At 37.0% G+C, this 247,590-nt stretch overlaps 2 protein-coding genes across 10 annotated transcripts; one reads left to right on the plus strand and one right to left on the minus strand.

Annotated features, from left to right (window-relative positions):
- Positions 1-99,393: 99,393 nt before the first annotated feature.
- On the plus strand, positions 99,394-166,275 carry UGP2 (UDP-glucose pyrophosphorylase 2). 3 transcript variants are annotated; one of them, XM_055328192.1, is made up of 10 exons: positions 99,394-99,610; positions 116,780-116,907; positions 117,725-117,832; positions 155,779-155,964; positions 157,176-157,309; positions 158,950-159,247; positions 160,291-160,488; positions 160,960-161,202; positions 163,996-164,100; positions 165,803-166,275. In XM_055328192.1, exons 2-10 carry the CDS (start codon positions 116,794-116,796, stop codon positions 165,908-165,910), a joined length of 1,494 nt encoding a protein of 497 aa, XP_055184167.1. In that variant the 5' UTR covers positions 99,394-99,610; positions 116,780-116,793; the 3' UTR covers positions 165,911-166,275. The 3 variants fall into 3 exon arrangements, with proteins under 3 accessions (XP_055184167.1, XP_055184166.1, XP_055184169.1); XM_055328191.1 differs by lacking the exon at positions 99,394-99,610 and adding an exon at positions 100,243-100,622; XM_055328194.1 differs by lacking the exon at positions 99,394-99,610 and adding an exon at positions 100,847-100,958.
- Positions 166,276-166,856: 581 nt separating this feature from the next.
- Positions 166,857-243,149, minus strand: VPS54 (VPS54 subunit of GARP complex). 7 transcript variants are annotated; one of them, XM_055328185.1, is made up of 24 exons: positions 243,010-243,149; positions 223,402-223,494; positions 221,939-222,094; positions 219,707-219,948; positions 215,305-215,383; positions 214,302-214,336; positions 212,206-212,337; positions 209,176-209,561; positions 202,041-202,167; positions 200,918-201,025; positions 198,743-198,798; positions 197,441-197,537; positions 193,787-194,127; positions 190,314-190,443; positions 189,507-189,688; positions 188,759-188,871; positions 184,980-185,043; positions 183,693-183,798; positions 182,668-182,755; positions 181,765-181,886; positions 181,561-181,641; positions 174,252-174,359; positions 172,236-172,330; positions 166,857-168,272 (listed from the first exon to the last, which is right to left on the minus strand). In XM_055328185.1, the coding sequence occupies exons 3-24, from the start codon at positions 222,072-222,074 to the stop codon at positions 168,167-168,169; spliced, it is 2,934 nt and encodes a 977-aa protein (XP_055184160.1). In that variant the 5' UTR covers positions 222,075-222,094; positions 223,402-223,494; positions 243,010-243,149; the 3' UTR covers positions 166,857-168,166. The 7 variants fall into 7 exon arrangements, 6 of the variants coding, with proteins under 6 accessions (XP_055184160.1, XP_055184161.1, XP_055184162.1 ...); XM_055328186.1 differs by having other exon boundaries at positions 223,402-223,438; positions 243,010-243,141; XM_055328187.1 differs by lacking the exon at positions 243,010-243,149 and adding an exon at positions 240,700-242,538 and having other exon boundaries at positions 223,402-223,438.
- Positions 243,150-247,590: the final 4,441 nt, after the last annotated feature.

Genomic DNA, 247,590 nt, shown 5'->3' on the forward strand with positions numbered 1-247,590 from the left:
AAGAAAGTGCAGGCCAAATCCAGAAACTTAGGAGGGAGATACAAAAAGAAATTGTTACTGAATTTACAGTTATAATAGCATCATTTAGGGAAAAAAGAAAAAAAGAGCATTTAAAATATATAAAAAATAACAAGATAAACAGGTAGGGATGCTAACAAAATAAAAGTGGGACATAAAGAGGATTGCAATAGCACTGAAAATGTAAATTATAGAATGGGCTCACAGTTTGAAAGGGAAGAAAAGGCAACAATTGGAGATCGAGTTTCATATTCCACCCCTCTGAGAGGAAACAGCAAATCCTGCCAGAGAAAGGTGATTTGTAAACATGGAAGTGGGATATCTTTTCACAAGATATGATGAAGGCTCATCAGTGAAATGTAAGGGTTGAGGATCTAAAGAGTATAATATAATAGGAAATTATCAAACACCTGTTAAAGGAGATATACATTTATAAAGGAATAAATAATAAAATCTGAGTATTGAAATAATCTTTTAGAGCTGACAGGAAATAAAAGAGTAAATATAATAAATACAGTTTTTATTAAGTATAAAACAGAAATAATTTGCAAAATGTTTTAACAAACAGTGGTTCTACAATAAAAATGATCAGGGTAGGATACCATTGCATGGGGTATAGCTGAATATTTTTGGAGCCACTTAGCGAAGATAAGGGGAAAGGAAGAGGTAAAATATAGTTTTAAAGAAAAAACATATAGTTTTAAAGAAAAAACAAACTTATTCAGAAGAAGGAGAAAAATGAAGGACAAATCACAATCTTGAAAACACTCAGAAAGGAGAAACATGAGGAACTACAGATATATAAAAAGTCAGAAGAATTGGACACATATGGGTAAAATATATTAGAAAGGGGAGAGTGAAGCAAATAGACCCAACAGAGGAATCCATAGTATTTATAAGACAGAGAATGTTCCTGTTTTCATCATGGATGAACAATTATAAATAGGTATAAAACATAAGTATGTTTAGAAATAAAATATGAGAATTAAATGAGTTAATGAGGATAAATGTGCTTGAACAATTACAAGCCAAAATACAAGTAAAAGGTTTTGTTTCACTGTAAGGTAGCAGTTGTGGGCTTTCATATTCAGCCCAGAAAGGAGGGAGAAACATTTAGCAGATCTCTTGCTCAGTTACCATAAAACCCAATGACCACTGAAAGCAAGTGTGCTAAAGACTGTGCCTCTCAATGACTACTGTCTCTTTACTCTTCAGTGCTGGCTAGATAAGACCTGGAAAACCCCCTTGTTGTATAATCTTCAACTGGTATTTTTAAAAATTGAGATATAATTCACATAACATTAACATTCAACCCTTTTTTAAAAGGGACTTCAATTCAGTGGTTCTTAGTATACTCACAAAGTTGGGCGATCATCACCACTCTCTACTTCCAAACATTTTCATCACCTCCTAAAGAAACCCCATATCCATCAGCAGTCCTCTTCTTTTCCCTTCCTTCAGCTGCTGGCAGACAATAATCTACCTTCTGCCTCCAAAGATTTGCCTGTTTTGGAAATTTCATACAGATGGAACCACAATAGGTGGCTTTGGTGTCTGGCTTCTTTTACTAAACATAAAGTTTTTAAGGTTCCTTCATGTTGTAGCATATGTATCAGCCCTTTTTCTTTTTTTAGAATTTATTTATTCATGAGAGATATGGAGAGACAGATGCAGAGACACAGGCAGAGGGAGAAGCAGGCTCCATGCAGGGAGCCTGATGTAGGACTCAATCCCAGGACTCCAGAATCACGCCCTGGGCTGAAGGCAGGTGCTCAGTCACTGAGCCACCCAAGCGTCCCAGTATGAGTCCTTTTAATGACTGAATAGTATTCCTTGTATAGGTATGCCACATTTGAAAAAAAATTTTTTGGTATACCACATTTTAACTATTCATTAATGGATAGACATTTGCAATTATTATTTTATTTTTATTTCCTCTAAGTTCTTCAAGTTTGTTGATATTTGGTAATTATTTTACATTCCAATAGATATATTTCAAGTATGCAATGTGGAATTCTTAAGATGAATTTCAAAATACAGAATTTGTCTACAAATTGACAATCACCCAAAGTATAGAAATAAATAAGGTGATTTATATATATACATATATGATATACATTATATATAATTATATAATAACTTATTATATTTTACATTATATATTTTATAGATATGTCATTTATATAAATATGTAATCACTTTAATTATATAATATATATATAATTTTTATATATAATGAGCACTGTTTGCGACTAGTCATCTGACTGCCCCCACTTAGGTGCAGATTTTCATTGAGTGGCTACTCTTTGTTCCCTCCTGCTCCAAAACCAAGGTCTTGATTTTTCTCAGTGGCCCATATGTAGCAGGGCTTCAAGTGAATTTTTCACCGCACCGGACTAAAGTTTTTATGTACCATCTGCAGAGTTAGTGTTGATCTTTCTCATAGAATTGCATCAGCTTTATCAAACATTTGAACATCACAGTACACAAATTCATGTGGACCTAAACCACCTCTGAAAGCTGACTACAGCACAATGCTTGAAGCAAGGAAGCTGGATATTAATTACTTGGTACACCCGTAGTTTAAGTTATTGTACCATTCTTGTTTTTCTTTTTTTCCTAATTTTTCTCACTAAAACCAGAGAAGCTAAGAAATTATGATACAGAGCTAGAGATAGATAGATACTTAGATAATAAATAAGTGAAGAAATATCACAATTTTAAAAAAATGCCCCATGAGTGGTTCTGATTGGATTGAAGGAGTCTGGATAAGTTTGAATTTCCATAACTCTGATATTATTTATTCATTGAACAAACCTTTGTGGAAAAACTACTGTGTGCCAGGTACGTGGGGGGTATAAATATGGAACAGATATTCTCTGACTTCATAAAACTGATTATCTAGTGAGGAAGATAAGATATGAACATAAATATCCACAATATAGAGTACAAAGTGATAACTGTTATGAAAGAGATGCAGATAAGTTGCCACAGGAGTTTAGAAATAAAAGAGTTTGCCTGCAGTTGAGAGAGAACAAGAAAAGTTGGGAGCAGAATCTTAGCCATAAATGTTAAATGTAGGTAGAATCTGAGCAGATGGAAGCAGAAAGCCGGAACCAGTAGGACAAAGGCATAGGGCCAGAACATCTATGGACATGTGAATAAAGAGCAGGAACCTTCAAAGTCTGTAGTAAAGGGAGTAATGAGCCACAAGGATGGGAAGCTAGGTTGAGTCAGACGTTACAGAGAGGACTTTGTACGCCAGAAGGAGTTCATCTTTTATATGGTGATAAACAGAGGGCTATTAAGGTTTTTGAGCAGGAAATTAATGGGAGAAGAGCGGTACTTGGGGTTAATCTGATAACCCATGTATAAAATCATTAAAAAGGGGAGGGAAGAGGCCAGGTATGAGTTGGAAGAAAGCATAAAGGAAAGAAACATTATGGAAATAGAATTGAATAAATGTTTCATCTTCCTGTTAGCAACTTGTATTTCAGGAAACTAAATTCTGTAAAGTGAATATAGAAACAACCCTTTGATTGACTGGTAACAATACTAGTCACTTATACTCAAAGGTACACAGACAATTACCCCTGCTCTCTATAAAGAAGAAATCTATAATGTCAATAACCTCTGAGAGTCTTCTCAAGGCAAAATTATCTTTCAAATACTTGATCCATCATTAGGATTCTGGAGGGATAGTTCTCTTAATCGAGGTTAAGGAATAAGGAGTTCTACTCATAAAACTCTGTGCTAGTCAAAGGACTCCATCCAATTTGCCTACCTCTGATTTGACCAGTAGTTAAACTGAGCCCCATTATGGGAACTGACTCATCCAGGGCAATATGCCTGATTAAGGCTTGCATCTACTGATCTCTGCTCCCACCTCCTACAATTCTACTGTGGATGCTCTGGGTTGGCTAAAACTGAAGTATCAAAAATAAGGTGACTCTTTTAGTTTGCTTGGGCTTAATAAGTTGGTTTCCAATAAATAACAATCAGAAAAAAAGTATAGCTCTACTAGAAAATTAAACATCTGCAGAGTATCGCTATCTAGTTGGAATTGCTGACATACCACATGCCTTGCTTGTTGTCTACATCATAAGACACCGAGTTAAATGCAGTATAGCAACGACTTGACTTTTTTTTGGAAAATTCTGGTTACTCAGGGGAAATTCCTTAGGTCTTACAGACACTTGTGGTCTCCAGACTCCCAAACATTTGTGGTGTGTGTGTGTGTGTGTATGTGTGTGTGTGTGTGTGTGTGTGTAGAATAACAAATATGTTTTTAATAGACTTTAATTTGGGACTTCAGAAAGTAACTGAAAATCTGCGGCCTGTAGTCATTACAGAAATGAAAGAAAAGGGCATCAATCTCTCAAAATTCTGGCAGGAAAGGAGTGGCTGTTTCCAATATCCTCTTTCCTTTGCAATAAGCTGTCCACTGGTGCCAGAGAACAGCTCATCAGCAATGCTGTTTCATTTTATAGGGATGTTTTGAGAGAGGGGGGAAAAATTAGGAATGTGTGATGTAATTTTTTAAACCTCATGTCCCAAAGCCTATAATAATCTTCTTGCTTTTTATTTTGAAAAAAGGAAACCAAATGTTCAAAATTTGATATTTGTGTCTACAGTGTTCACTGCAGGCATGTTAGGCATGTTACCTTAACTTTATCACAAGAAGCAACATATAGTTTCTTTAAATGTTGCCAAGACAGAAAAACAAAAAAACATCATAGATTCCCTTAAGAACTCATAGCACATAGCAACAACCACACATAGCAACAACCATAACTACAAAATCACATTTCCCTACCTCTGCTGGGGTTTCATCTTCTACATCCACTAGCTCAGGGTACCCAGGGATATCGTATGTGTGCTCCAAGAACAGTTCTCTCAGCTGCCAAATGGTGTTCACAACTCCTTGCCTGACATAAGCAGCTAGCTGCCACCAATCCTTCAAGCCATGTCATCACTGCCCACCCCAGGTACTGCCACCACGTTGCGGCTGCTGACATGTGCAACGAGGCCTCTGAGGCCCAAAGTCCAACCTCCAAGGCAGCAGAGAATGCTGGAGGTGCCAAATTATTCGTGCCACGGACAGGCTGCACTCCTCGTGTCCTAAGGAGATGAGCACAAAAACAACTCCTTTGGCCTTTACTAGATCTTATATTACAGCCACCCTGGAGTCACAGGGCTCAGGGACAGATTAGGGAGATGCTCAATAGCTATTTGTTGAAAGAATATGAATGAGTTCGCCAGGCTGGGCTGCAATCTGAGTGGCAGACACCATGATGCACTCAGACACGTTCAACCCTCTCTGTTGCCCTTAATGCAATTTCTGTACCTTGGTTCTTTCTCCCACTGGGATTAGTTCCTGGTGGCAACCTGACTTGTCTTATAAATGGAATTCCAGAAGGCATATCCCAGTCGGACTCCAGGCATGCCCAGATGGGTCTGAATCCTGAGGAGGATAAAATTTAGGTTCAACATACTATCCTTTATCTTAGAAAAAGGAAACACAGAATTGACATAGTTGTACAAATTCATTTGATTCTCATCAAGAATAAAATATAAATTGGTAGCCTATGGCTAAATCTGGCCAGAAGATCTTTTCTTTATTCTAATTCATCTAGAATTAGAATACATCTAGATCAGTGGTTCTCATACAGGAACATGGATCAGAACCAAGGTTGTTAAAATTCAGGTTACTGGGCTCCACCTCCAGAGTTTCTGACTCAGTAGATCTGGAGTGGAGCCTGATAGTTTGAATGTCTACCTATTTCTTGATCTGTCTGGTCTGAACTTACTGTGGTTCTCAGTTAGGGGTTAGGGACTCTATAATTTTTCCAGACTCCACCACCAGGCCCCACTGTATTTCATTTGGTCCACCTTATTCATTTGCATTACCTGCCTGGCCTTTGAGTTTGAAAGCTCTGTGAACCTTAATATTTCAGTTGAAACCTCTTTTCAGCCTGACTCACAGAGATGATTGTATTACTCATATTGTTTAACTTGTAGTACTTGGTGTCTCTATGGTCTTACAACAAAATGTTTCGTAAATGGTGTTTCTATTAGTCAGGTTCTATTATTATTAATTTGATATTATTATTATCATGGCTACTACTGACACTTGATCCTTCTTGAAATTAGCACCACCTCCTTCCCCATGCACATCGATTTGCTTGAGATCAACTAAATTCAGAAGTGGGAGATGAGAAAGGCTGGAATGCTTATGACAAATGAAAAGGCTATTTAGTTTTGTCTGTTTTTATTGTGTCACTTTTAGAAATAAATGACTATTTTCCAAACATATATGCATTTGCATTTTTTAATCTGTATCTTTGTTAAATATCAAATGACCCCCGAACATCAAATACTGATCATGGTCATTGCTATAAGCACAGTAATAAGTGAGGGCAATTTAAACCTGTTATAGAGAATAAACATTAATATTTTTTAATTTTTTATTTTTTTATACATTTTAATTTTTAACTTATTGAAATATAACATATAAACAGAAAGGTACATACATTGCTAACTGTGCAGCTCAGTGAATCTTCACAAACTGAACTCATGCATCTAACCAGCACCCAGAGCAAGAAATAAAGCATCACCACGCTCCAGAAACCCCCTCATGCGCCTTTCATAATTTTAACCCCAAGGGAACCACTCTCCTGACTTCTAACATCATAGTTTAATTTTTCCTATTTTTATAATTTATCAAATGGCCTATGTTGTGTGTGGCTGTTATGTTCACGAGATTCATTCATATTGTTGTATACAGTTGCCGTTTGTTCATTCTCATTTCTGTACAGTGTTCCATTATACAATACTACAATGTTTCCATTCCACTATTCATTAGCATTTGGGTCATTTACATTTTGAGGCTATTAAAAAAGTGCTTGCTACAACATTCTCGTATCTGTCTTTTGCTGCACGTATATATGCATTTCTGCCAAATGTATACCTAGGAGTAAAATGGCTGGGTTGTAGGGTATGTGTATCTTTAACTTTAGGAGATGCTACCAAACAGATTTCCAAAGTAGTTTTTAGCAATTCATATTTCCATTAGAAATATGTATGAAAATTTGAATTTCTCCACATTCCCACCAACACTCTGAATTTCACTTGTCATTTTAAAGAACCATAGGCCTGCCTAGATTTAAGTCATTGGTGTTCTTCATTTGGTTTGCATGAATCTCGAGTTCACTGTACAACTTCTATCACTTTCGAGGAATCAAGGCATAAATCTTTCTTTAATAAATGATGGGGCTTCACAACCAATTTGTAAATACATAACTTAAGTTAGTGAATTTGCTATCTAAGTGAATTTTCCTCCTGTCATGTATTATCTACTGTTTGTTTTTAAGCCACAAAGTATATTCTGTATGGGAAGATAGGATTATTATTCTCTGTATGCTGCTGTAATGTAAATGTAAATGTGAGGTATAACAAACAGTACTTCCCATGTACTGGCAGCTCTTTGTAAGGATTTTTCCAGAAGGTGATGCTCTTTCTTGAACCACAATTTCTATAAGTTCAAGACCTCGATCTAGGAAGTAAGAGATTTCTTGATATTGTCTGTCCACAGGGAAGAAAGTTGGTACTTTCTGGCCAAAGGTTAACTCTAAAGATCAGTAAAAAGTTTCTCATACCATGCAACCCCTCTTACTTTGCCGTAAGCTGATTCTTCAAAAACACTGAGACAAAGCACTAATAGGGATATCTTTGGTGGTGCCATCAAGGACTAGAGAACTAGTCTCAGTCCCCTAGGACCCTCTCTTTCTCCCTACCACCCCCACAGGTTGGTTTTCTCCCCAGAATCTCTGATAACCAAGTGTTATAAATACATTTTATTGAATTCTTCAACTGGGCAGGAAATGGCCTTAACAGAATCAAGGTTTATTATATTTCACTATACTTAATGTTTATTTCTTTTCTCTGTTTGCCTGCTTTGAGTGATTTCTGGCTTTGATACATTGCATCTTAAATTTTGTTAGCTCACCTGGGTAATTATAATATTTACATTTTTTCTTAATCTTTAAGGGCTTAATAGTATAACTTTTCTTTGTTTTTTCTTAAAGATTTTATTTATTTATTCATGAGAGACACAGAGAAAGAGGCAGAGACTTAGGCAGAGGGAGAAGCAGGCTCTGTGCAGGGAGCCTGATACGGGACTCGATCCTGGGACTCCAGGATCACACCCTGAGCTGAAGGCAGATGCTCAACCATTGAGTGCCCAGGCATGCCACTAGTGTAACTTTTCATTGCATATTTGTCATTTTTAACCAGAAACTAGGTAAGCAGAAAATCATTGTTTTGGATAATCTTATTAAAGAATAACAACTTCCAGGGCACCTGGGTGGTACAGTTGGTTAAACATCTGCCTTTGGTTCACATCGTAGTCCCAGGGTCCTGGGATGGAGCCCTGCTGAACAAGGAGCCTGCTTCTCCCTCTCCCTCTGCTGCTTCCCCTGCTTCTGCTCTCTCTCTGTCTGTTGAATAAATAAAAAAAAATTAAAAAAAAAACTTTTTTTAAAAAAGTAACAACTTCATTTTTTAAAAAAAAAGATACATACTGGGATCCCTGGGTGGCGCAGCGGTTTGGCGCCTGCCTTTGGCCCAGGGCGCGATCCTGGAGACCCGGGATCGAATCCCACGTCAGGCTCCCGGTGCATGGCGCCTGCTTCTCCCTCTGCCTGTGTCTCTGCCTCTCTCTCTGTATGACTATCGTAAATAAATAAAAAATAAATAAATAAAAAGATACATACTAAAAAAAAAAAGATACATACTCATTTAAAAAATTCAAGCAATTAAGAAAAGCACAACAAATAAAGCGATAAATACTTCTTACCACTCAGAAAAAAGCCATTACTAACCTTAGATGAATATTATTTCAGACATCTCTCTATGCCTATATACAGATGAAAGTTTAGACAAACAGAAAGATAAAAAAAATGATGCTATTAAAACTGGATCTTACGAGGTGCCTGCGTAGCTCAGTTGGTTAAGCGGGCTGCCTTCGGTTCAGATCATGATTCCAGGATCATGCCCCGCATCGGGCTTTCTGCTCAGTGGGGAATCTGCTTCTCCCTCTCCCTCTGCCTAGCACTCTCCCTGCTTGTGCTCTCTTTCCTTCTGTCAAATAAATAAAATCTTTAAAAAACCAAAACACCAGATCTTACAATCTGGCAGTCAATAAAAAATTATTAGAGTTACTTTTTATTTATTTATTTGTTTGTTTATTTCTTTATTTATTTATAGATTTTGTTTATTTATTCATGAGAGACAGGGAGAGAGAGAGGGAGGGAGGGAGGGAGGGAGAGGCAGAGACACAGGCAGAGGGAGAAGCAGGCTCCACGCAGGGAGCCCGATGTGGGACTCGATCCTGGTCTCCAGGATCAGGCCCTGGGTTGAAGGCGGCGCTAAACTGCTGAGCCACCTGGGCTGCCCTAGAGTTATTTAAACAAAAGAAAAGCAAGCCAAATAATATAGAATAACTATAGATAAATATTTCATCATATTTCAGGCATATTTTAGAGATTGTGATAACGTGTGCTCGAGCATGTCTCTGTCCTGATCTCTAACTCTTGGCCCAGAAGAATGTCTTGATTGCACATGCAGCAATATCAGCCTCCTCAATCCCTAATAGTTCATCTTATTAACATATGTATAACGTGTGTAACATATGTGTAATGTGTGTTTTTGTCAGTAGCCTGTGAAAAGATAAGATGGAAAGAGAAAGGGAAAGAAAGATAAGAAAGAAGGAAAGGGAGAGAGGGAAGGAGGGAGGAAAAGTTCTATTTCAATGTCTTTATTCTATTTTGTCATTTCAGTGGTCCTCAAAGTGCATGTAACTTGTAGATGATGCACACTAAGAATTATAGGGAGGACCAAGTGTTTTGTTAAACAGGTCCAGCCTTCCTGTGTCATGATGCAATAGCTCCAAAGGACCCGTAGGGTCACATCAGAGTTTATGGTGACCTGTCTGATCCAAATCCTTTCACTATTGACGTAGTTTGCACCAAAAGCCTAGTTTTGTTCAATTTATTTTATGCAGCCCTATTGTGATGAGGCTTTTATCTACAAAATTCTAATGAGATTATCTTTAGATTATCAACACAAAATTCCAGAGCAGTGGTAGCTAACAAAAAAGGCCCATACAAGATGACATAAAAACATTGTTGTATCATTTATTGTATGCTCTACACAGTGCCACGGACCATGACCTTGTGGAATGTCTGGATAATTACCAAGCAGCTTCAGGGAAGCTATACTCAGTCTTTGCATTAACCACACAGAACACAGTGTTATCAATTGCATCTCATTAACTGGACTCTAAAGAATTTAAGAATGCTATAATTGAAAACAAACTGAAAATTTAATAAGAAAGGCCAGGGTGACTGGGTGAATGAGAAAAGGGAACTAACATTTCCTAAGCTTTTATTTTTATGCTAAATAGGTTGTTTACATTCTTTGAATCTTCAAATAACCCCATGGAATTGGTATTGTTTGTAGCCTGTTACAGATGAGTACTCAGAGAGGTTGCTATTGAGAGGGCCTAGAATTTGCATCTCCATCTGTCCAACTCCAGTAGGTTTTCTCCTATGCTGTTCTCGCTTCCTGCAAGTTATATCCCAACAACATTTCGAGCTGTACACTAAATGGAGTTTGGTGGGAGGATGGTATGTGCAGCCTGTTACCTGGCTGCCCAATTTGATCATTCCTCGGAACACCAGACCCAACTACGTTAGTAAGATCGTCAATGTTCTTTCAGAGTCACACCTAACGCTGAATGGATTTGGTTACTGCTTGTCCTTGCCACCAGATACTGCCAGGGAAAGTGCAAGAACAGCTGCTGGAAAGACTTACTTAATTTCTTTGAATAGTTTGTGACATTATCTAAACTTTAAATTCTAGAGCAGTTTGTTGATACTGCAGTTGCTTTTTCCCTTAATATATCAAGATATACCTGGAAACAAGAGAAAAGGAGTTTTAGGAAATTATGTTGTTGGTACTGTGTAGACTTCTCAAATAATGTATATGAAATATAATCCCAGGTTATGAAGACTTGCATGACAGTTCACGGCATTAAGAGGGAGTGATGTTTGAAAGGTCATGTACTCAGTTGAGCAACTTGTTATCAAGTGATATTATTAGGGAAATTACATCGTAGCCCTTGTGATACTAAAAGCTTTTTTTTTTTAAATCATGAGCTGCTTAAAGGTAAACACTGTCTATGTGAATTTTTTATATTTCTTACAATTTTAATATCATGGAAAATTAAGTTAAACATTCATCACTGCTTATCACTCTTTGTGAGTCAAAAATTTCTTTCGAAAAAAAAATGCTTGGGTAGAAATCAGATAACTCAATGCAAAAAACAGAGGTAGTCTTGATTAAGTGTAATAAGCCACTTGATGGCAGGGACAACTGTAGATCATGTTCTGAAAAAAAAATCATTGATTTCTCTATTCTATCGGCACAATATGTTCCAGAAGGATGAATGACAGGGATACAGAGAGATAATAGAGAGAGAAAGTTATTTCTCATTTTATTCTAGAACTGGAGAAATGGAGACATAGAAGTGATCTGTTGAAGTTATAGTGCTCTTGGATGCATAACACTTTTATCTGCATTCACTTTCTCTCTAGACAGAACACCTACACTTTATTGATTAAGATTAAGGAGGCTGGGGCACCTGGGTGGCTCAGTTAGTTAGGTGTCCAACTCCTGATTTCGGCTCAGATCATGACCTCAGGGTTGTGAGATCAAGCCCTGTGTTGGGCTCACATGGAGCCTACTTAAAAAAAAAAAACAAAAACAAAACAAAACAAACAAAAAAAAAACGGATAAAGGAGTCTTCTTCCTAGTTTCTAATCTGTGCTCTAACCTGAAAGCTGTACTAGCCACATAGAACCTCCCTTCCTGCTCCTGGGCCTTCTTTTATGCTGGGCTGTGGTTGGAAATAGCACTTCATTCTTTTTTTGGTTTTAATTTGCTAAAATACTCAATTTACTAAAATTACTAAGACTTAGAACAAAACTATCTTAAAATTGCTGCCATCAAAGTGATTGGATACCATCGTGTGAATGACTATATTCTTTCATTGTTAGACTTTTCAGACTTCATTTAATGTTGAAAGAAATTAGTCAGACCAAATGGTGCACACAGGATCCATACTCACCCTAGAAGTCTCTCTCACATACTGAAGTAAATCATTAAGTTGTAATTGCTTTAAGAAAAAGAGAGAGAGAGAGAGAGAGAGAGAGAGAGAGAGAGAAACAAACTAAAAGAAAGCAGCTTATGTCCTAAAGAGAAATTAATTTACCACCTCATTATTTCCTAAGTATAGTTCTTCCAGTTTTTTTCCTCTTGAGAAATCTTCTGTATGATTCTCCCCTTTGGCTCCACAGCCTAAACAATCCAGAGAAAATCCTCTGATTATAGAAACTTCCCATGTGGTGAGATTTTAGGTCCCCCTTTCCCCTACCCACCCCCACATCCTGCACAAATAGTTTCACCATCTGTCTATAACACTTCCTGAAATTCCATCATTAAATATATGCCTTCAGTTAAATATGTAGCTGCTTATTTTAAAAATCATAATCGCTTCATTGAACATTCCCATAAACCTAACACAATTATTTCTATTGTTTTAACTATCTTTAATATTTTCAATGCTTCTGCAGATATTTTAAATCATATAGACAGTATGTGAATGCATGTTTGGTTCTGATTGTTCATTTGGTATTGTTTAATATATCCATATACCAATACAAGGAATATACTTATCACATTATTTTTAATGTCAATGTGCTCTACTTTGGTAATTTACAAAAACCAAGGAAATTGAATTATTTCAAGTTCTGCTTTCATAACTTTTTCTGCCTTAAACACTATTGTACACATTGGCTTGATTCTGACTTTTTAACATTATTTTCTTAAATAACTTTATTTTTAAAAATTTTTTTTAAAGATTTTATCTATTTATTCATGATAGACACACAGAGAGAAAGAGAGAGGCAGAGACAAAGGCAGAGGTAGAAGCAGGCTCCATGCAGGGAGCCCGACGTGGGACTCCATCCGGGGTCTCCAGGATCAATCATGCTCTGGGCTGAAGGCGGCGCTAAACCGCTGAGCCACCCGGGAATCCCTCTTAAATAACTTTAAATTTCTCAAAGTAAAAATCCTAAGTAAAAGAATGGCAGTACTTTAATATCTCATTTCACATTTCAAATATGATTAAACCCACTCCCCTGGAAGACTGTATATATTTACAATGCTAACAGGATATGAGTACCAGTCTCTCTCCAATGTTAGTTGATTAGTATCATTTTTTAATTAAAAATATATCCATCGTATTTATGTGTATGTTAAAACTCAAAATTGTTGATTTTGTATGTATTTTTCTTTAATAGGTAATGATTTTTCAACTGATATTTTATTATAGTCCTTTCATCTGGAAAGTCTGGAGACTGGATATTGATTTTATAGCTCTAATTAAGATCATACAGCAAAGAAGTAACAGAATTAAGATTTGAATTCAGGTGTATCTGACCTCAAATCACTCCACCATAAGAAGGAGGGATTGAGCTGGAGGGTTGGGGGGTAGGAAGTGGCTAATCATAAGTATAGGAATGTACTGTGTACATTCTATATATTAAATTATTTTTAATATTATGAGTTCTGGTTATGAAGTAGAACATTGTTAATATCTTAGAGCTCCATGTGAGTTCTAACCTACTGTCCAAGCTTTTGTGATTTCCTTCCTTTGCTTCTCTTTATAACTTCACTTTTTATGTATGCTTCCCTAAATTATATATCGGTTGGGTTTTATCTGCTTTCAAACATAATGCAAACGGAACCTACTGCCTGTATTCTTTATGACTTTTGTTTTTTTGGTCAACCTTAGAAGATTCATCTATATTGATACATATGGCTTAGTTTATTGATTTTTATTTCTGTCTAGTTGCAGTAGTTTTATATGCTGTTAACAGATCACCACAAATAGAGTGGTTTAAAACACCACACATTTATTATCTCAGTTTCCACAGGGTAAACATTCCACTTGTGACCTAAGTTAAGTGCTCTGCTCAGGGTCTCACAAGGCTGTTGCCCAGATGTCAGCCAGGCTGCATTCTCCTCTGTAGGCTTAACTGGGGGAAGGATCTGCTTCCAAGTGTTTTGGGGTTATTGGCAGAATCCATTTTCTTGAAGTTTTAAAACTCATGGCAGCTTGCTTTTTCAATGCCAGCAGGAGAGAAGAGTTTGCTGAAATACATATACATAGACATAGGAGTGCATGTGTGTATATACATACACCATACATACATACATACATACATGGAGACACACATACACACACACACGTACAAAACCATGGGAGTAATATCCCACTACTTTTGCCTATAATGTAACCTAATAAAAAGAATAACAGCCCATGACTTTTGTCAATTCTATTTGTTAGAAACAAGTCATAGGTTCTACCTGCGTTTAAGGAAATCATGGGGTGGGAGGGGGGCAATTTAGAATTGTGCTTACCACAATAGTAATTTAGTATTTATTATATGTATAAGCCACAGTTTCTTTATCCAATCTACCCTTGATGGATGTTTAGATTTTTTTTTCTAATTTTGGGCTGTAATGGTTAATTTTAACTTGGCTGAGCGATGGTGCCTAGATATTTGGATGTTTCTGTGGGGTGTTTTCAGATGAGATTTAAATTTACATTGGTGGACTTCGAATAAAGCAGAGTACCCTCCAGATCAGATTTAATCAGTTGAAAACCTGAATAAAACAAAAGGCTGACCTCCCCTGAGCAAGAGGGAACTCTCTGAGCAGACTGTCTTCCCACTGCATCTGCAACATGTACTCTTTCTGGTTTGCCAGCAGACTGCCTTTGGACTTGAACTCTTAATTCCTTCCTTAGTCTCTAGCCTGCTGGCCTTCCCCATCAGATTTTGGACTTACCAAGCCTCCAAAATGGCCTGAGCCAATTTCTTAAATAAATCTCTTTCTTCTCTCTCTCTCTCTCTCTCTCACTCTCTCTCTCAATGTTTTGTTGGTTTTGTTTCTCTGAAGAACCTTTGCTAATATAAGTGCTATTATTAACAATGCTTCTGCAAATGTTCTTCTGTGTATATCCTGATGAACATGAGGAGCAGTTACTGCAGCATATATCTAGGAGTGGAATGCCTGGGTTGTAAAGTATGCCTCTACTCATCTTTATGAGATAGTGCCAAACTATTTTTCAAAGTCTTTGTGCTCATTAATACTCCCACCAGCACAGCTGAGTTCCCATTAATGCAAATGCTCATCAACATATGGTATTGTCTATTTTTAAATTTCTGTCAGTCTGATGGGCATGAATTGGCATCTCATTGCATTTTATTGCTAACTGATTAGGTTGAACATGCTTTCATGAGTTTATAGGGCATTTAAGTTTCTTCTTTGGTGAAATGTTTGGTCAAGGCTCTTGCCCATTTATCTGCTGAATATTTTGTTATTTTTCTTACTGATTTGTAAGAGCTCTTATATATTCTAGATACAGATCTTAAATATCTTGTAGTTTGTGATTTGACTTTGTATTTTCTTTATGATGTGTTTTGATGATCAGAAGTTCTTATTTTTTTTTAGAGGGGCAAGGGGGAAGGCAGAGAAGAGAAGGAGAGAGAATCCTAAGCAAGCTCCACTCCCAGCACAGAGCCCCACGTGGGGCTCAGTTCCACAATCCTGAGATCATGACCTGAGTTGAAATCAAGAGTTGCACGCTTAACCCACTGAGCCACCCAATGGGTTAAAACACCCAGTGTTTTAATTCGCTATATTTGTGGTAAATTGTTAACAGCATATAAAACTACTGCAACTATACAGAAACAAAAATTAATAAACTAAGCTATATGTATCAATATAGATGAATCTTCTAAGTTCTTAATTTTATTTTTTTATTTTTTTTAAGTTCTTAATTTTAACGTAGTTTACATTTCAACTTTTTCCTCTCTGTTTCATTTTTTTGTTCTGTGTTTAAGAAATCCTCTGTATCCTGTCACCATGAAGATATTTTCCTATGTTATCTTTCAAAGGCTTTAACTTTGTTTCTGATTTTTTGGTCTTTGTTTCTTTCAGAAATGTATTTTTATTATTGTGTGGGATACAGAGTCAATGTAATATTTTCCCATATGGTTATCTTTATCCAATATTATTTATTGAAAAAATCCATCCTTTCCTGCCATTTGCAATACCTCTTCTGTCACATATTTACTATCTATACATGCCAGGATCTACTTCTGAGCTTTAATTCTACTTTATTGACCTATTTCTCTATCCAGCATCAAAACAATACTATCTTAAGAACTAATGCTTTATGTCTTGAAAACTGTAGGGCAAGTCCCCTAAACCTATTCATCTTCTTTAAGAGTGGCTTGGCTATTTTGGGTCCTTTGTATCTCCATATTAATTTTTAGAATATGACTTTAAAGCTCCACTTTTAAAAAGTCTATTGGAGGGGCACCTGGGTGGCTCAGTCAGTTAAGTATCTGAGTCTTGATTTTGGCTCAGATCGTGATCTCAGGGTTGTGTGATCATGTCCTGTGTCAGGCTGTGTCCTGGGCATGGAGCCGGCTTAAGATTCTCTCTCTTCCTCTCCCTCTGCCACTCCCCCACTCTCTCTCCCTCTCTTAAAAAAATCTATTGGAGATTTGAATGAGATTGCTTTGATCTTATAGATCATATTGGGGACAACAGATATCTTTACAATATAAAATCTTCTAGTCTGTTTTTTCATTTTTTTAAAAGATTTTATATATTTATTCATGAGAGACACATGAGAGAGAGAGAGAGAGAGGCAGAGACACAGGCAGAGGGAGAAGCAGGCTCCATGCAGGGAGCCTGATGTGGGGCTTGATCCCGGTACTCCAGGATCACAGCCTGGGCCAAAGGCAGGCACTAAACCGCTGAGCCATCCAGGGATCCCCTAATCTGTTTTTTCTTAAAAGTTTTGGTGTTAGATTAATACCTAGGTAATTCCTGGTTTTAAAAATATGTATGTGGTATACACACATATATATATATATGTATATACACAGAGATAACAGTAAATGGTGCTACTATACAGAAATATAATTTTTGTGTATTGAGTTGGTATCTGGAAACTTTTGTTAAATTCATAGTCATTAAAACTGTATTGGTTGTCCGTTATATGTCAGTAAAACTGGAAACATTTTATTGGTGGCTCATTTTGAATTTTTTACCTACAACATCATTTGAGAACAGTGATAGTATTCTCTCCCTTTCTAATTCTTATTTTTTTTAGATTTTATTTATATTATTTATTTATTCATGAGAGACACAGAGAGAGGCAGAGACATAGGCAGAGGGAGAAGCAGGCTCCCCTCAGGGAGCCTGATGCAGGACTCGACCCCAGGACTCCAGGATCACGCCCTGAGTTGAAGGCAGACGCTCAACAACTGAGCCATCCAGATGTCCCTCCCTTTCCAATTCTTATTCTGCTTATATTTTGTTCTTTTTTTTTCTTCAGTTACTAGTATGATGTTAAACAGAAGTGGGCATGTATGATGTTAAACAGAAGTGGGCATTCATGTCTTGTTCCCAATCTTAGAGAATATTATTTTAATAACTAACCATTAAATGTAATTTTTTTGAGTTTTATTTACTTTTAAATAAGGCTGGAAAAGCCTCTCCTATGCCTAGTTAGCTAGGAGTTTCTATCATAAATGAATGTCAAATTTTATCAAACACTTTTTTGCAACCATTGATGATCATACAAATTCTCTTCTTTAATTTGTTAATGTGGTGCATTGTACCAACGAACTTACTGGTATTAAACCAATCTTCAATTATCAGGATAAATCTCAGTTGGTCATAATATATTATCTTTTCTACCCATTGCTGGATATGTTTTAGAAATAGTTTATTCCTGGACACACTCCGAAGCTTATCTGTTTCTTTAGACATGGTAAACATTTTAATTTTATAGTTTGTGTCTGAAATATATGTGAACATATTTCTGGCAATATTTGTTTCTATTGTTTATCACTCTTAGTATTCTTTACTTGTGTGTTTTGCCACTTTTTTCTGGTTAGCTATTCATTTTATTTGAAATTTTACTTCTTGGAACTCTGAAATCTGAGACTATGGTAAGATTTGCCAGGTTGAATTTACATTTGATGCTGACCAGCCATATAGGGGCACTACAAATCTGGGACACTAATTTAGATTCTTAGCGTAAGGTTTTGGTAACATACAGTTCCTATGAATTTGTGCTACAAACCTGTGCGAGAGTCATCTTGTGATTCCAAATCCTTGGTGACATTTTTTTCCCTCTGCTCAATGCTAAGAGTGAAGACTATTCTCTTTGTAGACCCCAAGGACAGGAAAGGAGTAAGTTTATTTCTAGGTCATGCTTAAACTGAATGTTTAGAACTTTGATGTCTCAGCTTTATTGAGTTAGGGAGGAGCTTCTATCAAACTACTACCTTTGGAGAGCCCTGGTTTTTGTCTCTTGCTCTGTGGGTCTTTTGAGTCTATGATCACCAAAGTTCAAATTCATGCAATTTAGTCAATGCCTTGAAAGAGAAAATGGACTAAAATGCTACACTTGCTTCTCTGGGTTTCCTCCTTTTTGTCCCTGATCTTAGAATTCCTTACTTTCTTATAATTAATTGATATTTTAAATATTTAAAAATATATAATCTAGAAACTTTTTTTTGTTTTCTTAAAGAAGGACAAACCAGGTGCCTAGTTTGCCATATTACATGAAATAACTATGTTAAATGTTTAATATATTCCCATCCTATAGTTTCTGTTATCTTACCTTTGTGATTATTGTTTATAAACATGCTTTTTCAATGCAGATATCTTTTGGAGAGATAGTACTTTTAATTGTGAGCTTATCATGTGAAATAGTTTTTCAGATGTTTTTCTCTGTGACAATTCTGAAACAATGGGAGAAGTATATATTTTTAAGACAGAAGAGGTAAGAAAAGAGAAGTAACTTTGGAAAAACAGGCTGTGAGGGTACATTGCCTCTGGGCACTAGATGGTTAAGACACATAGAATGGATGAAAGATACAGTTCTTATTCTTTCTTTCTTCTTCTTCTTTTTTTTTTCTCACCTGATTGCAGTAGCTAGTACCTTTATTATAATGTTGAATAGGAGTTAGGAAGATGAGCTTCTACTCCTTGTTCCCAATTTTAAGGGGAAAACATCTAGTGTGTGATTTGTTAAGTGTTATATTAGCTGTGGGTTTTTTAGCTGGCTTTTATGAAATTGAGAAAGTTCCTTCTTATTCCTAGTTTGTGATAAGTGTTTTTATAAATGGGTAATAAATTTTGACCCATGCCTTTTCTGCATTAATTAGGATGATCTGGGCAGCCCTGGTGGCGCAGCAGTTTAGTGCCGCCTGCAGCCCAAGGTGTGATCCTGGAGACCCGGGATCGAGTCCCAGGTCGGGATCCCTGCATGGAGTCTGCTTCTCCCTCGGCCTGTGTGTGTGTCTCTGCATCTCTCTTTCTCTCTGTGTCTCTCATGAATAAATAAATAAAATCTTAAAAAAAAATAAGATGATCTAAGGGGTTTTTTCTCCTTCATTTTGTTAATGTGGTTATACTGATTGATTTTTGAGTGTTAAACCAACCTTACATTCTTGGACTATATCTTTTTTGGTCATGGTATGTTATTCCTGTTATATATTGCTGGATTCGATTAATAAATTTTTCAAGAATTTTTTAGGTCTGTATTCATGAGAGATATTGGTAGATAATTTTCTTTTCTTGTCATGTCTTTATGAAGTTTTAGGATTAGGATTAGGATGGTCTCATAAACAAGTAGGAAAGTCTTTCCTCTTCTCTATTTTTTGTAAGAAAGAGTTTGTATTAGATTAATGTTATTTATCCCATAATTGTTTGGTAGAAGTCACCAATGAAACCACCTGGATTGAGAGTTTTCTGTTTTGGAAAGTTTTTGACAATATATTTAATTTCTTTAACAGGTATAGGACTATCAGTATTTCTGTTTAATCTGTGTTGACTTTGATAAATTGCATTTTTCAAGAAATTTACCCATTTTATTTAAGTTGTCAGAATTTTGATACACATTTTTCATAATAATACCTTGTTATCGGGATCCCTGGGTGGCGCAGCGGTTTGGCGCCTGCCTTTGGCCCAGGGTGCGATCCTGGAGACCCGGGATCGAATCCCACATCGGGCTGCCGGTGCATGGAGCCTGCTTCTCCCTCTCCCTCTGCCTCTCTCTCTCTCTCTCTCTCTCTCTGTGACTATCATAAATAAATAAAAAGTAAAGAAAAAGAAAAATATTAAAAAAAAATACCTTGTTATCTTTTCAATGAAAGATTTGCAGTGATAATCTCCCTATTATTCTGATATTGGTGATTTATGTTGTATTTTTTTCCTTGATTTAAAAAAATTCACTTTTGTTGATATCTTCAAATTATCAGATTTTGGCTTTCTTACTTTTCTCTATTGTTTTTCTTTTTTTAGGTCTTTTCAAGGTTTTGCACTGAGAATACATTTCTTCACTCATGAATCAAATATATCAGTCTTATAAATAACTGAGAAGATCTCACCTCTCCTGTCTAGTTTCATGAAAGTAGGTAGTCTTAGATTAGATTTCCTAAAAGCAGAATCTGAGATAGGATTTGGGTGTATGTGGTTTATTGAGAGAGTATTCTTCAGAAAAAAAAAAAATCTGTAAGGGAGAGAGAGGAATGTGATAGGGAAGCAAAAAGAGCTGCCAAGTAAGGATATGGTATTACATAAGGTCTAGCCTTAGCCCAATCTACAGAGGGGAGAGTTCTGGATATAAACAGCACCATAGACCTGTCATTCCTTGTGACAACAGGGCTGGACTTTCATGCCATCATTTTATTTGGCCATTGATTGTGGGTTATCTATGGAGGGAGCATAATTTCCTAAATTGGCTCTTGTTGGTTGATGGCAATTCCCTAAAAGGGTCAGTTGTAAGCCATTACCAGCCACACTCACAGGAACTGAAGTCACAGGACTTCAAGCAAGTCAATCTGGGTGAGGTTATTAGTGCTAATACTTAATATATTGTATTGAGTGCATCTATGCCAGAGCTAGGCAAATAAAATAGGATTTGCAGGCAGGAAAAGTACTTTCAATATCTAATCATATAATTTTAAACCAATGAAATGGGGATCCCTGGGTGGCGCAGCGGTTTGGCGCCTGCCTTTGGCCCAGGGCGCGATCCTGGAGACCCGGGATCGAATCCCACATCGGGCTCCCGGTGCATGGAGCCTGCTTCTCCCTCTGCCTGTGTCTCTGCCTCTCTCTCTCTCTGTGTGACTATCATAAATAAATAAAAAAAAATTTAAACCAATGAAATGTTTTTGATAGTGTTTAAAGAACTATTCCATAGTGATCCTTGTGCAGCAGAATAATATCCTCATATATAAGTAACACTTAAAGAAAGAAATAGAATACAAAGTTGATGTATTAGTTGGGACATGCTGAACTATTGTAATATTTAGAACTACAAATTTAATGGCTCTAAATAAGTTCATTTCTCTCTATGTAGTCCAGATTGATGTTGGGGTGGAGAAACTAGAGAAGAAGTCTCTCCTCTATATAGTCATTCAGGAACCTGAGATGATTACAGCTCTGAACTCTTCAACATATGGTTTCCAAGATTGTGAGCATTGCCATTCAGCTGACTGGATGCATCTGTTATCTATTGCTGCAAAACAAACTTAGCAGCTTAAAACTACAATTTAATATTTATTATCTCATAGTCTGTGGGTCAGGAATTTGGAAGTGGCTTAGCTTAATAGTTCTGGATTGTCTTTGAGCCAGAGTTTGCAGTTAGATGCCTGTTGTAGTTACAGTCATATGGAGGCTTAACTATGGCTGAAGTATTTGCTTCCAATATGGCTCAATTAATGCCGGTTGTAGCCAGGAGGCTTTAGTTCCTTCCTACAGAGACCTCTCGATAGGGTTGTTTGAATGTCCTCATGACATGGCAGCTTGCTTCACTCAGAGAAAGTGATCTAAAGGGCAAGATGAGGAGGGCCCAGTTGACTCAGTGAATTGAGCTGTAGCTCTTGGTCTCAGGGTTGTGAGTTCAAATCCAACATTGGGTGTAGAGAACACTTTTAAAAAGGGAAGCAAGACGAAAGTTGCAATATCTTTTATGACTTAGACATGGAAATCACATTCTATCATTTCTGCAATATTCTGAGTTATATAGGTCAGTTATATTCAGTGAAGGAGGGGACTACATAAAGACATAAATACCAGGAGTCAGGAATCACTGGGTACCATCTTGCAGGCAGGCATCCTAGAGAAGCATGTGTGGGAGGTTTTTACAGGCCAAGACTACTCAAATTTCATTCAAGTGAACTTACTCACATGACTGTATCTAATAGCAGAAGGAGCAAGAACATGTTGTATAGCCGGCCAGACATGTATCTTTTTTTATAGTGGAAGAAGTGGGTGGGGCAGTATTTAGATGCACATCTGGCAGTTTCTGCTACAACTGGGAAAATGAATCAGGAAGAGAAAATATTCAAGAGATAAGTAACTAAAATAAAAGCAACAAAAGCTGATCTTAGCAAGTTTCCAACTATGTGTATCCATGCCAACATAATGTTTAAATTTTTTTTTCTGATTTCATGAAATTGTTCTTGCCAACAATATCTCACAGGCAAAACCTCTGAAATTCCAATAGGTTGTCTGAAAAGCCAACATCCTAATCTTGGCTTTAACAAATGTTTTCAATTTATTTTAAGTAAATGACAGTTTTAAGACCGTGCAAAAAATTACTAATGTCCATTAGTGAAACCCAAGACACATACACAATAAGGAAAATAGAATCTGTCTGCATACCCACTACCTAGAGAACTAGTAGCTTCAGAGCAAAATATCCTACTTCTTCTTTGAGAATCTCCCTTGGAGAAGGGTTTTCTATGCACTGATTTAGGTCACAGACCAGATAATTCTCATTGCATTCCCTGTATAAACAGTAAAACCTCAGATAGAAGATTAAGTGTTCAATCAAAAGGTGATTTCAACTAGCTTTGCTTAATGAGGAAGGAAGAATCTGTTTGTAACATGAACTGCAAATAGGGGAAATTTTTCTTCCTGCTTTGTACCAAACATTCTATTTTGGCTTTGAGTCACATCTTGCATCAATGAACTGGAATTCAGAATGTTAATGATTTGTCCTAAACACTTAACAACTTAGAACTAATTCTGCCCATATTTCCACAGAGGAATATATATATATATATATATATATATATATATATATGGGTTTTCTATGCACTGATTTAGGTCACAGACAAGATAATAATATGTATATATACATATATATATATATATATATCTTTTTTAAAGTAAGCTTGCTTGACTATACTGGTTAGAATGATAAAGGAGACTGTGTAAAAATGCTCTATCTCTGAATTTTTGTATGCTGTCTTGTTACTATAACAATTTAAGGAGGATATAGCCCCACTTTAGGGTCTGTCATCCTTTAATAATGGAGAATTACACAAATCAGATATCAAAATGTTTGTCACTGATTACCATTACTTTGTGACATCTTGGTTTATGATAAAAATAATACAAATACACATTATATGTCTTCTAGGGAATTTAACAATTGTGTCCCTGACCATATATATCCAAGAACATTTTCTAGTGTACTTACTACTCTGCTGTGCTCACCCCAAAGTCTCTCACAGGGGGCCTATACACCATTTAGTTGCAACAGTACGGGTATAAAATATAACTGGTTGTATGTGCAGTAGGAGTTGGGGGTGATATAGTGTGGACTGTTTTGTGCCTAGTTCAGCCCACAGAGGAAAAGTTTAGTTTGTCCTAACACACACACACACACACACACACACACACACACACACACACATATATATATATATATATACATAGAGACAGAGTGGGGAGTGGGGGGAGAAAGAGACTAATGCCCTGTGGCCCACTAACTGCTGAGTTACCCCACCCACGCACCCACCCAGTCACTAGCCACTAGACTAATGCACTGCTGCTCTCTGGTCAGGGATGAGGAGTCCTTCTTCCCACCCACAGTGGACAAGAGACTCCCAGATACACTAGATTCCTGGGTTGGGGGCAGGCCAGAGGCTCCCCATCCAACACACTGGCACTTTCAGTCCAGGATGGGGATGGCACTGTCAATTTCCATATGACCCCAACCTTCCTATACCTGCACCCAGGTCCCCACAGGGCCTTGCAGCAGCAACTACTGGGTGAAGGCAGTGAAGGGGAGGCTGGATGGGGCTCTGAAAATCAGAGAATAGGATGGTCAGTAGTGAAGAACACGTTTGGGAATGTGGTGGGAGGTAGGACTATGCATGAACCGAGGCTCCAGACCCCAGGCACATGCTGCACTGCCCCATCAGACTTCATTTACAAAATGCAAACTTGAATATGAAAGTATTAAGAACTTCAAGATGATGACCACAGAACATTAAACCATAAGCATGGAGCCCCTGTGAAGCTGCAACCCTGAGGGGTTGAGAGAACTTGAGAACTTAACATGGTAGGCAGATTTGAAGCTGATATCTACTCTGACGTATCAACTGATAGAACTCTGTTCCAGGAGGGCTTGATTATGACTCAACTCAGAGGATTTAGACATGAAAAAGATTTATTTTTCTCCAATCTTTGCTTTCTACAGAGCTCTGTGGAATCTCCCCATCTTGCCTTCTAGAACTTCTAGGACTTTCAGATTTCATGACTATTCATTTGGTTATTAAAATTCTGTCTTTTTGAACATAGAGACTCCTAACTCTGGGAAATGAACTGGGGGTGGTGGAGGGGGAGGAGGGTGGGGGGTGGGGGTGAATGGGTGACGGGCACTGAGGGGTACACTTGACGGGATGAGCACTGGGTGTTATTCTGTATGTTGGTAAATTGAACACCAATAAAAATTAATTTATAAAAAAAAAAAATAAAAAAATAAAATTCTGTCTTTTTAAAGACTTCAACCTCATTCTCAATTGAAATTTCATTTTCCCCTCTTTTCAGGGCAGAACTGACCTGGGGCCCTGATTATTAGAGAGTCTGGTTCTGAAATGTCTCTCCCTTCCCACTTCCAAAGCTAGACTTTGCGGTGTTGGGCAGGACAGGCAAGTGACCAGAAACAAACATCTCTTTCTCTCTTGGTAGATTATTGCTTCTTTCTGAATAACACTGGAGTTCTGAAGATATTTGTCAGTCACCCAAATTCTGCCTTCCTTGTGGGGTACATCTGTGAGTCCTCCTGAGGCAAAACTTGCCCACTGCAGGAATGCCTGACAGAGATAGCATGCCTCTTGCACAGACAGCCACTGCCTAGCCCCTCAGTGGTACATTACTGGGCTTCCTAGTGGGCTTTCTTATTCCTCTTCTTCCCATTGGACTTGGAGTTGGGGGTGCAGCACTTCCCCTTCTAACCAAAAGAGGATGAACTACAAGCTTGCTATTTTCATTGTAGTATCTTCCTAATATATCCAAAGGGCAGGTTGGGCAGGTGAGGTAATGATCAGGGATAAATCAGTTGGTTTGGCTTTTTTTTCAGGAGTCTCGGAAAAAGTGTGTTGTTGCTAGCTGTCTTATAATGTATATTAACCCATCTTGTTTTAGGCTGGGCCATCATTGCTAATTATTCCTGAGCAATAATACTAACCTTTTAAAAAAACATGTGCATCTAACAAATAGGGTTATTAGAAGTCTTAGCCTGGTTCTTCAGGACCATTGCAAGACTGCCACTTCTTTGCGGCCAAAGTTCAGTACAGAATTAAGATACTGGAAGTTGCCTTGAGTAGGGGCATCACGGACCAAATCAAGGTAACCAGCCTCAAACCAGGCCACTAAATCCAAGTGTCTGGGAAGAGAGTAAAGGCTGGTGTAGAAATCAGAATCTTTGGAGAGAACATGGGAGTGGTAACTGAGGGGAGCAAGGAAGTTGTAGAGGAGAATGGATGAGTTTTCCACAATGTTTTCTGTGGTCCTTGGCCCACTACTGTGGGCAGAATAAATGAATTAACAGCAGACAATTTGAAGATTGATATGAAATGATATTTGCACACTGAGGAGGGTAAGAAAGAATGCATTCATTACCCTTTTTAGATTAAAGCCAATATATTGGCCATTTCTGGTTTAACTCAAAGCTGGTCTGCATAAGAACTACATAAAACAGTGAAAATAGCATACAATTGTGGAAAACTTAATCCATGTATCAAAAAATACTTGTTGGGTTTCTTCAATGCGCCAGACCTATTATATATGGGGGATATAGTGGTGACTTTGACAAACAGGCTCGTGATACCTTGAAGTTCACCTTCATCTTCTGATCTAGATTTCTAATTTTTTTTTAAAGATTTTATTTCTTTGAGAAAGAGAGAGACAGAGAGCAAGAGCTGGGAGAGTGGCAGTTAGAGGGAGAGGGAGAAACAGATTCCCCACTGAGCAGGCTCCAGATGCAGGGCTTGATCCCACGACCCTGAGATTATGACCTGAGCTGAAGGCAGATACTTAACTGACAGAGCCACCCAGGTGCCCCTAGATTTCTGTATTTGAAACATGGTCATCTATATAACTAATGTGATTATTAGATCACACATTTTTGAGTAGGGAGTACACCTTATTCATCTTGGTATTCCTAGGACCTAGTAACCTGACACATAAAGGTACTCAAAAAATATTTGTTGACTGAATAAATGAATTCATTTGCAATGAGAATAGCAAAGCTTGTGAATTCAACTAAAATATATTGATTGTTGGGATCCCTAGGTGGCACAGCAGTTTGGCGCCTGCCTTTGGCCCAGGGCGCGATTCTGGAGACCCCGGATCGAATCCCACATCGGGCTCCCGGTGCATGGAGCCTGCTTCTCCCTCTGCCTATGTCTCTGCCTCTCTCTCTCTCTTTCTCTGTGTGTGACTATCATAAAATAAATTAAAAAAATTAAAAAAATATTGATTGTTAATTTAATATGACTAAAACTTCATGAAACCAAAATCTACCTCATATATTCTAAAATGCAACAAGAAAGTACTTTAACTAATGAAGTTGCATAATAAAATATCCTTATAAAGGACATATTCAGAAATTAGTTAGGAGTTATTTTTGTTATGTTATGGCTCTTCCTCTGTGCCAACAATTTGCTGCTAGAAGTTGTTTTCTAAAATGGAATCTTTAAGTAGTAGGTTAAATCCAGCTGGCTTCAAATGATAAGGGTTTGGGGGAAGGAGGGCAGATGGCCACATCTCTGAGGAATTTTATGATTCCAATGATGACCGATTGAAATTCCTAGACTCTTGTGAGAGAAATTCTATGCTCCCTGAGAATTACTGTTATTTTTTCAATTGAAGTAAAATTCACATAACATAAAATTAACCATTTTAAAGTATATAATTCAATGACATTTATATACTCACAATGCTGTGCAACCATCACCTGTATCCAGTTCCAAAACATCCCATCATTCCAAAAGGAAATCCCATACCCATTAGGCAGTGAATCTGAGAATTATTTAATCTTTGGCTCCATGTAATAAGTATTAATCCTATCTACTCTGCAATGGAGAGTAGATAACATGACATGTTAATATGACAATTATTTTCCTTTAAAAAGTATAAAAATAGTAATTTGATAATAGGGTTTCCTTGCCAGGCAGGGATGGTATGTGATCCCAAGCATAATGCCCTCCTGACCTCTGATTTGGAGGTTGTGGTATGGTCTGCCCTCCAGAGGGGCAGCAATTATATCTCCACACAGACCTCACGGCCTCTGAGAAAGCTGACCCTAGAAGACCAAAATGTCAACTGAAACTTGAAGAATATTTAAGGTTTTCAGATTTTAGTGATTTTGAATTATCAATAACCAGGCAATCAGGAAATGTGGTAAGTGGTTGAAAAAGTCCAAGTGTGGATTCAAAGTTTTTAAAAGGGCTGGAAGCTGGAAAAAAAAAAAAAGCCACAAACACTACACTGACAGCCTCCAGGAATTGCCTCTTCACAACCCTGACTCTATTGATGGAGAATGGGTGCTAGGAAGGGACACATGTATTTAGGGGAAAGAGTCTAGAGGAAGAGCTTTGGACCAGAAACAAAGTTTGAGTCACTAAAAGGGCCTGGTTTTTCTGATTCCAGTCTTATATGTGTAATTCAGATTCCTCTTCTAGCACAGATTCTCTTGGGGCTCATATTGGGGTGGGATCGGGTGTGGGACATGGTGAGTAAGAAGTTGAAAATGGAAAGAGCTGCTTAGCTGAAAAGGAGGAGTCCTGGATTAGACTAGGGCAGCTCATTCATTCAACAAATATGTGTGGGAAGAACTAAGTGTTGGGCATTTGTTAGACAAGGAGAGCATAACAGTAACCAAGATAGATATATAGATGTAGTCCCTGTCCTCAAGAAGTTTATAGTCTAGAGCTAGATATTTAAAGTAGGACTACAGAAATATTGATTATTATAAAGGCTAAAAAGGAATAGTTCAGTAGGCAATGGCAGTACTTAATGGGGGAATCTAACCTGGTCTAGAAGGGCGGAGAAGGCTTCCCTGAGGAAACATTTTAGCTGAAACCTAGAGTTGGGAAAGATGTGTAAACATGTTTTGTTTTGTTTTGTTTTGTTTTGTTTGATGTAGGAGGAGCTTCAATGGGTGCAAGTACAGGGGCTGGAGAAAGAAGCAGCAGGACACAGCTTCTGAAGGAGCTGGCGACTTCCCCACACTTGCCTAGTGGGTGTCCTGTTAGCAAGCACAGTCAGCCCCAGATGGGACAGAGTCTCCCCCAGTTGTAAAGCTAAGGGATGTGAACTGAGCCAGGACCTTGAGGGGCTTGGTGAAAGGATTAGGCAGGTTTCCTGTTTCTCCTCCTGCTAAATGCGTTAGGCCATTGATTTGGCCACATCACATGACTCAGGTTCCCATGTAACACTGTCCCAAAGATGTAAATTCAAGCTCCTTAGGAAATCCCAGGATTATTCTAGAAGCTAGATCAACTCTCCTACTGGGAGCCAAAAACTAAGGCATGTGATGCTGGCAGGACCAGTGTACTACCTGGTTAACACTTTCAGCTCAATTCAGGAGCACATGTGTTTATAGATTTGCATTAAAACACACACACACACACACACACACACACAACCCTCACAACAGTAATTCCTCAGTGGTAGGAAGGATGTGGTCACGTTTGTGCTTTCCCTAAAAGAAAAGCTTCACTAGGAATGAGTAGCCTGAAGAGTCATGAATCCCTCAGTAAAATCAGGGCCAGGTCTCCTAACAGACATTTGGGTAGAATTACTATGGGTGGGGAGGGCACCTCCAGCCATTCTCTGCTCCAGGACGCCAGAAAGTTGTCCTTGCTTAGAGCAGTGAGTTCCTGGCAGCTGGTACAGTACATCCTATGTGGTAGGGAATCAGTAAATATCTTTGTAATATATGAGTGGAGGCTGAGCACAGGGCAGGCACTAATACCAGAGTAGACCCCAGACAACCCAAAAGATTAGCATCTTCTATTCACAGAGACGTGAAAACCAGCAGTAAAAGCTGTGATTCTCATCCCTTCTCATCCCTGCACATCATGGGGATTAAAAAAAAGACCATAGACAGTTTTATTTCAGATATGTTTTTAAAACTGCATTTATAAAGAAATTAGGCTGGAAGTAAATATCCCCAAATATTAATTTTAGACATTAAGATTTTTTTACTCTTTGCACTTCACTTCTGTATTCCAAGGTAGGAATGTTACTAAAAAAAAAAAAAAAAAAAAAAGCTTTACTGAGGTAGAATTGGTATACAATAAACTGCATACGTTTAAGGTGTCAATATGATAAAGTTTTAACATACGAATACACCTGTGAAATCATCACAATCAAGATAATGAACATATGAATCATCCCTGAAAGTTTTCTTGTGTCCCTTTGTTCTACCCCTACCCCATCTCCAGGCAAGCACTGATCTGATAGCTAATACTATAGATTAGCTGGTGTTCTCTAGGATTTTATATAAATGGAATTATAAAATATATATTCTCTCTGGCTTTTTTCATTCAATTTAATTATTTCAAAATTCATTCATGCTGTGTGTATCAGTAGTTCATTTCTTTTTACTGGTGGGTAATATTTCAATGATATATATACATATATATCATTGTAATATTGAATGGAGATATATATATACATTCACCTATTGATGGACATTTGGGTTGTTTCTGATTTTTAGTTATTACAAACGATGCTACCGTGAACATTTATGTTCAAGTCTTTGTGGGGATGTATATTTTCATTTACTTGGATTAATACCTAGGACATGAGAGTATAAATACCCAGGTAGGTATATGGGAAACGTTTTAAGAAGCTGCCTGTTTTCCAAAATGCCTGTAACATTTTACATTCTCATTAGCAATACATGAGAGTTCCAGTTGTTCCATATCCTCTCCAACATTTGGTATGGTTAGTCTTTTGTATTTTAAATATTCTAGTGGGTGTACAGGTACATCACTATGATTTTAATTAGCATTTCCCTTATGATTAACAATGCTGAGTGTGTTTCCATGTGCTCATCTGCCAACTGAATATCTTCTTTGGTAAAAATGTCTTTTCATATCTTTCGTCCATATTTTTATTTGTGTGTTTGTGCATATAAATGTGTGTTCTTATTACTGAGTTGCAAGAGCTCTTTATTAATCTGGTTACAAGTCCTAATCTGATATGTGATTTGCAAATATTTTCCTTCAGTCTGTGGCTTCCTTTTTCATTCTCTTCATAGTGTCTTTCAGAGAGCAAAAGTTCTTAATTTTGAGGAAGTTCTATTTACCAATTTTTCTTAGTGGATAATCCTTTTGGTGTAGCATCTAAGAATCCTTGCCTGCCCCATAGACACCATGATTTTTTTCTTACAGAAGTTTTATAGTTTTAAGTTTTATATTTAGGTCTATGATCCACTTTTTAAAGATTTATTCATTTATTTGAGAAAGAGAGAGTGAGAGTGTGTTGTGGGGAGGGATAGAGGGAAAGAGAGAGAGAGAATCCTCAAGCAGACTCCTCACTGAGTGCAGAGCCTGATGTGGGCTTGATCCCAGGACCCTGAGATCATGGCCTGAGTCAAAATCAAGGGTCAGACACTAAAATGACTGCCACCCAGGTGCCCATCTATGATCCTTTTTGAGTTAATTTGTTTAATATGATGAGAGACACAAAGTTCTTTGTTTTGTATATAAATGTCACATTGTTCCAGCACCATTTGTTGAAAAACAAAAACCACCACATTTTCTTCAATAAAGTACCTTGTACTTTTGTTGAAGAATCAATGAACCATATATATGTATGGATCTATTCCTGGATTCTCTATTCTATTCCTTTGAACTACTTTATTATCTTGACACCAGTATCTTTAAATCTTGAAGTCATGTAGCATAGTCTTTCAACTTTGTGTTGTTTTTTCATAATTGTTTTGGCTGTTCTTGATTCTTTGCAATTCCACATGAATTCTGGAATTGACTTGTCAATTTCTACAGCTTGCTGAGATTTTCATGGAGGTTGCATTGAATTTATAGATCAATTTGGCAAGAGACATCTTAAAAATATCAAGTCTTCAATCACTTGGGTGTTTTTAAAAAATATTTATGCTTGGCTACTCCTGACCAACTTAATTAGAATCTTTGGGGATGGGAGATGGGTATTGCTTCTTTCTAAGAAATTCCCTGGGTGATTTTATGTGTGGCCAGGGTGCTGAACACTAAGACCTGACACATCTCTTAGTGGAATTATGCCTGCTTAGTACTCCAAACAGAATGAGCCATGTTGTATAACACAAGGAATGACTGAGGGAACCAGTGACACTCAACTTAAAGAAAACCTTTGGGGTGCCTGGTTGGCTCAGTCAGAAGAGCAGGTAATTCTTGATCCTGAGGTTGGGACTTCCTGGGAGAGGCCGTCATTGTAGTCCTGTAGACCAAATAACTCCTTGGTGGGATTCATTCATTCAACATCCATCAGGCATCTATTATGTACTAATAGAAAAGCTGTGGAAGCTTTTCAGCATCAGCAGAATTCTTGAAAAAATGGCTTAGCTAACTCTGAGTTTCTGATTCTACAAAACTTCTTTAATTTCAATTAAATTTTCATGAAATGGCAGCATTACATGGTTGGGCCACAGATATAGTATATATGAATTACTTTGTTGTAATTCATATTCAGAGTTGGGAAAAAAATGAAATAAATTGTGTAGATAGGTAACTAGTTCTGTGTGAGGGATATGAACACATAGGAGCATATAGCATTATGTAGGAGGGACAGTAGAAATGGTTATAACAGGAGCAATCTCACTGGGACAAGGAAGCTTAGAACCATGAAACTTCCATAGAATGAGTCTACTGTGTTGATCACATGAGCAGCACAATGATATTATATATAAAGTTTATATGGAGGTAAAGTAGCAGTAAAGTGTTTGACAGGTTTAAAAATAAATGCAATTAGTTTTTTTAAGGGCACATGGAATGTTAACCATGACTGACCATATTCTGAGCCATAGTCTAAAAAATCTTCAAATGATTAAAACCATCTAGAGCATAGTCTCTGATTATAATGGAATTAAGCTAGAGATCAATAATAAAAAGATAATTAGAAAGTTGCTAAGTAGAAATTAAGTAGTACTTTTCTAAATAACCAATGGGCCTAACAAGTAGCCACATACATACACACAAAAAAAAGGAAACTATTTTGAACTGAAATGAATATTAAAATTTTTTTTAAGATTTTATTTATTTATTCATTAGAGACACACACACAGAGAGAGAGGGAGAGAGGCAGAGACACAGGCAGAGGGAGAAGCAGGCTCTGTGCAGGGAGCCTGATGTGGGACTTGATCCCATGTCTCCAGGATCACGCCCTGAGCTGAAGGCAGCGCTAAACCGCTGAGCCACCTGGGCTGCCTGAATATTTTGTTTTGTATTATGGAAATGCAGTATATTGAAACTGAGATTCTAGTTTCATGGTACTCAGAGAAAAGAAGGCTAAAAATCATTTTACCAAGTGAGCAAATACCAAAATAAACCCAAAGGAAATGTCAGAGTGAATCATTTTGAAATTATTTGTATCCAACTACTTTTTACCGATAAAAATAGCAATTTCATTTTGGTCAGCCTAATAGAATGAAGGAAATAATAAAAAGCAAAACTTAACAAGTTACAATAAAATAGAAGCAAAGTTACAATGGTGAGAATCAAAACCAAAGTTAGTTCCTTATAAGACTAGTACAGAAATTCTTAAAATATAGTCTGGGGATACTTAGATGTCCCTGAGTTCAAGGGGTCCATGAGGTCAAAATTCTTTTTTTCTTTTTTAAGATTTTATTTATTTATTCATGAGAGACAAGAGAGAGAGAGGCAGAAACAGGCAGAGGGAGAAGCACACTCCATGCAGGGAGCCCGACACGAGACTCGATCCTGCGTCTCCAGGATCATGCCCTGGGCCGAAGTTGGCGCTAAACCGCTGTGCCACTGGGGCTGCCCAATTATTTCAATAATAATAGTAATAATGTGCTATTTTCCTTTTTTATCCTCATTCTCTCACAGGTATGAAGTTTTCCAGTGGCAACATGACAACATATTACAACAGGTTGAAAGCAAAAGTAGATAAGAGAATCCAGTTGTTTTTTTATTACGTATGATATTTATAGAGGATTTGAAATGTAAAGCAACATCATTCTTATCATTCAATTTTTTGTTTTGAAAAATATTGCTATTTTCATTAAAATAGAGATATTTTTATAAAACTGTTATTTTGTTAAAATGTAATAACTTTTAAATAAATATTTCTAAATGTTCATAATTTAAATTTCTAATATGGTAATGTTGGTACATATAGCCAATATAAACAAAAGTTCTGTAAGATCCTGAATGATCTTTTTAAGATTTTATTTATTTATTATTATTTATTTATTTGAGAGAGAGAGTGTGTGCATGCACCTGTATGCATGTACACAAGTGAGGGCAGAGACAGATGGGAAGGGAGAGGGAAACAATCCCAAGCAGACTCCACATTGAGTACACAGCCTGTTTCAGGGCTCGATCTCCTAACCCAGAGATCATGACCTGAGCTGAAACCAAGAGTCAGATAGTTAACTGACTGAGCCACCCAGGTGCCCTATAGTCCTCAACAATTTTTAAAAGTGTAAAGGATCCTGCAAATCACCGAACTAAAAATTGATTTATCACTGGGGTGTTGATCAAGGGAAAAATAAAAAATAAGGCACGAATTCTAATATCAGAAATAAAAAGGAGATATAGACATTAGGAAGTAGTAAGATATTATAAAAACCTTTATGCAAATTCATTTGAAATTTTAATGAATTGACAAATTCCTAGAAAAATCAACTAAAACTAACAAAAGGAAGTAGAAATATAAAAAATTCCATATCAACTTAAACATTTAACCTCTAATTTAAAACTCTTCTCACAGGCAGCTCTGGTGGCTCAGCGGTTTAGCGCTGCCTTCAGCCCAGGGCCTGATCCTGGAGACCCAGGATCAAGTCCCACATGAGGATTCCTGCATGGAGTCGGCTTCTCCCTCTGCCTGTGTCTCTGCCTCTCTCTCTCTCTCTGTGTCTCTCATGAATAAATAGATAAAATCTTTAAAAAGAAACAAAATAAAACTCTCCTCTGATATACTCCTTTGATATACTCAAAACCTCTAGATCCAGATGACTTTGCCAGTGAATTTTACCAAATAACTAAAGAAGAAATAATACCAATCTTCATGAACTCTTCGAGAGAATAGATTAAAAGAGGAAATGTGCCAACTTACTTAATGAGACCAACATAACCTGGTACCAAAACCTCAAAGGGACAATACAAGAAAGAAACATCACAGGCGAATCTCTTTCATGACAGATGCAAAAGTCCTCAATCAAATATTAGCAGATTTAATTTGGTCATAGATAATAGGGTAATATATCACAAAAACCTGAGTTTATTCCAGGGATGCAATGCTGGCCTAATATTTGAAAATCAATCAATATAATTCATAACAGAATTAAGATAGAATTAAGGACATCACTTAAATGCTCAATTCGATGATACAGAAAAAGCATCGCCATTAAAAAAGTCCAACAATTATTCATGATACAAAAATAAAGCCTCTTAACAAATTAGGTATACAAAGGAACTTCATTTATCTGACAAAAAATAGTTACAAACTACCTATAGAAAACATCACACTTAATTTGAGATCTTGAAAGCTTTTCTCCTGAGATTAGGAAAGAGGTAAAGATGCCCACCATCACCACTGTTATTCACTATTTTCCCAAAAAGCTTCACCAGTACAATGTCAAGAAAAATATATGATAGGTATAAGTATTGGGATGAGAGAAAAGTGATAAAAGTATCATTATTCACAGGCAATAACAACTGTATACACAGAAGATCCAACAGAATTTTCAAAGAAAACATTAGCATTGCATTTATATAATTTCACTCTTGTATATATATCCAATAAAAAGTGTAAATATGTGTAAAAGATACAAGTGTTTATAGCAGTATTATTTACAAGTCAGAAACTGGAAACAACCCAAAATGCCCATCAACAGTACAATGGAAAAATAAATTGAGATATATTAGTACAATGGATACTATCCAGCAACGGAGAAACAGACCAATGATAGATGCCAACAAGATGGCCAATCTCAAAAGCATTGTGTTGAATGAAAGAAGTTAGACATAAGAAGTGTGTATTGTATGATAATGTCTATATGACACTCAGAAACAGGTGAAACTAATTTATTGTGTTAGAAGTCAGAAGAATAATTATAATTCAGAAATCAGAAAATGTGACTATGGTATGGGGGGGATTTCTGGTGCTTTACTTTATTTCTTTTTTTTTATTTTTTTAATAAATTAATTTTTATTGGTGTTCAGTTTACCAACATACAGAATAACACCCAGTGCTCATCCCGTCAAGTGTCCCCCTCAGTGCCCGTCACCCATTCACCCCCACCCCCACTCTCCTCCCCCTCCACCACCCCTAGTTCATTTCCCAGAGTTAGAAGTCTTTATGCTCTGTCACCCTTTCTGATATTTCCCACACATTTCTTCTCCCTTACTTTATTTCTTGATCCAAGTGGAAATGACTTAGATATGTTCATTGCATAAAAATTCATCAAGCTGAATACCTATGAATGTTGTACTTTTTTGAATATATATTATATTATGTATATGTATTATGTTTCAGCAAAATAATTAATAAAGATGTTTGTACAAGACATTGAAGAAGAGTTTTTTTTTACCTGTTAATGCAAATGAATGAGTGTGAATAAGAAAGCTTTGAAAAATTCCAAGGCCAATGCAAAAATATTTTTGAGATAAATCAAACTGTACCAAAGGAGGAATCATAATAAATTATATAATTTAGCTCAATGTTATTATGGAAGAAAAAATACTTATTTTGTTTTAGCATTGGAAATTTAGATAAAAGTATGAGCATATTTAGAAGATAATAGTATAGAGAATTATAAATGTAATGAGTCACTATATATTCTAGGAACTATATAAAACATCACAGTAGAAACCTGGGAAAAGTTGAACCTCAAATTAAGAAGACCTCCCACTCTAATAAAAGTATGCTATGGCTAAATATAAAATAAACTAGACATAATTTTAGACGAGATCAGTGAAGTCCAGGAGATGGTAGGTCAGAAGTTACATAGAGCAAAAAATATTATAGAAATAACTTTCAAGGGCCACAAAATTGAATAGAAAACATTTTTTATGACATAAAATTGTTCAAAATCAATCTGAGAATCAATGGAATCAGGCCATCATCATGGAGCAAGTGTAAAATGAAGGAATAGTTACAGAAAGCATTTTTTTCTTTCATCTTTATTAAGAATATTTTAGGAAATGTCTTACTTCTGAACTCCACTATTCTCAGTATTTCAAACTCTTCTCTCCCCCCACTATCAAATCTCCTGAGGAAATCAGACTATTCCCATGATTTCTTTTCCCAAAATTTCAACCACCACCTACCTGTTTGATATCCTCCAATCTTTATCTCCAGCCACCCCTATTCTGAGTTCCAGATCTTTAACATTCTACTGCCTCAGATAATTCACACACAGCTCCCAATTGTCAAAAGCCAATTTTATGACATTTTCAGGCAAATCTGATCTTCCTTTTTTCTAAATTGCAGTTAGTGGTACTATTCTCCTAGTTGGTTAGTCTGGAATAATCTTAGTCATCTTCACCTCCTTCTTCTCCCTTAACCCCCACCACAAACCATCTGTTGCTTCTGTTGCTTCTACCTCCGAAATCACTCCCGGATCCCCACCTCTCAGCTTCTCCTACAACTGTCTCAAAGCAGGTCCCTTTTTATTATTTCCATAGATTATTCCAATAATTTCCTATCTCCCTAGGTTCTCTATTACAATGTCTATTTTCCACACTGCTACTGATATCATCTTATATTTATATAAGATATATATATATACAATCTATCTAAATCTATCTAAAATACAAATCACATTAGCCCCATGCTTTAAAACCTCCAATGGTTTCTAGGCCCTGCTTATAAATCTCTTAATCTGACAGATGTAGATGGCTCTGTTAGGTAACAGCCTTTGCAAAGACATGCTAACCCCCACTCAACTATCTCCCTTAACGTACAGATACATACCTATGAGCAAGCAACATAGAGAATTAGGGAGCACAATCTTGGGGTCATCTTCTGAGCCCTGAAGCAATATTTATCAAAAACTTTTCTAAAAGAAACCATGAATTAGTGCCTGAAAAAAATAAAGGTCATTAATCCTTCCTTATAGTCCAGATAGTCTAAAGCATACTCTTGCACGGATTAAGATCATCAGAGACCTAGATACCTATTCTTTGTTGAAATTGTCCCCTGAAAGTTAAGCTTCACTGAATAGCACCTAATCGTAATGTGATCAGCCCATACCGAACTACTATGACAAATTGCCCCTTGAAACTTGCTGTTCTTGTCCAGGAAACTGTTTCTCCCTCTTTATAAGGTCCCATGGGAGAAATTCATGTCTATTCTTTGTACTAATATGCCTCTTAAACAATTGGTTTGTTTGATCTTAAACACACTGAATTGCTGGAAAAGTTAGAGGCATTGTATAGATCATTATAGCATGCATTTACACTATCATTAGTGGCTCGAGTTTATGTCCCATCTTACTTTTATTTCTTCTACCTACTTTCAAAGTATATTATCTTGGATCATGGTAAACGATCTTAAAGTCATTCTGCAACAAGAGGGAAATAGAAGGAAATGACTAAACAAATACATAAGCATTCAAATAGATAGATAGTAATAAATAAGTAATAATAAATAAATAAATAAATAAATAAATACATCCCACTACCTCTCTTGTTTTATGCAGTATTGTCATAGCTGCACACCAAAACTATCTTTGAAGTTTTATAAATACTCAGATGACTAAAGCTCCTTTCCAGACTTACTGAATGAGGATCTTGAGGGAAAAGGCCTAGGAATTAATATTAAAAAATAAACACAGAATTATATAGGTTGCTCAATAAAAGAAATAACTGATCAATTGGACTTCATCAAATTAAGAACTTTTGGAAAGATACTGATAAGAGAATGAAAAGATAGGTCACAGACAGAAAATATTTGCAGATCACACATCAGATAAGAGACTAGTATTAAGAATACATAAAGAACTCTCAGAACTTAAGAATATAAGTAACCCAACACAAATGTAATGTGAACATAAGATTTGAATAACCATTTCACCAAAGAGGATATACAGATAGTAAATAAGCACATAAAAAGATATTCAACACCATAAGTCATTAGGGAAATGCTATTATAACTACAATGCAAGTTAAAACCATATCTATTAGAATATTTAAGATTTAAAAACTGATCATACCAAGTATTAGTGAGGGTGTGGAACAACTAGAACTCTCATACACTACTGGTGGGAATGTAAATGTTATAGACATTTTGGAAAACAGTTTGGCAATTCAATTTAAAAAATTAAACATCCATCTACTGTATTGAAAGCATATATCCATACAAAGAGTTATAGTTGAATGTACATAGCGTTTTATTTGTAAAATCTCAAACTGGAAATAACCCAAATGTCAATCAACAGGTGAATGAATGAACAAATTATGTTACATCCATATTGGAATATCACTCTGCAATAAAAGAAATACACAACTGATACACATAACATAAGTGATTCTGAAAATAATCATGCTGAATGAAGGAAGCCAGACAAAAAAGAATGTGTATATAAATTATTCCATTTATATAAAACTTAAATGAACACAAACTAATCTATAGTAATAGAAAACAGGTCAGGGGAAGACTAGAAATGAGGGAATAAAAAAGAGGGAAAGGGAAGAATTGCTGAGGAAACTTCTGGGGTGATAGAGATGGTCATTTTCTTGACTGTGATGATTTCATGTATGTACACATTTGTCAGAATTTATCAAATTATACATTCTAAGTATGTGCAATTATATGCAATTATACCTCAATAAAACTATTTTTAAAAAACATACAGTAAATATAGTACATATATAGATACTATAAACTATACATATAGACAGATACTATATAGATAGATAGATATTGAATCTATCTTTCGAGGGGTACAGAGATTATTAAGATAGCTAACAGTAAAATTCATAAGCAGGTTCAGGACTGAGTGACAAAATACATTTACATAAATCACCAGGCTCAGGCAGGCATCCTCCCAAGTATTTGAAAGACCTATAGAAACTGTGAAAATACTAGATCTGTTTTCCAAAGTGTGTAACCCATTGTATAAATGTCTACTTTATGGTAGGATGAATTGTTATTGCATCCAACCATAAAACATTTATACTTTTGAAAACAAACAAACTTATGTTTTAGAGGAAAACTTAGGGAATAATAGGTGTCAGAATAGATGTTTATTTACATTCCCACAATGAAAGATAGGATTTAAGTGTGCTTAGGTAATTATATTCTTTAAATAGGGAATGAGGCAAAATAAAATTTCTGAGAAATAAGGCATATGTTTGTCCTGGCATATTCTGATTTTGCAGGAGCCTCAGAGACAGTATGCTGCTGTTGCGGTAGACCTCTCACCTGAGGATAAACCATATCAATCTTGTAAGTGTGTATTTCCTTGGGGCTTGATGTTGATTAAGTACCTTGTGAGGAATTAATGGTAAATGCTTTCCATTTTTGAGTGCAAAAATGGGAGGCAACCTCACCAAAGTCTTTCAAATCACTTTCTCAGATAGACAGAAAACACTGCTGGAAAAAAAAATGTTTTTAGCTTCAATTTCTAATCCATGTGTGAGTATGGGCCTTTAAAGCTTAATCCAGTTTCATGATAAACAAAATCTGTATGTCTGAATTATCCTTTCGTTAACTTTTTCCGAAATACTCCAAGAACTAGTTCTTAGAATCAAGATATTGTCCTACCTAGTCTTTGACATAGTTTCTTAAATTCACCATTTTCTTAGTCGAGTTCTACGTTTATAAAGATAAATAACACAGAGTAGCTGCCCTTGAGTTGTTCACACTCTTTCCCTCAACTACCTATAACAGCTGTGTTCTAGACACCAAACAGTCTAGGAGTTTTGTATTCTTATTTCCAGCTCTGTGCCCATGCACTCAGCTTTTCAGCTATGCAGAGCTGTTTGCTTCTGTCTTGCAGAAGCCTCAAATGTGTCAAAGAGTGACTGGCAATCAATGACCTTTCCAATAGGAGGCCTGGCCCAACACACTGCTGTTTAGTAAATGAATGCTGCATCTCTTATTTTACCCAGAGAGAAACGTCCAAATGCCATAAAAAAGCTAGTGGAAAGGGTTCTCTTGTGGGTCATGGGAAACTATGGATGCCAGAGTACAATCTGGAAAGAAGAGATAGAAGGATTATTCTGCCCTTTAACAGAAGGATACCCTGCTGGTGAGCCAGGCTGAACATTATTATCCTCAATTATAAAGAAGAAGATATTTTCCTGTTACACGTTTTTCCTTCCAAGCACAGAACTCCCAAGGATATACTTGGCCTAATCAGAAGTAGGGGCTGAAGTATAACAAATCAAAGGCAGCTTCAGGAGGAGAATCACAGTGGTTGAATCAGCCCACAAAGTCTAATTCAAGACACCTGCTGTTTCGTTTACCAATAACAGCCTTCTCAGGACAACACATCTTTCTTTGTTTCCTAGCACTGATGGATAATGTATGCACAGCTTGTAAAACAACATTTATTAGGCTAACTAACTTCAGGCGGAATGCAAGTGATAAAGAAAATAAATAGCAAGGTAGGTGTAATGGAGCCTTTTTAGGCTCTAAAAAAAAAAAAAGAGCCAAATAAAACACAACAAAAACCAAACAACATGTGGGACCTGAAATCCAGACCAAGTTGTCATCTTACATTCCTCTCTTCACAAAGAAAATCATTTCAAAAAGAGATAGGCGTGCTACACACAGTTGGAGTTGAGCCACCATTGAAAAACTGGAGAATCAGGTCTGTTACAGAATTAGTTTGAGAAAAGTGGATTGTTTGCTGTGAGCCATTCTGTTTAATCAGTGCTATTTCCCTCTGTATTATTATTTCAGAGCTACATCCCTGAGGAGCATCACACTATCCCTCTGTTTCTTTCCTGTAGCATTTCCATATTTAATCCCAATCTAAATGCCAAGACTTCAACTGGCCCTGAAGTGCCATGCAGATATTTGCTGAGCATAGGCATTCCATGATCAACACATATTCAGCACCACACACGCCTGTCCGTGCAGCAGACATCGCATATATCAAATATGTGTACCCAGAAATGTTGGGATGGGATAGATGTGGGGTGATTTGGGAGAAGAAAGAGAAGGAAGGGATAGGGAATTACACTGAAGTGCCTGTAATATGCCAGGCACTCTACAAGATACTTTGTATACATTAGCCAAAGCTTAAAGCTTGCCTATCTCCTCTCCCTTCTTACCCAACCCAAGATTTTCCATTCAGTAAAGGATATGTTCCTACTGATGACATCATGCCCTAGGTATAAACATGCCAATTTATCCCAGGCACACCCAAGGGGTGAAAGGTAGGGAGAAGGTAAGCCCAAGGTCCAAGGAGAGGGGACATTTAACTCTGCCTGGTAGCAGTAAAAACTTATTCTTTTATGTAATTCTTATTCTTTATGTCATTCACTGTTGAGAGGTTGTCCAGGGGCAGTTTGTCATTTCACTCATTCCTTTAGCAATATTGAGTGCTTGCTCTAGACACTGTAGAGTCTAGGAAAACAGACATAGTCTCTGTCTTCAAGAAACATAGCTTTCTTGGGAGGCAGACAGACATGTCAACAACAGAAACAAAATGATCTGTGGGGTGAGTGTAGTAGTAGGAGCAGTTACAAGATAGAAGAGGAGAATAGAGGTGGGAGCAATCCCTCTGCTTGTGGGAACTAGGTAAGCTTCCTGGAGGCAGTGACATGTCCCTCACGTGAGTCATTAGTTCATTATTACTGGAACCATAGTGGCAGTGAGTAAAATTGCCACTTGCCCACATCCTGTTGAGGTTACTTTGGGTAGGCCCCAGGATTCTGACCTCTGTACCCTGGCTATAGCTCTCTGGAACAAGTGCTCTCTGGCCACCACAGGAGCAGAAAAAACTCTTTCTCTACCTTCTCATGTTCGTTGGCTGTGGGTCTGTAATTTAAAGTGACAACAGACAGATTAATGGGAAGAAAAAGGAGTTTATTAATGTGTGCAATGCTCCCACAGATAGGAAAACACTGTGATGAGTAACTGAAGGGGGAGGATAAAATTTGGGGCTTATATACCATCTCAATATGTGAAGACTATGGAGAGAGAGGCAGGTAGGGGAAAGCAAATGACCCTTTTTGAAAGATACATGAGTTCTCATGAGAAAATAAAACAAGAGATATAGAGCTTGTGATAATGTTTGTCATTATAGGCATGAGTGGTCTTCCTAGCTTCTATAGGGCCATAAAACTTCATTGCAGAAAAGATGTGAGATAGGTTTTATTCACATTCTTTCTGCTGAGGCTGGATCCACCCTGAAGAAGAATTTGTAGCAAGCTTTCTTTCCCAGAAATGGCTGCTTGTAGTCAGATAAGGGAAATTCTGAGGCTTTTTTTCTACACCTGTTGAATCTCATATGTCCTCAGCTTAAAATAGTATTTATACAAAAGTAGCCTATTTGGGGGCAGCATGCTTTGGTCCCCTTTACCACCTACCCCAAAGCAATAAATCCACAGGCATGAAGTCTGTGTGTGTGTGTGTGTGTGTGTGTGTGTGTGTGTGTGTTGTGTACGTGTAAAAAGAATCACTGGGAAATGCAGAGAGAATTGGATGGTTAGCCTGGAAAGCTCTTCCTTCACCTCTTCCTCATGTAAATTCATCCTTCAAACTACAGCCAAGTGTCGTTTCCCTTACACAAAGTCTGGCCTGACTTCCCTGACTAGGCCAAATCCTAGCACCAAATCCCCAGCACCATTTTACATTTGCAGTGCTGCTTTTATTTGCACAGCTTCTGTTTGTTGGATTAGCACCTAACTCCCTTCTTCTCTGTCTCCATGGGGGACATGACTATCTATGTCTTTTTCCTCAGCATTGTACACCCAGCATCTGACACTGAACTGGAGACAAAATGTATGGTCAATAAATATTTGTTAAGTGAATGAACAGAAGTAAGGAAGAATCAAAGCAGAGTGGGTCGTCACCTAAGCACCCAGGGATCAACAGGAAGGTCCCAGAAAGCACCTCTGAGGCAGCTAAAAGGGGCACTCAAAAGAAGACATAGAAATCCCAACGACAAACTTTGGCCCAAGACTTGTCTTAGATTGGCTGGCAGAGGGAATTTCTTTTGAAAATAATGAAATGTGCCTGCATTTGATAACAGAATCTGGGCATAAGAAAATATGGGTTCAAAAAAGTTCTGATCCTTTCTATAATAAGAGTCGTATAGATTAAAAAACGTAAGTGACAAATAGATGAAAGATGACTCTTCAAAGATGATTTTTTTTTTAAATTCTGAACTTCTGAAAGAAAAAGAACAACTCCATTTAAAAAAAAAATGAATCTTCTAGAGGGAAGCCCTGGCAAAGATCTTGCTGCGATAAGAAAAGACAGTGAAGTGAAGTAACGATTAACTCAAAATTTAGGCCCAATTACCCAAAACAAATGTTAGCAAACTGAAACATTTTAAGATTACTGCATTCTTACATACTGAAAATCATAGACCATATATGCAACTATATTATAGTACTTACATTCAAATCTCAGTGTTGAAATTGTACAAGGAACCAATGTTGTATTCAGACACAGACTTTAAAATAGGCAAACTTCCATGAATCTTGATGTTTGGAGTAGATTTCTTAGTCTCTGAGAGCCTCAGTTTCTTCATATACACTATGAACATAATTATGCTGCCTCTCAAACTTGTAAAGATTAAATGAGACAATGTATATAAAGAATCTGGCTGTGCTTAGGTTATTAGGGTTCAATAAGTGGTAATTATTGTTAAATTAATAAAACTATCTCTTTCAAGCATTTAAGAATATTTCTTAGGGACGCCTGCGTGGCTCAGCAGTTGAGCATCCTGCTTTGGCTCAGGGCATGATCCTGGAGTCCTGGGATCGAGTCCCACATCGGGCTTCTTGCATGAAGCCTGCTTCTGCCTCTGTCTCTGCCTCTCTCTCTTTCTCTGTGTGTCTCTCATTAATAAATAAATAAAATCTTTAAAAAGAAAAAAGAAAAGAATATTTCTTTAAAAAAATCTATTTGCCACCAGATTTGCTCTTCAACTTCATTGAATTGGTTTTTTTCTCATTTGTGAAAAGAATATTTAAATATATTCTCATTCTTCCTAGTCAACACTAGTGAAAATGTGTTCCCTAGGCACAGAGGAGAAAATATTTCCTTTTTCCTTTCCAGGTTCTTTTTCATATTGGAGGAATTGTTTCTTCCTTCCTCCCTTCTCCCCCCTCTGCTTCTTTTGTGCACACCTAAGCTGACTACTTAGCATGAGTTCACATTCATTGCTTCTCCCTCTCTCTGGTGTAGGGAGCTGAGCTCATTCATTATTGAAGAAGAGTGGAATGTCATTTTTTAGTAGGTATTTTGAAAGGATACTAAATTGGCACTTATAAATTAAGAATCTATAAATATTACATTATATACATTTATTATTCCATTTTAATATTTATAAAGTTCTTAATGCATCTTTACTGCAAATAATTTACTTTCCTAGAGTGCTATGTTTTAGGAAAGGTTTATCATATTCCTCTATTGTCCTTTTTTTTGCTTAAAATTAGGCATCTGGCAAATGCATATACTCTTCAACCTAACTGAAGCAAAAGCAAAGGAACTACTAGAATCTTAGATTCATTTCCTGTCCCTAATTTGAACCTTATAAGTTTTGATTTAGGCCATCTGGAGAAACTTGAATTGTTTATACTAAGTTTCTGTATGATTGTGTAGCAAGACAAAGACTTTTTTAAAAAAGAATACATCAAGATATGGTACCAATATACACATTTTTTTGAGAGGGAGAATGCATGGGCATGTGCAGAGGAGGGTCAGGGGGTTGGAGGGTGGGTGGTGAGGTGCAGAGGGAGAGAGAGGATTTTAAGCCAGATGCCAGGCTCTGTATCATGACCCTGAGATCATGACTTGAACTGAAATCAAGATTTGGACACTTAACCAACTGAGCCACCCAGGCACCTCTGGAATATCTTTAACCAACATATACATTTTTATTAGTAAAAACAGGGTACACATCAGTAACACAGCCTCATGTTTTGAAAACAAGATTAATTGTATTGACTTATGGGGTACCTGGGTTAAAGTCTGCCTTTGGCTCAGGTCATGATCCCAGAATCCTGGGCCTGAGCCCCATGTTGGGCTCTTTGCTCAGTGGGGAGCCTGCTTCACCCTCTCCTTCTCCCTCTGCCTGCCATTCTGCCTACTTGTGCTCATTCTCTCTCTTTCATCAAATAAATAAATAAAATCTTTTAAAAAATAATAATTATATTGACCTAGCTTTAGATAAGCGGTATGTGTTTGCCACAAATTCCTTAGTCTAAATTTTTATGTTCCCATTTCATTTTGTTTCTCTAGGCAATAGTCAATTAGGAAGAAAGTAAATATTTGAATAAAAAAATTCAGTCCCATTATGGAATGTCTTTAGGAGGATGCCTCCATGCAGTTTTGAAGAAAGGACCTAAATAAGCATCTTAATGCAAACCTTCAGGAATCCTGGATAAATTTTAATGTCAAGGATTTGTTTATGATACTGCTGGTGCCCAATGTGTATGTCAATTACACCTCCTTAGATCCCCACTTACATCCTCATCTCCGTGAAAATGCTGAACTTTAGCCTGCCAGCCTCTCACTTTGTTTTTCAATATGGTAAGCAAGTCACTGACTAGTCATTTAAATAACCAGAACTAAGATATGAGATTGTGTTTCATCAAGTAATACAGACTTGACATAAAGCCTTATTAGAGGAAAATAGTTCTCAAAAAAATTCAAATTGCATGCACTGATGTAATGACACAATATGAAAAAGAATGATTCATACTCTTAAGAGAGTAAAATTGTACAAACGTGAGCACCACAAGCACAGGGAATTTTATCTTTTGGGACTTGATATATTTCAAATGCCTAAAACAGTTTCTGGAATATAATAAGTGCTCAGTAAATATGTATTGAATGAATGAACAGTCAAGACAATATAGGTGAGGAAAGGGCACATAATTTCTAGTAGATCTCTGATCCATGATTGTCCTAGCCTTCTCCTATGAGTGCATCTGCCTTGAATTTTTTTTTTTAAATTACACCAACTAGAATTTCCTGGGATCCTAAGAAAAATAAACATGGAACAGGTAAGTTTAAACTGGGGAAAAATTATGGTGCCCATGACCTTACAGAAAATGGTGCTGGGAACTGAAAAAAAAAAAAAAAAAGAATTTAGAAGGATAGAGTACTCAAGATGTGACCCTAAGGGCAAAGATGTCTTCAGGTAAGAAAAAGCAGGCATCTTAAGGCAAACATTACCAACTAGGTAATTTTGCCCAGGGTAACCTGGATTCACACACCAGAAGAAAGGTGTGTTTAAGTAAGTGGATTACAAAAACAGACTGAGGAGTTCCTCTACCTACACCTATTGTTAAAACTATTGGACAAAAAAAAAAAAAAAAAAAGATGAAAGATGCATTCATTGGAGAGTTTGGAGGCTTATTTAAAAATAACACCACATCTATTAATTAAGGGCACTGAAATTTTGAAAAATCAAATATGTGACTTATTTTCATTGGCTCTTCTAGATTAGACTACTTAAAAAGAAGTATTAAAACAAACATACATCAGAACAGCACTACCTAAAACTGGAGGTAAACTTGAGGTCTGACCATAATCTAACCTCTATCAATTAAAATGATAGCACATATAAATTATTGCTAACCCAAGATACTAAGGTAAAATGATTGGTAAAATTGGTTGCCAATATCATATCTCTTTCTCTTTTAACCTTAGATAGAACTCATGATATGTAGCAGTCTGTGGGTGTATGCTGCAACATTTTATAACCAGAATAATTACACAGTCCTTCAAAATACATGTGAAAACAAGTAGTATAATTTTCCAGTCCATGATGTTCCAGGAAAGTCAAGTTTCATTAAAAACAAAAATAAGCGATATGTCACTGATGGGTATGATTTGCAGGTCATTACCCAGGGCTCTTTCCAGTAAGGAGCTTGATCAGCAGATGTAATGGGAAACAGGAGAATTCTTCTTAGTAAATTGTCCAACTTCATATTTTTATACTTGAGAGAAACATATGTTTCAATACTTAGCAGACTGAGCAGTAGTGGGAGGCCTGTGAAAATTGTTTGCAGTCACAACGTGGAATACATCTTTAGGGCTTCTCTTACAATTCTTTTAAGGACTTCCTTTCTTCCTAATGCTAAATACAGATACAATCCTATTTTATTCACTTATACCATTATCTCTTAAAATCAGTATATTATCTAATGGGCATTTTTACTTTTACAAACAAAACTAAACTACCTCAGCTCAGTTGTTCAATTGTGCAACTGATTTTCTTTAAAAATTACTTTTTTTTGTTATTACTTTTTGTTACACCATTCTGCAAATGGATTTCAAAATGATGACTTAGATGCACACAAATGCTACCTACCTTGGCAACTCTCACGTTTTCAAATCTCCTTTCTTTTAATCCAGTCATACTGCCTTCTGCTTATGACACTGCAGACTTCAGTGTCACACACATATGTCTGAGGAGTGTGCCTATGATTCTGACCACTCAGACCTTAAACATAGATTCTCATGCAATAACCACAACAACAAATAGGGAAATAAAGACAAATGCAAAACAACAACAGTAACAACCAGTACAACACAACCAAAGCAAATAGCATGGGGCAGCGGTAGAGGAGGAGAGGGGATGTGGTGGGAAACGGAGGCCAATATGGGTGTATGACCCAGGATTCTAGCAGTTAGCTTTGGAATACTATGTCCCATTCTAGGGTTTATGCAAGAACAAATCACAGAATATGGAAACCTAATTCCTTGTTTATATTACCTCTTACATCTTCTTTCCCCAGAAAAAGGTGGGCCAGGCCAGGGGCAGAGATTAGGTCTGTTTTACAATTTTTTCTCTATTGGTAGATACAGATGTAGTGAAATGCCGGGACACCTGCACCCCAATGTTTATAGCAGCAATGTCCATAACAGACAAACTGTGGAAGGAGCCACAATGTCCTTTGACAGATGAATGGATAAAGAAGATGTGGTCTATATATACAATGGAATATTACTCAGCCATTAGAAAGGACAAATATCCACCATTTGCTTCGACATGGATGGAACTGGAGGGTATCATGCTGAATGAAGTAATCAATCGGAGAAGAACAACCATCATATGGTTTCACTCATACAAGGAATATAAGAAATAGTGAAAGGGATTATAAGGGAAAGGAGGGGAAATGAGTGGGAAAAATTAGAGAGGGAGACAAATCACGAGAGACTCCTAACTTCGGGAAATGAATAAAGGGTAGTGGAAGGGGAGGTGGGCAGGGGTATGGGGTAACTGGGTGACAGGCACTGAGGAGGGCACTTGGTGGGATGAGCACTGGGTGTTATATTATATGTCGGCAAATCAAACTTCAATAAAAAAAAAAGAAGTAAATCCTGTGAAACTAATGAAGTTTAAGCTGGGGAACTTTTGTTTTGTATGAGCCTAGGAGGGTCCTAGCAATATGTTCACATGTCAAATGATACTGTAATATTTGCAAAAGTAATATATTCTAACTGCAATCACCATTGAAGTAAAAGTATCCCCATTAGAGCTTCTTACACTTTCCTGCATGGAGTAGTGCTGGAATAACTGCAAGTAAATTTAACTAAGGGAAAGTTGAGTTGGAGATGCATCTGGTTTGGGTTTGGTGGGAATGTTCATGTGATTTGTATAGTTAAGTTTTTGCTAGCTATCTCAATGTAGGAATGGCTCCCAGGAATACCCCTAAATTATCCATGACTTCAAGTGTTCAAGACCCTAAGGCAAAGTAGCCAGAGGTTGTATCATGATTTAAACAGGTCCTATAGTGGCCAGTAGAGAAGTATATAAGTAATGGAGGAGAAGCTAAATTTGAAATATGGAACCAGAAGTTAGCCTGGGGGAAATTCTAGTCATTAGTTGTGCATAATTACAAGTGGAAGGTTTAATTCTCATCAATATTTAACAAAATAGAAGTTCTCTTCTGTACAGGATGAGCTTGACAATATGACTTATATAATTAAAAACATACTATACACTTTCTCCCATTTTAATGAATTGGGTAAAAGATTCATCATGCCTGTGTTCATGAGGAACAAACCTATAGCAGTATTACAAATGATAAGTGCAGATGAGTATGTAGTGTTCATGTATCTCAAAGTATTATCACATGAACACACTGATAAAAATTTAAATTGCTTGCTGATTTAATATAAAATACTGAACCAATAAAGATAATATAAAACTTAAGATACCACCACATTGAGGACACCAATAACAATTCAGAGCATTAAGATCACCCTCTGTATGAGAGGATTTGAAATTCCTCAAGTCTGACTGCTTACATAACTTGATAGGAAACTTAACAGGGGTTTTCCCAAATTCTAAAAATTCACATGACATTGTTAACAGTTTCAAATTTTATTTTTGATCAACCATGCTGGAGGTCTTTCCATTATTTCTATAGGAAAAATTTTACAAAACTATTGTTTTATGAAGAAACTATTGAAAAGTATATAAATGTAAAAATAGGGGAGAAGGATTACAGAGGTTTGTCACACAAGTTAATAAAGATACTATATTATTTTTTAGATATTTGTAATTTTAGTGGTATTTATCAGCTTTTAGAAGCTTAAATTTGTTATGATTTCTTTTCTCTAATTTCATACCTTTTTTAAAAAAAGATTTTATTTATTTATTCATGACAGATACAGAGAGAGAGAGAGAGAGAGAGAGAGAGAGAGGCGAGGCACAGGCAGAGGGAGAAGCAGGCTCCATGCAGGGAGCCTGACATGGGACTCGATCCCAGGTCTCCAGGATCACACCCCGGGCCAAAGGCAGCACTAAACCGTTGGGCTACTGGGGCTGCCCAATTTCATACCTTTAAAAAAAAAGATTTATTTATTTATTCTAGAAGAGGGAGAGGGGCAGAGGGAGAGTGAAAGAGAGAATCCTAAGCAGATTCCCTTTGAGTGCAGAGCCCAATGTGGGGCTTGATCCCATTATCTGGAGATCTCATGACCTGAGCTGAAACCAAGAGTTGGACACTCAACCGACTGAGCCACCCAGGCCCTTCATACCTTTTTTGATATGTAATCTAGTATTCTTTTTCTTAAAGAGGGCTCTCAGATTATATAAACTCAAGTCACACGAAAGATAGATCTGCTTCTTTTCAGTGCCTGGCTCAGAATTCGCACATTAGATGTTTTTTGAAAGAATATATAGGAATTATTGTCAACATAAAGGTGGTGACATGATACCTTGTGAAGGGAGGGCCAGCCAATACTCAGGTTCTTTAACCAGCCTTCAAAGCTAGACCAGTTTGAGAATGGTGGTAGTACCACACCTGCCAGTAGAGATCCTGAAAGATCCTGAACCCAGCTAGTGAGAAGCCAAGATGGCAGAGGCAGAGAAAATTAGCCTGGAGCCTGTCATATTGTTTCGCGGCCAAGAAACAATAGTTTTCCTTAAGCTTTCATTATTGATGGGCGCTGAAATTAATTAAAATAAATTCTTCCTATTCCCAAAGAATATGCAAATTAAGTTTCACATGTTTGGAAATGTATTCCTTTGAATTATGTTTCCTGTCTGAGGAAAATGGTTCCTCTTTCTTCCCTTTAAATGGAATAATGCAAATCATATGTGAGTGGGATTACAACAGGCCCCAAGATATCAATGTTTGGAAATGACTAAAATCTTTTCACACAGTCTCAAGTTAAAATACTTCACTTGAATAAAATGCATGTTGTAATCTGATATTGCTATTCACGTTCCTATTTGACAATATCCCCATTCCAAAACAGTGTTTAACCTCAAATTTTCTTGAGTGCTTCATTTCCATCAACTGCCAGAAGTCTAGGAAGCTCTATTAACCAAAGACAAAGTGAAATCTAGACACATGGTTAAGCTAACTGCTTCCCAATGGGGCTGCTTCTGAGGTACCAGCAACCTAGAACTAAACCCACCCAGAAGACCAAATGGGATTTGATGGGAGAGGTGTGGATTAGGCAGTTGTCTCTCAGGGTGCTGAGAGAAAGTGGCTCTGTGTTCTGATAATCAGATTATGAAAAAGGTAGAAATAACCCAGAGGAAAGCAGTTTGGAAGTCCAAGAAGACAGCATCAGGGAGTCCTGTCAGTAGCTAACAGAACTTTAGGCACCTGGCTGGTGTGCAGGGACAGATTCTAGTCCCTGGTGATAGTAGAAACTGGTAACAAAACAGGACTCTGGTTATTGAAGATATTAAGTCAGATAACAGCCACAGGGAAGCAAGGCAGGAACTCAGTTAACCAAACTGATGCACAAGTGGGTCTTGGAGGGTAAGGTGGGGACTTATAATCAGAACTTGGGCAAGTAATCAGAGCTGGGCTAGCAAGAAAGATATCCTGATGCTGAATCCCATAGCATTAGGCTACAGCCCTATAAATCTCCTGTGCTCGAGGTCTGGATTGGACAGCAAGGTGAGTGAGCTCATAGTGAGGACCAAGCAGCCTTTGCAGAGGGAAGAAGAGGACTGCAAAGACTGGGGACCAGGTAAGACCAGAATGATGAAAAGTAAAGGAAGGCCCTAACTCTGTACAGGGCTTTTGAAATAAGTCATCAAAAAAGAACATATACATAAAATTTAACAAGAGGATAACTTGAATCTTTTAGGCTACTTCTAATAAAAAGAAGGCCTCTTAGTAAGGGGAAGTATTTTTTACTAGGAGTAAGAAATAGAGCTTTGTTTTAAAGTATAGATTCTTTAGCTTTCCTTTACACATACTAAGGCATGAAATAAATTGTTAATACAGATTGTAATTAAGGACATTTTCTTTTTTTAAAATTCAGGAAGCATTAAGTTAGGACCAGAAAAAGCAACTTTCTCTTCTTAAACTCTGATTTAGCAATTATTTGATGTACATTCCTCACTTATTAAGCTGCTTGGCATATTTTATCTCTTGACTCACTGCCTGATGGGTTGTGCCAATTGTGGATGTCACTGGGATTCATCATGTACCATCACATATCATGGCTCAATTCCTGCCTTAGTATTCCAGTCCCTTGCTGGGTTAGAGCCTTATACCAAGGCCCAGTCCATTCAGCTGGGCAGCTGATCTGTGGATCTTGACTCTGAAAGACTGAATCCTATTCCCTATACCTTTATCTTCTGACTGGGATTCTTCTCTGAAGATATGGATGACCCTAAGTCATGGAAATGGTGCCTGCTTCTCTTGGAGTATTACTTACTGAACATCCACCTGAATAACACGACATTGGCACCTTCCCACCTCAGGTGTTAAAGAGGAGCTCCATAATGTGTTGTGTGGAATAAAAACAAACAAACATACAAACAAAACACAAAGATTTGGAACCTGACAGCACAGGGTTGATCTCAGCCTGTTACTTAATTGTAGATAAGTCATTGAGCTTCTCTAAGCCTATTTCCTCATCTGTAAAATGAGCGATTCCTACCCACAAAACAACTGTGAAAATTAAATGAGATAAATACTGTAAAACATCTACTATAGTGCCTACATATAAAAGCTGTTTCAAAGAGGATAGCTATTGTGATTACTAGGAAATATAAGAAAAATAAAATAAAATCAACTCATCCAACAAATGTTTATTAAGTGATTAGTTGCCAAGTTTTTTTGTTTTTTTTTTTTAAGCAGGCTCCACACTCACTGTGGAGCCCAATGCAGGGCTTGTGATCAAGACCTGAGCTGAGATCAAGAATCAGATGCTTAACTGACTGAGCCACCCTAGTGCCCCAGTAGCCAAGTATTTTACTGAGCTCTGGAATGAGGTATCAAGGGGAAGATGACATGGCCTTTTAGGTTCTAGGTATTTGCATCACCAGCATCTTCGCCATAGACATATTTGCCACAAGTATTTCACTACAAACATGTTAGCTGTATCTGTCATTGACTGTAAGGCAAATTTGCTTAAAAGATAAAAAAGTAATTGATTGACAGTTCAGTTTGACTGTTGTTGGTTTCATCAACTGGTTGACAATATGATTTCAGAGCTCCATTGAAGCAGTACTCCCATTTTTATGGGGTTAAATCTTAACCCTCATAAAGTTCTGTACCGTATCAAAGTTTTGAACTCACCTTTTATATGGATCTTTGGAACTTCTGTCAATGGACAGGTGACAATATATCAGGAACAAACAATAGCATAGAAGGTTTTCAAAATTCAAGACAATGTTGAGTTACAAATATGCATCCTAGTATTTGAAAACTGTCTTAATGAAGAAAAAAAACTTAGCAAAAAAAAAAAAGTGCAATGTTGCACAAGGAAACAAGGAGCCCATATATATATATACATATATATATTATATATAATGAATAAAAAACATTATATATATACATATATATGTACATTACATATATATATATATATATATATATATATATATATATATATATATATAATGAATAAAAGAACTTGAAGACAATGCTTAGGTGCAATCCACAACACAAATTCAGTCATTTTTGCAGTATTGCCATGAATCTACAGTACACATTTTGAATGTATTTAAATATTTTACATTTTGCAATTAGGTCTTTTTAATTTTGTTACTCATTTTTAAAGTTTCATCATGATCTTTTTTAAACAAATGTCCATTATTTTTTGTGATTTTATCTTTTATGGCAAAAGTGCCTTACAGTTAGTTAGTTGTGCAACAAAAATGTAGCAAAATGCCTGAGGCAAAAATGCTTGTGGCAAAAATGCTTGTGGCAAAAATATCAAACACGGGTCCCTCTAGTGGGGACAGAGGATAAGTAAATAGAAATTACCAACACAATGTGTTGTGGATAGTACAATGACAGGTGTCAGCTCAGCATGTTATGGATATTCATAGGAAGGGCATCTAAACTGGAAGAGATGATCATAAAAGAACACCCTAAAGAAAAGAGTAGATTAAAAGAAGGGGGGATAAAAGGTGTTCCTGGCAGAAGCTTGAAAGAGTATGGTGGATTTGGGAAACTGTAAGTAGACCATGAATATGGCTGGAATACAGATAGGGAGTAGGGAGGAGTCAGAGAGGGAAATGGAAAGGTAAGTGGGGTTCTCTCCTGATTGCCTTTGTGGCTAGCATAAGGAGTTTGGGATCAAACCTTAGGGCTGGGACAGGTTTTAACCAGAGGAGCAACATGAGCATATTTAGTTTTAGAAAAAGTACTCCAAAGATTTGAATAGCACTGAAAACAAGGGTAGAACCACCATTGGAAAAGCCTATGTACCACTCAAGAAGGAAGTTCCTCTCTTCTTATTTTTGTAATGTAAATGTCATGACAAAATGATTCCAAAGGTCTTCAGGCAATGAAAAAAAATTAAATAAAATGCCTTTTACTGTGAGCATCCTGAGTTTTTTTAAAAAAATTATACATTTTCAAAGATGATTAAAATGAAATTCTAAGATCCCTACATATGCTCCAAATCTATGTTCTTAACACTCTGTGCCCCGGGTGGTCACAGGTCTAACTGAAATGACTTTTGGGTGAGAGGGAGGGAGAAAGAGAATATTAAGCAGGCTCCACACCCAGTGTGGAGCCCAACATTCAGATCGATCTCATAACCCTGAGATCATGACCTGAGCTGAAATCAAGAGTCAGACTTTTAACCAACTTGAACCACCCAGGTGCCCCTGAAAATGACTTTATAAAAGGAAATTCTATTTAATGTAAAATGCTTAGTCTCCAAGGATTAGTGTAGAACTATATTTGCACCAAACCCTATGAGTGTTATTGACAATTTGAAATTCTTAAAATTCTCAATTTTGTAAAAATCCTTAGTACTTTCATAGTATATGAGTGTGTGGCATTTCCATTTCTAGGATGCTGGCAGGAAATTTAATTTTTGAGAAATGATTGTGAAAGAACTCAAGGACACAGAAGTAAGATTACAGGCATCTGCTGAATCATACATACATTAGAAATATCTGTCAAAAATGTCAGATATTGGCTGTTGAAACTTCTATTTCTCAAAGGGCCAAACTGGCCAGATCATATCAAAAAGGCACACTCCAACAAAAGTCCAGCTCTGAATTGCCCTGTTTTATGTTTGTACTTTGCGATTTATCTTTTATCCCTCAATATTAGTTTCCATTTGTGCAATAGACACTGAGGTTATCTCTTCAACATCCTATCTCCTGACATTGTGCATCAGCTATATGGTTTAAGGAACTGACCTGGGCAACTGAGGCAAGCCCTGATAAATCTGACTCAGTCAAGAAAATCTGATCTTTCTTGCCTATAATTAGTCTAGGAACCAACGCTTAAACCAGTCAGCATATGGCACTCCTTTACAAACAGGCTGGCTTAGGAATAGGCACATGACTGTGTATCTAGGCCAATGAGATATGCCAAGAGGATTGCTTGGAGGCTTCTGGGAAATGTTTTCTCACTCTTAAGTGAGATTCATTAGAAAAAATGGCATTTTTTGTTTTTTAAACTAAGAAGCATATAGGTTCAATTGTTGCTACCATCCTGTGACCACAGGAGATCATGTTAGTCTAGACCTAATATATTATCCTGAGTCCTTGATAACATTGTTGAACTAAGTTTCAGCCAAACCTGAAACTAAGTTTATCTCTGAATTTCGAATTGTGTGAACCAATAAAGTTCCTTACAGTTTAAGCCATCACTTTGAGTTGGGTTTCTGTTACTTGTAGCTAAAAGCATTCTAAGTGATGTAATTTCCTACCGCTTTTGCCTATCACCTTTGCTTCTAATCTCATGTACCAACTGGCTATCTTTCTTAGCTTTAAACATCAGCACTCTTTTATCTAGTCATTTAGAATGAATATTTTGGTTGTCTAGCTAATGTCTTCCTTCTCCCAGCTTCTTTCACTAGACATTATCATGCAGGATAAATTGTATGAACCTAGTGCATCCATGACAGGAGCTAGCCTGAGGACAAAGTGAATATGCTGAAAAAGATGAAACAGAAAAATGGGGGGAAAAATAAAACCTTGATAATGTCATTTAACTGCTGGAGTACATTATTTTCAGCCTTCTTATCATCTGACTAACAAATATTCTCATGTTTAAGATAATATGAGTTAAGGCATTCTGGTGTTTGAATTTGAAAACAACTGGGATGATAAAGAATTTGCTACCAAAATGTGGGATGCTTCAAATAACAAACCCCAAGTTATGGAATTGGATGAGTGGAAGTGGTGGACCAGGGGACAGTGATAATCCCACTATTTCAGACCAAGATAATGGTCACTCTTATTCTGTGGTAGAAAAACATTTCATTGAAGTATCACTCCGTATCAGAGACTTAGACTTTGAGACTTTAGTATTAGGGGAAATGGCAGGAAGAATGAGAATATTAGTATGTGTCGGCTACTTATTATGGCTTTCACTAAAAACCTATAACAGAGAGGGACGCTTAGGCTGAAAGCAGTAGTAGGAGATGAGCTTAGTTGTCAAAAAGTTTCTCCTAACGATGTTCTGTTAAATAATCTACATTGGACAAAGATAGCTAATTTTCTGTCAGATATTGGATTACAGATGGGACTTGTCTGCCTAAGTCCATTGTTTTCAATTTCACTGGGGTGCAGAGGTCATCAAAATGTGGACATGGGGAATAGACAGATCTCCGAGAGATGTCTGTGGCTAGAAGATTCTTCTCAGACCCAAACACTACATTTAGATGAGCCCTTTGACTATATTTACTGGTTTGTGGAATTGGCCAAAAGGAAAGAAATCAGGACTCACTAAGATTTTAAAAGAATTGACTGCCAAAGAAATTCTAAGCTTGGCCAATCCACAACAATGAACACTTCTGTGATAGTTCAGTCCCTAAGGCATTCACCAGTCTCCAAACTCACGCGAACAGGAAATGCTAAACCCTCCAATATCTGTCTCAAATGTGGCCACAAAAGACAATGAACAAGAAAGACGCTCCCAAAGGACAGAACCAAGGGCCATGGAGGGCAATGGATTTTCCTAGAAAACAAGAATCAGAGGCTACCAGATTCTGACTATCAGGATGGACAGGCTCTCCTTTCTAATAGGATCTGATATGGGCTATGGACCAATGTCCACTGACTGTTTTCCATTCTCTCCTTTCCAAATGACAGTTTTGAGTATAGTTATTCTGTTCCTTGTCCATTATTGTATATTGAAAATGGAGTGGAAAACGTATGTTAAAGCCATGAATCCCTGGCTCCCAAGGAGCCATCCAGACCTGGCAGAGAGCTCTTGGCCTTGGAGCTGGATATGGTTACTGAGTGAGACTCTGGGTTGCCTCCCACTGGGGAGATAACAAATGTGTCTCGTGTATGTATGGACATTTTTAAGACAGTATGAGTGGGAAGGTGGAGGTACAAAACTTGACTTATATATGATACTGTTATTGTTTATGGCGCATCCATTTCCCCTTCTTATTATTGAAAGAACTTACCCTCTTCTATGTGTTCATGTGCATCAGAAGAGACTGGTCTCATGCCCACTCCCAAGACTGGTCTAGGCCAATCATGATTCCCCTATTCCTCTTGCTGGTAACTCCTTTAGACATGGGTGTGCTAAGAAATGAAACGAGAATTTTGCCAAAAGACTTCTGGTAAAGATTTCTCTACTTTTTAAAAGAAACATAAGAAAGTCACAGTCTCTGTCTGTGTGCTGTACCTTATCAGTCAGGTTATGATACATGGACCTGCTGCAGTCATCTGATGACCATGAGGAGAGCTTCATACTAAGTACAAAACTGACATACTTAGGAGAGAAATACAATGGAAAGAAACAGGATCCTCCAGACACTGAATTGAGTAGTCTCATAGCTTCTTCACCTCAGGATTTCTTGTTCTTTGTAATAATAAATATCTTTGTTGTTTAAGTCTATTTAAATTTAGAATGTCTTTGACTTGCTATTCAAAGCATCCTCACTGATATAACACCTCTCCGTTTCACCCTTTGAGTGCTGTTTTCACCTGATTAATATTTCATAATGCAAACTTCCCTAGAGGCAGCTCATTGAAGGCAGAGGCTCGACACTAACCTAGACACTATATTCACATATACTTTTTGGAGCACAAATAATCTATTCAGTCATGCCACACAAATATTAATTCAGACCTTAGTCTTTCAGTATCTGTTATGGACTGAATTGTGTCCCCCTACCCAAATTCATATGTTGAAGTTCTAACCCCTAGTATCTCAGGATATGATCTTATTTAGAAATAAGGTCTTCACAGAGGTAATCAAGTTAAAATGAAGCCATTGGGGTGGATCCTACTCTAATATGAAAAGTGTAGTTATAAAAAAGAGGAAATTTGGACACAGATATGAATAAAAGGTAAATACTGTGAAGAGACATGGAGAAGATAGTCATCTATAAGCCAAAGAGAAAGACCTGGAGCATATCACTCCCTCACAGTCTACAAAAGGAACCAACTCTGTCAACACTTTAGTCCCAGACTTCTAGCCTCCAGAACCGTGGGACATTTCTGTTATTTAAGCCATTTAGTTTATGGTACTTTATTAGAGCAGCCTTAAGCAAACTAATACAGCCAGTGTCTGTGCCATTCCTTCTAGGATATAATGTATGTAAGTGTTGTATGTAACTTTTGAATTACTAAATTGTATACCTGGTACTAATATCACACTGTATGTTGACTAACTGGGATTTAATAAAAACTTTAAATTATAGATATAGACATAGATATGTAGATATAGATATAGAAGTACTTACTCCCTATTCTCAACAAGCTCAATAAAGCAACTGACTGGGTAGTCACATTTAAACTAATTAAGAGAGAAGTTATTCTCAAATGCTTTAGAAGAAACTGTTTGTTTTTTTCATGAGAGACACGGAAAGACAGACAGAGGCAGAGGGAGATGCAGGCTCCCTGCGAAGAGCCTGATGGGGGACTTGATTCCAGGACTCCAGGATCACGCCCTGAGCTGAAGGCAGATGCTCAACCACTGAGCCACCCAGGCATCCCTAAAATAAATTATTTGTAATTCAGCAAGTCATATGCCAATTGCAGACCATTCTTTGTGTGCATTAAAGTAGATTTCTGTTATAAATGTTCATGGTAAGTAACTGTTATGCTCATGAGAGGAATAAAGTATTACATTAATCTTAAAATATTAGACAATTAATTTGGATCAGCTTCTATAATTAATTTTAATTGGTAAGTTTTTATCTAAAAGATTTGCAATGAACAAATTTTTAACAGTTGCTGCAGACCATCAATAAAGTTCCCAGGATGTGGAGATTATCAAGGAAGGATAGTTTAAAAATATTAAAAGTATGGCCTTTGTCCTCTTTTAGGTAATCTAACAGCCATACTAAGAACAATGAAAAGATAATTATGCTTACAAAGTGAGGTGTAGGAAAAAGAAAATGTAGGTGATGAAAGGAAGATAGCACTAGGAAGCGGATAGCCATGGAAGGCTTTCTCTGTAGAAAGTGACAACTTTTGTGCTGGGTTTTAAAGTAAAGCACCCATCACTGGTCACTGTTCTATTTCTCTTCCCTGTTCAGAGCCAAGATTTAGATCTACATTTATTTTGCCAAGGAAACACCAGACTCTTCTTGCTACCAAGACTTAACAGCCAGTCCCTCTCCCTGCCAACATGCCTTGGGCCAAACCGTGGTGAGCCATAAAATTCTTATAGTCCAATTAATTTCAGATGCCTTTTCTTTTTTTTTTTTCAGATGCCTTTTCAAAAAAAATGTACAACTATTACCTAAGAAATAAGTGATCATGGCACAAAAAGATTTAAAATTTTATTTGAAGTCTATTTATCTTGAGCTCTTCTAAATTTGTCTTAATATTATAATTTACCACCTATTTACAGGAAGCCATAGAATAATTCCTCAACAGTTGAGTTTTTTTAAGAAACAGAATTAAAAGTAAATAACATATTTGACTTTAGATGAATATGCCATTTTTGAGCTACTCATGTGAAATTTCATGTAAAAGTAAGCTTATTTGTAAAAGAGAGAGAGAGAGAGACAAAGAGAAATAAATATTTAAAATGCCATTTTAATGTTCAAATGTTTCCTTTATCACAGAAGAAATCTCTGGTTAGGAGAATGAAGTAAAAACAAGTATCTTTATTTTGGCTTTGATTAGATTGCATCTATCATAATTATTTATTGAATTGAAATCTAAGGTATTTTTCTTCTAAGTATAGTAGTAATACTATATTTAATATCCGTAGAATGTTACATTTCTCAGTTGAAATGACACTAACCTTAGAATGATCCACTTTGAATTTTGGTAGGTCATCAGTGTTCCCAGATCCATCTATGATCTGAAATGTTTTAGAAGTGAGCAAATGTGTGTTTCTTACCTTTGCTTAATTAATATATCTACTAAGAATGTTTCTCATGTTAGAGTCTGCCAATACAAATAATAATTTTCTTCTTCTGGAATTTTTTCCTATTTCATAAATCAATGGCATTTCTAAAGAGAGAGTTTGGTAAAAGTGAACAAAGTGGCCAGGAAATCTAGCCTATGAGTATATTAATTAAGAAAGCTCACCAATATCTTATTGTTGTTGAATTCAAGAACAGAAACTGAATATAAAGGCAGGTAAACCATAGAGGGTTGGTGGTATCTTAGAAACAGACTCTTAGATTTGGAAGTGATCTCAAACATTATCAAGTTACAAATGAGATAACTGAGGCTCACTGAGACTTAGTGACTTATTCGAACGATAGAAAATTTACCCAAACTCTAACCAACTGAAACACTAGGTTTCATACTTGCACCTGTTCAGGAAGTGAATCCTTTTCACATGGTCATGACACAAAAAACTCAAGGTTTTCTCTTTGTAGTTAGATTTTCTTTTTTTTTTCTTTTTTTTATGTAGTTAGATCTTTTATAGCATTTCTAGAGACCCTGACATTTCGAAGGCCCACATCTTGAAATCTATGTATGGACTTGAACATAGGCACTTCAAAAAATGGGTCAAAAAGAGGCCATGCCTGCCAATTAGCATTTGTTTTTCAAAATAATGATGTTTACCATTAATTATCAATGGAAATTTATCAGCAGGCTCCTAAATGGAACTATGGCTCATGAGATTCTGACATTTTAACTCTGACATTTATTCCTTGAAAGAGACACCAACTGGGTAGCAAAAATTCCTGTGAGTGTGACTTATCAATTTCAAACACACAAGGAAAAAGAGTTTCTTATTTAATACCGAAAAAAATAATAAATTTGGTCATCAGATTTATTGCCTGCAATAAATTTGCACATTTATTGCAAACAATAAACATATGGAATATATGCTAAAAATAGAATGATATTTCTTTTTGGCAGAATTTGTATAGTGGAAACCAGAAAAGTATCATCTTTTCATACTATATTGTTGAGTAATATAGAACTAACATACCAAAAGTTGAAAAATTTGGCTCTTTGCTTAAGTAACTTTGAGTAGTGAGTCATATAACTTGCCAGCACTTGCCATCTGCTGTAGCCCCTACCTCTTTATTTATTCTGGGTGTTTGAAATGATTTTTTCTGGATACTTTTTAATAGCTCTTAATATAGAAATTACTATTCAAACATTACGCTTATTTTATTATGTTTCATTATGTTTATAAAGCAGATAATATCTTAGTCAGTTTAGACTGCTGTCAAAAATGCCATAGACTGGGCTTATAAACAACAGAAATTTATTTCTCACGGTTTTGGAGGCTGAGAATTTCCAGATCAAGGCACTAGCAGATTCAGTGTCTGGTGAGATGCTGCTTCCTGATTCATAGACAGTCATCTTTTCTCTGTGTTTGCATAAAGTGCAAGTAGGGAGGGACCTCTCTACTGTCTCTTTTATGAGGGCACTAATTCCATTTATGAGAGTTTTATCTTCATGGTCTAATCCTCTCTTAAAGGCCCTACCTCCAAATATCATCACACTGGGGATTAGGTTTCAATACAGGAATTTTGGCAGGACACAAACACTCAGTCTGTAGCAGACAATAAGAAAATAAAAGTAAGTTATTCCTAGCAATTCACTTTTTAATATTACTGAGGAGGTTATCACTCAGGCTTGAGCTCTCCCTTGATCTCATTCACCACATACTCAATTCAGTGTCAAGTATAGCCAAGGCACTTGCAGACATCCTTTGGGAATTTAAATTATTGAACACAAATACACATCATGTCAGTCATTAGTTTTAGGCGTGTACTTTAACATCACTGACAACTAAATGCCTTGCTTTTATACTTAATTTCACATTGTTCTTTCAATCTTTTACCGTTACACATTACCAGAAAATGACACATGATGAAGTGAAAAAATTGGCACTGAATTGAAATTTAATTGAAATAGCTGCCTTCAGGGGGAGTTTTCATTCACAACAGGTTTATCCTAGATGATACTGTACTTGGTATTTGATTGTGACTGACTATAAAATTTTATCTGGCTCAGTTCTCCCTTTCATACTCAGAGTAAGCTCATATCATATTTTCCCAAGCACATTAAGGAGAAGCATCTTTCTCAGTTCCTATTCCAGGCCTTTGGAGGCATAGAAATATTCTGGAGAACAAGCCAGATGCTCTCATCCCAACTCCATGTATGTGCCCTTACCCTTCTAAATGCAAGGTAGCCAGATCCCAAATTGCAAAATAATGCTAGCGAGCAGAGCTAGAGCGACTTAGCAGAATTCTTCAGAGCCATGGTAGAACAGCTCTCAGCCCCTAACCTCTTCTTCTTCAGGCCTATTTCTTTGTCATATATGACAAGAGCACATGCAGAGTATATGCCATCATGTCTCTGGTTGGAAACAGGAGCAAAAGGAAAGCTAGCCATGTCATATCAAACTGATCCAGTTTTATTCTCCCTTATAGAAGCAAAGGTATCAGGACTAACAATTCCAGTCAAGAATTAAATATATTTTTGTCAAAATTGCTTTCTGCTGGGAACCTATATATTCAGTGAGTACCCCACCAAACCCCATTTCGGATCATTGAATTTCAGAACTGGGAAGCATCTTAATGACTCCAATTAGAGTTAGGAAGTTAAAGATCAAAATATCACCTTTATTATTGAGAAGCCTGCTGGGGGAATGAGGGTTAGAGTTGAAAGCCAGATGAACTTGCTAATATTTCCTGACATACCCCACTGCACCTCTGCCCCCAAACCAAACTCTGAACAGAACTTGATACTGCCTCAGTCCTGTCCAGGGCAGAAAGTTTATGTGTTTTTTTAAAAAGGATTACTCAATTATAATCTGTGGATTCATGGCTGTCAGCTACTAATCAGGTGGATTTGAGGCCAGAGTGCTATTCTGGGGAAATCCTTCTGAAATAAAGGTAGAGGGAAAACACATCATTTCCCTCAGCATTATGATGGGCAAAGCCATAGGAAGTTTGGTGAATAGAATCCTCCATTTCATTTCAAAATAATTTGAGAACAGTCTAGTAAGAGTATACTGTAATTATTAATACAGAATCTGGTCTACTCTTAATAATATATAAAAGAGTTTTACTAACCTCTCCCAAACATACTAGCCAAAAAAATTAATAAAATATAAAGTACTGGGAAGCCTGGGTGGCTCAGCAGTTGAGGGTCTGCCTTTGGCTCAGGGTGTGATCCCAGAGTCCAGTAATCAAATTCCACATCAGGGTCCCCACATGGGGCCTGCTTCTCCCTCTGCCTATGTCTCTGCCTCTCTCTCTGTCTCTCATTAAAAAATAAATAAACTCTTAAAAAAATAAAATAAAATTTAAACCACTGTAGGGATTTTTCCTCTTAAAGTTTTATCACAAAAATTTATTTTAACGTCATATTGTGAATAATTTTAACAACAAACTTATTTTGAAGGAAATAATGCTGGATATAGAACTCTTCTATATGAAAGAAATTTAAGCTTAAAACTAAGATGAGTTTTGCTTGCAGTTTAATTCTAAATGATAAGACTTTTAAAATAAAAACTTAAATCTCAGAAAATGACATTACACTGGATTGGTGAAGTTCACAAATAAATAAAAGCCATCTATCTGAAAGCAATCAAACCAACAAAGGCAGTCAGTAACAGGTTCATATATTAGGTGTCTAATTATTTATTGAATTATTACAAAGAGTTATTATATAAAACCTGAGGAATTGGCTTTTTATCTCTGAACATTTAACTCATTCAGGGCTCATCATTTTAATAAAATATATAAGGTCACACCTGTGAACTTACATGTTATGGTCTTTAATAGAAATGCTATTTATAACAGGAATTTACTGAAATGAAGCTGGCAGGATATTGAAAAAATCATTTGAGTTGCTCAAATTATTAAAAAGAGTATTTTACCTACAATTTTTAAAAATTTAATTCTATCATAAGAAATATTTTTCTTTAAATGAAATTTTTCGTCTACCATATACTTTAGACTTTGATGAGACTCCACTCTACAACATTTGACTAATCAATCTAGTAAATAGAATGGGTAATTTAAAAAAGTGATATGTAAAATAGCACCAAAAGACCAGGGAAACTGCAAATACAAAATTACTTTTATAATTTATTGAGCATCCTAATTTGAGGTTCTCTACTACCTTGATGTGTTCTCTTCTATTCTCTTCTGGATAATCTTATCCACATTCATGTTTTCAAATACCATCTTATATGTTAAGATGGTACATGGGTACTATGACTACAACAGAAAGTGAGATAGGGAAAGCTTCAGAGAGGAAATAATGATGGAGTAGATGTCTAGGGGAAGAAATGACAGAAGAGAAACAAGTAGGCTGACACTGCAGGGAGAAAGAACAGTGTGAGTCAATTTCCTGAGTGTGAATCAGCTTGCCAAATAGTTAGTTCCCTTAAACACTGGCCCTAGCTCACAGTAAGTAGGAAATGGCCAGAAACCAGGCGAGAGCCAGATCAGGGAGGGTCTGATTTGTCTATTTGGGAATCCAAATGTATTCCATAGTTCTTATTCCTATGTGCAGCAATAAGGAGACATGAAAGGCCTTTTTAAGCAAAGGAAAAACAGGATCAGATTTGGATTTAACAGGGAAGAACGAAGTTTCTATTTTAATCCCTCCTGCCTTCTAAATAATATGAATTAAATTTGTTCTGTTGAGCCCCTGAAGAGATTTGGTTGTACACATTTGTAAGTGGAAAGCTAGAGAACTAGGTGAACTGCTAGAGGGAGAACAAATTCCTTAAAACAAGGCAGTGTCTCCATAGGTTCTGTAAAGTACTAACTCACAAATACTTTGAGTGGTTGGCTTTCTGTTTGTTTTGGTAGAAACTCGGCTTCACTTTCAAGATCATTCCCAGAGATAATACTCACTAAACAGATCTTGAGGAGAGGAAACCATGAGAATGTTTTGACAAACAGACTATAAGGTAACTCCCCATGATCTTTGCTTCTTGGTGTTCATATCTCTGGTGTTTACAATCCTTGAGTATGGGAAGAACCTGTAACTTGCTTATAATGAATGGAATATAGCAAAGGTGGTGGGCTGTCATTCCCATGACCACATTGGTCTATCTTGTTTAGTAAACTCACTCCAGGGACTTTCCTTGCTGGTTTAATGAAGTCAGCAGACATGTTGGGAAAGTTCACATGGTGAGGGACCTCTAGGAGCTGAGGGCAACCTCCAGCCAATAGCCAGAAAAAAGTGGGGTTCTGAGTCATACAACTGCAAACAAATGGATTTTACCAACAACCTGAGTAAGCTTGGAAGCAGAGTCTGTCCCAGTCAAGCCTCCTGTTGACACTTTATAGTCTTGTGAGACCCTAAGCAGAGGGACCCAGCTAACCTGGGCCAGGCTTCTGACTGTGAAATTATAAATGTATATGTTAAGTCCCTAAAATTTGTGGTGATTTGTTAAACAACAATAGAAAACTAATACAAATATCACAATTCCCCAACCTGTCTCCCATTTCACCAAATTCATAGATATTTCATAGTCTGAGCTCTGAGTTATAAAAATTGTAGGGAAATCACTTTCTAAAGCTGCAAAAAGGATGGATTAAAGGAGTAGGAGAACACAGGCAGGATGTAAGGGTAATAGCCCAAGTGAGAAATGGTGAGAGCCAGAGCCAAATTATGAAAAATAGGAGAAGAAATGTAATGAGTCCATCTAGAACATGATAAATTCAAGATGTCTATAGAACTTCCAAGTGATGATATCTAGTTGCTTTGGTACTAACTTTGAGATATACTAGTTTTTATCTAGAAAAACACATTTTCCTGGACATAGCCCTTCAAAACTTGAGAGCCTTTTCAGCCCTCACCATGTATTCTACACTTCATGGAGCAACTAGATGCTCCCCAAACAGGACACACATATTCACATTTCTGTATCTTTGTTCATGTTGTTCCCTTTGAGTGAAATGTACTTCCTAATTATGTTTATTTATGAAAATCCAACTCACCTTTCAAAATCCAATGAAAATGTCAATAAGCTTTGTTAGAATGTATGCTTTCTCAAAGGCAGAGCTCTTTGTTTTGTTTGCAGTTATATCTTAAACTATACTATAGTTTACTATATTATACTATAGAATAATATCTGGCACCTAGTAGGCACACAATAAATATGTCTTGAGTAAATGGATGAATGTCTTAGAATTAGCCGTTCCTAATTGTCTCCCCATGACAGAGCAAGTATTAGTATATTCCACATGCTTAACAAATGTTTACTGATAAGTAGTACAACTAAAAACCTCTTCGAATGTTTCTGAGAAAATAAAGAAAAGAAAATGTAAACTGCAATCATGGGGATCCCTGGATGGCTCAGTGGTTTAGCGCCTGCCTTTGGCCGGGGCGACCTGGGATCAAATCCTACATCAGGCTCCCTGCACGAAGCCTGCTTCTTCCTCTGCCTGTGTCTCTGCGTCTCTCTCTCTCTGTGTCTCTCATGAATAAATAAATAAAATATTTTAAAAATAAATAAACTGCGATCACTTGTCAATTCATTCAACAAATGGTCAACAAATGGTTACTGCACACATAGTATATACAAGAGACTATATCAGCAATATAGTATTACCCTAAAGTCATTCTCAACCCCTTCTCCCTTGCCTCCTTCTAATTACAGAAGTGGAAGTAGATGCTGGTTCTCCCAGGGTCTTTTACAGCTAAAGATAGTCATGTGACACCGTTATGGTCATTAAAATGCAAGGGGAAAAATAATTGAATAGGTGATTGAGAAAGATGCATCTTTCTCGGCAAAAAAAAAGAGTCAAGTAGAAAGTTCTGTTCGTGGGGTGCCTGGTTGGCTCAGTCAGTTAAGCTGCTGACTCTTGGCTTAGGCTCAAGTCATCATCTCAGGGTTCTGGGCTTGAGCCCCTTGAAGAGCTTTGCGCTCAGCAGAGTCTGTTTGGGGATTCTCTCTCCCTCTTTCTCTGCCCCTCCCCCTGCTCACACATTCTCTCCCTATATATAAAATAAATAGATCTTTAACAATAAAAAAGGAAGCTCTGTGCATAGCGTGTCCTGCTTTCTGCCTTTGAAAATGGTTATGGTGCTTAGAGCTATTGCATCCAACTTGTGACTACAAAGAAAAGGCAAAGGGAACACAGAGATACTAACCTAAGCGCTTATATTAAACTGCTAAGCCAATGCCAGCAAGCACCTAATTCTGGATTTCGTCTTATGTTAGGCAAATAAACCCTCTTGCTTAAGATCTATTAGTCTGTTATTCTGTTGCTTATAGCTCAAAATATTCCCAAATTAATAGAGAAGTTTAAAAAATCTGGATAATAATATAATCTGGCAAATAATGCTACACGTGAAATAGGTTTAAAATGCCTAGTTGATTTTGAAATTGTAGTGTTGAAAGTAGCACTTATGTATCTTTTAAAAATATACAACATAAGTGACACTATCTAGCATTTGGCTATGTTGTCATAGTCCTCACTGTCTCTCAGGATGTAAACATTATCCTGTGGATAGTTGTGTCAAAAATGAAGAAATTATGATTTCAATAGAGTAGTTTGTCAACTCTGAATTCAGAGGTAGGCCTATTAAAATTAAAAGGATAGGATCTAGTTTAAAAATGGGAAATTAGTACTAATGAAATTTTCAAATTTATCCACCCAAAAGTTTCCAAAAATTATATTCCAAAATAATGAGACTGTCTCTGCCCTTTTCAGAAAAGTTAAGCAAGACTTTTGATTTATAGACATTGCAAAACACAGGTGGTAATAAAAGAGCACATTGCATAATTGTATTCCTATAAAAACTCCAAGCCATTTTGTAGGATCATTTTTACACTGCTTTTCTAATAAGTACAATGAGAACTCTGTTTTTCTCTGTTACACTTGCCAAGTGTCCTCAGAGCCTGAGCAGTGTTTTAAATTGCTTTTATAAATGAATAGTGTAGCCAATCACCGGTTCCTAGAATTGCTGAATAAATGAAGCAAATATTCAATAAAAAACTACCAGTGTAATGAATAATAATCCTGGAGACTTTTCAATAGATTAAAAAAATGAATCATTTATTAAAACTATTTCTAAGAAATTTCATTAACAGGAAGTGTTCTGCATTAGCAGAATTACTCTACTATGAAGAGTAGTTATCAACATCTTCCTTCTTACTTTTTATTCACAGGCACTATTTACTCAGGAAACACTTACAAGGTTAAGGAAGCATTGAGCTGGGTCTGGAGTTGCATGATACACAGATGAAGGAGACAGAGTCCCTCCCCTCCAAAACAGCTTTTGCTGTAGAGTAGCGGCAGCCACATAGGCTAAAAGCCTCTCAACCATGTTCCAGTAGTTCTGCTAAGTTTGGGCCTATTAGAATCTAAGGGTGGAAGAGTAGCTTAGATAGATGACTTTATTTGTTCACTTACTTAGGAGCTGCTTTTAATCCCATACTAATAGAAGTGTCCCTGTTAACCATGCCCATAATGAGACGAATGTACCAAGTTTAGCATGGGTGACAGCTGCAAGCACCTATGCAAATTATCGTGACCAAACAAAAGAACCGACACAATTGCATAAAGCTGTCTTTGGTTTTGTTTTTTACTCAAATCACATATTGCTGCTGTTTTAAGAGATCAAGTCAATGTTTCCTGATGTGAAACTTGTTTGTTTCTTGATAGTCTCTTGAGAAACATGAGGATACTTATTAGAATTCTATATCTTATCTCTTGGCAGTATTGCATTTTCATTCATACAACATTTTATTTTTTTTAAAGATTTTATTTATTTATTCATGAGAGACAGAGAGAGACAGAGGCAGAGACACAGGCAAAGGGAGAAGCAAGCTCCATGCAGGGTGCCCAACGTGGGACTCAATCCCAGGACTCCAGGATCACGCCCTGGGTGGAAGGCAGGCGCCAAACCACTGAGCCACCCAGGGCCCCCATACAACATTTTAAAGTCAGTTGTAAGCAGGTTGACCAATTCTTACAGAAATTCCTGCCAGAATTAATGTTATTATGGGTGATTATCACTAAAAAAGAAAACTAATCAGATCTTATAGTAAGATAATTAGAACCAGAATTCAAAAACTGAAGCTGAAAACACCCACAAAAAGCCTTATACAAAAATATTCATAGCAGCTTTTTTTGGTAATAGCCAAAAAAACAAACAAACAAACAACAACAACAACAACAAAACAAACCCCAGCCCAAAACAAAACAAAAAACAAACAAAAAGAAAAGAAAGAAAAAGAATTCAAATGTCCATTATTAGCTCACTGGGTAAATAAAACTGTGATACATGGTGGTGGGTTGAATAGTGGCTCCCAAAAAGATATGTCCACTTGGAACCTGGGAATGTGACTTTATTTGGTAAAAAAAGGATCTTTGCAGATAAAATTCAGGCTCTTAAGATGGGATCATCCTTGATTAATGTGGATACTAAATCCAATGACACTGTCCATCTAAAAAGACATAAAAGAAGAAAGTCATAGAGACACAGAGGGAAAGGCCATATGAAGACAGAGGCAAAGATAAGTTGTAGTCGTATGCTGAGGGCCACAAGGAACCCCCAGAAGCTGGAGGAATCCAAGAAGGATTAGCCCCTGGAGTATTCAGAGGGAGCATGGCCCTACCAACACCTTGATTTCAGACTTATGACCTCCAGAGCTGTGAGAGAATAAATCTTTGTGGTTTTAAGCTATGAAGTTTGTGGTAATTTCTTAGGACAGTTCTAAGAACCTAATAAGTATAATCATACAATGGAATACTGCTCAGCTATAAAGAAGAATTAACTACTAATCCCCTCAGCAACATAGATGACTCTTACAAAGTAGTTGGGTGAAAGATGCCATATAGTCAGACAGAAAGACACAGTATATTCATTTTCATGAAGTTCAAGAATAGGCAAACTTAATCTATGGGAATAAAAACCAGAGGAATAGTAGACTTCTTGGGGTCAGGGTGGGAGCTGACTGAAAGAGGCATGAAGGCACTTTCTGGGTAAATGGAAATGTTCTACATCTTGATTGGGATACTGGTTACATAGGTGAGTAAAACTCATCAAAAAGTACGCTTATGAGCTGCTACATTTTATTCAACATAAATTAGATCTTAATAAAAAAATACTGAGAAAAAAACACACAACAACAAACAGCAATGAGGACTGAAATTATGCACCAAGTCAGGGGTTGGCAAACTATAGCCTATGGGCCAAACCTGACCTGCTGCCAATAAAATTTTATTGGAGCACAGCCAGGCCCAATCATTTACATATTTTCTAGGGCTGCTTTCATCCTACAAAGTCAGAGTTGAGTAGTGGTGACAGAGACCGTATGGCCCGCAAAGCTGAACATATTTACTGTCTAGCCCTTTAGAGCAAGTTTGCCAACCCCTGCACTAAAATTATAGTCTATAACTATGCCTGTAACTATGGAGGCCCTTTCTTGTTTAACATTCTTGTATAACTCTCATTATACTCAAAGACATAAATTAGCAATGTTTGCTAAGTAAGATGCTTGAAATGTCTTCACCCTAGGCACCTAGGTGAGACTGTGAGCTCAATCTTAGGATTCTTAGTACATCAGTTCATTTTTCTTTCACTTGCTGTTTTTCAGCACAATAGTTCAGTACTACACTCTCCAAAGTCATGACATATTACCCATATATGTGTTAACTTAATGGCCTCACCTGTGAGGCATGCTAAGAACTGAAGGAGTCCAGAAATGTCACTCCAAAATATGCCACTCTGGCATATTGATATTTTTTAATTAAAGGCACTTGAAAAACAGCAAATATGAGAAAAACCTTCTTTTTCTTGAAAGTGGGAGATGAAATTCGTATATGAAAGATGCCTCCCTATACCACAAAGAACATAATATCATCAAGGACAAGAAGTTAAGACCAAGAGAATGCTATACACACATTGTGAAAATAATTATTCTCTTCTGTTAGCCTCCACATATAGTCTTTTTCCCATAGTTGCCTCTCTTTATTCAACCTAATATAAAAGTGAGTAGGTTTTGCCACTTGTTTGGATTTTCTCTTTTTATGAAGGCTCCCATATCACGTAAAACTTGTATTAAATAAATCCATATGCTTTTCTCCTGCTGATCTGTCTTATGTCAATTTAATTCTCAGGCCCAGTCAAAAAGAACCCTAAAATGGTGAAGGTAGAAGTTTGCCTCACTTAAAGAACTTGACAGTTTATTACAGAGAAATGAAAGACAAAATTGGCAATGGATGGGGCCAGGGCTGAGAGGACTTAGCCAGCAGATGTAGTGATCCCAAGCAGCTATGGCTCAGTGCTTGAGAAAGGCCTAGCTAACTTGTTTGGATTCTTGCAAACATAATCATCAAAAGGGTCTAATCCAAAGGTCTAGGGACTCTAGGGTAAAATTTTATGAGCTTAGGAAGTAAAAACTATCAGCCAGATAGGGCTTTTCATTGCATTTAGAATAAAAACCTAAATCCTTAAAATGGTCTCCAAGGCCCTGAGTAATATGTCATTGCCTACCTCTCAGCCTTTCTTCTTCCTTCCTTCTACAACTTCTTTTAACAGTAGGAACATGATCAATGTTGACTTTCAGAAGATTTCTCTGGCAGCAGTAGAGGAGAGCCTGAAAATGAAGAGAACAGTTAGGAACTACAAGGATGGCTTAAGCAATAAAGAATCATTTCATGAATGTCTGAATTAGGAGAGTGACAGTGGGAATGAAGAAATGATGGATTCTGGCATAAATAAAACATTTTATTATTCACTCGATGAAACTCTATATAGCAATGAAAAAAAACCTCCTTTAAATTAGGTGTTAGAATTCAAAAAACCTCCTTCAAATTAGAGTTCATTATATGCACCGTAATTTCTGGTACGTTACCAATGGATAGGAGTTCCTCAGAACCTTCATAGGTCAGGTGGCTGGAGTTTCCCGTAGGTAGAAAATATTAAGCTGTCTGCTCTCCTAGCTCCATGGTTCTCAAACTTGAGCATATATTCTAATCTCCTAGAGATCTTATTAAAACACATCTTCCTGGGTTCCACCCCTAGAGTTTCTGATTTATAGGCCTCTAGTGAAAATTTGCATTTCTAATGAGTTCTAACAAGTTCCTAGGTGATGCCATTGCTATAGGTCTAAGAACAACATTTTGAGAACCACTTTCTAGCCCAAATCAGACAAACTGGCAAAGTGAGACCCCCTGAAATGGTTGGAGAGAGCTTCTTTGTGTCTGGCTATCCAAGCACAGGAGAGAAGCACTCTTTTCTAAGGTACTTAGAAGAAGAGTGGACTCCATCTACCCATGCAGGCCCCTTTTTCTCAAAGGGATTTGGCTTTCCCAAGTTATAGGCCACATAGTATCTTCTCTTAAGGTGGCCCCAGAAACACAGATAATCAACAAGGGCCTCTGATGGCTGCTTTTAATTACTGAGTTGCTCCAGTAGGAATTAGGGGGAAAAAAGAAGGAAAGGGGTTGGGGGGGTCAGGAACATGTGTTTGAGCCATTTTCTTTCCAGAAACTCCTGTGAGAATTTAAAGAGATAAAAAAGCAATAGTGCCTGAGACAGTAACAGCACTCAATAGATGTTAGCTGTTATTGTTGTGACTTCAACTTTTTTGAGGTAGGTGTTTGCAAAGATGGCTTTGTCATAACAGAGCATGTGGGAAAAGCCAGTTTATCGGAGAGGTGATTAGCTTAGTTAGGCACATTTTAATGTCTGCATTTTCATATTTATAAATTTTAATGGCATGGCTCTAAGGTGAAAATTGAGGAATTTTATAAAACAGAGCTAACAAGTTATATAAAAAATAGAGAAGACAGCAGAAAGACTCTGGAGATTCCTTAGGGAAATGGAGTTGTGACCCCATTTGAGGCCTCACTAGCTAGAGGGTATACCCTAATGTTAGCTAGCAGCTGGCTGGCTCATGGAGACTAGTTTTTGAGGGCAGGCAGCAAACACATGTTAAGCTTGTGATGTGATTTGGCAGAAAGTCTTGACAAACTTCTCTCATTCTTTAAACACATGGTTCCAAAGTTTCTAAACAAAGTGCAGTGTGAACTTTGACTTTGTGTCCCCTGGTGTGGGTAGGGAGGGGCAGATTTTGCAATGCCTTATTAAATATGTCAGGGTTTTGCCTGCTGCAAAAAAAACCATGTACTCTCTTCAGGCAAGTTACTTTTTGATACATGCCTATACTTTAATATTTGTATCTCAACAATCCATTCCAAAGTATTTCTATGCTTCATATAGTTTCAAATTACCCTGAGACATTTACATGAGTTCTATGAATTATACACACCTTAAAGTAAAAAAAAAAATCGCAAAACCCATATAAATTTAACTAAATTTATTACAAATTATAGGAATATATTTATTTGAAAAACTTCAGCGACTATTTTGTCGTTTGTTTTTTTAAGGTCAAATTATGACCCTGTAACTTTAGAAAATCTACATAGTTAATGTACTTAACAGTGAAAATGCAATTGTTAGACCCATTCCATATGATTCAGTTAAATGCAATTCAACATTCATTTACTGTGTGACTGGTAGGTTCAGGGGACATTTAGGAGAATAAATAATGAAGTCCCTGTCCTTAAGGAGTTCATAGTCTTTTGGTCATGTGTTTCTTTGTTTCTTTGTCACTCTCTCCCACTAATTATGATTGTTTAGTCCCTAGAGGAAGACGTAACTGCCAGGCAGTCTGAACATGTTGTCACTGAGGAAGTGAACTTCGGTTGGTTTTTGAAAGATACTAAGAATTGTGGTGGGGAGGTGAGGAGAGGAGGGCAGGGAATTCTAAACAGAAGTAACAAAACAAGGGCAAAAAACACTGACTTAAAAAATAATTTGTTGAGATTGACAAGCAGCTCTATAGGGCTATAGTACCTGTGTTCATTTCAAGAGGGGTGCAAATGAGGGTAAAAAAGTTAGGTGGGGCCAGATGGTAAAAGGTTCTTTTTTGTGCTCTAAGGAGTTTTGATTTTATGTAGGTGGCTGGAAGCCATGGAAGCTTTGTAGGCAGCAAAGCTAACAAGATTCGATTTGTGTTTTGGCAACAACTTTAGGGGCAACATTATAGAGAGTGGACCATAGTGAAGTACCTCAACAAAGTCATGTTAGGATTTGGTCACAAAAGCCCTCAGGAGGCAGAACTGTTTATTGTGTTACCAAGTGTTTAATTTGGCAGTAGCCTTAAATTGTTTTTATTATTTTTAAAAAGATTTATTTATTTTTAGAGATAGGGAGCATGCGAGCTGGGGGTAGGGGTGGGCAGAAGGAGAGAGAGTCTTAAGCAGACTCCTCACTGAGTCTGGAGCCCAATGCAGGGCCCGATCTCATCATCCTGAGACCATGACCTGAACTGAAATCAACAGTTGGACTTGTGCCCAAGCCACATGTCTGGCTCCATGCTCAGCATGGAGTCTGCTTTAGACTGTCTCTCGCTCTCCCTTAGCCCCTCCTCCGCTCCGTGCTCTCTCATGTTCTCTCTCTCGAATAAATAAATAAATCTTTAAATTCCAGTTAGTTAATATACAACATAATATTGGTTTCAGATGTAGAATTTAGTGATTCCTCACTTACATACAACACTCAATGCTCATCACAAGTGCCCCCCTTAATGTCCGTCTCCCATTTAACCCATCCCTCTGCCCACCTCCCCTCCAGGAACCCTCAGTCTGTTCTTCATAGTTAAGAGTCTGGTTTCTGGTTTGCATCTCTTTTTTTTCCCTCTACATACATCTGTTTCATTTCTTGAATTCCACATATGGTGAAATCATTCAATATTTGTCTTTCTCTAACTGACTTACTTCGCTTAGCATAATACACTCTAGTTTCACATTGTTGCAAATGGCAAGATTTCATTCTTTTTGGTGGGTAATATTCCATTGTGTGTAATACATGCATACATATATACACATATACCTACACACACACACATAGACACACACACATCTTCTTTATTCATTCTTCAGTCAATGGGCCTTTGGGCTCTTTCCGTAAGTTGGCTATTATTGATAATGCTGCTATAAACATCAAGGTGCATATATCCCTTAGAATCAGTATTTTTGTAGACTTTAGGTAAATACCTAGCAGTGCAATTGCTGGTTTGTAGCGTGGTTCTATTTTTAACTTTCTGAGGTGCCTCCATACCATTTTCTAGAGTTGTTATACCAGTTTACATCCCCACCAACAGTGTAAGAGTGTTCCCCTTTCTTCACATCCTCACCAACACTTGTTTCCTGTGTTGTTAATTTTAGCCATTCTGATTGGTGTGATATTTCATTGTAGTTTTGATTTGTATTTCCCTAATGGTGAGAGATGTCAACTATCTTTCCATGTGTCTGCTAGACATCTGTATGACTTCGTTGGAAAAATGTCTATTCATATCTTCTGTCCATTTTTTAACAGGGTTATTTGTTTTTTGGGTTTTGAGTTTTATAAGTTCTTTATATATTTTGGATACTAACCCTTTATCAGATATGTCATTTGCAAATATTTTCTTACATTCTGAAAGTTGCCTTTTAGTTTTGTTGATTGTTTCCTTCACTGTGTGGAAGCTTTTCATCTTGATGAAATCTCAATGGTTTATTTTTGTTTTTATTTCCCTTGCCTCAGGAGACATATCTAGCAAGAAGTTTCTGTAGCTGATATCAAAGAAGTTACTGTCTGTGTTCTCTAAGATTTTGATGGTTTTCCTATTCCATGCTTAGGTCTTTCATCGATTTTGAATTTATTTTCGTGTATGGTGTAAGAAAGTAGTCTGGGGCGCTTTGGTGGGTCAGTTGGTTAAGTGTCTGACTCTTGATTTTGGCTGAGGTCATGATCACAGGGTCATGAGATTGAGCCCCACGTCAGGCTCTGTGCTCAGCATGGAGTGTTTGTGAGATTTCTCGCTCCCTCCCTCTCTCCCTCTGCCCCTCCCCATGCTTCCACACTGCCTCTCCCTACTAAATATATTTTTTTAATAGTCCAATTTCATTCTTTTGCATGTTGTTGTTCACTTTTTCCCAACACCATTTTTTTCATTGAATATTCTTTCCTGCTTTGTTGAAGGTTAGTTGACCAATAGTTGTGGGTTTATTTCTAGATTTTCTATTCTGTTCCATTGATCTATGTGTCTGTTTTTGTGCGAATACCATACTGTCTTGATCACTAGAGCTTTGCAATAGAACTTGAAGTCTGAAATTATGGTGTCTCTAGCTTTGCTTTCCTTTTTCATGATTGTTTTGGCTATTTGGGGTCTTTTGTGGTTCCATACAAATTTTAAGATTGTTTGTTCTAGCTTTGTGAAAAATGCTATTGTTATTTTGATAGGGACTGCATTAAATGTGTAGACTGCTTTGGGTAGTATGGACATTTTAACAATATTTGTTCTTCTAATCCTATGAGCATGGAACATTTTTCAATTTCTTGTGCCATATTCAAATTCTTTCATCAGTGTTTTATAGTTTTCAGAGTACATGTCTTTTAGCTCTTTGTTTCCTAGATACTTTATGGGTTTTGATACAATTGTACATGGGATCAATTCCTTGGAGAAATCAAATATTAATTGAAAGTAGCTCTTATTTCACATAGGTTCTCAAAATGAGTCATAGAAGAAAGTACTCAGTCAGATCAGCTTTTGTTATATTAATTTACCTCATGGAGGAGGCACCAGAGTGGCTCAGTGGTTGAGCATCTGCCTTTGGCTCAGGGTATGGTCCCGGGGTCCCGGGATTCAGTCCTGCATCGGGCTCCCCACAGGGAGTCTGCTTCTCCCTCTGCCTATGTCTCTGCCCCTCTTTCTGTTTCTCATGAATAAATAAATAAATAAATAAATAAATAAATAAATAAATAAATAAATAAATAAAATCTTAAAAAAATAACTTGCCTTATGGAATGTATAAAAAAAAAACACCAAGAAACCCTACTAAATTTAATTAAATCTTTTAAAAGATAGCATAAAATATACTCATCAGAAACTCTGATACCATTTTTTTTGTCTTAAACATGGAACCAAATTACAAACAAACCTCACTTAAAATGAATTGCTTTTATTTTCCCCTATTTTTTAAGGTAAAATTGGTATTTGCTTCAGGTATACATTATAATTCGATATTTCTATACACCATACAAATGATATTTGATCACCACCATAAGTCCAATTACCAGGCATCACCATACAATAGACCTCCTTCAGCCATTTCACCTACCCCCCAAACATCCTTCCCCTTTTATAACTACCCACCTGCATCTGTGAATTTGTCTTTTAAGTTGAGACTATGCTCAAAGTGGGGCTTGAACTTATAACCTTGAGATCAAGAGTCATATGCTCTACCAACTGAACCAGCCAGGGACCTGTTTTGTTTTTCAGGTGCTGCATATAAGTGAAATGATATAGTACTTGTCTTTCTCTGTCTGACTTATTTCATTTAGCATAAAACTGTTAGGATCCATCTATGTTGTTGCAAATGGCAAGATTTCCTTCTCTTTTATGGCTATGTAGCATTCTGTTGTATGTGTGTGTATATATATATGTATATATGTATGTATGTGTATACATATGTACATATGTGTATTGCCATCTTTTTTATTCATTCATCCATCAATGGACACTTAAGTTGTTTCCATACATTGGCTATTGTAAATAATGCTGCAATGAACATATGGTGCACGCATCTTTTAGAATTAGTGTTTTTGTATTTTTTTTGATAAATACCAGAAGTGGAATAGCTGAACTGTATGGTAGTTCTATTTTCAATATTTTGAGGAATCTCCATACTATTTTTCTGGAATAACTGCACCAATCTACATTCCCACCAACCGTGTACAAAGGTTCTCTTCTTCACATCCTCTCTAACACTTATTTCTTATCTTTTTGATAATAACCATTCTGACAGTTATGAAGTAATAACTCATCCTGGTTTTGATTTGCATTTCCCTTATAATTAGTGATGTTAAGTATCTTTTCATGTGCTTCTTGGTCATTTGTACATCTTCTTTGGAAAAATGTCTATTCAGATCCTCTGCCTATTTTTTAGTCAGGTTGTTTTATGTTTTTGTGAGTTCTTTATATATGTGGATATTAACCCCTTACTGGTTATATGATTTGTAAATATTTTCTCCCAATAAGTGTCTTGCCTTTTTGTTTTGTTGATGGTTTCCTTTGTTGTGCAGATACTTTTTAGTTTCATGTAGTCCTATTATTTGTTTGTTTCCCTTGCCTTTGGAGTTGGATCCAATTAAAAAAATTGCTAAGATAGTATTAAGGAGCTTACTGCCTATATTTGCTTCTAGAAATTATATGGCTTCAGGTTGTACATTCAAGTCTTTAATCTATCTTTAGTTAATTTTTGTGTATGGTGTAAGATAGTAATCTAGTTTAAGTCTTTTGCATATGACTATCCAATTTTCCCAAAACCACTTATTGAAGAGATTGTCCTTTCCCCATTGTATAGTCTTGGCTTCAATTTCTCCCCTTAGATCTGTTAATATTTGTTTATATTGGTGCTCCTTTGTTGGGTGCATAAATATTTACAAATGCTATATCCTCTTGTTAGATTAATCCCTTTATCACTATGTAATGCCCTTCCTTGACTTTTATTACAGTCTTTGTTTTAAAGTCTATTTTATCACTATAAGTGATAAAGTCTATTTTATCACTATTATATCACAATAGCAACTTTCTTTTTGCTTCTATTTGCATAGAATATCTTTTTTCCATCCCTTCACTTTCAGTCTGGGATGTCCTTAGATTTGAAATGAGTCTCTTCTAAACAACTTATAGATGGGTCTTGTTTTGTTGTTGTTGCTGTTGTTTTTTTTTTCACAGAGAGAGAAAGAGAGAGAGGCAGAGACATAGGCAGAGGGAGAAGCAGGCTCCATGCACCGGGAGCCCAACGTGGGATTCGATCCCGGGTCTCCTGGATCGCGCCCTGTGCCAAAGGCAGGCGCCAAACCGCTGCGCCACCCAGGGATCCCTGTTGTTGTTGTTGTTGTTTTACCCATTGAGGCACTCTATGTCTTTTGACTGGAGAAATTAGTCCATTTACATTTCAAATAATTATTGTCAGGCATGTACTGACTGCTATCTTGTTGACTGTTTTCTGGATGTTTTTGTTGTTCCTCTCTGTCATTTCTTTTCTCTTATTCTTGTCCCTTGGAGTTAATTGATTTTCTTTAGTGTTAAGTTTCAATTCCTCTCTCATTGTCTTTTATGTGTGCACTATAGATTTTTGGTTTGTAGTTACCCTGAGGGTCACATAACAGTCTTCCTATAAAATAGTCTATCTTTTTTTTTTAAGATTTTATTTATTTATTCATGAGAGATACAGAGAGAGAGGCAGAGACATAGGCAGAGGGAGAAGCAGGCTCCATGCAGGGAACCTGATGTGGGACTTGATCCTGGGTCTCCAGGATCACACCCTCAGCTGAAGGCAGCGCTAAACCACTGAGCCACCCGGGCTGCCCAAAATAGTCTATCTTAATATAGTAGCCTCTGTGTATAATAGTCTCTACATTTTTACTCCCCCACCAGATGTGTTTATTTTGTTTTTTATGTCATATTTACATCTTTTTTTTGCAACACTTAACTAAGTATTACAGTTAATTTTGCTACTTTTGTCTTTTAACCTCCATATTAGCATTTTTCGTGGTTAATCCACTACCTTTATTATATATATTTGCTTGTGCCAGCAAGATTTGTACTTTTATATATTTTCTTGCTATTTGTTAGCGCCTTTTGTTTTTTCATCTTAAATAAGGCCCTTTAGTATTTCCTATAAGGCCAGTTTAGTGGAGATGAACAACTGTTGTTTTGTTTGCCTGAGAAACTCTTTATCTCTCTTTCAATTCTGAATGATAACCTTGCCAGGAAAAGTATTCCTGGTTGGAAATTTTTTCCTTTCAACCCATGAGTATATCATGCTCCTTCTGGCCTGCAAAGTTGCTGCTGAAAAGTCATACCCTATAGTCTTATGGGGTTTCCCTTGTATGTTACAAGTTGTTTTTCTCTTGATACTTTTAATATTCTAACTTTTGGCATTTTAATTATAATGTGTCTTGGTATAGATCTGTTTGTGTTCATCTTATTTGGAAACTCTGTGCTTCCTAGAGCTGGATGTCTGTTTTCTTCCTCAGGTTAAGGAGGTTTTCAGTCATTATTTTTTAAAATAAGCTTTCTATTCCCGCCCCCCCCCTTCCTGCTTAACCCCTGTAATGCAAATGTTATTCTGCTTGATGTTGTCCCACAAGTCCCTCAAGTTATCTTCACTTTAAAAAATTCTTTTCTCTTCTAATCAGCTGCTTTGATTAGGTGATTTCCACTGCCCTGTCTTCAAGGTCACTGATCTGTTTTTCTACTTTGTCTAGTCTGCTTTGAGTTCCTTTAGTGTATTTTTTAGTTTAGCTATTGTATTCTTCAGCTCTGTAACTACTATACTTTATTATGTTTTCTATCTCTTTGATGACATTCTATGTTCATCCATTCTTCTCCCAAGTTCAGTGAGCATCTTTATTAATGTTACTTTGAACTCTTTATCAGGTAGATTACTTATCTCTGTTTCATTAAGGTCTTTTGTCATGTTCTCTTGTTTGGGACATATTCTCTGTCTTCTCATTTTGCTTCACTCTGTGGTTGTTCTCTGTATTAGATGAAACAGCTACTTTCTTGAAAGAGTGGCCTTACTTTGGAGGTGAACTTTATCACCCAACCTTGCCCTAGCTTTTGGTTGATCTTTGTAACTGTCTAAATAGCCTAATTTGCTCTTGATAGGTTCCAGTTGCTAAGGGTGTGCCAATACCTATCAGTGCTCCAAAGGGAGAGGTCTCAGAAAGTGCCTAGTTTCAGGCTAACTGTAAGCCAGATCTCTAGGCAACAGTTTTTAAGGTATATAAGCATGTATAGTCTTGTGGTTCCACAATTGTAAAATTTGCTGAGTTCCAGACCAGATCTAAAGGAGTCCCCTGGGTTGCAAAAAGGCATGGCTTTCAATGTGTAGAAAAGATCCTTTATGGGAGGTATTAGCAAAATGGCAAAGTCAAAGGATAGCAATAATATGGTATCTCTCTGCCCATGCTTCCTGGGTGAATTTCTGTAGCTTCTGGATGTGTGACAAACCTGAAGACCACTCCTCAGGCTGAAGCTCTTTGGAACAAAAAAATAGGCCTTTTTCACATGAAGACTGGAGATGTATTTCAGTCTTTTCATGCAGTGCCCTGGGAATAGTAGCCTGCCAAGGACTATCTCTAATTTTTCAGATCTGTGGAGTCCAAAACTGTGATCTCCTCTCCCCCAGGGCCAGGCACTGTAGGGGCATCTCTTTATGTGTCTGCCCACTGTGGCAGGGCAGGCCATGGCTGTAGCACACTGGAATGAGGTGCTTGAACTGCCAGGCCAGGATATGGCATAATAGGCCATGGCTGTGGCTGTGGCGGCAGGAGCTTCCATTAGACCTTGCAAGCTACAGAAGAAGTGTGAAAATGGCACAGTACTGGCACCAACAAAGTAGAAGAATGCAAAAATGGCACCCATGAATACTTCAGTCTCTGGAGAAAGTCCCAACAGGTTCTGCCTCTCTAGCAGATGCTTTAAGATTAACAAATGAGTCTCTTTTGCATACAGTCTAGGAACCTTTCAAACTGTTGCTTTTGTATGGGTCCCAGGGTGAGTGGGGCTATGGGCAAACCCTTTAAGAGCAGATTTTCCATTTCCGATAGCCCTCTGGTTCTCCTGGAAGTGAGCCCTATTGGTTTTCAAGACCAGATGCTTTAGGGACCTTCTTTCTGGTACAGTTCCTAAGGGTTGGGAATGTTGGGCACAAATCCCTCGCTCCTCAGGGACAAGCTCTGTATTAAGAGATCCCTCCCAACTATGGGTCTCTGCACCTAGGTTGGAGAGTTTCTTGCAAGACTGCTTCTCTGCCTCTCTTACTTATCTTGGTGTGTCCTTTTTATCCTTTGTTGTGGAGGTGCTTTTCACCTAGCTTCCAGGTCCTTATCACAGGGAATTGTTCCACACAGAGCCAAAGATTTATTCATTGTCTTTATGGGAGGAGGTGAGTTCAGGATCCTTCTATGCTGCCATCTTGAATTTCCTTCTATTTCCCCGCACACTTTTATTTTGTAAAGTTTCAAATCTATTTTACTGTATGTAAGCTACACCTCAATTTTTAAAATTTCATTAAAGAAAAGTATTAAAAAGTTTCACTCTCAGAAAAACTTTTCCAAACTATATAAAAGTCTGGCATAATGAAACTAGAAACTCTCTCTTTCAAGAACCAATTAAAAGTAAGTTATAGACTACTTAAACATGTTACTTATCCCCCTAAACACATCAGCAAAACTTAAGAGGTATTCTGATAACCAAATTTTGTTATACTCAATCGACTCTTTCAAAAGCCACCATGGATCAAAGAAAGATATACATGTGAAATGTAGAATGGGTAAGTTGAAATTAAATCTTCATTATATGTGATCAAAAATGAAGGTGAAAGAGCAGCGAATTAGTGGGGGAGAAAAAAGAATTATTCAATAAAATAAAATCTTAAAAATTAAATCTTAATTTTACATGATATAACAAAAAGTCTAAACAGACTAATTAAGAACTATAGGTTAAAAAAATCTTATTATTAAAAGAGAAAATAGGGGCATCCAGGTGGTTCAGTTGGTTAAGCATCAGACTTTTGACTTTAGCTCAGGTCATGACCTTAGGGTCATGAAATAGAGCCCCATATCAAACTCTGCAGTCAGCATGGAGCCTCCTTGAGATTCTCTCTCTCTCTCTCTCCCTCTGCCCCTCCACCTCCTTCTCTCTAAAATAAATAAATACATCTAAAAAAACAAAAAAGAGAAAATAATCATTTATGTAATTATTTGCTTTTATATTTACAGTTTGCTTGATCTTGAATAAAACAAAGACTTGCCATAGTTTTTCTATGATTACCTTACTCCATTGTACATGTTATCATCCTTAATATTTTAGCTGCATCTTATTTTTGTATTCTCTCCTTTATCAAGGTGTGGATTAATTTTTTCTTTCTTCTTGCCACTGTGTCTCCTGAACTTCCCATGAATGTTACCAACTCAAAATTTTTACATGTCCTAGAATTGCAGCTTGGAAAGCAATTCCTTCAGATATATTTTTGGCTTCCTTCCTCAACTGGCCCAAGTCTTTGATCAAATTATTTCCTGGTGTCAGCTTCAAATTTTCTATCTCCTGCCCTCCTTTATTTTTTTTTCATATAATTTATTACTACACATTTTATTAAATATTTATTTGTTCATCATCTTCCTCCTTTCCCCAAGAATATATATTAGGAAGGGCAGAAACTCAGTTTTATTCACTGATATGTCCCTAGTAGCTAGAACAGTACCTAGAACAGTAGGTACTTAAGTATTTGTTGATTTAATGAATTAGTGGCCTCTCCTACATGTCTTATTCTTTCCTTTTTTATGCAGATGAGTTCTTTTCTGTGTATCTATGCAGATGGGCCAAATATGGCTGCCCCCAGAATGACACTCTTATTCTCCCAAGTGACCAACAAAAAATTATCAGTATTTCTGAGTTCCAACTCCAAATTCCTAGGAGAGAAAAATCTCACTGGTACAGGTTGGGTCAGTAGTCTTTCTTTGGTCCAGTTAGGCATATACAGTTAGGTGGCAGGTCAAAATGTGCACAAGGCCACAGAGGTCTTACCTCAGTGGAATAGAAGCTTTTAGAAAAGGGAGGGTCTGGGTAAGCAAGTACTCACATATATTTGCTGTAAGGGCAAACTGAGGAAAATTGAAAGCCACCATAGAAATGCAAGCAATTACAGTGTTCATTGTCAGATAAAACACTATTATATAGAATCAATAAAGTAATATGTTAATTTAAAATCATCTTTAGCATTGGCTTATAGTGTAACAATATTTTAACATTTCGATTTTTCTTGCTTTATCTTCTTCTTACTTAATTCATTGCCTAGACTTCTAATACCTTAAACTCTTGCCCCTGCCCCAGCCTTCCCTCCCTTGAGCCTTAAGTAATCTTCAAAACTTATTGTTAACTTTTCCTTTCTTAAGTAATGGAAGATTGCCTTTTTGTTTCTCAAAATATTGCCTAATATTTGCTTTCATTAGGAAATAAACCACTTTATGTTACAGAAGCTTATGAGTTTGTATTTTTTTATGTATTAAAAAGAAAAAATCCTCCAAAAGATACATATTTTAAATTATTATGATAAAAGTAATACATGTATGAGTTAAAAAAATTCAAACAGATGAGTAGAAAAAGGAAAGATAAAAATGTAGCCCAACGATTGTCCACAGCCTAGTTCTGCTTCCTAGAGCACTTTGTTGACCAGGACACAAGTAGGAAATACATTTTACACACACACACACACACACACACACACACACACACACACACAAAGTTGAGAAAAGTTTCATCAATTTTATTACACTTACTAGTGCAATGCAACTTAATATTTCCTTTTTTTTTAATTTTTTTAGATTTATTTATGATAGTCACACACACAGAGAGAGAGAGAGGCAGAGACACAGGCAGAGGGAGAAGCAAGCTCCATGCACCGGGAGCCCGACGTGGGACTCGATCCCAGGTCTCCAGGATCGCGCCCTGGGCCAAAGGCAGGCGCCAAACCGCTGCGCCACCCAGGGATCCCCTTTTTTCTTATTTTTTAATGTAGGTTGTAACCCACTAAATTCATTCCCACAATTTGAAAAAAAAAGTACCCTAAAGGTAGCTATATCAAACTGTTTAGTATTTCTGATAGTTATCTCCATAATTGAAAACAATATGTACATACTACCACTTTTTTTGGGTCAACTCCTGACATTTTTTTTATTGACTCCACACTGAAAATGAACAATGAGAATTTAGGTCAATTATATTTCTCTTCATTTTTCTTCCCTTGGTCTTATCTTTGAAACTTTTATTATATTACATTAAGTTCTACTTGTTACTTTATTAAAGAACACACTCAAACCTTTAATTTATGATCCACTCTTCTGAAAGTGTCCCTTGACTACTTTATTATGTAAGATTAATATATTTTGCATTCTTTCACTTCCCTCCACTTAACCAACTTCCATTAGCTTCTATCACTTTTTACATTGTCATTATTTATATTTACTTTGTTAGAATAATCAAGTCTTCCATATTTTATCTTTAAATTTAATTTGAAAAATGAAGGGTTTCTTTTTCAGCATTACAATTTTTAAAATCCTATTCACTGCCGAATCAAGTAGTATGAATAAACTCATGAAAAGGGAATCATAAACCATGCTACTAAATGTTCTAGATGTAATGTCAAACTCATGAAAAGGGAATCATAAACCATGCTACTAAATGTTCTAAGTGTAATGTCAAATGGATTCTCTTTGTTATACGTCCACTGATTACTCATAATAATGTCACATTTTAGTTTGTTTCATCTTTGGGCCATGGCTTATACAATATTTTGCCTTTACTAAAGATTCCAGTTGTCTTTCTTTGGTGTTGATGGAGAAGCATATGTCACCCTATCATTATGATTACTAATGTTTTTATCATGCTATTTCATAAAATTAATATACTTTTTTTTCTTAAAGATACTCTTCTAGATCCTTCTTTCTACTATTTCTGATCCTTCTTTCTACTACTTTCTGTTCTACTATTATCGATTATGTCGAAGCCCTAAATATTTGTGGTTCCTAAAATATCCTACTACTAAGTTTCCACATTTCTGTCTTGAGTTCTTTTCTCATTTTGCTGGAACATTTCCTTAGGCATTTTTTCCCCCTGAAAAGGCGCAGGAGGCCAAAAAAAAAAAAAAGATATTCCTAATTTGTCCTCATCCTTGAATGTTTTGTTCATAGAATTGTAGGTTCAGAGATATTTTCTCTCAGAACTTTGAAAGTATTGCTTTATTGTCTTCTAAAAATCAATGTTGCTGAGAAGATAAATGGCAAACTTCAATCTACTTCAATTTCCCCATCATTCTACTGCTCTTGTAATGGTAACTGGCAATCTACTCAGCTGACTCTTTTCTGTCCTTAGTTTAACTGAACCCTATTACTCACTTTTCTGAAACTCACTTCTCTGGGTTTTATACCACACACCTATCCTAGTTTTCTTGAATAATTGGCTCCGCTTGCTCATTCTTCTTCACATGTTTTTTCCTTTCTCTATATGACCTCTAAATGCCAGAGTTCTTTTACCCTCTGTCTATTCCCTATGTATTTTCCCTACATAGTCTTATCCATTCTTAGGGCTTTAAAAACTATTTGCTGACAATTCCTAAATTTATATCAGTAGGCTAGAATTCCTTTCTAAGCTCCAGATTCACATCTTTAAATATCTACTTAACATCTCTCTTGTATGTCTCCTAGGCATTTCAAACTTAACATGACCAAAATGGCTCTCTAAATCTGGATCTGCCTCAGCCTTTACCAACTCAATAAATGGCCCTGTGATAAACTGTCCTCTACACTCTTCCCTTTCGTTCACTCCTCATGACTCCTTCCTCCTCAACAAATCCATCACCAATTCCTGTTCTTTCCACCTTCAGACTATATCTCTATACACTTTTTAAAAAGTAAATTAGATCATGTCAATTCTCTGTCTTAAATGACTGAATTGCTTTTCATAGCATTTAGGGTAAGTCCAAAGCCTTTATAGCCAGCTCTACGTGACTGATTTCTTCCTATTTCTCCAAAATTATTTCTTGTCTCTTGCTATGTTCTACTCACTTATTTCCTCACTCCATCTTCCTGTCCTCTCTTAGAATACACAACGCTCCTTCTATCTCAGAGCCTCTGTACTTGCTGTGCTATCTAGCATACATTCTCTATAGGTCTTTATATGGCTGAATTTTTCATCTTTCAGATTTTAGCTTAAATGCTCAGGGCTTCCATGTTAACCTACACAAAAAGGTAAACTTCTGGAGGGTTAATGGTGTCAATTGGAATTTAGCCTCCATTGGTAGAAGTCTAAATGCTACCTTTCAGAATGGCTTTCCTTGACCACATTACCATATTAACGTTCCCTGTTATTCTGGATCACAGCATTCTATTTCATTCATAGCTTTTCATTCAATCTGTAATTATTTAATAATTATTAATAATTATAATTATTTCATTCAATCTGTAATTATTTAATAATTAATAATAATTATTATTTTATTTATTGGTTTATAGCCTGTCAGCCCCACTTAGTAAACTTTTCTGTTAGGTTCACTATTATAAACCTGCAGCCTACTAGTTCCTGGTTCATGGTAGTGTTCAATGAATATTTTTTGAACGAAAAAATGAATGAAAGTATGCTCTAAAACTTCATAAAAGAATGTGAAAAATAAAAATGGTTTCAGTTTAGTTTTTCCTGGCCTGGGCACATTTCATCTGAAAAGTCATTTCTCTTCACATTTTCTTTTACCATTTATTTAATTATTTCTACCCCTTGAATTTTTCTGTTCTATTTCATGGAACTTCTCTGATATATCATAGGACTTGAGTGGGACTTATCCCTTTGCCCTAGAGTTGATGATATGTCAAACTGAGTGCCAAGAGGTGTTAAGTATCTCATTTTAAAGAGAAAGCCTCAATAATTAGAGCTTTGCTACTCCCAACCAGTACCCAAATCCCTCTTCCCCATTTATCCTGTGTCTATGACTAGATGATTGAGGAAGGATAGAGAAAAAAGAAATTGTCAGCATTTTTGTGGGCAAGAGTGCAGCATCTTTTCCAAGGGGAGCAGGGGAGTCTATTTCCTTCCTCCTAAACTAAGTGAGGTATGATGACTGAAAATCACTTCTCACCTCAAATGTTGGCTATCTTTGAAGGAGAGGGAAGAGTGAAAATACAGACATACTTCCCTCTCCACTGCAGGTTCCTGGAGTCACAAGTAAAAGCTCAGCCAAAATGATTGGAGAATGGGGAGATAAGATTTAAGTGGGATATTAAATTGAAATTTCAAACTGAACTATGGGTGTCTTGAAAGCCAAAAGTAATCAGTGTTGTCAAGAGGCAGGAAAGGGCAATTTGACAGGTCATGACTGAAGAAAGTGTTTGATATACCACATTATAATTTCTCTCTCATATTGTCTATTGTTTTGTCTCTTTGTTCCAGGAATTCCTTGAACTTTACCTTTCAGCCCTTCTATCAAATGGTTTACTTTTAGCAATTACATTTTTAATTCCTAAGCATTATCTCTTGTACTCTGATTATTGCTTTTCTATAGCTTGTTCTTATTTTATGTTTATAGTGTCCTTAATTCTCTGAACTAGTCTTCATGTCTTTCATATTTAAACTTTCTGTTTTATCATTGTCCTTCTCTTTGGTGCAATTGATTTTCCTCAAATATCTAATAATTCTTGATTTTCCGTATCCATGAATGAGGGACTAGGCTGATGAACATTGGTGCTGGAATGTGGGTTTTCTTTGTTGTTAGGTAGATATATACTTTAAACATGACTTTTATTTTTATTACACAAGTACTTGTTCATTGCAGAATAGTGTATAAAAATAATTTTAAAAAGAAAGGTTACCCATGATCTTACCACCCAGAGGTAACCATTAACATTCTGGTGTATTTTTATCCAGTCTTAGATAACAAGCAAGCAAGCAAACTTTTTTTAAACAAAGGTTTGTAAAAACTGGCCTTACTACATATATTTTTTAGCTTGTTTTCCCCCACTTAGGATATAAGGGATATATTTCCATGATAATATATATATTACCAAATGTATTTATAATTTATTCACTGGTTAGTGACATTTGAGTTGTATCTTCATTTTTACTATTAAAACAATGCAAGAAATATCCTTGGAAACTTGGAAGTATCCAATATATCTTTAAAGCAGTATTTTTAAAATTATGTTAAAAATGTATTTTAAAATCAAAACCTATCTTTTTCCACTTAAAGACATTCAAGATCTCTGAAAAGCAGATCTCTTAAGTTTAATGGTATTGATTTTTCTCTTTCTTTTTTTGAAGAAATGGAAAGAGAGATGAGGGGGAGGAGGAGGGAGAAAGAGAAAATCTTAAGCAGCTCCACACCCAGTGCAGAGCCTGACATGGTGGCTTGACCTCATAATTCCGAGATCATGACCTAAGCCAAAATCAAAAGTTGGACAACTTAACCTACTGAGCCATGCAGGTGCCCCATAGGGATACTGATTTAATCAGAAAGTGATCAGAAGAAATTTCTTCCTCAGAAAGGTTTGGGGAATAGAGTTTCAAGGTGAGAAATGAGTGGGCTGAAAAATACAGTCCCAATGTGCAAAGATTAAGAGCAGTTCTGGGGGTAAACAAAGAATAAATGAATATGGTTTTATTCTTCTTTGACGCCACATTAATGAGTTATCAGTCATCTCTGCTGTGTAGTAATAAATAGTATTGGATTTGACTCAGTTGGGCGACTGATTCTTCTATGGTCTTCTCTGAATCACTTGTGGCTGGTTTGACTCATTAAGGCAGTCTGACTACTGCTGGAGAGCCTAAGATGGGCTCCAACATGTCTGGCAGTTAGTCCTGGTTGGTCTAGGGAGTCTCAACTAGAAAAGCTCTACTTTAGGTGGCTTGCCATTTTCCAGTCGGCTAGAAATGGCTTTGTCACATGGTAGTCTCAGGGCAACATACCAATGGGGAGATTAGAAGTTGAAAAGCTTCTTGGGGCTAAGGTTAAATGTCACACGCTATCACTTCTGCTTCATTCTATTGGTCAAAGTAAGTCACTAGGCCAACTGAGACTCAAGGTGTGTTGGGAAGAAAAGTCTGCACCTCTTAATGGGAGGAGTGACAAAATCACCTTGCAAAGGAGTGGGACACAGGGATGGAAGGAACTGTGGCCATCTTTGTTAACACTATCACAACAGAATTTGTTTTGAAATGCTCCCTTTAGTGTTCTAAAGGTAAATTTATAAGTTGACCATTTGTCATCCAAAATATTGATACCTAAAGAAATAATGAGGAACAACCAATATATACCTATATAGCACTCTACAGCTTTTAAATTATTTCATAAATATCTCATTTGAAGTTCATTCAACAAATTTCTTTTGAGTGCCAACCACTGTGATATGCTCTGGGGATATAAGATAGATAAAGTTCCTTGCATCTACGTAGGGAAAATATATATTTAATATGTAATAACAAGGAATAATAACTTGACATTATGTCATGGCAATACAGGAAATCATTAATTGAAATCATCATCATCACTCATACTCTGTGCCAACAGTCAGTGAGATGATATGATAACTCTGTAAGAGGCAAGACAGGTTACTAGGTGTTATTCTCATTTCGGTGAGGAAACCAAGTCTTACAGAGCTAATCAAGTAATTAATCCAAGTTTTTTGGGTTCTAAGTGGCAGAACTAAAAAAAAAAAACAGGCTATTTTCCAGTCTTTTTTTTTCCAGTATACTCTTCTGCCTCCTTAAGAAACCAATATGAGTACCTGAAATGGAAAAAATACCAATAAATTAAAACAAACACCTTTTATTTTGTATGGATTCTTCACAAAGGACCTCAGTGTTTACAGCGTTAGGCATTGATCATGTAATGTGTAACACACCTAATCTAGTGCACCTACCTAAACAACAGGCAATTCTGTTTACTTCCTAAATCTCTTTGGATCCTAGGGTGTTATCATTTGGTTGCACTAGGTTGAGAAAAAGCCATTTTAAAAATAATACCTGAAGGGGTTCTTTCAAATGACTAAAGACAACAGAAGATTAGACGAGAATGACTAAACCGAATTACCACTCCATAATGAACTATACCATATCCAGTGCACTAAGCAGTGAACTTAATCAGGAATATATACATCTCGGCCTCCAATTCTTTTTGGAATAAGAAAGGATGTAAGTGATTGATAAATATATGGACATATGTAATAAATACCAACACACACACACACACACATATATGCACACACAAAGATTTCAGTAATTACCAGTGTGATTTTAGCATTGTTTTATTCCTTCTCACTAGGAAACTGGTAAAACCCTCAAGCTAACATGGCTTATACAAAGTTTTGGTATATTTGGATCCTTATTTTTCTTTAATTATCCTGGTACTCCATCTGTGGCTTTATCTGGTCTCCACCTCCTGCTTATCTTTGTTATGTATCAAACAGTTTAAAGTCTCTAAATCTATCTGTGATGCTCCAAATCCAGACAGTAGTGTTCAATGTTTATTTCTATTATTCCAATAATCTCAGTTTTTGTTACCATAAAGATCCGTGCAAAGCCAAGACTTCAGTATGTTTGCAAACCTCTAATGTTTTCTTTATTAAACACTGGTTGAAAGTCACTGATAATTGAGAACGGCCTGTCTCTCCCAGCACTGTTCTGTGCTCCAAAATCTCATTTTCTTGGTGTGCTGCACAGCAGTGGTGGGAGGGGTAATATAAACCAGAATTTTCTAATTCAGTGCTTTGAATGGCTTATAGCTGTGAAGCATGATGTTGAGCTTTTAAGGCCTGGCGCAGGCAGTTGGGACCCCCCAGGGCTGGTTGCCTCCAGCTGCTAGCAGCCTTTATCAGAGGGTGGTCCAAGAAGAACAGAGTCTCTACAGGTGGAGTGGATGATGAAAAACATTCAGTAGTTCCACAGGCCACTCATCCAAGGTGAATAGCAGTATGCTCAGCAGTTGGCTGCTGAAGCAGATGTCCAGATGGCATAGTACCTCCTTGGCTGTGTTTAGCACAGCACAGCAAGCATGTAGCTCCTGGATGGTGCAACTTTGGTGGCTCTGAAACTCTGACTTCACAGACATCAGATACTGCTGATTGTTTGCAGCTGAGATGCTCTTTCAGTGGCATCCAAACTAGTTTTGGTCTTACTGATCCAACAATGTGTGTGTGTGTTACAAATCAAAGCTTCATCATTATTTGAAAATAATTTGCTAGGAAAAAGTACAGCTGAACCAAAAATCCACTTGCCTTATCACATCAAATTTCATTATTGTGTTTATCAGTAAAAAGAACTGTTAGACTCCTTGAATATAATTTCAACCACTATACATTTTTTATGGTTTCTAAAGAAATGGTTAAAAAATTTTGCTTAACTCTATTAATGCATCAACATTTCTCATGAATAGTGACTGTGTTAGTTTCCTCTGGTTGCTAAAACAAATGACCACAAACTGAGTGGTTTATAACAATATATGTTTATTCTCTTACAGTTCTGGAAGCCTGAAGTCTGAAATGGGTTGTTTCTCTGGAATCAAGGTGTCAGCAGGGGCACATTACATCTACAGACTCTAGAGGAAAATCATTTCCTCGTCTTTTTCATCTTCTGTAGGCTGTTTCCATTGCTTTGCTCATGGCCTTGAATCATGTTGCCTTTTCTCCCCCTGCCTCCATTATCACATCACTTTTTTCTTGTCTGTTTTAAAATCTCCTTCTACCTATGCTTTATTATTTTTTATATAACCTCTACTTCCAACGTGGGGCTTTACCTCATGACCCCAAGATCAAGAGTCACAAGCTCTACTAACTGAGTCAGCCAGGGGCCCCTTTCTGCCTCATTTTATAAAGACACTAGTGAATACATTTAGGGCCTAACCAAGTAATCAAAGGATAATCTCTCCATCTGAAAATCCTGAAAGTCCCTGTTACCATAGTCACAGGTACAAGGGGTTAAGAACTGGTTATCTTTGAGGACCACTATTCAGTCTACCATAGTGACTATCAAGAAATTTGAAGAGAATATAATCTGAAAGCCTTGATCAAAGACTATGTGTAGCTTTTTCAAGCATAAAGCCTGACTCAAAAGTTATGTTCACTTTTGAGTTCACAGGTGAGTTCAAATTTCTCATTCAAAAATTTGAAAACATTTTATCTCAGAGTTTTATACAAGTTCAGTAGCTAATAATTCCCCTATTACTTTGCACTTACTTTTATTTTCATGCTTTTATTATTATTATTATTTATTTATTTTTTGCTTTTATTATTTAAAAAGCAATTAACCTATCACCAAGTCCAATATGATGCCCACAAATTCCCTCTAGGTTATCTCAGGATGTCATACAAATATTATCATTTTCTCTCTGTGCTGTGGATGAGGAAGAAGTTAGGAAATAATAGCTCTGCAAAGTTTAGGAAGCTAATACAAAGGAGAAAATAAAGCCAAGGTTTTAAATAAGCAAAGTCTATAACTCTTATAAAAGAAGTCAAACATATACTGCCTAAAATCCAGGAACCAAAAAAATGGCAATATAAGCATTTAGAAATAGGTGTATATAACTGTCAGAAGAAAAATGGTTGCCTCTGGCGTGCACAGACGGAGTGAAGAGAGGTAGGGCAACAGAGTACTGCTATTCATTATGGACATTCTGGCACTGGTTAGATATAAATATTTTTAAAGAGGTACATCCTTACTGGAATGCTTTTTTAAAAATTCAACTAAAAATGGTACCAGCACTTAACATTAATTTTTTCTGTGGTCTTTTCTCTAAATGACATTCCTCCTTCTTTCCACTCTAGAGAGGGGAAAACATTGTTACTTTTAATTCCCTAATCCTATTTCCCATTTAATGACGTATAGTCACCCAATTATTTAGGTCTCATCCAAAGAACAGTCCTGAGGATTTTCTCATTTTCTCTTTAATACTACGAGTGGTGGGTGTGAAATGCTTAAAATAAATTCCCCAAGACTAAGTTAGGGAACAGTAGTTCTTTATCCTTTCCTTTCCAGTGGTGGCACTGGCAGGAAATTTAATAAGCTAGACCAGGGACAGAGATGTTTGGAAAACCATCAAAAGACATTCGATGGAAGGCACAACAGGGAATCTTTAATATGGTTGAAAGAGGATGAAAAAATAGGATTAAACGGAATACTTTTCTATTTCACCGCTCTTCTGTATGAGGATTTCAAAGTCAATAAGTAGCCTCCTCATCTATACATATATCACTACAGCAAAGCAGAATGTTTATTTTGTCTTATGATTTAGAAGCAATGTATTATTACTTAGCGAGTCTTTTTATATTTCTGAATTATGATTACATGATGATCTATGTTTATTAAAAATCCTGAGAGAATATAGGTTTTTTTTTTTAATGGTTATCTACTCATTAAAGAAATGACTCCTTTGCCTCTATCATCAAGGGGGGGTCTGGAGATGCAGTTTGGCACATGAGAGAGATACAACCATTTCATGGGCATCACCATTTCTCACCGACACTCTCCTCTGGGCAACATGCAGAACAGGAGAAGCAGGAGACAACACAGTAAGGACGTGCCCTCTATGCAACTCTCAAAGGAGAATCTAGAGGGGAATTATTGATAAATGTGAACAAGATAATACATGTTGTAGTTAAACCACATTCTTCTGAGCCTGATGACTTTCAAAACTACTTAGAAGATTTATCAACTCTTATCAACTTAGATAATTATCTGTAATGTAAGACAACCTTATTTTTTAAAGCATCTTAAGTTATTTGAAATAACTGCTACTGTTATGATATAAAAGTTAAATAATCTGCAAATGTAATTTAAAAATCATAGTATGAATAAGTGGAAGGATATGTCATAATTTAAATTCACAACTTGTTTCAACAAACTTCCTGATTCATTAACCACAGCATGTTGGCAACAGGAAAGAATGAAGTCTTTCTCTTCCTCAAGTAATTGGAAATACCATTCATTTTTTTAGTCTACTCATTCATTAGCAGTTTGTCTCATCGATATTATTTGATACCTTCTTCCAGTTAACCCTGTTTGGTTACCTTTTGACTCAAAATGAAATGTCCTATTGTTAGATCTAGTCGGTACATGGTAATTTCTGACTAACAGTGGCCCCTTTTCCCTTCTTCATGTGGGTGGCCTAGGATTTAGATAGGTACAGATAGGAGCCAATATTGAATCTGGGCAACAGTCTAGTATATAATTGCTGCCTGGTTTCTTGGCTAAACACTTGGGGCAGTACAGAGAAATTTTTATGTCTCTGACATGTTCTCCTAAACTGCCTTGCTTTATTTTCTTGCGTGTAGGGTATGGAAGTAGGATAGACAAGAAAAAAATAATAGACCACACACATGGCTGGTCTGTACAGTTATTTCATACTTTAGTAATTTCAAAACCACCTCTTATTGGATAATGCTCATGTTGGGAGTTAGCAAAACTTACTGTAAAGCCATCAGGACATTGCATTTACTGCTATTATACTTTGGCCCAAGTTCACATTCTAGGTAGAAATAACTATAACTTAGAAATTCTTTACCTCTAAATAGAAGTTAAATTTTAGAATCTTATTGGTGGCACTAAACTGGCTATTCAGTATACACTCATTGACTGAATGCTTGGTATGGACCAGATACTGTGCCGAGCACTAAATCTAAAAAGGCATTTCATTCCAACTTACTCCTGCACACACAGTCCTTCCCAGGCCCCCATCTTTATCCTCCTTTAGAATACCCCCAAGTTTCTGCAAAGGTTTAGCCTGCAAATCTATCTATCCATATTACAGATTTCTAATGACAGATGTATCAATATCATGCACTTTGAAGGTAAACTCCACAGTAGTATGTCCTTTAAAAAAGGATTAAATACACAAACACATCCCAGAGAAAGTGATTTTTTCAGGCATTAAGATGTATAAGTATACAGAGAAGTAGGCAATTGCCTTTTAAGCAGACTTGCAAGTGCTCCATTGCCATGACCTTTCTCCCCTATCCTCACCTGATCTGTCAAGTGAGGTCGTTTCTAGTGGCTCTGAGGGAGTGGGAGGCTCTTTTACAGAACGTTTGGAGGTTCAAAACTTGAGTTTAAATCACTGTATAAAGAAATTCCATTTTACAGGGCACTATTTGAAAGTAATACTTGGGAATAGAGCTTCTAGGGTGCTACTTCTCCAAGAACCAGTCTTTGGGCAATTATGGACATAACCGTTGAAGACAGGCAGTTACTTTACCATTTGGAGATTTTTTGAGGCAGCAAATGTACAATATCCCTTGGCACTATATCTCAATATCTAATCATTCATAAATCAAGATATCATTCCTAGGTATTACCAAATCTCCTTGCTGTAATGAAAACGCACATTCTCTCCTTAACCTTCTGTAAAGTTGGAAAATAACTGATCCTCCCACTGACAAAAGAAAAAAAAAAACCTTATATAAATGAAAGACTCTTCATTGCCCTTTATCTTTTGCAGGCTAAGCAAACCTACGGGCCCAAATGTTTTGGTGGCATCTTATTTTGGTGTTACCACTGATTGATAAATCCTAATTGGTGCCTATAATTTCTCTACCTCACACAACAGAGGTGGAGATTCTGATTAAGATTGTATCTCCGGGATCCCTGGGTGGCACAGTGGTTTAGCGCCTGCCTTTGGCCCAGGGCGTGATCCTGGAGACCCGGGATCAAATCCCACGTCGGGCTCCCGGTGCATGGAGCCTGCTTCTCCCTCTGCCTATGTCTCTGCCTCTCTCTCTCTCTGTGACTATCATAAATAAATAAAAAATTTAAAAAAAAAGATTGTGTCTCCAAGTGCTCTTATTAAGATGTAGGTACCTGGGTTTTATTTTTTATTATTTTTAAAAAATATTTTTTAAGATTGTATTTATTTATTCATGAGACACACACACACACACACACACACAGAGAGAGAGAGAGAGAGAGAGAGAGAGAGAGAGAGAGAGAGAGGCAGAGACCCAGGCAGAGGGAGAAGTAGGCTCCATGCGGGGAGCCCAACGTGGGACACTCCCTGGGCTGAAGGCGGCGCTAAACCGCTGAGCCACCTGGGCTGCCCTTATTTTTTAAGATTTTATTTATTCATGAGGGAGAGAGAGAGAGACAGAGACACACACACACAGGCAAAGGGAGAAGCAGGGTCCCTGCGGGGGGAGCCTGATGCGGGACTCGATCCCACAACCGGGGATCATGACCTGAGCCGAAGGCTCCGACCAAAGCCTTCCAAATGGAGGGGAAGGGGAGGTGTTTGGGAGAAAGTGGGGGCTTGGGATGTCAGATGTTCCACCACTGCAACCCAGGTGCCCCGATATGAGGGTTTTTTTTTTTTTTTTTGATATTTACTTGGTTTTATTTGGGGAAATTGGTTTTCTAGCCGAGAGGTCAACCCTTTTGTATTTCACATAAGAAACCTATCAGCAAGATACCTTGTGTTGCTCTGTAGCATGACCCATCACCGGCCTCGTCTGTGTCACTTCTCAAATGACACTTCCATATGAATATGTGGCACTAAAGAACATGAAGGTTTTGTTTAGGGATGAATCATCATTAGAAAATTCACACTTTACCTTGGTTGATTAGTGTGGTCCAAAGCCTCAAACTCCTAGATTTACTTGGTTTATCGGAGGCCCCTAAGGGAGCGCTGACAATTGATCTGTCCTGACGCAGGCTGACGGGGTCGTGGGGTCTGAGACACACCCTCTGAGTCCTACAGGTGTGGGCCATACCAGGTGTGCCTTAGCGGGCGCCGGGCGGGGCCCCTCTGGCCGCCACACCACCGCCACACGTTCTCTCAACATCTTCCTTCCTTGTGGACTTCGAGAATATCAGAGGTGAGCATCTCTGGGGTCACAGCCATTTCCACTTGAGTCAGGAAAGGAAATCTGCCTATGGCAGCAGAAATCCCGGCGGGAGTAGGTAGTGTGTGTGTGTGTGTGGGGGGGGGGAGCTCCGGTGGCGGAGCCTCCATCCCGCACTTTTCCGACTCCCCAAGTCCCTCCTTCTGTCAGCGGGTCCCACACATCCCCCTGCTTACTCCTTAACGCACCTGCACCCTCCCCAGGCCACAGGGAGCGAGGACAGCAGGAATCTACAGTGAAGGGCCTGGGCTCGCTCAGGTGGCTGCCCCGGGGGCGTTCCGGCTCCAGCCGCCGTTTAGATACCGATCTTCAATCCCAGGTAAACCGGGATATTTCTGAAGGACTGTTAAAAAAAATTTTTTTTTTTTTAAAAAAAACCCACTCGTGCTGAAGTATCTCCAGGAGGCGGGGAATTCTACCCGGTGAGACACCCCCTGCCCCGCCGCCGCACGTGCGGCTCCCTCAGGCGCCTCCCGGGGTCCGGCTCCGCGCGCCCACCTCCGCGGGGCTCCCTCGGGCCGCAGACGCCCCGCCCCCTGCCACCTCCGCGCGTCTCATTGGCCAGGCCTTGCGTCCGCCTCGGCTCCTGATTGGCGGTTGCTCCTGCCTGTAGGAGCCGCGGGGACATTTCCGCATTGAAGCGGGGGGGCCCTCCCCCCGCTCCCAAATGGAGGGGGAGGGGAGGTGTTTGGGAGAAAGTGGGGGCTTGGGGTGTCAGAAGCCGGCAGCCAGGTGGGCGCAAGGGGGCCGGCGGCTGGGCGGCGACCGCTGGCGAGGAGTTCAAGTTGTGTGTGTGTGTGTGTGAGGGGAGAGGGGGAGAGAAAAGGGTGCCTCAGAGGTGACATTCTCTCAGCCTGCGAGCCTTCCTCCCGGGGCGCCATAAACGCCCCCCAGTTTCTCAGCTGCTGAAAGAAGCGGAAGGTGGGTCTCGCGGCGGCGGTGTGGAGAGGGGCGGGGAAGGGCTTCCCACGACCCCTCGGGCGGGTGTGTTTCCCTCCGGGAGCTGCGTTAAGCTCCGCTCCGCGACCGGCTGTGTGGCCCGGGAGGCCGAATTTGGGGTGCGGGGCCCTCCCGCGCTCCTGCCCCCCCCTCCCCTCGCGGGCGGCCCCCGCGCGTTTGCAGCGGGGAGGGGGGAGGGGGCCTTCCCCCCCCCCTCCCGGAGGACGCGCCGGGGCCGGTGTCGCCGCTCTCCGCTGCAAGGGGGCGACCTGGAGGCCCCGGGCCGCCGGCGGGCGCGCGGGATCTCGCCGCCTCCGGGTCCCGGGGCGTCCGGGGACTGCTAACAAATGGTGGCGTCACCCCCTCTTCGCGGACTCCCCCCGCCTCCCCGGACCCTGCTCGGGCGCCCGCAGCTGTCGCCCGGGGTTTCCCGGGGACCTGGCCGGAGGCTGGACGGCCGCGAGGGGGAGGGGACGGGGGGTGCGGCCGGGCGGGCGTTTGCCGCCGTCCTGCCCAGGAGGGCGTGGGGACGGGCGGGGGGGTGGGCGGCGAAATAGCCGTCGTAGATCCTCCTCTTTCATTGATGAAATTTAAGTTCGTGTGGTGATTTTTTTTTTTTTTTTAAACCTTTTCCGGGAGTCTCCAGCTGGCCCTGGTGTGTGTCAGGAGCGCGGTGTAGACAGGAGTTCCAGGCAGGCTCAGTCACACGAAGTTCCTGTCTTTTCTGAAGTGGAGGAGGTTTTCCTGGTGTTTGTTTGGTTTGGGCTTTTCTTTTCTTTTTTTTTTTTTTTTTTGAGGTAATTTTAATCGCTTTGAATAAATAACTCTCCCTTAAGTGACTGGCCGTAGGAAGGGGAGAAAGAGCACGGCGGTGAGTTAAAGCCGGGGAGGAAGAGACCTGCCCCATAGCGTGGCTCCTCTAGAAATTAACACACATATACATACATCATCAGAGTGTTTTACTAGATCCCTAAAATGTCGAGATATGTGCAAGGTAAGACACCCTTCTTTTTTTTTTTTTTGTCTCCCGGGTTGCTTCCGTCGGGGTGGTGGTGGTGGTGGTGGTTTGGAAGTGGAAATGGTCCTTTGAGATCCTGTCAGCGAAACCCTTTTCCTCAAATTGACATTTGAGCTGCTGTGAGCTGCTCGGGTTGGCATTTCGGGTACGGAGAGTTCATCCCCGTGGGCCCTGCCCGGATTCAGTTCTGCGTCCCCGAAATCAGGTTAGTGGCACTCGGGCTTGCTAGGATAGTGGCGGTACATGACGGTAAAACAGGCTTTTTTTGGCTGCCGATCGACCGGTCTCCTCTTTTTCCTGGTGGAAGTCAAGGTAACCGACCGGGAAGGGGAGCTGGGAGGGTTGCGGGGAAGGTTAGGTGGGTTTTGCCAGGACTGTTGGGGGAGCTTTAGTGTTCTCTGCTTCTCCTCCCGCTTGTATGTGAGTGTGGACGTGGTTGGAGTCTCAGATTCAGTTCTTGCGAAACCGGGAGTCGCTTGGAGGAGCTGGAGGTCATTTTCAGTAAGAGAATCGACTTTGCTGCATTGCTGCTTATTTTCCCCTCTTTGAAAATCTGGGGAGATTCTTCAGGTTGCTTTGAATCTTGAAAATTGCCCTCTAGATTTTACACGTGTAATTAAAAAGGTTCGCGAATGCCTCTGAACGGAGTTAAGCATTCACACTGCTTCTCTCTCTCTCTCTCTCTCTCTGTCTCTCTCTCTCTCTGTGTGTGTGTGTGTGTGTAGATTGTAAACAGTGGGATTGGTGCTGCCTTAAACCTGCCACTCACTAGTTTTTAGCATAGGATTTGCCTAGTGCTATTGCAAGTAATAAACCCTTTTCTTTCAGACCCCGGACTGTTAAAAGCTTCAGCTATCTTGCCCAACACAGTTTTTAAAAAAATTGTCAGTTATGGCCATTTTTAACCCTAGAAATAAAAATGCCCTAGTAAGTTTTATATCCCTTTTTTCTTTTTTTTTAAAATCTATTTATTCATAAGAGAGAGAGAGAGAGAGAGAGAGAGAGAGGCAGAGACATCGGCAGAGGGAGAAGCAGGCTCCATGTAGGGAGCCCGATGTGGGATTCGATCCTGGGACTCCAGGATCACACCCCAGCCAAAGGCAGGCGCTAAACCACTGAGCCACCCAAGCATCCCTTTATATTCCTTTCTTAACCCTTCTTTGAGTTTTGTATAATAAAGAGTATTTTCACTGCCTGTCTTATTATGGAAACAGATGGGACAACTTACGCCTGCATTTAGCACTGAGCTCAGAAATGTCACTTGTCATCAGACTTTCAAATTCATGTTATAAGTTACATGCGGTGAGAGAGGCTTTTTATATTCCGATTGAACAACTGTCTTAAGAATGGAAAAGCAGAGGTAACTGTTAATTTGCCGGTTTTGTAACAGCAACAGCAAAATTACCAGAAAGCTGTTTTTGTTGTTGTTTGCTTTTTTTTTTTTTTTTTTTTGCAAGAATATGTTAGGGAAAAGTGGGCAAGTCACTTCTTTTTAAAGTTAAGACGATTACACTTGTGGTATTCCTTACAGTTACGCGTTAGAATAGCTTGCAGAGGTGGTGTGTGTTGACTGATTTCACAGCCTTTGCTGTTACTTTGAATCTCCTGAAGAGAGTCATTAAGTGGTGATAGCTAAGAATTGCTATGTGTATTTCTTTCCCTTGCCATCTGCTTTTTAAGAAAATAAGCTTTTTATCTTGGAAAACTTTTAGATTTATAGAAAAGTTCCACATTTGTCAAAACTAAGAAATTATAGGTACAGAACTATTAACTAAACTGCAGAGTTATTCAGGCCACTGTTCCATGATTCAATCCAATACTGCATTTAGTTGCCATCCACTTTTGCTTTAAATGGTAGTTTTCCTTTTAAGTTATTTTGCACAAAAGGGCAATATCGTCCCTTCCAAATTTAACATGATTGTGTTCCTGTTTATCGTTTAAATTTTGTATAGCAGGTGTAAACCCTCTATACATTTAATTAACGCCTGCTATTACAAATGATAAACCTAATTGGCTAATGATTCAGGTGTCTCTACTGATCACTTTTCAAGTGTAAGGTTTGGGATTTTTGTCTTGGAATTTTTTTGTACCAGATCAAATTGTTTAATCTTTGCTCTATCATCTATCGATATTTCCACTCAGTGACAGTTAGCTCGTGCCATAGGAGAAAGTTTGAACCAATATTAGGCCTCTGTTTTCACATGTTGTCTCATGTAAGCTTCACAAGAGCCCGTAAGAAGATTTTTATCATGACCTTACAGCTGAGGAAATTTAAGTATCTTGTCCAAAGGTTACAGCTAAGTAAGCGTTGAAAGTCATATATAAATGTGTCGAAAACCCTTGTCATTTCTAATACTTTTTGTTGCTTCTTACATTAAAAACTTACCCAAATGGCTTGTTTCTCCAACTGGACTGTCCATTCCCTGTGGACAAAGATAATATATCTGTGGGGAAATACAATGTCTTGAACTGGTGGAGGTTCCAGAAGAATTTGTCATGGATGCCAAATGAGAAACTCAGCATTTTCCATGTATTTAGTAGGTTCGCCTACATTTTTATTTTCAGTTGTAGTTTTTTTTTTATAACACCATTTAGATTATATAAATGTTATGAAAGATAGAAGGGTTTGGATTTAGGTTTGAATCCTGCCGACAGGTGATCTTAGATACATAACTTTTCTGAACCTCAGTTTCTACTTACATAAATATTGGGTATTAATACGTTGCTATGGGGTTATTGGGAAGCTGAAATGAGATGAATTAAATGAATGTCCTAGTCCCAGATGGCCAGTGAGTTTTGCTTTTCCTTCTTAAAATGATATTAGTCATACGGATAACGTTGCCACCATAAGTATAACCACATGTCATCAACAGAAGTAAATAGAAACGAGGCAGGTATGACAGTTCTTTATTTTCCTATTCTAAGTTTGGTGTTTAGTCTTCCAGCACTTGGGAGTTGATACATTAAAAAAAAAAAAAAAGTGCAGGGGTTGGAGGGGGGAAGCTTGCAAGGTGATATGAATACAAAATCGGTGACAGTGTTTGTTTCTGTCCAGTTCAGCAAAACAATTTTTGAATGCTTACAATGTGCAGTACACTGTATTGAGATTTCATGGGTATCCCTTACAGTAGGCACTTGAAATTCAGAACATCTAGGTATTATACCTGTGTGTTATATGCGCATGTTTTTGAATTCCTGAACGAGACTTGGGGTTGCTATTCTTGGCATGAATCTTCCCCGAGAACTAAGCAATGTACTTTGTAGGAAAACTGGGCATCTCTGTTCTCAAGCCCTGGGACCAATAAGTCATTAAATAGAAATGTTCGGTTGATAAAAATGCTTAGTGTTGATAGGCAAGAACACTCTCAGTATATATTCCTTGGCCAAAAGAAGGTTCAACATTCTTTGGGCATGTGCCAAGTCTGTGTTCCTCAGGCACTTAAATATCTTTTTTACAGGAAGACTCTTCTTTCCTGGATCTAGGACATAATTCCCTAGGTGTCATTCTGCCCTCAGGTCACCTTCTGCCTGCACTTGTGAAATTACTTCCTATTTGCTAGTATTCTCCACTCCAGGGGTTGTCGCAGGGCCCTCAATTATTTTAAATAAATGTGAATATTAGCTAAGTGAGAAGGAATTCCCTGTTACAGTTGGAGGTGCTAGGGGTCTTCAGCTGATGTGAGTTTTTTGCCAGGTTTGTCAGTGGATGCCATTCGGGATTTTGCTTTTGAAAAGTTTTAAGAGCTATGGGATAATATAACTCCACATGATTTAAAGTTTATAAATGGTGCAGGAACTATTGTCATCTAGCCAGCTAAGACCATGTTATATACTTTTACCATATATTAGAGAAATTTTTAAAAAAATTGTTCTTGATAAGCCGTTATCTATCTAAATTATATAAAAATGTCCACTAATATTCTTAAATTGAGGTACTTTCTTATATTTCAGCGGAAGCCATTTGAGTATCTCTGTGTCATTTAAAAAATATTTGAGGCCCATCGACTTTCCCATTTGTTGGAATTCTCTTTTTTTGGCTTTTTTTGGGGGATTCCTGTTTGGTGGATGGCAGCTATCCAGAGGAGGATTAGCTGAGCTAATTTTAACTGGAGGGGTCTCAGATGAGTATAGGAATGAGATGCATTCTGGGGCCTGGCTGTGGAGGTTGGGCCTTGGCCTGCTTCTTCCCAAATCCTCAAACTAAATTTAGCTTATTGCTGATTATTGAGATGACTAGGATGCTTTTAGCCCAGGGGGATTGTGACAGATTTTAGACAGTAGTAGAGGGGGCAAAGTAATGACTAAGGCACACTCTTCGTTTTTTAAAGAGATGGCTTAGAATTCATTATGTTGCTAGAGGGAGGGGGACTTAGTTAAATTAGAATCACAGTTATAAATAGAAAATTAAAAGAAACTCAAGATAGTTGAGCTGATGAAAACTTTGTTTTCCATCATGAACTTTGTAATCTCTATGGATAAATTGCCTTTGTTCTTTATTACTGGGTCTTTCTTCTAGTAAGATGGATGATTTTCATTTGTGAAAGCCTCCTGAAAAAAGAAATTGATAAGGAACATTGGAGAAATAAGAAATCTTAACTGTTACATTTCTTGGAAGTGCCATTTTAATATTCTGAAGATAAATTGAAAAATAACTTTATGAGGAAATTAAAATGTTAATTTTTGACAATAGGTGTTTTCTTGTGATGTTGCTTCACAGAGACTTTTCCCTGCATATGTGTGTTATTTTTCTTCATAGAAAATTATAACTTTAAAATAATGAGGTACTTAATTTGTGTGAGGAACATTAGTTGGTCTAATAATGAAAATGCCCTAGGTAAAAGAATAATATACTGTGGTTTTCTATTTCCACCAAATTGTATTTGGTACTTTTATGTGTAAGTGCGGGTATTAGGAATTCTCAGAAAGTCTGATATATATATTGAAAAGTTAATATAAATAAATATTTGAAAGTGAAACTAGCTCTGGATTATCTGTAAAAAAAAAAAAAAAGAATAATTAAGAGTGGACTGTACTAACTTTCCATAATGTGATTTCTCTTGATAACCAGAATTTATGCCAGTGGAGAAAATCCCAGGATTATTAATAGAATAAATTAGGGGGAGATCCTTTGAGGGTTTGCGATTTAGTGAATGAGAAAGTATGATTCACTTACCACCATTCTGATTGCTTGGAATCTCTTGAGAAGCTTGACTTTTTCTAAAGACTTTTTCTAAAGTCTAAAGACTCTTTCTAAAGAAAGACTTTTTCTATAGACTGTGTCCTTTTGACACAGCCTATGTCTTCTAAACTATCATATTTTGAACTTGGTGTAATAGTGTTTGCATTGTGGACATCTTTGTCTTGGGTGATTTAATGGGTTGTTCCAGGCACAACGACATTTAATTGAAACCATATCTCTTAGGCCTCTAAAATTCTTCTACCAGGCATGCATCTTTCTATTAATAGCTTATTAAATTCTTTGAAAGTTGGCTTGCTAAGCCATTAAAAGAAAATTAAACTTTATGTGTTTGATTGGGTTTAAGTGTGAGAAAGGGGATAATACTCTATTTGAAAACTGTTTCCCAGTTATTGGTGATGCAGACATCTCCTTTAGTTTGTTGCAAAGTAATTGTTGAGGGCTCAATTTCTGCCTCTGCCAGTAGTCCCATTGTTTATTTTTTTTCAGCCATTGCCAAATGAAATCGATTGTGCCCCCAAACCATTTTGACAATTAAGGATTGTTTTTGAGAACCATGGAGAAATTGGCTATGTTGTTGTAGTTAACTTCCACAAACAACAAAATGTTTTGTTTTCCAAAACATTTCTAGATATTTGTTATTTTTTCCTATGCAAATCAAGAGAATTCCGTTTCTCTGTGATTTTACTTGTATCTTTGAAAAAAATTTTCAAAAAAAAAATGAAAAAAATTTTCATTGTATTCATGTACATGAAATAGTCCTATTATATTTAGTCTACTTTTTAAATATTAGTCACCAAAGTGTAAAAAATACCGTTCTAGGGGATATTCCCTTTAATAGTAACTTCATAGCTCTTTGACCACAAAGGCTTGCAGACAAGGTGTTGGTAGTTTGCTTTCCTCTGGTTGCTGCCCTGGCAAAGGCTGATGTGATGTTTCATTTATGTTTAAACCCTGCTTAGAATTTTAAAACTTTCAAAGAGTTCAGGAAAATGGAATAATACAATTCTATGCACTCTTTTAGGTTCACTTATGCCAGTGATAAAATGCTTAGCCTTGGTAATGAAATATTTAGAGAGTGCAGAAAAACTTTCTTCGATTTTTCATTGCCCAGAAAACAAACAGTATAGAGGGAAAAGGTGGAGAGCATAAAATGATGCTTACTCCAGGGGCACCTGGGTGGCTCAGTGGTTGAGCGTCTGCTCAGGTCGTGATCCTGGGATCAAGTCCTGCATCAGGCTCCAGCAGGGAACCTGCTTCTCCCTCTGCCTATGTCTCTGCCTCTTTCTTCGTCTCTCATGAATAAATAAATAAAATCTTTTTTTTAAAAATGGATGCTTATTTTGGTATTTAGTTTTAGTCTCACCTAATAACCTCACATTATAGACATAGTTGGATTTTGCATCTTGTCATTCAGGCATACTCCTGGAGGTGACAAACCATGTAAAAGTACTGGAACCAAGAAAGGGGAGACCTTCCTCAGAAAGGAGAAGCAGGGCACCAGGATTTGGATTCCAGCTTGGCACTGCTACTGTGTCCTTAGGCACGTCAGTGTCTCTGGGGCCCTGTTTCATCTCAAAGATAAGAGAATAGGACTCACTGACCTTAAAGCTTTTCCAAGCTTAGAAGTTTTATCTAAATGTACATATATCAAATTACAGGGGAAGCCTGCCAAATAATTTTTTGTGCTTGATGATGAGTTTATGTTGTATCTCTTTTCCTTCCTCTTTCAACAAATGAGTGTTCTAGGCCCCTTGGCATACCTTCTTGTATCTGTTATTAATGCTAGGTAATATTAACCAGTTGACACATCTCTTCTGAAAGTTCTGTTTTCTAGAAGTGATATTTTCTTTTTTTTTCTTAAGACTTTAAGAGCTACTCTATTGTTTGAAAGCAAAGTTAATATTAATTATTACTGATAAATCTGATTTATGTGTAAATTCTAACAGTTAAAACCAGTTTTTAAAGTAAGCAATGCATGATCAGCAAAAATCTTGATTAGCAAGTAGCTCTGCATATTCAGTGCTGGAATAGTTCTCAGAAAACTGGTATCTTTTACCTTTATCAGAAAACATTTATTAAGCATTCAAATGTATGTAACACTGAATCATTTGAAAATCTATGTAAATATAGGGGTGCCTAGGTGGCTCAGTGGCTGACTCTTGGTTTCGGTTCAGGTCATGATCTCAGGATCATGAGATCCAAGCCCTGCTTCCAGATCCACTCTCAGTGGGGAGTCTGCTTGTGATTATCTCTCCTCCTGCAACTCCCTTTCCTTCTGCCTGCCCCATTCATAATTTCTCTCTTTAAAAACAAATAAATAAATCTTTAAAAAAAAAACCTATATAAATGTAAATAATCCTACTATAGTTTTAGTCTAAACTCAATATTAACTTTAATACTAAAAGATTATATAAAATCAACTATTGATTTTTCTTATTGAATGACATGGACTATATTCTTCCTAAATTAAGCTAAATCTAAATATATAAATTGGTCCAAGTTTATTTAATTTCTAAAGTTAGTGAAAACATTATGTTGGTGTTTATATAAGATAATAAAAATTGGAAAGAAATTTAGAGGTCATTTTCTCTAGATTGGCTATCAGTTTGGAATTTCTTTGGCAACATGCTGATAATTGGTTGATAAATCAATGTCTTAATCCTTGGGGCCTTCAACTGCTCAAGACACAGTCCATATTTTGTTTAGCCCTACTTCTCCATGACTTAAATCCTGGCTATTATCAGGCCCCACCTCCATTAGACTAGATTCGACCTTCTTAATGTATTTCTATCACATATCAGTATCTTAATAGGCTCTTACTAATTATTTAATAAACATTACTTGAATATTTACTATGTTTCAAGCTCTGTATTAGGGGGAATACAGTCCAAACAAACTAGACATGATCTATTCCAACAGAAATTATAACTTGTTGGAAAAGATAGACATTGAATAAACAATAAAAAGCATGATATTATAAAGGAGAATTAGAAGAATTTACCATGTGAGCATGTAGTGGGCAACCATACTTAGTTTTGAAAGATTTTTAGAGGAGATTACATTTGAACTGAGTTCTGACAAATGATATATATTAGTGGCTCCTTAAGCCACTAATATGAAAATATAAGTCTTGATCTCTTATTTACACATTATCAGGTGCCTGCACTATGTCAGGTGCTGAGGTAGGTGTTGGAAAAACATTTTTCAAGGCTAACATCCTCGAAGTGTCGCAGACAGACATCTAAGCAAAGAAGTAAACTTTAGGGGGTGTTTGATATAGTAAAAAGGCAGGAGTGATTAAAACCTTCACATTAAAGGAGTTGTAATAGAAAGGAAGGCCTCTTTGCGTATTCAGAAGCTACCACCTAGAACACACAACATCACCCCCAAAATAGCAGAAGCTACTCAAGTTGCAGAGTTTGAACTTTTGGGGGCTGAGGCATTTCCTGGAGGCTAGGATGATTCTCATGATTTGGGAATTCATGCTGGGCCACTGATTTCTAATTTTTTCCTTCTCATTTCTGCCTACCCTGCTCTAAATATGTTGAATGACACTTGAGATGTATGTTTTGAGACAATCTTATAATTATTAGAATGCTTTTAATTTCATGGAACAGAAATGTACAAACACTGTTGGCTTGAAAAATGAGGAGATTCACATGAATCTTGAAGTAGGATGTTCCAGAGTTGGCTCATTGAGTATGAAGACTACATCAGTCTTTTCTTCCTTCTCCTCTGCTTTCTTAAGCCTATCGTGCTCATTCTTAAGTTAGCTTACCATAAGGTCATTAAATGGCAGAAGAAACTGCAGGTGAGGGGTAGGCACATATGTCTGGGGGTGGAGCAGGTACTATTTCTTTCCATGAGGAGCACCTTTCTCCTAAGTCCTTTGGCAGACTATACCCTTGTGGCTCACTGGCCAGAATCCTATTATTTCATGCTTAATCCAATCTCTGGGAGGGCTTTAGACCAGTCTGGGCCAGGCTCCATCTCTGAAGCACATGGCCTTAGGGCAGACAGTAGGTGACAATAACACTGTGTAGGGAGAGGAAGGATGTGCATGGCTGCTACAAATGGATTTAGTGGAGTATAATTTAGATCAGAGCTACTCAAAACAATACAGGTAGCATGCGCTTAGTAGAAATGCATATTCTCCCCACCCCAGACCCACCCCCAGAGTCAGAATCCTGAGAGCTTGCCCAGGAATCTATGTTTTAACAAGCCCTCCAGGTGATTGGTATGCACATTAAAGTTTTAGAAGCACTACTGAAATATCACAAATGAACTAAGAAATTGCAACCTTTAGGCAATCTGCTTTGTTGCTTTCGTTAACTTTGGCTATTCAAAAAGTTATTTCAACTTGGCTTTTTAAGACAGATCTAAGGAATTCATATTTATTTTTCCAAATACAAATCGCATCAATAAAGAAAAGAAATGATATGATTGGGGTTGCAGCTTAGGGAGACCAATCAGTTCTGCTTGGTACCATCAGATTAGAGTGACACATGGGCAGCAGACTGGTTAGAAAGCTGTCCTCATGACCAGGAGAGTGATAATGAGAGGGAAATTAAGGTAGCAGCGGTAGGAATGAGAAGCAATGAATGGAATTGTGGCAATTAAAGTATATAGTATTGGATTAGATGTTATGTGAGGGGGAAAGAGCAGAGAGCCAACTGTGCTGAGGTGTTTGCAGGTCACCTGGCACTGACCAAGAGAATGTTCATATCATGGAGAGCAGGGCAGTGAATTTAGATGACTTGGACATGTTGAGTTTGAGGTACCCAACCTGAGGATCTAGGTGGAAAAAAGTCTACTAGACTGTAGGGAATGTGAGACTGGAGCTCAGGAAAAAAGATCAGGATGTGAGGCCCATATTTGAGAATTATCAGTAATGAGATTGGTAAGGGAATAATTAAGGGGAAAAGTAGTCTGAGGACAGAATTGTAGGAAACTCAGGGAGTGGAAGAAAGAGCCAGTTATTCGATATTGAGGCCGGTCACAGAGGTAGCAAAAGGTATGGAGTAATATTGGATAATAGAATTCAAAGAAGAAAAGCTTTTCTAGGAGGAGTATTCACAAATAAGTTTAAGGACCACAATGAGAGCCAAAAAGAGGATGGTTAGCTTTAAGTGGTCATAAATCTACTCTGTATATGTCTTCAACTTTATCCATGGTTATTTCCAGTTATCAATACATTCTTAGGGTTTTAAACTTACTGTTTAAGTTAAGTCCGCCCTTATCTGCCATTTCACTTACCTGCAGTCAGCTGAGGTCTAGAAGCAGATGATCCTCCTCCTGACGTATCGTCCCAAGGTCAATACAGGTATACCCCAGAGATATTTCAGGTTTGGTTCTGGACCACAGCAGTAAAACAAATATTGGAATAAAGGGAGAATCAAATGAGGGGTTTTGTTGTTATTTCCCAGTACATTTAAAAGTTATGTTTAGGGGTACCCGGCTGGCCCAGTGGTTGAGTGTCTGCCTTCGGCTCAGGGTGTGATCATGGGGTCCTGGGATCGAGTCCCATATCAGGCTTCTTGTAGGATCCTGCTCCTCCCTCTGCCTATGTCTCTGCCCCTCTCTCTGTCTCTCATGAATAAATAAATAAAAATATTTTAAAAAGTTATGTTTAGGGCAGCCCTGGTGGCGCAGCGGTTTGGCGCCGCCTGCAGCCTGGGGTGTGATTCTGGAGACCCGGGATCGAGTCCCACATCGGGCTCCCTGCATGGAGCCTGCTTCTCCCTCTCCCTGTGTCTCTGCCTCTCTCTCTCTGTGTGTCTATGAATAAATAAATAAAATCTTAAAAATAAAAAGTTATGTTTATCCTATGCTGTAGTCTATTAAGTGTGCAATAGTATTATGGCTAAAAAAAGTGTACATATCTTAATTAAAAATATTTTGCAGCTAAATCATTAGATGCTACTGATCACCTACACTTTCAGTGCGTCCTAATCACTGGTCACAGATTCCCATAACATAGATAACAATAGTGAAAAAATTTGAAATATTGTGAAATTACCAAAATGTCATACAGAGACACAAAAGTGAGCAAATGCCGTTGGAAAAATGGTGCTGATAGACTTGCTCAATTCAGGGTTACCACAGACCTTCAGTTAAAAAAAGCAATATCTGCAAAGTGCAATAAAACAAAGTATACCTGCAGTAGCCTAATGCTCTACCACAATGCCTACCTATATCATTCATTTCATCTCATCATGTAAGCATTTTATCTTCTCACATCTCAAGGCAGACTACAGTACAATATTTTGAGACCACATTCATGTAACTTCTATTCTCGTACATTACAATTATCCTATTGTTAATCTCTTAGCATGCCTAATTTATAAATTAAACATTCTCATACTTCTGTATGTACAGGGAAACACATGCTATATATAGGGGTCTGTACTACCTGTGATTTCAGGCCACCCAGTGGGAGTCTTGGAATACATCCCCTGCAGATGAGTTGAGAACTCTACCATATTTACATCACAAATCATTTCCTGATTGAAGATTAAGTGAGCTCTCCAGTTCTCTGACTTTGGGTTCCTCTCATTGTGGGTTTCCAAGGAAGGTTGGGACTGATAGATCTAATGAGTGGTAGTGGATGGGGAGGTGACCTGAGGAGAGCTTCTAACCTCTCTGTTGCTCATGTATTCCTTCTGTAGTCTTTCCCTGGCCTGTGCTTTGTCCTTTAGAATGTGAAGTTGTTTTGTTTGTGCCGATGTCAGGGAAGGGTATTATATATATGTATAAGAGATACATAATCTATACCTTAGTTGATGAAATGAAACACCTGAATTAAAACAACCACTTGTTAGATTGAGTGTCTCCTACTTGATTCTGTTGCTTTTGTTGCTTTCCTCTTCTTCTTCTTCTTCTCCTTCTTCTTCTTCTTCTTCTTCTTTTTTTTTTTTTTTGGCTCCCAGTTAGATAGGGGAAAGTCCATGATGTTGAAATTTTAGTTCTTCTGAGCAAGGAAGAATTAGGAAATAAAGATGGCAGGAAAAAAAAACTTCTTAAAAAAAAGTTTACTGCTTGTTCTATCCCAAATTGACTATTAAGTCAACCAGGACAATTCTAGTGACCCCATGTGGAGGGGAGTTTCCTATCTGTTCCATTGGGTGTAAGAAGACATTCTGATAGAAATATTTTTGGAGTGTTATTTTTGATTTTGTGCCAAGGATTAAAGAGAGTCAGACTAGGAGGAAAAAATGAGCAGGGTATTTCCACCCCACTGTCGTGTGATGGGACTCAGAATAAATTGGCTCTGCTTCTGAGCTCCAGCATTAGCTGGTTCTATGACCTTGGATAACTCATTTAACTATTTCAGCCTCAGTTTCTTCATCTGTAAAATGTTGAGGGTAGATAAAATGCTCCTTTTCATCTCTAAAAATATTTTAAGACCAAGGTATTGAAATGTTTTTTTTTAAATTTCATAGCTGTTGTTTTTTTCATTTTCCTTTTTATTTTTTATTTTTTGAGAGTGAGCCAGTGTGCACACAAGCAGGTGTTGGGGGAGGCAGGCAGAATGAGAGAGAGAGAATTTTAGGCAGGCTCCATGTCCCACACAAAGCCCAATGCAGGGCTTGATCTCACAAGCCTGAGATCATGACCTAAACTGAAACCAAGAGTTGGTTGCTTAACTGACTGAGCTACCCAGGCACCCCAGTAATGAAATGTTTGATTCCTAATCCACTCTTTGTCCAAAGTTGAGCAGTTCCCTATTGCTAGGAAGTGAGAAGGGATAAAACATTTTGGGAGGTTAGGAATCTTGTATTATTCAGGAGATTCTTTAATTGATCTTCCATTAGAAACACAACTGTCATTGCCAGAAGTGTAATGAGAATCTTAAGTCTAACAAAACTTTTAAAATCTGTACTTCTTTTCCTACCAGAAATTCCAGACCTTTCTTAGAAAACTCAGGAATGGATAAGGAAGTCACTGCTAAGGGAAATGGTTTCTAGCTCTGTGCCTCCCAGTCTGTGTCAGGTGTTTAGGATAGACTTTCTTCTTGATTAAGCATAAGTCCTTATTCTTGCATATTCTTTAATCCTTAAAAGCCCTTCTTTATTGTTTAGTCCCTAAGAAAATAAAACTTCATAGTAGCACTGCCCAGAGGAAAGAGAAGGAAAAAGCAGTGGAATGGGGTGGAAGAGGTGATAGGCTCTTTATTTTTTTCTGTGCGTATGTGTGATAGGCTCTTTATAACGTTCTTTGTTGTATTAACTGTTCGTATTTGTAGTGGCTAGAAGGAATACAAATTGTTCTTTGTTTGCATTTGGTGCTATATCAAAGAAATGGGAGGAATAAAGGTTAGGGATATTTGTTACAACTTGAGTTTGAATCTGTGTCTGGGTTTTTTTTGTTTTTTGTTTTTGTTTTGTTTTATTCTAAGGGTTGAACTCCCTGCAGCTGGCATAATATCACATGTAGTGTTAAATGTGTCTTTCAGCCAGCCTTTTTAGGTTGGCTCTGTAGGGAGGATTGTGACATGGTTTCTATGTGTTTTGACCTTAAATCATGTAGATTGATAGGCAGTTGTTCTGCAGAGGGACTCTTTAAGCTTGATGGGATGTTTGTTCAATTAATTTTTTATTTTTTTTATCGTTTTCATGTAGACAAATCTCAAGAAGCCACTATAGTTATTTTTAAACCTTGCAGTTACATTTGTTGTTACCTCATTTTGGCATTTGCCCAGAATATAAGTTAAATTTCCATTGCTAATTTTTAGGAATGTGACTGAGAATGCTGGCTTTCAGGATCTAACTTCAGCAACAAAGCAGCAAGTCTGTAGATGTCTACGATCCCAACAAAAACTTAAAAAAAAAAATCATTATAAAGTTCTTGATCTATTTTAATCCATGTGTGACACAGAATCAAAGAATTCATGTGTTCCTTGATTTAGAGGTTTTATATTTAGTGGATTTTTCTTCCAAATTCTTTCTTAAATATTAATATGGGCGTTGGCTTAAAGATTGGGGGAGAGATATCCCAGGTATACCTGGGGCAGGAGATTTGGGGCAGGGGGATTTTAAACTGTGACATATTTTAGAATACAATTAAGTCAGCCAAGGGATGAACTCATATAGTTAATGTCATGTTGACTCTAGTTTAAAATGTTCTGCAGGAGTTTTTAGTTACCTATCATAGTTATGCAAACATGCTCATCCATTGTCATGAATTTTTACATAGGATAATCAAGTTGCCTCTTACTAGTGGAAACATACATTTAGGTTATTTATGGAACACACAGGTGTGTTTCTTAGCTCAAAGAAGTTATTTATGGACCACTGTTTGGGTCACTTAAAATTTTTACTGGAGTCTATAAACTTAGTTGTGTTGTGGTTTATGCCTATAAAAAGAGCACCATTAAAAAATGGCTATTTTAGGATTAGATTATGTGCTCTCACCAAATTTCTTTTTTTTTTCCTTCTTGGGTTTAAACATGACAGAAAACAGATTTAAAAAGGTTTTTGAAGAGCTTGAAGGTTAAATAGCCCATTTGTTAACACTTTTAGGTATTTGGGAGAAGGAGAAGCTGTCTACATTAAATAAATTGCTTTAAGAGTTACATAATTTACTAATTTCTGCTCTCAAAACTATCCTAAAAATATTATGTTGGCTTTAATTCTGTTTAAATGTTTTCTTCTGTCCAGATAACAAAATAATTTATGGTGGGGATGCCTGGTGGCTCAGTTGATTAAACATGGGACTCGATTTTGGCCCAGGTCATGATCTCAAGGTCCTGGGATTGAGCCCCAGGTTGGGCGGCATGCTCAGTTTAGAATCTTCTTGAGATTCTCCCTTCTTCTTCCCCTCCTCTTTTCCTCTCCCCTTAGTCTTGCCTCTGAAATACATAAATCTTTAAAAAAATAATTACGGTGTGTAGGAGGTAGTATTTTTAGTTTTATTGAAATATGATTCTACTAAATCAACATTTGTAGGATTGATTAGTTGTCAAAAACATGTTTGAACATAAACGTCAAAACTACGTTTATAAAATGACTTAGTTACTGAAGAAAAAGGGTAAGGTGAACAATATAGTCTGATTATCCCTTATTTAGATAGGTAATTACTATCTAGATGGTTAAAGCATGTAAAAGAACCTGTGTTGGCATTTTTCTTCCAAGGTAGTTAGACCTGGGATGTTTTCTTTTTCTCTACTTTTCTGTTTCTGTTTTCATCTATCAGGCATTTCTGTCACCATTAGTGAGTCACCTTTATTGAGATCCATCTGTCACAGAGATGTCCAGCTATGCCAAAAGCCCTGATAGTCTTGTCTGACACAGATAAACACTGTAAAGTCTTGGCTGAAATTGAGGACAAGAAGCAGGGAAGCAGCCCCTGCATCTTTTTAAGTGAAAATTTTGACCATAGAGTTGCCAGTATCTCTCAAGTTTTTCTTTAGTAAGGGATGTGAAACTGGAGTGGCTTCCCTTCTAAAATGGAAAGAATTCCTTAATTTTTTCATGTGGCCTGGAGGGGAAGGGATTTTTTGCTTCTGTGAAGTTGCTAAACCCCTTCGGTTCTCTTATCGGGCAGCAGTTCCATAAGGGAAATTTCCGTAAAATATACCCTTATTCCAGTTCTCATTTTTCTCCAGCTTTGATGGCTAAGAGGGAAACATTAGTAGAGATGGAACTATACACACAAATGAAGATTAATCCTTTTAGTCCCACCTGCCCCTTCTTCCCAAAAGTCTTTATTAGTGTTTTAGATATACTAGGAATGCATATAGGTGTACCAAATTTGAGGCCGTATGATTATATAGTCCTAATTAGTTGACACTACCGAAATCCTTCAAGTGGATGATAGCACCATAGGATTGAGCCCTTCTCATTTGCTGGCACACTAGAAATAAATCATTTATAGCTTACCAGCTGTTTGAATGGCTGTCTGATTTTTCTGTTGGTGGTTTTATGTTTTTAAGATCTTAGCAAAGCCATGTCTCAAGATGGTGCTTCTCAGTTTCAAGAAGTCATTCGACAAGAGCTAGAATTATCTGTGAAGAAGGAACTAGAAAAAATACTTACCACAGCACCATCACATGAGTTTGAGGTAAGGATTTTACAATGTTTTTTGCTTCCATCCACCTGCATACTGAGTTGCTATTGCTGCTGTTGATCATCCAGCCTGAAATACAAAATATAAGAGCAATAAAAACATTAGGATTACTTAACACTTAAGGATTTTCAACATTTGCCCATTGTTAAGCCATTGTCCTTTCTTTTTTTTTAATTTTAGGAAGTTTCTAAAGTATAAAAGAATCAGAACAAAATTTTATTTGTCCTGTGTTCTAATATCATTGGGTAGAAAAGCTTAGAATTGTGAGAAGTTTATCAACCATATATCCTGCTGCATGCATTTTTCCAGAGAGCCAATTCTAATAGAACCATGCTACTTTGTCAGCTATAATAGCAGTTTCCCAGCATAGACAGGTATTTTTACTTTTTATACTTATAAATCAATAGATCATCCTTTTCATTTTCATATTTTAGTTTGTACTTAATGTTTTGAGTTTAGTTGTGTTTTATTCCTTTTTCCTTAGGTAAAGATTAATTTTCACTTAAAAGAGGTAGAGAAAGATATTGACAAATAAATATAGAGAACCTATTGAAATTCTCATGGACCAAATAGTGTTCAGGTTACATGATACTGGTGGGAAATTTGGAAGATTATTTGCTTGCATTCCTTTAAGTGTGGTTCTTAGCTTTTCTTCCTCTTTTAAGTGGGGGGTATAAAAAGTCTCTGCTGTACTTCATGTTCTCATAGTATAAGAATTTCATTGAAAGGTGTTTTAAGTGTATAATATGTATCTATATTTATTAAATAGTAGGCATTTTGCTAGTTGTAACAAGAACTTCTATTTTCATAGCACACTAAAAAAGACCTTGATGGATTTCGGAAGCTATTTCATAGATTTTTGCAAGAAAAGGGGCCTTCTGTGGATTGGGGAAAAATACAGAGACCTCCAGAAGATTCGGTAAGTTTTAGATAAATTGTAGGAAAATTTAAGGTAATTCAAGGCCTGGGTTTAAATTTGGGGGTGAGGTACTGTGGAGATACTATAAGAACCATATTTTAGACATAGACAGGAATTGCTTTGCATTCTCTTCCCTCATGCCGAAACTACAGAGATAGCCTACTGCTTTCCTTCCTGTTTGTTAGTCCTATCTTTTCAGTCCTGCAGGGGATTTATGAAAGTTTAATCTCCCTGTAACACTACCTCATAACTTAACATCCCTGAATATGAGGCAATTCTTTTGCAAAGTACCAAACACACAGTAAGAGCTTCATTTATGTTCCTTCTCTCTCCCAAACCATCTGATTTCTCACAGCCTATAGTGTCTTGTACAGATGCTATGTCATCTACTTAAAGCTCTCCTCATGCTTTCAACCCATCTTTATAGCCCTGTTTCCCCTGCCTGCATTTCACAGGTTGTATTTTCCTGCTTCTAGACTTTTGTATGTCATTTCCTTGGAATACTTTGGTCTGTTTACCTATCAAAATCCTGCTCATTCCAAATGCCTCCATCTCTGTCTTCAACCCCTAGCATAAATCTGCTTTGAAGAAGTGTAGTGCAGTAGTATTATAGGCACAAATCCTAGTTTTACTACTTATGAGCTTTATGTAAAATGAGAATAATATCAAGTGACTTAGGTATTTTACAGGGTTGCCATGAGGCTTTATTAAGAAACATATGTGGAAACATGTTAAACCATGAAGCATTTTTCAGGTACTAGTGGTAGTACATGTGGCACTTAGCTGGCTTGAGTACTAGTTGATTGTATGTGTGTATTTTCTTCATGCTAGACCTTGAAGTCAGGGGACCATGCGTCCTGAGCAAATGTTTGTTGAGTGGATGATCTAAATGCATTTATTGTCTAGAGAATACGTTTTGGTAAAGTATTGACTTTTCTTTCTCCTTTGACATCTGCTGCTTTGTAGTACTTTTCATTGCAGGTAGAAGAGACTTGGTAGAGTGGAGCAATTGTATGTAGATAGTTTATATCTTAAATGTCTATAATCTTTTTTTAGAATTTATTTTATTTATTTATTTGAGAGGGAGAAAGAGCAGTAAAGAGAGAGCAGGAGCAGGGGGAGATGCAGACTCCCTGCCGAGCTGGGAGCCCGATATGGGGCTGGATCCTGGGACTCAGTGACCATGACTTGAGCCAAAGGCAGACACTTAACTAACTGAGCTACTCAGGCACCCCTTAAATGTATACAGTCTTAGGTAATCCAATACTGGCTTTAAAACAATGCTGTTGAAAGCAGAGGTTTGTAAAGTACTGCCTGAAGGCTGTTCCACTGACCGTTTGTAAAGTTTTATTGGAACATAACCATGCATTCATTTATATACCATTTATTGTGGCTTAAGCTAATGGAGACTCTTGTATTTTTTTGCTGGGAAAATCTTACAGTTCCTGGTTAGGAGTGCTTTTATTTCCAGTATGTGGAAAATGCTTTTCAGTTCTTAAACTTGTTAAAATTCTGAATTATATGCTCAGTGTAAAAAATAAATAAATAAAATAAATAAATAAATCCCACCTAACAAAGGAGTCTCTCATTTTTGATATTGAAATTAAAAATCTACTTCCATATATTGCTTTCCAATTACTCTGTGTGTGTGTATGTGTGTGTGTATGTATCTATGTGCCTGTCTGTGTTTAAGGTCTGTTTTGGACTTTGATTCCTTGGCTTTAGTGAATGAATTATGATTTATTTTTCTGGTTTTAGTGTAGAATTAATAATATTTTCTCCTGAAAAACAAAAAAGAATAGAAGTCTTTAGGATAGTTAGTTTTTTAAAAAGGGGCTATTTGTAAATTCAGTCGGATTTTTAAAAATGTCTGGGAATAAGCCTAAAGTTATAACAAAAATTTAGGCAAGTGTATTTCTCTCCTTTTAAGTAACTATGATTTTTGCCTAGAAATGTATTCCTAACTGAAATAACTTAATTTTTCTAATTAATGATAGACCTGGGTGTAAAAGTGTAATTCTTGCTTGTATACTTGGACTTTGTTTTTTTCCTATATAAACTTAACCATTTGATGATAGAGCCTACCTTGAAAGAAAGAACACAGATTTGTTACTTTCAGTTTAAGGTTCAAGATTCTGCTTTGCCAGTGAGAAATCTACCTATCTGTTTTTATTTTATTTTATTTTACTTATTTATTTGAGAGAGAGAAGAAAGAGCAGTGGCAGAGGCAGAGTTTCTTTATTTTGAGAGAGGACTGTGATATAAAGAAGGGTTTCTTGAAATAGGCATTGCAGGGTACAGAAAGAAGGGAGGGAGGGAGGGACCAGAACCACCTAGGGATTTTTCCAGTTCAGTACTACCATCCCCAACAAGGTTCTCACAGACACTTTCAAGAGGCTGTGTGCCTATAGTGATAATTACTGAGAGTAATGCAGAGTTGATAGGGAAAAAGAATTAAGTAAATAGAATTCTGGCTTAATTTGATTTGTGAAGTCTTCTCTCTGTTTATAAAAGTATAAGTCTTCATTAAAAATTTTGAAACCTAGGTTTTAAGCATCTTTAAGAAAATACTTATAATCCCATATGCCCTTAGTGTTGAAGGTTTCAGAGTACAGAGGCAAAAGATAAGTTTGCTCTTTTATGTCCTGAGCTTCTTGAGGCCACAGATGTTACTCTGTATGTTAACAACTTTTGCAAATAGTTCTGAGATTATAGATCATGAGACTATGTTGTTCACCTTGCTTCCCTACATTTTTCTAGCTCCCTTTTTCCTTATCCCCTTACCTGCAGATTTTCTCTTTTGTCATAGAGATTATACACAAATCAATTTTCCTCTCAAAACACAACTTTCCTTAGTACACACAGGTTTTTGATTTTTAAATGCAGGTTATACTTTAGCCTTCTAACCAAAAAAGAAAGTATTGTGGGAGAATAATTATTTAGAGTAATATTTCTCATGTCAGCCTTGCATCAAAGCTGTGCTCATAAACATTGTCATTATAGGGTATCTCTGTTTTTGTATAGGAGTTAGCCAACTACCAGTTGGCCATCTTGTTTTATGAAGTTTTATTGGAACACAGCCTATAGCTACTGTCATGTGACAATGTGGAGTTGAAGAGTGAGAATTGAGGCCATGTGGTCTATACAACCTAACAGAATTCTGTCCTGGGCCTTCATGGAAAATTTTTGCTGAGCCTGTTTTAATATACTTATTCATAGAAGTTCTTCAGTAGTTTTCTTTACTTCTTTGGCGTCCAGGAAACTGACATGAAGTCCCCTTTTCAGTTCAGATGATTAATTTTAAGATAAAAATATTTTTAAAAATTTTATTAGACTGAAGGATATTCTTATAAGTAGGCATTGAAATTTTATGTTGTCATTTTACTTTAAATTTTTCTTATTTTTTCTTTTAAAAAAATTTAAATGCAATTAACATATAGTGTATTATTAGTTTCAGAGGTAGAGTTCAGTGACTCCTCAGTCTCCCAAGTGCTCATTACATCATGCACATTTTACTCTTGCCTACTATGTTAAATACTTCATTTTAGTTCTGGTCAGTAAGCATGTACATGTGTTTTTTTTTTTTTTAATCAAAACAACTTTTTGTTGAAGTGTAGTTGACACATAATGTTACATTACTTTCAGGTGTACAATATAGTGATTCTTGACATTTTTATACATTTTGCAATGCTCACCGCTCACTGCAAGTGTAGCTACATTCTGTCCCCATGCAGAACTACTATAATACCATTGCCTGTATTCAATGTGGTGTACCTTTTATTCCTATAACTTACTCATTGTATAACTGGAAGCCTGTATCTCCCGCTCGGCTCCCCTTTGGCAACCATGAGTTTGTTCTGCACATACACGTTCTTCTGAAATGCCTATTGAGTACAGGGGCGCCTCACTGGCTCAGTTGGTAGAGCATCTGACTCTTGATCCCAGGGTCATGAGTTTGATCCCCACACTAGGCATGAAGCCTAATTTAAAAAAAAAAATAAATAAGGAGTCCATATTTTATTGAATTATAGCTAAGAAAAAAGAACCCAATTTATGGAGTTATGGTATAGATAATGCTCTGCCTTTGTTTTCTGAATATTAACTATATAAATGTTATAATCAAAGTATATCTTGACATTCAGCTATATAAATAAGAGAAAGTCTTATGTATTAAGGTGTTTTGGATTAGAGCAAGGAAGGACCAATTGGCATATACAGTTTCATTTGACCATTTTATTGTTTTCTAGAGAGTCTGTGAATATCTCATTCCTGACCAAGCTTAATGTTTGAGTTTATATGTTGGATGTAGAAGCGTGGGAACTAGATAAAGAAACAAGAAGTTTTTTTTTAATTTAGATAGGAAGACAAGGTCCCTGGTTGACTTGATTGTCATTGTTCTTGTTTTAAAGTCTCCAAAAGGGCGGGGATTTATTTGTGAATGGGGAAGAGTTATATGGGCTCAGCTCTTTTTTTTTTTTTTTAATGCAGAGAATTGGCATATAGAATATCCTATAATGTGACTTTAGCTTCAACAGATTTTTTTGTTGTGCTCCATAAAATAGAGATCTTTTCTTAGTCTATCAGTAAAAACATTAAAATGTGTATGTTTAAATGATAAGGCATCCAGGAAAGTTAGTATATGTGTGCAGAGTAAAAATACATAATGTTTTTTTTTTTTTGGAAGATGAATCATATTGTGCAGCTAATGTTTGCACATCCTTTTTGAAGGACTTACTGGAGATAGTTTGGCTAAAGATTCAACATGATATGACACAAGACGGTTTGCTTTGAGTATCCTATGTCAAGTGAAAGTTTTCCAACTGTAGTCAGCAAGTGATATAGCCATTAGAGACTTGTTTTATGTGTTTACAAAGAAAAATAAGATCTTGAATGTCAAAGTACTCCACAAAAAGGAAATAGTGATATTTAAGAAAATGGTCCCAAGAATATGGCTGGATACCAAAGAATCTATCTTTTCCTTGATAAAAAAAAAGTTTTAAACTGGTAATATATAGAACTACTAATCTAAACAAACATATTTATACTAATTTAGCAAGTACTGCTAAAGCACTAATTCCCTACCTTTTGATTCTAGGATGAAATCAACAGTATTTAACTCCCCCTGCCCTGCCCACCCCGGGCTACCTTCCTTCACATGCCTTCATATAATAGGGGCTCTTTATTTCTGGAAGGAAACGTGACTAAGAAGGCTGATCTTGGGCCTGTAATTCTTAATTTCATTTTGGTTACTTATTTATTTCATTACCGAACTACTAATGATAAATATGTGGCCATTTTATTTTATTTTTTTTTTAAATTTTTTTTAAAATTTATTTACGATAGTCATACAGAGAGAGAGAGAGAGGCAGAGACACAGGCAGAGGGAGAAGCAGGCTCCATGCACCGGGAGCCTGACGTGGGATTCGATCCCGGGTCTCCAGGATCGCACCCTGGGCCAAAGGCAGGTGCCAAACCGCTGCGCCACCCAGGGATCCCTATGTGGCCATTTTAAAATTGATTCCATGATTGGCATTGAGAGACTCCAGGTAATTGTGTTGCACCAGGGTCTTTAACCACTGCCCTTGTGTCCAGAGCAGAGGACAATCCAGTCCCATAGTATTGAGTTTCTTGGGAAAATCATAACATAAGTATAGATGGTAGTACTGCCCTGGGAACATGCCATTACCCCCTGTTCAACCCGTACCTACAGAGATTCTTTTTGGACCTTGGCTCATGTTTTTTAAGGCCTAATGCAGATAATTTTATTTATTACTGTCTCCAAGATTATCTTTTATGTAGACATTTTATATAATCAGATGAGAAGAATATATCTGTGAGGTTCTCCTATTTCACACTTTCTTTTTTTTTTTTAAATATCCCTTTTTTTTTATTTTTTTTTTAATTTTTTTTTAATTTAATTATGATAGTCACAGAGAGAGAGAGAGAGAGAGAGGCAGAGACACAGGCAGAGGGAGAAGCAGGCTCCATGCATCGGGAGCCCGACGTGGGACTCGATCCCGGGTCTCCAGGATCGTGCCCTGGGCCAAAGGCAGGCGCTAAACCGCTGCGCCACCCAGGGATCCCTATTTCACACTTTCAACTCTGGTACAACTGTAAGGGAATTTACATTTATTTCCTATATGATAGCCCTGAACCTGCAAGACTAGTTCTGGGAGAGTTTTTATATTAAACAAGATGGATGGACCAAGCCTACCTACAATCCTTTCTGCCCTGTAATTCCTTGGGGACATTTTACAGTTCAAACCCATGTTGACCTTTGAACAACATTGGTTTAAACTCTGTGGGTCCAGTTATGCATGAGGTTTTTTTTTTTTTTTTACAATACTGTAAATATATTTTCTTTTCCCTATGATTTTTTTCTCTAGCTTATTTTCTTATAAGAATAAAATATATAATACATATACAAAATAAGTGTTAATCTACTGCTTATATTATTGATAAGGCTTCCAGTTAAGAGTTAGGTTATTAGTGGGTAAGTTTTGGGGGAGTTAAAAGTTAATACACAGATTTTTGACTGCATGGGGTGTTGGTACTCCAACCTCTCATATTGTTTAAAGGTTAACTGCAATTCATTTTCCTTATTTTATTTATTTTATTATTTTTTTAACTTTTTTTAAAATTTTTATTTTTTTATGATAGTCACAGAGAGAGAGAGAGAGAGAGAGGCAGAGACATAGGCAGAGGGAGAAGCAGGCTCCATGCACCGGGAGCCCGATGTGGGATTCGATCCCGGGTCTCCAGGATCGCGCCCTGGGCCAAAGGCAGGCGCTAAACCGCTGCGCCACCCAGGGTTCCCCATTTTCCTTATTTTAAATGAGATGTGGATAGCAGACTCTGCTTGTCCCATTGTGTAGTCAAGATGAAACTGGAATGTTTACCAGGCATCTCACCCTGGGAAGTCTTTGCAAGGATTGTAGACCCTTCATAGATATTTTGAAATTATAGGTGAAACTGCATAAATACATATTTTTTTTAGGATAGATTTCCTGGCTTCCCTCAGATTCTCAGAGGTTCATGACCTATAAAGGTTAAGAATTTCTCTCTCTCTTTCCCCCCCATCTTTATTTTTATTTATTTATTTTTTAAGATTTTATTTATTCATGAGAGACTGAGAGAGAGGCAGAGACATAGGCAGAGGGAAAAGCAGGCTCCACGCAGGGAGCCTGACGTGGGACTCGATCCCTGGGGTCTCCAGGATCAGGCCCTGGACTGAAGGCGGCACTAAACCGCTGAGCCACACGGGCTGTCCTCTCTCTTTCTCTTTAATGCAGAACTGTCTAGAATCTCATTGAAGAAACTCTTAGTGGCCTCTGCCAGTCACTAGCTGAGGCTACAAAAATAAGTCTTCTTTTCTCTTCTGCAGTTTGGCCTCGAGTTTGTGGAGGAAAAGGCCAACTACAGAATAGTGTGATAAAGCAGTCCATTGGATGCTGTGGAAGGATCTAACTTGCATGAAGGCTCAGGAAAGACATCCTGGTGTTAAGGTGGTCTCCTGGGTAACCTCAGGGTAGAACGTCTCTGAGGATGGGAGGAAAATTTAAGAGGAAAAAAAGCTTTGAGAAAAATAGGGGTGTCGTAATAATAGGCTTATAGCATGTAGCTAGTCTTCTGGTTGTGGAGCATATGGGGGGCTATGTCTGATGTCTGCCTCTCCAAGTCTAGAGCCAGATGACAAGTCTCTGTATCTGCCTCTTTAATTGTGGCTCCTGTTTATTGGCTGAGGTTCTCAGCCAGTGGATTCTGCTGGAGAGATGTCAGAAACTTCAATTTCCATTTAAGAGAGACATTAATAGTGAAAGATTGAAACACAATTTAAAAAACATGCTTCACTATATACCTCAAACAATTTGTTTATATTTTTCAGCATTGTAAAACATAAACCCCCAAATAGTTTAAAATTAGATGCTTATTCTTGTTTTTGTGTTTTATTGCAATTTTGATAAACCTTATAAGATTAATCAGCATTTTAGCTGGGTTTTTTTTTTTTTTTTTGAATGGCTTTTCTTTTTGAGGGTTTATTGAGGTGTGATTTACATATAATAAACTACTCTTTTTAGTGGTGTGAGTTTTGGCAAATGCATACAGTCATGTAACTACCATCAAAATAAAAAATTAGAACTTTTCCATCATTCCCAACAGTTCCTTTTTGCCACGTTAAAATATACTATTTCTTAAACCCTTGCAGGATTCCAGGGCACTCTACCTTTTTTCTTGAAAGCACAAGCTGAGCAAATATATATCTTTCTAAATTATTGCCTTTTCTTTCATTCATACTTCTCACAAGGAAGCCGGTCAGCCTAGTTCCACCTTCAGCGGGTTTTTCTCTTAGCCTTTATCCACTACTCATACCTGTACCTTAATCTTCTATAGAGATTTCTTTTTATAGCCTCTGGCCTTTCCCTTTTCCTCACCTTCATTCTTCCAGAGCTGCTCCAACAATGTGAATCACATATTTAAACTAACAGGGTACTCAACACTGCTTTAATCATTGGCTATTTAGTATCACAGAATTTAAAGCTAGTATAGGGCATACACAGGATGATGTTAAGAGGCTGGCTTCAGTTTTATTTTTTAGAAAATTTGGAGTTATCATGGTTACTTTGAAGCATTTTTGTCCACAGACTATAACAGGAGGATTGGGTTTTAAGAAATGTACAAGTTTGATTTTAGTGAAGAGCAATCCTAGTCACATAAGTAGGTTGGGATGGATTTTGAACCTCTTATTATCTCTTCTATTTGGATGTGGGCCAAATGCCCTACAAGGTTAACTACTACTTTCATGACTTCAACTGATTTCTCTAAAAGGGTTATGAATATAGACCTGTTTGTAGCATTTTAATTTTTCTTTTACTATCTGCATATATCACTTTTTCCCCCAAGTTTTTATTTAGATTCCAGTTAGTTAACCTACAGGATAATATTAGTTTCAGGCGTAGAATTTAGTGGTTCCTCACTTACATACAATGCCCAGTGCTCATCATAACAAGTGCTATCCTTAATACCCATCACCCACTTAACCCATCCCCCTCCACATTCCTACTTCCCCTCCAGCAACCTGCAGTTTGTTCTTTATAGTTAATAATATATGTTTTCTGGTCTGCCTCTCTCTCTCCCCACCCTCATGTTCATCTGTTTTATTAAATTCCACATATGAGTGAAATCACATGGTTGTCTTTCTCTTACTGACTTATTACACGTAGCATAATACTCCCTAGCTCCATCCACGTTGTTACAAATGGCAAGATTTCATTCTTCTTGTTGGCTGAGTAGTATTTTGTGTGTGTGTGTGTGTGTGTGTGTGTGTGTGTATGTGTATCCTGTGTTAATTTTAGCCATCCTGACTGGTGTGAGTTTTAATTTGTATTTCCCTATTGCTGAGTGATGGTGACCATATTTCTTTGTGTCTGTTAGCCATCTGTATGTCCTTGGAAAAAATGTCTATTCATATCTTCCTATTTTTTAACTGGGTTGTTTTTTGGGTGTTGAGTTCTGTAAGTTCTTTATATATTTTGGGTACTAACCTTTATCAGATGTCATTTGCAAATATCTTCTACCATTTAAAGGTTACCTTTTAGTTTTGTTGTTTCCTTCCCTGTACAGAAGCTTTTTATCTTGATAAATAACCAGTAATTTATTTTTGCTTTTGTTTCCCTTGCCTTGAGAGACCTATCTAGCAAGAAGTTGCTACGGCTCATGTCAGAGGTTATGTTCTCCTCTAGAATTTTGATGGTTTCCTATCTCATATTAGGTCTTTCATCATTTTAAATTTATTTTTGTGTATGGTATAAGAAAGTAGTCCAGCTTCATTCTTTTGCATGTTGTCCAATCTTCTCAACACTATTTGTTGAAGAGATGGTCTTTTTTTCCATTGGATATTATTTCCTGCTTTGTCCAAGATTAGTTGATCATATAATTATGGGTTCATTTCTGGGTTTTCTATTCTGTTCTGTTGATCTATATGTCTTCTTTTGCCAGTACCATACTGTCTTGATGATTACAACTTTGTAATATAGCTTGAAGTCTGGAATTGTGACACTGCCAGCTTTGCTTTTGTTTTTTCAAGACTGCTTTGGCTATTTGAGGTCTTTTGTGGTTTCATACAAATTTTAGGAGTATTTGTTCTAGCTCTGTGAAAAATGCTGTTGATATTTTGATAGGGATTGCATTAAACGTGTAGATTGCTTTGGGTAGTATGGACATTGAACAATATTTGTTCGTCCTTTTGCATGGTAAATGTTTTTTCATCCCTTCACTTTAAATCTGCAACTGTCTTTAGGTCTAAAATGAATCTCTTGTAGGCAGCACATAGATGGATCTTGTTTTTTATCCATTCTGACATGTTTTTTTGTCTTTTGATTGGAGCGTTTACCCCATTTGTACCCAGAGTAAATTTTGATATATATTTGTTGATATTTTATTACTTGTTCTGTCATTGTTTCTGGAGATTTTTTTTCTGTTCCTTTCTAGTCTTAGTCACTTTTGGTCTTTCCTTCCCACTCAGAGTCCCCTTTAACATTTCTTGCAGGGCTGGTTTAGTGGTCACAAACTTTTAGTTTTTGTTTGTCTGGGAAACTCTTTATCTCTCCTATTCTGAACAAACATCCTTACAAGATAGAGTATTCTTGGCTGCAGGTTTTTCCCATTCGGCACATTGAATATATCTCTTCTGGCTTGCCATGTTTCTGTGGAGAGTTCTGCTGCTAATCTCATGTGTCTTCCCTTGTAAGTTATGGACTTCCTTTGTCTTACTGCTTTTAGGATTTTTTTCTTTATCAATATATTTTACAAATTTAACTACAATATGTCTTGGTGTTAGCCTGCTTTTTGTTAATTTTGATGGGGGTTCTCTGTGCCTCCTGGATTTAGGTATTTGTTTCTTTCCCCAGGTTAGGTAAGTTTTCAGCTATAATTTCCTCAAATAAACCTTCTCTTTCTTCTTCTTCTGGGACTCCTATGATACAGATGTTACTACATTTGATGGAATCACTGAGTTCCCTAAGTCTACTCTCATGATCTATCATTCTTTCCTTTATTCAGCTATATTTTTCCATAATTCTATCTACTATATCACTTACTCATTCCTCTGCTTCTTCCATCCTTGTGGTCATTATATCCAGTCAGTCTCAAATCTCAGATACTGCATTTTTCATTTTTGCCTGATATTTTTTAGCTCTTTAAAAAAAAGATTTTTTTAAAAGGTTTTATTTATTTATTCATGAGAGACAGAGAGGCAGAGATAGAGGCAGAGGGAGAAGCGGGGAGCCTGATATGGAACTTGATCTCAGGACCCTGGGATCAGGCCCTGAACCAACCACTGAGCCACCCAGGCATCCCATGTTTTTTGTAGCTCTTTTATCTCTATGGTAGGGGTTTCCCTGATAACCTCCATGCTTTTCTCAAGCCCAAAGAGTATCTTTATGATTTTCTCTTTACAGCTGTGACCTTTTTTTGTTCTTACTTTTGGGGTAAATTCCTCCATCTTGGCATTTTGTCTAGGTCTCTGTCATCTTCTGTGTTAGATATCTTGTTATGTGTCCTGCTTCTGTGAGTAATGGCTTTATGAAGAAGAGGTCATATAGTTTCCAGGGCCTCGTGCTTCACAAAGTCTCTGTATGTGCTGTGTGTACTCTGCTGTTGTAGTTTGGTTGCTCTGTCCCTTGGGTCAGTCATCTGCAGAGGCTCTTCTTGCCTGAAGTGGACAGTGTTTGGACCTTGGCCAGAATGTGGCAAGTTTTTACTATGTGTGCTCTAAACTGCTTGTTAAATGAGACCTGGTACTATTTCCACTAGAACTGAAGCTTTGCAGAACTGTAGTGAGTAGAAGTGGTGTGTGTGGGGGTTTGTGCTGGTTTTCTGGGGGAAGGGGCCTGCTGCACTGGTCCTTAGGCACACCTGTCTGAAAAAAGCAGTACCAGCAGAGCACAGGGGGATGGGACCTACTGTAAGCAGTTTAGGCATCCAGTGTTGGTGCTGTGCTGTTTACTGGAATTGGTTTATGCTGAGGGGCAGGGGAAGAAAATGGTGCCAGCCTGTTCCTTTTCCCTAGAGAGGGAAGTCTGTGCTTGTTGCTCTTAGGGAAGCCCTCCCAGAAGAGCGAATAATTGAATAATTATTATCCCCTCTTGCATAACAGGTGTTTTTCAGATTGCTGTTTTTTTACTGTGTATGTCTCTGGGTTGCTTGTCTGCCTAGAGCAATGCAATATACTTTGAGTTCTATTGCAGCCAAGCCTGTGGACTTCTAAAACTTCACTCTTTAGGGTTCTGGTGTGGTGGGGACCTGCACTGGTCTCCTGGGTGAGGGTCTTGTTGTGCTGGGACCAATGCACTTTTGACCTAGAAGGGTAATTATACCAGAGCGTGGGGGGGGGGGATTTGTGGCAACGCAGGCTAGACAGCCATTGTTTGGCTTAGCCACCCTCAGCAGTTGTCTCTGTGCCTATGCTGAGGGTCAAAGGAGTGAAGTGGTATCTGTGGGCTCTTTTTTTTTTTATTTTTTAAAAATTTTTATTTATTTGTGATAGTCACCGAGAGGGGGGGGGGGGGCAGAGACACAGGCAGAGGGAGAAGCAGGCTCCATGCACCAGGAGCCCGACATGGGATTAGATCCCAGGTCTCCAGGATCGCGCCCTGGGCCAAAGGCAGGCGCTAAACTGCTGCACCACCCAGGGATCCCCATCTGTGGGCTCTTTTGTCCCCAGAGAGGCAATGGCACCTCTCACAGATGCACTCCAAGAAGAGGGAGCAATCTTTCCACCAAATGTCCTAAGTGATCCTCAGATCACGCAGTCTGCCCCCAGGTTGCTTGCCTGCCTTCTCTCCAGGAGTAGGGCAGTGCCCTTAGGTTGCTATTCCAGCCAAGCCCATGAACCTCCAGAACTCCACTCTCTGAGCCCCACTGGTTGCAAAACTGAAGAAAATGAGAAAATCAGCTCCTTTTGTTTTTCCCAACCACTGGCTTAGGGGGAAATGTTTCCTTGTGCATTGCCCTGTGCACTCCTACTCCTCTCTTGCTTTCTCTGACCAGGCCCCTCCCCTCTGCAGCACCAGCACCAGAGATCTGATTGTTCCCTAGACTACATCTCTGCACTTCCTTCCTTGATGTGGTCTTCTCCCTCTCTATTTGTGCACCTTGTTCTACAGTTCTCAGGTTGATTTTCTTGGGTACCCAGAATGATTTGATAGTTACCTAGCTGTGTTTGAGTGACTAGGAGAGCCTAGGGTCCTCCATCCTCTTAGCTCCCCCTGTCTGTATATATTAGTTTTGCCCTTTGCAGTTAAAAAATACCCCAAAGTCTTAGAACTTCCTAGAATTTCTATAAGAAATTGTAGATTATAGTCAGTTGTAGTTGGCACCTTCTCTTCATAGTTAACTCCTACGTTGTGGAATCACTTGCTATCTGTAACTATCATTTTTTGTTTGATTCTTATTGTCATCTGAGTTTTCTGCTAATTATTTTATTGTCATCTCTTTACTGGGTTTAAAGTACGCAGTTGTAATGAGAGTATTACCATTTTACATCTTTTCAGAATTGTGGAAGTTGCTACAGTTTTTAATGGGAGGTCAGTAGGTATGGGACTTTGAGAGGCAGATATCAGAACTTAAAAATAATGCTGTAAGTAGATACACATATAAGAATTGAATAAGTGAGAGGTGATTTATAATATGTGTTTTTAAATAACTTTTTAGGGCAGCCCCAGTGGCCCAGTGGTTTAGTGCCACCTTCAGCCCAGGGTGTGATCCTGGATACCTGGGATCGAGTCTCATGTCGGGCTCCCTGCATGGAGCCTGCTTCTCGTCTGCTTATGTCTCCGCCCCCCCCCCCCATGTCTCTCATGAATAAATAGATAAAATATTTTAAAAAGTAGCTTTTTAGTTTTAGAATAGTTTGATTTATAGAAAAGTTGCAAAGAAACACTGTTTTTAACTAGAAACATTATATAGCTATCCAAGCTGGGTTTTGTTACCTATATCCTATTTTTAAACTTCCTGCTGAGTCAAAAGAAGTACAAAATAATTGCTGAAAGTGCTGATGGAGTTTTTGTCCCACGTTGAAAACGGAAAATAAATAAAAGATAGCTGAGAAGAAACATGGAAATGCCAGAAGGGAACCTATGACTAGACTAAATATGGAGAATGGTGGTGGAAGTATACCATTAAGCAAAGATTTATGTTTATAGACAGGTGTGTTTAAGACAAGTGTCTTCATTTCACATAGTCCTAAAGCCTTCAGGAGACTGGAAAGTTTTCTGTTTTTCTTTTAAACAGCATGAAACAAATACCAAGCCAAAAGTTTTTGTTTTTTAATGAATCAAAGCTTTAAGTACTTTTCATTTTTAAAAAATTCATAAAAACCTACATATGCAAAGCTCTGTATAGCTCAAATTTATCATCAAATTTATCATCAGTGTTGGGGTGATTTTATATTGCATGTTGTACTGAATCCTATATATTTGTGATCTCATTTAATATTCACAAAAGACCTGGAAGACAGGCCACTATTGTGCTCATTTTCCGAAAAAGGAAACAGAAGTTCAGAGTTAGTAATTTGCCTAAGAGGAAGAACCCTGATTGGAACCAGGTAGTCCAACAACCTGGTTCATTGGTATCTATTAGTAACAGTAATGGAGCTCTTCAGGAAATATAGAATCTCTAGAGCACAGAATGTCTTTATCTTTAGAATATAGAATGTGGTGTTCTTTATGTGCTTATCAGCAATATAATAGCAATATTAAAATAATAACAATAGAAATACAGCAGTAATGGTAAACATTTATTCATTAATGTGCCAAGCATTGTTCTCAGTTCTTTGCATGATCCTCAACTCTGGGAGCTTACAGTGTTAACTTTGTTTCACAGTGGAAAACTCTGAGAGTAAGAGGGATTGAGTTGTCCACACAACTTTACTTAGCTAATAAATGAGTGGCAGAACCAGAATTTAGATTAGGTCCAGATCTGTCTGAGCTCAGACCCTTAACCACCAGGGTGTTACAGAATAATCATCAGGTGCCATCAGTCAAAGTTATGAAGGTCTTTAAAGCATGGCTTTCCCATCATTTTTCCATTCCTTGAGAAGAACTGTTGAGTAGGCTCCACTACTTCCCTTAGAGCTAAAATACCTTCACTTCTCTTTGAGGTTCTTCTGGCAACACATTTAACAAATACTTACTGAAGAGCTACTGTGTAGTGGGCATTGGTCCAGGGGCTGGGATACAAGTAAACAAGATAAACAAGGGCCTAATACTCATTGCATGTCATTCTAGTGGGAGAGAGAAAACAAAATGCATACATAAATGAGGTAATTTAAAGATTAACTTCCTATTGCTGCTTCCCTGGCCCAGGCTTACTCTTAGCAGTCACATCTCCCTGGCTGAAGTCTTTGTCTGGCTTACCTATAGGCACTACATGAAGCTATTAAAGTCTCCTTTATTCATATCTTTTATTATGCAAATTTATCAAATGTGCTATTTTAACAATGAGAAATGAAAAAATAAAAGAGTCACTTCTTTTAAAGAGCACAGTGCTGCCCTTCTTCTCCTGTACAGTGATATACATTAGGAAGTTAAGAGGATAAATAGAGGTTGTTTAGCTGGGAGGGAGGCACTTCTGCTGCTTCAGGTTCTGCCCAGCTGCCTTGAGGACTAACTACACAAGCCTTCAGTAGCAAATTAGTTTAGAATTTTTGGTTTAGTAGGGAAGATGTTTACACAAAGGTATGTTTATGGTACAATGGGATAATAGCTGAGGGTAATTCTGAAGGCACTTCACTAACCAGCTTCCACCTAACCAACTAGAGAAATTAACTGATGTTCTCCATTTTCTTTGAATACTTGGGTGTACTCTGTATTGTAAGTTCTTTTCTCACTAGTGAAATAGCTTGTTCACTAAAAGTTAATTTATTTATTCCCAAACCTGTTAATACTAGTTGTAATTATTGTATGGCATAATGTAATTAAATTTTTTGTAAACTAATGGAATGGGTTTAAGATAGTTATTAATGAAAATTGAGTTGAATGCTTTGGGGGAGAAGCAATTGTTAAATTAGGTGTGGGCAAGACAAGTATGAAAGATTAAGAAAATTGCATAAATCTAGAATGATCTTCTGTATGCAGATTGTTTTACAAATGACTATGTCCTTGGTCCACTTAAAGAACTGAAACTGGAAATCAACACATGGTATATTTTTTGGTGTGCTTTACATAAGGTGATATACCTCTAGTCAGTATATCTATACCGTATCTAAGGAAAAGACCTTTGTGAATGAATGAACAAAAAGTTGATATAGTTTATATATTTAAAACATTTTCATGATTCTATATTTGGACTTATTTATTAAATTAAAAATTTAAACCTCTCCAAAATGTTTTAAATAAATGGGTTTCTGGTATTTGTACCAAGTGTAGAAGGAAAAGGAGCAGCTGGGAAGTTGGGAAGTTCGGGATGAAGAGGTGATGTTAGAACTGAGGATTGAGGGACACCTGGGTGGTTCAGCAGTTGAATGTCTGCCTTTGGCTCAGGGCATGATCCTGGAGTCCTGGGATTGAGTCCCACATCAGGCTCCCTGCATGGAGCCTGCTTCTCCCTCTGCCTGTGTCTCTGCCTCTCTCTCTCTCTCTCTCTCTCATGAATAAATAAATAAAATCTTTTTTTAAAAAAAAAAAAGGAACTTGAGGTATAAGTGTTTGCCCAAAAAGTCAGGTGGATATTTCAGGTTTAAGAGAATAAAATGTGCAAAGGCCCAAAGGGACAAAAGAGTGGAAGGTGCTCTAAGAACTACAGTTTCTGTAGTACTGCTGGCAAATAAGAATGGAAATGAGTGAGAGATGAAAGTAGACAAGGTAGACTTACCTTGTATACAGAATATGTCAGCAGTTCATTGTCAGGAGGGATCAATTTGGCTGAACTAAGAAGATGATACAGAAGATGGGAGATAACAGGAGATGGGAGGTCCTTAGCCTAATAGTAGGCAGTTGGAATCAGTTTTTAGGAGGCAAGTGAGAGTGAGTTTTTAGGTGGCTGTTCTTTAAGTTCTTGTATCCTAAATTCCATATTACATAGTGAATTCAGACTACTTAAAGTTCTCGGTCATCATTACAGAAATGGCTCTCTTTAATTTTGTTTTTGTTTTTAGCTACTTTTTATTAGGGTTAACTGACCCTCTTGCAGCTTAGTTTCTATACGTTGATATGTATTGAGCAAACTTGTATAGTTTAAAATATCTCATGATCTTGGGCTAGAATATTCTCAATCATATGCTTAGTCAGTAGGTATTTGAGCAGTTACCTTATGCTTCGTATCAATCACTAATATATTCCATTACAAAACCAACTACACAAGTGTACTGAATTTATTCTCTTTCAGTGTATTAACACTTTTTTCTCCCCTGTTTAGCAGTAATGTCAGTGAAGTCAAGAATACAGGCTCCTGAGCTTTAAATGCCAGATTCATTATTTGTAGCCACATAACATTGGACAGGTTATTTAACTGCATTTAAGCCTTAATTTCCTTCCTCATATGAAGTAGACATAATAAAAGTATGATTTTAGTAAGGATTATTGAGAATGTATGCAAAGCATTTACTATATGCCAGGCCCTCTGATAAAGATTCCATAAATGTTTATTATTGCTGTATATTCAACAAATATTTATTAAGTAACTTGTTGGTGTCAGGTGCTATCTTGGATACAGTACAAACAACAGAACTGTATTAAGATGATGGACAGAATCCTTTTTAAAAATTCTGTAACTTTCTTCTTTAACCTTTAGGATTTCAGGAGGTCTGTACTCTGTCAAGCCAGTGAGAATAAACAACGTAATGTCCTCCATAATAAAGATGATTAGCTGCACCATTCTGTTAGATGAGTTTTATTGAAGATCCACATAGTGAAAGCCCTAGGGTGTATGTGGAATTGTATTTAACCAGCAACTCCATCCATGACTTTTTATCTACTAAACTCAAGATACATGTGAGGGGTTGGCCTCATCTCAGAGGACTATCATAGCTATTAAAAGAATCAGGTGCCCATTCTCGTACTATGTGGAACTGTAGGTACCTAAAGGGGTGTGTGTTAACTGTGGGGTGTAAAGTTTAATGAGCTGGGGAAACTTTACAGAATGTTGCTGGCATTGGATTCTCAAAGCTTAGGTGACAAAGTAGGATGGGTGGCTGATAACCATTTAGGATTTGTTTTTTGATCATATATCATGAAGCAAGGCTTTTTCAAACACTTTGGAAATCAGATGTTTTTTCTTTGTTTTTTGATGGTGGGAAATAATGACTCAAACTCATCACTTTGAAGGAAATATATTAGGAAGAGTTGACAGGAACCTGAGGGTGGGAAGTTTGTACAGTTGTTTCAGTTTTTGTTATTTCTGGAGATTCTCTTATATTTGTACATGTAGGTTGATGGTAATTTTCTCTAGTATAAGAATCCTGGGGGAATTAAGATGCCAGAGGAATAGGGAACCCTCATTTCATCTTGTCCCTGGAATTCAGCTAAGATATCAAATCATTCTGAACTCCCGTGAAATCAACCAGAGATCTGAGAAAAGAATTCCTGCAATTCTACGAATAGAAAAGCAACCATTTTTGCAAGGTAGGAGGTGCAGAGACATGAATCTGAGGTGATATATGGGAAGATAAACCACGGGGGGGGGGGGGAGTCTTTTAAGCCAGGTACTGGAAAGTGTTAGAAGTAGTGGAGCACAAAATCAATGTTTAGAAGTCTGCCTGAAAGGTGCTCAGGAAGCAGGGCGGAATCCCAGGTGGGACAGTGTGGTCTCCGGATCCCTGGAGTCACAGAAAGAACAGGGATGCCTGAGTGTGACAGACTTTACCAACCATTGGAGCAGGGAAACTGGCTGAAAACAGTAAATTCCGTTCAGTGTTGCCATAAGCCTTAAGCCACTGCACGGCCACGTGACGGCTCTCTGAGCAGAGGCCCAGCAAGTGACTGAACCGCACGGAGACCCCCAGGAGGAGCTGTATGGGTGAGTACCTTAGGAGTCTAAAGTTTAAAGACTTGAAATGGGTTTGAGTGCCTCAGATAAAAATGCCCAGTCACAGGCTGGGTGAACACAGAGCTCAGAAGGAAACCAGGGAGACAAGAGCAATTGACTCCTTTTTTGTGAGAGTGCACTGAAGAGTGGGGACACATGTTTTCAGCTCAGGGAGTAGAGATCAGGGCACTGCCATTTTCATCCTCCAAATTGGTGCTGAAAGCCTTCAGGGAACAAAAGACACAGAGCTATCCAGAGCCCCTTACACTGAACCATAGTGTAAGGGGGCAAAGGCCATGTAATTCCACGCAGGCTTAGACACCTGAGAATCAGCACAACAGGCCTCTCCCACAGAAGACCAGCAGGAACATCTGGCAAATACCAAGTTTACCAATCATAAAGAACTGCAAACTCCAGTTTTTTGGGGAAAACAGTATATAGCATTTGTAGTTTTTTCTTCTTTAATCTTTCAGTTTAAAATATTTTTTCCTTTCCAGCTGTTTTATCAATTATTTTCTTAAGTCTTTTAATTTTCATTTTTACATTTATGTTTATATATATATATATATTTTCAATTTTGGCTTCCTTTCATAGTATTCAACTTTGTGTGTGTGTGTGTGTGTGTGTGTGTGTGTGTGTATTTAATTTATATATATAAATAAATTTTTCTTGCTTTCCTATTTTGGGATCTAGTTTCTTCTAACAAACAGACCAAAATATATACCAAGATCTAGTTTATCATTCTGTTCACCTTCTGTTTGATTTTATTTTCTCTGTCTCTTTTTTTTTTTTTTTTTTTTTTGTGGGAAAGGGAGTTTCTGTTCTCTTCTGATTTGTTTAGTGTATATTTTTCTGGTGGTGTTGCTATTTTTGTATTTTCTCTCTTCTTCATCTAGTCTTTTCTTGACATAATGACAAGACCGAAGAACTCACCCTAAAAGAGAGAACAAGCGGCAGTACTTCCAGGGATTTAATCAATATGGACATAAGTAAGATGTCAGAACTAGAATTCAAAACAGGGATTATAAAGATACTAGCTGGGCTTGAAAAAAGCATAGAAGACAGTAGATAATCCCTTACTGGAGAAATAAAATCTAATCAGGTTGAAATAAAAAAGGCAATTACTGAGATGCAATAAAAAATGGAGGCTCTTACTGCTAGGATAAATGAGGCAGAAGAGAGTAGAAGACAAAATGATGGAGATTAAAGCTGAGAGAAAGAAAGAAATACTCCTGGATCATGACAGGAGGAGCCAATTAAATCAATTAATAACAAAATTAAAGAAACACAATAATGATACAATAATAGTAGGGGCCTTTAACACCACACTCACACAATGGACAGATTATCTAAGCAGAAGATCAACAAGGAAACAAGGGCTTTGAATGACATACTGGACCAGATGGACCAAAATGTATTCAAAGATGTATCCAAAGCATTTCATCCTAAAGCAACAGAATACACATTCTCCTTGAATACACATGGAACATTCTTCAGAATAGATCATATAGAGGGTCACAAATCGGATCTCAACTGGTACCAAAAGATTGAGATTATTCCCTCTATATTTCAGACCATAATGCTTTAAAACTTGAACTCAGTCACAAGAGAAAATTTAGAAGGAACACAAATACATGGAGGTTAAAGAGCATCCTCTTAAAAAATGAAGTCAACGAGGAAATTAAAGAACAATGAAAAAAATTCATGGAAACAAAGGAAAATGAGAACGCAACTCTTCAAAACCTTTGTGATGCAGCAACAGTGGTCCTAAGAGGGAAGTATATAGCAATACAAGCCTTTCTCAAGAAACAAGAAAAGTCTCAAATACATGACTTAACCCTTCACCTACAGGAGCTGGAGAAAGAACAGTAAATAAAGCCTAAACCTAGCAGGAGAAGAGGATTAATAAAGATCAGAGCAGAAGTCAATGAAATAGAAACAAGCACAGTAGAACAGATCAATGAACCTGGGAGCTGGTTCTTTGAAAGAATTTATAAGGTGGATAAACCCCTAGCCAGTCTTATCAAAAATAAAAGAGAAAGGACTCAAACAAAATCATAAATGAAATCAGAGAGATCACAGTCAACACTGAAGAAATACAATTATAAGAACATATTATGAGGGATCCCTGGGTGGTGCAGTGGTTTGGCACCTGCCTTTGGCCCAGGGCGCGATCCTGGAGACCCGGGATCGAATCCCACGTCGGGCTCCCGGTGCATGGAGCCTGCTTCTCCCTCTGCCTGTGTCTCTGCCTCTCTCTCTCTCTCTCTCTGTGTGCCTATCATAAATAAATAAAATTTTTTTTAAAAAAAACATTATGAGCAACTATATGCCAACAAATTAGGCAATCTGGAAGAAATGGGTATATTCCTAGAAACATATAAACTAACAAAACTGAAATAGGAAGAAATAGGAAATTGAACAGACCCATAACCAACAAAGAAATTGAATCAGTCATCAAAAATCTCCCAACAAACAAGAGTCCAGGACCAGATGGCCTTCCAGGGGAATTCTACCAAACATTTAAAGAATTAATACCGTGGGACCCCTGGGTGGCTCAGCGGTTTGGTGCCTGCCTTTGGCCCAGGGCATGATCCTGGGGTCCCAGGATCAAGTTCCCCGTTGGGCTCCTGGCGTGGAACCTGCTTCTCCCTCTGCCTGTGTCTCTGCCTCTCTCTCTCTCTCTCTCTCTCTCTCTCTCTACCATAAATAAATAAAATATTTTTTTTAAAAGAATACCTATTCTTCTGAGGCTGTTTTAGAAAATAGAAATGGAAGGAAAACTTCTAAACTCTGTGAGGTCAGCATTAACTTGATCCAAAACCAGACAAAGACTTCACAAAAAAGAATTACAGACCAATATCCCTGATGAACATGGATGCAAAAATTTTCACCAAGATACTGGCCAATAAGATCCAATAGTACATTAAGGGGATTGTTCACCATCCCCAAGTGGGATTTATCCTTGGGCTGCAAGGGTGGTTCAACATCTGCAAATCTACCAATGTGATACAACACATTAATAAAAGGGTAAAAACCATATGATCCTCTCAATAAATGCAGAAAATGCATTTGACAAAATACAACATCCCTTCTTGATTAAAAGTCTCCATAGTGTAGGGGTAGAGGGAACATATCTCAATATCATAAAAGCCATGTACAAAAAGCCCACAGCAAATATCATTATCAACTTTCAAAAGCTTTCAGCTTTCCTACTAAGGTCAGGAACAGAACAGGGATGTCCACTCTCACCACTGTTGTTTAACATAGTACTAGAAGTCGTAGCCTAGCAATCAGACAACGAAAAGAGATAAAAGGCATCTGAATTGGCAACAAAGTCAAACTCTGACTCTTCATATATGATGTGATGTGGAAAACCCAAAAGACTCCTCCCAAAAATTGCTAGAACACATATAGGAATTCAGCAAAGTGAGAGGATATAAAATCAATGCACAGAAAAAAGTTGCATTTCTAGACACTAACAATGAGACAGAAGAAAGAGAAATCAATCCATTTATGTTTGCACCCAAAACCATAAGATACCTAAATAAACCTAACCAAAGAAAGAAAGGATCTGTACTCTGAAAACTATAGAACAATTATAAAAGAAATTGAGAGAAGATACATAGAAATGGAAAAACATCCCATGCCTGTTTGGAGGATTGGAAGAATATTGTTAAAATGTCTGTGCTACCCAGAGCAATGTATACATTCAGCACAATCCTTATCAAATATCATCAATATTTTTCACAGAGTTGGAAAAAATAATTCTGAACATTTCTATGGAACCAGAAAATACCCAAAATAGCCAAAGGTAAGTTGGTATCACATTATGGTGGTGGCGGCATCACAATTCCAACAACAAATGTTGGTGAGAAAGTGAAGAAAGGGGAGCCCTCTTACACTGCTGGTGACAATGCAAGCTGGTGCAGCCACTCTGGAAAACTGTGGAGGTTCCTCAAAAGGTTAAAATTAAAAGTAGAGCTTACCCTATGACCCATCAATTGTCACTAGTAGGTATCTACCCAAAGGATACAAACACAGTGATCCAAAGGGGCACCTGCACCCCCGTGTTGATAGCAGCCGTGTCCACAATAACCAAACTATGGAAAGAGCCAGATGTCCATCTACAGATGAATGAATAAAGATGTGTGTAAAAAAAAAAAAAAAAGATGTGGTGTGTACACACACACACACACACACACACACACTGGAATATTACTCAGCCATCAAAAAAATGAAATCTTACCGTTTGCAATGACATGGATGAAACTAGAGGCCTTAAGCTAAATAAGTCAATCAAAGAAAGACATATAACTTCACTCATATGTGGAATTTGAGAAACAGGAGCATAGGGGGAAGGAAGGGAACAATAAAATAAGATGAAATCAGAGAGGGAGACAAACCATAAGAGACTCTTCACCTGCTAGAGGGGAGGTGGGTGGGGTGATGGGCTAAAGGGGTGATGGGCATTAAGGAAGGCTCGTGATGTGATGAGCACTGGGCATTGTTATATGCACTGATGAATCACTAAACTCTACCTCTGAAACTAATACACGATATGTTAATGAATTGAACTTAAGTTTAAAAATCCTGTGATGAATATATTTATACATAAATCTTTGCATCTCTGATTTATTTTGAAGAATAACGAGAATTGGCCTTTTTTCAGAGGATATGAACTTCCTAAAGTTTCTTGTTAGGTATTTCAAATTGCTTTTCAGAAAAGTATACCAGTTTGCCCCTTTCTATTAATTTATTGGCTCAGCATTTTTTTGAGTGCCAGTTAAATAGTAGAGGACCATACCGACAAAGCCCTACCCTCATCTCATTTCTAGATTACAGTCTAGTGATGGAGTGGACAATACAGGATGTATAAGGTAATTTCCAATAGTGATGTGTGACATGAAGAAAAAGATGAGACAGGATACAGAGAATAAGCAGTAGAGATGCTATTTTAGATAGGGTAGGTGGAGATGGGAAAGGCCTCTCTGAATTAATATTGAGTAAAGATCTATACCTATTTTATTGCCAGTTTCACTACAGTTATTAAAACATTGAAATATTATTGCTGTAAAGAATATTTGCTGGTGAAGATGAAAAATATCTTTAAAGTTTTATTTTTTTGATTATTAGGTTGGATTTTTCCATTGGCTATTTGTATTATTGCTTAAAATATTTAATATAGAACTATCCTTTTCCTTATAGTAATTCCTATGATTCTTATCTTTATATAACAAAAAGGCATGGTATTTAAGTTTGGGCAACATGAGACTTAGGGTGAAAATAAGTGACTTTTATGATTGTCACTCCTGGTAATAGTTCTTGCTGAGATTTTTACTAGGGCTAACATTAGTCCCTGAGGTAGCAGATTGTGTTGAAGGATACTGAGCATAAGTTTCAGGCTTGATGCTGATGAGAGTAACTGTGTAGAGAACAATGCTGGTGCCAAGATTCCTGACTTGGTCTTTGAAAGGATGTGTTTGCTTATCCCCTCTTAAAATTTTTGCCTTTGGACATGAGGATTCAGCTTATTCTCTCTACAATTGGAAAAATTGTTCTCATGTTTTCCTGTCCACAGTTTTATTTACTTTAGAATAATTAAAAATAATTTTGAAAAACCCCAAAGATGTAGGAGCTAATGACATTATTAATAGCTAGCTTGATTTGATAGTTTTCCTTGTGTTTTTATAATTTATAAGCAGAAGAAGACAAAATAATTTTCTTAGGAAATGTACTTTTCCAGGCTGTTTATTATGTGATTGTTTTATTTGCTTACTTATCACAGAGGGATTGTTTTATAATTACTAATATGGCCTATAAACATTATTTATGCAAAGTCTTAGATTTAGGTTTTCTTTATCAAAATTATATATGATGTATGCTGATCCAGTACTTCTTCCTTGAATTAAAATAATGGGGGTTTGTAATCTGGTTTCTATTTAATGGTTAAACCACTTTTGATTTAAACTTAGCATTAAAAAGAAAAAAATTCCAAGAACAGATTTCACTTATTAATATTAATCTCTATTTGTTCCATTCATTTACTCACAGATATGTGAGTGCCACCAAGAAGCCTGACAGGTGAAGGTGACAAATACGGTGCAGGGGGGCATTACCCGGCATTTCCTTTCCTTGTGGAGTTTACAGTCGTGGAACACATAGGAAGTGTGAGGAGACAATATGGAGACACTGTAATAATTGCTATTAACAGAAGCTGGTAGTACTTGAAATTAGGAGTTGTGTCCGATCCACTCCTGGGGGTATGAGGGCCATAAAAGGCTTCTAAAGGAAGTGATATTTTTGCTCTGTGGTCCTTGGACACCTTGATGGGGTATACATGTGTGCCCACCACATAACACCCACAAAAAGCACTTAAAAGTTTCTTAATGCTTTTAGTTATGAAATACACATAAAATGTACCATTTATCTTGATTATTTTTTTAATCTTTTTTTATCTTGATCATTTCTAAGTGTATGCATTAGTGGTAGTAAATATATTCATATGGTTGTGCAACCAATCTCCACAACTTTTTCATCCTGAAAAATTGAAATTCTGTACCCATTCTCCTCCCCCCCGCCCAACTTGTGCCAACCACCATTTTGTTTTCTGTCTCTATAAATTTAACTACTCTAACTACTTTATATAAGTGGTAAGAGACATTTTTAATCTTAGGTTTTCTTTCTGTTGTTTTGAAAATTGCCTGAGTTCTGCTACCAATGACATGTCCTTGCTTTTGCTTTAGGAGATAAAAAACCTGGGTGATTGTTATATGATAGTGTTCTTGCCAAATAGGAGACAAATAGGAGATAAAAAACCTGGGTGATTGTTATATGATAGTGTTCTTGCCAGTGGAAGCACAGAGCCAGTGTAGCCTAAAGGAGATCCTGCCTCTACGGCCAACCTGAGAAGGTGTCGGGTAGTATGGAACCATTTTAGGAGAAGCAAAGTTTTAAAAGGCAGAAATATTATCAAAACTTGTATTTTTCTCACCTCAGAAAATTGTTTTAAACTGGGGTTTGGCAGGCCCTTTCTGTAAAAGACTCAATAGTAAATATTTTAGACTTTGTTGGCATGCATTCTCTGTCATGGTTACTCAGCTCAGCAACAGTAGCACGAAAGCAGCCATAGAAATGTAAACTAATGAGAGTGGCTGTGTTCCAATAACAATTTATGAGACAGGTGGCAGACTCGATTGTTCCAAAGACTATAGTTTTTTTTTTTAAGATTTTATTTATTCATGAGAGACAGAGAGAAAGAGAGAGAGGTGGAGACACAGACAGAGAGAGAAGCAGGCTCCATGCAGGAAGCCTGATGTGGGACTCGATCCTGGGTCTCCAGGATCAGGCCCTGGGCTGAAGGCAGCACTAAACCGTTGAGCCACCCGGGCTGCCCCCAAAGACTATAGTTTTTGAACCCTGTCGTAAAGACTCGGGCTTAAACATAACTGGAGAGAGAGACTTTGGGTAAAGCCCATACCTGGGAGATCATTAAGCTGGTTTGTGATTTGGAGCAGAAAGAGAAATTCAGTACCATATTTTATCAAATTTGTGCCATTGGGTATAAGGTGCACCTTTTGGGTACCTCTAAGAAAGAAAAATAGGGCAACCAATTGGTTTTAAGATCCCATTGAGTATATGCTACATCCTCATCTCAGAAATGTTAATATATGGAGTGGGAGTAGAAAGAGTGTCTGAGTCAATGGTGCATTGATAATTCTAGCCAACGTTGGTGCTCTTACTGTGGGCTATACATTTTGCTTGGCACTTCACATGCATTATCTCATTTATCCTCATAAAAAATCAATGAAGTAGATGAAAAAGGCTTAGAGCAGCTAAATTACTGGCCATAATAAACAGTCGAGTCTAAGATTCAGACCCAAGCAGCCTGGCATTAAAGCCTGTGCTCTCAGCCACTGTGTACTGTACTGCCTCATTCAGCTCTGCAGTAGTCTTTATCAGATGGTACCATTCATGCTGGAATTGTTATAGTTCATTATAATGATTTGAATCAGGTCATGGAGGAAACAGCTCCATCATGTCCTTGCAATTTCATACATTTCTCAGTTCAGCCAACAACTGGTTTTCATCCATTATGTGTCCTGCTGGTGCCCTGAGAGAATTACTATGAATTCTTTCTGAAAATGTTTTTAAAATGATAAAATTCTCAAGAAGCCAAGCAAAATTTGTATCGGAAGAGAAGTCTTGGTGCACAGATAGCATCTGTGATGCCAACCAGCACTTCTAGATGTACTGCTGCCGAGGAGAGTGAGCACCACATACCACTGTAACTCTTCTGCCTCTGTGAGCTTTGTATTGAAGATGCTGTGATCCTGCATGAGTGATGCAGACTTCACCAAAGAGGACCTTATTGACTTTTGAAGACTAAGGAAATATCATGAGCCACCTAGTTCTCAGATTCTTGGAGAATTTAGGTGTTTCTATTACAAGCCTACATTCAGCTGACAGAGCAAGCTGTGAGAAGTTGCCTTGTAGAGAGCTGAGGTTTTCAGTACTTGTGATCATAAAAAAGAAATGTCAGAATAGAATGGCAATTAAAGATGGATCCATGTAATCTTCTCATACCTTATCACAGTGTCAGCTTCTTATTCAAGCCAAACAGAAGCCTTCTCGTTGAAATTCAGTTTTGAGAGAGTTAAAGTTTATTTTTGCTTTATTTGTGTTAAACTTTCATCGTGAAATACAGCATCTATAAGGATTATTTTTATACTGGGCAAATGAAATTCCACAGGAGTGAGGTAAATTATATACAAAAAGTTTTGTTTTTTAGTGGGCGGGAGGGGGTGGTATTTGCACTTGTCTGAGAATCCATGCCTGATAGCTCATAAGGCCTGAGAATTTCTGGTCTGAACTGAGATGTGGAGGATAAAGGCGATTGGTGAAGTGAAGTTGCATGAGGGGGGAAAATGCAGAGGCCTACAAACAAGAGATACGGCATGTTAACTCACTGCTCCATGTTCCTGGAGCACAGCGTGTCAGGGAGAACAGGAGAGGGAAAAGTGCAAGGCACAGAGGTCCACATCATCAAGCATCTCACAAACCATGTCTTCCAGTTAGAATTAGATTCAACTACATTTAATAGTGAAACTCAGAATAAGAAATCTAGAGAGAGGCAATTCAGAGCTAGTATGGCAGCATGGTGCTCATCAGGAACCTGGGCTTCCCAGTCTTGCCACTTTTGCTATCTTTAGCATATCTCCTCATGGTCCCAGATGGCTGCTGGAATGAACTCTAGTCAGCATGTCTCTGTTCCAAACAGGAGGAAGGAGGAAGAAGGGCATGGCCCCTGCACTTTCATAGAAACTTCCTGGAAATCTTTCACTTCCACTTAATCACAACTTTGGCACAAATAGTTGCAAGGAAGATTGGGAAATGCGATCTTTTATTGGGGATGGTGGTGTGCCCAGCTGAAAATCAGGCTTATTTAAAGTGGAAGGGGAAAAGTGATGTTGGAGTAGGCAGCTAATAATCTCTGCCATGCCATGTCATATTTTGTGAATGCTGTAATTAGGAGAGAAACATGTTCAAATGTTCTTTTCTAAAAGATTGCTACCTGCAAGGTGAAGGAGGATTGGAGATCATAGAGCCCACCATTGCAATGACACAGGTGAGAGGTGAGTGGGATGCTGACTGGAAGCAGGGACAGTTTCAAGAGGCTCACAGGTCTTGGTCGCTGATTGGATGTGAACAGTCTGGTTTAGCAGCTGAGTTTGTCTTTGTTCCATAGAGACAGCAGTGAATGAATGAAGCCATGGGATTGGAGCAGATTGCCTGGGGAAAGGAGATCCACCTAGAATGGGTTTGAAAAAGGCAGAAAGAGGAGGAAAATAGAATGTAGTGTTTCAGGAGTCAAGAAGAGAGCATTTCAAGGTAGAAGGGGTGGGCAGTTACATCAGATGCCACTTAGTGCACAAGAGAATTGATGTCACTGATCGGATTTCACAATTAAGAGGATGTGGATGAACCATGGAGAAGACCAGATTGCAGTGGGTGAGTGAGTGACAGGTAAGGAAACAGGTGAGTGCAGCACCTTTTCCAGGAAGTCCTGCCTCTAAGAAGAGGGAGAAGAAAGGGATGTGGGTGTAGAAAAGTATGAGCGAGTAAATGCACTGCTGTTTTCTCTCTTGGTTTTTAGATGGCAGGTGTTGAATATGTTTATTTTAATGGAAAGGAATAGAGAGGGAGAAGCTGCCAGAGACCGGATGATGGTCAACATAGATTCTTGAGATGGGCCCTGGCAGAGAGCTTGCCTTAGGGTGGAGGACAGCCTCCTGTAATCAGAAGCGAGGAGGGAAGAAGCAAAGATGGGGGTGCAGGTTCTGAGCATCTGGTGGCAGGAAGTTAAGGTTGTTCCCATCTATGCTGGTTTTTATTCGCCCTATGAAATAGGGTTTGAACTCCTCTTGGTGGCTGAGGGGCTGTTGGTGAGTTTGCTGGTGGACCATGTGATAATGTACACGATGTGTCCGTTTTTCCTTAGTGGAAAAAAAAAAAAAACCCTGTGGTTTAGCTATGTCATTAATGTGTGGGAGCTTTCAGATGACCCAGATCTTAGTCATTATCTTTAGAAATGTGAAACGAAGAGACAATATGTGAAAGTGCCTTAGCACTGAACTTGGCACACAGACACCATGCAGAAAGGGTTTGTGAATAAGCTTATGTTCTTAGACTATTTCCTGTACATATGGAACATCATTCCAAACTTGCTTTACTATTTACATGGTTCATTTTCTTTCAGGCAAATTTACTTTTGTTGAAAAAAAAAAAAAGATCTTTCAGAGTGCAATAATCATACCCTTGTGAACCATAACAGGGCAGGTACTGTTAGCTTGTTTTGGATATTTGGCACTGCCTCCAGGAATAGCACAAATATGCTACCAAGAACTGGGTTATACTATTGGTAATGGGAACAGTGTGTCCATGACTGTGTGATGAATTCAGCTTTTCTTCTAACTGGAAACTAAGTTGTGAACAGACTTGGCAAGGATCGGATTATGGTAGACTGTTTTTAAAAGATCTTTAAAAAATATTTCAGTTTCTGCAGAAAACTAGATTGACATCCTATAGGGAAGAATTTCGTTTAAGTCACGCTCTTCAGTACATTGCCAACTACTTTCTTTTGTTCACTGCCCAGAGGAGATTAGGTATTTGACCAATTCTTTTCTCCCAGGAGGAGGGAGCATGAGTGGCCCAGCCTTCTGTGTGTGTCTTGCAGGGAGCCTTATGGGGTTTGCTCCACCTCACCTGTGGTGGTTGCCCTACTGTGTATTTAGTTGCAGTAAAGGTCTTCTTACAACTCTGACCTCTCTTCATGTCTGGGAGAAAGAGAAATGAGAGGAGCAGGATTGAGAGCATAAAAATCGCTCTCTTGATTGATTAAAGTGCTCAAGTCAGAGTAACATCGAGGCCGTGTCTGGCAGTGCGTGGTACTCTCTGTTGTCTCCAAACACCATCCATCTTTGCATGAGTAGATGTCTTTGTGCATTCTCCTGGGGCAGCCGAGAAGAGGAAAGTGAGGGGCTGGTCTAAAAATGTCTCTGTGACTTAGGTGTATCCGATGTAACTTCAGCTGTTGCCAAGCAACTTTCTAACACAGATCCCCTTGGTTTGTGGAACTAAACAGAGCTCTGTGGGATTGCTTGCTGAGGTCCCTGGGTGAGGGTGTGGACAGCACCACCAACAGAAAGAACTTGTGTTGGCATAAAGGTGATTTATGTGATGGAGAGCTCTGCTTACTGCCTAATTTAACCTGTAATAAACTTTAGATAGTGTCCTGGCTTCTTGGAATCTAATGGTTGTACCTTTCTTTGCACATGTGTGTGTGTTTGTTTCTGTGAGGGTGGGGTGAATATAAATCACGAAACATAAGTGAAAAAAGTCCAATGAAGGTTTCCAGCAGTAACACTTAAGCTAACCATTCTGGACATCTCTTCCCTCGTCACAACTGTTACTTCAGACCTTGTGACTCTTCTTCCCTTTCCCTTCGTAGTTCTGCTCCATCCTCTTAATCAAGTTCCTCCGTGAAGCCTGTTTTTAATTAGCTGCTTTAAAGATGATAGAGCAAGACGAGGGGTGTTACTAAAAGCACCTCACGAAGAACCATAGTTCCTTGACATTTATAGAGGTACCGTGACTCCTTGCCCACTCATCGTGGGGTGGAGGGTTCTAAATGTGGCACTTCACAGAGAATTCTGGCCACTTAACTGGATGGTAAACAAGTCTTTCTACTTGTGAGTTGCCTGGGCTTGTGCCCAAAAGTCTTTATTAACTCGATTTTGGAACTCGATGTAATGTAGGAATCAGCTCATTTTATTTCATACCAAATCTTTGAAAAGTAATTCAGAATTACATTTAAAATTTAAACTCAAGTCCTTAAGATACCACGCTTGGGGAGATTTGAATTAAAAGTATAGTTGATACATCTTTGTCTGAAAATAAAATGGCTTAGTATTAAAATCACTGTGAGGCCTGACACTTCTATCACTATCCTAGAGAGGTTTTGGGATACAAGAAATAATTTATTTAGCCTCAAAATATTCAGTCATTAAAGAATTATCTTCTTAAAGTATTCTAATAAAATGCATGTTTTTAAGTTTGTTGTGAACAAAATGAACTTTTTCTGTAAATACTTTTCATGAACTTCATATTCTTTATGGTGTGTGGATGAAAGATGATTTATCTTGAATATATATGATTTTCGAGTTTTTTTTTTCTCCTGGTGAAACTTTAGGCATAAGATGACATTTGGTTTTTAATTCATCTTCACAGAAAGTGGAAAATTCCTGTTAGTGTTTTTTCTTAAAGACTCATGATCGAAAGGGAAATAAATAGCTAAAAATTAAACATGGGTCCTAAAACTCACTTTAATGCTATGCCTATTAGTATACCATGCATTTCTTTAAAGGTTAGAATTAAGTTATAATTCAGTTTACATTATTCACTTGATATTGCTGTGTAAATCTGTATAAACATGTGTTGATTCAAAAAGGAAATTCTGTTCTTCCTAAAGATATCCTACATATTTAATTTTTATATTTACTGTCAGTTTCCCAATTTAAATTTAACTGAATATTTGTAGACATTGTTGTACACAAAACAAACAGCTTATAAAATGTAGCATTTTTTACTCTTATAGTAATCATTTATATTAGACTGGAACAACATTCACATTACATGAAATTTGAGGTTAACCCCAAGTTACATCTAGAATGTTTACCTCAAGTTGAAACAGATTATCCAAATATTGACATTAATCCTAATGGCATGCCTTGTTTGAATTGCTGATGTTGCTAAGATGATGAGATATGGGAAGGGTTGGCATTCAGCCTTCGAGAGGGTTAAGCTAAAGCTGAATACAGATTATTCGGTCAAATTCTGAGACTGAAGTTGAACATCATTGTGTCTTAGTAAAAAGCTCTCAACTATGCATTGTTGTATAAATGGGATGTTGATTACTGAAGACCAGGAAAACTAGGGTTTAGCTTATCTTTTTATGTGTTTAGTCGAATGTCTTGTGATATCAGTGTTAATAAAGTGGAAAAAAGATTACACTGAACAAAAAAATCCTGGCAGAGTTATATTAAAGTGAAAAACGTAATTCTCATTCCTTGGTTGATTTTTTTTTTTATAGACCATCCAGAACTGCACATGCCGCAAGCCAATGTGTGTTGATTTACAGTAATATTAAACAAAATGAAAAGTTTAGTTCCTTAGTTTGCATTAGCCACATTTCGAGTACTCAGCAGCTACATGTGGCCAGCACAAATAAGACATTTCCATAATTGCAGAAAGTTCTGTTGGACAGCACTAGGTCTAGTGAGTGACTGAAAAAAGTGCCATCCTCTTGATGTTTTGACTACATAATTATCAAGAAATCTTTTTATATTTATATTTCCGTAGGTTTTCCCTTGAAGTGATAAGGCTAAGATAGGCTGCTTATCCCTTAGAGATACTAGGAAATTTAGAACACAGGTGTTGAATTATGTCCGAAACCCAAGTCCTGCTGTTCTGCATTGTTTTCACATGTATCTGAAGAGCAGCATTTTCTTAAATTTATACTTTTAGACCTGTGGTTTTGCTTGTAGTAGTCTTTTCATCCTTTAGCTTTTTTAATTCAAAGTTAGGATGTACTGTTTGATAAATGTAAGTAAAAAGAATCCGTTTTCTGATTACTAAACTGAGACTTCAGAACTTGTATCCTATTCCACTTTTAATATCTGCAGATGGAACACATAACTTTTATAAGACTCAATTTGTCATAGATTTGTCAACCTGTATTCCAGTCCTTCATACCAGGTCCCCTCTTCCCAGATATGTTGCATACACACAAATAAACTTTAAATATGGACCTTTTCTTGGAAAAGCTGCATTAATTTGGAATATTCTCAAACATATAAGTTGCATTTTAAAAGGCATACTGAAAAAAAAATAAAAGGCATACTGAATGATTCTTGAGGCCATTATGCAAAGTGAAATAAGTCATTCACAAACAGACACTGTATAATTCCACTTGTATGAGGTCCTGTATGAGGTCCCTAGAGAGTAGTCAGACTCAGAGGCAGAAGATTAGAAGCATGGTTGCTGGGAGCTGGGTGGAGGGGAGAATGGGGACATGTTTTTTAAAGAATATAGTTCCAGTGTTGCAAAATGAAAATAATTCTGGAGATTGGCTGCCCAACATGAATACACATAATACTTGAACTGTAGACTTAAAAATGGTTAGGATGCCAAATTTTATGCTACTACAATTAAAAAAAAAATAGTGTCTGTCACAAAGCCATTTCTCCCAACTTGGTGGTTTTGAGAATGTCTTGTCTATTCTTTGCCCTTTGCATTTTTCATACACACTTTAAGTTGACTTGTCAGCTTCCACATAGAAAACTGTTAAGATTTTGATTAGGATTGCATTGATCAGTTTGGGAAGAAATGACATCTTTACATTAGTAAGCCATCTAGTTTATAAACATGATAAATACATCCCTAAATTTATTTGTCTTTCAATTTTTCTCAAAAACATTTTATAAAGTATTCAGTGTAGAATGCTTGCATATCTTTTTTTAGATTTGTTCCTAGAAATTTGTTATTTTTGACAGTGTAGTAAAAAGTAACTTTTTAAACAATTGTTTCTAATTCTTTATATTTGTAGAAATGGCTCATCTTTTTAAACCATCTTTAAATGTTTCTAAGCATACAATTTGTTCGTGTTAAGTACATTCACAGAACTCTTTGGTCTTACACAATGAAAACTGTTCCCATTAAACAATTCACCATGCCTCCCTGCCCCAATCCTTGGTAATTACCCTTCTACTCTCTATCCGTAGGGTCTGACTGTTCTAGGTACCAATTATAAGTTGAATCATACAAGTATTTGCATTTTTTTTTAAGACTGATTTATTTTGGGATCCCTGGGTGGCGCAGCGGTTTGGCGCCTGCCTTTGGCCCAGGGCGCCATCCTGGAGACCTGGGATCGAATCCCACATCGGGCTCCCAGTGCATGGAGCCTGCTTCTCCCTCTGCCTATATCTCTGCCTCTCTCTCTTTCTCTGTCTGTGACTATCATAAAAAAAAAAAAAAGACTGATTTATTTTACTGTAACAATATTCTCAAGGTTCGTTCATGTTGTAGTATATGTCAGAATTTCTTCCCCTTTTTAAGGCTGAATAATTTTCTGTTGTATGTATATGCCACATTTTGTTTTATCCATTTTATCCATTCATCTGTTGGTGGATGTTTGAGTTGCTTCACTTTTTGGCTATTTTGAATAAATGCTGCTATGAAGGTGAATAAACAAATGTCTCTTTGAGAACTTGCTTTCAGTTCTTTGAGGTATGTATCCAGAGGTGAACTTGGTAGATCTTGTGGTATTCTATTTAAAACTTTTCTAGGAATCACCATACTTTATTATTTTTATTTTTATTTTTAAAATATTTTATTTATGTATAGAAGAGAGAGAGAGAGAGGCAGAGACACAGGCAGAGGGAAGCAAGCTCCATGCAGGGAGCCCCATGTGGGACTTGATCCCGGGACTCCAGGATCACGCCCTGGGCCAAAGACAGGTGCCAAACTGCTGAGCCACCCAAGGGTCCCCTATACTTTCTTTAATTGCACATCATTTTACATTCCCACCAGCAGAGCCCAGGGATTCTAAAAGTAGTTGTTAGGTTTTTAAAATATTGACCATGTATCTTCAGTGTTGCTATGCTCACATTATTCTAATAATGTGTAGGGTCTTTGGACTTTCTATATATAAAACCATCTGTGAATAATGACAGTTTTGTTTCTTTTAATGGTATATAAATTGAATTCTAGATGGCAGTGAAAAGTGAATGTATTATAGCTTCATGCACTAATGTGAATTATTCTTAGGTAAAACATTGAATTAAAGAAGCCAAAGTTTAGAGACAAAATTAAGTAAAATATTATCAATATGGGTACATACATGGGGGTAAAACTAGACAGAGTCAAGGTGGTGGTTACCACTAGGGGTGGAAGAGGAATGTAGCCAGGGATCGACTCAAGGAGGCTTCTAAGTTACAGCAGTATTCTTTTATTTAGGTTATTCTTTCAACTGTATATATTTTATAAACTTATATGTGTGATGTTTCATAATGAAAATCTTTAAGGTGAAATTGGAAAATGTAGGCCTGTCTCACCATATGTAGAAGAAAAATTCTTTATTGTTTTTTTAAAGGTATATTAAAGGAAGCATTAAATATGTAAAAATACTTCTAAATTAATAATTTTACCTACAATGAATGCATGAACCTCAGGAGTTTCAGTTAAATTGATTTCCACACCTTGAGCCCTCTGTAAATATCAGATTCTTTTTTGGAAGTCAAAAGTAACTGCTAAATAGAAATTCTTGGCTTTTAAAAGATAATTGGAAAATAATTGGCTTGGTTCCATTTGCTAACACTTTTGAGTAAATGTAATGTGCCCGAGAAATTCTCCCAATCTAATAATAGGCTGTTTGAAGCCATTATATCACAGTGGCATTCCTTTTAGTGACTGGTTGATTTCAACAGCTCTGGTGATGAAAGGATTATAAGCTGCCATGTTATATTAGGGTGACAAGCTCCAGCTCTGTTATCTCCTCTTAGTTTTCTAGTAGTATAACATTTAAATTGGGACTTTTTCTCCCAAACAATATTACCAGTTTCTTTGACATGCTGAAGAAACGGTGTTCATGGCAATGGAGTCAAAACATCCTTCAAGGAATGCCAGCTGGGCCACGGGCACTTTGTGTGCTGGATATCCAAGTTATTATCATCCATGTATTGTCCTCACCTGGACCAAGTTCTGCCAGGGAAGCAACTAGTATAATCTTTGTTCTTTCCTGCCCCCCCCCTTTTCCCTTGGTGGTTAGCATCCCAGTATTTACGCAGCAGGCAGTGATGGCCATGGTGCCCACAAGTCTGTCACCAGCCCTTTCAAGCTTGAATGACTCCTGAAGACTGCTTAGTGGCACTTACCAGGAAGATTGGCAATCCTACCATATTAGGAAATACTTTAGAGTGAGAGTGAGTGATAACTAGGGGTGGTAGTCAGTGGAGAGTCTTAGAGAAGAGTGTTTCTTATTTCTCAGCATTTACACAAAGCAGAAAGTGCATTCATTTGCAGTTAGCAATTAACAGAGTGTCTTGCAGGGTAGAGGAAATGAGTCCCAGACTAGTTTGTGTGGAAAGAACTGCTTAGAGCAAAAACTGTGTGGGCAGCAGTAGACATACATACGACACGTTATGTGTGTTTGACCAATTATAAAGGGATTTTTGCCTCCACAACCTAATCGTTGGATTGTGAGCCCATCAGCTCCTTTCCTAATTACAGACTTCATCCACCACCCATCCACACAGCCCCTACAGGTAGAAAAAAAAAAAAACCCTCATAGTATTGACTATATGGATGTATTTCTTCAATCCCCTCAGTTGCTGTCTGTCGTACATTGTGATGAAGGGTACATTTGATGATGTATTGCATTAAAGAAGGATAATGCAAAAAAAAAAGTCCCATAGAAGGTTAGAGAATATACTGTGATCTTTTCAAAAGCTTTCATTCTTGCTATAAGATCTTTAGACTTGCTTGTGCTTCTGCTCTGAACAAAAGAATTTGGGCTCCCACTATGTGGCTGTTCCTATTCTAGGAGGAAGAAGTTGCAGAGTAATGCTCTGTGCTTCCAGAAATAGACAAGGGTGCAGGGAAGAGGGGGTTCTCTCCAACCCAGGTCTTGCCTTTCTTACCCCAGCAGGGTATTTAGTAGAGTATTGAGAACACAATTTTCCAGTATGATCTTCCATGCAGTGATGCCTGACAGATTCATAAGGAATTCTATCCTTGTCACATACCTAGAAGTATGACCACAACCCCATGCCGCCTTCTTCCTCTGAAGGGCAGACTTACTGGTGAATGGAAGAGAAAGCAAATAACATTTTGATTTTGGGTTTTGCCTCCTTTGGGAGAAGGAATAACTTATGATCATATATGTACTTCACCAGAACTGAAATAGATCCGTACTACACCAGAAATATTTACAGATTTGATGAGTTTTGTAATACCCCATTTACTATATTGGTGCAACTTGGGAATTCTAAGTTTTTAAAGGTATTCCAAGTAACTTAGATGTTATCACCAGCCAGACAAGTGTTTGTAGACTGTAATTTTTCCCTTCTGGACTCCATTGTAATGGAAGTGAACCACTAAACTACTTTGTGCTAGAGAAGTTGCCAGTAAGTAAGTACTTGATTTTGTATCGGAAGGACTTGTGACACTAAAGGAAATGCAGTTAAAACTTCCCGTGGAGAAAAGCAAAGCTCTTTAAGGACACACGAAAATAATTGAGATTGATTGGATTTTAATTCTCTCATAAAGCTATTTGAATTGTGTAACTTTTTTTTTTTTTTAAATTTCAGATTCAACCCTATGAAAAGATAAAGGCCAGGGGCTTACCTGATAATATATCTTCTGTGCTGAACAAGCTGGTGGTGGTGAAACTCAACGGTGGTTTGGGAACCAGCATGGGCTGCAAAGGCCCCAAAAGTCTGATCGGTGTGAGGAATGAGAATACCTTTTTGGATCTGACCGTTCAGCAAATTGAAGTGAGTGACATTCAGCCTTTTCCATGAACCACTAAAATCAGTTTTAGGTCATTAGAAATATTACCGTATAAAATAACAGATGTGGATTTGAGCTAGTCAAGAAGCTTGCTATCCTTAGTTTCCTTATTAGTATATAAAAAGGTTTGGTGTTCCCAAGGGCAGATCTTTAAGGTGAGTACAATAAAAGCTTTTGGTCTTTAAATAGCATTTGTGGTTGTTGAAATCTCTGGATCTTTTTGGATTCTCCTTTGATCTCCCTCTCCTCTCCTGCCTTTCTTTCTAGTGGCGCAGCCTTCATCATAGCTGGGGTGATCTGGCTTTATTAACCCCTTCTGGGAGGGGGGCGGAGAATTTCCGTATCTGGTTGGCGGCCACGGATGCTAAGAACCGTCCTTGGTTGCTCTCTTAGGAATAGTCATTAGTCGTGGACCACAAGTTCGCCAGGGCCAGTCTTGTTCATCTCTTTATTTCTAGTGTCCAGTACGGTGCTGGCTAACCACACCAGTAACACTAGCAGCAGCAGCAGCGACTGACATTTATCTAGCATGTACTGCACACTGAGTATTATTCTGAGCTTTTTTCATGAACTGAGTCATTTGTTCCTTTCAACAACTCTGTAAGATAAGTACTTTTACTGTCATCTCCATTTTACAGGAGAGGAAATCAAGGCACAGAGAGAGGTTGATTTACTTGCCCAAGATTCCCTGTGTAAACACAGGATTGTCTGACTTCTGAGAACCTGTTTTCTTCACAGTTCTTGACATTAATCCTGAGACTAGGAAACCAGGTCTTTGTAACATCTACTTTCATCCCCACTGTGCTCTGGGCACAGGGTAAATGCTTAGTCAGCATCTGCCTGTCCAGGAAGGCCACAAGGCCCTGGCGGGCGCTCCAGAGTCAGACTGTGTGTGGAGGCCGGGGGGCTGGTGGGTAGGGGGGGTTCTTGGCTCTGCTGTTGACCTGCCGCCGCTCTGGGCCTTAGTTTAGCCATCCATATATGCAGACAATAGTTTCTGTCTCATAGGGTTGTGATTTAATGACTAAGACCATGGTAAGCTGCTTAGCAAAGTGTCTGGCTTATGCTAAATATTTATATTTGGCTACATGTAGGTGATGGTTTTGGATACTTTGTGATGAACTATTACCAGTTTTATAATTTTAAGTGAAAGAAAAGTAGGTCTGGGTAATCTGATTGTTATTTTCCTCCCTAGCATTTGAACAAAACCTACAATACAGATGTTCCTCTTGTTCTAATGAACTCTTTTAACACGGATGAAGATACAAAAAAAATACTACAGAAGTACAATCATTGTCGTGTGAAAATCTACACTTTTAATCAAAGCAGGTACAATAAGTAAAAAAAAAAAAAAAAAATTCTGGAGGGTGTTCCTCCTGGGAAACAAAGACTTCTTTGTCTTGTTTTAAACAGAGTAGCCTCAAGATGTGCATGTACCGAAACCTCAGGTTTGCAAATGTTCAGTGTCTTTCAAGGCTGCACACTTGTTCATAGATGGGTGATTGTTATAATCACTCTGTGATTCTGTAACTTCCAGCTCCTAAGGGAGAGTCTGCTTGTTCCACGTCCAGAATACTTAAGGATGCCCTAGGTCTCTGCTCTTTGGGGGCATATTTGGGCTCCACGTGGGTCTATGAAAATTTTTATATGTTCTACAGTATTGATAACCTTCTTTCATATGGGAAGAAGTTTATTCAACATCCTGAATAGGCTTGGGGGAAATTTAATAAATGCTGGAAAAAAATCTTCTACTTTGAGGAAAGAAAAGTAAGTACAGGCATACTTTGATTGCACTTTAGTTGCACCTTTTAGATACTGCATTTTTTTTTTTACAAGTTGAAGATCTGTGGCAACCCTGCAGTGAGCCAAGTAAGTCTACTGGTATTGGTGCCACTTTTCCAATAGCATTTGCTCACTTTGTGTCTGTGTCACACATTTTGGTATTCTCACAATATTTCAAACTTGTCCTTTATTATTGTATTTGTTATGGGGATCTGTGATCAGTGATTATGCTTTGCTGGAAGCCCAGATGATGGTTAGCATTTTTAGCAATGAAGTACTTTTTAAAATCAAGGCATGTACATTTTTTTAGACATAACGCTACTCCACACTTGATAGACTACAGTATAGTGTAAGCAGAACTTTTAGATGCCCTGGGAAACCTAAACATTCATTCGACTCACTTTATTGCGGTGGTTGGAATAGAACCTGCACGTCTCCAGGTGGCCTGTAGAAAGGAATTCAAATGACAGATTCTAATAAAGCCCATGCACCTGGGGAAGGAAGTCTTCCATCAAAGACTGAATATGGGTCTATATGAACTTGTACAGAACAGATGTTTCTAAAAGTGGTATTGTTGTTTTAAACTATTTTTTCATGGACACTTTGTAAGTTGCAGGTGCTCTGCCTCCATCTTGTGGTCCCTGGTCTGTTACGGAGTTCGCTCCTCTGTTTCCCTCGCTCCCCACCGCCAGCCCTGGCACATGTTTTTGCTAGTGGTCGGGAGCAGGTGTCCCTGAGCACTGATCTGCTGTTGATTTTCTGGGAAAGAAAGAGCACCCCCCCCACCCGAATATATCTGTTTGTAGAAATGGTCATATTTTTCCAAATAGATCTAGAGGGAAAAGAACAATTCCATGACCAAATAAGTTTGAGAAATTTACTTAATGTAGCTCTCGTCTTGTAGAGCCATAAAAATCTCTGTATATCCTAAAAATACGAGGTGTCCTCCCATCTGTATAGCGATGGAAATCTTTTTTTGCAGCAAATATAATGATCTAGGAGGCTGATTGTTGGACAACACAGATAAGAGATTTTCTTAAATGGTTTTGCCTCTGATTAAACTGTTGAAAGACTGAAGAGGAGGGAAGTTTTATTTAACTTTAAATTCACTGTTTTACTTGAAGGTCTGGATTGCTTTACAGAATTGGTACTGAAAAAGACTTTGTTTTTGTTTGTTTTTTTTAAAGGTACCCAAGGATTAATAAAGAATCTTTACTGCCTGTAGCAAAGGATGTCTCATACTCAGGGGAAAATACAGAAGCTTGGTACCCTCCAGGTCATGGTGATATTTATGCCAGTTTCTACAACTCTGGTTTGCTCGACACCCTTATAGGAGAAGGCAAAGAGTATATTTTTGTGTCAAACATAGATAATCTGGGTGCCACTGTGGATCTTTATATTCTTAATCATCTAATGAACCCACCCAATGGAAAACCCTGTGAATTTGTCATGGAAGTCACAAATAAAACACGTGCAGATGTAAAGGTAAATATTGAGAGGAAGCAGTTTGGGGATTCACATCTTCACACTGCATAGGTTCTGTAGTTCAGAATTTTTTTTTTTATTGGAAAGTTTCAGTGGTAAAACATATTCATCCACTTAATAACATCATATAAGACAGAGTGAGATAGTATTCCATAGAGTACCCTAAGTTCCACCTGACATAACTGTGTATAAATTGAGATTGAACAGTATTGTTGAATAATCTATATGGGTGATTTTAACTGAAAATAGTTCCATGTATATTTACAAGATAAGTGAAAACACTTTCAGTGTTTGCTCAAACCTTTAATATTCTTCTAGTCTGGTGCTTATGTGCATTTATTTAATTTTTCCTTTAGAGAAAATTTATTATTTCTGTTTCTACCTATGCATTTCTATATATATGTTTTATCACTCTAATATCTCTGCAGTTGCAAAAAAAAATTTCTTAACTTTGTTTAGTGGTCATGAAATGGTACAGAAGGTTTTACTACTTGGCCCCAAGGAGTAGGAGAATGGGCAGTGTGAGAATACTAACATGGTCATTCCCTAGACTGGGTTCTATATGCCTCTTGCAAACGAGTGAATGTTCCTCTCCCGGCACTGCTGAGGCCTCATGACTCAGAGGTCACTTCTCACCCATTTGTATCTTCCCTTTTCTTCACTTATTGTAGAGCCAATCAGAGCAGGGTCTGAGGTAGTAGGACTAGTGGGTTAGTAATGGATGGTGGTTTGGGAACTGGAGGGAATGGCTCTTCCCCTAGACCTTCAAAAAGTGAGGCAGACCCTGATGTACTCTCAGGGTTTTTATTATGGACAAGAGGGCAGGCATACTGTATAGGATGACAACCTGAATATTTCCTTTGGTTCTACCATTATATGTCTATTGCTGTGTGTCCCTGATGGAATCCATGCCAAAACTTTTTATTTCTGGGGGATTTTATCAATGTCTTTTCTCTACCACTTCCATAGACTGGCAGTAGTGTGGCACGGCTGAGATTGGGAGAGATGTGGAGGTACTCAAACACTCCTCTCTGCCTTTCTAGGGTGGGACGCTCACCCAGTATGAAGGCAAGTTGAGACTCGTGGAAATCGCTCAAGTGCCAAAAGCTCATGTGGATGAGTTCAAGTCTGTATCAAAATTCAAAATATTCAACACAAACAACCTCTGGATCTCTCTTGCAGCAGTTAAGAGACTGCAGGAGCAAAATGCTATTGATATGGAAATCATCGTGAATCCCAAGGTAAGCCTGAGGTGCAGCTCTTGTCTCCCTGGTTCCTGAGATCACAGTAGGTAGGCTGCGCACAGATCCCACTACCCACTCTCTGGCCCATCTATTCACTGGTTCCTCCTTTGTGCCTCGTAAGTCACTCCAGCTCCTGGCCCTGTGTTTCAGGGTCCACACCCATCTCTTTAGTGTGCTAAGCCTTGGCACTCATTGCTCTGACACTTCAAGGCCTTTGGGCCTCAGGCATCTTGCATGAGTTTTGTGCAAACCTTCAGTTCTATATCGTAAAATGGAAACGTTACTAAACAGGAGTTATGATGCTGAACAAAAGACCATGTATGTCTAAGCACCTGGCATGTGGTAGGTACTTGCTTAAATGTCACTTGTTAGGATCCTGTCTCCTTCCCAAACATTAACTAGCCCACAAGGAACTAAGTTGTTAAAACCTCTTTCTCTTCTCCCCTTGGCCCCTTTTCTTTCTTACAGACTTTGGATGGAGGCCTGAACGTCATTCAGTTAGAAACTGCAGTAGGGGCTGCCATTAAAAGTTTTGAGAACTCGCTCGGTATTAATGTTCCTCGGAGCCGTTTTCTACCTGTCAAAACCACATCAGATCTCTTGCTTGTGATGTCAAACCTCTATAGCCTTAATGCGGGATCTTTGACGATGAGTGAAAAGCGGGAATTTCCTACAGTACCCTTGGTTAAATTAGGCAGTTCTTTTACCAAGGTATGTAGTTAGAGATATGGTACACATGTGGATTTGTGGTGCTTAAATGTCTAAGTATAAAAATGACTGGAATGATATGAATTGGGGTCTAATTACAGTCTCGCCTGCTGACCTGTTACATTCCTCTGTCTTTGATTTTGATCTCTTAAAGGGAATCAACCATAGAGGATAAAGACGTAACTCACTTTTGAAATTTGGTTGCCAAAGAGTAGGAAAAAATGTTTAATTTGGGGACATTTTACTTTATGTCTCTTGTAAAACCATTTACTGCTTTCAGCAGTGGGAGAATGTAAATTCCGGTTTAACAAACACTGAGCCCCTACCATGTGCTGGGCAGTGTTCTAGGTGCTGGATAGTTAGCAGTAAGTAAAATGGACTAAAATCCTTGCCTTCATGAATATTCTAGCGGGGTAAGAATGATAATAAGCAAATGTATAGTATGGCACATGGTAGAAAATGCTATGGAGAAAGAGCGGGAGTAGGGAATGTGTGGGTGGTGTGGCAGGGTACAATTTTACACTGGGTGGCCAGAGACGGTCTCACAGAGAAATTGCGTGTACCATGTGGGCATCTGGGATGAAGAGCATTCCAGGCGGGGGAGTGGCAAGTATAGGAGGACCTGACCCTAGCATGCGAAGATGGAATTCAGAACACTGCATCACATGAAATACTGTGAGGTTAATGGAGGGGGACCCAGTGAGCCTGTGCAGCTGGTGTGGAGTCCTGCGAGGCCCTCCCGGCATATTCTGGTCCTGGTTGAAGTTTCGTGCCACCTGGTGTGGAAGCAGGTTCTGCCTCATATGTTCGCTGGGTAAGATTCTGGGTCCTGTGGCTGCTGCAATTTCCAGGCATCTTAGGACTCTCCCTGTTTTGGTGCTGAGCTGGGAAAATGCTGGTGGAACAAAGACCCACCGTCTTCCTGCAGCCCGAGAGGGTACCACCAGCCATTTTTCTACCTCACCTTACCCCTCCCTTCGCTTCCTAGCCTCCACAGTACCCTGCAGGACATCAGGACTTTAGCTGCCCTATTTTGAGAACAGGGGCTGAGTGGGCGCTGGCAAGTTGCTCTGGGGAAGAATGTGTGTTAGAGACTTTACAGAACATAATATGGCAGGTGCAGAGTAAGCAAGGGAGACATGGAGGGGACGGAGAGGGGAACAGTCCCAATGTGTAGAACCTTGCAACTGGATATTGGGAATGTGGGTGGCTTTTCCCCCTTCTGGTGGATGAGAAACCATCAGAGTTGTGAGCTAAGGGGCTAAGTGACCGATCTGGCGAGCGAGGGTAGAATCAGAGCGTAATCCTGGCAAGAGGAAATGGTGGCTTTGACCATGGTGATGACAGTGGAAATACCGAAAAAACGACCTTGAGATATTGTGAAAGTTATACCTACAGGATTTGCTGTTGGACTAGATGGGAGTGTAGGAGAGAGAAGGTTGATTCCAGGGCTTTTAGCCTATGCAACTGCTGACATTTATGGAGATGGGGGAAGTAGGTTTAGGTCTAGAGGGGAGCAGGATGGGGAGTTAAGTTTTGGAGATACTGTATTGGTTAGACCTTCAAATTTATTTTCTTTCTAGATCAGAGGAGAGATGTGGAAGAGACAGGTAAATTTGAGAGTCCTCTGTGTATAGCTGGTATTTAAAGCCATGAGATAGGGGTCACCTAGGGAAGAGGTGTCCAAGAACTGAGCCCTAAGGTAGTCTGAGTTAGAGGATGGGGATGAGGTGCAGGAAACAGCAAAGTTTGCTGAGGAGCTGAGTAGAAAACCATAAACGTGTGTGTCCTGAAAGCCCCAAATTAAGAAAATGTCTCAAGAAAGACAGAGTGATCATCTGTGTCAAGTGCTGCTGCTAATTTAAGAGGAATGGTTCAAGAGCAATGAGAATTCACCAGTAGAATTATCAGTACAGAGGTTCCAGAGCCTGACGGGAAAGGATTTAACAGGGAATAAGAGAAATTAGAGATACAAAGGTGAACAACTAATTCAAGAATTTTGCCCTTAAAGAAAAGCAGAACAAAACAATTGGCAGCCATAGATAGAAAGGGATATAAGATTTGAAAGATTTTTGTTTGCTTTTTAAAGATGGAAGAATTTTGGGGATGTTTATGCACGGACTGGAACTGATGCAGTCAGCGGGAGAAGGAATCACTGGCCAACATCTCTGACTGGGCCCTAAGGAGGCCTGGCCTTCAGCTGGAGGAACTGTCCAAGCCCAGTACTGGGTACTAGGAAGGGACAGAGTAGCGGGCTGGGGGCAAGTGGGTTATGGGAGGAACCGGTGGAACTTTTCAGATTGCTCCTAATTTTCTTAGCAAAATAGGGAACAAGGCCTCTAAGACGATTTCTAGTGCCTACAAATCTAAGGAAATAAGAGGCAAAAGATCTGCATCATTTGTAATGATAATCTGTGCTGTTGCTGTGCATGAGATACTCCACTTCTTCTGAATCCTGCCTATCGCATAAAGCCCCGCTCGTCTACCTAGCTTCAGTGACGAGCTCTTTCTAACTAACCTCCAGATTATTTGAACTACTCATTGGGCTTTTAGCATGTTGGTTATCTTCTTACTGATACCCAGTCTGCTCAGTGGTGTATAAATTGCTTGATTGTAGGGACGGACCATGCTGCACAGGATCTAGCATATAGCAAGTGCTTAATAAAAGGCTCTTCCCCTGGAGGGCCAGAGCTCGGCCATACACAGGATGTTTTCACAGTTTAGTTAAACTAGTTTGTTAATTTAATCCCGGTGTTTTTGTGTTAACCCATTTTTGAAACAATTTGCTTCTTTCAGGTTCAGGATTATCTGAGAAGGTTTGAAAGTATACCAGATATGCTTGAATTGGATCACCTCACAGTTTCAGGAGATGTGACATTTGGCAAGAATGTTTCACTAAAGGTGTGTTGTTCTGATGAAAATTACAGTTCTTACAGCTTTACAAAACAGGTTTCATGTTCTATTCCTAAATTTACCTTTATTTTAAAGAATACCTCTTAGACTATACTAGGTGTTTAGAAGACATAAATACATTGTTAAAATGAAATAGCTACCACAGTATTTAGTATTAGTACTGTCTTCCATAGATATACAACATAGTTAAAATACAATCACAATTGTATATAGGAACTCTGGAATATAGCATTCAAATGGATAGCAAACACTAGTAAATAATGTAACTAGTACCAATTTACTGAAATGACAGTCTTTAAAATAGAATCACTGTTAAAATAACATTAGCTCACCAAAGATGACTGTTTGAATCTGAATGAAAGCAGAAAAAAAATGACAACTTCACTTATACTGAATATCATCTATTCCCATTAATCGGTTGTCATCAGTATAAAGAGATTCATTCATATATTGTAGTACTTGGGTACTTTGCAGAATATCGTCTAACCTAAGAAACAGGAAGGACTACAGGTATAAATATTAAAGCTCAGAGCCGAAGATACAACAGCTTTTTCCTATTAAAAAAAAAAATCCCATACCTAGATTACATGTGTTCTTCCTTAAATAAAGATCTTGGAAAAACAAAAAGGTGTGTGTGTGTGTGCACAGTTGACTCTTGAAAAACATGAGAGTTTGGGGAGGTGACCCCCATGTAGTCAAAAATCCATGTATAACTTTTGAGTCTCCCAAAATGTAACTATTAATAGCCTCTTGTTGACTGGAAGTCTTACTGATAACAGTTGATTAACACATAGTTCGCAGGCCGTACATGTTATATACAGTAGTCTTACAATAGAGGAAGCTAGAGAAAAGTTTAAGAAAATCATTCACGGTACCATATATTCACTGAAAAAAATGTAAGTGGACCCAGACAGTTCTTTTTTTTTTTTTTTTTTTTAAAAGAAAATTCTTTTTTTTTTTTTTTTTTATTTATTTATGATAGTCACACAGCGAGAGAGAGAGAGAGAGAGAGAGGCAGAGACACAGGCAGAGGGAGAAGCAGGCTCCATGCACTGGGAGCCCGACGTGGGATTCGATCCCGGGTCTCCAGGATCGCGCCCTGGGCCAAAGGCAGGCGCCAAACCGCTGCGCCACCCAGAGATCCCGACCCAGACAGTTCTAACATGCTGTTCCAGGGTCAGCTGTACAGACCTCTGCATACGTGTATATACACACCTGGACGTAGACAGAACGTTATTGCTGATGTTGTGTGTATACACACGCACGTGGAACTTCACTGCTGATACTGCCTCATCTAAACAGACTTAAGACATGAAGAATATTACAGTAAACTGTTTTTAAAATCAAAAACCCAAACCTCTATGTAAATATAAACTAAGCACCTCAGTATCTTTATGTGAAGGCGGATGATGCTGGTGACCTTGCAGACAGATCTTTAAAGGCCTGTCATGCTGTGGCACAGGGTCCACTTCTCACTGCGGGTAGGACCGCCTCGGATCCAGAGGTGGCGTTATCTAGAACTACTGCCAGGATTCTTAGAGGGACACTGTATACAGTTTTCCTTAACATGTTACAACTGCTCCGTTGTAAATGGAGTTCTACATAAATTTGGTAATTTTAAGAAAATCCGTTGGATTTCAGCTGCAGTTTTAAGTATACTTTCTTCTGTTTTGTCTTCCTCATCATGTAGGGAACAGTTATCATCATTGCAAATCATGGTGACCGAATTGACATCCCACCTGGAGCAGTATTAGAGAACAAGATTGTATCGGGGAACCTCCGTATCTTGGACCACTGAGAGGAAAAATACTGTGTACACTTCATACTAATTATGGGCTAAACAGTTTCTTACAATGAAATGTTCTCTAGGATTCTAAAGTTGGCAGGTACTTTACTGTGTTACTGTACCCTGCGGTGTTAATTTTTAAAGTAGAGTTTTTTTGCAATATGCTTTTAGTTGAAGAAAAGCACAGATGGAAGCAATATTTTTTCTTCTCTGAAGAGGACCCTGAAAGTTAGTTCATTGTAAAGTGCAATACTGTTTAATCTTAAAACTGGGGCAGCTCTGCTGGAACATCTTTTAACAGAGGCCTCAGTGATGGTCACTTTGAATTGCTTGTGATTTCAAAAATAAAGCTGTGAGGCAATCCATGTGCACACGTACACTTTCAATGCTAACTTTATGAAATGGCCAAAAAAAAAAAAAAAAAAGGTTTACTCTTGAGAAACAGTTACTGGATCAGTTGGAAGGTCTGCTCTTGAAATATGTAAGTACTCACTGGCCAGTTACCTAACACATCTAGTTTTTGCATTTCTAAGAATCTCCACCACATCATTCTTTCCATAGGAATGAAACCTGAAGGTATTTAGTCCCTTTCCTCTGGTCCTCAAGCTGGGATGCCTGCCATGCTTTCCACAGACTCCCGTTTATTAAAACAAAGGGATGTTTCTTTCCCAGCTGCAGGGATGGGGTGGGTAGAGGTAGGTACTTCTTTTACACCCTTGTTCTCTGGTGTGGTGGGTGGAGGTATGACTTTATAAAAAGTCCCCTTTCCTTGAAGCTTTCTTCTTGCGATTGAAAATATTCACAGATAACCTTTCAAGTCCGCTCTGCTGGTAGCTTAATTTGTGGCTTTTCTCTAAGGAGTAATTATATTTTCTAATTCTTCCATACTTGTTTTTGAGTAGGCTGCTTGTAATTTAAAGTTTACTGTATACTATTAAAAAAAAGTTGCCTTATAAAGTCTGGTAATTTTTTACAGCTTTATTTTAGACAGTTGAAGAACCAGTGACATACCTTAGTAATGATAAAACAGGCTTTACTTTTAGGAAATGAAGGAGCACAAAATAAGACTGTTATCTCATTGTACATAATCCCCACAAGTTTAGGCACTCTGACAGGGTTAGGCAAGATTCCCGGGATGAGGTGAGGCACAGGCACTTTCATTTGTAGAGTGCTGCTGATTCTAATTTTGAAGGTAGGTATTATAAAATCTTTAAATAACTTACTCATCACCCTATATTTCTGGCCCCGACACAGCAGCCTATATTTTATTTTAAAAGTTCTATTTCTCCCTGGTCTTTGTTCATATACACGTCGAAAGTAACTTAAAAACAAGAACCCGAGGGGGCCATACTTTGCATGTTATCTAAATGTTAAAATGAGAACTCATAAATAGGCAGAGTATATGAAAATGTATTCTTACCATCTGCTAGAAATAAAAAGGCAAAAAAAACCACCCCCACAAACCAACCCTTCATAGATACGTTTATAAAAATACAGCTATTAAACTGCAGCCTTTCATATACCACTTCTGAAAAGTATTTAAGTTAGTAGTTGAATAAATAAATGCCAATATCTTATTCTTTAATTATTACTGTGATCAGACTTTCAAGTATTTAGACTATTCTGGAAGGCTTTACCCAGCTGACATAAAGTGGTGGTAGAAAGATTAAATATGCGACACACAAGGCCTGAAACCTGACATTGGTCACTAAAACAAAAACTGAATTCCTAAATCCAAGCAATCAAAAGATGTTTATTTTTTATAGAAAGATCTGTAAAAAAATAATTTTTCAAACAGCTTTACTTTCATAGAGAAAACTTTCTACAGAGGTTGACTAAGATTTTAATATTTTAAATTGTACCATCATTAAATAAGGTGGGACACCGTATGAATTTCATTGCACTGGAAGAAATGCAAAGCATTTTTTAATATAAAGTATACAGAGCATTCTAGTCAACTACAGCTGTGTTACAGCTATGTGTTCTTTTGGATTTGGTCCAAAGAAACCTGAGTCTGTTTCCAGAGAGAATGAAAAATGTTATAGACACCTGATCAGTTACTCCTCACTGAAGGAAGCATAAAAATGGCATTCCTTGTAGACCCCATTGAATCCCAGTTTCCCAACACTGATAATTTCCTTTTCCCCTTCCCCTGTCCCAGTTCACTTTGGGTTCGAGGTCCAGTTCTTGAATCACAGGCATCCATATTTTCTTCATAAACATACACATCCCATGGTCAGATGAGCTACCCCGTTTTCCAGTATGTCATCACCTCTTCTGTTCCCAGATCTCGGACATATTTAGGTCCAAATCTTTAAGACCTTTTAAGGCTTGAAGATTTCCAGTGTAAAAAGCTACATCTGCTGTGACCAACCTAAACATTGGAGATAAAACTATTTTTAATCTCATACTTTCTACCGCATAATTAAAGAAGCAATGCTCATAGAGTCAGTCTTATCCTAGCTGCTAGACTATTATTTAAAATTCTGTTTTCCTAGGGACCAAATGTCAATATTATTTCTTAGCAGGATTCCTGCTATCATATAGAGTGCTCTATTTCATTTCAACAGTAAATATCTTGAAGGACTAAACCAGTGCAGGCCGGACTTGGTTTCATAATTCTGCCCAATAAAACATCATAAAATAACAATACGTTAAGATGTTTCTTTGATCACTTGTCAGCAGACTATACAGTTGACCCTTGAACATCACGGGTTTGAATTGCACAGGTCTACTTATGCAGATTTTTTTCAACATGGTACAGCATGAAATGTACTTTTATGATTTTCAAAAACTTTTCTCCAGCTTTATTACAAGAACATAGTATATAACATAAAAATGTGTTAACTGTTGATGCTAACGATAAGGCTTCTGGCCAACAGTGTGTATTATTAGATTCTTGGGAAGTCAAAAATTACATGCAGTTTTTCCTAACCCCTGCATTATTCAAGGATCAACTGTACATGTATATGACCAATGAAATCAGGTAAAAGAAAGACAAGGCTTCCTGAGTGACATCCAAAGAAGTTCATGCTGGGACTCCTGCGTATGTATTACAAGATATAAAACTTGATACTGACAATACAGCAACACTAGATGAGAAAACAAAGTCACACCTTTGTGTACTGAACTGTCCCATCCACGGCTATACTTGAGAGGACATTCCAGGAAAGAACACTCAGATAAACAGGTATCACAGCTCCAAGCATGTAAAATAGGGACCAGTCTGAGTAGATGTATGTATTGGCACATATGGGCCGTGGAGGAACGAAGAGACTTCGACTTAATAGTTTGTAAAAGGAGCGGAAATCCCGCCTCAGTACTTTAATGAACACCTACGTCATGGACTGTGGGACCCTCTGCAGCAAAGGGATTGGAAGCACCCGGTACCACGGCCCAATTTATAAATGCCTTTGGCCGTATGCACTGGATGCTTCACCTCTTATCACATGGCAGAGTTTACTAAGGACCACATTTTTCATTTAAAACTCATCTAATCTGAGTACTTTAAAAAGATTAGAAATTACACTTGTGATAATATGGTCAGTTAAATACACTGAAACTGACAGCAACAGCTCAAAAAAGAACAAAGCCTTTATAAGGCAAGGTCCTCACATTAAAAACTAAGCGTAAAATTAGCATAAATCTTCATTTAAACATATTTCTAGAGTTCTATCAAAGTTGAAAATTATTGTTTGACATAAAAGCAGAGATTTGCAACATTCATAACAAAGGGTTAGTTTGACTAGTGCGTACACAAAAATCTAAGATCAAGAAAAATAATACCCATGAGAAAAATGGGCAAAGAAAGTGAACAGGAAAAGTCAGAGAACATGTGAATGACTAATAAACTTATGAAAAGAGGACAAACATTAGAAAATGCAAATCAAAACAAGATACTGCTGGCAACGAAGGACTTAAAAATCTAACAGCAAATGTTGGCAACACAGAGGCCACTTTGGAGAATATTCTGGCAATACCTAGTAGAGTGAAAATGTACATATGCTCTGATCAACTTGGATATGACCCATAAAGAAATGGTCACACCAGTAGACATGTTTATAGATCTTCACACGGCGTAGTTGTAATGGAAAAAAATAGTGAACTAGAAATGTCTCATTTGGGGCAATGGCTACCTTCAATATGGTAGATTCCTGTGGAAGAATAAAAAGCAGTAAAAATTGGACAATTCCTACCTATCAAAAGATAAACCAGTAATAATGCTGAATAGAAAAAAGGAGCATATGTACAATATACCACATAAGTAAATTAAGTTTATAAAACAGTGCTACCTACTTTTTTTTAAGGTATAGAGATAATGCAAAGGACTTAAGGAATACAGACCAAACTTATTGGAAATATTAACTAGGGTTGGGAGAAAAAGAATGGGACCGGAGAAAGGGATGCTTCAGTTTCATTTGGAATGTCGTTCTTTTTTTTCCTTAATATTTGAGAGTGAGTGAGAGAGAGAGAGAGCATGTGCCGGGGAGAGGGACAAGGGAGGGAGGGGAGCAGACTCCCCACTGAGCTGGGAGCCCGATGCAGGGCTCCATCCCAGGATCCTGGGATCGTGACCTGAGCCCAAGACAGATGTTTAACCAACCAAGCCACCCAGACACCCCTTGTTTTCTTTTTTAACGTAAACATTTTTTTCCAGTGAAAATGAAAACTGTTAATGATCAATTCTAAGCAGCAATACAACTATTATTATTCTATGTCTGTATTTTAAAAATGCCTTAAAATACATTTTAAAAATCTCATCAAAAAACTTGGTTTAGGGAGAAAGAGGGATAAGGAGTAACTGCTTAATGGGTAGAAGATTTCCTCTTGGCTTTTATTTTTTTTTGACTGTCGAACCTATTTTATCATGTGACTGGAAAAACGAACTAGAATTCACTTGTGAATGCACGAACTGCTACTGCATTGTTAAAGGTAAAATGGTTAATTTGATGTCAATTTCATCTTAAAAAAAAAAAAAAAGCCACGCTTTTGAGAGCCATTTCAAGAACAAAAATTCCTTTTAAGCAGATAGTTTCCTATGCCTTTGGCTAGAGTCTAGATGTTAATTTTCAGGGAATTCCATCTATAAAGGGATCACTCAGAGGCATAAATTGCCTTATAGAGAATTAGTGTCTTTAAAAGTATGTGACAGTGAAGATCTCTAAGGTGGGTATGACCCCCAAATAGCTGTATTAACAAAGAAAATAATATGTAATGAGTTAGCTTGGATGCTTCAGAACTATTGGTCAGAAAAACTAACCAACCAACACGGATTTAGCTATGGGAATAAAAGTAGAAGGTTATAATGAAGTGGGACTTAAAAATATTAGTTTTTAAAAAAGTTTCTGAGAGGTATCTGGTGTTCATAAAATGTCCTTGAACTTTTTCTGTGGTCTTGAAATTTTTGAAAATAACAATTCTTAAAAAAAAAGAAAGAGAAGAACCAGGTATTAAGGGAGAGAATCAGATTTTTACATAAAAAAAAAAATTCAGCATGACCATCAGACTCAACTGAAGCTTCCAAGTATTTCTTGCAAAATCAATTCAATATATTTGTTTTGTTGGACAGGGCCAATTTCTGACTCCAAAATACGATTTTTCATTTGTTCCTATAAACTTGAAATTTAAGCCTGAAACTTAACAGGGAATAAAGTATTTGATTCCTTGAATATCCACAGAACAGATAACACTAAAGAAATCATATTAAGGTGTAGCTTCATGATCAGTGCTTTTGCATTTTGTCCCCATTATCTTTATCTATGTTGCTCTTCACAAAAATCTTGCAACAGTACTTTTTGCCATCATCCCTATTTTCAAATCTAGGAAAATGAAAGTACAGAGAGAGTAAGCAATTTACCTAAAGTCACAGAGCTGTTAAGTAGCAGCACTTTACCCATTTCGGATTCTGAGTTGTTTTCTTATATAACTACACTATTTCACCGATAATACATGTAATTTGTCCAAAAGCTTACAATAAAATGGACATACATACACTTGTGCTTTATTTTTTTGTCACCCAATGAAAGAGTTAAAGCAAATTTTATCATTCTCATTTTATAATTAAGGCAGAAGTTAAGTGGACCTTCTCACTATCACATAGCAACAAAGTAGGACTTTGAGTCCTGTCTGCAAACGGGGAAACTACTGGGTAACACAGAAGGTGCAACTGACCCACACTGCCTCAAAACAGATGTGTAAGTTAAGTAACTGACCATTTCTAAAACACGTTAATCTACACAGACAGATATAGATACCCTCTCCGGAAAGAAAGAAAAGGAAAAAAGTTGCTGATTTCACCACTGTGGGGGCACATAGTAAAAATATGTCACAAACATACCCATTTTGAGGTCCTCCATCATTTATCACATTTAAATGAGATAACTGCTTTTTCAAGTGGAGTTTATAACTTGCATTAATTCTTAAAAATAACATCTGGAAAAGAAATAAAATGGTTTCTTAAAACTCTACTGAAATAGAAGACACAAGCATCTGAGTTACCAGTATCAAATCAATATTATGTGGAGAAAGTATTTTTTAAAAAATCTTTGCTTTGGCATACACTTGTAAGAAGCTCCTCTTAGGTATTTAGTTGCTATTTTAGTATAATTTTTCCTCCATTTTTGGAGAAAAGCTCATTTTCCCCTTATCAGCAGAACTTCTTTTAGAGACATAACTTATCACTGCCTTTCTGCCCCTTAGAAGTCCTCTAGGCTATATAAGGGGGACTGACCAAGACAGGTAAAAAGAAATGGAGAATTCTGTAATATATTAAATAGGAATGTGATAGAAAAATAAAGTTACAATGGTAGAGGCAAAGATACTTTCATCCTTCCAAACTGGTAAAATTACTTGAAAGTATTTTATTGCTCCTGCATGCACATTTTTGTTGCAATGACCCAAAACTTCTGTGGGAAATAGAGTTACTCTCTGTAAACGATTTTGTGGAGTAACATATATCTTCTGTGGGGGAAAATATATATAAAGTCATCTATGGAAGTTTTGTAGAATTACTGGTATTCAAGTGACAATACTGACATAAAATCTAATTCTTACTCAGCTTTGACAAGAGCTCCCTTTAAATTATGATGCAGATAAAAAAACACATGGAATACCCGGATGCCCAGCTCCCTGACCTGGCCATAATTAGAACTCAAGATGACCAATCCAGAAGGTCAGAATCAGAGGTGGGAGATCTTACACTTGGAATGAGAAGGATGGCTTGACTACGAAGAAATGAGGAAGAAAAAAGAGACCCAAGTGGGTGCTCCATATCTTATGGCTCCTTCTCAGTCCTCAGTGAGCCCTCAAAGGAGTTGGATGATACTTAATCATGAGTTTGGAATGATTAATGAAAATCTAGGGAAGCATGAAGAAAAACAGTAATAGCTACTATAGGATGGAAGTCTGAGGTGGTATGGGAAAGGAGACCTAGCAGAAGAAAGAGTAGACAAGAGACACTAAGAAAGTTCCTTTTCGCTCCCAAAAATACCATTTCCATGTACTCAACCAATTAGAGGTAAACTCAAATAACAAATTTATCTGAATAGCAAAAATCCCAGTGAAAAGTCATTAGTCATACAACTAGGCTTGTAGTCTAACACTGTATCATTCTACAGCTCGGCTTGAATGAGATAATCTGGTATAGAGGGAACACGCTAAGGTGGGTAAAGATGATTGGAAAAAAAAAAAGAAATACTGGAAACTTCTAAGTACCAGGAGAAGGGAACCAAGCAAGTGGGGGTGGGGTGGGGGTGGGGTAGGAATGTTGGTGAACAGTGAAGAGAATTCTGTGTAACACTTTTATAGGGAAGATCGTAGGGACAAAGGATGGATACTTCAGAGGTGAGAAGTGCCAAAGGCTACCCATTTTGCTGTTTTCCTTTATGCCTACTACAGATCACTTGTGCTGATCTAACAACTATTAATGAGGTATACTGATTGAGTTACTTTATGTGTTCTCTTATTAATTCCATCACTAATTCCGCCACTATCCCATTTGGATTATAATAACATCAGCATATTTGTTGATAAATGCCAACTCTAATTTTCAAACTAATAATATAATGAATGATGGAAGTAGAATCTGAGATCTCTGATAGTCAATGGACAAATGAAAAATCTGCTTTTTATAATTGCTGACATAGAGCAGAACAATATTGCCCTGGCCTGTTGGAGCTAGGGGCACTTTGAAATCAGAAATTTTCATCCACATTCCACAGGTCAATTAGTGAAAAAACTAATAATCATATTGGAATATGAACTAGGCTTAACTGCACCAAAAGTATGTAAAAACACTCCAATTCTGTATGCATATGTTATATATAAAAAAGCAGTTTTAGGAATTACTACTCACTTGTGTTTGTTCTTCTGGAAGAAGATCAAATATAGCTTCATGCATTTTTGCCATTTGCTTACAAATATTCCTGAAACAGGCAGAAGGAACGGGAGCTTTCACCTCATACTGGCAGGGAAAAATAATGAGAATTATGTTCATATCCTCTGGATTGTTTAATGTTCCCACTGTTCCCTCAGACGTAGGTTTTCAGCCCTTACATGCCTAACTCTGATATTGCTGAAGCTTACACTTCAACTATGATGTGTGCTACTCATGCAAATCTCAAGAACTTTTCATTAAATATCCTAATCTACTTTGAGAAAGCCGGCATAATTTAGTGGCTAAGAACATAGGCTACTTCCCTTAAGATTGACTACTTCGGTTCAAATCCCAGCTCTCCAAATTCTTAGCTATGTGACAATGGGCAAGTTAAAGTTACTTCATTCTCTATCTCAAAGGGCTTGCTGTGAGGACTCAAAAAGATGGCTCATAAGGATACACAACAGTGCTTGATACAAAATATGTACACAAAAAATGTTAGCTACCAATCTGGCTCAATATATAAAGATATATATCTTTAGGCCCTCCAAATGAACAGATTATTTTTAAACATAATTTTCAGAATGTGTCAACATGATCAGATCTGAAATCAATAGGACTCTGGTAGGATTAAAATTTTTTCTTTTGTAGGTAGGCCAATATACAGTAATCATATTTAGCCTCACTGTGGTAAAGAAAGACTTTTCAGCAATGATCTAGACTGAAAATTTAAACAGGTAAATTCATTTTACTATCCTTAAATTTGGAACAATACACCAATATCATCCATATAACCATCTCTGGCCCACAGTTTATAATTCACAAATTATATACTATTTTAATTTACAAGACTTATCTGGGCTAAATAATTTATTTTTAAAGATTTTATTTATTCATGAGAGATACAAAAAGAGAGAGAGGAGAGACACAGGCAGAGGGAGAAGCAGGCTCCCTCCATGCAGGGAGCCCGACATGGGACTCGATCCTGGGATTCCAGGATCACACCCTGAGCCAAAGGCAGGTGCCAGACTACTGAGCCACCCAGGGATCCCTGGGCTAAATAATTTAATGTACTAATCTTACAGAGTTTATTAAAATGATGAGTTCCAATATAATGCTCTTAGAACCATGTAGAAGTCACCATGTGAGTGCACCAAAATAAGAAAAGTTGTGATCACCTAGCGTTTTACCTTGCCTCAGCCTGAAATATATAAAATACCCCTTTATCTTTTATTAATAACACTTTTAAGATATAATTCACACACCATAAAATTCACCCTTTTAAAGTGTACAATTAACTGGTTTTTAGTAAATTCATACAACCATCACTATTAATTTCTGAACTTTTTCATCACCCCAAAAGAAACCCATAACCATCAGCAGTTACTCCCTATGCCCCACCCTCCCTGGCTCCTGGCAACTACTAATTTCCATGAATGTAATCATACAATATATGGCTTTTTGTGACTGGCTTCTTTCACTTAGCAGAATGCTTTCAACAGTCTTCCAAGTTGTTAACACGCATCAATACTTCATCCTTCATGGGGCAGCATGATATTCTACTGTATGAATATACCATAATTTATCTCATCATCAGCTGATGGACATTTGGGTTCTTTCCACTTTCTGGCTATTATGAATAATAATGCTATGGACATTCATGTACTGGTTTCTGTGTGAACAAATGTTTTTTAATTCTCTGGGGTGTATACTTAGAAGTGGAATTACTGGGTCATATGGTAACTTTAATCTTTGAGAAAATGCCAAAATTTTTTCCAAAGTAGCTATAACCTTTTACAGTCCTATTCAGCAGTGTATGAGGGCTCCAATTTCTCCACATCCTCCACCAATACTTGTTATTGTCTGTCTTTTTTATTTAGACATCCTAGTGGGTATGAAGTAGTTATTTCATTGTGGTAATGTCCCCATATCTAACTACCATCCTGTACTGGGTTGAACAGTATCCCCCCCCCCCCAAATTCATGTTCACTTAGAATCTTGTAAGGTCATACTGGTTAGAGTGGGCCCTAAATCCACTGACTGGTGTCTTTATAAAAAGGAGAAGGAAATTTAGACACAGACACACAGAAGGAAAATGGCCACATGAAGACAGAGGCAGAAATCGGAATGATGCATCTACAAGCCAGAGAATGCCAACAATTGATGGCAAGCACCAGAAGCTAGAAAGACTCTCTGCTACGGCCTTCAGAGGGAGCATGGCTGACAATACTTTGATTTAAGACTTCTTGCCTCCAGAACCATGAGAGAATACATTTCTGTGGTTTTAAAGCCGCTCAGTCTTTGGTAATTTGTAATGGCAGCTCCAGGTAAGTAGTACACCCCCTAAAACCTTCCTTCACCCCTGCCTCCCCTAGAGATACTATCCTTTCCATCTTACCTTCACCATCATATTTCTCCAGTCACCAAAACTTGATACTGTACTTCTTTATTCTCAACCCTTAAAATTTGGTTCTTGCCACTACCCAAAGCACTTTCCTCCACTATTAGCAACAATCTTCTGAAATGTCTTTCTGCAAAAATCACTGAAGACATCTTAACTTCTAAATTTAGTAATTTCCCTAGGCATTCTTCTTCCTCATTGCTCTGCAGTATTCACACACCTCACACTTGAAACATGGTCCTTGGTCCTCATGGAATGAAATGCTTTCCTGATTCCTCCCCTCCTGACCTTCCTCGTCTTATGTCTCCTAAGTGCAAAGCTTCCTCAATTTTACTCCTCCTTATTGTCTCCTCTTTCTCTCTTATCAATCTCAACCTAACAACTTCTAATATATCTCTAGTCCTGAACCATTTTATTAAGTCACACATTTCCTAAATGTTCCATACCATCCCTGAGTTTACCATGAGCTTTCCCAAACCCGCTCCTCTTTCATGTTTCAATTACTATTGCTGGTATTACAATCCTCCTGCTCACACAGACTGGAAATCTCCCACTCAGTTTTTATTCCTCAGTGGCTAAGGGCCATCAAATGGACTTTCAGATTATTTTGCACATTCCTACTGCAGGTCAGAGTTTCTCAACCTCTACACTACTGACATTTTGGATTACCTTGTTTTTTGTTGTTTGGGCTATCCTGTGTATTATATATAGGATATTCAGTAGCATTCTTGACCTCTCTTCTCTAGCTACCAGTATCATCCCACTCCCCAAACTGTGACAACCAAAAATGTTTCCAACACTTCTGAAAGTCCTCAGAGGACAAAGCTATCTCAGTTAAGAAACACTGCCCTAGGTAAGGTCTTCAAGATTCTCACCTGAAAAAAATGTAGTCACATTTTAATGAGTCCAAATATAAGGTCAACAAACATTTAATAAAACTGACTAGTACACAGTAAGCTCTGGATACATATTTTCTTAGATGTGTGTATATATGAACATGTGTGTGTGTGTGTATGTAGGTATGTAGGTGTATGAGTGTGTGTATGTGTGTGTGAATGTGTATGACTGAATGAATGCATCAGATACTATGCCGGCTAGTGTACAAGGATGAATCAGAGACAGAGATCTCTGGGGAGCTGACAACCTAAAAGCTGATTGGCAGTCCAGAAAGTGGATCCCGCATGCCACAAGAACCCGGGTGAAGGAAACATAGGCAACAGCATAGATGGCTTCCAGAGCAGCACACCTGAGCTGCTGAGTCTTCAAATGAAAAAAATTAAGTGAAAGCATTCCAAACAAAGGACACGCCATATCACCTCAAATCCACTGTACATGCTATCTGATAAATCCTTCTAAAGTGCAATTCTAATCATGTGATTTGTTAACTTAAAAACTTTTGGGTTCTACTTCCACAGAGAGAGCACACAGAAACTGTCTCACTTTGGCAGAGCATAGGAAGAAGAGGTGACTACCTCAGACAGAAAACTAACATTTTCACAAATTCCCAATGGCCATATATGGACTAGCATATGTTTACAGTAAGTGAGAACTCTGGCCACAGCGCAGTCTGCACTCACTCACAAATTCTTCTCCACAGGTCTCCAGGTACTCACAAGCAACACTGAGGTCAGAACTGGAGACCACAGAGTCACTCTCAGTAGTAACACAGGCAAGCAGGAGGTAACTGGCTGCCACTAGAGAAAAGGAACAAGTGCTGCCCACCTCCCTGCACCCTCCTTTTATACAAAGCAAAAGCCTAAAGTCATGGAGAAAGGGCACCAAATTCTTTTATCCCCTGGGCTGTGAGGATAAAAACAAAAAAATACTTCTAAGCCCAGGATCAAAAACTAATCAAAGCAGAGGTTGGCTACCACTGGAGGAGGGGTGGGAACACTGAGAAGGCTTTACTTCTAAGTCTGATTCCAAGACTTATAATAATGCTATGGTAGTTACAACATTAAGACAAGGTATTGCTGTAAGACAGACTTACAGATCAATGGAACGGAAGAGAAAATCTGAAAATAGACCCACACAAAAACAGCCAATTGATTTTCAACAAAGATGCCAATGGAGAAAGGACAGTCTTTTCAACAAAAGGTGTCACAACTATCCAGAAAAAAGAATATATAAAAATCAACTAGAAATGGATCACAGATATATACATAAAACCTGAAACAATAAACCTTTCAGAAGAAAACACTGAGAACTATCTTTGTGACTTGGGTTATACAAAAATTCCTTAGTATAGGACATAAGAACCATGAACAATAAAAGAAAAAACTGGTAAATGAATTCATCAAAATTTAAAAACTGTTCTTAAGACACTGTTAAGAAAATGAAAAGATAAGTGACAGACTGGGAGAAAACACTTAGGAAATACATATTTGATAAAGGACTTATATCTAGAATATATAGAGAACACTTAAAACTCAATAACCCAATCTTTAAAAGTTACCTAAAAGTTTAAACACTCTACCAAAGACTTGGGTGGAAACGAATATATGAAAAGGTACTCAACATCTAAGTTATTATGTAAACTAAAACCACAATGAGATACTATTCCATACAGACACATTAAAAAACAAACAGACATACAATAGAAAGCACTGGTGAAGGTGAAGAGCATCTAAACTCTCATATATCACAAGGAGGGGGAAAAATGGTATAGTCCCTTTGGAAAAAAAAATTGGCAGTTTAAATGAAGTGTCATAAAGTTTTACATTTCTATACAACCATCAATCTATTCGAAGGTATTACACAAAGAAATGGAACATGTGCCCACATAAAGATGTGCACGTGAATGTTCATAGCAGTATTCATAAATGCCAAAGACCAGAGAGAATCCAAAGGTCTATCCACTGATAAATGGATGACTAAACAGTGATACATCCATACAGTGGATACTACTCTGTAATAAAAAGGAACAAACCACTAACACATACTATGAATTTCAAAAGCATTATGCTAAATGAAAGGAGCCTGGGACAACAAGCTACATTCTAATTCCATTTAAAGGACATTCTGGAAAAAACAAACTACATAGATGAAAATCAGATCAGTTGTCAAAGTTTTGTGATGTGGGGAGAGAACTGACTACAGAAGTGCTCCAGAGAATGTTTAACAGTGATGCAGCTGTTGCGTATCTTGATTGTGGTAGTTCTACCAACACATAGGTTAAAGTTAGCCAACTGTATACTTAGAAAGAGTGAATTTTATGGAATGCAAGTTATAGCCCTACAAGCCGGACCTAAATTGTTTAGCTTTCCACTGGAAGTCAAAACTCTTCATTTGCCTTTCCACCATACCTCCCATTCCTTGGTTCATTCACCCTAATACATTAGCTAAGTGGAATAACTTGCCTTTGTTATTAACAACATCAGCAAAAGCATTAGCAGCCAACATTTACTGGAAACTTGCTATAGTCAGACATATGATAAAAAAAAAAGGCACTCCATATAAATATTATCTCATTAATCATCACTATAACCTTATAAGGCTCTATTATTTTTCCCATTTAAAGACAGAAACTGAGGCTTGAGGAGATTAATTTACCCAAGGTGCTTCAGTGGCTATTCTGGGACAAACACTGAATGTGAACTTAGGTCTATTGGACTCCAAAACCCTTCCTCTTGATTCCTAACTGCTATTACCTCAGAGCATCTCATTAGCTCAACTTTATTTGCCCTGATCATGCCTATGTTTGTTTAAAAGCAAAACTTACGTGCATGCCTCATCCATGAGGTTTCCCAGATCTCCCTCCTCAGCTGGTAATCAGCTCTTCAAAAAGCATTAAAAGCTCTAATAGCACAAAATCAATTCTGTACTTATGGCTCTTGACATACTCTACCCTCCTGTTATAATTATCGATATGCTTCTCCTATTAGATATTTTACTATTTGAGGGACAACACTGAAGATTTCTTCACCCTATGTGTCCCACGTACCTCACACAGTTCAACTTCCTGAATGAATAAAGGAATGAATGAATGAATAAATTATGGCTGGGACATTAGTTTAGCCAGTAGTACAATTAGATGTTAATGTTTCATTCTATCCAAGCAATGGTACCATTACTTATTAGCTTTTTAGAATCAGCCTCTATTACTGCGTTATCCTTCTTTCCCTATATTAAATTTTCAGATAAGAAAACAAAAAGCTACAATTAAGAGGTTAACCCAAACCAAATACTGTCTGTTATCTTGGGATGAATTAAAAACAGAGCTAAACTCCCGGGCAACCCATGAAAACCACCAGGATAGGGAGTGGCAAAGAGAGACTTGCTAATACTGGGAGAACGTAATAGGTCAAGGTAACAGGAGACGTAGGAAGTTGAAGTAGGAAGATAGTAGTGAAGAGTGAAGGGTAAGGCAAAGTGACTAGGCCTGATTAAGTGGCATTTTTCTAAAGATACCTTCCAGGATGGGGACTCACTGGAAACCACTGCTTCTTTTAATGGCCCATTTGGAATGGGAAGCAAACAAGAAACAGATACTGAAATTGATGATCTATGAGGGAAATAACAGAGCACCTTAGACTCTGGCACTTCAGGCTGGAAAATAAGAACACACCTTATGACAATTATTTCTCTATTCTCATCTTTGTTCTCTCAATTCTGTCTCTGAAAGACTTTCAGACTAAAACCTAGTTTGAAGAAGGTACATATTTGTCAATGCAGCTAATATAAAAAACTTCTATATACGGTTTCTATCATTCTTAAAATAATCTCCTCCTTCCCCGTTCCAACCCCTTAGGAGATGATTATCCATTATTCAGGCAATCTGAACATTTTATTGAGTTTTTCTAAACCCTAAATTATTTGATTGTTTAGACAACTGTGAAAAGGCATGGTACCTTTAATCAATGCCTAATAATTTCCATAAATCATTACCTTAGATAATAGCTTGTCAAATAAGCTATCCATTATCGCTACAAGCTTAGCTGATATTTCAGCTATGTGGTCATGGTAGTCCTGTAACGAGAAAGAACATTATATTTTAAAGTCCCTGTGTCACATCTAAAAAATACTTAACAATTATGAAATTCCAAAAAAAAAAAATTATGAAATTCCAGTAGAAAATAGAAGGAAAAGTACCTTAGTGATATGATCAAAATGCCTAAGCATGCTATATTGCTTAGGCTGCAGCCGAGCTTCAAAATGAGCCCGGATCACAGGAATGTAGTGCACAATTAACTGCAAACAACGTGAAGAAAGAGCTGAAGATCCCAGTAGTGAATATATCAGGGAGAAACAAAACAAGATATTAGTGGAGTTTAATTAAATATCAAGTTAAATTAAAAATGTCAATTATTTTCATATACTTTATTTCATAAATGAAGAACACACTGGCAGAAAGCAGCAACATTATTTCACTTTGTTTAACAAAATGATTTGTGGGGCGCCTGGATGGCTTAGTCAGTTGGGCAATCTGACTCTCAGTTTCAGCTCCCGTCATAATCCTATGGTCGTGGGATAGAGCCCCATATTGGGCTCCACGCTCAGTGTGGAGTCTGTTTCAGATACTTTCTCTTTCCCCCTATGCCCCTCCCCACTCACATGCTCTCTATCACTCAAATAAATAAAAATCTTTTTAAAAAATGATATGGAACTGAACGATGTAGTAAATATGCTGCTCTCCCCAATGAACTCAAGTTGTTAGTATTACAGACATGAGGAAGCTAATGGGACAACTGATTCTCTTCTGACATCCAGATACCTTTCACCTCAAAGCACCTCATATGTATTATATCTTAACATTTTCTATAGTGATGCAACTTCCAAATAGTGGAAATTCCTCATAACATTTCCCTAGACGTTAATTTTTCAGTAATACACAGAAGAGTGAAGTAGCATTTACTACTTTTAGAGCCTTTAATTAGAGTCATAAAACATCAGGTATAATAAAAACACACAAAAATAAATAAAAATAAAAACACAATGAGCATGGTGACCTCATTGTAAAATCTCAGCATGTGAATTAAGAGCAAGAATCCATACCCAAATTTTTTGTCGTTATTGTTTTTAGTCCAACAACTTGCAGTGCACCAGCTCCAAGAACTAACTGGCAACTTCTTGAATTGAAGTACTAACAAAGGAAGGAGAAAAAAAAAGCCCAACAAATTATTAAAAACTGTTCTATATATGCTGGCGTTGTGTTTACAGTTCTAAAAATACATTCCTCTTTTCTCTCATTCAAGGACCAAATGAATTTTCTAGTAGAAGCAATTAGGATCTATTTATGTAATGACAAAAAAAGGGGGAGGGGTGTTCCTAAATGATATTTATTGTCTGGTAGGAAAAAAGTGGAATTCTAAAAAACAATTGTTCAGAAATTAATCTTTAATCTGCATTCATAAACTAGTTCAGTTTCACTAAAACAGCACACTATATGTTAATTATACTTCAATTAAAAAAAACTAGTTCAGTTTCAGTCATTCTTATTGGAGAGTCTTATTTTCAAAAGGGTAACAAAATCTTTCTGGACTTAAATATGACAACTCAATTTGGGGGCAGAATTAATTGAGTAGACATTTGAAAAAAAGCCTTTTTTTTATGCTAGCAGTTAAAAATATCTGTTAAAATGAAATGGCTGAATAAGATTATCACCACATTTTCATTTTACATCAATGGTTCTGAAAGAATGATTTAAGAAAAATCTCTAACCTTAGTGAGATGAATTTTGTAAAGTTCAGTGAATTCCTTCCATGCACATTTGAAACCAGTCCAGGTTTTTTGACCTAAGTGGCCTCAGTCATGTTCAGCACCTAACGAACAAATCATCTCCTGTCTCCAATGTCATTAACAACTCTATGGGTATAATGAGGAATCACTAAAAGTGAAGTGAGAAGGAAGCAGACGGCCTTCTTCCAGTAACATGTTGTGATGCAACCACAATCAAATGTCACAAAATTAATGTCTTAAAGATAACTTAACCCTGAAACGTCTTAGTTTGAAGGTTAGTCATACTCTAATGAGTTACTTCTTCCAACTATTTTTCCATCACAGAGTGAAATCATACACACCTTCAATAAATCTGACAGACGTGTGAGCATGTCAGTAGTAACAGATGGGATATTGTCCACACACTGGCAATATTCAAGGATAATTCTTATCAAGAGCAATACAGTTCTGTAAGAAAAGAAAGATGACCCAATAAGCACTCAAAACAAGAAAGTTAAAATGATTCAACACATAAAAGTCAATACTGATCTTGATAACTATGAAATTATGTGTTTTACCTATAAACGCAGCAGAGTAGGGACTAAGGTGAGGCAAGACAGATTCCTAGGGTGCAAAATTAAGGGCACTCATTTTCAGGGTCATGAAATTACAGGTAGAATGAGTACCTTAAGTTTTATGCATTGGCACATCACTCTCTGTGTGGCATTCCTAATAAGTAAGTCTCTTCAATAAGGCATCCTGGGGTATCCTGGGGCATGGAGCCTGCTTAGGATTCTCTATCTCCCTCTCCCTTTGCTCACCTCCCTCAAAAAAATATATGAGAGAGCAAGTATCCCATTCCTTGGCATTTCAGAAACACTGACAAAAAGCCTACCCAATGTTGCTGGTTATATAGTAGGTGCTCAATCATGAACTGCTGAATTAACAATGGGAACCTAGTCTTGATTTTCTTGGTGAGATGAAAGAGAAACTGTGGCTTCAAAGAACAATGGTATCTCCTAAACAGTTACTGGTAAGTCACAAAAGGTTTTCCTAACATGAGAAAGTTACCTGAACATGTCATAAACTGAAAAGGGACACTACTGGGAGGTTAAATAAGATTGAGGTTAAGGTGAATAGAGCCATTATGGGACCTCCAAGTTCAATGAGATGCTCAGAAATGAGTGATCCACGTAAAATAGTTTTATAAAAGTCTGAAGAAAAAAAAAGTCTGAAGAAAAAAAAAGTCTGAAGGATATCAGAAAGTAATGATTCAAGAAAGTGCCTAGCCCTTATCACAGCTAAATTGTCAGACCATGTATTATTCTCCAAGCATATTTCTAGTGTCTGCTCTACTGGGCAGGGGTCCACTGTTTATCTTTTGTAATATTCTCTCAGAAGATAAAATATTCTCCCCTTAGCTAGGGAGCCAAATTTTTTGGGGAGTGGTCTTTTTGTCTGAAGAGCCAGAGGGGTACCACTTCCATCAAGCAAGAGTAACAAGATAAAGGATAGTTAAGGAGAGAAGTCATAATTGTTTATAAGATTTGAAATCGTTAATCTAAAATTTTCAATTCACATCAAGGGGAATTAGAAGACTTATGTTTTAAAATAACTGACTTAATAATAAAGAAAAATGTGTTACTCACCCAACGACAGCATACTGTTGTCCCTCAACAATGAGAACTTCAGCTGGTTTCCTTTCTTCTGTAGCTAGAGAGTTAAGCAAATAACCATGAGAGACATAGGAACAAGATGAAAGAAATTATTAGAGAAAAAAATTTAAACTAGGAAAAAACTACAAAAGATTTTAGGGCCCAATTTAGGGCCCAGTAGGGCCTAAAACTATCTTATTTCTGAAAACAAATGTTGACTTCTTGAGAAGCAATTTGGCACAGAATAAAATATATTAAGTTTGGAATCAGAGAAATTTGGATTTGAGTTCCAGTACTACTGGTTACTGGATGCATGACTTGTGTCAGTTAGCTAACTTCTTTGAGTCTCAACATCTGTGTCCATTAAACATGGATAACAGTATTTATCATTCTATTGTTAACAACAGAATTCAGGACTACAAACCGCCTATCCTCGGTCTGGCACATGATAGGTGATCAGTAAGTGGTAAGGAAAAAAATATTAGTTTGAAAAGGCAGAACTAGAATTTCAACTGGTTATCTTTATTATAATTCTTAGAATACAAGCTAATTCTTATATTCAATGGCAAGAGTATATCTTTAATTTATATTTATATATAATATATATTCAATTTTCAATTTTACTACAGAAATTACGGTATTTTCAGCATGTGGTTTTTCTTATTATAAAACAAAATTCAGCATGTTGAGGTAAAAAGAACAGGTGACTGGATTACTGTCCTGAATCAGCCAAATCAATTAGATTATCATGAGAGAGTCATCATGCTTCCCTCAGCTTCAAGTCCCTTTGACTTGGCATTAAATATCTACCTTCCTTATTTCTTTAAAGGAAAGAAATTCAGTGATACAATTTCTAACTACAATTCATTCTGTATGTCGGATTAAATTTTTGAGGACAGGGATAGTGTCTTAATCAATTCTCCACATTGCAGAGAATCGGCAGAGCACAATAATGTAGAGAAGGGTACTAAAGTTAATCTGCCTGAATTTGGAGCCCAGCTCTACCACTTACTAGCTCTGTAACCTTAGGCAAATTGCCTAATCTCTTTGTGCCTCAGTTTCCATATATGTCAAATGGGAATATAACAGTATCAAGTTCATGGATCTATAAATGAGATAACAATGTATTTAGAACAAACTGTGTAGCATCAAGTAAGCATTCAATTAAATATTAATTGTTATCCATTAAATTGCATTTCCCCATGCCTAACCAAGCAGCTAGTAACTCATTAATGGATGGTGGATGAATGAATAATAACCAAGGATCCTTAACTGGTAAAAACTAGTAAAATGTTAATGGACTTCTAATAGCATGTACTTTCTTCTTGCTCAGAGGGGGGAAAAACTGGGACAGAAGTAAGGTATATAAAAGAAACCTCTTATTGTCAGTATCCTCCAAAGAGAAAGTAAAAATAAACAGTTCACTTTGAAACACACACACACACAAACCCCACAGTTAATTTTTTAATTAAAATGAGAGAGTGATTAAGTTATGTTTGCATAAGAGTGAATTCATGTAACACTTTGAGCTATTCAGGGAGAGAAAATATGTCATAGTCATCTAGCACAGCACCTCACAAAGTGAGAAGTCATCAAATACAGCCTGAAAGAGTAAATGAGAGATAAATCTTATAATTTTATTCTTGTGATATAAAATAATCAGTGTTTTATTTTTTCCTTCAATCTTTGCCACTTGAATACTTTTGCTTTGCTATCATGTGATCAGTTAAAAGACTGTGACCACAATCCAACACTGTCACCTACTAAACAATAATCATGAGGCAATAGAAATCTACTTAATTCATTCAATTCTTCCCTCTGTCCTGTATGAATTACTCTACTTTACACCTGTTCTTAATCCCACCTCTCTTGTCACAGGGTTAGAAGAGATAGCCTTTCACCTCAACCCTAGATTTAATTCCAGGAGCCCTGCCTCACACTCAGTACATGCCACTCTTCTGTTTATTCTTCTTCCTCTTTCTGTTAAACATAAAAATATAATTCAGTTTCTCTCAATTCCCTGAGTGGATTAAAGTAATTACCTAATTATTCTCTTAGGTCTCTAATGCTACTTCACCACTCACTTTCCCTTCACAACCAAACTTGTCAAAAAAGGAGGCTAGATTTGTTTGCCAGTCCTCACCTTCCAAGTTACTCAGTACTCAACTACCAACTGACTCTGTCACTCTACTGAATTATTAAAATTGCAAATGATCTCCTACATGTCAAACTAGTAGTCACTATTTGTCTTTCACTCAGTCTTTCTCTTGTAGTACAGGCGCATTTTGTGCAAATGTTGATATACACAGTTTAAAAATATTTCTATGTAAAAATATTAAGCTTTTATTAAATGCATCTACATACTCCATTGAAAATATCTGATAATTGACTGGTTGCCTCAGTCAGAGCATGTACCTCTTGATCATGAATTCAAGTCCCATGATGGGCATGGGTTCTACTTAAAATCAAAAAATTTAATTTGTATTTTTTATTTTTTAGAATACAAAACGTTTTTTTTTAAGATTTTATTTATTTATTTATTCATGAGAGACACGGGGGGGGGGGCGGGGGAGGGGGGCAGAGACATATAGGCAGAAGGAGAAGCAGGCTCCACGCAGGGAGCCCGATGTGCAACTTGATCCCAGGACTCCAAGATCATGCCCTGGGCCAAAGGCAGACGCTCAACCACTGAGCCACCCACGCGTCCCGAATACAAAACTTTCAAAAAACTATTGGACAATCTTATAATTTCAAATCTGGTATTACAGGGTAAATTGTACATAAGCTTACATTATTATTACCTGACAACTCCACATTAATTGGCATGCAAAAGTATCTTTCAGTCATTATATTTCTTTCATATGAAACCCAACAGTCATTTGATACCAATGACAATTCTTTTCTTGAAACTCATTTTTTAAGAATCTGGATTTCCTCCTATCTCTCTGGCCCTTCCTTCTGAGTCTCCTTCATAGTTTTCTTTTTCTACAGTTCTTTACATTTTGGTTTTCTCTATTATATCACTACTGCATTACTTATGGTTGCTAATCCACATTTTTTTCCATTAGGGTTAGCCCTTTTAAAGGAGTATTATAGGGCAGCCCCAGTGCAGTGGTTTAGTGCCGCCTGCAGCCCAGGGTGTGATCCTGGAGGCCTGGGATCGAGTCCCACGTCAGGTTCCCTGCATGGAGCCTGCTTCTTCCTCTGCCTGTGTCTCTGCCTCTCTCTCTCTCTCTCTCTCTCTCTCTCTCTCTCTGAATAAACAAATAAATAATATTTTTTAAAAAAATAAAATAAAGGAGGATTATAACTGTTATCTCTGTTTTAATATTTGACACATAGTAGAAGCTTACTAGTGTTCATATCTTTCAACATGGTACAGTGAGCATAGCCATTAAATTATATAAAGCTGGTTTCAAATCTCAGCTCATCATTTGTACAAAATTCCTTAATCCCTGGAAGCCTTAAACCTCCTCATTGTTAAACAAGGTTAACAATAACATCTTCATCATAAGTTGTTGTGCTCATAAACTGGAATAATGCATGTAAAAGCACTTGGCCCAGTGTCTGGCATATGGTTAACATTCAATACATATCTGAAATTATTATTACAAATTACTACATATAACTATTCCAGTCAATTACTTACTAAGCTAGCATTATTAGTTCTAGGCTTTTCAAGAAGCACTGTCAATTCAAGAAATGTTAAGCATTCCTATAAAATGAATAAACAGTATAAAATCAGAAAAGAGTGTGTGAAAGAATACACATACCCCCTGACTTTTTTTCAGGTAAAGCAATCTTTCCACCTGATATAGAATCAACAAGATCCTGAAATTCTGCAGGAACATCAGCTTGCTTCCAGCGCTCATTGTCTAGGAGGAGGCTATTCAAAAGAGGAAAAAAAGAAGATAAACTTTAACAATATTTCAATACCATCTTCTTTGATTGAAAAGAAAAAGCTGAGTACATATGACTTTTTATTGTCATATCTTTTAGTAATAATAAAGACACTACATGTATCGTAGTTAAATTCAAGTAGACCTCATATTTACATTTTACACAATAATGGTCATTAGCTGTTAATAGTACTAAGATTTCTAAAATAAATGTATACCTTAATAAATTGAAATAATTCATAATTTCATAATCATTCAATATGAGTACTTTCAGAAAATATTTCTTTTTATATTTCTTAGTCTAACCAAAAAGAATTGTGAAACATAATTAAGTTCCCACTGAGTAGGAAAGGAAAAGTCAATCTATTGAGGATTTTTCTGATTAGTACTTTAATGAAAATAAACATTTTTTTTAAATAAACATTCTAAAAATAAAATAAAATAAAATAAACATTCTAAATCCACTTTGAAAAGCCAAGAAATATGATTTTAATTCCACAATCTGCCTTTAATGAAAAAGAAAAAAGTTTTTCAGGGATCTGGTTAGCCAATCAATTAAATATAAATCATGTTTTGTAAAGAAAAGGGAAAAAACTGAACAGAATGAACATGGTAATGATACCTGAGCTTAGTTTTTCTCTCTTCATGAAATCTGTTTACAAATTTATTAGCTTGGCTCTGAAGTGCTCCAAGTAATGACATACTTTTTCTTCCACAGATCTGTTCAGTATCTAAAATGAATGTTTCCATTAATCTAGAAAGTGTTATGAATTCCGTGGAATTTAGCTTCTCAAGAAAACCATCCTAAATTTTAAAGATAACACAAAAATCATGACAGAGAGTTAGGTATAACACCAAATAAGAATAAGCTATAAAACCAATTTAGTTTAACATGTTAATTATATTATTTTAATAATACATATTAATGCATAAACATTACCTTAAAATCATTTTTAATGAAGTTTCTCAATACTTCAGTTCCAGAAATTGAACATAAAAAGCTTAAAATGCCTAAATTTTACACTGATCTCTTTATAATATAGTAGCTCAAATAAATTCAAGTCATGCTATAAAATGTTCACAATATTGGATTTCAACCATTTTCATTAATATAGTGGCTATACACACATATATGTAATATGTACATATATAAAATAGCATATTCAAATTAATTAAGGCATTAAATTTAAAAATTAGTCTTTCAATCATTTTTTTTTAAGAATAATAAATTTTCTTATTTCTTTTATTTGGATTATTTTACATTTCAACATCTTCCTAATAGGCCACACCAGTATCATTAACCTTATTAAATATTAAAAATATAATATGCATTATAGGCAACATAGGGACACAAGCAAGGATATGATGCTAGATCTTCAAAATAATTATACTTTGCATAAAATATCTAAAATTTCATCAAAGAACTAACCTTTGCTCTTGACATGAGAAATTTAACAGCTCGATCATGGCATATATCTGAGGCACTATACAATAATTCCTGGATATTATTTGCCAGTTTTTCTAGCTCTAAATCAGTTAATTTCATGTCTTCATTGACCCTGAAAATGACAAAAGAGATTAAGTCACGGAAATTGTGAGTATATTGTTCTCGATGGGTAGCATACCAATAAAAACCAAAAAGTTGTAAATTCACATCTGACAAAAAATTCTGTGATATATCAAATGCTTTTTGTGTGTTTGGTGAAACATCACTTAAACAAGCTCAGATAATACAAATATTTTACCCTAATATTATATAAAAATAATTTTCTCCATCTATGCATGGGTGCCCAGGATGACACACTGGAAGGAGGAAGGAGAGATGTTAGTTCATGACAAACAGGCACTCTTTTTTTTTTTTTACCTAGAATTATGAATGATTGTTAATACTCAGTTCAACTGAGCTAATATTTCCTGAACATTTATTGTGTTTAAGTGCTAGGTACATGAGGGGACACAATAGGTGGCTGTCCTTAAGGAACAGTTCTGTGGGACCTGGTATCAAAATAGCACTGGACTCTTTATGTGGAAGTAATAAATATGAGTTCAGAAAGATAAACATATGGGAAAACAGAAAAAAGACTCATATTATTATACACAAAAATAAATTCCAGATGGATTGTACATCTAAATGTGATGAGGGTGGCAACAAAGCTTCTAGAAGATAAGAAAATATGATCAGGGCCTTAGGATAGTTTGGAAAGATTTCTTAAATAAGACAAAGAAGGGCAGTCCAGGTGGCTCAGCGGTTTAGCGCTGCCTTCAGCCCAGGGGGTGATCCTGGAGACCCGGGATGGAGTCCACGTCAAGTCAGGCTCCCTGCATGGAGCCTGCTTCTCCCTCTGCCTGTGTCTTTGCCTCTTTCTCTCTCTGTGTTTCTTGTGAATAAATAAATAAAATCTTTAAAAAAAAAATAAGACAAAGAAAAAAAAAAGCAAAAACCACAAAGGAAAAGAATGAATCACAGGATTACATTAAAACTAGGAACTTTTGTTCATCAAAAACCCCAGTAAGACTAGAAAATTCTTATAATCTGGACAACCAACAAAAGGATTGTGTTGAGACTACATAAAAAACTCCCATAAATCAATAGGTAAAAGAGAAACCAATAGGGAAGTGGGCAAAGAACTTGAATTGGTTCTTCACAGAAGAGGACATCCAAACAGCCAATGAATATATGAAAAACGATCTCTTACCAATCATCAGGAAAATAAAAATTAAGACTAATATACCTGCAACATATCCACCAGAATGGCAAACATGTGAAAGACTGACAGTATCAAGACTAAATGAAGATGTGTAGTGACAGGAGCTCTTTCACATTGCTGATGGGATTGCACATTGACCATTCACATACCTTATTCATAGAATATTCAACAGAAATGCTTATAACATGTGCACCAAAGACACTTAGAAGAATGTTCACAACAATCAAAATGCAAATAACTCAAATTGAATTTATGGTAGGATAAATACATTGTGGTATAGTCAGAAAGTGAAATATTCTGCACACAAATTAAAATAAATTACTGTTATATGCAAAAACTTAGAAGAACATCACAAACATAATAATGCTGAATGAAAGAGATTTGAGATAAAAGAATATGATTTCATTTATGGTTCCATTTATATAAAGTTTAAAGGCAAGAAAAAAGAACCATTTTTCATGGATTCCTTTGGTAAAGAGTAAAAACGTAGTCACAAGAGAGGTTTCTAGAGAGCTGGTGATGTTCCATTTCTTAACTTGGATGATGATTACACCAGTGTATTCACTTTGTGGTATTTGAGGTGAAAACAGATAACCGATGTATTGGCCTATATGTGCATTATGCTCCAATTAAAAAGTTAAAACAAAAAAGGCAGGTACCAGCTCTTTCTCCTCTCCATCCTATTGTTAGGAATACAGATTTGATTATAAAAGCTGAAGCTGCCTCTTTAGAAACAGATGGAAGCTACAAAACGAGGATGGCAGAGCTGCCTTAGTGATTGTGGACCTCTTACCTCTGAACTGTTGTATCAAAGATACTAATTCTATGCTACAGAGGTTTTTTTTTTAATATATTTTTTTAATTTTTATTTATTTATGATAGTCACACACACACAGAGAGAGAGAGAGAGAGAGAGAGAGAGAGAGAGAGAGGCAGAGACACAGGCAGAGGGAGAAGCAGGCTCCATGCACCGGGAGCCTGATGTGGGATTCGATCCCGGGTCTCCAGGATTGCGCCCTAGGCCAAAGGCAGGCGCTAAACTGCTGCACCACCCAGGGATCCCCTATGCTACAGAGGTTTTTACACCTTTTGTAATAGTTTCAGACTGCACCCTAACCAATAAATGTGAAATATTAGACTGAACAGAGAAAAAATATTTGTATTAATATGTAGTTCAGGGTTTTCTTTTTGGTGGGGATAGGAGTATGATAGCTGACTTTATGCTAAACTGTAACCTTTATAAGCTCCTGGGACATAAGCTGACTTCTATAAAAATGAAAAAAAGTACATACCAAATTCTTGTTATTCTTAATAACTAAATCCAAACTGTGTTCTTGGAACTGAAAGATTTTATTAGCTTTGTTTTGCTTTGCTCTATACAAAAGATTACTGGGACAACAGGTGAATTTTACATTTGGTTAGATGGTAATAATCTATCAATGTTTTCTTGATTCTAATTGGCATATGGTAGTTATTTAAGAAAGTATTCTTGTATTTTAGGAAATATACACTGAAGAATATGGAGATAATGGGACATCATGTCTGCAATCTTTTGCCAAATGATTCAGAAGAAAGTATTAACATGAGAGACAAGAAGAGAAGGGAGCAAGAAAGAGGAAGGGAGAGACAAGGCAATGCAGTAAACTGTTAAGAAATGAGAAATCAAGGTAAAGGATATATGACTTCTTTTGTACAACTCTAGCAACTTTTCTGTAAATTTGAAATTATTTCAAAATAAGTTTTAAAAAGTCATGTTTGAAAAGATGGTGTGATCCACTTGCAAATTCACATCTTTGGCAAAAAATGGTCAATCGAACAGATCTTCACTATACACAAAATACAAAGGTATCATAGTAGAAGAAAGAAAAATAAACAAGGTAATGCTTATCTGATTTCCAAGACAAGTTCCACCACTAGTAACTTTAAGTAAGTGGACTAAACTCTCTGAAATAAGGCATTTAATTAAATGGTTCCTTTCCAGCCTTAAAATTCTGCAGTTCTCAATTACTTCCAATGCTCACCTCTTTACATTCCATACATTTTCAAAAAGATATGTTTCATAAAGTTAATTTATTTTTGTTAAATTAAATTCCAATACTGAAGTTCATATGGTTCTTTCAATAAACTGTCTTGTTGAAACCATTAATAAGATGACTCAAAGTCATGTAAAGTTCGCAGCAGTCACTATACTCACATAATATCCACACCTCCTGGAGTAGCAGATGATGATGTCTGCTCTTTGCTGGATGAAGAATCAGTAGTACATTCTGGTTCGGATACCGAATCACTGCTGCAGGGCTCACTATTTGGAGATGCATTTCTTTGAGAGGTAGTATCAATTGCTATAGGTGTTAATTCACTCTCATTGAATGCATCACTTATAAACATGCCTTCATGGGTTAAATAAGCCACCTCTGTGTCCAGTGAATTGTCTTTTGTAACATTCTTCTGTTGTGAAATCTCCTCCAATTCTCTGGTCCTTCGGTTTTTGTCGAGAACTGAGAGAACAACACTGTGAATGATATTTAACGTTGCCTGTAAGAAAACAGGATACATTTTTAAAGGATTTAAAATAACACATATCTAAAGTTCCCAAAAGTGCATTCTGCACATTTACTTTTGAATATCTTATAAATGAGCACCAATGTTATGCATATTAGAATTTCTACCAATTTTTTATCACACAGTAAAGGTGACTGTGAAAAACAAGAGAAAGCTTAGTAATAGAATTCTGTATTTTAAGTGATTTTGTAAGTTGAAATTTCCCTAAAATATATTGCATACATACTAAATAGTTTAAATAGCCTACACTAAACAAAACATAACTTGCCTATCATATATCTGGTATAGAGTTAAATAGCCAGAATATATAAAGAACTCTTATAACAAAAAAAAATCTGATTAAAAAATGGGCAGAAAAAAAAATATTTCTCCAAAGAAGACACGCAAATGGCAGATTAGCACATGAAAAGATGTTTAACATCACTAATCATTAGAAAAATGCAAATTAGGGATTCCTGGGTGGCTCACTGGCAGAGCTCTGCCTTTGGCTTGGTGCATGACCCTGAGGTCCTGGGATATAGTCCTGCATCAGGTTTCCTACAGAAAGCCTGCTCTGCCTATGTCTCTACCTCTCTCTTGGTGTATCTCACAAATAAATAAATGCAATCTTTAACAGTAAAGAAGATGCAAATCAAAACTAAAATGAGAGACCACCTCACACCCATTAGAGTGATATTATAAAAAAAAAAACAGGTGTTAGAATATGGAGATATTGGAACCACTGTATACTGGTAGATTAAATAACAACTTCAAATAGTTTGTTCTTGTAATATAGTAAACACTTATAAACAATATTTTCTTTCTCTCTCTTTTTTAAAGATTTATTTATTTGAGAAGAGAGGGAGAAAGTGTATGGGGGAAGGGTGGAGAGAGTGTATGGGGGAAGGAAGGGGTGGGGGGAGGGAGGGAGAGGGGGGAGAGAGAGAGAGAGAGAGAGAGAGAGAGAGAGAGAGAGAAAATCCCAAGCAGACTCCACACTGAGCGTGGAGCCTGATGCAGGGCTCAATCCCACAACTCCAAGATCATGACCTGAGCCAAAATCAAAAGTCAGACACTCAACCAACTGTGCCACTCAGGTGCCCCCAAAACCACCTTTCCTGATCACAAAAGTTATACATCCCTTTGTGGAAAATTTAGGAAAAATAAACAAAAAATAATAATAAATTTAAATTATACTGTCAAAAGATAACTACCAAAAAGACAAACTCTTTGTTACACAAAGATAAAAAGATAAATCTTTTTAAAATAGCTGAGCTCATACTATGTAAATAGGTCTATATTTTGCCTTTTTACTTAATGTTATAATATACACATTTTTTTTTTACAACATTGAAAATCCTCAGCTGCATGATAGTCCATAGTAATGAATATATCAAGCACAATTTACCATTCCTCTACTGTTAGACATCTGGGTTCTTTCCAATTTGTAATTATTTAAAAATTCTCAATTAAAAATGAACAGCTTGCAATTAACACTACTTTTCATTGAAATCATACCCTTACAGAATCACAAACTTTTTTCAAAGAAAAAAGTACCATATTTATAGATTATATATCATCTTCAGAGATGTTTTACAGAAGTATTAGCTTATGGGGTCTAAATGTGAAAATGAGAAATGACAACTATCACAAATCACTGTTCCCATACTCTACATATATCAATAAAAATTTGGCTTAATTTAACTGATACAAAACCTAAAAGTGAAATAGCTATTTAAAAAATCACTGGCAAAAGATATGAAGCAATAGAAGTACCATCCAAAAATGAATGGGATAAAGCAGATGTAGTGCACACGTGCGCACACACACGGATATTAGTCAACCATAAAAGACTGAAATCTTGCCATTTGCAACAACATGGATGAATCTAGAGGGCAAAATGCTAAGTGAAGTCAGTCAGAGAAAGGCAAATATATGATTTCACTCATATATGGAATATAAAAAACAAAACAAAGAACAAAAGAGACAAAAAACCAGACTCTCAAATATAGAGAACTGGTGGTTGCCAGAGGGAAGGTGGGTAGGGGGTGGGTGAAAAAGGTGAGGGGGATTAAGGGTACACTTATCATGGTGAACACTGAGTAATGTATAGAATTGTTGAATCATTATAATGTACACCTGGAACTAATATAATACTGCATGTTAATTATATTTAAATTTAAAAATTACTGGCAAAATGTTAGCCAATTCTATAATTTGCAGTGTAAGAGTTCTATACATCACAGACATGCAATAACAGAAGAGTATGTGATACAGTCATGGTGGGAATATAAGAAAAAGTGAACACATGGCCTAGTGTTTGAGCAATCCACAGATACAGTTTTGTTCTCTATCACTCTCAGTAGGTGGGGTCCACATTTTGGCAGAAGTCTAAATTAAGTGAATCACATCTTAAAAAAAACTTTCCCACTCAGATATACATGACTTAACATCACTCCAATATTGATAAGGAAAAGTCATGTCACAGATAAGTACCAAAGTCCCCCAGACCATTTAACAAGATACTTAAGAGATGATAGGGGGAAAAAAAAAAAAAAGAGATGATAGGGATGTTAACTAACACATGTAACACAATAGTGCCATCTGATAATCCAAAAAATGTTAAATTTCACAAACAGCCTGTTACATTCAGTAATTCCTAATGACCGTCTTATTAAAACACAGCTATGTCATCTTGGTAATTCTAATCAAAATGTATTATTAGTCTATGACATCCTTTCTTCTGAAAAATGCTGTGTGGCATGTGTTTTTTTCCTTATACTGAGTGGCTTAAAATTAAGTGATTTGACTACTGAGAATAATTAAATGTAATGTATAATCCTCGACTGGCTTTCAGATTAAAAAGTGAAATAAAAACCTAAAATGAAGGACATAAGTAAAGCAATTTAAATTTGAACTATATGTTAAAAAATACCATTATAGCAACATCAACTATTTCTAGAAAAAATAAGTGGTTTGGAACAGATTTTTGAGTGTTTTATAATATTGTACCTCTAGATAATCCAGAGAGATTCAAGAATCACAAAATCACAAGAGGAAATATTACTGTATAATATTTAATGCAAAGCAAGCATTATATTTTTAATATAAAACAAATCATTAAAAATTAGAGTATCAAAGTACTCTGAAGCACTTCAAATCTTACTTGAAACCAAGCTTCTTTAGAAAAATTACAAAAACAAATTGTGTTTTTCTTCTAACTTTTTTCTGTATGTATGTTATACATCTAGAAAGTAGACTTACTTTTAGGGATATTCTGGACAAACTGATAATCACATAGGCTTACCTTAACTCTTTGTAGGAAAATTGTAAACTTAGAGAAAATATCCTTTAGTAAATCAAACCACTGAGGAAAATTCAACATTCTCATCTGATCTGCAAGCCTAAGGGAAAAAAAAAATTCAACAAAAACAATGACTGTCTTTGGGCAGCTAGAATTTATTTTTTATTTTTATTTTTAAGATTTTGTTCATTTATTCATGAGAGACAGAGAGAGAGAGAGAGAGAGAGAGAGAGAGAGAGAGAGAGGCAGAGACAAAGCAGAGGGACAACCAGGCTCAAGGCAAGGAGCCTGAGGGGGGACTCAATCCCGGGACTCCAGGATCATGCCCTGGGGCGAAGGCAGGCACCAAACCGCTGAGCCACCCAGGGATCCCCTAGAATTTATTCTCAAAAGATGATTCTATACTTAAGACATAGGAATTTATCTATTTAAGTTGAGAAAGTTTCATAGGGAAGAAAATTATAAATAACTGACTCTCCATGTCCATAGGGCTTTTAACAGAATCTAAATAACTTAATTTTTCCAACTACTAGTGACACCAGCATTGTTACAGTTGCTTCAACTAATTCTGAAACAGCGTTTTCGCTAGATAACAATGTGGAAATTAAAACTCCTCAATTCTTATTCTTTGAGTTTGGCCTGGAGAAGTTTCACAATTATCCATATTGCTATTTATACCTTGGTCCAGTTAATAAAGTTTAGGGATCTATATGAAATAGAAATTCATAGAATCTATCACTTATCTTCTCAAAATGAACGAATAGGAATTTCAGGGGTGAAAACAAAAAATTACAGTTAGGCAATTCAAAATCACATACTCAAATTTCTCAAAGCCAATTAGAAGCTAGGCTTTAATTACAGAGCTAAATAATTTAAACTTAATACTGCTATTCCTCTAAAATGGATTATCTTCAATTTCCCTCCTCCATATCTACATTGTCCTTTCCATCCTCTTTCTACCCTGAGAGGCTGACCTGCTGGGCTTGGCCAATGAGGAGCACTGGAAAGAGCAAAGGTACTATAACTCCATTTCCCTCCCTGAGAGGCTATCTCAAGATGATTGCCTCTCACACTGACAATCACTTCAACTATTAGTCTTTTTTTTCTTCAACTAAGTGTCCTCCTTCTGAATCCTACTAATTTTTCTCATCCCTTGTCCCTTAAAGGTCCTGAGCTGTCACTTGTGATTTTCCTACACTCTACCCAAACCTGAGTAAATAATTCCTTAACTAAATCCTCCTTAAATTATTCTAATGTGTCATCTTTTCCCTAACTGATAACCCCCAACCTAATATTTATACTTACTTCATAACAATATCTGTGTCAATTTCTTCTATTTGTGATACTTTATTAATCACACACTGCAAAATTTAAGAAAAAAATTTGATTAATGTCTTTAAAATTTTAAGTACTAAATGGTTCATTTGTATATTAAAAATGACCTCAATGACTATGAAGATCATTTTACTAGATTTCTCTTATGGCTTTTACATATACCTCAAGGTGTATAAAAAACTGCAGGATTATACCCTTACCTTTTAAATAATTATTCCAGGGTATGCTTGAACTGTATTAATTTAAATCCCCTACTATTTAAAACTATTCAAAAAACATACATCAAACACACAACACCCAGAACTATAATTCTTAGGAACAAGGTAAAAAAACCCATATAAAAATTTCAAAAGAAATTCATTTGGGGGGTTATGTTTTCTTGCAATATACTCAATAGTTTTTTTAAAAGATGCTTAGCCCTCAGGAGAATCCTGGGAATTATGACATAGGAGTTTTTTAAAAAATTGTTTAGAAGTATAACCTACATACAGAAAAATTAGACAAATTATGTTCACAGCTCAATAATTTTTTACAAAGGAGTACACTTGTGTAATGAGAACTCATGAAATTGAACACTGCCAGTAAGCTCCTCTTGCTCCCCTCCTAGTCACTACTTCCTCCCAAAAGATAATACTACTTTGATTTCTAATACCATAGATTAATTCTATGTTTGAATTTTACAAAGGTGTAATCATACAATGTATACCCCTTTATATCTATTTTCTTTGGCTACGTTATGTATGTGATAATCATCTATGCTGCTTCATGTAATTTATTCATTCTCATTAGTACTCAATTGTATAAATATACCACAATTCTATTGATCTTTTCTGATGACAGAATTTGGGTTTTTCAAAAAAACAAAAGAATCTGGGCTTTTCGAGTTTTTTATTACCAATAGTAACACCATGCATGATATTTGGTGCTGTCTTTGGTGAATTTATGTATGCATTTCTGTTAGGTAAATACCTAGAAGCAAAATTGCTGAGTCTTTTTTTTTTTCTTAAGATTTAATTTATTCATTCATGGGGTGGGGGGGCAGAGACACAGGCAGAGGGAAGAGCAGGCTCCATGCAAGGAGCCCTATGCGGGACTTGATCCCGGGTCTCCAGGATCACGCCCTGGATGTGAAGGCAAGCATTAAACTGCTGAGCCACCCAGGGATCCCAAGAATGGTTTAGTCTTAATATATGTGTATAGTTAGTGCTAGTAGCTATTGTCAACAATTTTTGAAAGTGGTTATAACAATTTTAAAATACAGTGTTTCAGTCAATGTTTGAAAGAGGTAAAAGATGGGGTGATTATAATTTCTTTTTTGCTTATTTTATTTAAATTAAAAACTCAGAAACAAACATTCAACCTAATGACAATGATCAGTTATGCCTAATAGATATATTTAAAATTGCTTTTTCATATTTAGAAAAACTGAAGTTTAACTAATGATATTCATCTGAGTAAAAAGGCAAAACAAAGATGAGGAAAGACTGAAAAAACACAGATTTTAGTTTACAATTATCATTTGAGAGATGAGGATAAGAGGAAATAAATCTTTACCTACTGCTGGTAGGTTGTATTTGGTAAAATCTTTTTAGAAAGCAATTCAGCTTTATCAAACAATTTAAAAATACTTTCCACTCTGACCAATAATTCAATTTCTAGGAATTAGCTGTAAGAAAACAGTCATAACTAAGGAAAAACAAACAAAACTTTATACCAAAGATGTGTGTCACAGTGTTCTATAACACCAAACTGAAAACAACTTATATATTCAACATGGAGGAAGGCATAATATAATGATGGAGTTTTATACAACCATCAAAAATGATGTTTCTGAAGGCTGAAATGAAAAAATGCTTATGTTATGATTCTAATTGAAATATATATATATCCATATATACAATTCAAAACCATATATACAGTATGATAGCAGAGGTGAAAAACATCAGTAACAATTTACACTCAGAAATATTAAAGTGATAATCTTTTGGCTGGTAAGACTTTTTTCTTCTATTCTTCCATATTTTGAGTTTTTAAATGAGAAAATGTTACTATTATAACTGCCTATATTATCACTAGGATCATGTAAAAATAAACTTATTTAAAAGATTCTAGACCAAAATATATCAAATAAAAACGTATAATTACCTGTTTAATGATATTCTTTGCTGTAATAATCATTTCTTCACTATAGATTTCTAAAAAATTAAGTTTTCTTTGTTTTAAAAGTCCAAATACAAGAGATACAAGCCTTTCCTATTAAAATAAAAGTACAAAATTTCACAATTTAAATATGAAATAATCTCACTCAGAAGTAGAACTATTTAACATCATGGGTTTTATTATTTAATCTTCAAATCCCTATCCTGCAAATGGTATTTTCTAGAAGCCTAAAAAAAAAAACCAAAAAAACAAAAAAACCCTAAAACCCTTCCATAGCAATCTTGTCATCAGATTATTGGAGTCACTGTTTTAATACAGGTCAATCTTAATTCACTGTAGTGGATCAAATGAAGCTGGTTTGGGGGCAAAACAATATAAGCACATTTTGGCCTAGTTTCAATAAGTAGCTAGAAAATATCCTTCTCAAACCCCGATGATGTATAAATACTCCATGAGCCCCGTACTTTTTAGTTAGTGATCAAGAAGACTGAAATGATGACCTGGACTATTTGTGGGGGATTAACTACTAACAAATATAAACATCTCTTTAGTTAGGCTGCTGTCAGGGCTTCTGGATTCTTTACTAGTTCTTGGCAGTAAGCAGCACTGAAAAGTTAGCAGATAAGAGAAGCATGGATTTGATGTATTTATACATATGCATGTATAAAACATGATTATAAGGGGTTCGGTGACTATATATGACTGATAAGTTACTATATAATAATGATCACTTTTATAAAAGACATACACCAATACATGGATACATATGGATATGTTAGTTCATCCTATATCTAGATTTTAAACTTTATTTGTAAGCTATATATGACCTCATTTTAAATCCAATTTCTAATTAAGCTATAAAATTACTTTATTCTCTAACTTCACAGGATAATGAACAATTATGGTGCTTGCTAAAGTCACACAGTTAGTAGAGGACTTCATAGAAGTCTGACTGAGCTTGAAATTTAAGATAATTTTGCTGACTATAATCTGAGAAGAATGTGCTCTAAACTAAGACTGTTAGGAATTAACACTAAGCAACATCAATTTCATCCACAGTTCAAAACATATACCTCAAAAAAATAACAAAACAAAACAGAACACATACCTCTTCTAAAATTTGACAATCATCTTCCAGTGGTCTGTTTAAATCACTGTGAGAATAAGTAGAAAATTCTGCAATCATCATTTTATCTATCAGTTTTTCTAATTCACAAAGTTGTGATCCCAAATGCCTACAAAGGAAGAGGAAAACATAACATTTATTCATTAAAAACCCAATTCATTCCACAATCAAGAAAACTAGTAGGCAAAACTTTTCTAGCTGACAGCATTTGTGCAATAATGTGATACTTGAGTAAAATGGAGTCTTTTAACTTAACAAAAAAAATAACTGTGATAGTTTCATATCATCTCCCAAATTCTTTTTTTCTTTACATGCTTAGCCTCCAAACACTTATATGTATTATAGGAAACATGATTCTAGAAATTTCATGACTGCTTTTTTGCTGCTTCTCACAGACAAACTATTCAGGTATTCTAAATCCTTTCCTAATTGACCATTTACTGAATAGCAATGTCAGCAGCTCCCCAGCCATTCACTTATCCCATAAATACAAGTGGCCCTGCTGGGGTGGATTTAAATACCTGAAGGACTACAGGGACAGATTGACTCAATTCAATCTGTTATGAACAGTCTGAGTTACTGGGCAATTCCCCTCAGGTCATTACCCCGAAAAGTCATTCGGACACAAGACAGGAAATATAAAAATACTAAGCAAGAGTCTATCCTTCGAACTTTTTCTCATAAAATATAAGGTTCCTTTTTAATCCCTCTAATATTTACAGATCCTACATAAGCTTGGAGTAAGGACTCTAATCAGATGGTCAAAGTTGTGAGGGTGGTAAAGGCAAATACTACTAATGGGATTTGGAAGCTTTTCCCTAGAGAAAGCATACAGTATCCAAAGGACAAGAATGATCCCATTTAAAAAAAAAAAAATGATCCCATTAAGTCCCTGTTCATGGGGGCTCTTAGGATCACTATCTTCATATACTAAAGGATCTTTACCATACAGTCTAATAGCTTCATAAAAACAATGGGTAATACAGTCAGTCCAAAGTATTTAAAAAATTAAGTGAAATAGGCCAATGAGAAATTTGTTTATACATAATAAAAAAATTTTTAAAGCTCTATTCTTTGGTGCATTTTCAAAACATGTATATTTAAATGTCTAAATTTAAAATTTATCTTAAATTATTATTATTGAATAGAAAACATTTAAAAACATATATACTCCAACCAGAGACCATATTTTTAGAAATTAGCTTAAAACATGTGACCTAAAAATAAATAAATTAATTAAATAAATAAAACATGTGACCTTTAAATCCCTTGTTCTTTATGTAAACAACATTTGGTAAGAAATGATAAATTTGAAAACATCTGATGTGAAATAATGTATAAATTTGCAATATGAAAATTTTACAATATGAAATTATATTTCTTACAGCTAATTAGAAGACTAAGAAGATTCTCATAAATGGCACCAACATTTCACAATAATCTAATTTTGAACATATTCACTAGTACAAACTTGTATTGGCAGTGTCTAGCAAAAGTATACAGGTAATTAACCTTTGACCTAGGAATTTCATTTCTCACTATCTGTCTCAAAGATACACTCATAAAAATACAAAAGAACATACATTCATTGCAGCACTGTTTGAAACTACAAAGGAATAGAAACCACCCAAATGTTGACCTATGGGGGTTAGTTAACTGTATCATAACAGACACTAATGTACTGTTAAAAGAATTGAGGACTACCAATTAACATATATTGCTACAGAGCAGTTTCTCAATCTTTTTTTTTCCATTGTTGCCCCAAGAATCCTTTTTAGACATTTTTATTCCTAATCACCCCGCACGTACACTTAATATCACAGATATACTGTATATCTGTTTATGTACCTTGGCCCTTTGGAGGGCCACAAGCCATTATTAATATCCAATTTTTTTTCACCCTTAAAAGAATCAATTCTTGCTCCCTTAGGATGATATCCCCTCATTGAGAAGACACACTGTAAAGTGACCTCCAGGGTATACTGTAAGGTGATAATAGCAAGGTAATGCAAAGTAATACAGTATACTAATGCTTATCTAAGATGAGGGACAGATAGATGGCTGGATGGATGACGGATAAATATAAATTAAAACTTCTAAAAATGGTGACTTATAGGGTAGGTAGGAAGGAAGGAACCAGAGAGAAGTTAAATTTCTTTGAACATCCTTTGTTTCAGAGATCTGACTTTGGAACCACGTAACTGCTCATGGACATGTTATAGCACAACATTGCATTTAAAAATTTCAACCCTGAGGGCGCCTGGGTGGCTCAGTCCATTAAGCACCTGCCTTTGGCTCAGGTCATGATCCCAGGGTCCTGGGATGGAGCCCCACATTGGGCTCCCTGCTCAGCAGAGAGCCTGCTTCTCTCTCTGACCCTCCCCTCACTCATGGCAGTGCTCTATCTTAAATAAATAAAATCTTTAAAAAAAATTAATTTAACTGCACATCAAGTTAGCAGCAAATGTATACAAAGAGGAATTATTTCAAGTGACTTTAAAATATAGAAATGTATCTATTTATATATACAGTATATCTTAAGTGAACTTAAGGAGGCTCCTACAAAAGACATAACAATCTGAACGTTGACAAAAACAAAAACAGCAAAAAACTTAAATACTTCAAGTATATGTAAATTCACATGTTTATAAAAATATATTTTTAAAAAATCAGTTACCTTTGGAAGATGCTAGATTTTCAATTCATCATTTTTAAAACTGCTAAGTAAGAAAAAGGCATCTAGAATTTATCCTGCCTCTCCTTGTAAGAATTGTCCTTCAGTGTTACCAAATTGCTATGGAGAAATACCACTTTATAGAAATATTCCAATTAATAAATGAATAAGGAAGTATAGAACTAGATTATTATTATTTGTAACTCATAATGAGATGATAAATCTAAGCAGTGATCATCAAATGGCTGCTAATATCATAAAAGGAGAGACAACCAAATAATATGCCCTTTTTTTTTTGGATTTGGAATCTGATCTTTTACTTAAATATAAATGCCTTACTGAAATGTTACAATAATATCTCTTTTTTTTTGCCGAGATAAAATAAGTGTATTTTATTAGTTTCAAGGGTAGAATTTAGTGATCCATCAGTTGCATACAATACACTGTGCTTATTACATCAAGTGCCCTCTTTAATGCCCATCACCAATTATCCCTTTCCCCCATCTGCCTTCCCCAGAAATATGTCTCTTGGCTAAAATTAAAATACACACCACTACCTATTAGGTGTTCCTGCTAAAAAGTAAACCTTCACTCTAATCAAGCATTTTAAGTCTAACTACCAATTTACAGAAAATATAGGCAAAGGATTAAAAAAAACACCAATGACTGTAAGACATAATAGAATGTTGTAAAATTTCATTAGAGCATATAAACAAAATGTTCTGGGAGTTCAGAATTCACAAAAACAGTTGATACAGAAAATAATATCATGGTCAAAAAATATAGAAAGAATGAGAAAAAAGAAAACATGCATAAGCATTTTTTTTACTGCCACTATTCTATGCTATTAGCTTCATATTATACAGAAGAATCATTCACAAATAAGGACATTCACATTCCTCTTAGAGATTACCAATTGTAGCAAATAGACTACAGGAAGATTTGGGAATGAAAGTTCCCTTTAAAAACATTAGAAAGAACGTTGGAGCTAAAAGCAAAACTTGGACAAAGAGCTCTCAAATGGAAACACTGTTACCAAATTAATCCCACAGAGTCCCTCCACTGCTACTAACAAAAAGTTTTTTTAAGATTTTGTTTATTTATTCATGAGACTCACAGAGAGAGAGGCAGAGACAGGCAGAGGGAGAAGCAGGCTCCATGCAAGGAGCCCGATGTGGGATCCGATCCCGGGACCCCAGGATCACGCCCTGGGCTGCAGGTGGTGCTAAACCATTGAGCCACCTGGGCTGCCCGACAAAAAGATTTCCTATTTTAAGACCCTATGCTTTTCTAAGATTTGCCTCCACAAAAATGACTAAAATTTGGTTTCTAGTATAAAAGAAAAAGAAAAATGTGTGAAATTCAAGCACCAATGTCTTTTAACTCCTCCTGGGAAGGCATAATCATTTTAATAAACTAAGAACACAGTTTACGTCACTAATGCTTTTGAGTAGACAAGAGACAGAAAATACACATTATCTTAATTGATCAAAAATATAAAGGGTTCAAAACTAATTCTTACGCTTCCAAATAAAACTATGGGCCTTAAAAATATTTGTGAAGCTACAAAATAAGAAACTAATGTTAATAATAGTGTTAAAGTCAAGAAAGTAAATCATCAACATAAGATTTGACAGTAATTAAAACAAAACTGGGTTATTTCAACTGTAAGTATTCTTGATTAGAAAAACATTTTTCTTTTAGAATACTTTCATCTTTGGAAATTATTTACATATGAAGATGTTTATCAAAGTCAGAGACTCAACATAAGTTCTGATACCAAACTTTTATATAGTTATAACCAACTGGAACTGACATTTGATAAGCAGCTTTACGGAACTGTTTCATTGGAAGAATAAACACTCTTTATACACATGTGTAGGTTCTAAAAAAATAATAAAATAGAAAGATACTTGAGTAAAATGTAGACAATGAAAATATTTGAAAGTCTTTTTAAAAATCATATATACTTTATGAAAACTTTGTCCCTTAAGGTACAAACAAAAAAAGTTAAGATTGAAAGTAAAGGCAAACTCTTCCTTTGGCTCAAAATAAATAAAAGATTATAAAATTTTCATCCTGTCTTCCAATAAGTCATAATGTACTGGCAATAATAATCAACAGGGTTCTTAAATATTTTCCAGACAGCTTTGGATAACTATACTTTTCATCAGTATTATTGGACATAAACTGAAGAGTCAAGGAACATTAAGTAGAATGAAATATGATCTTGGGGATAAAAATTATAAGAGTTTAGAATTTGTTTTTAGCAGGCAGGCAGCATTCAATATTTGATTTATTTCTCAGCGCTGTCCTACTCAGAGGATAAAAGTACTCTATAGAATCAGCTTCAAATATTTATCAACATTCATAGTATTATACAGTGAAAGATACAACATCTGTCATTACAGAAGTCAATTTTTCTAAAGTAGTGATAAAATTAGTGCTATTTACTTTAAAAATATATTCCAGGGTGCCTGGGTGGCTCAGTCAGTTAAGCACTGGACTCTTTGTTTCAGTTTATGTCATGATCTAATAAGGGTCATCAGACTGAGCCCCACGTAGGGCCCTGCATTCAGCGCAGAGTCTATTTGTCCTTCTCCCTCCCGTCTCTCCCCTTGCTCTGTCTCTAATAAGTAAATAAAATCTTAAAAAATAAAAATAGGGACACCAGGGTGGCTCAACTGGCTAAGAGTCTGCCTTTGGCTCAGGTCATGATTACAGGTCCTGAGATTAAACCCAGAATAGGGATCCCTGCTTAGTGGGGAGTCCACTTCTCCCTCTCCCTCTGCTCCTCTTCCCCCTCCACCCCACTTGTGCTCTCTCTCAAATAAATGAATAAAATATTAAAAAATAAAAAAAAATAAAAATATATTCTATTCAGACATTCAGAAACAGAAATATTTAAAATTTCAGAGTGAAAGGGAAACTAAAAATCATTTTGTCCATGCTAGGAAATCCAAAGTAGGCTTCAAAGAACTATGATCCACCCAAAAATGATTGCAAAATTTTAGGTACCGGTATGTCTTTATGGAAAGAAGATCTAATTAGCAGTGTTCAATAGATTCTCAAAGAGGTTTGTGACTCAGACATTTTCTTTAGACATTCAAGTCTAGATTAGGTTCCTTCCCTAAGGTTAGAGCTCCGTGACAATCCGTACATTCATCATCATACAGTATTGCACAGCATGATGACTACCCAGTAATTTCTGTCTCCTTTATTCTGCCAAATAAATTGTAGAAACAGAGCAGAGAGCATCTCTGCTTTGTTCATGGCAATATTCTCAGTAATGTGCATGGTGTCTCACATGTAAAGGTGATCAATAACCATGTCTTGAAGGAATGAATCAATCATTTATGTCATTAAATTTGGGCCACCTTTCAAAAAAATGTGTTCTAGGTAAATATTCCAATACCTATCCCTAGTCAATAAGAACTTATAATTCAGTTACATTTCTCCTGAAGCTAACTTTTCCAGAATATATTAAATATATATTAAGTTACAGAATACATCTTCCATACAAACTTTTTAATAGTCACTTAATAGAGTAAGGTTTGGATAGATTTCCCAGCAAACAGGGGCTTCTACAAGTACATTGCAAGCCTGCTTAACTGAATGAAACTCTGATGGTCTGTACTTGGTTTATCCATAAATTAAATATTTTGACATGATCTCACAGAAAATAGTTAAAACCCTAATATTAAAAACATTTTCAAAATAAGAACTTGGGAAAAATTGGGTCTTTTCCATTACCTTATAGAATTTTTTGCAATGTGATAAACAGACTGCAAATCAGAAATGAATTTTAATAATTACCACATAATTATATATAAATGTAATAATTGCATTATTAAATAAATATTAAACTTAAAATCTATTCAAGAACTTTTAAAATGAACTTACTTTTATTTTTTTTAAAGATTTTATTTATTCATGAGAGACACAGAGAGAGAGAGGCAGAGACATAGGCAGAGGGAAAGCAGATTCCCTGTGGAGAGCCGATGCGGAACTCAATTCCAGGACCCCAGGATCACGCCCTGAGCCAAAGGCAAATGCTCAACCACTGAGCCACCCAGGTGCCCAAAATGAACTTAATTTTAGATATACTGGTATTCCTTCCTGCACCTTGATCTACTAACTTGACACAAAACTATTTCAACATTTTCAAAATGTTATTTTCAAAGTTGTGACCGGCCTTTCATAGGTACCATCTACCAAAAATTTAATTTTGTTTCTCCATCCAAATGTTTATGTAAATATTGTTCATTACAGTTTTTGTTGTGCTATGACTAAAATATCACAATGATAACATTACTAAACAGATCTGGAAGAAAAAATATTCATGTAACTTTCATCCATACAAACTTCCTCAGCTAACATTACACACTAAAATTTATCCTTTACGAACTTCTAACATTATTTCTAAAAGCTTAAAGGACATACCGGAAGCTGTGAATGCCCTGAAGTTCCTGCTGTAGAACCTCTTGTGTTGTTGCTATTAAGTCCAATGCTCCAACAAATTCAGAAGTGGATAACAACACCTGTACTGTAGGCTGAGTCTGGTGTACAGTGGCCATTAACTTGAGTTTATTGTACACTTTCACACAATTGTTTCTGGTAAGTGCCAGTCTTAAAATGTGTAGTGATCCTTCACACATTACTTTATCAATCTGTGCAATCTTATCTCGAAGCATCTTTACAGCCTGGGAAGTTTTCTTGAGGTAGTCCTGCAATTCGTGTTGAGAGGTCATTGCATGAAAAAATGCTTCGGAACGTAGAGAGATCTGGTGAGCAATGTTTACTTCCACAATATCCAGATAATGGCTCAGCTTAAGAAGGAAGAAAAAAAAAATATCATGTGGAGTATTCTAAGATTATCTTCTTTGACTATCCAAATACTTCCTGAAAATGATACAAGATTCCTACATGTATTTTAAATGCCATTATATGAACTACTGGATTATAAGGTTCTTGACATCAGGCATAATAAAATGGAAAGGAGATGAAAGGTAACATGACACAGCATTCATCTTAGCTTCAGTTTTTAAGTCAGACAGACCTGGGTTCAAATTTTAGTTTTGCCACTTACTAACCAGATGACTTTATTCGAATTACTTAGTATGTCTTAGTCTCAGTTTCTTCATCTATAAAATAAGAATACTTATACCTGTATTCTAAGACTGTTAAAAGTAGAAAATTACATATATAAAATACCAGTGCCTGGTACATAGAAGGAGGTCAATAAATGGTTAACTATAATAAACTTTTAGTCAGATGCATGCTGTGTGATGGTGTAGTGGTTAAGGAGATCATTCTATCTCAGACTTCTAAAATAGATCACCATCTTAGATGACTGTGGGGTACTTTTTCTTTCTTGAAAGTAGTTGGTTTGGAGGGCAGTAATAGCAGGAGCAAAGAAAGAAGGTAAATCTGCTTCTTGCACTCTTTTGTCTCATATTTATTAATCTTTGGGTTGCTAAAAAGCAATATGGGGACAAAGCTACTTGAGTACATTACAAGCTAAAGTGGACTCAATTTTCAGAATAGGAAATGGAGAATGAGTAACTCCTTCAGGATACTGCTACTCAGGACGCAGTTCATACAACTGCTGCCAGTTTGTGAACTATTTAACCAGTTCATGATAAAAGGAATTTGCTGGAAAGTAAATCAACTACATCAAGCCCAATAGTGATTTTTCATAGAAAGACTTTGTTTTTCCATAGAAAGACTTCCTTTAAAAAAAAAAAAAAGATTTTATTTATTCATGATAGACATAGAGAGAGAGAGAGGTAGAGACACAGGCAGAGGGAGAAGCAGGCTCCATGCCGGGAGCTCATCGTGGGACTCGATCCCGGGACTACCAGGATTGCGCCCTGGGCCAAAGGCAGGCGCCAAACCACTGAGGCACCCAGGGATCCCCCAAAACACTTTCTTAATAAAGGAAGCAGTGCAATGATTTACATTCTAGTGCAAACTCCTTAATTCATCATAGACCAGGACTTTGGGTAGCACTTCAATAGAATACAAATTATCTAATCCTCTTTGTAGCATTCCCTCTCTTTAAACATAGTAAGATAAAAACAGCTATTTATCAATCATAAAGTGAATCTGAAAGTGTTCTCTTGGAATCCTTTCTTCCATTCCTTTTATAAGAAGAGAGTAGAACGAAAAGGAGCCAGGATAGAAATATAACAAATCTGATACTGTAACTTACCAAAATATAAAATTCCATTACTTTAAACATTTAGCATGAGACAACTGTTTAATTTGAATTTCAAAGATTTCTGCAAGTTATCAATATTCCATTGATCTATTCCTTTCAACGGCATATTTTCATAATTCATTTTCTATTAAAGTTCTATAAAGGGAACAACTTTTAGTCTTCCTAAAAGAATTTAGCAAGTATTAGTATGTAGGATGAGATTTTTATTGGCTTTTGTTGTTTTTCTCTCTTAAGGTATTACTTTAACAGGGAACATATTGGAATGTGAAAAAGCAATGTGGGAGTGAGCCTGTGCCCATAAACCCATAATTTTCATCAGAATCTGTTCTTACTCAAGGAAAATACTTATAGGTAAAAATGCTGCCAAAGGAAAAATGACTTCACTTTTATTTTCAACTGTGAAAAAAGGAGTACTCAGGATCCTTTCCCTACATTTCTTCTCCTCAAACTAATTTTTTCTTTAGTTACTAGACCACATTTATTGAATAATCTTCCGAAGACAAGTTTTCAGACTGCCAAGAGATGTCACTAGCCTGAAACAAAATGCTTTCTTCTTAGTTTAAGAACCAGTTTTAGAACAGCTCTAAACTGCTGAGAAAGAACAGGAATCAAAAGATCTTTACTTCCTATTCAAGTTTTAAAAGATTCTTGATAGGAGTTAAGCTATGTTTAAAACTGTACATTTTAAATGACTTTTAAGATGTTGACTTCTCACTTACAAAATATTGTAAAATTAAAAAAAAACTTCTGACTAATAACATGCAAAATATTAGGCTTTGCAAAGCTAAAAATATACTATTGTATTTTTAATACAATACTGTATTTTGTAACTATCATATTTTTTCTTCAAAATAATCATTCTTACAATGTGGGGAAAAGGAAAAATGGTACCTTAGCAAAAGTTGACTTTCTATACTTCAAGTCATAAAGAATACAAAATTAGCCAATATATTATTTGGGATAAATGTAAGCAATTAAACGTTATCTAATATAACTTTTAAGCTGAAATTCTATCAACTATTTCACATAAGAAGCACTGCAACAATTATCTTTCCCTTTTTCACCAGTATAACTTGTTTTCCATTGAATCAAAATGCTTTCACTTTATCAGTTAAGATATGAAGGCAATAATAGTAACAATGAAATTAAAAGCAATAGCCCTTACTAAATAACTAAATCAGAACTCACATAAAAGGTACTACTTAACTAAAATAAAGTTTTCTACATGAAAAAAGTATAAAAGAAATTACCTTTTCTTGTAGCAACTTTGAGGAAGCTGCATCACGATTTCCTTTTCCACCAGCAGTATTAAAATGAGACCATGGTAAAACTGAATTAAAAGTTAAGGAATCGTCCAAGGCAAAATCTGGTTTCATAAAAATCTATTAAAAAATGTATTTTCCTCAATTAGATAAACATTTTTCATATCCATTAACTCTTCAAACATCATAAGACCATTAAATAATGATTAACTTGGATCTGAAGCATAAACAGCAAAAGCAAGTGATGATAGGTTGATTTACACAAACAAAAATCTGTATAAAAAAAAGTATAGCGTTTCACCACACTAAAAATACTCATGAAAAGATAGAAAAATGTTTTTTGTCTTTACCAATGGAGGTGGTCATTCCATCACTATGTAACCAAATTCACTAATGCGGTCCAACTAGGCACACACCCAAGGGAGATATCCTACTTATCCCAAAATTTGTTATTATTTCCCACTGAGAGTTTTTTTTAAATGTCAAATATCAAACTCTATTTATATTTCTATTTTTTCCTGCTTAAAATGCTTTCAAAATTAGTTTTATAGATAGACATATATTAAATTTTAAAACCAAAACAAATTCAATTTTATGAAAAGGTCATTGTTTTTCCTTTACATACTGTAACTATTTAGGCACTAAGTCCTACCCATTATGCTTTCTAAATAATACTTGAATCCTCTCTCTCCTCTATGTCTAGAGTATTTCATCAATGCAGCCCTTCATTATCTCTGGATTACAGTAAATAGCTATCTACTGATGTCCTCCTTCAATCTATCCCCTATACTAGTGTCAGATATACTTTTAAAATGCAAGTATAACTGAATTAACTTCTGTTTAAATCTCTCAATGGATTCCTATGACCTAAGGACCAAACTCTTCAGAATGGCATCAAAGGCCCTTCATTTTTTTTGAACTTCCTCACCAATTTGTATTTTGCCACTTCCACTATTACAAGTTACATTCTAGCAATACTCAACTTCCATACCCTCTTATGCTTAATTATCTTTGTACATACTTTCAGCCTAGAATATCTTTCCTGACTATTTTCCTAGAAAATACAACCCAATCAAAAGGGCAAACATTATCTCTGTATGCTTACCCCATTTCTGAACACATCAACCACCCCATCTCTTAACACAAGTACATATGCCACATATATTTATATATCTCATATTTCACAAAAATTATTTATTGACTATATGTATCACTCCCTGGAGACTGGATTTATAGCTAATTAATCTTTGTATCTCCAGTACCTAGCATAAGGCCTAAACATGGTTTGACTTACTTAATTTCTATGCTATATTTTATTAGATGTACTGATCCATTTTACCTATGGAAATTCAGCAAGATGGCCAATTATCTTCAGTTGGGAAGAAATGTATTCATGTAAATTTGCCATTTAAGTAAGGTGAAAGATTAGATATGGGGAGTTGAGGGAAAGTCTTCCAGGCTAAAGGAAAAGTACAAGTAAAGAAGAGACCCAGCAAAATAGTTTAACTGAAGTAAAAAAATGTATAAAGATCAATAAGCAAAAGTTGAGTTTGACTATGATGGAAATCAATAATCAAGGGCCTTAAATGACACTTTGAATTTTATTTTGTAGGAATCAAAGTACTTTAAAAATGTCTACCCTCTCCTTTTTGTTTCTGTTGTCTGTGTCTTCTCACCTTAAAGAGTAGTTATCATAGACCTCTTGGAGAATCTGATTAATGCCATGAATCTGATTAATTAACTCTATGGGGGGAGGGGCGGGGGCAAAGAGAAAACACCTATGACACATCTCTATAAAATTTTTCATACAAAGGAAATATCTCTTAATAATTTGAAGGGGTAGCAACATCAACAAAATTCTTTTTCAGAATGGAGACTTAAACATAATTGTAGATTTAGGTAATAAAGAAATTGATGACGGTAAAAGAAAGAAGAAAAGTGATGCACAAAGTGCCAGAACAGGCAAAGTGGTTAGTGTCAGAAGGTCAAATGAAAGCTTCTTATAAGGCAAAATTAAAGATATATAAGATTATAAAAAATTAAATATATTAAAAGCAGTATTCTCATTTATTAAGCTCTGTTACCTTAGGTACTTGCTCCAGATCTGTCCTGGATTTATCTATGAAAAAAAAAAAAAAGAGAGAGAAAAAATATTATTCTTTAAACTTGTTTTCATTTTATTCCATAAAATATATTTTGATCAGATTCTGTACTATGTCACAATTATGTAATCACTTAAATCCCTCAACAAACGTCAAGCCTAGTGTTAAAGCACTGAAAAAATTCCTATGTTTCAAGTAATTTTAATCAATTGTATGGTAGCAAGCAAACGAAATACATTTCAAGTCTTTTTTAAATGGACACAGAAAGCTTGATGCTATCTTAAGTTTGGTGAAATTAAGTTTGGCATATGGTTTTTAAAAATGAATTACAAAAAAATAAAATAAAATAAAATAAAATGAATTCTAATTTTAATTAGAATATAGGAATATTCTAATAAAGGAATACGGCTCTTACTGTTCAAAATACCATCCCACCCAGTATGATCAAAGATTTTGATACCATATTAGGATATTAGTACCCTATTAATTTTCTTCTTAGACATCTTAGTTTGTATCATCTACAAAACTGCAAATGAACCTACTTTACCTTTATTTCACCAACTCAATCTCAGAGGAAGTACCCTCCTTTCCAAAACTAACCTTCCTGGGTTGGACTCCAGGCCCTCCTGCCTCTTCTGTGAGCTCACTTCATCAATCACCCTGCCTCTTTCTGTATCTTCAATCTCTTCCCTTCTAATAACTCTTTCTCTTTGCATATATTCATGCTCAGTTCTCTCCCATCAAAACAAATAGGAAGGAACGGAGGGAGGGAGGGAAGGATTGATCAATTAAACCCAGCGGCCTGGACTAGGCGGATGCAAGGGAGGCCCTCCAGTACAAAACTTAAGGAAGCATTCACTCTCGGTTATGCAAATGCCTCTCCTGCATCGAAGTTCCCAAATTAAGATTTTGTTTGATATTTATGCTATGCTACAAATATCACATATTTATCTACATATTATCTACAAATAGCATATATTCATACCATGAGTATGTAAGAGAGTCCTGTCAAAGGTATCTTTAGGAGGACAAATATTCTTGCATCTCTCATGAATCTTCTCTCTCTATAAAAAAAAAATAACAAAATCAATGCTATGTAGCAATATGAATATTCAAAGCATCAAAATGTTTCATAAAAGAATATGCCAAATTAGTTCTACATTTTTAATGTGAAATCACTAGCCTCCTGAAATTAAACACAAATAACAAGTATGTTTAATAAACCAATATGAACTCTATGAATACGTACATGCTTATACTCATCCCATTTTATATAATTATAATAAAATCTCTATAAATTTGGAATGAAGTGGGAATGCAAATGAAAAATCCTTATTTATATAACAGAAATCAACTGAAAATAATTTTTTAAAACAAGCAAGAAAATGTGAAAATCTATATAAGACAGAAAGGCTATTGGTTGATACTTTCTGAGAGAGAGAGAGAGGGGAGAGAAAAAGAAAGAAACCCTACTCTAATTTCAGATTAGATGATCACTAACAATTCTATCTTTTCAGAGATACCATAAATAGGACACATGGGAAAGTGGGGCATGTAAAGGAAAAAATACTAAGCTAGTAGTGTTCCGAGTTCTGAAGGCAATTGTGGCAGAACCTACAGGACTGTCTCCCAACGTGGCTGTACTATTTTGCAGTCATTGTGGGTCAATTACCCACGATGAATATAAGTTCCTATCAGTCCATATTCTTGCCAGCATTTGGTCACTGTTTTGAGTTTTTGCAATTCTGATAGAATGCTTAGCAGTATCTCATTGTTGTTTTAATTTGCAATTCCCTAATGACATACAATGTTAAACTTTTCATACGCTCATTTGCCATCTTTATGTCTTCTTTCATGAGATGCCTGTTCAGATCTTTTGCACATTTTTTTTATTATGACAAAATACACACAATATAAAACTTACCACTTAAAACTATTAGTGATGTTGACTACTTTTCCACATGCTTATTGGTCATCTGTACATCTTCTTTGGAAAAATGTTCATTCAAGTTCTTTTCCCATTTTTTTAGTTGAGTTATTTCTTATTGTTGATTAAAAGTCAACAAACTCTTAAAAGGAGTTATTTGTATATTTTTGGATACCTATCCTTTATCATACATGTGTTTTGCAAATATTTTCTCCCAGTGTCTAGCCTATATACATTCTTTTACGGTATCTTTCAAAGAGTGGAAGGTTTTAATTTTAACAAAGTCTAACTTGTCAATTTTGTGTTTCATGGATTGTGCTTTTGATGCCACTATCTAAAAAATCATCACCAAATTCAAAGTTATGTATTTTCTCCTATGTGAGCTTCTAGTTTTACAGTTTTACATTTAGATCTACAATCTATTTTCTGCTTATTTATGTGAAAGGTGTGGGTAATCTATGTCTAGATTTTTTTTTCTTTTTTCCCTGCAGGTGGATATCTAGTTGTTCCAGTACCATTTACTCAAAAGACTACTGAATGACCTTTGAACCTGTGTCAAAAATCAGTTGACTGTATTTGTGTGGGTCTATTTTTGAGCTCTCTACTCTGTTTATCTACAAAACAAGCTGTTAGAATTTTAACTGGGATGCATTGAATCTATAGCTATAGAGCAAGCTGGGAAGAACAGACATGTTGACAATATTGAGTCTTCATATCTATATACATGGACTCTCTCTCCATTTATTTAGATCTTCATTGATTCCTTTCATCAGTTTTGTAGTTATCCTCATACAGGTCTTGCAAATATTTTGTTAAGATTTATACCAAAGTATTTCATTTTCTTTGGTGCTAATATAAATGGCACTGTGTTAATTTCAAATTCTAACTGGACATCACTAGCACACAATAAAGCAATTCACTTTTGTAATATAAACCTTGTATCCTGCAAACTTGTTATAACTGCTTATTAGTTCCAGAAGTTTCTTTTCTGATTCTTTGGGATTTTCTACATAGACAATCATGGTATCTGTGAACAATTTTATTTCCTCCTTCCCAGTGTATATATCTTTCATTTCCTTTTCTTATCTCATTGCATAGTTAGAATCTCCAGAGTGATGTTCAAAAGGAGCAGTGAGAAGGAACATCCTTACTTTGTTCCTGATCTTGGTGGGAAAGCATCTAGTTTCTCACAATTAGTTGTAGGGTTTTTACAGATGTTCTTTATCAAGTTGAAGCTTCCCTATATTCCTAGTTTGCTAAGAGTTTTTATCATGAATGGGTACTGAGTTTTTTCAATGTTTTCTCCACATCTATTGATATGAACATATGATTTTTCTTCTTTAGCCTATTAATGTATGGATTACACAAAGTGCTTTTTGAATATTGGATCAGCCTTGCATATCTGGAATAAATCTCAGTTATGGTATAAAATTCATTTCACACATTATTGGGTTTGATTTTCCAATATTTTGTTAAGGATTTCTGCATCCATGTTCATAAGGTATAGTAGTCTATAGTCTTTTTTTTAATAATATCTTTGTCTAATGTCAATGTTAGGTTAATGCTGCCTAAGAATAAGTTAGAAAGTATCCCCTTTGCTTCTACTTTCTGGAACAGGTAATAAAGAACTGGTATAACTTCTTGCTTGAATGGTATAATTCAACAGTGAACCCATCTGGCCCTGGTGTTTTCTATTTTGAAAGGTTATTATTGATTATTATTATTGATTCAATTTCTTTAGTAAGTATAGTCTTATTCGGAGTATCTATTTCTCACGTGTAAGTTCTGGAAGTTTGTGTCTTCCAAGGAATTGATCTATTTCATCTAGGTTATGGAATTTGTAAGCATAGAGCTGTTCATAATACTCTTTTATTATCTTTTTAATGTCCATGAGATCATTAGCGGTGTGTCCTCATTCATTTCTAATATAGCAATTTAGGTCTTCTTTTTTCCTTAAATGACCTGGCTAGACAGCTACCAATTTATTGATCTTCTCAAAGAACCAGCTTTCAGTTTGGATTTTCTCTACTAATTTCTTGTTTTCAGTTTTACTGATTTCTGGTATAATTTTTATTATTTCTTTTCTTCTGTTTTTGTTGTTCTGTTTTGTTTAGTATAGTTAACACAATATTACATTAGTACACAGGTACATATGTACATAGGTGCCTAACATAGTGATTCACCTTCTTCTTAGTTTGGATTTAACATGTTCTTTTTCTGGTCTTCTGCGGCAAAAGCTTAGATTATTAATTTTAGATTTTTTCTTTCCTAATCTATGCATAATGCTACTAAACTTCCCTCTAAGCAATATTTTCACTAACCCACACATTTTGATAAGTTTCTATCAACATTTCCTTAAGCTCACTGATTCTTTCCTCTATCATTTCAAGTCTATTGATGAATTAAAAAAAAAAAAGATTTTATTTATCTTTTCATGAGAAACACAGAGAGGCAGAGGCATAGGAGTAGGGAGAAGCAGACTCCCTGCAGGGAGCCTGATGCAAGACTCAATCCCAGGAACCCAGGATCAAGACCAAAGGCAGATGCTCAACAACTGAGCCAACCAGGTGCTCCAAAACTTTGCAAACTTAAATAAAGTCTGAGACATGCAGTCCTTTCTGTTGTATTCCCTTATTATTATACAGGTGCCCTATTGATATGGTGGTAAAATGTGGGAGGAGGCAAAGCACTCTACAGACCTAGGATTAGGTAGCTTTTCTTTAGTGAGTTTGTGCCCCTGGGCTATGGTCTTTGAAAAGTTTTTAAATTGCTGATTTTCAGTTTGTTCAGATTTTTTTCTTGTGAGAATGGGAGTAGAAGCTTCCAAGTTTCCTACATGCTGAACCAGAAGTATTTTTAATGTTTTAGGAAACCACTAAACTGTTTTCCAAAAGGGTTATACCACTTTAAATTCCCACCAATGGTATATATAAGAGTTCTAGTTATTCTACCAGGACTGATAATAGGGTGAGGCAAGCCTGGAGTACAATACTTAAAGAGGTACCTACTCTTAAATGAATAACAAGCCTTCTTAAACTAAGCACTTTTTCAGTTCTTACTTAGAACTGAGTTTAAAGCAACATATTAAGACTCTCTGCTAGACCTAGCATGCTCTATTAAATTTTCTGTGGTAAATGAAAGACACAGAAACAGTTCTACTCTGCTCATTTCTTAAACCTCACAAATCTGTTTTCTATTGGCCTAACTGAACAATTTTCTCCTTGGTAGGTAAGGTGGATTTCATGATGAATCTTAGCACCATTAGAAAAGTGTATTTTGAAAAATCACTACAGTAAGAGAAATATATGTACATATATCTAAGTAAAGAATTAAATACAACCCAGGACAATAGAATGTATATAGATAGAAAATAATACTGTAAGCTCATCAAAGATTACTGGCCAAAAATCTACAATTAATCAAACTAAAGATCTTTCTTTTCCTTTTGATTAGGTATTACCTGAGAGATTTCCTGTTGATACACTGTAAAATGTTCCTTGCTGATCTGTGGGAGGTAGAATGAAGGTATGACTTCAGTGTCCACAAAGTCCAATCCCCATGTTTTTGTGAAGAAGTCAGATTCTCTTTTTGCTAATCTAGGATCATTTAATGCTGCTGGGAGGTTTACTTTGGAATGATATACAGTCCATCTATGTTGATCTGTAACTAGAGATGGGGCAACACATAAACTATTTGAATCACCTGCAAAAAGTAAACAAGAGAACTCTGTGAACTAAGTTCTACATTTGAAAGTACATCCTAGAAAAAGAAAAATGCTTAGTTCCTACTCTACAAATAGAAATTCTTCTGCAACAAACATTTTAATGAAAATCAGTCTGATTAATAACCTTCAGCTTTCACCAAGGGAAGAAAAGCATGTATAAAATGAAGAATATGCAAAATTTGAGTTGTCATTGCAGGGTGGGGTGAATGGTAAAGAAAATCTTTCATTAATTTCTTTCCTTAATGTACAATTTCTCTTTCCTTTTTCAATTTCCTCTTCTATCTTTCTATTGTATATCTTGTATCCTTTACTACTCCAGATTTTTCACAAATACACCTTTCTTTTATTGTAGTATGGCAGACACACTGGACTCTTATACCCTTTGTTTGGCTTATAAATAGATGACAGAAATGCTGCTGTGGCATTAACCATAGAGGAAAGAAATATTATAGTTGATCCTTGTTATTCATGATAGTTTTGTTCTATAATGTAACAATTAGCAAATACTGAACAATTGCTCCTAGGGGAAATACAGGGTTAGGTACCTTCAAGCCTCTGGTCACAAAATTCTCATCAACTGATCAATAAGTAATCTTATTTTGTGTGTTTCTGTTTAAAGACACCTTATTGAAAATAAAAAATAAAATAAAAATAAAAAATAAAAAATAAAGACACCTTATTTAATATATATCGTTCATTCATTAACACTGAACTCACAACTCACACTGAATGAATTTTCTTCATAAGGCACATACACTGCAGTCTTTCTGTACTTAGAAACACTAGAAAGCCCTTCAGCACTACGTTTGAGAACCATTTTAAACAGCAAAATCACCAATAAAAATCTCAAAAGTGCAAAAAAAATGTGGCATTAATAGACCACAGAAAGGACACTTGTTTATAGCATGAGCGCTAAAACAAGAAGGCAGAGTGCTATCTTGTTCAACCTTAGCTAGGGACATGTGCATCAGGCAATTCAAGTTTTTCATTTCTCTGTGTATGACTGCAAATGACCAAAAAAGTACCACAAGTATTGATTTTGGAGTTATAAATAAGTTTTAGGGAGTAGGCAAATTTCCAAACATGGAATTCAAATAATGAAACTTCACTATACTACGACTAACTAAAAAACTTTAAATCTTAAGCTTCATTTTCAAAACTTTTTTTTAAAGCAATTTACGCAAGTAACTTCTATGGAAATGCATGAAGAGAACTATATTCCAATTTCCCAAAAAGCTTACTTCCAAATAATTGACCTCTTTAGTTTTAAAACTATAAAATTTACTCTTTTAAATACTGCTGACCCTTGAACAATGGGAGGGTTAGAGCACAGATCACCCCCTCCATGTAAGTCAAAAATCCACATATAACTTTAACTCTCCCCAAACTTTACTAATAGCCTATTGTTGACTGAAAGCCCTACCAATAACATAAATAGTCAATTAACACATATTCTGTATGTTATATATATTATATACTGTATTCTTACAAGAAAGTAAGCTCAAGGAAAGAAAATGTTACGAAGAAAACCGTAAAGAAGAGAAAATAGTTATAGTACTCTACTGTATTACAAAAAAAAAAAAAAAAAGACCTGCATATAAGTGGACCCATGCAATTCAAACCTGTGTTGTTCAAGGAGGGTCAACTTGAACCATCAGATTCTATATAGATCTATATATAACGATATATAGATTCTATATATCTATATATATATTCTATATATCTATATATATATTCTATATATCGATCTATATATAGATTCTATATAGAATCTGACTACTCTCTAAAAATAATACAGATCCTCAGTTTAAAAGGAAGGAAGGAAGGAAGGAAGGAAGGAAGGAAGGAAGGAAGGAAGGAAGGAAGGAAGGAAGGAAGAAAGGAAAAAGAAAGAAAGAAAGAAAGAAAGAAAGAAAGAAAGAAAGAAAGAAAGAAAGAAAGAAAGAAAGAAAGAAAGAAAGGCATTACCTGTGGGTTCCTTAGGACATACGTCTGGCAGTGACTGCACAGGTCGAATGTGTTTTGTTGGATCTACCTCTTTTTTAAAGAAAACATCACTGCTGCTTCCTTGAGGCACTGGTGAAGAACTGTGGCTTGAAGCCATTGCATAAAATCACCACTCAACTGAAAACAAGTAACAAGTAATCATCAAGACACTTAACATAATCAAAGTTCATCTATAAGTATGATGCATGCCTCAAATTTTCTTTAAAAAAGACCCCTTATCCAAAATCCCTCAAGCTGTAAGTACACAATTTAAATACTATTAACTGTAAGAGTCACTCGTAATAGTTTACTAAGAAAGTTGTTTGTCCTTGTTTGAAAACTATTCTCCTCGAAGTGAAATATCCTTAGTCTTTTATCCCACGTACAAATTATCCCACGTACAGCTGTAACTAATATATATTAGAGATGAAAACACCCATTCATTCAACAAATATACAGTAATTATGCATTATAGCAAAATGGGTAAGTGAATGAGTTTTTGAAGTCTGACTGCCTGGGTTCTTTCACTTAATAGCAGAATAATCTTTTTTTTTTTAATAGCAGAATAATCTTAAGGAAATTTATTTAACCTTTGTGTCTCCGACCTCATCTGTAAAAATGGAGATGAAAAGAGATCCCATTTCATAAACATTTTGTAAGATTACAAGAAATGGATATATGTAAAGCATTTAAAACAATGCTCATCTCCACTAAGTGTTATACTATATGTGGGCAAATTGAATTTAAGTAATATATTTAAATTTAAAAAATCATCTACAATAAAAAATAAAACAATGCTCATATCAAAGTTAGTGTTCACAAAAGCTAATTATCATAATTATCACTATGTGGACTGTCACTATATTAAATGATTATAAAAGAAGTGTGATTCTTCATGGTGCCTACAATTACATTAAGTAATCAAAACAATCAAAACACTTAGGAAAACACAAGTTAACCTATGTCTACATTTTTTCGTAAGTCCCAAAAGAATTTGTGGGGCAAGCCAACATAATATAAGCTACAGTGCCAGGTAGAACTTTACAAATGAAGCAGTACATAACCTGGATACTGAAGAACATGTATTGTTTTATTATTGGAGGGTAGATAATCTTATATCGCAGGGTATTATCTATCAAATAGCACGTATTCAGTAAACATTTTTCAATGAAGAAATAAATAAGCATAATCAGAAGTTTATAGCTGAAAGGGAACTTAGAGATCACCTTGTCTAAGTGTAAGCCCTGAAAGACTAGGTAGCTTACAAAGATACGTGTATTTCAACAAATTAAAAAAAATAATAAAAAGAAAAGAAAGGCCTAGTAAGGAAATCTGGTGAATAGAATAAGAATATGAAATAAAGAGCAGAGACATAAGGCTAATAAGAACGATGACAAAAAAGTTCATCTAACTTCCCTCTAGTTTATCAGAAAGCTAAAACTTACATTTCCCAGACTTCTTTGAATATCTGTCACAGTCCTCCTAATGCAAAGGAAACACATCCAATTACACCACTCACTGAGACCATAAGAAACAAGCTGTTAAGAAAATGCACAAAGATAAATAACTTCCCTCAAGGTCCCTGACCAGAAAGCAAACGCTACCATAAAAAAAAGGGACATGGAATAATCCTAAAATGATGTGGAAACTGACATGGTTAGAGTAAAATGTTTGCATTGGTAAGTACTGACAAATCATATTTTATTTACACACACACACACACACACACACACACACACACACAGAGTATGGTTAGACAAATTAGTCAGAGAGCTTTGGCTTGCAAGGCATCACTGACCTGTAGAAGTTACACCCATTCACATTAAGTATATGACTGTTTTTGTATAAAAGCATCATATATTTGAAAGAGAAAAAATAAAGAATAGGAAATATTGTATAATACATAATCCTGTATATTAAATGTTCAGTAGGACAATTCTAAATTTAACATTAAATCTAACCTTTTAATTAATTTCATCAAACAAAATGGCTAAACTAAAAACATTTTGACATATTAAAGAGGGTAGCTACAAATATCTGGAAAATGTATTTATGCTGAATGCCCATTGCTTGATGTCAGATAAATTAAATATTGATTCCAACAATAGCACACTACAATCTCAATTTATTCTATTTACCATCATGTCATTTTAACAGCAAGGAAAAATCCTAAGTGCCATCTCAGCCAGAAATACTTGAGGAGATGGGGACTTGTACAAAAACATTTCTATTTCTAGACTCCTATAAATTACTTCAGTATCTGGGCGAGGGCGGGAGCAGGGGAGGGACACCTTATTTATTCATTAAAAATTTTGAATTGGGGATCCCTGGGTGGCGCAGCGGTTTGGCGCCTGCCTTTGGCCCAGGGCGTGATCCTGGAGACCCGGGATCGAATCCCACGTTGGGCTCCCAGTGCATGGAGCCTATTTCTCTCTCTGCTTCTCTCTCTCTCTCTCTCTCTCTCTCTCTCTGTGTGTGTTACTATCATAAATAAAAAAAAAATTTTTGAATTGGGAAACATGCAGATTTTCTGTTTTTTTCCTACACCTCTCCTAATTCTTAGGAAAAGAGGGAAAATCTCTAGCTATAAAGAGATTATGTAAAATTAGGGGACTGTCTACATAGGTGAGTCCCAATTTTAAACCATTTGACTCTCCATTTCCTTCAACTATCCTGAGTTAAGATTTCCCCACAGTAAGAACTAAAATTTGTATTAATGACCACATAAATATGGTAGATACTTGGTATGTGCAATCATTGTTAAAAAAACATTATGGGTTTATTCATAAGGCATGGATGCATAACAAATACAGCAAATCCCCATGGCCTCTAAACTAATTTCAGAAAAAAAAAAAATCTTTCCTTGAAAGGCTAAAGAACAAAAATAATAAGGCATCTTAGTAAGAAAGTTTCTCTAAGAATAGTCTATCCAGGAAAAAAAAATAGCAAAAATAAAAACAAAAAACATAGAATACAGGGAAAAGGAAAGCTCTAAGAACCAAATGCAGGTAACCGATGATTTCCAATACCTTCGCTTGTAACAACTAGAAACAAATTTGGCATGTAATCAGTCGTCCCATAATAAGAATCTATAAATCACTCTACAATTCTTCATCTGATCATCTTTTCATAATTTTAACAATACCATACTCAACTGTTTTCTTGAATCCTTTGGTTTCTCACATTTAGTCACCGTTTATGTATTTCTATTTTTTGCAATAATCATACTGAAATTTTGGTCTTTATATAGGTCTTCTCTATTAGACTATGAACTTCTTGATGTTTCCATTTTCCTATGTATTCTATGTGCCTAAAGCAGTTCCTGGCGCACAAACAGTATATAATGAATACTTTAAAGATGAATGAAATGGGTGGTGTGTAGAACAGATCAGAAGAGAAATGTTAGACAGTTTCTCATAATCCTTTAGTGAATAGATAAGAGCATGGGTATGAGATGATAAGTAGAATACTTATGAAATCTTTTGTAAAACTAAAATGGTGTAAAGTGAAGAAACGGTTACCATTAATTTATACGGAAAAATGTTTGTTTTAGGCTGTTCCCTGAACGTAGAATACCCTACGTTCAAGGAACAAGTGAAAAGTATACTTATCCCCACAAAGAAACCATGGTTCATTGAAGAAATACCTGAGTCCAGACCTGGAGCAAAGAAAGAACATGTTGATCCTTGGGAACTCTTGTGTCAGAAAGCAAGTAAATGCTCAAAGACAGACCAGAAGAATTGTCAAAAGAACAAAGGACCAAGTTAAAGAGGCTCCAAGAGGCTCCCACTGGCCACATGGGGGAAAATCTGAGCAAAAAAAAAAAAAAGAAAAGAAAAGAAAAGAAAGCTACCTGAGCATAATCTACTGGATAAATAAAAAATAATGAATACAGAGTAATACTTAGGGGAAAACAAAGAAATGAGGAAAAGGGGATGGAGTGGGATTAAAGAAAGGAAAGTTCTTCTTTGCAGAAGAAAGCCAGTAATAAATGTAGAAAGAATAACTGAATGAGAAAATCATGATTTTGTAATCCCAATGTAAAAACTAATTGAGGCAAAGATCATCAACATATGCTAAAGTTATTAGGTGAAAAGTTGTTCAGAAACAGAAAACTCACCTAGTGCCAAAGTGTTACCCCCCAGAGATTACTTAGCAATGCAAAGGGGGAATGAATCTTTTTTTTTAAGATTTTATTTATTTATTCATGAGAGACAGAGAGAGATAGAGAGAGAGGCAGAGACACAGGCAGAGAGAGAAGCAGGCTCCATGCAGGGAACCTGATGTGGGACTCGATCCCAGGACTTGATCCCGGGACTCCAAGATCACCCCCTGGGCCGAAGGCAGGAGCTCAACCGCTAAGCCACTCAGGGATCCCCAGGAATGAATCTTTAGTATCTGGCTGTCACTACCTAACTAAGTCATCAAACTTGGCATCATTAATAACAGTAAAACAACTTAATATTAAGTGATTCATGAAATTATAAATGTGATCACCTATGAAGCATTTCTCACCAAAAATGCTTAACCCAATCTAATTAAGCCTCTAAACCAGGGGTTAAGCTTTTCTGCCCTGAGGATTCCTTGGCAATCTGGTGAAGTCTACAGACCCCTTCCCAGAATAATGTCTGTAATGTATAAAATACATTGGATTACAATGGACAACTATACTGAGATAAATTTTTTTAAATACAATATATAGGGGGATCCCTGGGTGGCGCAGCAGTTTGGCGCCTGCCTTTGGCCCAGGGCGCGATCCTGGAGACCCGGGATCGAATCCCACATCGGGCTCCCGGTGCATGGAGCCTGCTTCTCCCTCTGCCTGTGTCTCTGCCTCTCTCTCTCTCTCTCTGTGACTATCATAAATAAATAAAAAAAATTTAAAAAAATAAATAAATACTATATATAGTAATTTTTTGCTTCTCAATTAATGCAAACCTATCTTAATTTCTAAGCAATAAGTGAAATATTTCAAGGTACCTATAACAAATTAATGCAACATGAAAATAGTTGAAATTTCTACCAATGACAAAGTTACAGGTAGTACTAATACCCCTGTGAAGGATTACCTACACTCATAATTAAAGGAAATGCTAAAATCCAGTTAAAGCACGGTTTCTCAACCATGGCATCATTCAGACTTTGAGCTGAATAATTCTTTGTTATTGAGTGTTGTCCCCCTATACATTGTAGGATCTTTAGATGTATCCCTGGCCTCTATCCACTTGATGCCAATAGCACCCTCTCCTCCTTCTCCACACAAAGTTATGACAACCAAATATGTATCCAGACAAAGTCAAACATCCTGGGGTGGGGGAAAAGAGGGGAGAGGATAAAATCACCCCAGCTGAGAGCCACCAGTTAAAATAAAGATAATCATCAGATAAATTAACATATGGACTGATTGAAGGTACTAGTACCAATTCTTAAAATAAGTATTAATAAAGGTTCATTTCTTTTTTTCCTTAGATAAAAGAAATGAATAATCCTTAAGCTGGGTGAAACCTTACACAGGACTTTGGACTTGATCCACAAGACTGGTAAATCATTATAAACTTTAATCCATCACTCTAGGAGATTATCAGTATGCAGGGCCAAAAACAGAATCTAAGAGGATTTAAACATTTCTTAAGAAAGAAATGAGAGATATAGGGGCACCTGGATGGCTTGGTTGGTTAAGCATCTGACTCTTAATTTTGGATTACATCATGATCTCAGGGTTGTGAGATTGATCCCCAAGTAGGGCTCTGTGCTCAGCAGACCTCTGCCTTTCTCCCTCTCTCTCTGCCCTCCCTACCATGCGTGTGTGCACACGTGCATGCTCTCTTCCATAAATAAATAAATAAATCCTGAAACAGCAGAGCACCTGGGTAGCTCAGTCGGTTAGGCGTCAAACTCTTTGATTTCAGCTGGGGTTGTGGTCTCAGGGTTGTGAGATCAAGCCCCAAGTTAGGCTCCACATATGGGCTCTCCCTTTGCCTCTGCCCCCCGCCTTCGTGCGCTCTTTGTTTTTTGTTTCTCTTTCTCTGTCTCAAAAAAAATAAGATCTTAAAAAAAAATGTAGGAAAAGTTTGAAAAGTTTGTGATAAAGAAGAAACATCCAAGAAAGTGAGAGAAAAATCAATTCAGAATTCACAAATAAAAGGGAAAAAAAAAACATCATTTAGATTTGGCAATTAGGCAGTGACCAGTCACATCAGAAACAATGTCAAGTCCAAGAGTGGGTGTGGAGGCCAGACTGCAGATGTTGGAGTAGAACCCACAATTATATGGTCAACTAATCCTTGACAAAGTAGAAAAGAATATCCAATGGAAAAAAGGCATTCTCTTCAACACATGATGTTGGAAAAAAATTGGACAGCAACATGCAGAAAGAAGAAACTGGATCATATACAAAAACAAATTCAAAATGAAAGACCTAAATGTGAGACAGGAATCCATCAAAATCCTAGAGAACACAAGCAGCAACTTTTTGGACCTCAGCCACAGCAACCTCTTACTAGATGTTTTTAAAGGAAAGGGAAGGCCAGCCCGGATGGCCCAGCGGTTTAGCGCTGCCTTCAGTCCAGGACGTGATCCTGGGGACCCGGGATTGAGTCCCACATTGGGCTCCCTGCATGGAGCCTGCTTCTCCCTCTTCCTGTGTCTCTGCCTCTCTCTCTCTGTGTGTCTCATGAATAAATAAATAAAATCTTTAAAGGGAAGCAAAATGAATTACTGGGACTTCATCAAGATAGAAAGCTTCAACAGCAAAGGAAACAATCAACAAAACTAAAAGGTAACCCATGGAATGGGAGAAGATATTTGCAAGTGGCATATCAGATGAAGGCCTAGTATCTAAAATCTATAAAAAAAACTTATCAAATTCAACACACCCCAAAAAGGAGTCCAGTTAAGCAAAGGGCAGAAGACATGAATAGATATTTTCCCAAAGAAGACATACAAATAGCTAACAAACACATGAAAAAATGCTTAATATCACTATCAGGGAAATACAAATCAAAACAAGGAGATACCACTTCACACCAGTCAGAATGACTAAAATTAACCACTCAGGAAACAACAGATGTTGGCAAGGGTAAGGAGAAAGGGGAACCCTCTTACACTGTTAGTGAGAATGCAAACTGGTACAGCCACTCTAGAAAACAGCATGGAGGTTCCTCAAAAAGTTAAAAATAGAACTACCCTACAACCCAGCAATTGCACTACTAGGTGTTTATCCAAAGGATACAATCACAGTTATTCAAAGGGGTATATGCACCCTAATGTTTATAGCAGCAATGTCCACTATAGCCAAAACATGGGAAGAGCCCAAATATCCATCAACTGATGAACAGATAAAGAAGATGTCTCACTCACACACACACTAGGATATTACTCAGCCATCAAAAAGAATGAAATCTTGCCATGCCATCTGCAATGACATGGATGGAACCAGAAGGTATTATGTTAAGCAAAATAAGTCAGAGAAAGACAAATACCCTATGATTTCACTCATATGTAGAATTTAAGAAACAAAACAGATGAACAAACATAGGGGAAGGGAAGGATAATGAAAATAAGACAAAGAGGGAGGCAAACCATAAGAGACTTTTAAATATAGGGACAAACTGAGGGTTGGTGGAGAGGAAGTGGGGTAACTGGGTGATGGGCATTAAGGAGGGCACTTGATGTAATGAGCACTGGGTGTTATATGCAACGGATGAATCACTAAATTCTACCCCTGAAACTAACACTACACTATATGTGAATTAACTTGAATTTAAATCAAATCCTGAAAGGAAAAAAAAAAAAAAGCTGAAGTGGAATTGGTAGGGAGATTAAGAAACAAAGGCTATACTTTCAAGAGACTCAATTATGAGATTACACAACAGAACAAAATAGTAAAATAATAATAGTAAAATGCCATTTGATATAAAAACTACATAGCTCTAGATACACATAATATATGAAAAGGTATACAACAAAACATTATCTGCTTAGTGGCATAACAAGCCTCTCCTGACCACTGTATCTAAGCACATCCTCTCCCTTCCCTTCCACTGCTCCTCACTAGCATGATACTTTGTGATCTTTGTAGTATTTGTTTAAATTATAACCAATTATTTACCTGTTAATCTTCTGTCTCCCTCACTATACTGAAAACCTATACTTGCTTCATTCACCTTCCTATACCACATTTAGCAAAGTCTAAGCAATTGGTAAAATGCATGAAACTTCAATGAATAGGGATGCCTGGGTGTCTCAGTTAGTCAAGCATCTGCGTTCAACTCAGGTCATAAACCAGGGGTCCCTGGATCGAGTCCAGCACTGGGCTCCCTGCTCAGCAGGGAGTCCGCTTCTTCCTCTCCCCTTGCCCCTCCCTCTGCTCCTGCTTTCTCTCTCTCTCAATTAATTAAATTAATTAAAAATTTTTAAAAAGTTCAAGGGACGCCTGGGTAGCTCAGTGGTTAAGTGTCTGCCTTCAGCTCAGGGCGTGACCCTGGAGTCCCAGGATCAAATCCCACATCGGGCTTCCTGCATAGAGCCTGCTTCTCCCTCTGCCTGTGTCTCTGCTTCTTTCCTCCTCTGTGTCTCTCATGAATAAATAAATAAAATCTTTTTTAAATTTTTAAATCAAATTAAATTTTTAAAAAGTTCAATGAATGGATGAACAAAGGAATTAATATCAGGGATAAAGAGGTAATAAGCACAAATAAGCCACTAACAATGTCCTATCTAAAAACATACGAAGTCAACATTATCTTGTTTGTAGGACATTACCTGACTTTCTAAAATTTTATTCTAGAGTCTCTACATTCTTGTAACACAGTATATAAAGTATACTTAAGAAAATTGGCCATAAAGTGAATTAGATATCGAACACTTATTAGTTGTGTGACCTTGACAACTTTCTTACCTTCCCAAGTCTCAGTTTCCTTATTTGTAAATGGGACAGCAACGGTATCTTTCTCATAGGAATGTTGTAAAACTTAAATATAACTTACATAACCTATGTAAACTCATCGCACAATACTTGGCACATAGTAGACATTCAATAAAAAAACTGCAACTACTACTATTTACTATTATCAACATCTTAAGTATTAACATTTGGACTGGGCCATAGAAAGTTTTAAAATCAATTTAAACCTTAGGTTCCTGAGCCTCCTCTATTAGTGTCCTTTGCTTGACTGCTCCTAGTTTGTGGAGAGAGGAGGCAATGAAGTTATATAGGCACATATAATTTTTTTTAAGATTTTATTTATTCATGAGAGAGAGAGAGAGAGAGAGAGAGAGGCAGAGACACAGGCAGAGGGAGAAGCAGGCTCCATGCAGGGAGCCCCATGTGGGATTCAATCCTGGGACTCCAGGATCACGCCCTGGGCTGAAGGCAGGCACTAAACCGCTGAGCCACCCAGGGATCCCGGGCACATATAATTTACTATCAACAAAGTAGCCCAAGAATAGAACAGTCGTCCTCAAAGCCATACACATAAAAGGAGAGAAAAAAGAATACTGGAAAATGATGTTGAAACTAGAAAATAGGTGGCCTAGAAGAGAAGCAAGTTTGATGACAAATACTATGTGAGAGAGAAAGGATGAGGGAGGGAAGGCAGAGGCAGATGATTTGGAAAACATCTGAATAAAGGTCAAAGTTGAATCCATGGGAGCAGATAAAAATTGTAATCTTGAGTTGGAGGGGACTTTTTTTTAAAAGATTTTATTTATTTATTTGAGAGAGACAGAGAGACAGAAATAGCAACAGAGAACATAGGCAGGGAGCAGAGGGAGAAGCAGACTCCCCACTGAGCAGGGAGCCCAACAGAGGGTTCTATCCTAGGACCCTGGGATCATGATGTGAGAAGGCAGATGCTGAACCAACTGAGCCATCCAGGTGCCCCAGGGAGGGACTTTAAAAGAACATCTGGCTCAACTTTCTAACTAATTAATGAGTCCTTTCTACAAGGGGCCTTTTTTGGTCTCCATTTGAAAACCTTTAATAGTGGAGAACGACTTCTTCGAAAGCAGATTATTACTGTACAACTATAATTGCTTTAGGAAAAAAAATTCTCTCCTGTAGTGTACAGAATCCTGCCTCCCTGAATTTTCACTCGCTTTTCCCAGTTCAATTACATTGCAGGAATAAAAGAGAATACTTCTAGTCATAGGAAAGTAATACACAAAGAGAAAGTGCAAAAAGTGTGTGTGTGGGGGGGGAGGTAGCGGCTAATAAGAGCTCAGAGAAAGGGGTAGGGCAAATACATTTACAGGGAATGGAAGAAAGAAGTCAGAAATACCCATCCTTACAGAAGCAAGGGAGAAGTGTCCAGGAGGAAAGTGTGAACAGTAGTGTCAACAAGATCCAGAGAGAGAAGTCAAGGAGGTTACTGATTTAGAACAGTATTAGGACAGTAGTTAGGACAGAAGCTGTACCTCAAAAGGTTAATTAAGTGATGAAGTAATAAAGGCAACAAGATCAACATCTCTTTGGTGGTGAAAGAAGTGACTAAGATTTGAGCAAGAATTTTTTTTAGCCAAAGGAGACCTGAGTATATCTGTAGGCAAACAGCAAGAAACCAACTGAAGGGATAAGAAAAGGTACTGGAGAGAGAAAATGGAGAGAGAAAGAAGAGTTAGATATACATGGGGATTAAGGGTATGGCAGTGAAGGCAGAGAGAGAATAATGACACCTAGGGACTGTGAGGCACCTTACACTATGCCCTACCTCGAGAAAGACAGGACTCTGTCAGGCAACAGTGAGAAAATGAGCAAGGCAGTAACAGAAAAAGTGCACTCCATCCCACTTCTCTAATTCCCTTATAGGGGGCGGGGAGTGGAATCAGTTGAGACTTGGGTACACTCCCACCCAAGTTCTAAAGTCCGAAGGTTAAAAGTGAAAACATGTTATCAGTGAAAGAAGGAAAGATGGCAAGGGAGAGGGAAGCAACAGAAAGGAGAATTACATTATTACTAATATTTGACTAAACACTATACATTTCATAATTGCTTGTTTTCATTCTGATTATTTTGTTGGTCTAACAATCTAAAAAAACATGTCTGAATGAATCAGTGATCCGCATTATGTGGATGAAGAAACAGGTTCAAAAGTAATTTGGTTTCAGACTATTTAGCTAATTAATTGTGAAGATGGGATTTGCACTCAGATCTTCTGATTCTAAATTGCATGCCTGTCTCTACACCATATTGCCTCTCCAAAAAACCAAAATCTAAATTATTTCACTATATTGCCTCTCATCCATTTCAGACATCCAGAACTTTCCTCTCTTCTTTTTCTCATCAGATCCAATAACAATTATTTACACTAACAAATATTTACGTCCATCTTATATGAAAAATAAATGGTAGCAATAATAATCATCTGTGATAAGATTTTTTTAAGACTCGACTTTAACTTTTTTTAATTTATTTAAGTAATCTCTACACCCAACGTGGGGCTCAAACTCACAACCCTGAGATCAAGTAAGAATTGATTTTTTTTTTAGGAAAGTTTTAGGTTCAAAGAATTTTATAAGACCTGGATGGCTAGAAAACTGCTCCTTAAGGAAAAAGACAAATTTTCATCAGTATAATCTACTATTATTTTTCTTAGCAAAGGGATAACTCTTGAGCTGCAACTTGGCTACTGTGAGCCATCATTTTAATACTTTCAACAGGAAATATGTTGTGAATTTTAAGGAATTAATGAACTTTTTAAAAAGATTTTATTTATTTATATGAAAGAGAGCATGCACAAAGCAGGGGGAGAGGCAGAGAGGGGGGGGGGAGAAGCAGACTCCCTGCTGAGCATGCTCCCCACCCTGCACAGGGCCTGTGGCAGGTAGTGGGGTAAGTATGAACACCAATATGGGTGAGGCTTGATCCCAAGACCCAGAGATCATGACCCCAGCCTAAGTCAGAAACTTAGCCAACTGAGCCACCCAGATACCCCCCAAGTAATTAAATAACTCATTAGTGAGCTTTTATAACATATGTATTTATAATTTGAGAAGATATAAAGTGGGAAATTTTTTTACACTTTTTTACACATATTGCCATTTTACATAATAGCAATATGGTGTAGAGACAGAGCTCTCTAGCTCTGTCACATTTTGTGATACAATTCTGGGTCTGAGTTTAGTAAAAAAGAAAAAAAAGTCAATACTCAATTCTTTTTTTTTTTTTTTTAAAGCAAACGAACAAATAATGGCAAACTGATATACTGATACATGCAAGGGAAAAAGCCATACTGTAATATCCTACCAAAGATCAATTTGACAGAAATCAGTCGAGACTATTTTTTAAATCAGTAATTTAAGATACCTCAAATACCTCACATTCTAAGAAGCACTTTTCAAAATACTTTTGGAATTTTAAGAGCCAACTTCTGGTAAATGTTATAGATAGGATTCCTTGATACAACCTACACACAAATAGCAATATACTTCTACACCATTCAAGATTCATCACCTGACAAAATCTAGTTTAATTATAATTTTTAAGTACTTAAAAACTTTTAAATTATTTATCACAAAGATCTCAATAATAAAGTTAAAATTTAAACATAAACATCTGGGCTTTCAAGAAATACCCACAAATTAAGGTTGCCACATAAATAAGTACTTGTCTACTTATTTTGGGTATTAAAGGAGCACAGAAGAAGCTAAAGTGAACCCAGAAAATAAAAACAAAGTCAAAACCAGAACATAAGAACACAGTTGTACTATTTGCCTTTTCTTTACATTCTCATTTGACATTATAAGGCCCAGGGTCCTGTAGGAAATTGAATACGTGTGCTTCCTGACATTGCTCATTTACTTTTAATTTAGTGACAAGAAGGAACAATGAGAAAGAATCATGACTAGAAAGAATACTATTTATAATATTAAATTTAAATATTTTTAAATGGCAATAATTGAATGATAAAACCAAACTGTGATAAAAAAAATTTTTTTTCAATGGAAACCAAATATAACTTAGATGCTTTATCTTACTCCTTTTGGGACCATTGATACGACTATATTATTAGTGAAATTTTTGCCAAAAATCAATCAGATTAGAATGTTAGTACTCTGTTCTTGGTGTCATATTCAAAGATTAGCAAATAAACCCTATATCATTCAAAGTTACTGGTAATATATATGTCTTAAATACGTAAACCATTAGACATATCAAAAATGCCTACACAAGAAGAGTAAATTTAAAATAAAATCTGTATAACTTACCCTACCTTAAAAATATGTGCTAGAAGAAATTATATTTTAATCTATTCCTAAGAACAAAAATGACAGTTGGATTTATTCCCTGTCAATTACTTCAAGAGTCTCCCTTGCATGTTCAATTCTGTCCTCCCTCATCCAATTTCAATCTATCTTTGCTTCGTTCCTGGCTGCAGAACACCAGAGAAAATTTATATAGAACATCAGATTATAAATGTATAAATTCTAACCTCAGATAAAGCCCTACTCAGCAGTCTTTTCACTGATTTATCCTCAAACACTGCTCTTTCCCCAACCCCACAGTATTTATAACCTCCATCACCCTGCTCATGTCCCCTAGTTTACCCTCATCAATCCCACGCTCAAAAAGTAACTGTGTTTTTACCTCACAACAAAAGAAAAAGAGTCCTCAGATAGAACTTCTTCCCTCCATATCCAATTGTACCTAATCCTCACAACTCTTAACTTCTGGGGTACAATACAGGTGTCTACGCTTGTCCAGAGTTAAGCCCCTAACCAGCAGTTCCTAATCTCATTTCTTCCCACTTCATCTGAGACCCTATTCTATTAATTATTCCCTGACTCTCCTATCTTCAATCTCATCAGCCCACCAAAAAAAAAGTGCTAAATAAAGTCCTTTCTCTGTATTTCCTCAGGCTACTACTTCTTGCCTCCCCTTCACTGGCAAATCTCTATTCGTTCTTTGATTTATCTCCTTAGCAACCTACCTTCCAACTTCACCACTCACTTGGCTCTGGAAAAGGTGAGGAATGACCTGATTTCCAAATTTAATTGCCTATTCTCAGTCTTTATCTAATCTGACCTCACTGCCCTCAAAAACCAATAAAAGTAGACAGCATAAAACAGAAAAATCACCTTGTAATCCTCCAGTGCAATGACTGATTCAAGCAAGGATCATTAATGGATGGTAAAAGCACTGGTCTAAAAGGCTATTAGGAAAAGGATATTTACATGGCCACAAATTATCACCCTATCAATTATTTATTAATTAAATAGTAGAGAGATCTATCAGTTCCCACCCTTACCAAGTGATCAAAGCTGGAATCACCAAGAAGGTGACAGCCTGCCATTATATGCCTCCTGATGTGATAAAGTGGTAGGAATACACTTTATCTACATGATATTTTTGCCAGAAATATCTAACCAGAATCTAACCATGAAGAAACAGACTAATTCAGAATATGGAATATACTCGAGCACAAATGCCTTCACTTTTCAAAGGATAAACCAAAGAAGAGAAGGAGGCACTGGGCCTCAGTCCAGATGGGGTAGACTAAAGAGGCATACCAGTCGGGTGCAATGCATGAACCCTGACTGAATATTGCATTAGCAGAGAGAAAAAAAGCCATAAAAATTTTGGGGGGGACAAATGGAGAAATTTAGGCATGGACTGTATGTTTAATAATGTTATTGAGTAACTGGATATTTTTAGGTGTCATAATAATACTGTGATTGTGTAAGAGAAAGTCCCTATAATTGGGAAATGTATGCTTAAGTATTTAGGCGTAAAGCATCAGAAATCTACAGCCTGCTTTTAGATTTAGCAAAGGGAAATGTGTATGGGAGGGGGAGGTTTATATATGTAAACTCACTCCACTATTAGGTGCTCACTCCACTATTCTTTTGATTTTTCTGTAGGTTAAAATTTTTTCAATAAAAATAATGAATCAATGAAGGCTTACCAAGAACTGACAATAATTAGAAATGAGCCAAACAAATGGGGAGGAAGTGTGTGACAAAAATACTCCAGGAATAGAGAATATATGTGCAAAGTCTTGGAGGGGAAAAAACAGCCTTCTGCCAGAAACCAGAAGTAATTCAGTATGTCTGAGAAAATTAGGGGTGCCTGAGTGGCTCAGTCAACTAAGCATCTGATTCTTGATTTTCGCACAGGTCATAATCTCAGGGTTATGAGATTGAGCCCGTCAGGCTCCTGGCTCAGCGTGGAAGCTGCTTGAGACACACTCTCTCTCTCTCTCTCTCTCTCTCTCTGCTCTCCCCCTCCTCATGCACATATACTTGCTCTGTCTTAAATAAAATCTTTTTTTTAATGAGAAAATTATATATTTGGGGGAAGAGGGGAGTTGGGGAGAGTCACAGGCTAGAGAGGTAAATTGGGAAAAGAACTTAAATGAATTTATAAATCTATTAAAAGAATAGGGAATGCGAATTTCATCCTAAAGATAAAGTCACAGAAATAATTTATGATGAGAAGAGATATAATCAGATTTGCCCTTTAGAAAAATCACTGATTATAGCAAAGAGAATGGAATGGAGAAGACCAAGACTAGAAGAGTCCAGATAGGAAACTTGCAGTAATCTCAGTGGGAGAAGATAGTAGTAGCTTGAACTCAGATAACGGTAGTAGAGATAGAGAAAACCAAAGAGATTCCAGATCTTTCTCCAGTTCTAACCTCTTTTCAGTGTCCTAGAACCATATTTATAACTGCCTACTGGGCATCTTCACCTACAAGTCTCAAAGATGAAAACTGAATATTTCCAAAACTTAAATTCATTATTTACTATCTTCATCTGACTCCACTTGCCAAAAGTTTACTCCTTCTCTAGCTCAATTAATGGCAACATAGTCTGTTAGTTTCCTAAATTAGAGACCCTAGAGCCAACTTGACTCCCTGATCTCTACATTCTTTAATTTCTATACCAATGTGGACTGTCCTATGGATTCTATCTCCAAAATTAATCACACACCCATCCCTTGCTCTCCATTCCAATTGTCAGTAATCTAGTTCAGGATTTTATTTGCAGATTAAACTGCTATGAGAATCTCCTACCAAAAGTCATTCATTGGTCCTAACCTCACTCAACTTTAGAATCATCTTTCTAAAATTCAGATCTGATTAGGCCCCTCTCCTTAAGTATTCTTTGATACACATCTATCAAGTCCAAAAACTTTTTACAACCTGTTCTAATCTACCCCTCAGTCTAGCCAAACTGAAACAACATCATCAACAACAAGACATTAACCTTCTTGACATATTTACATAATTTCAAAGTTTTACTTTATTCACTCCATATCATAAAATGTGATGCATACCACAATATTCATACCCAAACACCAACTTCCTGTGAGTCAAAAAGCCAACTATTTGATTATAAAATTCTCCAAATCAATAACACTTTTTGCCATGAAAATTCCCTTCTTAAATCCAATTTGTTTACAATAAAAACAAAAAAACAAATATCGCCACATAATGTTTTCTTAATACTGTCTCCAACTATTCTAACCTAATGCTACCCTAGAAAAATCTCATTCAATAGCTCCAGTTCTGTTTCTTCAAGTCTTAATTTTGCATGATTGTAAAGCTGACCAGTTAAAAAAATTGTAAGAGATTACATTTTTCCCCATTCATTTCATGTTTAGTTAATTCAACTCTAAACACTAGAGCACATCTATGGACTACTGGACATGTAGAAAAATCAAAGCATCTCGTTTTGTGCAAAAAGATGTTGAAAAATAACAGAAAAAGAAACAAATCTAGAAAGAGCTTAAGATCTTACAGTGAATAGACTTTAAAACTCTATTCAGTTAAAGCCTCATATCTGAAGAGCAATTACTAGGGGCAGAGTACCCCCTAATTATAAAACAAGACAGAAAGAATTATTCCCAACAAGGGAATTAATCCAGATAACTAGAGCTTACTCTTGAAAAGGCTAAAACTTTTTGTACAAATATGTCACTTCTGAAAATTTTAATTCTGAAATGAATTATATATTTTCATAACTTTTCAAATAGCATATTTTAAAAACGGGTAACTCTTTCTTGTTAACTTATATTCGCCCGTATTATACCGTATTTACAGTGATATTTTCAGGTGCTACTGAAAGAAGTCAATTTCCTCTTATAGGGAAGGATTTGAAATTTTGGTGATAATACTAGTTCTTTTACTAGTTTGTTACCAATATATTTTTAGAATTTCTCTCTTCTTTCTAGAGATACTATCTGCAGTCACTGTTCTCTGCCTTGCTTTGCTGTCTGTATTCCTAACTTTGGTACTCTCTATATCCTATTCTAATTTGATTCTTCTGAAACAAGTAACTTTTTAAAATTTAGGTATAATTGACAAATAACATATTATATTAGTTCCAGGTGTAGGAACTAATTCTTACACGGTGTTTTATAGTTGACGTAGCACCTAAACACACCTTACCTTATTTAATTTTCACAATCACATTATAATACAGGAATTATCACTATTCCTATTTCATAGATGAGAGTCTAATCAAGGCTCAGAAAGACTGAGAATAATAAATTTATCTAAGTAATAAGGCAGGTAAGTAGCAAAAGTGACCCCCAACTGTCAGTCTTTTTTTCTTTCATCACTAAACTAACTAAGCTTGTTAAAAACAAATTAAATGAAAAATAAAACCAAACTAAATGAGTCAAAATTGGGGCCTACAAGAATGAGAAAAAAAAGTTGCAATTCATATATGAGTTCGGAATCTTTTTGGACATTCACAATGTACATTAGTAATTCATAAAAAATTAGTTTACTACTTCTCTCTTTTGGCAGTTGAAGCTACCAGAAAAACAAAACCAAAAACCTTCTATATAAAAAAAATACTACTATATCTATTGCAATTTCAAAAACCTTTGCACCAGTAACTCACAATTCAAAACACAATAATAGTTCAAATCTGCAGTAAAAGAAGGCTTTTGCATTTTCAGGGAAAAAAATTTTTTCTTCAGAATTTGAGATACCTAAACAGACTAAAGAATATCTGCATTGTGCATAATTAGATTGTTTTCTACTTCTCCCTTAACGGCCTTCCACTTTATTCCACTTCAAAGAGAGAGTCTTGGGGAGGACTTAAAGGGTTAATCTAATGTACTAAACAGTACTCAGTGAGACCTATTTTCCCACCTGGTGGGAGATGAGAACACTAGTTCAGGCACTTACTGGAATAATGCAAACCACAGGTTTAAAGCAATACTACCACCATTTGGGTGGATACTTCTTTGTTGAATGGGGAGGGTGGGATGACACAGGATATATCTGGTGCATTGTGAAGTTTGGCAACATTCCTGCCTAGATGACAATGGCACCCCACCTTCAGTTGTGACATCGAAAAAAGAAAAACGTTTCTAGACACTGCCAAATGTCTCTTGGAGGGCAAATTCGCCCTGTATGAGAACCATTAGTTTGGATGTTAGGGCCGTGGGTCTTTGGAAAAGGAGGCCTATAACCAACCTTGTTAATCTTAGTTTTTTTTAATTAATTTTATTTTTAAAATTTGAATTTTTAAAAACAGAACAGTAACAGTACAAGGAGACACCTAAATAATATACAGTATATGCCATCCTTCTTTAAGTTAAAGCATTTTTAGAGAATTTTATTAAGATGGATTTCATCTATGTGGATACATTAGTCTCCCCACAATCCTCCATCCCCAAATGGGGAAATGTCCAGTTCTTCTCCAACGCTGCTAGTAAAATGTCAAACATATGCACACATAAGAGAACCCGACATTTCTAACTAGCAAATCCCCATGTCTTGCCTTACTTGGCCACACTGTGGGTCTTAAGCCACAATCCTAGAGATTCAGGCTTCCACTCCAGATTTCTTCATATGGTTCCTGCCATCTATTCGTGAAGCAAGCAGGAAGTAAGCTGATGACCTTTAAGGTTTTTTTCTAATCCTGATATCCTAATATTCAATGGCAAAAATAGTCCAACTTCTACTTGACTCCCAGCTAATCAGACTACCTCTTGAGATCACTGAAATCATTCATGCTAACTTTTTTCTTTCTCTATACTTTATGCTGAATATAACCAAATAATCAGTTGTTTAGAACATGGATTATTAACACCAGTGATCAGCTGCTTATTCTGACTCAAAGTATTTTAAACATGTAAGTTGATTTTAAAAGAAACGCCTCAAAAAGCTATGAGCTGATATCATCATGAATAAATCACAATAAGCAAATATTAAGATGGAAAATACATTAGTGGTTGCTAGGACAGAGGTCAGGTGGGGAGATGAAGGGAGTACAGTTAATGAATAGGTTTCTTTTTCAGGTAAAATTAGGTAAGGATGATGGTTTCACAACTCTGTGAATATCCTATAAATCATTTAATTTTACATTTTAAGTGAGTGTGCTTCAAAGTTGTTTGTAAAAAGCTAAAGCAGGAAAAAATTGCATTCAACTTCCATTGATAGGAAAAGGAATGTGATTAAGAACAAATTCTGCAAACTTTGCCGTTTCATGAGTTATGTAAGATCTGATTATAATTCTGACATAAAAACTGGATAAATTTTAACTTTTCCAGAAAGCATGCAAAAATTTAATCATCTTTTCCCAGTAAACTTTGGATAATCGAAAAACAACAAAGAACACTGCAGAAAGCCAAATGCTAGAGGGACAAGACCTCTACAACAACAAAATACAGGAGTATAGTCAACAAAACATGGAAAGTCTTTATAGTTCTGTGATGCATTCTTTACAAAGAAAACCCTTACAACATTTTTCACTCCCTCTGTAAAAACGATCCTCAGACTGTATAATGTATGTCCTGGGAAAGAATTCTGAAGTTATCCGCATAATTTAAAAACAGCCGAGATCACAGTAAAACTGCAAACATCTAACCCCCCAGATCACAACTATCAATCACCCAAAACCTGCATCTATTGGTCATTTTTACCAAAACCTATCATCAGCAATGATGACCACCAGGAACCACCAAGTAATACCCATTTCTAGGAAATAAGGCTCTGAGATACAGTCAAATCCCATCATTCGTCTGTTCCACCACAACCGCTTAGAAATCAAGGCTCCCTGAGTACTTTTTCCAATCAGAACTCTCCACCAGATTTATAAAAGTCCACCTGAACGTCTATCAAAGTCTGCAGTTCAAGTTACCACCAAAACGCGCTTCTCAGCACGCTGTATCGGGATATCATCTGCCTTGTAAGCATTTACTATCAAGACTGCCCTGGGGTTTGAGAAATCAAACACAGAGGCAATTAAAAACAACACGAAACAAAAAAAAAAAAAAAGGGACCAAACAATTTAATTCTTCGAAAGTAAGGAGAGCCTCACTCAATAAAGGCCTAAATAAACAAATAAATAAAGCTGGTTAAAAGTGAATTGAAACAAAACTTGCAACCCCGGGGCCCGTCAAAATTCTAAAAATAACCACCCTGCGCGCTACACACGGGCCGAGCAAGTGGTTTATTATAATAAAGGGCCCCCGAAAGTTCTCCCGTCCACGACGGGAGCAGGCAGGGGAGGAGGCCTGCTTTTTGTACCGATGCCCAGATGGAAAGAAGCAGAACTGAAGAAAATCAATTACTGAACAAATGATGGCGAGCTGATGGCCAAACTGCAAAAACACCGAGTTGTGTATGGGGGGGGGGGAGGGGGTTCGCCTTGCTTTTCTTCCTTAGAAAAACGATTTAAAAAAAAAAATTTTTTTTTACATGTAAATTATTCCAGCAGGCTCCAAAGGGGGGGGTTAAGTAAGGGCCCGGCTGGAACAAGAAAGGGAAAGTTTGGGGGCGGCTTCCAAGGAGGGCGGCGGAAGTTCCAAAGCCCGGATCCCAGAGAGGGGCGGGGGGGGGGGGGTCGCGGCGATGTCGGCCGCCGACCGCCCGACCTGAGGTGGGGAGCACCAGAGCGGCGGCGAGGAGGAGGAGGAGGAGGAAGAGGAGGAAGGGGGGGAGCGAGGGCGGAATGGAAGCTCCGGCGCCCGTCAGTTGTGACCGAAACTCTTTCCGCCCCGGGCCTGGGGGACCAGGGGGTGGGGTCTCGGGTCGTCCCCCCGCGGGAGCCGGGGCGGGGGGCGCCGCGCGGGGGGGGGGGCCGCCACCTACCTGCGGGGCCCGGGCAGCCGCCCCAGAGCGCGGCCTAGCGCATCGCCGCCGCCTCCAGCCCTCCGCTCGCGCCGAGGCTGCTCCGCGGCCGCCGCCGCCCGGAGCCCCGCCGGGCCCGAGCCCGAGCCCGGCCTCCCGCCCCCGCCCCGCGCCGCGCCGCGCCGCGCCGGCGGGCCCGTCAGCCGGGGGAGCACAGGGCCGCGCCCCCGAGCGCTGCTCCGTCGCGGGTGAGAGGCGGCCGCGGCGGCTCCCTCACGTCTCTCCCGGGTGTCCTGTCAGCCAGCAGTTTCCCCCGGGTCCGCAGCGCCGCCTCCGCCGCTGCCGCCACCGCCTCTCCCACATCCCCGGCCTCCGGAGGAGCCGCCGCCGCGCCGCGACCACCGCCCCCGGCGCGCCCGCCGCCTGCTCCGCCGCTCGCCCTCGGCCCGCGGACCGCTCGGCCCGGCCGGGTCCCGGACAGCGCGCCGGAGGCCGCCGGAGGCCGCCGCAGCCCCCGGCCCACAATCCACCGCGCAGGCGCCTCCGCCGGGGCGGGAGGGCCGCGGCCCGGGCCGCGGCGGGGGGGGCGCGGGGGCGGCCGCGGGGCTCCCGGGAGCGGGAAGCGCCCCGCGCGGGCCCGCGGAGCCCTCCACGCAGACACGGACGCCCGCGCCCGGCCCCGCGCTGCCCCGCGGCCCTTCCCCCGCCCGCCTTTCCGCGGGAGCAGCCCCGGGGCCGGCCGCCCGCCCCCCAGCCCAGCCGACTCCCGCCGCCCCGAACGCCTCCCAGGACCTCGTCCAGCAGATACTTTTCCCAACCTCCCACCTCGCCTCTCAAGGCCAACGCTGTTTACAGAGTTTCCCAAATAAAGGTCCTTGGAAGGTCAAAGGTCACCCTCCCCCCCCCAACACTCCCCCACCCCCCACCCGGACTCGGAAAACCGTGCACTGTGCCCTCGGAGGGACGCCCTCCCCCGCCCGCCGGGTCCTTCTTTAAGTTTCGCCCTGGTCGCAGGCCTCCGCGCGCAGCCACCCATCGTCACCCTACGCGGGCACCCAGACCGGTGACTTCTCTGGGACTGAGATCCCGAGATACCTTCTGGCTGTGATTGTGAACAGTGATACCACTCAGCCTGGCGTCCGAGGGCTTGCAATTCTAACCGAGCAAAAGAGCAACCTGCACGAGAGGACATGTCTCAGAACATATATATATACACATATATACACACACACACACATATATATATATATATATATTTTTTTTTTTTTTTAGAAGAGAAAAAGGGGGCCTCAACCATGGGCGGCTTCTGTCTTCGTTTCAGGAGGACTTCTGAACATTTTGCAACTACTCCTTGCCTTAAAATATCTGCCAAAGTTGCAGGCCTTTGTTTTGTTTTGTTGTTTTGTTGTTGTTGGTTTTTTTTTTCTTTTTTTAGTTGCAGGTGTTTATAAGCCAACCTGTTTTTTTTTTTGTGTGTGTTGTTGTTTTTTTTTTTTTTTTTTTTTTAAGCCAACCTGTTTTATCAAAAGTGAAAATGTAGCGCTTAACAACTGGGGATTAAAAAAAAAAAAAAAAAAAAAAAGGTTGGTGCAAAATTTCACTTCCAAGAAGTCACTTTGAAAACTGCAAACACAGCTTTGTGAAGTATTTTACCCACTAAGGAGCTAAAGCTGGGGGAAGGGAGGACATAGGCGAAGAATGTGACAGAAATAGCTGAGAGGAAATTCTTTATGTTTTCCTGAATTCAACTCATTCTCTACAATTTTGTAATGAGAGGAAAATATCAACCCCCTCCCACATGAAATAAATTTAACTATAAACTAATAAAGAAATCCTTCTAAATCCCTGATCTCATATAAAACCAGATGAGTTTTTATTATGAAAATATTAAGGAAAGCCTCTCCAAATTTCATCCGAGGCCAGAGAAGAAAATGACTTCAGTTTCAGTCTAGAATCAATTTTTAGATTATACTAAGAAATGGACTTAGCAATTTCCCATATTTTGAATCTGTATCAGGAAGTCAACAATATGAAAGTTGCCAAAGTCTGCAGTTTGGCCTTTAAAAAGCTTATTTGTGTTTGTATAACACACAAACCTCACCTTGTTTCAAAAAAAAAGATTCCAGGTTGTTCTAGTTGGCACTTGAATTAAGTAATTATCGTGAGGTATCTCCCAGACAAGACAGACTGGTTTGATTTCCTCATTATCCATCTGTAGATAGCATGTCATAGGAAGAAAATACACAGTGAGTATTTTGCTTAATTCTTTCAGGGATATAACAAGGTATTTACTTTTAGTTTGCCACAGAACAATTCATAATCGTGAATGTAAACAAAGAAGTAAATGCTGATGTTAAAGTTTGTCAAAAAACAAAACAAAACAAAACCCTGTTAATTGGACAAGTAATTTAATTTAAAGTTAGATGAAGGGGATCCCTGGGTGGCTCAGTAGTTTAGCGCCTGCCTTGGGCCCAGGGTGTGATCCTGGAGTCCTGGGATCCAGTCCCGGGATTGAGTTCCACATTGGAGTCTGCTTCCTTCTCTCTCTCTCTCTCTCTCTGTCTCTCATGAATAAATAAAATCTTTTAAAAAATAAAATAAAGTTAGATGAATTTCCATTTAATTAATATGTTCATTTGTCATCTCTTGAATTGCTTCATTAGAAATGATTTATTTCATTGAGTCAATCATTAGAAAAGCCAAACCACAAATAAATGTGTAGAGATGCATTATTAGTATTCATTTCCAGAAAACACAGATGACAGAAAATTAAGATAAACTGATAGAAATCATGATTGCCCTCAATAAAAGCAAATATGAAGAAGGTTTTTAGCTATCCTATTACTAACACTGTATTTGGCATAGTATTTATAAGACCTATTAAGAATTATGAATGGTTATGGTCATTAGGGTGACATATTCTCATTAGAGGAAGAATGGGCAAATTTTCTAATGCTGTAACACCTCTAAAAGGTCTGTGCTTATATTTACTGTATGTTCAGTGCATATGTGTGGGTGGCAGTAGTGAGGTTAACGTGTCTATTCGATCAGTAAACACCGTTTTTAATGACTCGTTTGACAGAAACTATACATTCACATGCCAATATATAAATATAGAAGGGAAAGGGGCCACTGGTAGAAGGAACAATCAGAAAAATCATTTTGTAGTTTAGTTAGACATAAGCACTAGCTTTTCTTTTTTCCCACAATAACACACCTTAAATCTATCAAGTAGAAACCCACTCAAGTCCTCTAAACCTACTCTATAGTTAATTATGTATAATTACATCATGTGTTTGGCATAAATTATCCTTGATAAGCAAAATATACATACATTCATGAACTGAAAGTATGCTGATCGTCTTATCACAGTTTCATTTTTTGGTCCCGTGCCCTGAATTATATTATCCATCATATTTAAGCTATTTTAAAATGTTACAATGTTATAAAATCACACTTGATAGCAATAGTATTGGAACCTGAAACTATGTTTTACTATGTCTATAGTAGTCCCTATGTCTAAGGACTATCTTAATGTAGGAAACTTTCTAACTTACACTGAGTATGATGTAAGACATTAAAACTCTATGTGGATCTAAGCACCACTAGATATTTTACATTTCATGTGGTAATAATACACTCAATAATTTTTGGGAGTTAATATAAAAGTTTTTGACATACCATTATCTGTATCTCCTAAATCCGTTGCTTGATTACACTGAAAACAATTATTTAACTCTGTTACATTTCTCTTTGATACTCCAAATTTCTGGTTGATTGTCATAATAATATCAACTACCATTTACTGAGAATTTACTGAGCTCCAAGCATAGGGAAAACCAAGGCAGCATGGTGTGTTGGTTTTCTATTGCTGTGTTAAAATTAGCAAAACGTAGCATTTTAAAATAACACATACTTATTATGTTACATTTTCTGTGAGTCAGGAGTCTACACAGAGTGTAGCTTGGCCTTCTACTCAGGATCTCATATGTCTTCGATCAAAGGATGTCAGTCTGTGTTTTCATCTGGAGGTTTGACTGGGGAGCAGTCTGCTTCCAAGGTCATTCACGTTGGTAACGAAATTCCTTTTCTTGCAGTTTTAGGACTGAGAGCCCTGGCTTCTTGCTGGCTCTAGGCTGCCTTCAGCTCCTAGAGTCCACCTGCAGTCCATTTTCATGTAAATTTTCTCAATATGTCTGCTTCAGAGGAGAGAAGAGCGTCTCTAAACACTCTAAAGTGAGTGGGCTAGCAAGAAAGAGTGATAGTCTATCACCTTTACCATGTTCTATTGTTTAGAAGCAAGTCAGAAGGTTTGCCCACACTTGAGGAGAGGAGATTACACAAAGATGGAAACACCAAGAGGTAGAAATCATGGTGGCTACCCTAGAATCTGCCTGCTACCCACAGTGATTAACTCCACAGGCTTTGGAATTTAGCTCACCTTTGACACTTGAGCTATGCGATTTTGATCTCAGTTTCTAGTCCTTTATTTCTTCATCTGACAAGTAAGAGTAATGACCTCTTCACATTTCCTTTCTATCCTTTGATTGAAGACATTTTTCCCCATGTAAAATGGGGATAACAATAGAGTTATCGTAAGGA

The sequence above is a fragment of the Nyctereutes procyonoides genome, unplaced genomic scaffold, assembly GCF_905146905.1.
Source record: "Nyctereutes procyonoides isolate TBG_1078 unplaced genomic scaffold, NYPRO_anot_genome, whole genome shotgun sequence".
Classification (NCBI taxonomy): domain Eukaryota; kingdom Metazoa; phylum Chordata; class Mammalia; order Carnivora; family Canidae; genus Nyctereutes; species Nyctereutes procyonoides.

Coding starts and splice junctions, on each gene's coding strand:
- UGP2 (XM_055328191.1), top strand. Junction 117,833..155,778: donor AGAGACCTCCAGAAGATTCG/GTAAGTTTTAGA, acceptor TTTAAATTTCAG/ATTCAACCCTATGAAAAGAT. Junction 157,310..158,949: donor TACACTTTTAATCAAAGCAG/GTACAATAAGTA, acceptor TTTTTTTTAAAG/GTACCCAAGGATTAATAAAG.
- VPS54 (XM_055328185.1), bottom strand. CDS start 222,074: ATGGCTTCAAGCCACAGTTCTTCACCAGTGCCTCAAGGAAGCAGCAGT. Junction 197,538..198,742: donor GACACAGATATTGTTATGAA/GTAAGTATAAAT, acceptor TTTTTCCCTTAG/GCTTGCAGATCAGATGAGAA. Junction 194,128..197,440: donor TTTTCCTACAAAGAGTTAAG/GTAAGCCTATGT, acceptor GTTTTCTTACAG/GCAACGTTAAATATCATTCA.